This window comes from Pristiophorus japonicus, chromosome 12 (assembly GCF_044704955.1).
Source record: "Pristiophorus japonicus isolate sPriJap1 chromosome 12, sPriJap1.hap1, whole genome shotgun sequence".
NCBI classification, from domain to species: Eukaryota; Metazoa; Chordata; class Chondrichthyes; family Pristiophoridae; genus Pristiophorus; species Pristiophorus japonicus.
The window spans coordinates 175,384,310-175,672,667 of NC_091988.1; the positions used below are offsets into that span (position 1 = coordinate 175,384,310).

Sequence of the window (288,358 nt, forward strand, 5' to 3'; positions counted from 1 at the left end):
CAGACTGTATATAAGCAAGAAATTACATAAACACTGCTATAGAAAGAAATATTTACCTGGCGCTCCTTTTTTCTTATTAACATTAAACACATTCCACTTCCATCTTTTCTAAATAAGCTATTAGATTTTGAGGTTATATTATTCAGTAGCGATTTATGTTGATCATTTGCAATTTCCTGCAAGACAGTTGATGCATCACAGGGAACTACATCAAACGTTTAATACTGCAACTGCATGCAGACTGTATTTGCTCCATATGGCATTTGTCATCCAGCATTAGCCTATAGACTTAAAATTGTTCAGCAAAAACCTAGTTAAAATAATGGCACAAAAAGTTCATAGTTTAATCATTTTAACATTTTAATTATTCCTAAAGAAACCTAATCCTCAGACCTTACTCATTCCACATTATTATTATACAGTGCACAGTGGAGGCTGCTGGGACTTGCACATGTCAGAATGATCATTGAAGAAAAAGTGAATTTATCAAAATCTGTTTCAATTGTTAACTGTGAACCATTAGATGGGGAAGTCACTTTAAAAAGCTTACGTTGTTTCGTAACCTTACAATAACCTTTCTTCCCTTCCCCTCCTGATCTCCCTACTGACTTATGCTATGGTAAAGTTGCATAGATGTGGGAAAAGTGGCAATACTTCACTTGTGAAACTAAACACCAGGCAGTTCAACTGGGGGCCTCACAGCCAAACTGATTCGGCTCTCACCTAATATCCACACATGGAAGTCAATTTTGACTTTTAGGCTATTGATCAGTGGAGCGCGCTGGTTGGCTCACCATTTTGGCAGTGAAGAGGTCCCTGCGATTTTGAGGCCCTGCAATTTTGCAGGCAAGCTGCCAAGTGCCAAACAGGTGTCCCGATGCAGCTCGCCAGATTGAGACCTCTAGATTGGGCTTAGGTGGTCACCTGCAAGCTAAGTTGTGGAAGGGAGGGGTCGCGATTGCTGAGGACAAGGATCCCAGGGTAGCAGCAGCCGAGTTTCTTTTTGTGGGTCCCAGAAGAGCACCCTTGCTCCTTCAAAGCCCACTAAAATAATTTAATACTTTACCTTTACCAGGCCTCTTCGGTTCCATCACCCATGAAACGATGGGAGCCTGCATGGCAATTAGGGTCCCTTTTATGTTATAGGACCCCGATTTCCATATCAAAAGATGCTTATCACCTGAAAGAGGTGGACATTTTGAACATCCGGTGGTAGGCCCATTTCAAAATGGAGCTGGTTACATCACCGGTTTAACAGTGGTAGAGAGGGGCATAAAGCAACTGACCCCATTTTGAGATGGTTACTGCCCTGTTACCGCCAGGCAAGGACAATGAAAATCAACCATAATCTTCCCAGTATTCTCACTTCATAGCAACTAAGAGCAGAAACTGGCTGATTTTCTGATACATCCTAACATAAGGGTACTGAAATGATTTATAGTTCCCCTATTTTTGTCATGCCTCAGATCAATTAAACCCGCACAAACTAGCGATCAAAATGGGAATTTTCCTGGATTGTGTGGCTGACTACCCTGCAGGAGGAAATAAATATCCACTGAATCATCAGGAGAGTAAGTAACTCTTAAAAAGCTTTTGTAACCGTAAAATTGTGATACTGGTATCTGAAAAAGGAATGTTTTGTCCTCCACATCAGGAGATACTACAGATAATACAGATCACAAGATACTACAATCAATAAACATCTGATGATACTACAAACTGTACACACCATATTATACTACAATCTATACCCAGCAGAAGTTATTACTTGTACATGCAGAAGAGACTGCGGGGCTGGGGGAAGGTACTTCTACTCAGGGCCACCTGTTCAGTGCTGGTAAAATGGGTGCTCGTGGTAGAGATTAAGATTGAGGAATAGTAAGGGAATCCATTTTACACAAAAGAATTACTTATATTCCATTTTATATTAGTCCTATAGTTTAAAAACTTAGAATTAAAAGACTACAAAAGCAGCTGACAGTATATCTGTACAAAGGTTAGCGATATCAGTTTTTGAGGCCAGCTTGCACATGTTTACATTGAGATTTACTTTATCACTCCAAACTGGAGACTCAGTTTTCCTTTTATACCTTTTTCTAACCAAAAGCACTCGGGTCCATAAGATGTCAGAATAGAAATAGCAAGTCTGGAACACAAGAACATAAGAATTCAGAGCAAGAGTTGACCATACAGCCCCCAGAGTCCAAAAATCTATCTATCTCAGCCTTGAATATACTCACGATTCAGCATTCACAACCTTTTGGGGTAGGGAATTCACAAGCCTCCGAGTGAATAAATTCCTCCTCAACTCGATCTTAAATAGTCAACCCCTTTTCCTGAGACTATGCCCCCGAGTTCTGGACTCTCCAGCCAAGGGAAACAACCTCTGAGCATCTACCCTGTTAATCCCCCTCAGAATTTGTTTTTGGGATGTGGGCGTCACTGGTAAGTCCAGCATTTATTGTCCATCCCTAATTTCCCTTGAGAAGGTGGTAGTGAGCCGCCTTCTTGAACCGCTGCAGTCCATGTGGTGAAGATACTCCCACAGTAATGGGGAGGGGGAGGGGGTGCACAACTAACCCGCTCCAGGGGGGTGTTATCTCAATTTAAATATTGTAATGAGGTTGTAAGCCTCTTTTATCCCTTTAATTTTGTGTTTAACTGCGTGTGAATGGGTTTCACACAATTCGTGAAACCCAGCAGTTAAAAAGAAGCAGAGACTGCTGGATCTGGGAAAAAAGTGGCTTTATAGCTATCTCCTGGATTCAGGGACCATACCATACCCACCCCTTGTGAATGGAGACCGCCCACGAGACCTCCGATCTCCCCCCCCACTCCCCCCGCCCCCCTCTCCAGCCTGCCCTCCATTTATCCCTAATCTCTGTTTTCTGTCTGTTAACCAATCCCCTATACTCAACCCAATGAGCCCTTATCTTATGTAACAACCTTTTATGTGGCAGCTTAACGAATGCCTTTTGGAAATCCAAATATACTACATCCACTGGTTCCCCTTTATCTATCGTACTAGTTACATCCTCAAAAAACTCTAATAAATTTGTTAAACACATTTCCCTTTCATAAAACCAAGTTGATTCTCCCCTGATGCCCATGGATTAATACAGCCAAAAACAACATGTGAGGAGAGATCATAGCTATAGGTTAGAAAAAATCAGGAGGTAGTTGAGCTCAGCTGACTGTAACGTGCTATTCTTCTGTGACGACATCTTCTGTAATCCCGATGTCGGCTGTAAGAATGTTGGTTCATTTAACCTTTAATAAACCACCAAGTGTTTTGATTATGTGTTTCAAACTCATGATTGATTGATAGACAAGACTGCACTGCAACCTTTGTCTATATATTACAATAGAAATACACTCTAACCTCGTGGTCTCCAAATTTTGCATAGGAATCTCTCGAGTCCAATGTAACCACCAGAAGTCCACCAGAAGTATGCCCAGTGCCATTTTGAGACAGGCACAATCAGGGTGCATGCCCGAAATAGATAGGCGCCTATTAAAATTTATGTTTAAGGCTCGTTTTTCCCATTTAATACACTCCTACAAATCCTGGGCGGGAACAGTCGGGAAAGAGCCGGCATCGGAATTATTTAAAAGGACCCTCAGCTGTAGTTAGGTAAGTACCTGGTTCGACATTTTAGACTGCTAATGGGCTTTTAGCCCCATTTCTTGCTGTATTGGTTGCTGTAATTGACTACACTAATTGTGGCATGGTCCAATCTCTGCCCAGAGGCTTCTGCACAAACTTCTACTGGCAAGTTGAGTGTGCTGTTCAGCCTGTCGTTGTGGCTGGAGGACCAGGAGGAGGAAGAGCTGCAAGCAAGAGTTGAGGGATCTGCAGTTGAGGGAGCAGAGGGTGGTGGAGAAGGAGGCCACATCAGGATTTACCCCACATGGTTTACAGGATGAGAAGATTGAAGCTCCAGTTTAAGTGAGTAGCAGTATATCTGCTGGCTCCACTTCACCTGGGAGGCTGTGACAGAACTATGTCATCTATTGCAGCATAAAGTACAGCACAGCACTAGGTCACGCACTTCATTGCCTTTGACTCTGAAAACGACTGTGACCCTGAATTTCTACACCTCAGGGTCATTCCTGGCTGCAACAGATGACATAATCCATTTGTGGTGCTTTCGTGTACCAGGCAGGTCATGGATACGCTCTTCGCCAAATCAAACAACTTCATCTTCTTTCCCATGAAGGCAGTAAAGTATGAAGACAAAGATCTAGGCTTCACCAAGATCACAGGCTCTCCCCAGCTGCGGGGCATATTTGTCTGCATCCACAAAGCCTTGCATGCTCCAAATGAAGACCTCGGCGTACACATGAACAGGAAGGGCATCCACTCATTGAATGTGCAAATGATATCCAAAAATACCCAAAGGTATGTTTTTTATTAAAATGGTGCAGAAATGTGGAGTGTTAGGATAATACTGAAGATCCTATCTGGACTATCATTATTTGTATCTGTGGAATGAATGCAGTGTGAACTGAAGAAACAAATAAATAAAGGTTCAGTAACATTTCCACATATCAAGCCAACATTGTATTAATTTTAACACCATAGCTACCTGCGAGATTAATAATTAGAGTGGTATTTAACTATTTATGAAATCTTTCTAGTTCTATTGGTTATCATCTGTAATTTCCCTTTCTTTTCCCGTTAATCTTTCTTCAAATGGGAGAGGAATATTAAAATAAAGAAATGAAGTCTGGTTATTGCCTTAGTCTTGCTTTCAGCAACCAAATCCATTGTAAAATAATTAGATGTAGTAATGCTCCATTACCTTTGTTCTCCATCCTTCTGTGAAATTTACATCTCTTGATAAAGCTCACTTGTTACTTAAATGATGTATAATACACTTCCTAACTTCCTCTACGAAAATAGAATATACTCACTTACATTATTTCATGTACTGATTTCATGTTGTTGCTATGTAAACCCAGTGTCCAAATTTTATTTGTCCCATTGGTTTGATGGGCTACAACCTTCTCTTTTCACCAATAGAGTTAGAGAAGAGCCAGTGGAATTTACTTTAAATCTACACCTTCATTGTTCTCATTTTATATGTCTTTCAGTGAAAGTTGTTCTCTGGCTAATCCTTTCTAGTTGGTATGTTAACTTGAATCTATTTAAACCCTCAATCCATAAGTATAATTTGTGAAAACCAATTGTAATCAAGATGTGATAATTTAGCATAGTAGAGAAACCAAATATTTACTTAAGTTAGCAGTGCCTACTTATCATTAATAGATAGTTCTCCAGAAAAATTAGAACGCCCCATAATTATCTCATTAGTCAGCAATTGTTACATTAACAACACAGTGGGAAAACACAGAAGCACTCAAAACCAGCAATGCTGTCTTCAAGCAATGCATGCCCATGTGGAGTTAAGTGCCTCAATTAGTCAGTGGTGCTAACCTGAAACTGATAACTTTTACAAAAAAAAATTATTGAGTTGTGGGTATCTCTGACAAGCCCAGCACTCATTGGCCATCCCTAGCTTTTTTAATCATTCATGGGATGTGAACTTCACTGGCAAGACTAGCATTTATTGCCCATCCCTAATTGTCCTTGAGAAGGTGGCGGTGAGCTGCCATATTGAACCACTGCAGTCCGTGTGGTGAAGGTACTCCCATAGAGCTGTTAGGGAGGGTGTTTAAGGATTTTGACCCAGCGACGATGAAGGAATGGCATTATATTTCCAACTCAGGATGGTGTGTGACTTGGAGAAGAACTTGGAGATTATAGTGTTCCCACGTGGTTCTTACCCTTGTCCTTCTAGGTAGTAGAGGTCGTGGATTTGGGTGGTGCTATCAAAGAAATCTTAGCGAGTTGTTGCAATGCATCTTGTAGATGGCATGCACTGTGGACACAGTGCACTGGTGGTGGATGGGGAGCCAATTAAGCAGGCTGATTTGTCCTGGATGGTGTTCAGCTTCTTGAGTGTTGTTGGAGCTGCACTCAACCAGGCAAGTGGAGAGTATTCAATCACATTTCTGACTTGTGCCTCGTAGATAGTGGAAAGGCTTTGGAGAGTGAGATGGTGAGACATTCGTAGCAGAATCCCAGCCTCTGACCTGCTCTTGTTGCCACAGTATTTATTTATATGGCTGGTCCAAATAAGTTTCTGGTCAATGGTGACCCCCAGAATGTTGATGGTGAGAGATTCAGAGATTGTAATACCGTTGAATGTCACGGTCCGGTGGTTAGACTCTCTCTTGTTGGATATATAATCATTGCCTGGCACTTGTGTGGTGTGAATTTTATTTGCCACTTATCAGCCCAAGTCTGAATGTCATCCAGGTCTTGCTGCATGCGGGCACGGACTGCTTCATTATCTGAGGAGTTGTGAATGGAACTGAACACTGTGCAATCATCAGCGAACATCCCCACTTCTGACCTTATAATGGAGGGAAGGTCATTGATGAAGCAGCTGAAGATGGTTGGACCTAGGACACTGCCCTGAGGAACACCTGCAGCGATGTCCTGGGGCAGAGATGATTGGCCACCAACAGCCACAAACATCTTCCTTTGTCCTAGGTATAAATCCAGCCAATCGGGGGTTTTCCCCCGATTCCCATTGACTTCAATTTTACTAGGGCTCCTTGATGCCACACTCAGTCGAATGCTACCTTAATGTCAAGGGCAGTCACTCTCACCTCACCTCTGGAATTCAGCTCCTTTGTCCATGTTTGGACCAAGGCTGTGATAAGGTCTGGAGCTGAGTGGTCCTGACAGAACCCAAACTGAGCATTGGTGAGCAGGTTATTTGTGAGTAAGTGCTGCTTCACAGCACTGTCGACGACATCCTCCATCACTTTGCTGATGATTGCGAGTAGACGGATGGGATGGTAATAGGCTGGATTGGATGTATCCTGCTTTTTTGGACAGGACATACCTGGGCAGTTTTCCACATTGCCGGGTAGGTGCCAGTGTTGTACCTATACTGGAGCAGCTTGGCTAGAGATGCGGCTATGTTCTGGAGCACAAGTCTTCAGCACTATAGCCGGGATGTTCTCAGGGTCCATAGTCTTTGCTGTATCCAGTGCGCTCAGTCATTTCTTGGTATCATGTGGAGTGAATCGAATTAGCTGAAGACTGACTTCTGTGATGGTGGGGAAGAGGCTGAGATGGATCATCCACTCTGCATTTTTGGCTGAAGATGGGTGCAAATGCTTCAGCCTTGTCTTTTTCAAGTGTTGGGCTCTGCCATCATTGAGGGTGGGAATGTTCATGGAGCCTCCTCCTCCCGATAGTTGTTTAATTGTCCACCATCATTCATGACTGGATGTGCAGGACTGCAGACCTTTAGTCTGATCCTTTGGTTGTGGGATCACTTCACTGTGTCTGCAGCATGCTGTTTCCACTGTTAAGCATGTATGAAGTCCTGTGTTGTAGCTTCACCAGGTTGGCACCTCATTTTTACGTATGCCTTGTACTGTTCCTGACATGCTCTTTTACACTCCTCATTGAACCATAGTTGGTCCCCTGGCTTGATGGTAATGGTAGAGTGAGGGATGTGTCAGGCCATGAGGTGACAAATTGTGGTGGAATACAATTCTGCTGCTGCTGATGGGCCACAGAGCCTCAGGATGCATCATTTTGAGCTGCGAGATCTGTTCTGAATCTATCACATTTTGCAAGATGGTAGTGCCACACATGATGTAGGGTGTCCTCAGTATGAAGATGGGACTTTGTCTTCACAAGGACTGTGTGGTGGTCACTCCTATCAATACTGTCATGGACAGATGCATCGACGACAGGTAGATTGGTGAGGATAGGGTCAATTAGGTCTTTCCCTTGTGTTGGTTCTCTCACTAACTGCCGCAAGCCCAGTTTGGCAGCTATGTCCTTGAGGAGTTGCCCTATAAAAGTGTTGGTAACTGAGTGACTTACTAGACCATTTCATATGTCAGTTAAGAGTAAACCACATTTGTGTTGGATGGAGACATGTCTAGGCTAGACCCGGTAACAGACTGCAGATTTTTCTTCCTTAAAGGATATTAATGAACCATTGGGGTTTTCACAACCATCTGACAGATAAATGTTTTTTCCAAGAGTTTTTTGAATCTTTATATAACTGAATTCAAATTTTCAAACCATCATGTTGGGATTTGAACCCACTTCCCTGTGTTATAAATTCAGGCCTTGCGATTACTAGTCCAGTAAGACAACCACTTTGCTGCCGTGCCCGCCATAGCCACAAGACATTTTGCTATCCATATTTAAAAAATCAATTAGCAGGTACCTAAATTGCTCCTAGCTTTGGTACCATTCTGTCCTTTAATGACATCAGGTCCAGACTGTAACATATATTTCCCCCAACCTCGGGATCCTGACTGTGCCATCAATCTAAAACCCACAGTGAAAAAGATGGTCTCTCCTTTAAACTTCATACCTGGTAGAATCCCACATATATTCAGTAACACTTCCCAAGTGAATGTTTATTGAAATCGTGGCTCCACCCTATATATAAATTCATTCGACTAACTGGATTCATATTGAGCAGATGTTGAATTATGGACAGCACCACTGGGGTCCCTGCATTAAAAGACGATTTTCATCACTGCAAAGGCCTAAGCCTTTCTGGGCTATGTTTGAGTAGGAGAGAGGGAGGAATTGGTAGCTTCAACAATAATAAATACTGGAGTTAAGGTTTATCAGAATCCTTGTTAGAATATCCCAACACAAGCAAGGTGTAAAACACTGCCGTCGTGGGTGCATCAGATGTAAGAAAGTGCAAATGTTTGAATGTAGCTTGCACGGGGAGGTGTGGAATGATTGCGCTATTGTGTATAGGCAGTAATGATGTGTCTGGGGCGGGGTGTGCCTGTTGAATTCTTGCCTGGGTCTCTGAGCAAGACAAAAGAGGGGGGGAGCGCCTGGACAGACTCGGTGATGTAGCCACGTTAATGGAGCTGGGCTCCAGTGGGTGGGAGGCAGGCACATCCCGCAGATCCACTGGCTGTGCCGCCAGAGCGGGGAGGAGCAGTGGCGGAGGGGGAGCGAGGAGCTCGCCTCGCTTCTCTCTCTCCTCAGCCCAACCCAAAGCCGCCGGAAGTTTTTTTTTTCGCCCAGGCGGTTTTTCAAAATAAAAAGCCGTCGCTTCTTCAGTCCACAGAAGGAGAGGGGTTCGCTGCTTTTGCATTTTGTGTGTGTGTGTGGGTTTTTTTTTCTTTTCGCTGAACATGGCTGCAAAGTCGGACGGGATGGGAGTGACGGCGTTCGTCTCGTTGCAGAATTTAGGTCAACGCCCGGCGGAGAGCGAGTGCGAGGAGAGGGGATTGTCTGGCGGCAGCGCGGGCCCGGCCGCCGCCTCCTCCCATTGTTGCGAGCCGGGCTCCAGCTGCTGCCACAGCTCGTGTGTCAACTCGGTGCTCCGGCCGCGGCAGGAGTACTCGCTGGCCGACTGCTGTTGGGTGCTGGGCGCGCTGCTCGTCTTCTTCTCGGACGGGGCCACCGACGTGTGGCTGGCGGTGGACTATTACTACAGGGGCGACTACTGGTGGTTCGGGCTGACGCTCATCTTCGTGGTGGTGCCGTCCCTGGTGGTGCAGGTGCTGAGTTTCAGGTGGTTTGTCTACGACTACTCGAGCGGCGGCAGCGGCGCCCGGGCGGCGGCGGCGGCGGCGGCGGTGGCGGCAGGAGGAGCCGGAGCCACCGGCCAGGAGGCAGCCGCCCGTCCGTTCAGCACCAAGGACAGCGGAGGCAGGCAGCGCCGGAGTGCCGGCACCACGACCTGCTGCCGACTGTGCGTGTGGTTCGTCCAGTCTCTCATCCACATCCTGCAGCTCGGACAGGTCTGGAGGTAAAAAAAATGTTTTTTTTAAAGCCGGCAAGATTCCGCTGCGTGCTCCTGGCTTCCACTTCCTAACCCCCGTTTTCACACCCAGCCCCATTCCACTGAGCTGATTTTGATCTGCGTGCGAATCTGTTCAGATAATACCACGGGCGTTTTATGTAAGCAAGGGAACAATTGAATAAAGACATAACCCCCCTCCCCTATTGTAACTTCCCCTTGTTAGAGGTAAAATAGGACCCCCAGTCTGTGTGGTGTGACTTGCTGTCTTTCAGCTTTACTGTTTTGAATCCAAATTGATAACTTGTTCATAAGCTATGTTATTAATGCATATAATAAAGAAATTGTGGATACATTGTACCAGCTTCTGAGCAGGAAGAGTGAGAATCTTAGAAGATCAATTTAATTTTGCAAAAGGTGGTGATAAAAGGAGAACTATTTGTCCTAGTCAATGATGGTCTTGAAATAACTTTTACTGTGTTCATCTAAGTTTTTATCCGCTTGTGAGTTCATACCTGGAAATATCATCAAAATTGATAGTTTATTCTCTGGAAACTTTTTAGCTCAATTCATACAACACTGCAAGCATAGGGTGATTTCCAATGTTTGTCTGGATATTGATAACCGTGCAAGCTATCTTTTTAATCAAAAGTGGCTGGGGTTGCCAAGAGAAAGATAGAATGGTAGACTTAAGAAATAGAGGTAGAAGTTTACAACCACATAATTGCTGGCTCAAAACATTGTTGGGAATTACTGCTGACTTTTAAAATAGCATTACTCGTAATTGTTTATATAAAAAATCCTGACCTCTCCTTAGTCCCAAGAACGGAGAGGATTTGCACCATTGGAGTACATCAGGGACATAGGTGCTCTGGAGAGAACCGTGATAAATTATAAATTTGTTTTTTATTTGGACAATTACTCCTGCATGGATAACCTTTAAATAGGAAACAACTATTGAGCTGCCGACTCATCATAACCAGTTTGGAAAATGTGCTTCAAGTATTAATGTAAGAATTCTATAATTTTTTACATGGCCAATAATCAAGCTAACGTAGATTTCATTAGCCTCATTTTCAGTAATGCCTTCATAATGCACACTTTTCTGGTTTGCAGTTTAACAGCTGAGTTAGCTAAGTGGCAAAACCTAATAGGAACCCAGTTATACCTTTTTCAAATGTACTCTCGTAGTAGGCTCTTAAAATAGTGGAGTATCTCATTAGAACTACGTTTCTGGCAGGTATTTCTTTTGTTCTAGTAGATGGGAACCACAAAACTCCCCCTCCCCCATTAGGACCGCCTATTGATTGCAGCATTCCAAATAATACATCTAGCAGAAAGTGCATTTTTCAATTGCATTTCTTTCAAATGTAAATAATGGAACTTTCTATTTTAAATCATTGTCCACGACCACTGTACTTAATGTTTTTGCTCAAAACAAAAACAAAAGCAACTTCTAATTTTAAAGTACTTTAACCATCTCATAGAATGTTGTTATGTCTGAATATGTAAGGTAATAATAATCATAATACTGAATTAGCTACTTACACAGGTGTTAATGCAACTCTGCTTTACTGAACAAGTTACTGATCATGGTTAAAGGCTTACAGTATGTTTCGTTGGACTATTAACTTGATTTTCTTAGAATGGAGGTAGCTAGAACGCTTCTGTGTAGTTTGATATTTGAGGCTGTGCCAGATTGCTTCAAGAATGTAATTAACATCTCTCATTTGTATACCCACTAACCACCTCAGTGATTTTTATTATTGAGCTTATTTTGTATAGAAAATTGACTTTGCTATAATAAAACAGATTGGTTTTGTTTTATCGTCAGTTTTTTATAGCAGAGCTGATATGTGAATTTAAAAATATAGGTTGTTCAGGAACATGCTGTACTGTACTGGTATCTGAATCCTGAAACTCTACTTTTATTGCGTTTGAATATGCAAGCCACTTAAATGTTATGGTAACATTAGTGTATCTGCATGCCCCTGTTGTATTTAGAATTTAATCAATATTTCAAAACACGGTGTTTTCATTTGACTTCTGCATTGTATGCTCAAACTTGATTAAAGACTAGTGCAGTGGGTTATCAGGCTGTCCTTCCCCATTGAGTTCAAATCCAGTATAGATTGATGCAATTAAAGTTGTTTTTTTTTTAAGCTGGCTATAAGGATAAAAGGAATTTGGGTAATCTCACCCAGATCCTAGTGAGTATGGATCCATCGTGGTAGGCTGACAATCTCATTGAGAGAGACTGTCGAGACGAGTGGTTTGGGGAATGGAGAATTCACACTAATGTAGGAGGGATGCTCTTATGTAGTTGTGATAATGTTAGGTTTGTTGAGGCAGAGAAAAAGGAGCTTTTCTTAGAATCAAGTCATGTTGTATATGAAATGAAAGTGTTTAATCACCAAAAGTTAAAAAGACATTCAATTGTGAGGGATCGTCAAGGTAGAATGTTGACTAAATTTGAAGGCATTTTGGAAATGCCTTTTAAAGACATTGAGGAAACCATAATTTGAGACAATAAGCTCCTTCAGTTTGCCAACAGCAATGGGGGAATTAATTGCCTAGCAAGTAATCCTTTTTGAAAGCTTTAAAGTCCAGAAAACACTGGGATGTTTCTGAAATAATAGATGAATCTGATTGAATAGGAATTTTATGACTGGCTGATTAAAGATTCCAACCTATGATCACGTTTTAAAAAAAAATTATTTTTGACTATAGCTTATTCCCTAGATAGGACAGATGGTTGCCCATTTTGGCTTAATTCAGATACAATTTTGCTGAGTTTAGAGATTCAATGTGGGTGTTAGACTATTACGGCAACAACTTGCGTTCATACTACATAGTTAGCATAGTAGATGTCTCAATGTGCTTGAGGTGAAAATGGAAGCTGAGTAGTCATAGGAAAAGACTCTGGGGAGGTAACCAAAAACATGATCAAAAAGAATGAAATACTTGAAGGTCTTAAATCTCTTTGCCAGTGTTATTTATCTGTCACAATAAATGGTTCACAAAATCCTGTTAAGCTTATTCTTTTTAATAGTTTAGTCACTTCTGCCATTGTCCAGCTCTTTGTCCGATGTTTAAAGATATACATTAGGCTAAAATAATATATTGCTTTTATAGAAGCTTTTAAATTTATTTTATGTATGTTGGAACATTTAGCTAAGGCACATTGTTGTGCTCCAGTCTCGCATACATTATTATCAAGCATATTTGTCTCAGTGTGTGATTTGTGGAGTTGAAGAACCGAGGGAAGAACAAAAGCAAAATACTGCAGATGCTGGGATCTGAAATGAAAACAGAAAATGCTGGAAATCTCAACAGGTCAGGCAGCATCTGTGGAGAGAGAAACCGTTAACGTTTCAGGTCGATGACCCTTCGTCAGAACTGGCAAAAGTTCAAAATGTAACAGATTCTTAAGGAAGTGCTGGGCCCCTGAAAGGGGGAGGGAAGGAAAGAACAAAAGGGAAGGTTGTGATAGGGTGGAAGGCAAAAGAGATTTGAGAGACAAAAGGGATGATGGGTCAAATTGAGATGGTAATAGCACATGTTAGGAAACAAAAGATGAGTCTAGATAGGGTGTGAATGGCAGAATAATTACCAGCTGCCACGGGAAATAGAGAAAAAAATAAAAAGGGGTGGGAGGAAGTTTTTATTTTTAAAAAAAAAAAGGGAGGAAAGGGAACAAAATATGGGCAGAGGTTATGATCTGAAATTGTTGAGCTCGATGTTGGAAGGTTATAAAATGCCTAAACAAAAGGTGATGGGCTATTCTTCGAGCTTGCGTTGAGTTTTGTTGAGCTCTGAGGATGGAGAGGTCCGAGTGGATTAACAAATGTTGGTTTCTGACACCTGTAGTGAGGGAACACCTGCAGAGAACTACTGAGAAAGATCCAAGCTGCAGGAGGAGCTGGCTGGTGAATTTGTAGGTGTTTTAATAGTACTTTGGTGTATTTAGGTTAATTATAGTTTTAATACCGCACTTGTATCATTTCTAATTTCAGAGAATTAGGCATGGGGAGATTGGGGAGATGGTAGTTTAGAAATTGAGTGTCATCTACATGTGTGGGTGTCTTGTACTAGGACTGCTCAGAAATACTTCTGTTAGATGCGTGATATTATTAGTCTGCATTACCATACCTGGGTTGTAATTATTGTGCACTCTCCGCATACAACTGTATTTGTTTTTCTAAAAAAGAAAACATATTAATTTGCAATGTACTTGCAGTCTAAACTAATTGAGTTAAGAATAGGAGAGGAAAATTAACTATTATCCAGGCTTACAATGATTAAATATTTTAAAAAGCAGTTTTATTGTTTTAAAGAAAAGCAACATTGGGATTAATGAAGAATGTATAGGATACTGGGATGCCGAAGGGAATGAAAATTCTAATTCTTCTCTTTGCATTTAAAGGAGATAAAGTTTGAATATTAAAAAAATACTTGCTAATGACTGTTATTCATATATTACAGTGACAGTGTTGCATCAATGTGTCTCAGATTGCTGTAGGATACTGATATTTGTTTCTGTAGTATGTCTTAGTTTTGCAGTACAAAGATAATTGATTTTCATTCCTCTGAGAAGGTAGTGTGTGCTTTTTTTTTGTCCAACACACTCTTAACTCAGCCATTCACAATGTCTACTCCACCACTGGCAGAGCCACTCGCGAACGCCAGTCATTTCCCCACTAGGAAGTTATTTCTATCACCCCCTAGAGGCCAGTTATTGCTGGAAAGCAATAGTTCGTGCATTGCGTTACAGCTGTTAGGCCAGGTAGAAAAGACATTTTAACAATACAGAAAAGCAGAAACTAAAATAACATAATTGAAAAAATGTTCTGCTAAATTGGAGCTGGGTGGGGGGGGTGGGGGTGGAGAGCGGGAATGAAAGTTATTGTCAGCTGTGTTGTTTGTAGCTGTATTTTTACACTGGAAAATTAGATCCATATAGTATGCTTAGATGTTATAGTTTTCCAATTAGTGGCTTAACAAAGGTTAGAAATAAGTGGACACCGAGTGAATGTGTATTCTTTTAAGTTCATGGTAAGAAAAAAATAGTTTTTGCTTTAATGTCATATTAAGCAGACTAAGAACATTTTTATTCTTTCCAAATACTGCACTTGCAACTTTTAGCTGTAGATGAATGACTTGCCTCCCAAATTCTTATTTTGTTGATTAAAATATGCTAATTGTATACCCCATAATTACAGGTCTGGAGTGCAGTAAGAATTGTACTTGTAACTCAACCAAAAAGAACAGCTCTTCCTTATCAGGAATTCAAAATGTGTAGTTCAGGTCTTAGATTCATACCCAGATTTACAATGACAGTTTTTCATTTCCACCATCCTTTTTCCAGACACTGTATGTCTATCTCGATCACTAAAGAAAAAGTAAAATAGTTGACATTCCATTCCAACAAGTGCAGAACTTGCAAGACACTTTCAATAAATGTTGTTCTAGTTGAATGCAATATTGGCATCTGTTTGTTGTGAAGTGATACTTGTTCAATTTGACTAATTCAAAAATACAAAAAAAAATCCTTGCATGTGGCTTCTGGCCCATATTTTGTGGATAGCAGCAAACTTACTCGCCTACAGACTTTCTATGGGCTTCTTTACAGGGGCCAGGGACGTGTGTGAGCAGGAAAAGCAACGGTGTGTCTCCTTAGCCAATCAGATTGAAGAATTCTCACTGGGACACGCAAGAGGGAAGTGCAAGTTAGAATAGTTAATTCAATGCCAAATCATATACAGAAAGTGAAAGAAAGATGGGATTAAGAGGGAGATAGAAGGAAAAAGAAGAAAATGTTTAAAAAAAAAATCTCCAACAATAACTAAAATCTGAAGGAATGAGTCTCTACACTTTTAAAAGTTAATTTTCAGTGCCAGAGAGGTCGTTTGGCAGTAATTAGACTTGTCATGCCGTTAAAAATTCACTTACACGGGAATAGACAAGCCCTAACATTTTCTGGCATGTTAATGGATATCTATCAGAAGTACCCCAACGGTACCAGCGTTGCGAAGCTTCTGGAGGAGCAGGGCATCTCGAACAGTAACTTCCTGATTTCCGCATTTAACTGCGGATGCTGGAAGTTGCTGTCTGATTTACTCCTTAATAATGGTGAGCACTGATAGCCTCACCATTATTTCTACCGCAAAATGCGGCCATTATGATTCTTGGAATGTTTTGGGATTTGATCATTTTCCACTTGATGCATTAATGGAATTCTTTTCCAAATCCAAAGTGAGTTTACAAGAACTTGAAGTTGTTCCCCTAAAGTCTGTAAGCAAGCAATTAGTTAGCCTGGTAATTGGTAAACACCTCACACCCATTTTGTTGGGAGTTCTTGGGTTCAGGAGACTCAGCAGAGATTGTCTGACAGAGGTCTTCCCCCTCAGGATAGAAACAGATAATAAAAGAGAGCAAAATCTCGGTGACAATCTGGAAGTTGTGAGAAAGCTGTGAGGGGAACTGTTTACCAGACTCGTTGCTTAGAATGCAGGTGGACCATTGGAAGTTTTTTTTGTTTGTCATCCAAGATGACCCACCTTTGAGGAAGCTAGCATGTACATTATTTTATATTATTGCAGGGAGATAAGTTGTACTGATCAAATTAAGTGAGTTTGTTCATAACTGTTGCTCTGTTTGTTCACTCACTGTGAAATAAAGCAGCTTAAACAATTTGTATCTGGACTCACCTTACCAAGTGTTTTCCTGGGCTACCCTTGAAATATTGGAGAGTCATATGTGAAAGGACAGCAAAAGACATATCCAGTTCAAATCACAACGGGTTACTATTACTTCATCCCAGGGTTATGCTATCATATAGTTAGATTTTGGACCATTTGGCTACACCCCAAAACGCAAGATCACTTGCAAGAGTGATAAGCACTGCAGTGCCCAAGAATATCTAAGGCAAGGGCAAGACCCAAACTTATAACAGCAAAGTTTCATTGTCATAATAGCCCAGAACTATTTGTGTTGAAATTCTAAACAAAAGCAGTACACAAGACAACACATACAGTAATAATCATTAAAAGGAGTTGGAGGTGGTATTATTGATGGTGCCTAAAGAAACTTACTACAATTTTGTTCTTGCATCCATTGTATGTCTTCGAGTATCCTTGTACTGCATAAAAGATAAATTACAGCAACTTCTTATTGTTTAGTGCGGGATTAATTTTAATAGAATTATATTTAAGTCTTGCATATCCCATTTAAACCGTGAACTATATTGTGTGAAGCTGAGCAGTTCAAACGTCATAATCATTACTAATCATTACTAATGCAAGAAATTTGTTTGGGATTGACTATAATGATCAGCATAGGAATGATACACCTATTAACACAACAAAGAAAAACAGCTGACGAGCTGTGCTGTATTACCTGCTGCAGTGTGAAAGTACAATTGTACCAGATCTGTATAATAGGGAGCATCATCGCTGTTTCTGCAGAGTAATGCCCTTGGTTTGTTCTGAATTTTTAGAGATGGTGCCTTCTTAAATTTCTATCTTTTTTTTAACAGCAATAAGGTACAACTGCTCAGCAGCATTTTTGTTAGTGTTTTTGTCATTCAACAGTCTACATAGTGACCTATCAGAACAGGTTGTTTAAAAAAGGTAAGAGTTTGTGTTGAAATGATGAGGACAACAAATGACATAATGTGAGACAGATAAGCAGCATAATTGGTTTGCAAATGTATCGGGGTGGGGGGGGGAGTGGGGGGAAGGCGTGCCCATCAAACGGTGCAGATTGTATTTTAAACTGAAAACAAAAATTCCTGTGTGTTGTACCTGTTTGCCCAATCTAATTGGTGGTGTGAAGAAAAATATACATGTGAATTTCTGGAATGTGACTTGGAGCTATGCCAAATTTGAAAGGTTCAATAATACCCTGTACTGACATGAAAGGATTAAAAAGAGAAAAATGCTTCAGTGTTATCACTATAAACATGCTTGTGGTATTTTCCCTCCTGTACAAACACTCTGAACATTGTTATTTAAATTAAGCCTGGAGGTGACAAAGGTGTGAATGATGCTTTCAAAATCGGTGAGGTGGGGAAGGAGGCAGGCAGTGGTTTTGGAGTGATGATATGCTGTTCTGCATAACCCTGAGCGAAGCTTCAGTTCCCTTTTTCAGTCCAAGGTTGTGCACTGTTGGGTTCATTTTAAATGAGCATCTAGGGTGGGATTGGAATCGGAGTGTGGGTAATGGAATCGGGCTGTGTAGAATGTTTGGCAAGAACCAAACAGAATGGCTTGTTCAGCTGGAGGAAGTTCTATCTTGATGTCAGACAGCATAGTTGAGGGGTCAGAACTGTATAACCAATGCAATGGGAACAGTAAGCGCTTAGCAAGGGTCAGTGACCCAACCCACAGCTTAAAAAAAACCTGGATGGCATTGTGTTCCTTTGTTCCTTTTTATCTTCCACCCCTGCCCCAATTGCATATTGCCACCGAGCATGTACAACTCTGCCAGCTAGCTTAACATATTGGAGTATGGCATATGTCTATCACATGAAATTAATTTACAATGATTTAACCCTCACTCCCTTAAAAATGTTGTGGCTGCACCACCCATTGTACTTGAACATGTCATATTTACAAAAGTATTTCTTTTGAATCAGAATGAAAGCATTCTGGATGTAACTAATGTGGATTGGCCTGTAATTGACCTCGGGATGTACCAATAACAATAGTTAGGGCTCAAAATTGGTTATGGCCGCTTTTGAGGCGGTCTCACCACCTGAGTGCTGATTTTAGCACTGGGCATTAGGTGCAGCCTCAAAATGCCAAATTCAGTTTTAACCGCCAAAGGTGAGGGCAGCGCTAAAAGTGGCGTTGTACACTCATCCTCAGGTGCCACCGGGGCGGGAGCATAGGAGGCCCACTCAATTTCACGACGGAAGGCTACTGGCATGCGAGCTGGAAAAACATGAAGAAAAAAACCTAAAACTTCTCCGAGCTCCACACGCACTTCCCTACTGGTACAACTGGTAAATAAATATTGAAATTTAAAAAAAAACTTACCTTGATCTTTGGGCGATTCTGCCCAAGATCCGCTATGTCACACCACTTTTTGCAGGCTGTATGAACGCCTGCCGGTAAGGCCACCATAGAAACACACTATCGCGACAGTGGCGCCGATGATGTCACCACGTGGGTGGCAATAGAGGGTGCAGCGTTCCCTCTTAGTGCCTCCACCAAAGACCAACTCAATTTCGATGGTGGCATGGATGCCACTTACTGCCGATGGTAGGCCTTTGCCATCCATCGCCGGCGCTACTGGGCGGTGTTATCAAGGGAATTTCGGCCCCTCAGACTTTGTGGCTTTAAAGGGACAGTTCAGTTTAAATACAGTTCCACCATCGCAGCACAATTCTACATTGTGTGTGTGTTGTACGGCATAAAGATCCTATCCATATAAGACCACAGATCCAACCAACTTGCCATGTATAAAGCTACAGATTTGCTGATGTAAATTCTCTTCTCTTTTGAGAAACTGTATATTTTTTTTAGAAACATCAGTGTCAGAAGTAAAAAAAAACAGCAAAAATGTAGAATTGAGTCTACAGTGCATTTTTATCGCCAACATACACGTGAGGCTACGCTGTCTCACTAGCTACACGTACTACCCTAAAATGTACTAACTCAAGATTTTGAATAAATACATAGATATGAATTATAAGGAATGACAGCATTAATATAACCTAACCTTGCAGTTTCAAAAGAGAGTAAGGTTACCAAAGTAATTGTTTCTTTTTTAATAGAATTGTTGATATGGTTTATCCCTGCAACTTGAAACTAGAATCACAAAAGGAACAGCTGTTTTCAGGAGTGTAATCCCCAGGCAGTTTCGTATATCATTTTCTGTTTTGTATCTTCCATACCATGTGATCCTCAAGGGCCAATGCCTGCAGATACTGCTGAAGAATTGTTCTTCAAATCCCTTGGTATTGACTTCCTGAGTGAACTGAAACGGCTGCCTCTGTTTCATTCATAATTTCTGAGGTAAGTGAGGAGGCTGCAAGTCTAGCATAGCAGTACTTAGAAGGCCATTTGCTTAATGTGTAACATGAGTCCAATGATGTGGTAAAATTTTAGGCGAAACTGGCTGGGAAACTCTGAGCTTGTATTCCCTAGAATTGAACTTCCAACATTCCATCTTGCTAAATAGTATGACGATTTCTCCTGTCTACTAATCCACTTCTCATTGATGCAATGTTTTAGTGTAAATTAGTGTGATATTGTGAAACAGGTTGACGGTCATAAGGTAATGACTTAACTGGCTGACTTTTACTTAATTTCATAAGTATTAATATGACAGGATGTGGTGAAAATTGATTAGCTTTTTAAAACTAAAGCCTGGTTTTGTATTTTGCATGAATGGAATTTAAACAAATTGCACTTTTTGTAAAATGTTGCTCGTTTGTTCAATTAAATTTGTGTTTGTGAAAAATCAATACTCATAATTTAAAGAAACTGTGCTTTTGAAAGTTTGACCATCAGAAGCTAACATTTTTACTGCCTCCAAGACCTTTGTATGTAAAATGTTGATACATAAAGTCAGGCTTGAATTTTACCAGCGCTGTGAGTGCGAGTTTGGAGGCGGGTCAGCTGTCAAAATTGCAGTGATTGACAGCGGAGCAGAAGTCTGCTTTCAGCCCGCCTCCATGTCGGTTTCCCAAATGCCGGGTCTGACTTCGCTTCACAGACCCAACATCAAGCGGCAAGGGGAGCCAATTCAAATCATTAACAGCTTGTTTAGAGGTATTTGAAAGGCATTTTACCAGGTACTTACCATTTGTCCAGCTTTTTTAACGAGGTTCCCGGCACTCGGAGATCACGTTAGGTATGTCACGTTCTCAATGCTGTGAATAGATGACAGCTGAAAAAGTGGTATAAAAGCTACCATTTCACAGCTGTTTAACTTATATTCAGAAGCTGGAGCCTTCAGGATTTGGCATACACTTTTCAGCTTTATGGAGGTTTGAAGTAAACTCTCTATCCATTATCACCTCCTTGGAGCAACCTCTCTCTCTCTCTCCATTGACAGATCGCTTCTATCAGCATCGATGCCCTTGAAAGAAAACTCACCTTGGTGCTCGGAATCTCTCTCTCCATTGACAGATCGCTTCTATCAGCATCGATGCCCTTGAAAGAAAACTCACCTTGGTGCTCAGAATCCCAACACCGACATCATCAGGCACACCAGTATCACCACCAACATTCTCCACAATCACCTAATGCTACACAGGGCATCATTGCTGCCAGGAATGGCCTCACCATAGCCACAGTTAATTCACTTGACCCTGTATACCTGGCTGCCACATGATGCACCAGGTTGGCACCACACCACACCATAAAGCATTCCTACAATGACCAAGCCATTCCTTTCATGCTCATCAAAATTGGGGGGGGGGGGAGGGGAGGGGGATGTTATGTCTCACCATTAACTACAACTCACTAAGACATTGCCAAAGGTGTGCACACATCTGCCAAGAAGATAAAGTGTTGAAAATAAAGATTTCAATGTTTGACAACACATTAACAGAAACTTTACATGAACATTGCATAAGACACACAAGTGCCTACTTTTGTGTGTTGTTGTTGTTTGGTATGATTGGACAAGGATGAGCTTGAGGGGATGCTCGTGAGATGGCGAAGTGATAATATAGATCGAGAGGGATGGGTGGAGGTGCAAGGTAAGTTGGTGAGCAAGAATGTGCAGGAGTAGGGTAGGAAAGGCAATGATGGGGATGTGATGAGTGGCACAGCAGGATGAGGTTGAATGTGGCTCTGCAGTAACGTTTCGTGATCTACTGAGATCATTGAAAGGTTTGCACCACTGCAGCCAGGTCCTCCCGATGACATCCCTGCTTGTACCCTCCTGTGCAATGTGTGACCAGGCTGTATTGGTCTCCTGGGGAGGTCTGTTCTGCCCATTAGAAGTGAAAAGAACCTCGCTGCATGCTGTGACTCGATGGGAGAGCCTGGGTGCAGCCTTGCACCTTTGTGCAGTGTTTGCAGCACCTCAATGCTGCAGAACACTGACCGCACAACTGGCAAAATAAATGTGGCCATGGTCCCTTTAAGGAAACCAGCTGATACGTCATTAGATGATGTCATCAGACCCGCTTCCTTTTTAATTGGTTGGGAACCTCGCGGGCTAAGCAAGCCCCATCATCGTAAAATCATGTCGGAGGCCAGGATCGAGACAGCTGCAGGGTCGGGATTCGCGACGGACGTGACCCGCCCCGGACCCATCGAGGTTGGTAAAATCCAGCCCTAAATGTAGAGAAATTAACTGAAATTCTTGCAGGATGTTGCCACTTCATGCCACACCTCACCAAGTCATTTGCCTTGGCTATAAGTAGCTTTTGACTTCATTGCGCGATGATAATTGAAGCAGATTTTTAAAACTGTGCAGCAATTTGTTCAGAGTTTATTTTTGATTTTCCTGATACACCAAAGGTTGAATGCTACATAATGTACAGAAACTAATTGCTTCTTGTTTAAGAACAAAATATTGAATGTTGCATAAAACCTCGAAGTCCATATGAATCCAAAGCTTTTAAAGTTATCATTTATTTACAAGATTACAACATATTACTAAGCACAATGTGTATTGCAAAATAAGTTAAATAAATATCTTCTTCCCACATTCAAAGAAATATATTGTCGCATTGCATTGCACATCTTTCTATTCATTCCCATCTTTCCCAAAACTTTTTCGTACCTAAAGTTCTATAAATAGTCGTCATGTTTGTTTTTAGAAAAAAATAATCTGGCAGTGAACTGAGTTATCAAAATGCTTCACTTATAGCTGTATCTCAAATTTAGTTTTGCATTGTTGAGGGAGAATGCTGACCAAGGTTCAGTGTTTTGCCACATTTACTAACGTTGGGTTCACAATCTGCATTTGCTGTTCCAAATTAGCAACTTTAAAAAGCAGATTTTCATTCACTTGGTGTAATTTTTTTTAAGGATATTGCAAAGTGCCTAAGGTGAATAGATTGCAGATTAAATCATGTTCCCAGGGATTATGGCCTTTATTTCAATGAAGCACATCATGCTCCACTTCCTTTCCATAATTCACTTTACTTGCTGTGTTAATGACTTTTATCTGAATGATTTGAGAGTGGAGAGTTGATTCTCTGAGAATAGATGGGTACACCATAAAGAAAGAAGCATCTTTTGATAATTCTGACATTCATTAAATGGATGTAATTGAATGTGCAGTGTAGCTTTGTAAAATCAATTAAGAGAAGTATTTTATAAATGATCAAAATGATAAGTTACTGGTGCCATAATCTGTTTGTAGTTGGCATACTTTTCAGATTTTATTTTGCATGACCCAAGTGGTGGGGTTATATGATATTGTTTATTGTTTGAGTTCAAGTGCTAACGAAACAGATGCACAACTTTCTTCAATTAAAGAAAAATATAATTAAATCTTTGACACTAGCTGCTTATGAACCACTTTCGGTTCTGTTTACAGCTTGTACTTCAGAACCACTCAAATGGTGTATATTTCTTTGAAACTGTTTTATTCTGTTGCAGTACTTGATTTAATATTTGTAGCCTGTAGTGCATTCATTAGTGTATAAGCCGCTATGGCTATTAGTGGATTGTCTTGGCACAGCAACAACAACAACTTGCATTTATATGGCACCTTAAACATAGAAAAGCATTCCAAGGCACAATTAAATAGAATATACAGCACAGAAAGAGGCCATTTGGCCCAACTGGTCTATGCTGGAATTTATGCACCACACAATGTAAATGACATTCATAGAATTTGGATTCTGTTGGGCTTTAATTGTCTACTCACCAGCCATTCCTAACATATGCAATTTTTCTGCTACTGATGATGAAATAACAGAGAGGGTTGATGTGTACATGGACTTTCAAAAGCTGTTTGATAAAGTATCACCGAATAGACTTGTAAGCAAAATTAACAGGACACCAGCAGCGTGGATACGAAATTGGCTGAAGGACAGAAAACCGAGTGTAGTGGTGAATGGTTGTTTTCAGACTGGAGGCAAATATGCAGTGTGTTCCCCAAGGGTTGGTATTAGGACCATTGAAATACACATTATGTATAAGTTTGTAGATGACATGAAACTTGGAAATGTAGGATAGTAACAGACATCAAGAGGACATAGACGGTCTGGTGAAATGGTCAGACAGATTAGATTTAACGCAGAGAAGTGCAAAGTGATACATTTTGGTAGGAAGAATGAGGACATAAACATAACTAAATGGTACAATATTAAAATGGGTGCAAGAACAGAGACCTGGGGGTGTATATGCACACATTTTTGAAGGCTATTAAAAAAGCATATGGGATGTTTGACTTTATTAATACAGACATAGACTACAAAAGCAAGAAAGTTATACTAAACCTTTATAAAACACTGTTTAGGCCTCAGCTGGAGTATTGTCTAATTCTGGGCCCGATCTTTTAGGAATTATTTCAGGGCCTTTGAGAGGACACAGAAGAGATGTACTAGAATGGTACCAAGGATGAGAGACTTCAGTTATATAGAGAGAAGTTGGGGTATTCTCCTTGAAGCAGAGATAGTTAAGAGGAGATTTGATAGAAGTGTTCAAAATCATGAATGACTGAGTAAATGAGAAGAGACTGTTTCTCGTGGCAGGAGGGTGGGTAACCAGAGGACAGATTTAAGATGACTGGCAAAAGAGCCAGAGCCAACACTAAGAAATATATTTTTACACAGTGAGTTGTTGTGATCTGAAAGATTCAATAATAATGTTGAAATGGGAATTGGATAAATACTTGAATGGGTGAAAACTTTACAGAGCTATGAGAACAGAGCTGGGAGTGGAACTAATTGGAAAGGTCTTTCAAAGAGCTGGCACATGTGCAATGGGCCAAATAGCCCCCTTCTGTGTTGTATCATTCTATGATTCTAATCTATAACAGTACATGGGCTAGATTTTCACCAGGTTTGCGACCGGTTTTCGCCCGGGCGAGTCACAAAAACTACTTTTTTTGGCGCTGAATGAGTTGCACAACATTTTGTGCCCAGGCGGAAATTTCGGCAGTGGTTTTGCGGCGGTGCTAAAACTTAGTGCCCACCCGATGTTTTCACCATTTGGATGACGTCAACCGGCGTGCAATGCTGCACTAGCGCCTCAGGCGGAAAATTCATTGATTATCGCCCGATTTACTGTCTGCCTGGGAACCCGTCAGCAAAAACCAGTTAGACCCAGGTCAGATCTCTGGCACACCCAGCGCTAACTGCGCCATTTTAAAAATCAAGCAGAAGTTCAGTGCATAAAAGGATTGGGAGAAGAAGGCTGTGTTTTCACAGTGAAGTTTTATGGTAAAGGATATTTAAGGACATTTAAAAAAAGAAAAAATGGGGGCGGTATGATGTCGGCCATTATTCCTGGCTGCTGTATTAATACAGTGTCGAGCTTAAAGAAGGCTTATTGATGAGCATTTGAGCATAATCGAAGAGGTCACAGACATATGGGGAGGAGGTCTTGCCCTCCACAAGTTTACAGGGAACAGTTGGGCACAGTGCATTAGAAGGCTGCGCTTCTGAAAAGAGGTGGTCAGAGATATGCCAGCTCATAAACACAGACTTACAGCCTACCAGTGGCAACAGGACTGCACTGCCCGTCGAGGTGAAGGTAACTGCGGCACTTGTCTTCTATGCCTCCAGCTCCTTTCAGGCATCAACAGGGAACACATGCTCCATCTTGCAGCACACTACACATTGGAGCATTCGCCAGGTGACTAATGCACTGTACGCACGCAGGATGGATGTCATAAACTTCCCAATGACCAAGTAGGCACAGAATGAGAGGGCTGTAGGCTTTGGACGAATTGCTGGCTTCCTCAAGGTTCAGGGTGCCATTGACTGCGCATCGCCCTGTGAGCAACTTTACTCAATCCAGAGCTTTACCGAAACCGAAAGGGATTCCACAGATCGGGGTGGAAATTCAGGGTCTCAAAGAGACTCGTTAATGCCCGTTTGTGGCGGCCATTCCTAAAAATCGAATGGCCGCCGCTCTGGGGTCAACAGGCTGACCCGATCTAAATTCAGGTCAGGAATTTTTCAACCTGGACCCCATCCCGCCCAAGTAGATGAACCGCCAAATTAAAATAAAATAAATAATTACAATCCATTTTCAGCTCCATCCGTTGATCCCCCGCTGTGCGGTTTCCCCCGGCAGGTTTTTCTGTCTGTGCTCACTGTGAAGACTATGTGTGGCCCGGTAGTGCAGCCGCCCTTAAAGGGGAGGAGCCACTGCCCCGGCCGCAATGCAAAACTTTTTGCTGGCTGACTTGCCAATCGACCAGCAAAATACTGCCCCCAGGTTTGGCCAGGCCTCCAACAGACAGCCTGGCACCCCCCCTCTTGGTGGCATGGATTCCTCACCGTGGCCCGGCCGAACCCGTCCCTGGTGGCCCAGTGCCCAAAGTTTAAAAAATGATTGAATCTCTCCCCTTTAACAGAGGGGAGAGAGGGCGGTGACGCACAGGTGCTGTGATGTCACCACATTGATTGACAGTGGCGGACGGCACAACCAACCTATTTTCAGCCAGTAAGCCTGCCCCCATTATGATCTATTTCCTATAGGATTTTTAAAAAAAAATGAAATGTCCTGAAAATGGATCTACTCACCGCATCAAGAGTTCCAGCGGTGGGAACCAGATTAAAAACTCATGGGTGCGCCAGCTTTCTGGTGCACCTGAGTTTCGGCCCCATCTTCTGCAACCATACTCAGCGCATTATGACATTTAATGCCCAATATCCAGGGAGCATCCATGATGCTTTCATTTTGTGTGAGAGCAGTGTGTCATGCCTGTTCGAGCGTCAACCACAAGGCCAGAGCTGGATGCTGAGGGACAAAGGTTACGGCCTCACCATCTGGCTCCTGACCCTCCTCGGAACCCTCAGACACAAACCGAACATCGCTCTAATGAGACCCATATAGCCACACACACCATCGTCGAGCAGACAATTGGCATGCTCAAGCAGCGCTTCCGATGCCTGGACCACTCTGGAGGCTGCCTGCAATACTCCCTTCAGCAGGTCTCTTGAGTTCATTGTGGTTTGCTGCATGCTACACAACTTAGCCGTCATGACGGAACAGGATTTGCCAATGGGGATTGCAGGACCACCTCAGGAGAAAGCGGGGGGGGGGGGGGGGGTGGGGAGGATGGGGAGGAACCCATGCCACCATCACTACCACAGGGGAGGTATCGTGGAGATTTCGCCACTGTAAAAGCCTTACGTTGGCAGCTCATAATTCAACGTTTTGCTTGAAGAGTGAACGGCACGTTTGACCATTGCCTGGCCACTCTATCCCACCATGTTGACTATTCCCACTCTTATTCTGCAAATGAGACAATACACACAAATGGTTAAGGTGATCAAAAGAATTTAGTAAACATTGTAAACTTGTTAAACATAATTTTGAAACTTAAATAAAATTTGAATTTGAACAGAATTTGCAAACTTTTAAAACTTTCATAAAATAACAAATCAACAACGAAACAACAACCCCCTGCACCGGACATCTTTTACCTCCGACTTCTCCCCCTCTGCTGTACCCTAACCCCCCTCCCTTGCATCATGGCTCTACCCAAGGTGACATCAAGACGTCATGCAGCAAGGCGGCCAGAGTCCTGTTGGTATTTGGCGGGGTGGGGGGGGACAATGGAGACGCCATGTGTGAATCCACTGGAGAAGCTCTCCGTATGGAAGGCCTGGATTCTGAGTGACCAGCCTCTTGCTCGGTGATGTCGCTCTGGGTGTGACACTGGGGACTGCAGTGTCACAGATGGAGGCTTTCAATTTTGCATGGGCATGTTCGCAGATAGTGTCGCGTTGCTTTCGGGAATCCTATCCGATACCTCTCAGAGCTGTCGGGTGAGCTGGACGCTCTCCGTGGACAGTCCCACCATGTCCAGTTGTGCGTCCGCCGGTCTGTCAGCCGACCGGCTTTGCTGACTCGCCCTCCGGAGAGACGGCATACGGGATTCAACCCTGGGAATGCGTTGCTGTACATCACTAGTACGGGGCGGGCGTGGGTGGGGGGGGGGCGGCCTTGGATGGATGAAAGCCCGGGAATGTTTCATCCTCGGATGAGGTTTTGTCCGGAGGAAAGAGGTGTCGAATGCATCGGCCCCCCCGCCACCCGAAGTAGGCTGCTACGTCTGCCCCTCGCCAAGTTCCTCGTCGTCCTCATCCTCCCTCCCCCACATGACAGCCTGAGGTGGAGGCTTCCATTGAAGGATTTGCCGCATGCGACTCCTCATCTGGAAAAAGAAAACAACAGACCAGTGTTTAGCATCAGTAATGTCACATAGCACAGGCTCATTTGAAGGACTGCCGCTACTCCATTATATGTAGTCCAGAACCCTTACTATCGAACAGGGGGGGGTCAGCACCCCCACGGCCAGTTGCCCTCCGTGAGGCACCGATCAAACCGGCCACTCGTTCCTCGATGTCCGTCAAAGGCATGCTTTGGTGCAGTCCGCCGCTGCTCTTGCCGGTTGTGGGACATCTTTCCCTGCAAAGGTGACAATGAGAGTGGTTACATAAGAACATAAGAAATAGGAGCAGGAGTAGGCCATACGGCCCCTCGAGCCTGCTCCGCCATTTAATACGATCTTGGCTGATCCGATCATGGACTCGGATCCACTTCCCTGCCTGCTCCCCCTAACCCCTTATTCCCTTATTGGTTAAGAAACTGTCGATCTCTTTCTTAAATTTATTCAATGTCCCAGCTTCCACAGCTCGCTGAGGCAGTGAATTCCACAGATTTACAGCCCTCTGAGAAAAGAGATTTCTTCTCATCTCAGTTTTAAATGGGTGGCCCTTATTCTAAGATTATGCCCCCTAATTCTAGTGTTCCCCATCAGTGGAAACATCCTCTCTGCATCCACCTTGTCAAGCCCCCTCATAATCTTATACATTTCGATAAGATCACCTCTCATTATTCTGAATTCGAATGAGTAGAGGCCCAACCTACTCAACCTTTCCTCATAAGTCAACCCCCTCATCTCTGGAATCAACCTAGTGAACCTTCTCTGAACTGCCTCCAAAGCAAGTATATCCTTTCGTAAATATGGAAACCAAAACTGCATGCAGTATTCCAGGTGTGGCCTCACCAATACCCTGCATAACTGTACCAGAAGGCCCATCTGCTCTTGTGGCACCCACAGATAACCACTAAAGCACTTCTACCATACCGTGTACATTTAATACAATCCTCTGTTTAATGACCCTGGATGTTGCACGTGGTTCATGACGAAGACATCGAAGTGCAGAAACATCTTTGAAGATCTCAGAAAGCAATCTTAATAATGGGCAAAGATCATTCATGGCAAATAGGATGTAACATTAAGCTCACCTATACCAACGGCATGAGAACAAACTGTCAGATTTATAATTTAAGTAATAAAGGAGTGCAGCAATAAAAATATGACTTACTCGAACGACCCTACAATGGTCATTAAACCTCTTGCGGCACTGTGTGCGGGTCCATTGGATGGCGTCGACATAGGAGACCTCCTCAGCTATGCTGGTCCAAATTTTTTGAAAAACTGCTGGGAGCAGTCTACTTGCACCCCTCCTGTTTAATTCTGCCCATCTCCTTTCAACAGCACCAACAAGGGCCTCGTTTGTCTCACTGCTGAACTTTCTGGCTCTCTGCCTGCTCCCATCTCCTTCCATTGTGAATCAAATTTAAATATGGCTAATTCAGCCCTGGGTGTACTGCGCATGCGAGGGTGCTCCCTGCCTGATTGAGAGCTCACCAGAAGCATGGGAAGAAGAAGAAGAAAAAAAAATTGCAAAAAAAATTCACGCATGCGCAGGAAGGAGGTCCAATTTAAAAAAAAATATATATATATTTTATTTATTTTTTGGGGGTTTTGCAAATTTCGGCTCCGGCGCACACATTCTGTTGTGCCATGCTGGATTTATCACTATCGCTGACGATCTTCACCGTTTGTCGAAATTTGCGAGTTCTGGCGGTAACTCTCCTAAAACCCGAAAATCTAGCCCGTAGACTTGAAAACTGGCAATGTTTTTATGATTTCCTGAAGAATGAAAACCACTAGATCTACTATGTTGGGTGAGTAAAATCACATAGGATTCCATAGGATATACGGCACAGAAACAGGCCATTCGGCGCAATCAGTCCATGCCAGCGTTTATGCTGCACTCGGGCCTCCTCCCATCTTTCCTCATCTAAATCTATCAGCTTAACCCTCTATTCCCTTTTCCCTCGTGTGCTTGTCTAGCCTCCCCTTAAATGCATCTATACTATTCGCTTCAACCACTCCCTGTGGTAGCGAGTTCCACATTCTCGCCACTCTTTGGGTAAAGAAGTTTCTTCTGAATTCCCGATTGGATTTCTTGGTGACTATCTTGCATTGATGGCCTCTAGTTATGCTCTTCCCCACAAGTGGAAGCATTCTCTCTATATCCACTCTTTCATAATTTTAAAGACCTCTATTAGGTCACCCCTCAGCCTTTTTTCAAGATAAAAGAGACCCAACCTTTTCATCCTTTCCTGATATATATACCCTCGCATTTCTGGTATCTTCCTTGTAAATCTTCTTTGCACCCTCTCCAGTGCCTCTATATCCTTTTTATAATATGGCGACAAGAACTGCACGCAGTACTCTAAGTGTGGTCTGACTAAGGTTTGATACAGGTTTAGCATAAGTTCCCTACTTTTCAATTCTGCCCCTCTAGAAATAAACCCTAGTGTTTGGTTTGCTTTTTTTTATGACCTTGTTAACCTGTGACCTTTCATTAATTTAATGTCTGCAGTTCTGGCGAAAGTTCATCGACCTGAAACGTTAACTCTGTTTCTCCCGTCACAGATGCTGCCTGACCTGCTGAGCATTTCCAGCATTTTGTGTTTCTATTAAAAATATGTTTTGGTTAATTTGTTTTAAAGCATTTTAGTAAAACTAATTTGGTACTCTCTCTTTTATTTTATGTATAGACAGTGGGAAGCGTTGCCCTCTAAGAATACGTCATCCTGTCTCAGATTTGGGGGTCTGCTGATAATTAAATAAAAAAGGTTCCAGCAGTGGAATGCTGCCTCTGAGTGGTAAAATTCAGCCTACCAAAATCAATTATTTAAAATGTTATTAAGTAAAAACGGTGCAGGAGGGAGATACCAGGAGTGACAAATACTTCATTTAATTCAGTATTGAATTTTTGCTTTTGAAATAAAAAGAGAAATCTGTTGAGATCATGAAAATTCATGTCAGCCAGTATTGAAAACCCCAAATGAAGTTTAACCTGCTGCTTTGTTTTTTTTATCATTTCCATGAAGCCAAATGAGGAAAATATATTTAAAACCTTTTTTCAATCTCTATTAATAGCAAACTCCCTCAATTAGAATATGAAAGTCTTTGAAGATTTCGCTCCAATTCCTTTTGATGTTATTTGACCCTGATTATGGTGGTCATAGAATGCAAAAGCTCTCCTGCCACCCCACTCATTACTGGTTTTTAAGCTCTTCGGTGTAATGTAATGGTTCAAATTCTTAAAAAATCACTAGCTTTTCCTTACCCTACCCCAAACATTATATCACCAATTTACTGTGATCAATACCACTGGCAATTTACTAATCTGTATTAAATTCCATCTGCCACTTTAAAAAAAATCTACTTTATCTAAATCCATTTGTTGGTCCCTGTTACTCATTCTGTTCATTCAACGCACCGACCCTCCCCACCCCTCTGCCACCCATAACATCATAATTGTCTGTTACTTCCTTTCCTCTTTCAGTTTGTTTCTTAGCCACCTCCCAAGTTTTGCCTTGAGTTAGCATTGCTTTGAGAAGGAGTTTTAGCAAAAGCTTCCTGAAATAGAGATATACCTCATTATAACGTTTACCACGTGGGTTGCCATGGGAATCCATTTGGATAGAGTTAAGAGATAGGAAGAGAAATGATACAACTGGTAGTGTGAATTACAGACCACCAAACAGTGGTGATGAGCTGTGGATCTGCAGAAGGTTCAGCATGATGAGCAAGAACAAAGCAATATTGGGTGATTTTTAACTCTATGCAGACTGGAATAAAAGCAATACTTATGGTCAAAGTGGAGAATATTTTTTAGAATGCATCCAGGGTTACTTCCTAGATCAGTTTTTTTTTATTCGTTCCGGGATGTGGGCATTACTGGCAAGGTCAGCATTTATTGCCCATCCCAAATTGGCCTTGAGAAAGTAGTGGTCAGTCACCTTCTTGAACTGCTGCAGACCTTGTGGTGCTGGTACTCAGTGCTTTTGGGGAGGGAGTTCCAGATTTTGATCCAGGGACGATGTAGGAACGGTGATATATTTCCAAATCAGGAATGTGTATAACGTGGAGGGGAACTTGCAGGTAATGGTGTTCCCATGCACCTGCTGCCCATGGCCTTCTAGGTGATAGAGACTGTGGGTTTGTGAGGTGCTGCCAAAGAAGCCTTGGCAGGTTGCTGCGGTGCATCTTGTAGATTGTGTACACTGCAGCCATGATGCACCAGTGGTGGAGGGAGTGAACGTTCAATGTCAATCAAGCAGGTTGCTTTGTCTTGGATGACATTGAGCTTCTTGAGTGTTGGAACTGCATTCATCCAGACAAGTGGAGAGTATTTCATCACACTCCTGACTTGTGCCTTGTAGATGGTGGAAAGGCTTTGGGAAGTCAGGAGATGAGACACTCTCCACAGAATACCCAACCTCTCAACCGCTCTTGTTGCCACATTATTTATGTGGCTGGTCCATTTAAGTCTCTGCTCCATGGTGAGCCCCAGGATGCTGATGGTGGGGGATTTGGTGATGGTAATACAGTTGAATATCAAGGGGAGGTAGTTGGACTCTTGCTTGTTGAAGATGGTCATTGCTTGGCACTTGTGTGAAACATAGAAACATAGAAAATAGGTGCAGGAGTAGGCCATTCGGCCCTTCGAGCCTGCACCACCATTCAATATGATCATGGCTGATCATTCACCTCACTACCCCTTTCCCACTTTCTCTCCATACCCCTTGATCCCTTTAGCCGTAAGGGCCATATCTAACTCCCTCTTGAATATATCCAATGAACTGGCATCAACGACTCTCTGCGGCAGGGAATTCCACATGTTAACAACTCTCTGAGTGAAGAAGTTCCTCCTCATCTCAGTCCTAAATGGCCTACCCCTTATCCTAAGACTGCGTCCCCTGGTTCTGGACTTCCCCAACATCGGGAACATTCTTCCCGCATCTAACCTGTCCCGTCCCGTCAGAATCTTATACGTTTCTATGAGATCCCCCCTCATCCTTCTAAACTCCAGTGTATAAAGGCCCAATTGATCCAGTCTCTCCTCATATGTCAGTCTAGTCATCCCTGGAATCTGTCTGGTGAACCTTCGCTGCACTCTCTCAATAGCAAGAATGTCCTTCCTCAGACTAGGAGACCAAAACTGAACATAATATTCCAGGTGATGCCTCACCAAGGCCCTGTACAATTGCAGTAAGACCTCCCTGCTCCTGTACTCAAATCCCCTAGCTATGAAGGCCAACATGCCATTTGCTGCCTTCACCGTCTGCTGTACCTGCATGCCAACTTTCAATGACTGATGAACCATGACACCTAGGTCTCGTTGCACCTCCCCTTTTCCTAATCTGCCACCATTCAGATAATATATGACTTAACCCTTAGATAAACTTAAATTGGCAACAACAATGCTAAATATTATTTACTGATAAAGAAGGACAAAGAAAAGCTACTTACCAATCACTTACCCCCTTGGCTGTGATGTCACCTTTCGATTTCTTTCTACTTCTTTATTGCCTTCTCCCTGCAGCTGCACAAGCTGGCCTCTCTGACCCCGGACTCTCGCCTCAGCGACGCACCTCCCAACTCCTGATCTCGCGGCCTTTTGTAGGCCTCTCCGACCCCGGACTCTCGCCTCAGCGACACACCTCCCGACTCCTGATCTCACAGCCTTTTGTAGGCCTCTCCGACCCCAGACTCTCGCCTCAGCGACGCACCTCCCGACTGGCGCGAATGTTACTTGAAACTTGTCAGCCCAAGCCTGAATGTCATGCAGGTCCCACTGCATGTGGGCGTGGACTGCTTCATTTTCTGAGGAGTTGTGAATGGAACTGAACACTGTGCAAACATCAGCAAACATCCCCACTTCTGACTTTTATGATGGAGGGAAGGTTATTGATGAAGCAGTTGAAGATGGTTGGGCCTCGGACACTGCCCTGAGGAACTCCTGCAGTGATGCCCTGGAGCTGTGATGATTGACCTCCAACAACCACAACCACAAGTATGTTGCTAATCCAACAAGAACCATGGTTTGATTGAATTCCAGGAAACAAAGTGGAGCACATAACTGATGTAACAGTCGGAGAGCAATTGTGATGACAACCCAGATAGATTCAATGCAAGAATAAAAAAATAACTGAGAAAAGGAGATAAAAGGGGATCTAGCTCTAATTAATTGGGCAGAGTGCAAAATAAATATATTCCTATAAAGCGAGAAGTAGACTCATCAAAGTATGAGTACCATGGGTAAATTGGCAGATTCAAACTGAAATGAGACATAAAGGGCGGCATATAATAAAGTTAGAGCTAACCAGGCTAAAGATAATAATGATGAAGATTGAATGTGTGGCAGGGAGGTAAGAAGGGAATATTGAAAAAGGCTAGCAGATAATGAATGTTGAAGGGTTTTATAAGCATACAAAAAATAAAAGGTTAGTTAGAGAGTAGGTGTCAGATGAAGGAGGGAGTCCAATTGTGCAGGAGGAGATATGTACATATTTTGCATTATATTTTTACAAATGGTGGCAGTGACCACATGGGTGTATTGAAGGAGTAAATGGGATAATTGACAGAGCTAACTCGAAAAGGATTTGGTTCTGGGGAAAAAAAAATACCTGAATTAAATGTGGATAAGCCCCAATGGCAAGCACTCAAGGATGTTGAAAGAAGTCATAAGTCGGAGGCTCTGAGCGCAATTTTTCAATCTTCCTTAAATCTGCAAATTGTGCTGTGGGACTGGAGAGGAGCTGATATAATTCCCTTGTTCAAGAATGAAGAGGAAGATGAACTGGGTTTGATTAGTCTAATGAACGGAATAGAAGAGAATGTAAAAGTAGAGGATAAATTTGGGATAGGCAGCAAAGACATGAGCAGTAATACTTGCATCATAAATTGCCTCCATTTTTGTTAAATATTGGCCTTTTTGAATTACAATGAGCAGCTTTATTTGGATAAGTTTCTTTAATTAGAAAGTTCAAAATAAGTGTTGACGCTTTTGAGACCGTCGTCCACCTCCGCCCCCCCCACCAAAAAAACCCCGGAGAAACCATCAGTCTCTCCGAGCTATTGCGTTCAATTTTGCTGGCTTCATTTTAAAGGAAACAGATGTGCCTCTGGCTCTGCTCTTTTAACCAGTGAAGCTGCTGGCTGTGAAGCTGCTCCATCTACACATGGCTGGCTGATTTTTGGTGTAATCTGCAGAAAAGAAGCCTGGAAGACTGGGGTGTGACTGTAGATGTTGCAGCCACTTTCACCAGCCACTGATTAACTTACCGTAGCTTTGGATATGATCTGATTTTAATTCCCCTTTCAAATTGTGGCAAATTATGATGAGCCTGTCCTGTTCGATCTCTGCTGACTTCGAGAGTGCAACCTAATTGTTCTGTGCCCTCTACTTCAGTGCATTTGGTTGGGGGGGGGGGGGGGCAGTGCGCGGTGGGAAGTGGGAAGTGGGAAGTGAGAAAAGAGTGGGGGAGATGAATTGGCACAAGTCTATCCTGTAGCAAAAAAGGTACAACTGCTTTTTCAGCTGTTGCTGGTTTACTGTGTGCATGTTTTTTGCTTGAAGCTGTATTCTCTGGAGTATAAGCTCATGTATGCCAAATATCCAGCTCGTGTATTAAAATTGCAAATGCGGTATCATAAAAACCATCACATTTCCTTGTTTGAATGTATAATTTGTCACTTATAGTTGCTGGCTGATTTGTTGACTGCTGGCAATAAAAATGGAAGATTATTGGCACCAAGCATTGAGAGTACCAACCTGGACACTCATGGTGGGGAAATGTTGGCCATTGTTTCTGTCCCATGTTATAATTAGACAAGAACCTCTGACGAACAATTGATCCTTGTGGTTCCTACAGTTAATGGTGAAAATGTAGTTGGTAACTATGTAGAGTGAGAATTAGTGGATAAGATTCAGCTTCAAGTGTGTCCTTTGAGAAAATTACTTATAATTTGAAAGATAAGCTCTTCATTACTGAGGAATGATTGGATTCGCAGTTATCCCAGTTCAGTTGGCGATGAAACATTGAGGAAGAAAATTAACTTGTGTTGGAAATGGGAGTTGCGACCACAATGATGACATTAACGAGAGACAAGAGCCAAATTGATGGTTGGCACCTTATTTGCTTATGATTGGTGAGCTGCCAGCTCTGATTGCTCTGTTTGATGGTAGCTCACTCACTTGAGGAGTGAAAATTTGGGTGACGGTGATGTAATTTAAAAGCATCTCTTCAACGGAGGAGCACTTTGGCTGTGTTGAATCATTGGTGAAGAGCTGCCAGTGTAGTTTAGTGAGGACCTGGGTGATGGGTGAGCGGTATCTTGGCTCAGTGCTAGCACTCTTCAATCTGAGTTAGAAACATAGAAAATAGGTGCAGGAGTAGGCCATTCGGCCCTTCGAGCCTGCATCACCATTCAATAAGATCATGGCTGATCATTCACCTCAGTACCCCTTTCCTGCTTTCTCTCCATACCCCATAGATGGTTGTGGGTGCAACACCCACTCCAGAGAGTTGAGCACATAACTGAGGTGGACACTTCAGTGCTCAGGGAGTGTTCCGTTGTTGGAGGTGCCGTCTTTTAGGTGAGATGGTAAACCTAGGTCTTGTCTGCTCTCTTGGGTAAATATAACAGATCTTTACCCAAGAAGTGCGGGAAATTTCTCCGAGTGCCCTGGCCAACAGCTATCCCTCAACCAATATCACTAAAACTATTAAATCTGGTTATTTAATTCATTGCTGTTTGTTTGTAGGACCTTGCTGTGCAAAAATTGGCTACAGCATTACAACATTTTTTTTAAGTACTTCAGTGGCTGTTAATTCTTTGGGAATTCCTGGGGTTGTGAAAGATGCTATATAAATGCACATCCTTCCGTCCGAGAAAGCAGTTTTTACATTTTATTTCATTACAAGGAACGTGTAATTAGAATCCAGAGTTGAGCTTGTTTGTACTGGCATCAGTCCAGCTAGTATTCCGTTATGAGTAATAAGTCACTGTGTTGTTTTTGATTTGAATTAACAGAACACTCTGATCTTGTCAAACACTTCTCAGTACTGCAACACCTTTTTGATGATGAAACTTTCACTTTGAGGAGTTGAGGCTCTGAAAGTACAGCAATCTTTTGTGGTTATTTCAAAATGATGGGGTGAATTCATCGATCCGGTGTTGCCAGCAAGGAGGTGCACTCCTAGGGAGCACTGGTTGGCGAATCCGACACATGTTCCCCGCTAGGAATATGAGATTGCTTCATTTGCCCATACATATCGACTGAGACAGTATAGTGCTGACATTCCACTTGTTACTGGTCTGAAGCAATCGCTGTGGAGTGTGAAGTGCCACTGCCGAGATTTGAGTCACGCTGCACTATGACTGTCGCTGCACCTGCCAGATGAGCACTTCCACGTGTGTGCTTCTGCTCCTGGGTTGGCTGCCGGTTAATGTTGGGAGAGAGTGGGTGATCAGTTGTCCTTTCTTATGACATTAAAAAAAAGCTCAATACAGTCGGCAGCAGTTTTTCAACTGGTTGCACACTGGGCTAGAGTTACACTCCATCTGGTGAGAAACCCAAGTGATGTGAGATGGCCTCTTGGAGGGGTGTCTCATGTCCCTTTGGTTTAGTGCTGGTTTTTTCTCAGTGTGCATCCACAAAAATTTTGCACCAATGCAAATATGCCTCAAGCCTGAAATTGTGCTGTGAACCATTTTAAACTTTCTGCAGCCCAGATATTTATTTGTTTATATGTTCATTTTTATATTTGATATACAAGTATATAATTCATTGTGGATAGCTTTTTTATAGTTTAAGGTTTATTACATTTGTAGTACATCAACAGCATTCTGACTAGTTCAAGTGGAATAAAGACATTGTAACAAAAGCCCTCAACCCCCTTCTTAAATAGACTAAACTATCCCCACTGTCTTATCAACATTCGAATATGGCTAACTTGGATTTGGCTTTTAACTTCTTTCATCTCATACAATGGCTTGGGATCTGGGAACAGGAGTAGGCCGATCAGACCCTCGAACTTTATTCATCATTACATTCGATCCTGGCTGCTCTGTATCCCAAACCCTTTTACTGGCCCTTGATCATATTCCTTGATACATTAGCCGATTTAAAAATCTTGTCGATCTTGGTCTTGAAAATTTCAATTGGCTCAGCATCCACAGCCATTTGAGGGAGAGAATTCCAGATTCCCAATACCCTTTGTTGAAAACGTGCTTACTGATTTCTGCATGGTTTAGCTCTATTATGCCCCTTTGTTCTGGATTTACTACCAGACGAAATAGCTTCTCTGTAATAATGGAGGCATGTGAAAAAGGAACGGCAGTAATCATGGGGGATTTTAATCGACATATCGATTGGTCAAATCAAATCGCACGGGGTAGCCTGGAGCAGGAATTCATAGAATGCATACGGGATTGTTTCTTAGAACAGTATGTTACAGAACCTACAAGGGAGCAAGCTATCTTAGATCTGGTCCTGTGTAATGAGACAGGAATAATAAACGATCTCCGAGTAAAAGATCCTCTCGGAATGAGTGATCACAGTATGGTTGAATTTGTAATACAGATTAAGGGTGAGGAAGTAGTGTCTCAAATGAGCGTACTATGCTTAAACAAAGGGGACTACAGTGGGATGAGGGCAGAGTTGGCAAAAGTAGACTGGAAACACAGACTAAACGGTGGCACAATTGAGGAACAATGGAGGACTTTTAAGGAGCTCTTTCATAGTGCTCAACAAAAATATATTCCAGTGAAAAAGAAGGGCGGTAAGAAAAGGGATAACCAAGGAAATAAAGGAGAGTATCAAATTAAAAACCAATGCGTATAAGGTGGCCAAGGTTAGTGGGAAACTAGAAGATTGGAAAAATTTTAAACGACAGCAAAGAATGACTAAGAAAGCAATAAAGAAAGGAAAGATAGATTACGAAGGTAAACTTGCGCAAAACATAAAAACAGATAGTAAAAGCTTTTAGAGATATATAAAATGGAAAAGAGTGACTAAAGTAAATGTTGGTCCCTTAGAAGATGAGAAGGGGGATTTAATAATGGGAAATGTGGAAATGGCTGAGACCTTAAACAATTATTTTGCTTCGGTCTTCACAGTGGAAGACACAAAAACCATGCCAAAAATTGCTGGTCACGGGAATGTGGGAAGGGAGGACCTTGAGATAATCACTATCACTAGGGGGGGAATTGCTGGACAGGCTAATGGGACTCAAGGTAGACAAGTCCCCTGGTCCTGATGAAATGCATCCCAGGGTATTAAAAGAGATGGCGGAAGTTATAGCAGATGCATTCGTTATAATCTACGAAAATTCTCTGGACTCTGGGGAGGTACCACCGGATTGGAAAGCAGCTAATGTAACGCTTCTGTTTAAAAAAGGGGGCAGACAAAAGGCAGGTAACTATAGGCCGGTTAGTTTAACATCTGTAGTGGGGAAAATGCTTGAAACTATCATTCAGGAAGAAATAGCGGGACATCTAGATAGGAATAGTGTAATCAAGCAGACGCAGCATGGATTCATGAAGGGGAAATCATGTTTAACTAATTTACTGGAATTCTTTGAGGATATAACGAGCATGGTGGATAGAGGTGTACCGATGGATGTGGTGTATTTAGATTTTCAAAAGGCATTTGATAAGGTGCCACACAAAAGGTTACTGCAGAAGATAAAGGTACGTGGAGTCAGAGGAAATGTATTAGCATGGATCGAGAATTAGCTGGCTAACTGAAAGCAGAGAGTCGGGATAAATGGGTCCTTTTCGGGTTGGAAATCGGTGGTTAGTGGTGTGCCACAGAGATCGGTGCTGGGACCACAACTGTTTACAATATACATAGATGACCTGGAGGAGGGGACAGAGTGTAGTGTAACAAAATTTGCAGATGACACAAAGATTAGTGGGAAAGCAGGTTGTGTAGAAGACACAGAGAGGCTGCAAAGAGATTTAGATAGGTTAAGCGAATGGGCTAAGGTTTGGCAGATGGAATACAATGTCGGAAAGTGCGAGGTCATCCACCTTGTGAAAAAAAAACAGTAAAAGGGAATATTATTTGAATGGGGAGAAAGTACAACATGCTGTGGTGCAGAGGGACCTGGAGGTCCTTGTGCATGAATCCCAAAAAGTTAGTTTGCAGGTGCAGCAGGTAATCAGGAAGGTGAATGGAATGTTGGCCTTCATTGCGAGAGGGATGGAGTACAAAAGCAGGGAGGTCCTTCTGCAACTGTATAGGGTATTGGTGAGGCCGCACCTGGAGTACTGCGTGCAGTTTTGGTCACCTTACTTAAGGAAGGATATACTAGCTTTGGAGGGGGTACAGAGACGATTCACTAGGCTGATTCTGGAGATGAGGGGGTTACCTTATGATGATAGATTGAGTAGACTGGGTCTTTACTCGTTGGAGTTCAGAAGGATGAGGGGTGATCTTATAGAAACATTTAAAATAATGAAAGGGAGAGACAAGATAGAGGCAGAGAGGTTGTTTCCACTGGTCGGGGAGATTAGAACTAGGGGGCACAGCCTCAAAATACGGGGGAGCCAATTTAAAACCAAGTTGAGAAGGAATTTCTTCTCCCAGAGGGTTGTGAATCTCTGGAATTCTCTGCCCAAGGAAGCAGTTGAGGCTAGCTCGTTGAATGTATTCAAGTCACAGATCGATAGATTTTTAACCAATAAGGGAATTAAAGGTTATGGGGAGCGGGCGGGTAAGTGGAGCTGAGTCCACGGCCAGATCAGCCATGATCTTGTTGAATGGCGGAGCAGGCTCGAGGGGCTAGATGTCCTACTCCTGTTCCTAATTCTTATGTTCTTATGTACCTTTTTTAAATTTTAAACACCTCAATTAACTCACCCTCAACCTTCTAAACTCTCTCAGGAATGCAAACCAAGTTTATGCAACCTGCCCTCATAACTTAATCCTTTGAGCCCTGGTATCAGATATGCATTCGATCACTGTTCAGATTTTGCGATCTGCCAGTAAGATTTCCCCTGTCTGTCGACACCCATTGGCTCTGCTTGTCCCTCCCTTCAGCTTTTCTGTACAAAGAAATTTTTTGGTGTTGCAGGGAGTTGGCCTTGCTGGTTTTCTACTCTACAGGCCATCTTTTCCCCCAGCAACAGACCCAGTAGAGTACTCCCCAGTTTCCATTTCTTCAATTGCAGGTCTTCCAGGATAATTCACAGAATCCGTATTTGTGGAGTTGTCAGTCGTAGTGCTGTTCACAACCAGCTTGTATTTCACCCACTTTTGTTTAGGAATTTAAACTGACTTGCACACACTCCTCTCAGCTGCTCATCATTAGCTTTTGACGTTGTGATCTCAACCCTTTTGAGCTTTTACAGGGTCAAATGTGATCTGTGCTTCATTCTGAATTGAATCAGTTTGAGTCTGTTCTATGCTAGTGTCACGCAGATACACTTGTTTAGCTGCTTTTCATAAGAAGGGAGTACGTGGAGGATACAGGTGTAGCTGTTCTTGGTAACCTCTGGTCCAATTTATTTTCAAATCAGATTATCCCTGGAGCTTACTAAGTAAAGCTCTGATCTGCTAGCATGAAATAAAACTGGATTGATTCTTGTCCCTTGGATGAATGACACCAGGGAATCTTACAGCTCTTAGTCCTCTACATGTGATTGAGAGGTACAGTATCCATCTCCGAACATCCTGTTAGTGGAGTTAGCCTAGATTAGTGGAGATGGCCTTAATCAACCTAAGGGAAAAGCCTATCCATTCTTCTGCTTTGCATGAATATTTAATATCTGGGATCATCTCTCTTTGGCTAAAGTGTAAAAAAATCAGTTTTAAAATGTGAGTTTTAGTGTGGATCTTGTATGTCATCCATTAGGAATGGTTGGATTGGATAATTTTGTGACCAAACTTGTCATGAATATTGAAGGCACCACCTTCATAAAAATGGTTGAGCCATTTTTTTGATTTACATATGCAGCCTACATGATGCAAGTTATATTGAAAAGCATCATCATATCACATGCACATGATCAAATTGTCATAAAACATTACTTCTCCCTTACTAAAAGACACTGACTTTAGATGGATCATTAAGATTTTAAAATGTTGATTGCGCACTGAAAATCTTGATTTTATCATCTTCTGGAAATAACCAGTTGTTTCCTGCTAAAACCAGTATTGTAACAATCAGTTTTTGAAGGATTCCAAATGCTTTGGAAAAGAAAGAACATTTGTTCTTGTTTGGTTATGACTCTGACACTATCAGTACTCTACTCGGAAGGAAGATAATATTTATAGATTGGGAGGAGGATTCTTTACCTGATTCGTGTTTTTTAATAGGACACTAATTGTCTCATGATTAAAGATTTCCCCAGTATGATCTTTTAACAGTACACTCACTGTTTAAAAGAAGTATTATGTAACAGATTGATTGCAAAGTAGTGCTAATCTGCTTTATGAAAATAGGATCATGAGTAAAAAGGCTTCTAAAACTCTGTTTCTGTCAATCTACCATCTTTTTATTTTTACATGCTAGCTAATGCTTGAGTAAAAATAGTATCGTAACCTTGTTCCTGTCTCTATCCTATACCAGTATGAAAACTCACTCCTCTTATACCAGTATGAATTAAATATTTATTGTTGGAGGAAAGCCTTTCATCTCCTTCTAAGGCTGTGGTGGCTTGTATGGGAATCTGAAGTCACTACACTTGTATCCACTGTCTAGGTATGTGCTGTTGAATGTTAAAAATGGTGCAGAGCCTGGAGTGCCATCTGTAATGAGTCTACAGAAGTCGCTATAATACTCGACATGAAAACACTGCAGAGAAGGACCACAAAGCTGATGCCTAGTGTCAGAGAACTGAATTATGAAGCAAAGTTAGCAAACGAGAAGTACTATTTCAAATTAACCTGCAGGTCAAGGGGACATGGGTACAAACTGTTAAAAGCTGAAATTCAGGACTAATAGCTGGCACTATTTCACGAAAATTAATTAAAAACCAAAGTGGGCTTCTCGGTTTGGGTAGTGGAGCAATATCATTCAAAAGGCAGTTGGATGCTTTAACCTCCACTTATCTAAATATTCATATGGTGTAACACTATCATTGTTTAGAATAATTATTAGGAGAAAAACACTCTCTCGGAAAAAGGTTGGAAGTACAAAACTCCCCACCCCCCTGGCACCAGCATAGTGGACCCCATCCCAAATTGCAGGGATAACCTCATTTACATAGGGCAGGTGGCCCATGTTTCCACGGGCTTAAGAGACGCCAGTCTCAACTGGCATGTGGAAAATGAGAGCATCACCCTTCTGCCCAGGGCCAAAGGGAGAAAAGACCAAACATTTAACAGTAATCAATCCCTTCTAGAATTGACTACCTTTGCTGGGGAATCTTTCTTGGGCCTTTTGGAAGGGATCGCAACAGGCATGAGTGTTGCTGGGTCTAGGGAGAACATAATGTGTGGAATTCTGTGGTAGCTGGAAGACTGCCCCAGAGATGCCCCCAAAACTGTCGGCAGGCATTGGAAGAGTGGGCTGAAAACTCTCCACACCGTCCCACCCCTGTAAGATTCGGATCACAGATCACACACACACTACCCAAAGGAGTTGTAAGGCATTTTATTAAAGAGCGGCAGTTGTAAGCATAATCAGATGCAACATGTGATTAAGATAAATATAGTAGACATACAACCCATGACCGAACGGTCTACGGCCCCATAACAGAACGGAAGGACGTTGAGGCAGAACGACGGTGTCTCTGAACAGATCCCGAGCTGGTGGAGATGTAAGGCCGAAGCCAACATGGGGGATCCACTTCAGAGGTTTGAGCTTGACCAAGGTGTTGAGCTGAAGCCATCATGAGATCCATCTTGAGGAAACTCTCACTGCAGTCTGCCTGTTTCTCTCGGTTGCTTGTTTTTATCGTTTATTTCAGTGCGTCGGTGGATGTCATTTTTTAGCCATTCAATTGTCCAATCACAGGGGAGTGGGTACCTATCAGGTTGTTTTCTTCCTTATCTCTGCCTGAATGTCTTGTTGCCCTTTCAAGAGACCGCTTGTTTATAAGGCTCCTTGCTAAATCCCTTATTGGCATAGCTAGAACTTGAAGGTCTGATTTTCTCTCTCTGACCTCACAACTCAGCTCTCTGTACAACTCTTTTCCTGACATGACTGGAATCCTTCTGTGTCCTCAACTTAAGCAAACTGCTGAGCCAGGGAACCTGCAACAGAATATTATTTCTTCTAATCCACGATTTCTTACACCCCAGAACTCTCTGTTCCCATCCCACCCCCACCCCCCAATTGGAATTTCACCCGCATAATGCATAGGATGCAGACCCAGTGGATATGGGTTCCCCTTCAAATTCTGGCCCCCTTACAAGTGATCTTCCCTTTTTCCACCCTCCCACTGGATGTTGCATGGAGCTTGAAGATGGCTGGATGTGTATGATAGCTCTGCCAAAGTGAAGTTTGCGTTGCCTAACATCTAATATTGTGTTACAACCTTGAGCTTAATAGGCTGATATATTTTTACACAACTTTTATATATTTTCTGATTGCTTATGGTTGTTTTTATGGCTTGCATTGTGGCTGTTGGTTTCTCTCTCAGCACCGCTAAATAGCTCCATTGTTTGATAAAACTCGACAGTCCTGATGTTGTACGGTATGACACAAAGGGCTCAATATTAGACCTGGGAAGCAAAATTAGGGTTCTAGTGGTTTTATAAAAATAAAATAAAATATAATGGGTGATCTCCTCATTAAAAATATGGAACATGGGTACATTTTCTGATTTGCGTGCTCTTAGCATGGACCTTGCACACTTACTGCATATCAGGAAATCACACGTAGCCCATGATCAGATGTCCGAATGGTTGGAAAATCATAAGTGGCAGCGTAGGATTTCGTGATGTGCACCCCTGAAAGATAAGGGGCTGCCAGGAGCACAGAATTGGAAAATTTATCTAAATGGATCCCATTCTCCACTTGGCCATGTGCTTTCATATGCAAACCACTCAATCTCCAGAGGAAGAAAGACACCTAACTCCCAGTAAACCTCCAAGACAGTAAAACTTAGAAACGTAGAAATTTACAGCGCAGAAGGAGGCCATTTCGGCCCATTGTGGCCGCGCCGGCCGCCAAAGAGCCATATGGCCTTTGGTCAGTAGCCCTAAAGGTTACATATAAACCTATGAACAATGACGGAAAGGCAAAGAGCACCAGCCCAACCAGTCCGCCTCACACAACTGCAACACCCCTTATACTGAAACATTCTACACTCCACCCCAACCGGAGCCATGTGATCTCCTGGGGATTAAAAACCCAGGCCAATTTAGCGAGAAAAAAATCTGGGAAATTCCTCTTTGACCCATCCAGGCGATCGAAACCAGTCCAAGAGATCACCCTGGCCGTATTCTATTCCCTGCAGTATTTACCATTATATCTGCGCTGTCCAACAAAAGGTCATCCAGTCTAATCCCAATTACCAGCTCTAGGTCGGTAACCCTGCAGGTTATTGCACTTTAAGTGCCCATCCAACCATCACTTAAAAGTGGTGAGGGTTTCTGCATTCATCACTCTTCCAGGCAGCAAGTTCCAGATTCCCACACCCTCTGCGTCAAGAAGCCCCTCCTCAAATCCCCTCTAAATCGCTTCTCGGCCTTTTGGCTAAGATCAAGTGTAGTATCTGTTCTTATCAGTTTAATATCCCCTATGGGGACCAGATATTGAATTGTTTTTTGGAACAGGGAGATGGAACAGGGGCTTGCCCCATCCACTCCATGCACCGACCTGGTATTGCAGTGCTTCCAGGAACGGTGCAACTTCCCCTCTCGGCCTTTTGGCTAAGATCAAGTTTAAATAGCGCAAAGTTATTTTTGGCGCTGGAGTTGATCTGACAAGAATTGGCACAAAAAAAAAATCGCCTCTAAACCTTCCACCAACCACCTTAAAACTATTCCTCCTCGTAATACACCCCTCCACCAATGGAAATAGACCCTTACTATCCACTATGTCCAGGCCCCTCATATTTTGAACACCTCAATGAGGTGTCTTCTCAACCTCCAATGAGAACAAACCCAGCCTATCCAATCTGTCCTCATAACTAAGATTCTCCATTCCAGGCAGCATCCTAGTAAATCTCCTCTGCACCCTCTCTAGTACTAATCACGTCCTTCCTATAATACGGCGACCAAAACTGCATGTAATACTCCAGCTGTGGCTTAACCAAAGTATTATACAATATAAGCATATCCTCCCTGCTCTTATATTCTATGCCTCGGCCAATAAAGGCAAGCATTCCATATGCTTTCTTAACCACCTTATCCACCTGGCCTGCTACTTTCAGGGATCTGTGGACCAGCGCTCCAAAGTCCCTTTGTTCATCTACACTATTAATATGTATACCCTTTCCTTATTAGCCCTCCCAAAGTGCATCACCTCACACTTCTATGAATTAAATGCCATTTGCCACTGCTCTGCCCACCTAACTAGTAGATTGATATCCTTCTGCAGCCCATGACTTTCCTCTTTATTATCAACCACACAGCCAATTTTAGTGTTGTCTGCAAACTTCTTAATCATATGCCCTATATTCAAATTTAAATCATTGATATATACCACAAAAAGCAAGGGACCCAGTACTGAGCCCTGTGGAACCCCACTGGAAACATCCTTCCAGTCACAAAAACATCCATCAATCATTACCCTTTGCTTCCTACCTCCAAGCCAATTTTGGATCCAACTTGCCACTTTGCCCTGTATCCCATAGGCTTTAACCTTCATGACCAGTCTACCATGTGGGACTTTATCAAAAGCCTTGCTAAGGTCCATATATACTACATCGTAAGCACTACCCTCATCGATCCTCTTGGTTACCTCCTCAAAAAATTCAATCAGGTTAGTCAAACACGATCTTCCCTTAACAAATCCGTGCTGACTGTCCCTAATTAATCCTTGCCTTTCCAAATGCAGATTTATCCTGTCTTTCAGGATTTTTTTCAATAATTTTCCCACCACTGAGGTTCAGCTTACAGGCCTGTAATTACTCAGCCTATCCCTTTCTCCCTTCTTAAACAAGAGTATTACATTAGCAGTCCTCCAATCCTCCGGCACCATGCCCAGATCCAAAGAGAACTGCTCCTGAATAAACAGAGCAAAACTCTACAATAGTACACCAACAATTCTGATACTTCACGTTGCTGAATTTGGGTAGCTCAATTTATGGCCCCAGCAGTGCTTCGTAAAAATATTCAATCAATCATCTTTTTACGCAATGTGTTTAAGAATAGAATATTTTGCATTTTTGGATACTGCTATTGTGGAGGTCTTTTGATTGTTCATTATACTTGTAGGGGAAAAATAATTCTATTCATCTGTAGTGTCACTTGAGGCTTCTAAGTTCTTGTCATCTAGTTCTGAGATCACAGTTTATGTAAATAATTTGCTTGCATCCACATTTTGTGATGTCTCACAACATTTGTGTCTTATGGGCTGAAATTCAGGCAGTTGTGATGCACTAAAGGTGCGCACCGCTGCTGCTCCACCCCACCCCCCTCCCCCCGACCCATTTTCAGCGTGAAAAAGCCAGACCTTCAGCTGACTCTGCTCTCGCCAGCTTTTAGGGCCGGTGTGGAGTGGCAGTGATCTCAGAGCCGTGGGAGCAGAGAGAGACTAGAAGGTAAGTTCCAAACCTGAGGATGGGTTGGAAGCTGCCTAGAATCCTGGAAGCAACAGCAGCTGAGTTGGTCTCGCAGAGAAGTTCGGTAAGGGATCATTTCGGGGAGATCAGTGAGCTCCGAACGGGGCGAGATCCAGAAGCCAGCTCCGTATTGCTTAGCAACAAGTCCAGGAGCCTCTTCAATGGACCGGAGGAGTTCAGCACAGAATCCGTACTCTGGGAGGGAAAGAGGAGAGGGAGAGAAGGGAGCGAAACAGATAGTGAGGAAAGGGAATGAGAAGCGGAATGAGAATTTGATTGGGAGAGAGAGAGAAAATAGAGATCCCGAGATTCACAGAGAAAACGGAAATCTCAATCCAGGAGCTCAGACTGGAAACGTCGCCCCTGCTCAGCATTCCGAGCGGTAATAAATGGGAATCTGTTCCACTCCCGCTGCCTCCAGGCTAGATCCAAGGTCGTCCCATCCTCTGTCATCGAATTACAGTACGCAGAAGATACTTGAGTTTGCGCACACTCTGAGGCCAAACTCCAAGCCATTGTCAACACCTTCACCGAGGTGTAAGAAAGCATGGGCCTTGCATTAAACATCCGTAAGACAAAGGTCCTCCACCAACCTGCAGCTCTGCCCCCCGGTTATCAAAATCCACGGTGAGGCCTTGGACAACGTGGACCATTTTCCATACCTCGGGAGCCTGCTGTCAGCAAGGGCAGACGTCGATGACGAGGTCCAACACCGCCTTCAGTGTGCCAGTGCAACCTTCGGTCACCTGAGGAAGGGAGTTTTTGAAGACCAGTTCCTCAAATCTGACACCAAGCTTATGGTTTACAGGGAAGTAGTGATTTACCTGCCCTCCTATATGGCTCAGAGCCGTGGACTATTTCCAGCAGCCATCTCAAAGCACTGGAGAAGTACCAATGCTGCCTCCGCAAGATCCTGCAAATCCATTGGGAGGACTGACGCACCAACGTCAGTGTTCTCGCTCAGGCCAACATCCCCAGCATCCAAGTATTGACCACATTCGACCAGCTCCATTGGGTGGGCCACATCGTCCGCATGCCCGACACGAGACTCCCAAAGCAAGCGCTCTTCTCGGAGCCTCGACATGGCAAGCAAGCCCCAGGTGGGTAGAGGAAACTCTTCAAGGACACCCTCCTTGATAAATTGCAACATCCCCACCGGCACCTGGGAATCCCTGGACTAAGACTGTCCAAAGTGGAGAAAGAACATAGAGTCTTGTCGCCGAGAGCATGCAGAAACCAAGCACAAACAGCAGAAGGAGAATGCGGCAACCCAGGCTCCCTAAGCACCCTTTCCTTAAACCCCTTTCTGCCCCCACCTGTGACAGATATTATAGGTCCCGCATTGGACTGTTCATATACCTTTGAACTCACTGTTAGAGTGGAAGCAAGTTATCCTCAACTTTGAGGGACTGCCTATGATGGTCTTACGTGTGCCTAACCTGTGACCCTCATGGGTGTGGGAAGGCTGCTGTGTCCCCTGTGTGGAAGCTGCAGGTGTCCTTCTAGGATGCCCTCAAGCAGCTTTGGTCCTGGAAGGACCGGCTGGAGACTGGTCAACACCCTCTTGGGAGGGTTCAGCTTGACTTGGGCGAGGCCATGCGTGGAGGCATTGGCGGAGTGACAGGTCGGGGGCCAGGAATGCTGCGAGCTGGAGGGAGCGCATCATCCGTATCCTGGCCCGAGGAGCCTGAGTAGCTCGCCAAGGGCAGCACAATACCACCACCACCAATCTGAGGGAGCTCGGGTCGCAAAAACAACACTGAGGTCTCCGGGGGGGTGATGGGGCATCCAGCTGAGACTGCATGCGACCAGCCACAGTCTGAAAACCATCAGATATGACAGCACTTAGATGCTCCATCGACTCTTGCAGAACCGCGGCCATCCTCTCCAAAACAGCACTGATTAGTTCGTTCTCTCCCGCCTGTGCTGCAATGGGAGCTGCCACATCACCCTAAGGGTGAATTTCCTGTGGGAATAATGCCCCAATTAAGACTGCAAACTTTTAAGTTTGAAGGGCTAATAAGACAAACACTTTTTTTTTTGTGGTCAAAAAGCTGAATTTGGATCCAATGGCCACCGCAAACATTGCGGCGCTAATCGAGGGGATAAAGGCCTTAACACCACCAGCTTTCTGGCTGCACTGAATTTCGGCCCCAAAATCTCTTCCTCTGAAAATCTGGTTTGAGAGCTATAATTTTATAATTTTTTTTTTCCTGAACTCTCTCCGGTGCAGCAATTTATCATTTTTGTTTTTTGAAGGCAGGGTTCTCAAAATTGCACAAAATATTCCGAAAGTGGTTTTGCCAATCTTTGTGTCAGATTATTATTTTTTTCAACTGGAAAAACAATTTCTTGTGTGCTTTAAGAAGTTATCATTTTTAGGTTGATCTATTGTTTGCACTTAAAAATTTTTTTATTTTATCCCTTGCTTCCAGATGGGAAGCGATTACGAGAGCTCACTATGTCAGCAATCATATCTTGTCATTTAAGAAGCTCTTGATTTTGAAGCTTGTATGTTCTTGTGGTTATAGTAGCTGTAGGGAGGAGCCAGAAATAATCAATCTTAATGGCTTTTATGAAGATCAAACCTGTAGTGAGGGCTCTAGAAGTTGGTTCTGAAGGGAGCTTGATTGAGATGTAGTGAGCGTTTGCACAGCAATTCTCTTGAAGGGCTGATGGCTCTGAAGTCTGTCCTGTGGGAGAAACAATCTACAGGGCTAAGAGACAAGTTCTTGCTTCTTGTCTCTGGTGAATGGCTAATGCTTTTCTTGTGTGTAGTAATAAACATTCTTTAATCTTTATGCCATGGTGTAGCAATGCCTTTTTCCTCCTGATAATGAATCAGGTGAAAAATACGTTTGATGGAACTGTTGGGACTTTGTTAGTGTTTCAGTTACTGACCAGAGCAGGCTCCTGTTACAATCACAACATCTTTGCTCATTATGTATTTTAATTAGTCAGAAAAGAGTTGATCCATTTATAACGAGATTTATTTTTCACAATGCTGTGTAATTGCTTATTCAATTATTGTGTCACTGCTGTTAAAATGTAGTCGTATTCAGATAGTCTCTAATTGTGTAATTACTGTGTGTCTGTGTTGATTTGGAGTCATTTATTTGAACATTTCAGAATTGTTATTGGTGCTAAAAAATAAAGCTTTGCATTAATAACCTTCAAGTTTTCATAGAAATTAACATTATTATCCATAGAATTACCTCAAATTATCAACCACAGTAAAATTTCAGCTAAGTAATGTGCTTTCTTTTTGAGAAAAGTACACAATTTCACTTAAGATGCTGCTGATAATCACAACGTTCCCTCTGGGCTTATCATTGAAAGACAACTTAAGCTGCTTTAGCATGTACATTTGAGAGATCAAGAATGTGCAATATGAAAGAGAATTGTTTATAAGCATCTACTTTTTGAAGTAGTTGTTTATATTTGCAATTCTTAACTGATGTAGATAGCTTTATGCTTTTTAGAAGTGTTAGTGCTTCCAGGGTAACCGTTACAATAATAATGTTTGCTTGCTATGAGATGGCTTGGCCCATACATATTACTAAAATTACATTGCAATATCAGAATAAGCAAGAGGTTAATTTGCTAAATAGATTTATCAGTGTAGCACTTGTGCTCCATAATGAAAGAACTGCAAATGACAGCTCCCCTATTAGAGTGCACTAATAAATGCTGGAAAATATCATCCTGTTTTAACTAATATACAGGATAGGATTATACATGGGGTATGATGTATGTCTCTCAATATTTAATCTAGTATAGAAATAAAATGAGTGAAATCTTGTATTTCAATGTCAGACTCTGTGCAACAATTCATTATGGTACAAGGCCTCTGGGGAATAAAGCTCTGTCAATCCATGTTCTTGTCCTAGATGATGGTGGTATGGTGGTTAATTTCAGGTGCCATCTCAACCTATCCGCATGGTCCTCTGGCACTTTTCTCACATTTTGAGCACCTCGCCTCATTGTCAAGCTCCTTGTCTCCCACCATCTGAGCGAGCCCTACCAGTAACCTTTCTTGCCAAAATCTCATTCCTGCACCAAACAATTTTTCATCCCCATTGACCTCTACCTACACCTGGTCTCATCCTGCCTTCTTGCCTTCAACTTTCCTGTCTACATTAAACCTTGCCTTGGACATTTAACTCTCCCACTCACACCCATGGTCACCCTGTCAACATGTGACCTTTCTCTACCTCCTGAGTTGATGATCACAAGACCATCCTTTCTGACTCTTTCCTCCTGCTACCTCACCATTTACATCTCCTTAGCTGCCTACAGCCCTTCTACCTTCACTCTCTGCCTCTTATACATTTAACACCTGCTTTGCTTTTGACATACTCCTCTCACCAGATCCCTAATGGTTTCTCATCCATGCTGCTGTTTATGGTACAGCAGCCAACTTTGCAACTTCAAATTTCAGGCCACAGTTTGAGGTCACATGACGTTACCAGCCTGATTGTCCACAGTCAGATCGGGCTTTGTCACCTGATAATCATCTGGCTAAGCCTTCTGAGACTGTGTTGGCTTTCTGTTGTTATTTCAGAATCATCTTCAAGTTCAAGTACAGTCCTGTAAGGTCCTTACACAATACCACAAAACCACACGAGGCACATTCTATGGACAAGGTCACTCCATGACCTGAACCATTATTCACAGGACCAAGAAGTGATGACCCTGCGTGGGACCTCCCCTTTTTATACCTGGATGACCAGGTGAGGAGTGTCTCCCACAAGTTCACGCCCTGTGGTCAAGGTGTGCATTTCTTATGTATATGCAGTATTGCAGTGTTGTTACATACATGACATCACCTCCCCCTCAACATCTTATTGGGATCATAGGTTAAGTCTCTCGGGTGGTCTGCGCTCTCTCGTGGAGCACCGCAGTTGGGGCTCTGGTTGTTGAGCCTTGGTATGCGTGTCTGTCACCTGTGGTGATTCCGGCCTGTCCGGGCTGACCGCAGGGACTGTGCATGCTGCTGAATGTTCTTGTTGCTCGTTCACTGGCGGTGGTGTGAATACCATCTCATGATCTTCCTCAGGTTCCTCCGTGTCCATGCTGAACCTTTTTTTTTTACTTGGTCCAGATGCTTGCAGCATATCTGCCCATTGTTAAGTTTAACCACTATGACCCTATTCCCCTCTTTGTCTATTACAGTACCCTCAAGCCACTTGAGCCCCAAAGCGTGATTGAGAACAAATATGGGGTCATCAATTTCTATACATCTCCCCCTTGAATTTCGGTCATGGTACTCGTTTTGGGACTGGCACTTGCCCTCAACAATGTCGGACAGGACTGGATGAATGAGGGACAGCCGAGTTTTGAGTGTTCGTTTCATGAGTAGCTCCGCGGGCAGGACCCCCGTGAGCGTGTGCGGTTGGGACCTATAGGCCAGCAGGAGACGCGATAGGTGGCATTGAAGGGAATGTCCTTGAATCCGGAGCATGCCTTGTTTTATAATTTCGACCGCACGTTCCGCCTGGCCATTGGAGGCCGGCATGAACGGTGCTGTCCTGACATGGTTAATGCCATTACCCGACATGAACTCCCGGAATTTGTAGCTTGTGAAACATGGGCCATTATCACTAACAAGATTGTCCGGCAAGCCGTGGGTCGCAAAGACCGCGCGCAGACTCTCCACAGTGGTGGATGTCATGCACGAATTCAAAATGATGCACTCGATCCATTTCGAGTACGCATCAACGACAATGAGAAACATTTTTCCCATGAACGGGCCCGCGTAGTCTACGTGAATACGTGACCATGGCCTGGTGGGCCAGGGTCACGGGCTGAGCGGGGCCTCCCTGGAGGCATTACCCAGCTGGGCACACGTCGTGCACCTGCGAACACAGTGTTCCAGGTCTGAATCAATTCCCGGCCACCAAACATGTGACCGGGCAATGGCCTTCATCAGCACGATGCCTGGGTGCTCGCTGTGGAGTTCCCTGATGAATGCTTCCCCACCCCTCTGGGGCATGACTACCCAGCTGCACCATAGTAGGCAGTCGGCTTGGATGGAGAGCTCATCCATCTGTCAATGAAACGATCTGACCTCCTCAGGGCATGCTCTGTGTGCGGGCGCCCAATCCCCAGTCAGGACACATTTCTTAATCAAGGATAGGAGGAGATCTCTATTGGTCCAGATTTTGATCTGGCGGGCTGTGATGGGGGAGCCTGCGCTGTCAAAGGCATCAACAGCCATGACCATCTCAGCGCAATTTTCAGTGCCGGGCCGGTGCCGTATGGTGTAGTCATAGGCAGCCAGCGTGAGAGCCCATCGCTGTATGCAAGCTGACGCATTGGCATTGACAGCCTTGCTGTCTGATAACAGGGATGTTAACGGCTTGTGGTCCATTTCTAATTTGAACCTTCTGCCAAAAAGATACTGACGCATCTTTTTCACCCCATAGACACATGCGAGTGCTTCCTTCTCAACCATCCCATATCCACATTCTGCTTGAGAGAGCGACCTGGAGGCATAAGCCACAGGTTGGAGTTGGCCCTCAGCATTACACTGCTGCAACACACACCCAACCCCATAGGACGATGCATCATATGTCAGAACCAATTTCTTACAGGGGTCGTACAGGGTCAATAACTTTGTTGAGCAAAGTAGGTTCCGTGCCCGATTGAAAGCCCTTTCCTGACAGTCCCCCCAAAACCAATCGCAACCCTTACACAGGAGCACGTGTAGCGGCTCCAACAATGTGCTTAAGTTCGGCAGAAAGTTCTCGAAATAGTTCAAGAGTCCCAGAAATGAACGCAACTCCGATGTGTTGCTGGGCTTGGGCGCTCGGCGATTCACCTCCGCTTTGGATTCGATAGGCCGGATTCTGTCTGCAGCAACCCTCCTGCCCAGAAACTCAATCTCGGGAGCCAAAAACACACACTTAGACTTCTTGAGTCGCAGGCCTACCCGGTCCAGTCAGTGTAACACCTCCTCCAGATTGTGGAGGTGTTCCTCAGTGTCACGAGCGGTGAAGAGGATGTCGTCCTGAAATACGATTGTTCCAGGAATGGATTTGAGCAGGCTTTCCATGTTTTTTTGAAAAATGGCGGCCGCTGATCGAATGCCAAATGGACACCTGTTGTAAACAAACAGTCCCTTGTGCGTGGTGATGGTGCTCAGTAGTTTAGATTCGTCGGCCAGTTCTTGGGTCATGTAGGCTGAAATGAGGTCCAACTTGGTGAACAGCTTGCCGCCTGCCAACGTGGCAAAAAGGTCCTCCGCTCTCGGGAGCGGGTATTGGTCTTGTAGGGACACCCGGTTGATAGTGGCCTTGTAGTCACCACAGATCTTGACCGAGCCATCGCTTTTAGGACGGGAACGATGGGGCTCGCCCAGTCACTGAATTCAACGGGCGAGATGATGCCCTCTCTCAGCAACCGGTCCAACTCGCTCTCAATTTTCTCTTGCATCACATACGGCACAGCTCTGGCTTTGTGGTGCACTGGTCTGGCGTCCGGGGTGATGTGTATCACTACTTTGGTACCTTTGAACGTCCTGACGCCAGGTTGAAATAGTGACTCAAATTGCTATAGGACCTGTGAGCATGAACTTCGCTCCACAGATGACATGGCGTGCACATCCCCCCCATTTCCAGTTCATCTTAGCTAACCAGCTCCTCCCCAACAGTGCGGGACCATTGCCCGGGACAATCCAGAGTGGCAGCCGGTTCACCGATCCATTGTGTGTGACTGCCAATATTGCACTGCCTAACACTGGAATGATTTCTTTGGTGTACGTCCGTAATTGTGTCTCAGTGTGTTCTAGTTTGGGTCTACTGGCTTTGAGTGGCCACAGTTTTTTGAATTGTTGAACATTCATGAGTGACTGGCTGGCCCCCGTGTCCAGCTCCATGTGTATAGGGATGCCATTTAATAGGACTTGCATCATCATTGGTGGCGTTTTGGTATATGAGCTGTGAATGTTTGCCACATGAACCCACTGAACTTTAGCATCCATTGATTTGCTCCAAGCATCATCCTGCCTCGCAGACCCCTCATCTGGTTCATCCGCCTCCTATATTAGCCTGGTTACAGACTTCTGGCACATCCTGGCTAAATGGCCACTGAGATTACAATTTCTGCAGACGAACTGTTGAAACCTGCTAGTCCTGGCAGCATGTCTGCCCCCACACCTCCAGCATGAACTGAGATTCCCATTGTTGTGAACAAAAGAGCTGTTACAGGGCATTCCTCGCTGATTGTCCCTTTGACTGCTCTTGAGCACCCTGTTAGTGGGTGTCAATGGCCCCATCCCGGGCCGCATTGTCCGCTGGGGTGGCGTGAATGTCCGTTCAGCCTGCCATTGTCTCTGTTGGAGACTTACTCTTGGGTCTATTGCTGCCTGGGGTGTGTCGAACTGCCCTTGCCTGCCTGCGGGGCTCTGAGTCGCGTTTATGATATTGACTCCCTGATCCAGCACCACGTTGGAGGCAGAATTGCGCGCGTATATTATCTTGGTTTCCTCCTCCCCCGCCATAAAAATCTGAGCCATCAACGCCGCCGCCTCCAAGGTCAAGTCCTTGGTCTCAATTAGCTTTCTGAAAATCCCAGCATGACCGATGCCCTCTATAAAGAAATCCCTTAGCATCTCTCCCCTGCAGGCATGTGTGAACTTAGAGGCTGGCCAAGCGCCGGAGGTCCGCAACGAAATCCGGTATGCTGTGTCCTTCCCGACCTTGATGGTTATAGAATCTGTGTCGGGCCATGTGTACGCTGCTCGCCGGTTTGAGATGCTCACTGATTAGTTTGCTGAGCTCTTCAAAGTCCGTCGGCTTCTTGGGTGCTAGCAGGTCTTTCATGAGCGCTTAAGTCTTAGGTCCATAGCTGGTCAGCAATGAGCCCTTCGCTTGTCGGCCGCTGCGTCTCCCAGACAGTCCTTCATGACAAAACTCTGCTGGAGCCTCTCAATGAAATCGTCCCAGTCTTCACCAACATAGTACCATTTATCTGTGCTGCTGGTGACCATTCTCGTGGGTCGTTGATTCCCGTTTCTCGTCGCCAATGTAAAGTCCTTACACAATACCACAAATCTACATGAGGCACATTCTATGGACAAAGTCACTCCATGACCTGAAGCTTTATTCACAGGACCAAGAAGTGATGACCCTGCGTGGGACCTCCCTTTTTATACCTGGATGACCAGGTGAGGAGTGTCTCCCACAAGTGGTCATGGTGTGCATTTCTTATGTATATACGTGTTGCAGTGTTGTTATATAAAGGTTACATACATGACAAGTCCCAAACTACTATTCTTCTCCATGACAAACCATTTCCATTGCCTCTTCTATCTTACCACTAACACCCAATGCAAAGAACTCATGGACTTTGTTTTCAAAGTTAAACCAATTTGCTTGGCTGCCCCTAACTTCTCTGGCCTCACTACACCCATTCAGCAAAACTTTAGTTATGCTTATGGAGTGAGTCACAGCACGCAGGGAGATTCTCTTCCCTTCCCATGGGCAGAAGCAATCTCCCCAGGAGATCAACACAGCCTGGTTGCACATTGCAGAGGAGGGCACAAGCAGGGATGTATTCAGATGGATCTGGCTGCAATGCCACAAATGTTTTAATGATCTCAGTAGATCACAAAACGTTAGTACAAGGCCACACTCAACCTCATCCTGCTGAGCCTCTCATCACATCCCCATCATTCTGCCTTCCCTGCCCTACCCTGCACATCCTTATTCACACCAGCTTACCTTGCGTCTCCACCCATCACTATCTATATTATCACATCCCCATATCACTAGCCACCCCTCTCACTCGCCCTCATCCTAGTGCAATCATACCAATAACAACACACTTGGGTGTTTTATGCAATGTTCATGTAAAGTTTTTGAAACCTTTATTTTCAGCACTTTGGTTCTTGGACAGATCGGTGTGCACCTTTTGGAAGTGGTTTAGTAAATAGAGAGACGTAACGGTGTCCCCTGCAATGGTGATGAGTGTGAAAGGAATGGATTGGTATTGTAGGGATGCTTCATGGTGTTGGTGTGGGCTGGTGCCAAACTGGCTCATCACGTGGCAGCCAGGGTGCACAGCATCAAGTGAAGTAAACGTGGCCATGGTGAGACCATCCCTGGCCTCCCGGGCAGCAATGTGCTCGGGAGGTGATGTCCTCTGTCCTGTGCAACATCAGATGATTGTGGAGAAGGCTGCTGTTGTTGGTGTTAGGGCTGATTGTGGTCCGATTCTGAGGACCAAGGTGGGAGAGTGTAAAGGGTACCCATGCTGATGGAATAGCTAGCAGTTGAAGTTGAGATGATAGAAGCGATCTGTCAGTGGTGAGAGAGATTGCTGCAATGAGGTGACATTGGCTGGAGAGTTTGCTCCAAACACTTGCCACCTGCATAAAGCTCAATCTGTCTTCCAAAGGGAGAAAGCAACAGCCTCTGTGCTTGGAAAGTGAACAGGTGTGAAATGGGAGCTTTTATACTGAATTTTAAGCTCATGTTGATTCAATGGCCAATCAACTTCCACCTCAGATTAACAGACAAGGTCCAGGAGCAACATGGAAGCTGTGGGTGAGCTGTTAAAGTCAAAAGGGAAGGTTAAATTCACTCTTAAGGGCTTGTCAGCAAGCCAATAATAGTTTAAATTAGGTCCCCCGCCGGTCTGGACTGCTCCGTGTTGGCAGACCCGACATTAGGAAAGGTAAGTGTGCGCGATTTGACAGCAGATTCCCGACCTTCTGTCAATCAAATCAAATTTCACTGCCAACCCACCACCGATCCTGTCCGCTGAGCATCAGCAAAATTCCGGCCATAGTGATCGTCACATCCCAGAGTTATCTGTACACTGAAGAATCCCTAATGTGACGCATATCTCTTCAGATATCTTGGAATGATGCAGGAGCATGAAACCTTCATGCTGTGGTAACATTCACTTCTACGGGAAGAGCTGTCACTGGTCCAGATGTTGTTTGCAGCTAACTGGGCAGCAGGTGGTCTCATTATGGGTTAGCCTATCTTGTAAAGCAGAAGTAGCAAAGACAGGACTCCAGAAATGTCCAGGTGTAGGTCCCAGCATTGTGATGGGTGTGACCAGAATGCTTCAGGGGGCATTAGAACCTGTGTATCTGGGCTCTTCCTGAACTCCCTTAATTTCACTTATACCTCACATTTGGAATTATCACTTTTTTGTAAGGTGCCATGTCGTAAGCAGCAGAAACTAGGAATAATGAAGAAAAATGTAGTGTCAGTGGGGATTGCATAACTGGAACCCTTCCCAGCAAAACCAATGCATGAATGAAAATGCATCCATGGGTAAATAAATACATGAAAAGAAAAAAAATTCCCAACGCCAAGACCTGCTTTAAGCAGGCAAGCTCCCAAACACATCGGTGCATTAGGTTGTTAGGGTGAGGTCATGTGGGCAGCCCAACACTAAAGTTCTGAGTCCAAAATCTTCTTATGGGCTTTTCATATTTTAATGACCAAAGAATGCCAGTGGCACAGGCTCACATTTCACCCCAATCACGACACCCCAAAATTGGACACTGGAGGTCGAGCACACGATTTTGCAACCTACAATCCTCCCAATGAGGCTCTGCCAGTGACTCGGGGCTTTGTACTGAAAGCGATTCTTTCAATCAATCAGCAGACACAGAGGAGGTATCAATATATAATACAAGCTAACTTGGTGCTTGAATTCAAAATGGGGGACAAAACTGATACAGGCAACTACAAACACATTAATGTTACTCATATTCCCTGTAAAATAATGGAATTGATTATCAGAAGTACACTTGAGGATCAATAACAATGTAACAAATAGCAGTTGAGAGTCAGAAGGTGTAGATCCTGCCTGACTAACCTCCTTGACTTCTTTTGAGAAAGTGACAACCCAAGTGGGCTACAGTAAGCCCAATGATTTAATGTACCTTGACTTCCAAAAGGCTTTTGATAAAATTCCACATGAAGTGCTATTAATTACACTCAAAGATATGAGGATTTTTAGGGTAAATACTGGGAATGGATCAGAAACTGGCTGAAGGATAGAAAATGAATACTTGTTCGGAGTTATGTCAAAGTGGGGGAAATACTGGGTTGGATGCCTCATGGCTTGAGGCTTTGATCATTATTGTTTCTAATTTAAATAGAGGCATTCAAGCACTCGAGCCAGTGCAGGGAAGAATCACAAGGCTGACTTCCAGTGGCAAGGTCTGAGTCATGCTGATGGGCTTTTTCAGCTAGGTTGGAGGCATCTGTCAGGTGATCTTATAAATGTATACAAGATTGTTAAGGGTATAGAAAAAAATTAACCCGGCTTATTACTTTACATTTAAATTGTGGGAGTAGAACTAGAGGACACGGGTGCAAACTAAGAAAAGATACTTTTGCGACTAATATCTGGAAAAGCTTCTTACACACACAATGATCAACACATGAAATAAACCCAAATAGTGGAGGCAGTATTCTTGGAATTATTCAGGAAACAGTTGGATATTAAAATGGCGGATTAGTTGGATCTCTTTGGGTGGATGAGTTAAGATGGGCTGAATGGCCTCCCTCATGCACAATTATATTGCGAGAATCTGAAACCAAAAATCAAACAATGCTACTGGAGCATTTCCATGGTTGTGAACTTTTTTTTTAATGTTCTCATAGCCAAATATAAGAAAGTTCGAGAAACAATTATTATTGTATCACCATGAGGAATTTTGTGTTACCTTGGGCTAAGGTTAATGAAACCCCATGAAAAAATACCATTGGCAGTACTTGTTGTAAAAGAAAAAGTAAAAGTAAAAGTAATTTGCCTCTTCTGCCCTTACTCTCTAACTGCACCTGTATCAGAAATAAAACAAGAAGTAATAGGCACAACTTTTTTCTGAATGTTATGTTGCCTAGCACTAATGTAGATAAACACAGACTAAAGCAAGCTGTTGAGTAGCTTTCAAGGCTGCTTCATGGAGCTGGTGACCTCCATTTTCTGTTTTTTTTTCGTACTGTCTATCTAAAATATTTGGAGAATATTCTAGCAGCCAATCTGTTCAATACCTCTCACTTTTAAACTTTAGATTTGAAACATTCATTTTCATGGTGCTGGAGGTGCTGTAAAGCTAATTCATAAAAATGTTTTGCTCGTTCTCTAGTTTCATAAAATCAACTGATTTCAAATCTGCAACCATTGAGTATATTTTAAGGATGCAAAATCAGATTCAATACTAGATGATAGTTTTCATCCATTTTAAGTATATCCAGGACAATGTAATAATGACCTTCATTCTGCATCAAGCTAATAGCCTGAGGAAGAGCAGCCTCATGCACTATTTCCACCATTACTAGCAGATTTTGCTCCTGGTGTGCCATCTGTTGCAAGAGTTATTGTTGCTCCTCCTCATTCTAGCCCAGCTTCTGGCTCTGCAGCATCCTTAACTCTTCATCTGTTTTCTTTCTTCTGGATGAAGACTCTTCCTGAAGGAAGCATCGATGTTCCAACAGCTTGTTGGAGTCACAAATTTCAACAGTTAATTCTCCCTTCTCTTCGATGGATTATGATGGTTGCAGTATTGTCTAGAAAAAGAGGAACGTGACAAAAGAATTTGAAGTTCACAACTATATACAGACTTGTGTGCTGATCATCTTTTAGTTCATTGAAACGTTTCAGCAGCTGGGTTTTGGCAGGGACGGTGTGCGGGCAAGGCTGCGGTGGGGGGAGGTATGGCTAGAGACCTCCCTATTGATACCATACGATGGATTCTATTGAAGAAAAGTAGGTGTGGATTGAGGAATAGAGCTGGAGGAGGATGCAAAGGTGAGGTGGTGTGAGGCCAAAGAAGGATTTGTAAATGAGAAGGGGTATTTTGAAATTAATGTGCTGGGGAACTGGGAAGCCAGCAAAGGTCAACAAGGACAGGAATGATGCGACAGGTGGGAATTGCTATGTCCATTCCAGATGAGTTGGCATTTGCCTGGGAAACTGGAGAGAGTTGGACCTACTCCTGCTCCAAGCACTGTTGGGTTGGTTCAGTTGGAAGCAACTGCATATTAAGGGAGTGTTGTATTGTCAAAGATGCTGGGGACGAAATAACCCCCCTTTTTTTAACGATGCGGAAAGCACTCACCGCTCAGTTGGCACAGAATCGCTGGTGTTCCCGCCCCATCGACATTTTATCGACCAGCGGCGACCCCCTTTCCGTCCCCCATGGGAAATTGCCCCGAGGGAGCGGATCGGCTGCTGCTCGGTGCCCTCTGACCGCTTTCCCCTGTGGGAAGCTGCCTGTGGCTGGGAGGCACGTCCGCCCTCAAAGGGGAGGTTGCACTGCCGCGGCCGCCATTTTATTTTAATTGTTGGCCGGCTGCAAGGTCGGCCCGACAATGGCAGCCACGGATTCGGCCGGGGCACCAACAGGCAGCCTGGCACCCTCTCTTGGGTACCGGACCGCTGGCCGGGCCGAAACCCTTCCTGGTGGCCCAGTGGATACCACTAACGTGGTTGCAGAGTTCGCAGCGGTCCTCCCCTTTAACTGAAGAGGATGGATGTTGCTACGCGTCAGTGCGAAGCGGGATGACCGACTGACGTTCGCCTGGAAATTTAAAAAAATGTTTTAAAGAGCTCAATTTCGCTCCACACTTCACCCCATGAATTGGAGTGGAGAAAAATCTTAAACAGTAGGTGCGTCCCTTTTCAGTCGGGGGGGGGGGGCAATTTTGACCCCACTGTCTTTTCGATGAAAGATTAAGCCAAGAGCCCATTTTTCTGTTCTGGTGGCTGATAGATAAAGGTATTATGAGACGATTGGAAGGAGAGCACGCAATTCTCCATGGTGTCTTGGCCAACAGTCTTCCCTTCACCAAGAATGGAGAAACTGGTCATTGATTTCATTGCAGTTTGTGGAGTCTTCCTGTGTACAAAATGACTGCAATGCTTGCCCATGTAACAAACTTAGTATATGCAGGTCCTTTTTCGAGGTGTTTCCGAGAGATGATGAGGAGCAAAGTAAATGCATCTTTTTTTTCCCTTTTTACTCCTGCCCTAGTGGGACCTGGGACATAGAAACATCGAAAGTAGGTGCAGGAGTAGGCCATTCAGCCCTTCGAGCCTGCACCACCATTCAATAAGATCATGGCTGATCACTCACCTCAGTACCCCTTTCCTGCTTTCTCTCCATACCCTTGATCCCTTTATCCATAAGGGCCACATCTAACTCCCTCTTGAATATATCCAATGAACTGGCATCAACAACTCTCTGCGGCAGGGAATTCCACAGGTTAACAACTCTCTTGAGTGAAGAGGTTTCTCCTCATCTTAATCCTAAATGGCTTACCCCTTATCCTAAGACTGTGTCCCCTGGTTCTGGACTTCCCCAACATTGGGAACATTCTTCCTGCATCTAACCGGTCCAGGCTTGTCAGAATTTTATATGTTTCTATGAGATCCCCTCTCATTCTTCTAAACTCCAGTGTATAAAGGCCCAGTCGATCTAGTCTCTCCTCATATGTCAGTCCAGCCATCCTGGGAATCAGTCTGGTGAACCTTTGCTGCACTCCCTCAATAGCAAGAATGTCCTTCCTCAGATTAGGAGACCAAAACTGAACACAATATTCCAGGTGAGGCCTCACCAAGGCCCTGTACAACTGCAGTAAGACCTCCCTGCTCCTATACTCAAATCCCCTAGCTATGAAGGCCAACATACCATTTGCCTTCTTCACGCATGTTGTACCTGCATGCCAACTTTCAATGACTGATGCACCATGACACCCAAGTCTCATTGCACCTCCCTTTTTCCTAATCTGGCCCCATTCAGAGAATATTCTGCCTTCATGTTTTTGCCCCCAAAGTGGAGAACCTCACATTTATCCATATTATACTGCATCTGCCATGCATTTGCCCACTCACCTAACCTGTCCAAGTCACCCTGCAGCCTCTCAGCATCCTCCTCACAGCTCACACCGCCACCCAGTTTAGTGTCATTTGCAAACTTGGAGATATTACACTCAATTCCTTTATCCAAATCATTAATGTATATTGTAAAGAGCTGGGGTCCCAGCACTGAGCCCTGCGGCACCCCACTAGTCACTATCTGCCATTCAGAAAAGGACCCGTTTATCCCAACTCTCTGCTTCTTGTCTGCCAACCAGTTCTCTATCCACGTAAGTACATTACCCCCAATACCATGTGCTTTAATTTTGCACACCAATCTCTTGTGTGGGACCTTGTCAAAAGCCTTTTGAAAGTCCAAATACACCACATCCACTGGTTCTCCCTTGTCCACTCTAGTAGTTACATCCTCAAAAAATTCCACAAGATTTGTCAAGCATGATTTCCCTTTCATAAATCTATGTTGACTTGGACCGATCCTGTCACTGCTTTCCAAATGCGCTGTTATTTGATCTTTAATAATTCATTTCAACACTTTCCCCACTACTGATGTCAGGCTAACCGGTCTATAATTCCCCGTTTTCTCTCTCCTTCCTTTCTTAAAAAGTGGTGTTACATTAGCTACCCTCCAGTCCATAGGAACTGATCCAAAGTCGATAGACTGTTGGAAAATGACCACCAATGCATTTACTATTTCTAGGGCCACTTCCTTAAGTACTCTGGGTGTAGACTGTCAGGCCCCGAGGATTTATCGGCCTTCAATCCTATCAATTTCTCTAACACAATTTCCCGCCTAATAAGGATATCCTTCAGTTCCTCCTTCTCACTAGATCCTTGGTCCCCTAGTACTTTCGGAAGGTTATTTGTGTCTTCCTTCGTGGAGACAGAACCAAAGTATTTGTTCAACTGGTCTGCCATTTCTTTGTTCCTCATTATAAATTCACCTGAATCTGACTGCAAGGGACCTACATTTGTCTTCACTAATCTTTTTCTCTTCACATATGTGTAGAAGTTTTTGCAGTCAGTTTTTATGTTCCCAGCAAGCTTCCTCTTATACTCTATTTTCCCCCTTCTAATTAAACCCTTTGTCCTCCTCTTTTGAATTCTAAATTTCTCCCAGTCCTCAGGTTTGCTGCTTTTTCTGGCCAATTTATATGCCTCTTCCTTGGATTTAACATTGTCCTTAATTTGCCTTATTAGCCACGGCTGAGCCACCTTCCCCGTTTTATTTTTATTCCAGACAGGGATGTACAATTGTTGAAGTTCATCCATGTGATCTTTAAATGTTTGCCATTGCCTAGCCACCGTCAACCCTCTAAGTATTTTTTGCCTGTCTATTCTAGCCAATTTATGTCTCATACCATCGAAGTTACCTTTCTTTAAGTTCAGGACCCTAGTCTCTGAATGAACTGTCACTCCATCTTACTAAAGAATTCTACCATATTATGGTCACTCTTCCCCAAGGGGCCTTGCACAACAAGAGTGCTAATTATTCCTTTCTCATTACACATCACCCAGTCTAGGATGGCCAGCCCTCTATTTGGTTCCTTGACATATTGGTCCAGAAAACCATCCCTAATACACTCCAGGAAATCCTCCTCCACCATATTGCTACCAGTTTGGTTAGCCCAAACTATATGTAGATTAAAGTCGCCCACGATAACTGCTGTACTTTTATTGCACGCATCCATAATTTCTTGTTTGATGCTGTCCCCAACCTCACTACAACTGTTTGGTGGTCTGTACACATACAGATTCCACATCATTCAAGCTAATGTCCTTCCTTACCATTGCGTTAATTTCTTCTTTAACCAGCAATGCTACCCCACCTCCTTCTCCTTTCTGTCTAACCTTGACCTTAAACCTCCCTGGCCTGTGTGGCTCAGGTTCTTACCGGATTAACTCATTGATCTACCTATCAGTTCATGTGTTATATACAGTTCTTCTACTACCAGGTGAACTGACTGAGACTTTCTGATGTTGAGTCAGCTTTGTATACTGTAAGCTTGTTTAAATGTCGTGGCAGCAATTTTTATTGCCTGGAACACATTAGCAGTAAACTTGCCAGCTTGTTTGGGGCAGCATCCTGCAGCTTGTTAGGCTCCCGTTCCCAATTCAGTTTAGTGAGGAATGCTATTATCTTTTGAAAGCAGCTGTCAGCCACTGCTATTATTTCACTTTGGAGTAATAAAAAGTCTTGATTGAGCTATGATTTTAAAATGCTGCACGTTCCACTAAAAATTGTTTTTTATTACACTACTTAACTCCTACAGTATTTACCTAAATCAGTCCAGCAAATAAAATTGTTGGATGCACTGAAAAATCTCATCACCTCTCATAACTTTAAATTAAAAAAACTTCAAGAGCTGCTGTAATAAAAGTAGGCAACGACTGCAGTTGATTGTAAATTATTTCACTTCGTTGAATAGAGGCTAAGAATTCTTATTTGCAGCTGCAAACCCTTGTGGCCATAATTTGTTACTTACTGTGGTGAAAATGGATTAGGAAGCAGGATCTCTCATACTGGTGTTAAAACATCAGCGGGGCTGTTTTTCCTCCCTTGGCCCCCACCAGGTGCCCCGACAGGCGCAGAATACCCGAGGTATATGGCACCAGTAAAGGGAGAGGAGGCCTTGATTTTCCTGGCAAACCATCGGCACAGGCCCATTGGGAACAGGTGTGGAAATAGGAGAAATGCAGCCAGAAGACCTGAAGCCCGAAGATCACCGTATGGGGAGAATCCTTTAGAACCAGTAACCAACCTCATCTTCAGGCTGCTCTGGGACCCTTGCAGCCCACATATGTCCTGGCGCAAAGCCAGTTTTTATTTTGGGTGCCCCTCCACTTGGAGCCCAGTGGACCAATGCAGAGGAAATTGAGGCTACGATCATCCTCTCCTGCATCATTATTACGGTTATGCAGGGCCGGTGCCAACTCCAGGTGGAGACCCAGTGACTGTAGTTTGGAGAAGCCCAGGAAACCCTGGGGCAGTGCTGTGGTGATGGCGATCACAACGGGCTCTGTCCCTATTTTATCTTTGCTCTATCTGGGAATTGAGCAGTGCAGGCACAACAAATGAGAAAAAGTATCCTCATGTCTCCAGCACATTGGGGTTGGTTAATGCGATGGCTGACTTATTGGTTGCGGGGTCTATTCCATGCGTAATGTGCCTAGATTGCCCTAGTGCAGTGGGAACCCACATTATGGGCCCAAGTTTCCACACGATTTGCGCCTGATTTTTTAGGAGCTACTGGTGGAGAACGGACTATCTTAGAAATCGCAATTCCCACATTTTTTTTTCTGCAGTTCAAGTCAGTTAGAACAGTTTCACTTTGGAACAGAATTTTTTCTTCAAAAGGGGGTGTGTCCGGCCACTGACGCCTGATTTCAAAGTTTCCACAGTGAAAACGTACTCCAAACTAACTTAGAATGGAGCAAGTGAAGATTTTTGTAGAACTGAAAAAACCTTGTCTACACATTAAAAAATCAGGCACAGGTTACAAATCAGGCGTCCAGAACGAGGTGGGGGGGAGGGGGGAGGGGGGAGGGGGAAGGGAAGTCATTAAATTCTATAATAAATCCTTATTTATACTTATACAAATATTATACAAATAAATCCAACTTGAATAAACATTTATAAGCAAAGAAAAGATTAAATAAACCATCTTCCTACCTGTGTGAAAGTGCTTCAGCCAGGGAGAATTCTGCAGGAAGCCTCACAAGTTGAGGCAGCCGTTCGGTCCCGCGGGGGGGGGGGGGGGGGGGGAAGGAGGCAGCCGTTCGGTCCCGCGGGGGGGGGGGGGGGGGGGGGGAAGGAGGCAGCCGTTCGGTCCCGCGGGGGGAGGGGGGGAAGGAGGCAGCCGTTCGTTCCCGTGGGGGGCGGAGGAGGAAGCCGTTCCAGATGGCGGGCGGGGGGGAAGGAGGCAGTGAGAAGGCTGCAGGAAGCCTCACAAGTTCAGCAGCCATTCCCCGACGGCAGGGGGGGGAGGCCGTCGGGAAACGACTGCCTCAACTTTCTGAGGCTTCCTGCAGCCTTCTCACTGCTGCAAGAAGCCTCAGTGCTGATGGCAATGTGCTTTTATTAAAAAATGTTCAAAAATTAAACAGCTACAAAGAACTACAAAAATGGGCGAGTGCCAATGTTTCCTTCACACTGCGCGTGCGCGAACGCTCCAACGCACACGCGCGGGGTTGCCGGCAGGAAAAAAACTAATTTAAATGGTACCCGCCCCCTCCCACTTACAAAATCGGCGCGAGTGGTAGGCTCCGCCCCCCTGGGCACCGCGCCAAGTAGACATGGAGCTGCAGGGCGCTCCAGAATCGCGCGTTTTTTTTCCGGCGCCGTTTTTTATCGTGTGGAAACTTGGGGCCTATGTGTTTAGTGTCTGTGCATAGACTGTGCTCATGGCTCATTGTGTATCTGAATGAGTGGGCCATCCCAATCTGTAATAGGGAGGCTGCAGCACACGATAATTTGAGCACCTCTTGAGATCAGCTGATACTGGGCAGGCTTATTCCCTTCAGCGGGGTTACTGTTGTAATTCTATCTTCGCAAAGGAAATTATCAGTTGCTCAGAGAGAAACGTTTGAAACTTGTTGGAGCCTTTTAGCTACTTAATGTTGCATTGCACCTTTTGTCAGTGACTGTTTGTGCAACTGGTACTTGTTGGAGACCTCTCAGATATAGGTATTCCTCTATTTGCAATCTCTGGAAGATGAGTGCGAGCATCAAAGGAGGCATGAAAGACTAGATACACTTGGAAGCAGAGTCTTACACTGACACTCTATATACAGAGCTGAGATCTCTTATTTAGACCTGTCTGAACAATTCTGTCATTGTTGAATTTGATTCCCAAAGGAAGCTATCGGCAAACTTCAGCCAGACTTAAAGACCAGTTCCAGCATGGGGATTACTCCATCAGTGGCTGTCAAAGATACTACTTTGAACTTTTATGTGGCAGGCCCCTTTCCAGGCTGTACTGCAGTTTTCTATCACATCTGCCAACTTTCAGTCAACAATTGTATCAAAGCAGGTGTAACTGATGCATTGTTTGCCAGTGCCAGGATTTTATGACATTTCCTCTGGAAAGCAGCCAGCAGCAAGTAAAAGCCCTCTGCTTCGATCATGTTTCAGGATTCCCACAAATGCAGAGTAGCATTGATTACACTTGTGCCCATATGTGTTCCTGGCCCAAATATAGCACCACTCATGAATAGAAAGGGCTATCATTCCATCAATATGGTCTGTGACCACTGAAATGGAATCCTGCACCTAAATGCATGCTTCCTTGATAGCTCCTATGAACAGGGCCGGATTAAGGGCATGATGGGCCTGGGGCAAACTGATCCAAATGGGCCTATAGTTATGTTTGTTCATGTTCATTACATTACGTATATGATTCTGATTCTGAGTGTTGAATATACTGGCCTATATTTTCATAATGAAAACACATTCTGCATCAAGTAGGTATATATTCTGGTTCTGGTAACATTGCAATACTAGATTCCTATACATATATACAAATAGTAAAAATCTTGTCTTTGCAAAAATAAGTATATACACGTTGAGCCAATAAACCATGGCCCAGAAATTCTGATCGAGGTCTTCTCGTGGGCAAACTACGGCAAAAAAAAGGAAAAAATTGAGCACTTACCTGAAGGTGAGGCCTTCACTCACAGCGCATTGTCTATTCTATTCAGCCAATTTGGGAGGCTTTATTTTTTTTTCATACATTTATTTGGTGGGCCTCAGACTGCAGCCCCATCGGCCCCATGGTTAATCCACCCCTGCCCATGAATACTTTAACCTGAAAGAGTTTAAAAAGTGCCCATCTTATTTGACTCCAGAGCTGGCTTTTGGGGGATGAAGGAGATGCCTTGCACCCATGGCTTGTAACGCCAGTGTAATACCAAGGACAAGCTCAGGAGAGCAACAAGACATCCCACATATTCAATAGTCATAGTAGAACACAACTTTGGCATGCTCACACATTGGCTATATAATCAGGGGGAGTTCTGCAGTATAGCCCAGTAACAGTCTATGCTATTGTTGTTCACTGTGTTCTCCAACATTTTCCTGCAAAGGGATCTGATGGTGGAATAGTCAGGAGAAGAAACTCAGCAAGAAGCTGCAGAAGACAAGGCCATTCACGAATGAGCAGAGCTCCCTGCTGACCAGGCTGCTATTGCTCAAGGTCTCCATTGCATCACTCCAAGATGCCTGAACTTGGAACCTTGTCCAAGGGCTGCTCTACTGCAGAGGTCCTGGACGAGCCACATTCTCCTTGGTCAGGTAGTCATGCAGCATTACACATATGAGTTCTGGAATCTTCCATAGACATGTTCAAACTGAACAGGTTTTGAGGCACAATCTCAAATGACTCCTTGCAATTATCGTATTGTGTGAGAAATGTTTGTAGGCAATCCCTCAAGTCTGAATTCGTGGGCACAGCAGCTGAAGTCGGCCTTGAAGGTTGAGTTGCAATTTAACTTGCATTTTGTTAACCTCAATTGTGCTCAGTGCTTCACCAGATATTCCTTCTGCAGCTAACTAAGCAGCACCCTCTGCCTCGATTAATATTTGTGCTAATGCTTGCCAAGGTGTGGGTGATGCTGAGTGCTGTGAAGTACTAGGTCAAGACTGGATTCACTATTCTTCTGCTCCTTCACGTGGTCAAGAACATATTTACAATTATTGCAGTAATACATTTCTTGAAACATAGTTACACGTGACACAAAATTGCAGTGTCTTACACTTAAACACTGTCGTGTGAGCCTCTGTGAGGGAATAAAGATGTGCAAAGGATATGTGGCCTTGAAATTCACCCTCTCAAGTTTGATTGCCCTTTTTGCTGCATGCGCTGTCTTGTCTCGTGTAGCCTTCTCCAACAAATGGATATGAAAGGGGCCTATGGTGAAAAGAGGATTGCAAGAAGGATAATGTCCACCTTGTATGAGTGTATAAACATGGAACGATAATGCTATATGGATGCTGGAAATCTTGGTGTACTCCTAGTGGGCTATGAGCTGCATAGTGGGAGTGGCATCCAAATAAGCTATTGAACTGACCTTGCATTATATGGCAATGTTAGCTTGTTTATGTTGAGATTTTTGAGCAGTATTGTCCCCATTAGTGCATCATGACGACTGCAATCATGGCTCCATTATGTGAAAGACGGTCCCTGCTGTTCTATCAGGGCATGTCTATTGTATTCCATTATCTTCAAGCTAAATAATGAAGTGCCTTAATTACATAGATTAGGATATGTCTGTAGTAGTTTGACAAAATCTCCTGGAAAGGTAGTTTGAGTGGTCCTAACAGATCTAGCAACAAGGGATTGCCCCACTTAGAGAGTCACTGAAACGGCACAAGATCCGGGGAGTTTTGTTCCAAATTAATATAATTGCAAATAACATGAAGGCGGCTTTGGAGGTACCAAAATCGGTTATGCAGTGGTCACAAGTATGGTCTGGCCAGCATTTAGAGAAGAATAACAAATTAGCTCACCCAATAAAAGTATCATTGAATTCCAGACTGATTATGCAGTTTTCAAAATATGCCAAATTCACACTTTATATTCCAACATACACAGCATGATTTTTGATAAACTAGAAAAATGCTGAATAAAGAATTTGAAACATGTAGGATTCCACAGACAATTCTTCATTTTTTTTTAGAACAAAGTTTGTTTTTGAAGCTTGGAGACATTTGAAATGCTTACTCACTTTTTTATGTTGAATGCTGAGCAACATACCAACAGTATCTTGGACTATGAAAACCAGACAATATCATGTTGTGGAGACAGGATGAAATTCTGATCAAAACACAATAGCACAGAAATTCAGCCTCACAGTGCTCATTTTTCAAACCGTAAAGACCCTCCTAAGCCTGTAATATGGTGGCCAGGAGGTGCATGCCTATTGTGAGCTGGAAGTGTGCTATCTGCCACATTGGTAAAGGTCAAAAAAGCAGTGTTGCGGTGCACCTCAAACAGGTGGTAGGTCCCTTATTTGCATATGTAAAGGACAAAATCCCTTTTTGAGGCTCCCACTGCAAAATTGGTTTGCCAAGCACAGCAATAACTCCGGCCTCCCAAGGACGGGTACTCCAGACTTCAGTAAGCAATTCTCCAATTAGCATGAAGACCACACCCTTTCCAGCTGTGCAGACTGTGTTCAATGCAAATGCACCTCTGCCTCCACGAAGTGAGCAGGAAGTGAAATCTGATGCTCCATATTACTCTGTCTACAATCAAAGTTTGATTACAGCTAAGTGTACATCCAGCCCAACAGGCGGTCCTTAAATAGACTACTGTAGGCTGCATCCGACAAGGTAAGTATTTAAAATATATTTGCCTGAATATGGAGCTGAGAAGGAGCAGAAGTGCTCCTCCTGACCCCATATTGAAAGAATGTGGTCCATTATTAATTGACACACTTTAATAAGAACATAAGAATTAGGAGCAGGAGTAGGCCTTCGGCCCCTCGAGCCTGCTCCACCATTCAATGAGATCTTCTACTTCAACTCCACTTTCCTGCACTATCCCCGTATCCCTTGATTCCCTTAATATCCACAAATCTGTCTATCTCTGTCTTGAATATACTCAATGACTGAGCCTCCACAGCTCTCTGAGGTAGAGAATTCCAAAGATTCATCACCCTCTGAGTGAAGAGGTTTCTCCTCCATCTCAGTCCTAAAAGGCCGATCCCTTATTCTGAGACTGTGACCCCTAGTTCTCGACTCCCCAGCTAGAGGAAACATCCTCCCTGGCCAACAGGAATTGTGTTTGTGAATGAACTAGATTATCTTGTTGTTCTTTTACCTCAACTTGCACATCCACCCTGCGCCCCCTGCACTGCCCGCCAAAAAGCCTCGGATACTATCTAGAAATGTGGCCAAGAATCAGTAAAGATAGCTGCAAGTGAAAATCTTTCAAAGCTGTGGTTTGAACAAGAACTAAAATCTCAATGTTCCAATAATGACGCTATTGAGCAGCTATAAGAACATAAGAATTAGGAACAGGAGTAGGCCATCTAGCCCCTCGAGCCTGCTCCGCCATTCAAAAAGATCATGGCTGATCTGGCCGTAGACTCAGCTCCACTTACCCGCCCGTTCCCCATAACCCTTAATTCCCTTATTGGTTAAAAATCTATCTATCTGTGATTTGAATACATTCAATGAGCTAGCCTCAACTGCTTCCTTGGGCAGAGAATTCTACAGATTCACAACCCTCTGGGAGAAGAAATTCCTTCTCAACTCGGTTTTAAATTGGTTCCCCCGTATTTTGAGGCTGTGCCCCCTAGTTCTAGTCTCCCCGACCAGTGGAAACAACCTCTCTGCCTCTATCTTGTCTATTCCTTTCATTATTTTAAATGTTTCTATAAGATCACCCCTCATCCTTCTGAACTCCAACGAGTAAAGACTCAGTCTACTCAATCTATCATCATAAGGTAACCCCCTCATTTCTGGAATCAGCCTAGTGAATCGTCTCTACCCCCTCCAAGGCTAGTATATCCTTCCTTAAGTAAGGTGACCAAAACTGCACGCAGTACTCCAGGTGCGGCCTCACCAATACCCTGTACAGTTGCAGCAGGACCTCCCTGCTTTTGTACTCCATTCCTCTCGCAATGAAGGCCAACATTCCATTCGCCTTCCTGATTACCTGCTGCACCTGCAAACTAACTTTTTGGGATTCATGCACAAGTACCCCCAGGTTCCTCTGCACCGCAGCATGTTGTAATTTCTCCCCATTTAAATAATACTCCTTTTTACTGTTTTTTTTCACAAGGCGGATGACCTCACATTTTCCGACATTGTATTCCATCTGCCAAACCTTAGCCCATTCGCTTAACCTATCCAAATCTCTTTGCAGCCTCTCTGTGTCTTCTACACAACCCGCTTTCCCACTAATCTTTATGTCATCTGCAAATTTTGTTACACTACACTCTGTCCTCTCTTCCAGGTCATCTATGTATATTGTAAACAGTTGTGGTCCCAGCACCGATCCCTGTGGCACACCACTAACCACCGATTTCCAACCCGAAAAGGACCCATTTATTAGTTTAATTTAAACTGCAACCCACATAAGTGAAGTAAGAGTCTGTCCATTCAATCTCCTGCCTTCAGCAAATGAACTTTTTCCAATAAATAAAATGTTAATATCCATTTGTAAAGTTTTACCAAAAGTGGTGTTAGAAGGTATAAATTGGATTTGTAATATTTCTCCATTTGTTGGAACGTGGTTATAGCCTCCGTGTCAATGGGCCCACCCAAGTGCCACCCAAAGAAACGCTGATGGCCGCTGAGGTACCGGTTGGTACTTTGAGTGGAGTTTTCATCGGAGAGGTCCCTCGAAGGTCGGCAGGCGGCAAATGAGCGGCTTACACCGCCAATCTGGGTGGCAGCCGGTGGGAGTTCTCATTCTCGACGGCAAAGGCGCTTGTCGCCCAAGTGCCGCTGAGGATGGAGTCAGGCCCACAGACGGTCGAAGAGCTGAAAAGCAAAAGCATTAAAAAAATTTTTAAACCATCTGAAGACCTTCAGGGGACCCCATCCAGGTACGACCTGTAAAGCAAAAAAGTTACAAAAAGTGTACTAACTTTTTTTTCCCCCCATTTTCCTACCTACTGTCGGGGACAGACCAGCCTCCAGCCAGCGGTCCACCCCGTTTTGCTGCCAACTCCCGCCCGCATCAATATCACAGCTCGGCGGGCGAGAGGTCAGGTGCACGACTCGGCCGTTCGCTGGTGTTGGCGGGTACTTCCTGGCAGCTCTTCCCCCGCCTGTTCCAGGCCATGTCGAAAGTGGCACTGGGCGCTTCGACAAGAGGAATGGCGGCAGCAGTGGGTGGTAAGTTCTTCAAGTTCGGGCCCTATAATTTGTAACCTATTTAATAATGTATATGTATTTCAATCCTAATTTTGTACAGTCTGCTGTCAAATCTTGCCTCTAACTACTTATGAAAAAGACTAATTTTACTTGACATTAAATGGCAAATAAATGCAAGGAAGCACGATGTGTTCTTAAATTTTTTTACAACTATTTAAAAAATATATATATACTGTTGAAAGAGATTGCAGCCTGTATGAATATTTCTACCTAATTTAAACATGTAGTGAGTAAAGGCCAATTAGTGCATCAAAACCAACTCCTTTTACATTCTTCCCCACTGTGTACTTGACTCCGTTTATTTAATTTCCTGAAGGAAAGTTCTGCATTAATACTCCTTTATCTGAAAAGTTAATTAGCGAAGCTCCAGAGTTTTTGTTCCCACTATTACATCATAACTAACTTCCTGCCCCATGCCTAAATAGCTGAATGCCTTCTGCAATGCTCAACACAGCATTAGTTGTTTTGGCTGGGAATTTGTTCCACGTGTGTGTATACAATGTGTGTCCATAGGGTCGGTTTTAACTCTGGTGGGATTAGTGTGCAGGGGGGACCAAAGTGGGCAGTGCACCAGAGGAAAAGAACGGAATGAGGCCCCGACAATTTGAACAGACAGGAGTCGTTTTAATATTCTGCATCTGTCTCCTGCTCAGTTGGTGGGAATAGCGTCTGGTCAGCTGGTGGGAGCCAGTGGCGTAACTAGAGGATGTGGGCCCCAATGCAAACATAGATTAAAAAATATCACAGAATGACAGGGAAAAGTGCAGCCGGCTAGGGAAGACCCTGCACAGCAGCCCCTCAAGTGAGGGGGTCTGGGGGGGGGGGGGCGAAGGGGGAGTTTGGGGTCTGGGAGAGCCAGTGTGAGGGGAGGGTTTATGGAATGGGGATTACCGCGGGGTCCTGGTGCGGATGGCGGGACGATTTCCAGAGCGAGAATGCAGGCGAGATCTCAGTGCGGGAGGACGAGGCGTTGACTGTGTACAGTGAGCACGACATTGAGGGCTGGCTGCAGGGGGCCAACAGCCGCAGCCAGAGGGGCCTCTTCACGGCCTCGTATGTGCAGATCCTGTGGGCCGGGGGCGGGGCGACGCTGCGACCGGTGTCGGTGCTGGTGCCGCCGAGCCCCCCACCTCCCGCTATGCCATCGTGCCGACAGGCGGTTACGACAGCCCGGTGCCGCCTCAGCCTCTCAGCGTCTTCCCCCTGCTGACCTGCCCCTCCGCCAGCACCTTCTGCCCCCAGCCTCTCACCCAAACGGGCGGCGGCGGCGGCGGCTGGTCTTGGCGGGGTTGTAGCTCCAGGCATCGGGCAGCGGCGACGACGACGACTGGGACAATAACTCGACGGTGGCGTTCGAGCCAGGAGTGGGGGAGGAGGAGGAGGCCCAGTAGGTTCTCAGATTTCGACGGGACGGGTCGTTATCGAGTGAGCACAGGGGCCGGCGGCCGGAATGTCGGGGGGGGGGGGGTGGTGGGGGGTTGGTGTCATCCTTCTCCTCAGCCACCTCCTCCTCCAAGAGCACGGCCAACTTCGTCAAGTCGGGCGGCGAGGCGCTCATCCTGGGCGAGACGGCCCGTTTCGTCAAGGATGGCGACAAGCTCTGGGTGGTGGCCGGCCCGCCCGCACAGCCCCGAGTGGCAGGAGAACCCATACCCGTTAGCCTGCTCCATTGACGAGCCCACCAAGCAGACCAAGTTCAAGGGCATCAAGAGCTAGATCTCGTACCGCCTGGTGCCCAGCCACACCCAGTGCCCAGTCAACCCGCGCCACAAACTCTTCGACTGGCTGTACAGCCGGCTGGTGGAGAAGTTCCTCGTCATCTCGGTGCTCCACATCTCCAAGAAGCAAGCCACCGGCCGCTTCGAGGAGGACTTCATCTCCAAGCAGAAGAAAGGGCTGACCCTGTGAATGAACCACATGACGAGCAATCCGGTGCTGGCCCGCTGCGACGCCTCCCAGCACTTCCTCACCTGCGACGACGAGCAGGCTTGGAAACAGGGCAAGAGGAAAGCCGAGAAGGACGACCTGGTGGGGGTGCAACTTCTTCCTGACGCTCAGCACCCCGCAGAGCCCCCTCGACCTGCAGGAGGTGGAGGGCAGAGCCCAAAACTTTCACCAAGAGGATGGACGAGAGCGTATTCCAGCTGAGGTACACCGCCAACAAGTTCGCGAGGAAACAGGTGGTGGGTCCCCCTTCAGGCGAGTCCCCCAATGCCACTGCATTGGCGTAGTTACGCCACTAGTGGGAGCTGGATGGTCGGGGACCTCGGGAACGATCCTAGGTATGAGGCAATTCTGTGCTGCAGGCAGGGAGCTGCACTCCAAGGGAATATAGATTGGGGAATTAGCGCTACAGAGTTGATTGGGACGAATTTTCACCAGGTTTGCGACTGGACTTTCATCGCGATTTGACCCTCCGCAGCGAAAACCTGGTCGGCGGGATCCTCGGGTACCTCTTTGCGGCGGCGCTTCCACGTGCGTTACCATCGTATTTTCGGCACTTTCCGCCATGCCTAGAATACCGACTGGGTCAAACCTGTCGGTGCAGCCCTGCCAGCAGCGGTAGGTATGAAGACCTGCAAAAAAGATGTTAAAGTTTTTATTTTTCAATTATTTTTCAGTGATTTTAGTAGGTATGATTTAAATTATTAGTAGAAATATTCATACAGGCTGCAATCTCTCTTTTTTTGTTCAATGATTTTTGCAAATTTTTTCTTCCCCCCCCCCCCCGCAAGGCGCCTCTCGCAGCATTACCAGCCTCAGACTAAAATTGCCGAAACTCGCGGTTTGCGCTGTGAGTCCTCGTGCAATGCTGACTTTGCCGATGCGCCTGCATACATAAAGGCCGAAAGTTGGGCCTAAAAATGGTAGCGCAGCGAAAACAGTAGTTTTGGCGTAAAACTACCGTTTGCACCAAAAACCGAAAATCCAGCCCATAGACTTGCCCCTGTCTTGTGTTCCCTTTGTTTATGGCTTCACTGCCGGGAATTCAGGATTTGTCCATTTATCCTTGTACATAGGATCATCTGCAAAGGTAAATGCTTTGCAACATTCCATATTTGTACAAGATAAATATCCCAGATACATCATTCTGTCACAATTTGCACTGATTCCCATCATTGAGTCCAATAGTCAATGGACCAGATGTGCACCCTTATGCATTGTAACCAAATTCATATATAATATAGTTACTAACTGTGCGTTTATTTTCAAACATGTTTTGGTTCAAGATGTAATGTATTTTATTCCATTCTGTTCAGAAATGAATACAGCATTATTCTACCTATGCATCCTGCGCTATGCATTGTTAATTGGTTGTATACACTGAATTATGTGAGTCACCCATTGAATAAGGTGGTCTTACTGTACTTGGGATTTATGGGCTAATAAAATAAGGGAAATATTCATCAATAAAACAACCACTGCAATTGCTAAGTTTGGTTTTTTTAAAATCTGCTCATCTGAAATATGTAATAAAATATTGCACTGCACCACAGATTGAACTAGATCTTTACCACATCTTTGTGCATGATGATTCCAGCTCAGTCAATGTATCGGGTGAGCTATTGTGTGTAGGCAAGGTGCTTTCCCACAGGGAGTTGACCTGGAAAGGTAGCTGACATTTGCACTTGCAGACCTCTGAGTAGCCAATTGCAGAGGAACATTGGTCGATACATGGCTAAAGAATTTAGATAAAGATATTACATTAAACAGTGTGTTCATATAAATGTGCTTTATGCTCACTTATGTTGTATCTGATCTGAATGTGTTTTCATACAAACAATGGGTGTCAAAAATTGAAAATTCTCCAACATTAACATCTCTCCCATGAATGTAAAAAGCACTTGGTTCTTGGACTGCACTGCAGCTGGACCATCAGATGATGGGCAGTGTGCACGACGTGTTTCTTCAGCCAGTTTCTTCAGGTACTTGGCAGCCAAACTAGCTGGGACATAATGCTACCAAAGCTTAATGACCTAAACACTCGGGCCAAATTTGTTGCTGACTTTTGAATTCTGTCCATTTGTTCTCCCTTTTTAATTTTTTTTTAATGATCAAACCTGAAACAAGCCTAGAAGAGTGAGGGGTGAAGTTAAGAAGGAACTTAGGAAAGCAAAAAGAATGCATGAAAAATTACTGGCAAGTAGAAGTAAAGAGAACCCAAAGATGTTTTACAATTACATAAAGAGCAAAAGGATAACTAAGAAAAGAGTAGGATCCATTAGGGACCAAAATGGTGATCCATGTGTGGAGGCAGAGGATGTGGGTAAGGTACTAAATGAATACTTTGCGGCTGTCTTCACAAGAGAGGGACAATGCTAACGTTGAAGTTCAGGAGGAAGAGAGTGAAATATTGGACGGGATAAACATAGTAAGAGAGAATGTTTTAAGGCGTTCAACAACCTTGAAAGTAGATAAATCGCTAGGACCAGATGAAATATATCTGAGGCTACTAAAAGAAGCAAGGGAGTTGTGCTAGAGGATTGGAGAATTGCTAGTGTTGTACCATTGTTCAAAAAGGGAGGAAGGGATAAACTGAGCAATTACAGGCCAGTTGGTTTAAACTTGGTGGTGGGCAAATTACTGGAATCAATTCTGAGGAACAGTATAAACCTCCATTTAGAAAGACACAGATTAATCGAGGTCAGTCAGCATGGATTTGTTAAGGGAAGGTCGTGTCTGACTAACTTGATTGAGTTCTTTGAGGAGGTAACAAGGAAGGTCGATGAGGGCAGTGCCTTTTACATGGATTTTAGCAAGGCTTTTGACAAGGTCTCACATGGTAGGCTGATAAAATGTAAAATTCCATGGGATCAAAGTGAGAATGGCAAATTGGATCCAAAATTGACTCGGTGGCAGGAAGCAAAGGGTAATGGTTGAGGGGAGCTTTTGTGACTGGAAGGCTGTTTCCAGTGGGGTTCCAAAGGGCTCAGTACTCGGCCACTTAGTTTTTGTAGTATATATTAATGATTTAGACTTAAATGTAGGGGACATGATAAAAAAGTTTGCAGATGACACAAAAATTGGCCGTGTGGTAGACAGTAAGGAGGAAAGCTCCAGACTGCAGGAACATATCGATGAATTGGTCATTTGGGCAGAAAAGTGGCAAATGGAATTCAATCCGGCAAAGTGCGAGGTATGGGTACTGCATTTGGGAAGAACAACAAGGCAAGAGAATACACAATAAATGGGAGCATACCGAGAGGTGTGGAGGAACACAGGGACCTTGGAGTATATGTCCACAGATCTTTAAAGGTAACAGGACAGGTCGATAAGTTAGTTTAAAAAGGCATGCGGAATGCTTTCTTTTATTAGCCGAGGCATAGAATGCAAGAGCTAGAACTGTATACAACATTAATTAGGTCGCAGCTTGATTACTGCCTGCAGTTCTGATCACCACATTACAGGAAGGATGTGATTGCACTAAAAAGGATGCAGAGATTTACGAGGATGTTGCCAGGACTGGAAAAGTTTAGTTATGAGGAAAGATATGTGAAGAGAAAAAGATTAGTGAAGACAAACGTAGGTCCCTTGCAGTCAGATTCAGGTGAATTTATAATGGGGAACAAAGAAATGGCAGACCAGTTGAACAAATAATTAGTTCTGTCTTGACGAAGGAAGACACACATAACCTTCCAGAAGTACTAGGTGACCGAGGGTCTAGTGAGAAGGAGGAACTGAAGGGATATCCTTATTAGGCGGGAAATTGATGGGATTGAAGGCCTATAAATCCCCGGGGCCTGACAGTCTGCATCCCAGAGTATTTAAGGATGTGGCCCTCGAAATAGTGGATGCATTGGTGATCATTTTCCAACAGTCTATCGACTTTGGATCAGTTCCTATGGACTGGAGGGTAGCTAATGTAACACCACTTTTTAAAAATGGAGGGAGAGAGAAAATGGGTAATTATAGACTGGTTAGCCTGACATCAGTAGTGGGGAAAATGTTGGAATCAATTATTAAAGATGAAATAACAGCGCATTTGGAAAGCAATGACAGGATCGGTCCAAGTCAACATGGATTTATGAAAGGGAAATCATGCTTGACAAATCTTGTGGAATTTTTTGAGGATGTAACTAGTAGAGTGGACAAGGGAGAATCAGTGAATGTGGTGTATTTGGACTTTCAAAAGGCTTTTGACAAAGTCCCACACGAGATGGGTGTGCAAAACTAAAGCACATGGTATTGGGGGTAATGTACTGACGAGGATAGAGAACTGGTCGGCAGACAGGAAGCAGAGAGTCGGGATAAATGGGTCCTTTTCTGAATGGCAGGCAGTGACTAGTGGGGTGCCGCAGGGCTTAGTGCTGGGACCCCAGCAACTTACAATATACATGAATGATTTAGATGAAGGAATTGAGTGTAATATCTCCGAGTTTGCAGATGACACTAAACTGGGTGGCGTTGTGACCTGTGAGGAGGACGTGAAGAGGCTGCAGGGTGACTTGGACAGGTTAGGTGAGTGGGCAAATGCATGGCAGATGCAGTATAGTGTGGATAAATGTGAGGTTATCCACTTTGGGGGCAAAAACACGAAGGCAGAATATTATTTGAATGGGGGCAGATTAAGAAAAGGGGAGGCGCAACGAGACCTGGGTGTCATGGTACATCAGTCATTGAAAGTTGGCATACAGGTACAACAGGCGGTGAAGAAGGCAAATGGTATATTGGCCTTCATAGCTAGGCGTTTTGAGTATAGGAGCAGGGAGGTCTTACTACAGTTGTACAGGGCCTTGGTGAGGCCTCACCTGGAATATTGGGGCCAAGTTTCGGCCTGAGTTGCTCCTGTCTTTTTTGGAGCAACTGGTTTAGAATGAAGTATCTTAGAAATTGCAATTCCCAGCATTTAGTTTGCTCCAGTTCTAGTCAGTTAGAACAGTTTCACTTTGGAACAGAATTTTTTTTTCAAAAGGACGTGTCCGGCCACTTACGCCTGTTTTGAAAGTTTAGGCAGTGAAAATTTACTCCAAACTAACTTAGAATGGAGTAAGTGAAGTTTTTTGTACACTCAGAAAAACCTTGCCTACACTTTTTACAAATCAGGCGTAGGTTACAAATTAGGTGTAGGGAACGGCGGGGGGGGGGGGGGGGGCGGTGCGGGGGTGAAGGGAAGTAATTAAATTCTACAATCATTCAACAGTCATACTTCTACAAATAAAGATCCAACCTGAATAAAAATTTATAAAGAAAGCAAAGATTAAATATTCCATGTTCCTACCTGTGTGAAACAGCAGCAACCTTCGAGCTGTGGTGCTTCAGGCAGGCCTTCCTTCCATCAGTGGCTGGACGGCAGCCGAAGAAACATCAAGCAGCTTTCGAGCTGCGAAGCGGACTGAGGCCATTCGGCCAGGGACAGGGAGAGGCAGAACAGATAGACACTTTTAAACTTAAATTTGCCGAGTGGGTGCTGTATTCTCAACACCACGTATAATGCAATGGTTCGCCATCAATTCACTGCATAGGAGAGAATTGATTTGGAGTTCACCGTACTAGGAACGACATAGCCCGCAGGTTGATGGGCAGGAGACCTTACCCAAGTTGACAATATCGAGGCAGGCGCTCGTACCTGGACATGAGCGAGGAGGCTGAGATCTGTGATATGCTGAGAGCAGATTTGCAGCCCAGAAGCAGAACGCCAACTGCCTTGTCTGTTGAAGTGAAGGTAACAGTTGCACTTTCTTTCTATGCCTCGGGATCGTTTCAGGCTACAACTGGAGATGTGTGCGCCATCTCTCAATGTGCAATACATGCCTGCGTTTACCAGGTCATGGCTGCACTGTATGCGCGAAGGAATGACTTCATCAATTTCCCAATGACCACACAAGCGATCCATGAGAGGGCTATGGGCTTCTTCAGGATTGCCTGCTTCCCAAAGGCACGGGGCTACATTGATTGTACCCACATAGCCTTGCGAGCACCTGTGGAGGATTTTGAGCAGTACTGGAATAGGAAAGGTTTCCACACCATCAATGTGCAGCTCGTGTGTGACGACAAGCAGCGCATCATGTCAGTCGATGCGAGATACCCTGGCAGCACCCATGATGCGTTCATCCTATGCGACAGGGTTATATCTGACATGTTTGAGCAGCAGCCAGGAGGGCAGAGCTGGCTACTGGGAGACAAAGGGTACGGTCTGACCACCTGGCTCATGACGCCCCTACGCGTGACACGGACAGAAGCTGACTGTCAATACAACATGGCGCACATTGCGACGCGCAGCATCATTGAGAGGACCATTGGCATATTGAAACAGCGATTCCGATGCCTGGACCATTCCGGAGGACACTTGCTATACTCTCCTCAGATTGTTGGTCACTTCACTGTTGTGTGCTGCATGCTCCATATGTTAGCCATCATGAGGCATCAGGAGCTGGTAGTGGAACCAGAATACCTACGTGAGGGTCCAGTGCATGATAGTATTATGGAACAGCAGGCTGTGGATGATGACGACGATCAGGAAAGCATGCAAGTGCCTGATGCCGGAGCATGAGGTCGGAGGAGGGCCGTCCATCGTGCTCCTTTAACGATTGCTCGAGCCTTGCGCCAGCAGCTCATCCGTGAACACTTCAATTACTGATGCCTGAGGGCTCTGCGACCACAGTTGCGCATGGACATGTTTATTCTTTGCAGTTGTTCCTACGTTGTGTTGTGTTAATGGAAGATGAATCAGTTTTAATGAAAAAATATTTTATTGAAAAGTTAACGTCACTGTAATAAAATATTTGTTGTATCAAACTTTAAGTGATCTTCAAGAATCATATTAAAAAGTAAAGACTTTAAGATCACTTATAAACTTGTAAAGTTACAAAACAATCTCAATGTGAAAAATCTTACACTCTCAAGAACACTTAAACTTCAGAATCACATTTTAGGTGCAAAATTAAATAAGATAAAAAAAGTGAGAGCATTTATACTATAAGATCACTTAAAAACCCTAAGATCACTTATAAGTTGTAAAGTTACAAAACTTTAAGAACAATTTCAATGTGAAAAACACTACTGCAGCTACATCAAAAAGCAAAAGCAGCAAAGGAAGGCTGCAACCATGTCTCATCCACATCTCCGTGAATGTTCACTTCTTCATGGGGGCGTCATTTGATTCACTGGGCTGTGTGCCCTTATTGCAGCAGCTACCTCCATGAGGGCCTGTGCCGACACTTGCATGCCCTCCCTGACTGCCTGTGCCGTTGATTGCACTCCCTCGGACATTCCCTCCCTAAGTTCCCGTGTCATTGCTGCTATTTCTCCCATCAGGACCATCACCTCTTCACCCACTGCACTGACGCCACCGATGAGTGATCGGGTAAGCTCATTGGTCTCCATAGCCAATGCCACAACCTGAGCCGCATCTGTTGCATGCTGCATCTCAGGAGAGCGTGTCTCCAATCTCCTTCTCCTCTGCCTGGGTCTGCCTCGTGGCACCACTGCACTGGGAGGCACGGGCACAGACGGTGGGACGCTCGGTGTTGCAAGCGGCACCACAACACAGGGAGGCGCGGGCTGGGACTGTGGGACGCTCTGTGTTCCAGACGGCAGAACTAGAGAGAGGGGCTCAGGCTGGGATGGTGGGGCGCTCGGTGTTCCAGATGACAGCACTCGAGTGCGAGCTGTGGGTGGAATGGTGGGTGAATGGGTGTAAACTGCTCCATGATATCACCAGCAGCACTGGGACCCGCAAAGTTGGAATCAAAACCATAGAAGGTGGAACCAGAACCTATGCCAGTGGGAGGCGCAGGCTGGGATGGTAGTGCACTGACTGTAGACTGCTGCATTACACCAGCAGCACCACTGGGACCCGCAACATCGGAATCCAAACCATGGAAGGTAGAACCAAAACCTATGCTGGGGGTTGAAACTCTGATGCCCCTTGATGGGGGCTCATAAACATTAATTTGGAAGCTCTCCCCTGCAGACATTTCAGTCGTCGCTGCCATCATCCAGTCTGGATCGTCCGCATCTGGTTGTACTGGTTCTTGTTCTGTATCTTCAGGATCCTCAGGGTTGGCAGCAGCAGCAGCACCATCAACATCATCATCATCATCATGTTCTGCAAAATACATCAGAACAGTCAAATGTTTAGCAGGATGGGTGGCATGAGTACTCTCACACACAGCAGGCTAGGCAGCAGGTTGATTTGAAGGGCCATGATGCATTTTCAAGACTTACCCTCTTCCTCGCGTGCGGGCCCAGCTTGTGCTGTACTGATTGCTTTTCTCCATGTACGACTCCTCATAGCAGCTACTCTCTGTTCCAAGGGTATCAGTGGATGCAGATTGGGCGTGCCTCCTCCTGTTCGAGTTGCTTCCCTTTTGTTGTGGGCCAATTTCTTCTGCAAAGAGTAAAATATAACTTTTTACAGAGTGCGTCTTTCTGCAAGGTGGGACGTATAGATAGTCACATTACAATTACGATTACATTAAAACTGGAAAATATTACTTACACACTAACTACTTGACCAAGGTCATGCCATTTCTTTTTACACTGGCTTCCAGATCTCATGGTATGCACCACTGCGCAGTAATCTTCTGCAACTTGGTTCCAGCGTTTCTTCATTTCTTTTGGTGGCACTTTTATGCGATCTCTGTTGCTGGTATCTAGCTCCTGCCATCTCTGCACAATGACGTTGACTAATATCTCCACTTCCTCATGCAAGAAATTCTTTGTTCTTGGTGGACATTGTTCCATTGCAAAGTTGAATTGACACTCTTATTTTTCAAAACACACAGTCCTTAATTTGCATGCACCAATGCAGCACCTGTTCTACAAGTTTAGTAGTGAAAAGCTGCACTCACTGATTTCAACAGGTGATTTATTGAACGGTGTTGCTAAAAGCACTCCTTCAGACACAAAAAAATCACGAAAATTAAATCACAAGCCTTTCCAGGGGTCCACGAGACAAATCTTCACTTTTCCTTTCGTCCCTTTAAAAATGGCCGAGTGCCAATGTTTATGTGCCACTGCGCGTACGCGCATGCAGGGTTGCCGACACGACATTGCCTTATTTAAATTAGCCCCGCCCCCCCACTACTTGTAGAATCGGCGCGAGTCTGTTGCTCCGCCCTCCGCTCTTCTGTGCGTGCCACGCCAAGCTGCTGAAGACCTCCAGGGAGCTGCAGAATATGCAAGTATTTTTTCGGCGCACTTTCCAGCGCGAAAAACGGGCGTCCAGGTGGGGGCTGTGCCGTTCTAGGCGCGGCCCGAAACTTGGGCCCATTGTGTTCAGTTTTGGTCTCCTAATCTGAGGAAGGACTTTCTTGCTATTGAAGGAGTGCAGCAAATGTTCACCAGACTGATTCCCGGGATGGCTGGTCTGACATATGAGAAGAGACTGGATCGACTGGGCCTTTATTCACTGGAGTTTAGATGGATGAGAGGGGATCTCGTAGAAACATATAAAATTCTGACGGGACTGGACAGGTTAAATGCAGGAAGAATGTTCCCGATGTTGTGGAAGTCTAGAACCATGGGGACTCAGTCTAAGGATAAGGGGGTAAGCCATTTAGGACTGAGATGAGGAGAAACTTCTTCACTCAGAGAGTTGTTAACCTGTGGAATTCCCTACTGCAGAGAGTTATTGATGCCAGTTCATTGGATCTATTCAAGAGGGAGTTAGATGTGGCCCTTATGGATAAAGGGATCAAGGAGTATGGAGAGAAAGCAGGAAAGGGGTACTGAGGTGAAAGATCAGCCATGATCTTATTGAATGGTGGTGCAGGCTCAAAGGGCCGAATGGCCTACTCCTGCACCTATTTTCTATGTTTCTATTGAATAGGCTGAGGTTGTTTTCTTTGGAACAGAGGAGGCTGAGGGGAGATTTAATTGAGGAGCCTAGATAGGCCCTTCCTATCCAATCTATTTCCCATAGCAGAGGGGTTAATGACCAGGGGGCATAGAGTTAAAGTAATTGGTGGAAGGATTAGAGGGGAGATGAGGAAACCTTTCTTCACCCAGAGAGTGGTGGGAGTCTTGAACTCACTGCCTGAAAGGGTGGTAGAGGCAGAAACACTCATCACATTTAAAAGGTACTTGAATGTGCACTTAAAGAGCAGTGACCTACAGGGCTACGGAATGAATGCTGGAAGGTGGGATTAGGCTGGATAACTCTTTCAACCGGCACAGACACAATGGGCTGAATGGCCTCCTTCTGTGTTGTAATTTTCTACGATTCTATGAAATGCTCCTTGTATGGACTCCATTTGTTGGCATGTCCGTGTCACTTTGTTGCACTTCCATATTGTCGGTTTGTTATACACCCTGATGTGCTATTTGCTGCTGCTGCTGAGGTACAGATCTTTTGCATGGTTTATTTATTTATATATATTACATCCTGTAATCGTATTTAGATCCCATCTGCCAATTTTATGGTAACTCTCTTTATTCATGTCTTTCTTCTTGGGGGTTCTGCATTTTTGATACAAGCCTGCAAGCCTGGTCATTCAACCTTGAATGCCTTCATTGAAATTGCTTGATCACTACTATGATCACATCTGCCTTTTCATTTTGTTACCTGGTCAATGCAGTATCCAGCTTGCAACATTCTCTCTTACTTCACTCTAATGGTGAGTAATGGATTTAGCACAATGGCCCTGAAATTCCAAAGTTTCTACGGACCTGGGAAGGCATCGGAAAAGCCGGTTTTCAGCGCACAATGCATATGTGCTGAAAACCGGCTTTTCCGATCTGTCAAGTTTCTGGCTTGACAGATCCTCCGTATCTCGGGAGCGAGGACGCTTCCAGGGCAAGATTTCCGATATTTACGAATATCTTGCCCTGCAAATGTCTTTTAAAATCTTGCGCCTGAAAAAGCAGGCCTATAGCCTACTTTTACAGGCACAAGTCTTTAAAAAATACACACACATTTTAAAATAAAGTTATAGAAACACATATTTTATTGTTAAAAACGCTCCCCACTACGGTAAGTTTATTTTACGGCTTAATTAAACAAAGTCGGGGAAAATATATATTTTTTTTTTATCGCAATTTTAATTTAAATTAATGTTAAATATGTAGTTTATTTTCTTTTTTTTATTGTGTTTTGGGTGTTTGGGGTGGGTGGGGGGGGTTCTCATTCATAGTAATTAGAGTTCCGGACTTACGGAACTCCTATTCCTGTGAATGAGAATCTATACTTCACCTGATTGGCTGCTGTCTCCAGCTCCTGGCCTGCGCACGTCCCCACGTGCACGCGCTGCGATGCGCAGCCACGAGAGGCCTCCGGCTTGGAAGTTCCAACGGGCGCAACAGCAACAGGTAAGTGTGCATCTTTTTTTCTCTTTTTCTGTCGTTTGCCCGCGGGAAGAGCTCGACCGGAATTTAAAGGCCATTCTATTTTAAATTGTTGCTGGCTGTAGCCATTCATTAGTGCCTAACATTGGAAGTGTAGAAGGTATTTTTGGGGAAATCATGTTCTGGCTGCAATGCCAAGAGAAATTTGTGTACTTAATGTGCAGTGAGGTACAGGTGTAGTATTTTGATATTGGAGGGAATTTCTCATATTCTGGCAACTAGACCTGGAATAGTGAAAATAAACATTAGATTGTCGGTGATCACTAGAATTAAGATCCTTTCTTTCCCTATAAGCTGAATTATTTTCTTCTGTCATACTCCATTGTCTGAGCAATACGAAAGGCAAAGTCATAAAATTTAGAAATGCACATGACCTCCTAACCACCTGATTACTTGAGATCTAGGTGACATTTCCATGACCAGACATTGGCAGCAGTGAAAATGATTTGATAAATTGCTCCAGTGATTGCAGACTCACTGCAATTAACAGCTATGTTCGTTTAAAAAAAAACATGAAGCTTGGGATAAAAGTTCAGGGCCACGGTGACCTTGATAGCCACAGGCACTGTCCATGACCTGGTTTGGGGCTCAAGTAGTGGCTGGCACAGGTGGTGCAGCTATTTTTATTTGTTTGCAGGATGTGGGCGTTGCTGGGAAGGCCAGCATTTATTGACCTTGAAGGTGGTGGTGATTCGCCTTATGCAACTGAATGGCTTGCTAGACTATTTTGGAGGGAAGTTAAGAGTCAACCACATTGCTGTGGGTCTGGAGTCACATATAGGCCAGACCGGGTAAGGATGGCAGGTTTCCTTCTCTTAAAGACATTAGTGAACCAGGTGGGTTTTTACGGCAATCCAACAAGTTTCATGGTCAACATTACTGATACTAGCTTATTATTCCAGATTTATTTAATTAACTGAATTTAAATTCCCCAGCTGCCACGGTAGGATTTGTGTTTCTGGATCATTAGTCCAGGCCTCTAGATTGCTAGTCCAATAACATAACGGCTATGCAACCGTAGCTCGGTGACCATCTCCTGGGTGAAGCACAGGTGCCTCACACATTGTTCCTCGGTGAAGTAGAGGTGTGACATGCACTCCCTGGAGACCTCCTGTGGGTATGGCCTCCCACACCATGCCCTCACTCTCGCCCAGCTTCTCCCCTCTCCTTCGCTGCTCACCACATCCTCCAGCCCCAAAGGCAGACGTAGCAGACCATGCATGACTGGAATAAACTGTTTCCAAAGCAGGTAAAAGAAGTCCAGCACCAACATAATATTTTGGCCAACAGTCATAATTCAATTATGGAATGCAGAAAATAGCCAAAGAAAAGGCCCAGACATAAACTAGCCACTAAGAGGGCAAATCAGCCACTAACCTGTCTGGAGCGTTTGAGTGCTTTTTAAATAGTTCTCCTGCAGGGTGATTGCTGACTGTTAGTGTCATGAGTTGCTGGGCGAGTTTATTATAGGGTGATTCAGATGCTGTCAGACCAATTTCACAAAAGGGTTCTACAGCCAGCGTCGGAGTCTGATTTAAATATCATTAGTTTTCTGAAGCTTTCCCTGGATGCCTATGGAGCAGTCCGATCCAATATGGTGGGCAGAGCACCTCCGGCACGGGACAAATGCGTGCATGCCGCCCAGAATATTGGACCCTTAGGGGCTGGTTTTTCACCTGGAATTTTTAGGCCCGCGTTTTTTGTTTTATATATTGGTTGGCCTACTAATACATCCTAATGCGCACTATTCACTTTCACAATAGTGCCACGGCCAATATCTTGTGCTCCATTTCGCAGGTCCTTCTCCCACTCAGCAACCTAGAGTACACAACCCTGAATAGTCTATATACATGTTTGTAGTTGGCTCTCCTGAAGGTAATCATATTGAATTTGTCTGTATTAAAAGATATCTGCCAGACACTGGCCCTTTCCTGCATTGTGTCTACATCTGCCTTCAATTCAAGGTTCTTGCACTGCACTTATCTTCATAAGAATGAAGTAGAGAAACCATTGCATAAAGAAATAATAGAATGTTTAACCTTGAGCAACACTCAGAGTTCAACTTACTGAATGTACTCTTACTGAGTCAGCAAACTATCTCCAGTAAAACTGGGTCTTGCTTTTGATACTCTCCGTGAATAACTGGTTGACAATTATTTTCAAGGCTCACACATTAGTAATGGCTACTTGAGCCAAGTATCAGAAGGGAACTAATGCATGTAGAACTGTACCACCTTCAGGAGCGGAGCAGAGAAGGGCTGTTACTTTAAAGGCTTAGCTTTTTTTGCCTTATTTTGGAACCAGCTCCACATTAAGTTTATGGGCGACCACTCGGCACCCCTCTTCCCCCCCCCCCCCCCCCCCAAACACACCTCCCGCAGACTCTCCTGAGGTCCTCATCTAGCCACCACCCACCAGCCATCTGCCTCTGGGGCTCAGACAGGCACCCACAGCTTGCGGGTTTTATCAATACTCCCTATTTAATTAGGGGTTGTTGTGCACCCTAATTTCTAGGTCTGAGTGTTTCTTTAAATTTGCAGTCAAATATACTCTGATCCTTTAGAGGAAACTGATACTGTAGCTCTGAAATCCTCTGGGGAAAGCAAAAGGATTGAGCATGTTCAAAGTAGCAAGACTTGAGTATTGATCTTAAATATTGGCTCAGTACAATCAATCAGGTGCGTCTATACATGCAAGAAATGATTAACGATTGTTCATTTGAAGGAACTGAATGCTATTGGTACAATAGTCTCTGTTTCTGTACTTCTTTCTCTGACATTTATTTCTACTACCTCAATATACCATAGCACTAGCATTGTAATAAAACTGAATTCTTGCATTAATAGGTTACAAATAGTATTTATGCAGGTACTGCAATTGAAATGGAATGCAAGAGGAGTGCGAAATGCACTTGCTACAGAAAATGTTATCCCTGTGGTATTTTAACTCCTGGACCGCAGTTAAATCTGAAAAACTGGTTTCCCACCTGATTTGTGCCTGAATGGGAAACCTGCCACATTTTTAGCGCAGTTTTTGTCAGGTTCTTCAGAAGCCTACTTAAAGTGGGATTGCACCTCTTAAAGGGAAATGCATTCCCTTCTGCCTGGTTCTGGAAAGTGTTTGGAAGGAAGAGTAGGAAGAATGAGTTACAGGTAAAGCCCCAGATTCTCAAACCTCCCTAGAGTGCTGTTGGAAGAGGTGAGAGCGAGTAAAAAAATCCTTTATCCCAGCAGTGGGAGGAGGGTTCCAAACATGGTGTGCACCAGGCATGAAGAGAGGTGGAAGAGGTTGTATGTTCCAGGGCTGTTACTTCTCCCACTGCCCCTCCCCTCCTAGAACCTGGATGGATCCACTGCAGGAAGTGCTTCAATTACTTCATGAGAATAGCAAGGGAGAGTCAAGCTCTACATTTCAACAGCTCCCTCAACATATGAGGGTGGTCCTTCACTCCCCTCCCCCAGCACTCTGATCTATTCCCTCCTGGGGATGACTTACTGGGTGGAGCTGTGTGCTGCAGCCTGGTAGATGCAAGTAATATCCCTGGCAGCAGTCTGGAATGAGTTGGAGGTGAAAGAGTTAAGGGCGATGGTGACTTTGGCAGCCAATGGCAAAGCATGGCCCCCCCAGTCCAGCAGGCAGTAAGTCCTGTTGCAACAGACTGCCTGGTGAAGTGCAGCCTCCTCGTGCAGTGCTCCTCAAAGACGTGAAGGAAATTGATGGCCTATAATGCCCGTGAGTTAGATAAGACCTTCTACAATCCACTCCCCTGCTGTGTTCCTGAGGCCCAACTGCTGGTCATCCTAGTTCTTGAGGCAGCAGCTATTGCTACTTCTCGTCCTTGCTGTTCCTTCATCCAGAGCAAAGAAACAAAAATGGCACCAAAGGACCAGCAGTGAGTGCTGAATCAGCAAATAAAAAGAGAAACAATCGATCTCTGATCTCAGCAATCCCTTGGACAACCACTATGCACAGCTGCATGCAGATCCTTATGATCTGCGTGCAGCTGAGTGGCCCTTTGCAATGACTGCAAGCACTATTTAATCAGTGGTGAAAACAATCCCATGAGGTTTTGCTCAGCAGCTTGGTCACTGGGCTCTGATTTACGACTAGTTCAGTTAAAATCACATCTGGCTCCAAATTATATCATAGGACCATATGAAGAGTCGGCTCCCAAGTAAAAATGGCGTGTTTCTGGTGGGAATGAGGCTGTAGGTAGATTTTTCTTACTTTAGTGGCCCATCTTTTTTCCGTCAGTTAGGTTGGAATAAAATTTTCCCCATATTGTTTGAAACTTGTGTTTCAAAAATTGTATAAATTGCTCCAAGTATGCCTTACCAATGAGTTCAACTGAGTTAAAATAACCTGCTTGACCCTTCCAGGTATGCGCTGCATTTTAGTGCTTCAACAACCTTATTAACTGCTGACCAGAGGCTTTCAGTGAGTACTCACATTCCAATTCCCATGATTATGGTCACCCATCTATAAATATTTTTCTGCTTTCTCTACCGAAGTGCATCATGTTGAGATTCATGTTATTTCTTACCATCTACTTCTCATATATTTATAAATCCCTTTTTAAATATTATGAAAATTGATGTGAAGAATTCACTCCCTGTCTCCACCATCTTTCCATCCAAACCATATTTGTTACATTACCTGTCCTGCTCTTCAGCGTTCCATTTGGTTCCCATATACTTTCTTTGGATTCTTTTTGCATCTATCCACATACTGCCCTTTCATTATCCTCTTCCTTCTATTCATTTCAGTTAACATCAATTGACTACTGTATGACTCCTGACTCTCATTATTATGCTTTGCTAATACAGTTTATGATGATTCTGTTTAGCCTTAATGTGTTTTTTTGTTTTTTGATCAAATTCCAGAATTACTGTGATCTTTTTTCATCGGCATATACCCAGTTTTTTCCTTTAATGTAGTCTTTTTAAAAAAAAATGCACAGCTATTCTGTGTTTTATTTTTCTATTCCTGGTGCCTACTTCATTAATCCTGCAACCCTTCTCAAAGGCTTAAGCTTTGACACTCAATAGTTTTTTTTGAGAAGTAACCAATTGGCTAGATAAAGGGTATGCGAGGGAGCATCAGTGGCAGGTCGGGGCCATAAAAGGAACGATGGCCATGGGCAGCGTGGAGGCAGGCCACTGCAAGATACAGCGTGAGCTGGTGCAGGAGAGCGACGGTCATCAAGTTCCAGGTCGGTGATTGGAGCATGGGCAGATACAACAGCAGCAGCGAGGTCGGGGCGAAGGAGCTGCGAGAGACTGTGGAGGGACGTGATCGGGACCCAGGGGAGGCGCGAGTTCGGGGCCAGGGGCCCAGGGGCAGCACAGAGCAGCCCACACTGCGATACGTGTGCACACTAAGTCTGTGCAACAGAGCTGGTCTCCAGTTGTCTTGGGTAATCCTTGCCACTGGACTAAGACCAGCCTGTACAGATCAGCCATGATCTTGTTGAATGGCGGAACAGGCTCGAGGGGCTAGATGGCCTACTCCTGTTCCTAATTCTTATATTCTTATGTTCAAGCCCGTGTGGTGGCTGGTGTGCAAAGGCCACTCCACGTTAAAAAAAATGCACGCACAGGCATCTTCCACACTTCAGGATGTAGTTCGGGTCCTTCATTGAAACACTTGTGAATTCGTCCTTTTTTTGGCTTGGAAACAAGTCATCCTCATTTCGAGGGACTGCCTATGATGATGAGTGGGGGTAGTGTGTATGGATTTTCAGCAGGTGTTTAAATAGATGACTCAAGAGAATTGTTAGAAATATTCAGGCAGGTGGTATAAGAAATGTAACAGCAAGAAAGAGAAAGAAAGTGAAGAGTGTGGATGGACAGTGACACACCGGTTCAAAACAATAATTTCTAGAAAGCATGAGTATTTGTAGATAGAGGCCAGTAGAATTTTGAGATTGATAAATAAGGGCATAGAGTACAAGAACAAAGAAGGAATTATAACTTTTTAAGAGCTTCCCATTATAGAAAGAAAATTGCAGTCGTAGAGATTATACAGAGTAAAATCACCAGGTTGATGTCTGGGATGGTTGCTGGAACATGGAAGTGGTTGAGGCAGAGAGTACTGAGTTTTTTAAGGGAAAACTGGATCCATTTTTGAAGCGGTGGAATACAGAAAGCTGTGGGGAGAGCGCAGGGCAATGAGTTTAGTTTAGGATTGCTCTAGCAAGAGTTTGCATGGACACAGTGGGCTCCTTCTGCGGCTCATCTAAAGTCTGGCAGTCTACATTATTGTATCTGGCTTTCGGCTTTATTGTATTACCATTCTCAAGATATGTGTTATATATGTGGACTTGCATTTACTCTGTACAGCCACCAGAGGACTTATTCCCTAGAGTCCCAAGGAATCCCATAATCACTTGGGAGCACAGGTATTTAAGGAGGCTTCATAGGTTGGAGAGGCACTCTGGAGACCTGCAATAAAAGACTAAGGTCACACTTTCATTTGAGCTCACAGTGTTCAGTCTGACTCTTTCACCATACACAACAACTGCCGACGAGCTACAGATAACGAACCCAAAGATTCAGAAAACATTGGGCATCCTGAAGAAATTTTCGGAAGGAGATGATTTGGAAACTTTTGTGGAGCGACTCGACCAATATTTCGTGGCCAATGAGCTAGATGGGGAAGAGAATGCTACCAAACGAAGGGCGATCCTCCTCACCGTCTGTGGGGCACCAACGTGTGGCCTCATGAAGAATCTGTCCACTCCAGCGAAACCCATGGAGAAATCATACAACAATTTGTGCACACTGGTCCGAGAGCATTTGAACCCAAAGGAAAGTGTTCTGATGGTGAGGTACCGGTTCTACACCTACAAAAGGTCTGAAGGCCATGAAGTGGCGAGTTATGTTGCCGAGCTAAGACGCCTTGCAGGACATTGCAAATTTGAAGGACATTTGGAGCACATGCTCAGTCTTTTTCATACTTTGCATTGGCCACGAAACCATACTTTGCAAACGTTTGACGGTAGAGACCCCAACCTTTAGTAAGGCCATAGCGATAGCCCAGGCATTTATTGCTACCAGTGATAATACGAAGCAAATCTCTCAGCACACAAGTGCTGCTACAAGTACTGTGAACAAAGTGATGGTTTCGAATCGTAACGTACAAGGCAGGTCACACATACCTGCAGCTACACGTTCGTAGATGTCTCAGAGTTCACCATCAAGGGTGATGAATGCAAGGCCATTAACACCTTGTTGACGCTGGGGGGTAATCATCATTTCCATTCATGCCAATTCAAAGAGTACGTTCGCAAGGGCTGTGGAACAATGGGACACCTCCAACGAGTGTGCAGGCAAGCTGCTAAGCCTGTTAAACCTGCAAACCACCATGTTGCCGAGGAGGACAGATCCACGGAAGATCACGACGAACCAGAGCCTCAGATCGAGGAGACAGAGGTACATTGGGTGCACACATTCACCACGAATTGTTCTTCGATAATGCTGAATGTTGAACTAAATGGACTCCCAGTGTCAATGGAGTTGGACACGGGTGCGAGCCAGTCCATCATGGGCAAAAAGACTTTCAGAAGGTTGTGGTGGATCAAGGCCTCAAAGCCAGTCTTAACTCCAGTTCGCACGAAACTAAGAACTTACACGAAAGAACTGATTTCTGTAATTGGCAGTGCTACCGTAAAGGTCTCCTACGATGGAGCGGTGCACAAGCTACCACTCTGGGTGGTACCGAGCGATGGTCCCACGCTGCTCGACAGGAGCTGGCTGGGGAAGAGACGCTGGAACTGGGACGACGTCCGAGCGCTGTCGCCCGCTGATGACATTTCGTGTGCCCAGGTCTTAAACAAATTTCCTTCGCCGTTCGGACCAGGTATCAGGAAATTCCAAGGAGCAAAAGTGCAGATCCACCTAATTCCGGGGGCGCGACCCATCCATCACAAGGCGGGAGCAGTACCATACATGATGAGAGAAAGGGTAGAGATCGAGCTAGGCCGGCTGCAAAGTGAGGGCATCATTTCACCGATCGAGTTCAGCGAGTGGGCCAATCCATTGTCCCAGTCCTCAAGGGAGACGGCACCGTCAGAATCTGTGGCGATTACAAAGTAACAATCAATCGTTTCTCCCTACCCATTACCAAAGGCCGATGACCTCTTTGCAACACTGGCGGGAGGAAAGACATTCACGAAGCTGGATCTGACTTCAGCCTACATGATGCAGGAACTGGAGGAATCATCGAAGGCTCTCGCCTGCATCAACACGCACAAGGGCCTTTTTGTTTATAACAGATGCCCGTTTGGAATCTGATCAGCGGTGGCGATATTCCAGAGAAACATGGAAAGTTTACTGAAGTCGGTCCTGCACACCCTGGTCTTCCAGGACGACATCTTGGTCACAAGTCGGAACACAGTCTAGCACCTGCAGAACCTGGAGGAGGTTCTTAGTGGACTCAACCACGTGGGGCTCAGGTTAAAACGTTCGAAGTGCATTTTCCTGGTGCCTGAAGTGGAGTTCTTGGGAAGGAGGATTGCGGCGGACGGCATCAGGCCCACCAACGCGAAGACGGAGGCAATCGCGAACGCACCGAGGCCACAAAACGTGACTGAGCTGTGGTCGTTTCTGGGACTATTGAACTACTTTGGTAACTTCTTACCGGGTCTCAGCACACTGCTAGAACCACTACATGTCTTACTATGAAAAGGGGGCGAATGGGTTTGGGGCAAAGGCCAAGAAAATACCTTTGTAAAAGAGAGAAAATTGTTATGCGCAAACAAATTGCTTGTGCTGTATGATCCATGTAAGCGTTTGGTACTAGCATGTGATGCGTCGTCACATGGCGTCGGGTGTGTATTGCAACAAGCTAATGATTTCGGAAAACTGCAATCGGTTGCTTATGCATCCAGGAGTCTGTCTAAGGCTGAGAGAGCCTACAGCATGATTGAAAAAGAAGCGTTAGCATATGTCTATGGGGTAAAGAAAATGCATCAATACCTGTTTGGGCTAAAATTCGAATTGGAAACTGACCATAAGCCACTTGTATCCCTGTTTTCCGAGAGTAAAGGGATAAATACCAACGCATTGGCCCGCATCCAGAGATGGGCGCTCATGTTCGCATACAACTACGCCATCCGCCACAGGCCAGGTACAGAAAACTGCGCCGATGCTCTCAGTAGGCTGACATTGCCCACCACGGGGGTGGAAATGGCGCAGCCCTCCGATTTAGCCATGGTTATGGAAGCATTTGAGAGTGAGCAATCACCCGTCGCTGCCCGGCAGATCAAAATCTGGACAAGCCAGGACTCCTTATTATCTCTAGTCCAAAGCTGTGTGTTTCACGGGAGCTGGTCCAGTGTCCCAGTGGAAATACAGGAAAAGATAAAGCCGTTCCAGCGGCGCAAAGATTAAATGCCTATACAGGCAGACTGCCTTCTGTGGGGCAATCTAGTAGAGGTCTCCAAGAAGGGCAGAGAGAGCTTCATCAATGACCTCCACAGTATCCACCCAGGCATCGTAGTGATGAAAGCGATAACCAGATCCCACGTGTGGTGGCCTGGTATCGATGCGGACTTAGAGTCCTGCATTCACAGATGTAATACATGCTCGCAGTTAAGCAATGTACTCAGGGAGATGCCACTAAGTTTATGGTCTTGGTCCTCCAAACCGTGGTCTAGGGTAGACGTCGACTATGCAGACCCGTGTAATGAGACAGGAATAATAAACAATCTCCTAGTAAAAGATCCTCTCGGAATGAGTGATCACAGTATGGTTGAAATTGTAATACAGATTGAGGGTGAGGAAGTAGTGTCTCAAACGAGCATACTATGCTTAAAGGGGACTGCAGTGGGATGAGGGCAGAGTTGGCTAAAGTAGACTGGAAACACAAACTAAACGGTGGCACAATTGAGGAACAGTGGAGGACTTTTAAGAAGTTCTTTCATAGTGCTCAACAAAAATATATTCCAGTGAAAAAGAAGGGCAGTAAGAGAAGGGATAACCAGCCGTGGATAACCAAGGAAATAAAGGAGAGTATCAAATTAAAAACCAATGCGTATAAGGTGGCCAAGGTTAGTGGGAAACTAGAAGATTGGGAAAATTTTAAACGACAGCAAAGAATGACGAAGAAAGCAATAAAGAAAGGAAAGCTAGATTACGAAAGTAAACGTGCGCAAAACATAAAAACAGATAGTAAAAGCTTTTACCGATATATAAAACGGAAAAGAGTGACTAAAGTAAATGTTGGTCCCTTAGAAGATGAGAAGGGGGATTTAATAATGGGAAATGTGGAAATGGCTGAGACCTTAAACAATTATTTTGCTTCGGTCTTCACAGTGGAAGACACACAAACCATGCCAAAAATTGCTGGTCACGGGAATGTGGGAAGGGAGGACCTTGAGATAATCACTATCACTACGGGGGGTAGTGCTGGACAGGCTAATGGGACACAAGGTAGACAAGTTCCCTGGTCCTGATGAAATGCATCCCAGGGTATTACAAGAGATGGCGGAAGTTATAGCAGATGCATTCGTCATAATCTACCAAAATTCTCTGGACTCTGGGGAGGTACCATAGGATTGGAAAGCAGCTAATGTAACGCCCCTGTTTAAAAAAGGGGGCAGACAAAAGGCAGGTAACTATAGGCCGGTTAGTTTAACATCTGTAGTGGGGGAAAATGCTTGAAGCTATCATTTAAGGAAGAAATAGCGGGACATCTAGATAGGAATAGTGCAATCAAGCAGATGCAACATGGATTCATGAAGGGGAAATCATGTTCAACTAATTTACTGGAATTCTTTGAGGATATAACGAGCATGGTGAATAGAGGTGTACCGATGGATGTGGTGTATTTAGATTTCCAAAAGGCATTCGATTAGGTGCCACACAAAGGATACTGCAGAAGATAAATGTACGCGGAGTCAGAGGAAATGTATTCGCATGGATCGAGAATTGGCTGGCTAACAGAAAGCAGAGAGTCGGGATAAATGGGTCCTTTTCGGGTTGGAAATCGGTGGTTAGTGGTGTGCCACAGGGATCGGTGCTGGGACCACAACTGTTTACAATATACATAGATGACCTGGAAGAGGGGACAGAGTGCAGTGTAACAAAATTTGCAGATGACACAAAGATTAGTGGGAAAGCTGGTTGTGTAGAGGACACAGAGAGGCTGCAAAGAGATTTAGATAGGTTAAGCGAATGGGCTAAGGTTTGACAGAGAGAATACAATGTCGGAAAATGTGAGGTCATCCACCTTGGGGAAAAAAAAACAGTAAAAGGGAATATTATTTGAATGGGGAGAAATTACAACATGCTGCGGTGCAGAGGGACCTGGGAATCCTTGTGCATGAATCCCAAAAAGTTAGTTTGCAGGTGCAGCAGGTAATCAGGAAGGCGAATGGAATGTTGGTCTTCATTGCGAGAGGGATGGAGTACAAAAGCAGGGAGGTCCTGCTGCAACTGTATAGGGTATTGGTGAGGCCGCACCTGGAGTACTGTGTGCAGTTTTGGTCACCTTACTTCAGGAAGGATATACTAGCTTTGGAGGGGGTACAGAGACGATTCACTAGGCTGATTCCGGAGATGAGGGGGTTACCTTATGACGATAGATTGAGTAGACTGGGTCTTTACTCGTTGGAGCTCAGAAGGATGAGGGGTAATCTTATAGAAACATTTAAAATAATGAAAGGGATAGACAAGATAGAGGCAGAGAGGTTGTTTCCACTGGTCGGGGAGACTAGAACTAGGGGGCACAGCCTCAAAATACGGGGGAGCCAATTTAAAACCGAGTTGAGAAGGAATTTCTTCTCCCAGAGGATTGTGAATCTGTGGAATTCTCTGCCCAAGGAAGCAGTTGAGGCTAGCTCATTGAATGTATTCAAATCACAGATAGATAGATTTTTAACCAATAAGGGAATTAAGGGATATGGGGAGCGGGCGGGTAAGTGGAGCTGAGTCCACGGCCAGATCAACCATCATCTTGTTGAATGGCGGAGCAAGCTCGAGGGGCTAGATGTCCTACTCCTGTTCCTAATTCTTATGTTCTTATCTTCTTGGGGTTGTAGACACATACTCCAAGTGGATTGAATGTGAGATAATGTCGGCTAGCACGTCCGCTGCCACTACTGAAAGCCTGCGGGCCATGTTTGCCACACACCCCTTACCTGATGTCCTGGTGAGCGACCACGGGCCATGTTTTACCAGTGCTGCATTCAAAGAATTCATGACCCGTAACGGGATCAAACATGTCACATCTGCCCCGTTTAAACCAGCATCCAATGGTCAGGCAGAGAGAACAGTGCAAACCATCAAGCAAGGCTTGAAGAGGGTAACTGAAGGCTCACTGCAGACTCGCCTATCCCAAGTCCTGCTTAGCTACTGCATGAGACCCCACTCACTCACTGGTTCCCACCTGCTGAACTGCTCATGAAAAGAGCACTTAAGACAAGGCTCTCGTTAGTTCACCCTGATCTACATGAACAGGTAGAGAACAGGCGGCTTCAACAAAGTGCATACCATGATCGTGCAAATGTGTCACGCGAGATTGAAATCAATGATCCTGTATTTGTATTAAATTATGGATCTGGTCCCAAGCGGCTTCCCGGCACTGTCGTGGCCAAAGAGGGGAGCGGGTATTTCGGGTCAAATTTTCAAATGGACTCATTCACCGGAAACACTTGAACCAAATCAAACTTAGATTCATGGACTATCCTGAACAACCCTCCTTGGACCCTACTTTTTTTGATCCCCCAACATACACGATAGTGGCAACTGGCACCTCGGTTGGCCACGAAGCAGAACCCATCATCCATTGCAGCCCCGCAGGACCCAACACACCAGGCATCCCAGCAAGGCCAGCTGCACAGCAGCCCAGCAAGGGCCCAACAAATGATTCAACAACACCAGCTTTCACACCGAGACAATCAAGAAGGGTTCTAGATCAACTGGCATTGTAAATACTTACACTCTTGACTTTGGGTGGGGGGAGTGCTGTTATATATGTGGACTTTTATTTACTCTGTACAGCCACCAGAGGGCTCATCACCTGGAGTCCCACGGGATCCCATAATCCCTTAGGAGCACAGGTATTTAAGGAGGCTTCACAGGTTGTCGAGGCACTCTGGAGACCTGCAATAAAATACTACGGTCACACTTTACTTTGAGCTCCGTGTTCAGTCTGACGCTTTCTCCATACACAAGACATTATGAGAACCCAAGTATTCGCTTTCTTCCAGTTATGGTTTTCAATCTATCTATTTTTAATGTATTCATTATATGTGCTTACCCCCTTCAATCGACCCTGCTTTGTTTATTTTGCCACAGTGAATTGGGAAAATGAACACTGCGGACATCAGTAGAAATATTTTACAATGGCTAGATAATTGGTTGACCGATGGAACCCAGTGGGTAGTGGTACAGGGATTGTCATCTGCGTGTGAGGATATTACCAGTGGGGTCCCATAGGGATGTGTTGTTGGACCTCTCTTTATTTAACAGCCCAGAATTTGTGGTGTGCAATAACGGTGAATTAACAGCGTTCGCTATTACCGCCTCGAAACTGACCGCATCTTCAGGATTTAGCGCATGCGCATCCTAATGCGAGAATCCTGAAGTTGCAGTCTGTCATCCCTGCTCCAACACTGGCTGTGCGAGATGTTTATGGAAAGCTTACTTTGCGGCCAGCGACAGACGCCTTTGCTTCGCCGCTGACTGCAAATTAAGGGCCAATATCTTTACAAATGATCTGGAGCTAGGAATCACATGCACAGTGGCTAAATTTGCAGGTGATACTAATTCATAGATTGATTGCTATGATTAGTCAACAACTCCATTATCATTGTAACAAGCAATTACCAGAATTGTAGAAGCTGATCTCGATGGACCATGGCCTTTCTTTGTCTAGCAATTCTTGTGTTCCAATGTGATACTGATTATCATGTTGTTATTCCCTGCAGGATCTCTCTTGCCGAAGCTGGCAGGTGATAACTGATCACAATTATTACTAATTTCTATGCACATTGCCTTAGCTATCTCCCCTTCTGCTATTATCATCATCATAGGCAGTCCCTCGGAATCGAGGAAGACTTGCTTCCACTCCTGAAGTGAGTCCTTTGGTGGCTGAACAGTCCAATACAAGAGCCACAGATTCTGTCGCAGGTGGGACAGACATTCATCGGGGGAACGGGGGGGAGTGGGACTGATTTGCCACACGATCCTTCCTCTGCCTGCGCCTCGCCTCCTTCACGCTCGCAACCTCCCAGATGCACTTTCTCCACCTGGTCTTCGGCCAAGGACTCCCAGGTATCAGTGGGGATGTCACACTTTACCAGGGAGGCTTTGAGAGTGTCCTTGTAACGTTTCCGCTGCCCACCTTTGGCTCGTCTGCCGTGAAGGAGCTCCACATAGAACATTTGCTTAGGGAGTCGCGTGTCTGACATGCGTACTATGTGGCTTGCCCTGCGAAGATGATCGAGTGTGGTCAGTGCTTCAATGCTGGGGATGTTAGCGTGGGTGAGGACACTGATGTTATATTCAGCCATTAGCTGCTACACCATCCTTTATCAATAATGGCTCTCTTTTTATATGATAATTGGTTTATCTTTATCATTTCTATGCTGTCTTAGCTTAATTTTCTCTCTTTGCAGACATTCCTGTCCTGCAAGTAATGTTGGTATTTTCATTTGTGATTCCAAAAATATTTTCCCAATACTCATTGTATCATCCTTCAGCTTGCTCTAATTGAGTGTTTCATAATTGCTACATAAGTTTTGTGAAATCTTGCATTGTTTTTTTCCATAGAATGTTGCTCTGGGAACATCAAAAGAAATAGTGATAAATTTATAACAAAATTGGCAAATTTATGTTGAATAATAAGGAAGGAAAAATCGAGTTAGTCTAAAGCAGTGGCTTTCAATCTTTGCTGCTTTGGTACCTCCTATAAATATTAAATCGCCGAGGTAGTTCCCAGTTCTAAGTTCAGAAAGATAGTGAGTTACCCAAAGTAAAACATTACACTCATTGAATATGCTTTTATTAATATTTTCAGCAACAGAAATAATGGCATTAGTCAACGAACACAGAAAAACGAATATAGAATAAAGAATTCTCAAGACACTATTCTCACACTGTACATTATTGACCTTCGACACCCCAGACAAAAATCGGCTGAGCGCATAAAGGACCGAGGACCTTCCTCATGAACCCCCAGGACTCTCAGAACCCAGACTGGAAACCTATGACCATTGTTGAAAATAAAACTGACCAACAATGCTTATCTATAAGGTCATCTATAAAAGCTTAATTATTGTAATCCCTTTGCGACAAATTTAACTAGATTGCTGTCGGTCCTTTTCTTTGAAATTGCAGTTGGATTACTGAACCACAGTGTTCTGAATTAACATTTCTCCATTCTGTTGCCAAGTTGTGTATGTGGTTTCCAAAATATCTTTAAAGAATTTTTTTTTCTCCTCACCCTTCAGCTATAATTATTTTTGCTCCGCAACTAGCTGGAAGTGTGAATTAATAACAGCACGGCGAGGTCAACAGAGCCTCTGGGACCTTGGTGAACAACGGGACTAATGTGCTATCTCCTTAACCAATTAAATTTAAGGATGGAGAAAGAATGGGCAAATGACAGAGAAGGAAATAGGGTGAATTAAAATCAAATTTGATACAGAAAGAGTAATAAAGAGAGAGAAAGAAAGATTGGATTAAGAGAGAGAGAAAAAAAAGACACAGGAAAAATCAGAGAAATGTAACATTTTGAAAACCTGTAGGAACAATTTACTGCCTTCAAGAGTGAGACTCCACAGTTTAAATTGTTCCCTTTCTGGGCCACCGGGGTTGAGTGGATGTCAGGATCATAAATCACCCCATGAACGGGATCCTTCTGCTGTGAAATGCAGCCCTAACTTTCTACTGAGTTTAATTCAGCAATTTCTTAACATCCTTGTGAGTTTCAACAGCAAAATCCCATTTTTGTGAGGCTAACATTCATCAACTTTTGCCACTTTGCAACTCCCCACAAGTTACTGGGTTTTTTACACACTAGGAAGTTTGTGCGCATTAAACTCGCTGTTCTTTTCCCAGCAAATTCTGGGCCATTTTATACCTCGGATGTAAACTTGATATTGCATCAGTTGTTGCTGTGATTGTCCCACAAATATTTACTTTCTCCTAAGTGTTGTCACCTCTGCAATAACTTTATTCAGCAAATAACAATAGCCTAGAAGTTACTGTTGTAGATATTAGCAGATAGACACAATACATTTGTATAACATTCTTCTGTCTGCTATTTTAAAGGTGTTAAGCCATTTAAAATAAACTGGTTAACTCCTCTACTAGATTATCAGACAGATGAATGTTATACAAATATGCCCAGTGTAAATTTATTAATAACAACAGTAATTCTAGCCTTGTATTTTTATGCAAATTTTTGTAATAATCTTAAGACCATTTGGTTAAGTAGGCTCTTCTAAGGCTAAAGATCCTCTTCTACTTTATTAGCTAAAGAAAACATGTTATTTTCTCCTATCCTAATAGAGACAAATCTCATACTACTTTACATGTAGGTGCTGCTGCTAGTTTATATTCTCTTTACCAAGTGTTTACAGGAGACTCCCGTTTTATGCTATTGTTGAAACTTGGTGGCCAAGTATCCCCAAGGAGTCAAGTTGCTAAATTTGAAACATTGGAAGTCGCTTTGGCCATTACTTGCATCAATTTTTTTGGAGTAAGTTGTTTTTTCTGGTGTAAGTTTAAAAAATGCCATTTTCCCCCCAAAATTTGCTCCAGAATAAGTCAGTTAGGTATGATTTTTTTTTTTAGGTCAGTTGTTTTTTCAAGTTCCCAGACACTTATGCCAGTTTTGGCCATTTATGCCATTTTGGCCAGCAAAAACTTTCTCCAAATCGACTTGGGTCAGCGTATGTGGCCAGCTCTGAAAAACCTTGCAGGCAGTGAAGAAAAGCAGCAGACATTAGGGCAGGGATAGGGCAGGGAAAGGAACTGGAGAGAACCTCAACAACCAAGCACCAAACATTGCAAGGAAAAGCTCAAACAGTTAAAATACTAATAAAAATGAAGTAAATCTTACCGGAGAAATGCGAGCTGTTGGCCGCGATGTCGGGGGGGGAGGGATGTGGGGGAGGGGTGTGGGGGGGAATTGCCAGAGTGAGGGATGCTAATATTAAAAAACACACTTTTTTTTTTTCTCTCCCCACCCACCCCCCCCCAAAACACTCTTAATCTCTCTCTCTCTCTCTCTCTCCCTCACCCCCCCAAACTCTCTTTCCCCCCCCCCCCCAATATACTCTTTTTTTTTTTCTCTCTCTCTCTCTTCCCCCCGAATTTACTCTCTTTTTCACTCTCTCCCCTCTCCTTCCCCCAATCAAAACTCTCAAGCACAACCAATTAAATAAAATAATAAAACCGAAGTCCTACCTCGCCCGGGAACTCAGCGAGCCGGCTGGCCGGTGCGGGAGGCCACTCGGCCGGGAATAGGGTGCAGCGAGATCTGCCGTCCCTTCGGCCGAGGATAGGGGCTGCGAGCATAGGGTCCTGCTCACAGCCTGCAGGCTACGCTGGGAGTGCAGGAGCATGCACGCAGACCTCACTGCGCGTGCACACAGCTGTCGGTGCTGGCCTGTTGTTCCGCCCCCCACTTCAGAATGCAGACCACGCTGGGACTCTGAAGAGCGGCCAGGATGGGGCCCCTTTTTCCGGCGCTCTTTCCAGCGCACAAAGTCAGCACACTTAAGGTAAGTGCGCCGAAAAAAGAGTTGGGCAAAGTTGGGCCTGATATGCTGCTGGCTACACATTTATTGCTTTATAAAAGCTTCAATAGATGTGCTGAAATCTGTTGTATGCTATGTTGAGATCGCCACTGGATTTACACGAACAACAGCTATGTAAGCGGACATTCTGAATTCACTCATACTAAGTCATGCACTTGGTCTATAAACATTTTATAGCAATCTACTAAATTTGTTTTGTGTGCAACAATATTCAAATAAATCAATAAAAACAGATTAAAGATATAGATATTATAAAATATCATGGCTTGTCTACGTCAATTACAGTCTTCATAGTATCATAGAAAGTTAAAGCACAGAAGGGCCATTCGGCCTGCGTGCCTGTGACAGCTCTTTGAAAGAGCTGTCCAATTTAGTCTCACACCCCAGCTTTTCCCCCATAACTCTGCAAATTAGTTCTTTTTGGATACATATCCAAGTGCCTTTTGAAAGTTCTTATGGAATCTGATTCCAGCACCCTTTCTGGTAATGCCTACCAGATCTTAACGACCCTCTGTGAATCTTTTTCCCTTGTTACCCCTCTCGTTCTTTTACAATTTGTTTGAAATCTCTGATCACTGGTTACCGACCCACTTGCCAAAGGAAATAGTTTCTCTCTCCTTGCTCTACCAAAACCCCTCATAATTTTGAAGACCTCGACAGCTGTATTAGGTCACCCCTTAACCTTCTCTGCTCTAATGAGAACAATCCCAGCTTCTCCAGTCTCTCCACATAACTGAAGTACCTCATCTCTGGTAAATGATTTCCGTTCGCCTCTAAGGCCTTGATGTACTTCTGTGGTGCCCAGAGTTGTACACAATACTCCAGCTGAGACCTAACCTGTGATTTGTAAAGGTTTAGCATGACTTATTTTTTGTATTCAGTGCCCCTATTTATAAAGCCAAGTATCCCATACATTTTCTTAACTACCTTATCAACTTGCCCTGCCACCTTGTGAATATGCACCTCTAGATCCCTCTGCTCTTGCACTCCCCTCAAAATAATATCATTTAGATTATACTGCTTCTCCATATTGTTCCTCCCAATGTGCACCGCTTCACACTTTGCTGCATCTGCCAAGTGTCTGCCCATTTCATCACTCTGTCTATGTCCTGAAGTCTCCTACCATCCTGCTCACTATTTACTATGTTAAGTTTTGTATCATCTGCAAACTTCAATTGTAAGGTGGTGGAGTGGGACCAGAGAGAGCCAGCACGGGCTTGATTCGCTAAATGGCCTCCTTCTGTGCTGTAACCAATCTATGACTCTAAGTCCAGGTCAATATACAACAAGAAAAGCAATAGTTCTAATACTGACCCCTGGAGGCTCTACTGCATACTTCCCTCCAGTCAGAAAAACATCTGTTCACCACTACTCTGCCTCCTATCTGTTTTATGAACCCAAGTTACCACTGTCCCTTTAAATGCACTGATGCTAAGCCTTTAGAATATAAATGTACCAAAGGCTGCTTGAGGTTAAGTACTCCAGACTTTAGCAAAGCTTCAACTAGAATGAGGGATGAACTTAGTTTTGATGTGGACCTTCACTATAGTATAAACCTTCGCAGTGTCAGAGTGCATTGTTTTTTTTTGGTAATTAAGTGCCACGTTACAAGGACACCCTCAAAGCCTCCCTGATAAAGTGCAATATCCCCACCAACACCTGGGAGTCCCTGGCCAAAGACCGCCCTAAGTGGAGGGCGCTGAGCATCTCGAGTCTCGTCACCGAAAGCATGCAGAAGTCAAGCGCAGAGAGCGGAAAGAGCGTGCGGCAAATCTGTCCCACCCTCCCTTACCCTCAGCGACTATCTGTCCCACCTGTGACGGGGACTGTGGCTCTCGTATTGAACTGTTCAGCCACCTAAGGACTCATTGCAAGAGTGGAAGCAAGTCTTCCTCGATGACTGTCTGTGATGATGAGAATTCTCCATTTATGCCTAAAATTGTAATGGGTACAATATAAATGTTGTTGATATTCCTGCCAACTCCAGACATTGACGATGCTAAACTCTTCAGTTCTGTGGCGCAGTATTTAGCTCTGCCAGATGATTGTGTAAATCAGCACGCTCCACAATACCTCTGGGTTAGGAAGAGGGAAGTATACTAGTGTGCTTGCTCCTGAATGTGGGGTGGGTGTGTTGTCTTGTGTGTAATGTTGGATAAGCACAGAAGAAAGCTTGTTGACAACAGCTGAGAGCATTTCTGCGAAGATAAGGGAAACGCAATTTTGGAATTAGTAGCCTGAGTCGAGAGGAGGGCTTTCCAGTCAAGTGAGATCTGACCGACCTACATTAGGATGCTGTCCATTATTCATGTATGACCCCTGATCACATACTTTAGCTTGCAAGACACTGGGTGTACTTTGTACCTTTGCAATCATACCCCAGCAAGAAGTTCAATATCTGGAGAAGAGAGAAGAACAAATTGACGAGACCACACAAATAAAAAGGTTCTGCTCATCATAGCACTCATATTTAGCAGTGTGACATAAGCAATAGGATCTTGGTCGTGGTTGTGTCGATAACATTTCTCATCAGCTTGATAGTTTTGTGAGTGACAGATGTTGGTTGTTAGGAATCTTTGTATATTACAGTGAGCTAGATATATTATGCATACATACATACACACACACACACATACCTCTCTATCTCTGTCTCTAATAAGCTTTGTGACATACTGACCTATGTTTGAGAAGCACAGCTTTTATGAACTTGGATACTTGACATTGTCAGCATCCTGGTATCCATTTAGCATTCTTTAAATTTATTGAATAGTAAATTGAATACACCAATCTCACCGATCTACAACAAAAATTTGTTTGCAATATTTCAAATGTGACCTTTTTATACAGCAGTGTCAGAGAACCCCCATGTTGAGTTGCATAATAAATTATGTAGAAGGTGGCAAAGCAGCACAGCATGTTGGAGTGACAGCATGCAGCGCCAAAGTAATAAGATATTTGCTTGTGTCCCTGATCCTCAAGTTCATTGGGTTCCTGATTGGAGCCGCAGTGCTGTTGGGAAGCACAGGGTGGAAGCTCACCAGGACCCGTGTCATGTGAACTGAGGGTATTTGGGATTTATAGTGCAGGATGTGCATGTTCGATTCAAGACCTGCAGTACGATTGCGATGCACATTAAAACAAAATATTGTGGATGCTGGAAATCTGAAATAACAACCAAAATGCCGGAAATACTCAGCAAGCCGGCAACATGAAACGTTCTGACGAAAGTTAGACGACCTCGAAACATTAACTCTCTTTCTCTCTCCACCTGCTGAGTATTTCTAGCATTTTGTTTTTATTGCAGAAAACCACACTCATGACTTTTGCATGAACAGGAAAAAAGCATGAATTAATTCAACACTTTTGGATGGGAGAATTAAAATCCCACTTTGATTGCAAAAGGGATGAATGCCAGTTTTCCTCTGTAGCTAATGACCTAATTAGATTCTAACCACATACAACTTTGAGGTCTGCCGTTTCTGAGAATGCTATTTAATTTTGTGTTAATTACAGAAAAACACAGGCAATCTCCCATTTATCATTAAAAGATTAATTGCACCTCCCAACTTTTTGTGATGGTTTGACTCATGCATGCTGAATTTTACAGTGCATGTTTGCTTTATACAGTGAATTGTAGAAAAATCCACATCTTTTGTATATTAAAATGGTAATGAGTTGCAATATTCCATTTTAAAATACATTGGGAACAAAGAGAGATTGCAGAGACATTAAGGTTGAGTGATGAAGAGGCAGATTAGGGGAGCCGAAAGATAAGAGGCACAAATAGAAAAGGTTCTTGCACACACAAAAATAAACATTCAGGACGTAGAAGGGATTGTGACAAAAGACACACAAATTGATGGTCAGAGAGAAAGATCGGGGCATAGACACACAAGCTGCAGGTAGGCAGTGCACTTGGGAGATGGGGAGAAAAACACACCAGGGTCCACTTGAAAGAGAAAGAAAGACTTGCATTTATATAGCATCTTTCACAACCTCAGGATGGCCCAAAGCGCTTTACAGCCAATGAAGTACTTTTGAAATGTAGTCACTGTTGTAAGTAGGAAATGCAGCAGCAGAGATGTTGTTTCCACTGGTCGGGGAGACTAGAACTCGGGGGCACAGCCTCAAAATACGGGGGAGCCAATTTAAAACCGAGTTGAGAAGGAATTTCTTCTCCCAGAGGGTTGTGAATCTGTGGAATTCTCTGCCCAAGGAAGCAGTTGAGGCTAGCTCATTGAATGTATTCAAGTCACAGATAGATAGATTTTTAACCAATAAGGGAATTAAGGGTTACGGGGAGCGGGCGGGTAAGTGGAGCTGAGTCCACGGCCAGATCAGCCATGATCTTATTGAATGGCGGAGCAGGCTCGAGGGGCTAGATGGCCTACTCCTGTTCCTAATTCTTATGTTTCTTATGTTATGTTTCTTATGTTTCAATTTGTGCACCACAAGCTCCCACAAACAGCAGCGTGATAATGACCAGCTAATATGTTTTAGTGATATTGGTGGAGGGATAAATATTGGCCAGGACACCGAGGAGAACTCCCCTGCTGCTCTTCGCAATAGTGCCATGGGATCTTTTACATACACCTGAGAGAGCAACCGGGGTCTCGGTTCAACGTCCCATCCAAAAGGCAGCAGCTCCTACAGTGCAGCCGTCCCTCAGTACTGCATCAGAGTGTCAGCTTAGATTTTGGTGCTCAAGTCTCTGGAATAGGACTTGAAGCCACAACCTTCTGATGGGAGACATTGAAAGTATGCCCCCCCCCCCCCCCCATTGGCAAGCAGTCCATTAACGTCAGGGAAAACTCATGGCAGCTTGCCTGTGTTGGGTTCGAGCCTCTCTAAATTTCTCACGGGTGAACAATATAGTCGTCTTGTCGCTTCAGTGCCCAAAGTGACCCCATGGTGATGACGAGAAATAAAAAAAAATAAGGCAGCTTCAGACATTGCAAAGATGCAAGATTTCTAGCAGAAAATACATTTTTGAGGAAGAAAGTGACAGAGCACAGACACAGAGCTCACAGCTATAATTAAGGCACAAACATCAGATAAGCAGAGGATTCAACATCCGAAATGCCCATAGGTCTGATAACTCTAATATGTTATAAGTCTTCTATATAGCATGCACTTCCTGTACAAGTCACACTTGCTTTCCATTTCACTTTGTTGATAACGCCCCTACAGCAACTTCACAGGCTCACCATGAGCAATGGCATGGGAGATCTGCTGGTATATAAAATTGCAGGTTCATTTTTAGCACCTTTTTTTATATTCTCCAAGTTGCTGTTTAGCATTCTGTACAGCTGTTGACTATTGCATTGCCCTTTGCCATCTGATAATTGAAGCCCAGAAGTGTTTATTGAAAATGTGCACAATAAGCAGTCTCACGTGTTCTGTAATTGCACCATTTTCTTGCTATTATGTGTTCAGAAAGACTGAGTTATTCAGATCTTCAATCAAGATTTATCAAGGGAATTTTATACTAAAAATGAACTCCAAGATTGATTATTGAATAATTGTAATTAAGAATGATTTGATTTGAGCTGGGTAGCTAAGAAAATATGCAGATTCCAGTAGCAATATATACAGTGGTACTGTACATTGTATAACAAGACCATGGAAGCAGACTTAAACTTGTGCAAGATCTTGTCTTTCATGGTTAGAGCACTGTGTGCAATTTTGAGTGCCACATTATAGGAAAGATATGAAAGCAATAAAATGGTGGGAAGGTTAGAAACCAGTTCTTACAGTGTAGACAGTGTGTGGAATTCTCTGCCACTAATTGTTAAAGCAGCATCCATAAAACCTTTCATAAGTTAATTAGATGGTTGCTTGAATAAGGTTGTTGAAAGATATGCGGAGCAAACAGGAGAGTGGGATTAGACTTGGTGGCTCATGTGGAGAAAACACCAGCATACACGTGCTGGGTCAAATTGCCTGACCCTGTGCTGTGACATTCAATGATTTAAGAATCATTCATCCAAATTCATTCACCTGCCTTCAGTTTCACTGCTATTGTTCCGAACAATGCGAAGACCTAATCATTGGCCACATCCATACATTTCTATATGCTTCACGTACAGAATAGCATATTAGTTGATGAAGGGATGGGCACCCTCCACTTTACAGTGTTACCTCTCACAGGATGAAGTAATCGGAACAGAAATTACATCGAGGTGGCCAAGCAAAACTTGCAGAAAATAATTCAAAATGCACTATAGCATTTCATTAAGCAAGAGAAGAAAATATGACATTATGTAAAAATGCAAGTTACCATGTCATCAGGATGTCTCGGCCAATGAATAATTTGTGAAGCGTGGTCACTGTTATATGGGCAAACTGAGCAGCCGCTTTGTGCAACTTGGGTTCCACAAATAGCAAATGAAAGAAATGACCAATTAATCTCTTTTGTGGTGGTTAAGAGAAGAATGTTGACCATGACACTGATCGAATTCTCTGCTCTTATTTGAATAGTACCATGAACAGGAGACAGAGACTTGATTTTACATATCCTTTCACAGACAGCAATTTTGATGGTGCGGCAGTCTCAAAAATGTCAGCCTAGATCATGTGCCGAAGTCCTGAGAGTAAAACTTGAGCCAACAGTTTTCTGACCTGGAGGTGAGAGTGCTACCAACTGAGCCAAGCTGACACAAAACAAATATTATTTCTGTACCATTTCTCTCAAAGGTTCGATAATCACAGTTTACAGATTGAAAAGAAACTGCCACACAAGACAACTTTTATTTGGAGGAGTTTTTAAAAAAAAAAGTCATCAAGTTTAACTGGGAAATATAAAATGGCAGGAAATTGGAGCAAATTCATTGCCATTGAACTCCTGTTGTAGAGCTTCACTAGACTGAGTCTTCCAGAGGGATTGTCATAACTGGGCAGAGGAAAATTCCATCAGTGTTGTAGAGGGATTTGTCAATAAAAAGAATGTAATAGGTGACAAAACTGAGAGAGTACTGCATGACCTTTGGGATAAAATGCTTAGTTATGGACCCAGGGGAGGGGAATATATACTAGGAATATATGCATTTGCAGATAAAGGAAGCTGCTAAAAGATTATTGTGTGGCCGGGGTGGGGGGAGGAATGTCTATTTAAGCCATCAGTTTAGAGGATTAATAAAGTACAAGCGACAGAGATATTGGTAGGACCCTATCTGGGGTTTAGTGTGCAAACCCGGGTGGTGAGAATGGAGGAAGGAGAACCATTGTCCTTCATATGGTGTAAAGTAGGGCACCTCTCAAGGTGTTGCCAGGTCTTGGGAGTATAAATAATGTTAAAAAAATTAAGGAAGTTAGATGACAATTTATTGGCAAAGAGGAGACATTGGGTTCACCTGTGGAAGTTCTAATAAAGTTGATCCAGTTAAATTGTTCACATTGTCAAAAGGTTTCAAAAACGAAAGCAATAATTTTAAATTATGAAGTTTGGAGTTGATGTGGAGTTTGAGAATACAACTAAGGAGTAACTGACTTACTGAATAACTTCCCAGGGAAGGCAGTCATAGAAAATTAATATAAAGAGGCACAAGAAAGAAGCACCGGTGCATTTCTGGAGAAAGAGGGAGTAGATTGGTTGGGGTGGCCAACCTTTCAAAGCTCAAATTATAGATCAGGGTGATGATGGGAAGGTTGATGGCAAAAGTGGTCTCTGCTGCTCTAGAGAGGTCGGGCCATTATGGTCAGGGGTGCTAATGCCAGTTGTGCCACTCGTTATCAGTGCGAAAACCATACATTTACAATCCTTGATACGCCATCATGGTAAAGGTGCCTTAAATTAAAATATATTAATGAGGTATGTACTACGTCTTTCTTTTTTTGTTGATTGGGGTTGTGGCAACAAAAATCAAGTCATCCAACTTTTAATTGCAATTTTTGGGGAACTAAATTTTCAATCATCTCAGCATCAGTTTTAAAAATTAGAAACAGAAGTCAATAATTTGTTAATAAATAATGAAACCACACTACTGTTGACAGTGATGCTAATATACTCTGACATTCTTATTGTTCCCACAGCAAACATACACTCATTGCACAAGGTACACTTGGGCTGTAACTTCCATCATGTGTGCTACCTAATTTGTGACAAAAAAATCCATTTACAATATTTTTAGAATGGGCAATTATTAGTTTCCAAAAATTGCAGTAATCCTGACAACTGGTAATTAAGCAAAATTATAAATTCTGTTGTATCTTGAGAGCCAGCTATTAATAGTAATGTTAGTGCAGTATACTAATGCTTACTGATATTTTCACTAACTATAATAAAAATATGCTTCAACTGAACAAATTGCAATCAGGCAAGGCAATGTAACATTGCATTTGGTTTGCTGCCCTTGCTATTTTCTTGAAAACTGGGTTATATTTGGTTGTGCAATTCTGAGATGTACTTGTCAGTCTGAACAGGTCTGTAGTTTGATTTTACATGCTGCAGAATAAAAAAAAAGAGAAATTCGCACAGATAAGTGGACTGAGCAGAGAAGTCAGATGAAGGGCAATGTCCTTGACCATTGGATACTTCTCTCATGGCACAGCGCTCCCAAATATTCCCTGTTAGAATTAGCTTCTATCTGTCTGCTTCATGCAGTCTAATCACTTCCAGCTGAGAAGCCGCATTCTCAGTATCCATGGGCACTTTAAAACCCACTGAGGGTCTGTTAGTTCAGGGTGGAATTTATCCTTTGCTTCATAGGATTAAACAATGCACAAAAAACAAGCAATCACTTTTCACCTCTAACTTTGAGATACAAGCTGCAAAGGGAGAGTTTTGTTACTGAGTTTGGTTATGATTTTTGAATTGCCTATCAATGGATTTCAATGCAGTTCACAATTTCCCCCAAATCTTCATGCCTTGGTTAAAATATAAATGCTTTGACGTCGTGAAATCATGCTCTGAACAAGACATTTTTGCGTAGATGAAGTTCTTTTTTTAAAAAAAACCAAAATTGTCAGTCAGTCCTGGCTTATTTAGTGACGCAGCCCTGCTTGACCCCGGTCCGGATGTGGATTGGGTCTGTGATGGATCCGTTGGCAAGGATCACGGCCTGCATGTCATTGTGGAGCAGGCGGAGGATGGTGACGTAATTTTGGGGGCATTCGAAATGGAGGAGGACGCCCCATAGACCCTCACGGTTGACTGTGTCAAAGGCCTTTGTAAGGTCGAAGAAGACCATGTATAAGGGTTGGCGTGTTCCCTGCATTTTTCCTGCAGCTGTCACGCTGCAAAAATCATCTCCGTTGACCCTCTTCTCAATCTTCCTCGCTGCCATGCTCCACCTGGAGTGGAACAAAACTACAGAACCAGTGGGAACCTGTTCAACCTTCGCCATCTCGAGACCAGAGCCAAGACCACCCCAACCTCTGTTGTCGAGCTACAGTACACGGACGACGCCTGCATCTCTGCGCACACAGAGGCTGAACTCCAGGACATAGTCGATGTATTTACTGAGGCGTACAAAAGCATGGGCCTTAGGCTAAACATCAGTAAGACAAAGGTCCTCAACCAGCCTGTCCTCACTGCACAGCAATGCCCCCCAATCATCAAGATCCACGGCGCAGCCCTGGACAACATGGACCATTTCGCTTATCTCAGGAGCCTCCTATCAACAAGAGCAGACATTGATGACGAGATCCAACACTGCCTCCAGTGCACCAGTGCAGCCTTCGGCCGCCTGAGGAAAAGAGTGTTTGAAGACCAGGCCCTCCAAACTGCCACCAAGCTATGGTCTACAGGGCTGTAGTAATACCTGCCCTCCTGTATGGCTCAGAAACATGGACCATGTACAGCAGACACCAATTTGCTGGAGAAATACCACCAACGATGTCTCCGCAAGATCCTACAAATCCCTTGGGAGGACAGACGCACCAACGTTAGCGTCCTCGACCAGGCCAACATCCCCAGCATTGAAGCACTGACCACACTCGATCAGCTCCGCTGGGCAGGCCACATAGTTCGCATGCCAGACCTGAGACTCCCAAAGCAAGCGTTCTACTCGGAACTCCTTCACAGCAAACGAGCTAAAGGTGAGCAGCGGAAACATTACAAGGACACCCTCAAAGCCTCTGTGATAAAGTGCAACATCCCCACTGACACCTGGGAGTCCCTGGCCAAAGACTGCCTTAAGTGGAGGAAGTGCATCTGGGAGGGCGCTGAGCTCCTCGAGTCTCATCACCGAGAGCATGCAGAAATCAAATGCAGGCAGCGGAAAGAGCGTGTGGCAGATCTGTCCCATCCACCCTTTCCCTCAATGACTGTCTGTCCCACCTGTGACGGGGACTGTGGTTCTCGTATTGGACTGTTCAGCCACCTAAGAACTCATGTTTAGAGTGGAAGCAAGTCTTCCTTGATTCCGAGGGCCTATGATAATGATGATGATTTTGTGAATTAATTGAAAATTACTTTCTGCTTTTTGAGTTGAGTTCCTAATGTCTTTGCTTTTAAAGAATAAACTCCATCATTTTTAAGAAAATCGTTGGTTAATGCTGAAAAGACAGTGACTATACTCTGGAAAATGTACAAATCGGGTTTCTTAAGTTCTTCTTGAGCTAGGCTTTACTACGTAGCCTGTTTGATTTTGTTCTTATGATTCGATCATTAATTGCAATAGATCGTGGTTCAGATTCTTTTACTAAGGGAGCATTTATACTACATTTCCAAATCTAATACCGGTAGCTACAGTACAGTTTTAGCCACACTGTACCATGTTTTTGGCTGAACATTCACTTCCGTTGTCCAGCAGAGTGTTTGCACAAATGTGCTTACAAACCAGCACAAAGCTACTGCTCCAATTTAAATGTTTGCCAGAGGAAATACACCATGTAGGGCCAAGGCATCCTCAACACTTTTTAAATTGGGCCTGGCATTAGACTGGTGTGGCACTGCAGCTGGTGTTAAACCAAAGTGGTTTGAGAGCCCCCCCCCCCCCAACCAAGCTGTGATTTTTGTATCACTGCTCTCTGGAGTCAGGTCAGGTCCCAACTCCAGATTTCAGTGATGTTAAAAGTGCAGTATAAACACATTTGATTGTGGTTTCACAGTTTGGTGGTGTGCCTCTTAATAGTAGAGAAAATGATTGTATCTGCAATTATGGGAGACAACAGGGAGCTCAAGGCGATCCTAAAGCAAAGAATGTCAAGGCCAAAAGACCACAGTGCACTCCTGCTGTAACTCTGGCAGGGGTATGCTGCAAGGGCCAGAAAATAGATCAGGAGTTTTGTGGTTGCTTTAAGAGATGAAGCAATGTAGGTGGGAGTGTGGCCAGGGGTAGAGGCTTCCAACATCACTTCATCCCTTACATTCCCCCTTAGACCCAACATGCAGTGCTGCAATATGTGGCTTCCTGGTGAGTGGGCACCCTGGTGCACCCCGAGTGCTGCAGATGCCTATGTAAGTAGAGGAACCTCCGCCTGACACCATGAGCAATGACCAGGTCAGTGGTAGACATCCTGGGTAGGCACATCTTATGCCACTTATGCAGTTCCCCTAACCCTCCCCTAAACCGGGTGCATGATCAACTCCATGATCTATATATGCATGTAGCTTCTTCGACAGCATCTCCCAAACCCACGACTGCTGCCAGCTAGAAGAACAAAGGCAGCAGGCGCATGGGATCACCATCACCGCCAAGTTCCCCTCCAAGTCACATACCATCCTGAATTGGAAATATATTGCCGTTCCTTTATCGTCACTAGGTCAAAAGTCTGGAGCTCCCTCCCTAACAGCACCCCATCCACCACCTTAAACATTCACTCCCTCCACCACCAATGTACCGTGGCTGCATTGTGTACCAATCTACAAGATGCACTGCAGCAACTCGCCAAAGCTGCTTCGGTAGCATCTCCCAAACCCGCGACCTTTACCACCTAGAAGGACTAGGACATCAGGCGCTTGGGAACATCATCACCTGCAAGTTCTCCTCCAAGTTACGTGGACTGCAGCAGTTCTAGAAGGCGGCTCACCACCACCTTCTCGAGGGAAATTAGGGATGGACAATAAATGCTGCTCTTGCCAATGACGCCCACATCCCAAGAACAAATTTTTGAAAAAAGATAGCTGTAGTACTATTTTGTATTATAGATGGTATATTTAGTAACGTGCGTTCAAGAAGGGCTAAAATGCAGTTTTTCTTGACCCAGAGCAATCTGTGCTCACTTCAAAGTAAAATGTAATCTCTACACCTTGCAGCAAATGATGAACATCGCTGTGGTAGAAATGCGATGAAAATTCACATTCCTGTCTCCAGGTTGCACGCTGTCAATAAAGCCTGATCTGCGATTCTGTTTCAAATTTCACATTTTCTAAAATTCTTCTAAATTCAAGTAGGAAAATGGTACGAGCTCTATCTCAGCACAACTAGCAAGATATCTTTGGTGTTTGTATGCTGTGTAGGTTTTAGTTTGAACTGTAAAAGCAAGAGAAGTAGCTCTTCATTTAAATGAGAATTTATAAGGCCGGAAATTACCAGAAGCAATGTTGCCATATGAATATATAATGCTCTCGTATCAAATTCCTCCCTCTGGAATTTTAATGGAGTCATTAACCTATTAAACTGAATGGGTTAACACTTCTGTTGGAATAGAGGAGAGAGGGATTTGATAGAGGCATGTTAAACGTTCATCCTGTAACATCACTCTCAGCAGTCACCAGGCTTAAAAATTATTTAATCAGCCATTCACATTTTGTATCCGTTTCTAGAATTTTTTTTCAGAAGTATTCCAAGCAACACTACTTTTGACGGTAGAACATTCAATCAGCAAACTTCACATCGCACTGCTTAACACTATCCTACTATATTAACAATAGGCATAGAGGAATACAGGTGAAATTGGCTGATCAGAAGATCTACCCTCTGCGGTCAATTACAGAGAGGCAGAAAACTCTTGAGTTAATTCAAACCAGTATGTGTAGAAGTTCTGAGCTGTGCACCACGAGGTTAAGGCACCTTCAAAGGGGTTGCTCCAGAAACCCAGTTGTAGTTTAATGGTGGAAGGTGATAAAAGAATTAGAGATAACTTCAGTATATTTGTCTAAAGGGGCTTTGCACTGTTGGCAGTATGAAATTGGCAGCTGCAGTTCGAATTGCAGCCAGGCAGAACCGTATTTACACCTCTTGCCGCCGCCTCTTAGCTGAAAAGTTAACGCTCCCATCGAGAAGAGGGCTGTGTGCATATCTGCTCACATGTATACAGCACTCTCCTAACAGTTAGAAATGTTAATGTTTAGAGATAAAGGTGGGGAGAATGCCTGCTCCCAAAACATTTTAAATTAGAGTTAGGTAGGTTTATATGGGCTAGAAATTAGCTGATTTTGCAACTGTTTTTTTTTTTGGCCATATTTCACCATATTTGGAAAAAAAAACGGTCAGCAGGAATTTCGGTGATGTTTTGCGCCGTTGGTTTTCAAGTACCACTGGGGAGAGGAGCGCCGTCGTGCAAGACCCGAAATAACGTTTCCGCTAAAAAATTTGGCGCTCTGCGCACCCGTATTTTGCGTGAAAAATACAGACGGAAAAAGCTGCGTTGCAGCCCTTGGAGTAGCGGTAAGTATGAAGATCTGCAAAAAAGGTTAAAGCTTTTATTTTTTAATTCTTTTTCAGCAATTCAACAGATAAGTGTCTTGTGAATGTTTTGTGAATTTAAAAAAAAATTATTTTTAGGTGTTTTTCCGCCTTCCTAAGTCCCAACTTGCAGCGGTATCGGCCTCGGACAAAAGTTGGTGAGGATCACGGTTTGCGCCGCGAATCCTGTGCAACGCCGATTTTTACCACTGCGCAAATTAAAGCTTGAATTTCCGGCTTGATAGCGAAGTGATGTCATTTTGGCGCAAAAAAAATACAATTTTCACTGAGAACCGAATTTCTAGCGCCATAAAAAGTATTCAGAGGTCCAATACTTTGCAAACCAGGATTTATACTCCATGCAATGTTAAACTGAATGGCCCAGTTAAACTGTTACTTTTGGTGATGTTGGTTGGAGATATATTGGCCAGGACACCAGGAAAACTCGCTGCTCTTTGATTACCGCCATGAAAAGATGGACCTGTATAAGCACTCATCATAAAGGGGCACATGTAACAATACCAAATTCACTTAGTACTGCACTGGAATGTCAGTCTAGATTACAAACACAGCTCCTGAATGAAACGTGGCTCAGAGGTGAGAGTGCTACCAACTGAACCAAGTTAGCTCTTACTGTGGAGCCCAGGGAAATACTGGTCAGACTGCTATCTTGTAATGAGCCTCATAACTGCTTGTTCTCCAGATTTATTGCCAGATCGTTCAGGATTGTGCCTGCAGCAGTATACAAGTAACTGTAAAAGCAATTTGATTCATGCAGTGTCATAGCATGGTATATGTAAATGTACCTCAAATACTGTTCATATTTTTATATATATAGCTTTAGCAGATTTCCTATAGCATTGCTCCTAAGTAGACTGGGGCCAGGAGCATTATTGCAGTGGTTAGCTGCTAGCCTGGCTGTCTCTTTATGGCCACTTCTCAAATAAAAAGCTGATGAGGCCAGTCACAGGATAATTCTAAACTTGAGGCTCCAGGTCAATGGCCACCTTTGCATTACTGTAATTGTTTTGTGTCCAACAGTGTATGACAGATGCACACTGGTCACAAGACTGTTTTATTATATACTTGTGGATCTCTTGTGGTATTGCTCAAGGTACTCTCTCTATTAACTGTCTGCATCGCCTACATATTGCTCTCTCACTGTCTCATGCTCTCTGTCTCGCTTTCTTTTTTCAGGTTCATTCACCATTCTCATCTCTCTCTTGCCTTCTGTCTTTCTCTTTCTCTTTTGTAAGTGGGAGTGGTTTCACCAGCGGTGAACAGTGGCAGGCAGTGCATTTGTTTCATGCTGTCAGTGATGGCTGGAGCGTGAGGGACAGTTTGAGCACTGACATTGCATTTTTGGGTGGCAGGTGTGGGTTGCTGATGGAGGGAGGGATCTTGACAGGGCTGCTTGGGGTGCCTTTAGCGATGCAGGTCATTACTGAAGAGTGGGGGTGTGCGGGGGTAGGATTGGGCATTGAGGCCACATTTTCGGGTAGTATATGGGATATTTCAAACACATCAACTTCCACAGAGTTTTTATCTCCGCAAGACAATTGGAGTTTCAGCTTGGGCAGTAGCCAGGCAGTGTGAATGGGCAATGGTTGACAGCAATCCATACTCAGGCTAATTAATCCTACAGCATTTATTAGAAACAGAAGGGAGCCAAAGGCCAAGAATTTCGATGGACCTGCATACATATTTTGGGTGCTAAATGCTCTCCTCAGCCTCCAATATGACGGGCAGGAAGTGTGCACTCATTATGGGATGTGCTGCCTGCCGTATAGATATCGGCAAAAAATAAGCGTCCAAAGCCCGTGCCTGACACAGGCGTTATAAGGCATATGCAAATAAAGGGCATGATGCCTGTTTGAGGCCCTCTCTGTAATCTTGGATTGCCCTGAGGCAGTCAGCACGGGCTACATTCAGAAAAAACAATTCCACATGCCACCAAATAAGCGATCCATAAAAGGTACAGTTGCAGGCTTGCTGCCCAAAAAAGTAAACGCCTCCTGGCTCCAAACCACACAGGCCACTGCCATCCCCCCTCCCCCAGCACAATTGCCACCGCTACCTCTCCTGGTCGTGATTTTTCTTGATCCCCTTTAAGCACTTACCTGAGGGCCTCTGCCAGTGATGCAGTGGCCGGATCTTCAAGACCTCTTCTCCAGAAAGATGCCTAGTGACACCTATTAGGTATCTGCAGTTTACCAGTGTGATAATGATGAGGCCCAAGGCCCAATATTGAGGTGCAAATTAATTTTCCCCCCTAAAGGTGACAATGATAATGAAGTTTTTCTACTTGATAGTTCACCTCCTGAAGAATAGTATAAATCTAGTGCTGTACAATTAAATGGATCATTGGAATATACAACATGTATTTCCGATGATGCCTTCTGGAAGTTCTGTCAGTTTTTTTTAATGCCACATGTATTGTGCAATCTACAACCTTAATGGTGTTCGGCAGATCTTGAGAAGACATTGGATGCTTCCAGACAACAAGCTGCATTCTTGCATGTCCCTAATCCCCCCAAGGGCTGTGTGAGAAAAAATCAGGATTGTGTAAAGGAGTTCATTCAACAGCAACTTCAATAGATTTATGTCTGCCTATTCCTCCTTGGGTTTCCAGAATACCTTATCAAAACTGCATGTTGATGTGTAGAGTGCTCTATAATCATCCTACAGAATTCACTGAGTGGTCTTGTGAACCAAATCTATATTTTGCCTGCCAGTCACAAATTGTCCTCTTGTGTACCCTGAGAAACACGGGTATTGTTAAACATCTGGCAAGGAAGCCTTGTGACATGGGGATTTTTGATTACCATTAAGTGTACAAAAGGCTGTAAAAAAAAAAACATCAACTATTTATAATAGAAGAGAGATCATATCAATGTTTCCAAACATTTACAGACTTTAGTACTTTACTTTAAAATAAGACACACTCTAGATCTTCAGCTGTTACGGTGCAGAAATTTCTAAAGAAACGGGATCAGGATCCAATGAATGAAATGCAAATATAATCTGTGTGGTAGTTTCTAGTGGCACACTGGATTGATAAAGCCTACAGATGAGCCTCCATTAGTGGGATCCTTTTTACATTCACACAGCTCAGTCTGACAGACGATCGAGATAACTGTAGGACTAGGATATAATTTCTTCATCCGTTTATCTTCCATATGCCATAAGATAGATCGATCATATGGGGAAAATAATCAGAGAAGACAGCCCTTTTGAAAGCTTTCTATGAATACTGAAACCTGCAGACTAATTCTCAGTTTTTTCTCCCATCATTTTGAGCGCAGATTCACTGCAATTATACCGTAAAAAAGGTTTATCTGTCTTCTCGCCTGTTGAACCAATTGTCAATTCAACTATTAAATCGTAACTTTCCCCCCAGCATTACCTTTCAATCAATTTAATCTCCAAATTTCTAAACTGATTTCAGAGAATAATTTTTCCCATGAGTGTTGCTGTTGAATTTAATCTTATCAGTTTGACTTCTAGTTCTCAAATTCTGTATATCCTGTTAAAGGCCCTTTCCTTACTGATGGTCATGACCAGTGCATCAGTCACCTTCCCATCAAAAATAACTTTTGAAGAGTATGACACTTGTCAGCTTCCCCAAATTATTGTGACGGGAATATCTTCAGCAAGGGGGGACCTTATCCATGATATTTTAAAAATCTCTATGCCAAGTGTCACAAGTTTGAAGCTCTGACTTTCTGTGGGGAGTATGAGGACTCCGGGCAGAACAACAAATGAATAAACTTCATCAATATCCCTGCACACACATGGGATTCCTTAAATCTTGGCTCTGGCAATCTACACCTAAACTCTCTGGACTTTGGTAAGTCCAGGCAAGGGAGAGCGTGCAGTTCATATCAACAAAAACTTTCATTTATATAGTGCCATTCACGTCCTTCGGAAGTCCTAAAGTGTTTTACAGCCAACAAATTATCTTTCAAATGTGGTCACCATTTAGTAGGCAAATGCAGCAGTGGATTTGCACAAACCAAGGTCCTGCAAACAGCAGTAACCAGTAATTTATTTTTGGTGGTAGTGGTTGAGGACTAAATATTGGCCAAGACATTTGGAGAACCCCTGCTATTCTTCAAATAATGCCATGGATCTTTTACACTCACCTGGACCTCGGTTTAACATCTCATCTGAAAGATGTCACCTCCGACAATGAAGTACTGCATTGAAAAATCAGCCTAGATGTGCTCAAATCCTGAAGTGGTGTTTGGGCCCATACACTGATGACTCAGAGGTGAGAGTACTATAACTGAGCCAAAGCTCATAGTTGGTTAGTAGAAATCTTGCAGGTGGTTATAGATTGTGTCAGACACCCAGCTGATTAAAAGAAAAACAATTAATGCAATCAAATCTGGAACACTTACATATTTAGTCTGATGCTGTACATGGTTACCTGACACCAGTATCTCTATAATTTTTCTTCTACTTGAATGATTAATGTTCCAAATTTTGTTTAGACTGTCTCAGACCAGTAATAGGCCATTTGTTTTTGCTACTTATCAATAGTTATCCATTCCAAGCAATCCCTGCATGCATGAGTTGGTTACAAAAGATAGATCATTTCACTCAATGAATGTTCTGATGTGGGAATCAGATCGGTTCATGCATTCCTCTTTGTACACATCCACAGGGCATGAATGAAATGTCTGGGACTAACTTCTAATTGTTCACTTGGCAGCATGCCTTGAGCAGATCATTAAATGGTGTGCACCTTACAGTTTCACTGACTCTCACTGGCTGTAAAGTGCTTTGGGGCGTCCTGAGGTTGTGAAAGGTGCTATATAAATGCAAGTCTTTCTTTACTTTTAATTTAGCTTCCAAGCAATCTCTCTGAACTGACTGGACCAGTTTTAAACTGCTTTCCTAACCAGAGTGCAATCTTTGAGGATTTAAAAAGATAATTCCTATTTTAGTTGACTGTTTATTATTTAAACATGTCATTGTGCCAACAGATGATTTAAAACTGATACACTAATTATTTCAAAATTAATAAGTACGTAATTGGTATTTTGTGATTCTGTAGCACTCATTTAATTTGTCATTGCTTTTAAAGACTATGAAGATAAAATGCATTAAGTTCCCGCACATGAGGGTGGATTTTTTTTGATCGCGGGGCACTGTAGGCTTTTCATGCCGACAGATTTGCTAGGAAGCAGGTCATGTTCAGACTTCTATGGCCCACCTCATTAGCATTAAGGACATGAGTTCCCAGCATGTATAACACCTGCATTGAGAGCATGTGACTTTGTGGGTGAGCAATTGGGCTTTAAAAGCCTGCAGCTGGGTCTTGAATCCTGTGGTGTGTGTGTGGAAAAAAAATCACAAAAAAAAACAACAAAAAAAAGAGCAGTTGAAAAATGTTTGGAGTGTCCCCCAGATTGGAGGGCACTTGACTTAACTGTTTTATTGTTATCCAACCAAAAGAGTTGGAGAGCTGTTGGGGAAAAAAAGGGCAGTTGAAAAATGTTTGGAGTGTGCCCCAGAATGTTTTATTGTTATCCAACTAAAAGAATTGTGTGTGGATGCATCATCAACCCCGGCAACCAAATTTTAATTTGATTTTATGTTTTAAAGGTTAATTTGTTTCAATTGCCGGGATTTTTAGTGTCCCCTTCCCCTTTTATAGGGGGCACTTGGGGGAAAAAAATATGATTTTAGTGCCCAAAAAAAAAACAACAAAAAAAAAAAAGGGCCTTGAAAAATGTTTGGTGTGTCCCCCAGATCGGGGGGGGGCACTTGATTTAATGTTTACTTTTTCCTCCCAAAAGAGTTGTGTGTGTGGAGTTGAGTTTTACCTAATCTTGTATCAAGACAGCAATGGGCATTGGGAGTAGTAAGTACTAGCCTGGAGGTGCTGCCTGAGCAGCTGTGGCTCAGGCTGTCCACTCTATTGGGAACACAAGGATCAGACCTCACCAAGGTAAAGTGTAGAACCACTGGCAGGAGGTGACTGCACGTGTCAACTCCGACCGCGACACCGCAGAACACGGTCGCAAGTCAGAAAGAAGTTTTGAGACGTCACAAGGTCTGCAAAGGTAGGTCCAAGAACCTGTACATTCCCTTGGGTATTCAAGCAAGATCCGCATAGAATTATAGAATTTGTATTCTTTCAGACCCCTCCCACTTTCACTTATGTTGATATTTACCATGCCGGTCCATTTGATCCACAGGATACCTTTTTAAAATCCTCAACCACTACCTACAATTCCGTCTTCATTCATAATCTTCCAGGGAAGCTACACACTACATTCCTTTCTTATGAGTATAGCTGCGTGATGCACATACACGTAATCACTTCTACTGTTGCCTGCTCAATGGCTAGCTTTATTCCTTTATCGCCTCCTAATAATGTTTCTCCACTTGAGGAATAACTGTCAAAGACTAACTAGTACAGTTAGGAGGGCCATGCAACTACTGACCCTTGGTTATTTTGAAGAGGAAACACTTGGGCTATTTAACAAGGAGGTTATAGAAAGGATGGGAAGTTGGAGGCCTCCCCAAAGCTTCGGGTGAGTACCATTTTTATCATCCTGGCTATTCTTGCCCCATCTACTCACTCACCACTGGGGTGGTGTCCTGTGGTTTATCGTGGGTGGAACTGTGGACTTTGGCAGCCCTGACTGGCAGGAACTCAAAGTCTGACATTATTAGGGAAAATAATAGAGGAAAATAATTTGGCAAGATGTTTGCAAGAAATATCTTGCGATAGACCTTGAATTAAGTTTCTTGGTTCATTTTTGGAAAATAAAGAAACACACAACTGTATGCATAGACAGCATTAGGACTATGCAACCCATGCAGTTGCAGGGGAGTCCAAGACAATCTGGGGCCCAGACTGAATCCTGATGTGTATTTAGTAGCATTGCCTAGTAAAATGTATGGGCTCCAAACCAAACCTTTACACAGAGCCCCAACAAGGCAAGCACTGTCCTGAGACTGGGTCTCTTTACTCTTGAAAAAAGAAGGCTGAGGAGCGACCTAATAAAGGTCTTTAAAATAATGAAAGGTTTAGATAGAGTGGATACAGAGAGAATGTTTCCATTTGTGGGGAAGAGCATAACTGGACGGCCATCAATATAAGATTGTCACCAAGAAATCCAATGGGGAATTCAGAAATAAATTTTTTACCTAAAAGTGGTGCGAATGTGGACCTCGCTACCACAGGGAGTGGTTGAAATGAATAGTATAGATACATTTAAGGAGAGGCTAGACAAGCATATGAGGGAGAAGTGAATAGAGGGTTATGCTGATAGATTTGGATGAGGAAAGACCGGAGGAGGCTCGAGTGGAGCATAAACGCCAGCATGGACTGGTTGGGCCAAATGGCCTGTTTCTGTGCTGTATATCCTATGTTAACTGCCTGCTTTGTTAATAAACATAAATTGCAATATCTACATGCCTACATTATCTTTCATATCAAAATTACTTCACAAACCATTTAAAAATGTTACTGTTTATGTTATGTTGTTTGCCTGAGGGTGCTGCTGTGCAGAAGAGGATTTGGTTTTGTTTCTATTTTTGCTGGATTTTCGTCACTATACTTTGTAGATTTCTGATTTGATGAACAGGTGAAATTGTGATCTGGACTTTGCATATCAGAACAACAAAACTTGTATTTATATAGTGCCTTTAACGTAGTAAAATGTCCCAAGGCACTTCACAGGGGCGTTATCAAACAAAATTTGATACCAAAGCACATAAAAAGAGGTTAGGTTAGATGGAGGTTTTAAGGAGTGTCATAAAGGAGGGAAGAGAGGCGGAGAGGTTTAGGGAGAAAATTCCAGAGCTTAAAACATTGAAATGGTGGAGCGATTAAAACTAGGAATGCTCAAAAGGCCAGAATTGGAGAAGTGCAGGTATCTGAGGCTTGTGGGACTGGTTGAGATTTCAGAGATAGGAAGGGGTAAGGCCACGGCGGTATTTGGAAACAAGGTGGAGAATTTTGAAATCTATGCGTTGCTCAACCTGGAGCCAATGTAGTTCAGCGAGCACAGGGGTGATGGGTGAACGGGACTTGGTGCGAGTTAGGACAAGGGCAACTGAGTTTTGGATGAACTCAAGTTTATGGAGGATAGAATGTGAGAAGTGCAGCACTTTAGGTGTAACATAGGAAGAATGAGTCATGGAGTGCACTTATTATTACAATAATAAATATATCCTCATGTGCTCTAGTAAAGAACCAGCACAGATAAGATGGACTGAATAGCCTCCTTCCAAGCTGAAAACTTTTATAATTCTATATAAATAGGGAGAGGGGGAGAACGAATCCTGCTTAGCTATACATTTAAAACAATTTTTTTTAGTTTTTTCATACTAGCCAACAGTGTGATTTGCGAATATAAGGACATCAGAAATAGGAGCAGGAGTAGGCCATTTGGCCCCTCGAGCCTGCTCTGCCATTTAATAAGATCATGGCTGATCTGATCATGGACTCAGCTCCACTTCCATGCCCGCTCCCCATAACCCTTTATTCCCTTATCGCTCAACAATCTGTCTATCTCCGCCTTTGAATGGGAAATCAGGGATAGTATTAAAGCCAAGGAAGTGGCATACAAATTGGCCAGAAATAGCAGCGAACCCGGGGACTGGGAGAAATTTAGAACTCAGCAGAGGAGGACAAAGGGTTTGATTAGGGCAGGGAAAATGGAGTACGAGAAGAAGCTTGCAAGGAACATTAAGACAGATTGCAAAAGTTTCTACAGATATGTAAAGAGAAAAAGGTTAGTAAAGACAAACGTAGGTCCCCTGTAGTCAGAATCAGGGGAAGTCATAACGGGGAACAAAGAAATGGCAGACCAATTGAACAAGTACTTTGGTTCGGTATTCACTAAGGAGGACACAAACAACCTTCCTGATATAAAAGGGGTCAGAGGGTCTTGTAAGGGGGAGGAACTGAGGGAAATCCTTATTAGTCGGGAAATTTTGTTGGGGGAAATTGATGGGATTGAAGGCTGATAAGTCCCCAGGGCCTGATGGACTCAATTATTAAGGATGTCATAGCAGCGCATTTGGAAAGAGGTGACATGATAGGTCCAAGTCAGCATGGATTTGTGAAAGGGAAATCATGCTTGACAAACCTTCTGGAATTTTTTGAGGATGTTTCCAGTAGAGTGGACAAGGGAGAACCAGTTGATGTGGTATATTTGGACTTTCAGAAGGCTTTCGACAAGGTCCCACACAGGAGATTAATGTGCAAAGTTAAAGCACATGGGATTGGGGGTAGTGTGCTGACATGGATTGAGAACTGGTTTTCAGACAGGAAGCAAAGAGTAGGAGTAAATGGGTACTTTTCAGAATGGCAGGCAGTGACTAGTGGGGTACCGCAAGGTTCTGTGCTGGGGCCCCAGCTGTTTACACTGTACATTAATGATTTAGACGAGGGGATTAAATGTAGTATCTCCAAATTTGCGGATGACACTAAGTTGGGTGGCAGTGTGAGCTGTGAAGAGGATGCTATGAGGCTGCAGAGTGACTTGGATATGTTAGGTGAGTGGGCAAATGCATGGCAGATGAAGTATAATGTGGATAAATGTGAGATTAATCCACTTTGGTGGTAAAAACAGAGAGACAGACTATTATCTGAATGGTGACAGATTAGGAAAATGGGAGGTGCAACGAGACCTGGGTGTCATGGTACATCAGTCATTGAAGGTTGGCATGCAAGTACAGCAAGCGGTTAAGAAAGCAAATGGCATGTTGGCCTTCATAGCGAGGGGATTTGAGAACAGGGGCAGGGAGGTGTTGCTACAGTTGTACAGGGCCTTGGTGAGGCCACACCTGGAGTATTGTGTACAGTTTTGGTCTCCTAACTTGAGGAAGGACATTCTTGCTATTGAGGGAGTGCAGCAAAGGTTCACCAGACTGATTCCCGGGATGGCGGGACTGACCTATCAAGAAAGACTGGATCAACTGGGCTTGTATTCACTGGAGTTCAGAAGAATGAGAGGGGACCTCATAGAAACGTTTAAAATTCTGATGGGTTCAGACAGGTTAGATGCAGGAAGAATGTTCCCAGTGTTGGGGAAGTCCAGAACCAGGGGTCACAGTCTAAGGATAAGGGGTAAGCCATTTAGGACCGAGATGAGGAGAAACTTCTTCACCCAGAGAGTGGTGAACCTGTGGAATTCTCTACCACAGAAAGTTGTTGAGGCCAATTCACTAAATATATTCAAAAAGGAGTTAGATGAAGTCCTTACTACTAGGGGGAATCAAGGGATATGGAGAGAAAGCAGGAATGGGGTACTGAAGTTGCATGTTCAGCCATGAACTCATTGAATGGCAGTGCAGGCTAGAAGGGCCGAATGGCCTACTCCCGCACCAATTTACTGTGTTTCTATGTAATATATTCAATGACCCAGCCTCCTCAGCTCTCTGGGGCAGAGAATTCCATAGATTTGCAACCCTCAGAGAAGAAATTCCTCCACATCTCAGTTTTAAATGGGCGGCCCTTTATTCTGAGACTATGTCCTAGTTTTAGTTTCCCCTATGAGTGGAAATATCCTCTCTGCATCCACCTTGTCGAGCCCCCTCATTATCTTGTATGTTTCGATAAGATCACCTCTTATTCTTCTGCACTCCAGTGAGTATAGGCCCAAACTACTCAATCTATCGTCATAATCAACCCCCTCATCTCCTGAATCAACCTAGTGAACCTTCTCTGAACAACCTCCAATACAAGTAATAAAAACAGAAAATGCTGGAAATCTCAGCAGGTCAGGCAGCATCTGTGAAGAGGGAGCAGAGTTAACGTTTCGGGTCGATGACCCTTCGTCAGAACTGGAGGGTTTGGAAAGAACACATTCTTAACAAGCACTGAAAGGGGGAGGGGAAGCAAGAACAAAAAGGAAGGTCTGTGATAGGTTGGAAGACAGGAGAGATTAGAGAGACAAAAGGGATGATGGCCCAAATTCAAATGGTAATGCCAGGAGTTAGAAAAACATTAGTCAAGATCGGGTGTGAATGGCGGGATAATGACCAGCTGCCATTAGAGACAAGGAGAAAAGAAAGAAAGAAAGAAACAGTCTCTCAGGGGGTGGGGTGGCGGTTACGCTCTGAAATTTTTGAACCCGATGTTGAGTCCAGATGGTTGTAAAGTGTCTAAGCTTAAGATGAGGTGCTGTTCCTCGAGCTTGCATTGAGCTTCGTTGGAACACTATAAGGGACCGAGGCATGCCAGCAGTAACACTACACTTCGGGCCTGTCACTACTGCTAAGTTTGCAGCTCTCACCCTGTCCCTAATTCAGCCAATGAAGGTCAGGGTCGGCCAGTGACTGAAACTACAGATTTTTTTTTTCTGTCTCAGAAATTGGAAACCAGTCCATTAGGCCATTATCATTTAATATTAAATATGTGTCCACAAAGGGAAGACAACAATGGAATCTTGCCAAAACTTCCTGCCAGCATATGTTTGTTTTTGCTGGGGTGGGGGGGTTGTGTTTGTGATTTGCTTGGATTATGGAAAAATAACAAAATGTAATAAAGAATCTACTAATGTTTCAGCATATGAACAAAGTGATTTGTGATTTTCATGGAAAATGGATGAAAGTAGAGTACAGTCCCCAAAGTACTTAGAAAAATCTTGGAAAATCTACAATTTAAAATACCAGGGAAAACTAGGAATCCCACGTAATAAAATGAGAATTTAATTCATTTAGTCACCATAACCCAGCATCCCAGGCAATGAACACTTGAACCCAAACATAGGCGTTGTGATCAGTGGCGAGTTATTTGCACATATATAATTTGAGCTTCATTGCTTGGAAATGGAAGTAAAGATGTAGCGGTAAATTGTACCAGTGAGTGCTCCCAGTGCAGAGTTTCATTGATCTGTCCTTTAGTCTAGACTAAATCAGCTGAGGAATGTCAATGATTTAGTGGCCCTTTCATTGGACGAGATTCCAGGCCAGAAGTGCTAACTTGTAAAATTTACATCAGGCCTGAATTTGCTGAAAACTCGTATCATAGTAATGGTGTCGAAATCCCAGCAAATAATGATGAGTGATTTAAGCCATTACTTGCACCACACCGTAATTTGCTGGGATTGTTGTGCCACTCCACCATTACCCTGCACCGAAAACAGCTAGAAGGTCATTATAATACCACCACCCCCATTAAAATCAATTGCGATTGTGAATTTGCTATATTTAAGCCTTTCTACACACCCCTGTCACTTATACTGGAATATAATGATGTTGGAGTCCTGACAGCAGCCTGATTTATGGAATTGTATTTGAGGAATCGGGTTGTTTTATTTCCTAGGGTTCGGGAATTTTTGCAAAGAGCTCTCCTGATGTCCTGGCCAATATTTTATCCCTCAATCAACAACACTAAAACAGATTCTCTGATCATTTATCTCTGCGCTGTTTCTGAAACTTTGTGTGCAAATTGACTGTGAAATGCTTTAGGGTGTCGTGAAAGATGCAATATCAATGCAAGTTCTTTCTGGATTGACTTTGTCAAAGTGAACTAAATTGTGAATATGCACGGGCATCGTACTAGTGCAGCACTGAAAGTCTTATCGAATCATGAAGTACTATAGCTAGGAAAAGCAGTTGTTGGAGCACCTATACTGCACAGCAAGAAGCTTATTCATAGTTAGCAAAATGTCTGGCACAGTACGAATGAGAAGCCAGCATAAATTAACATAATGCCATCACTTGCCATAAATAACCTGCCATTGGATGGCACAATGCATTATATAATCGAGAAACATTTTATAGGACAAAATTCATTGGCAGCATAGAAAGGGCATTGATGGGTCAGAACTGAGCAATGATGTGTCTGGCCTGTCAGTACAGACAGACGTTAAAGATTCCATGGCACTACTCAAAGAAGAGCTAGGAATTCTTCTGGCAGGCTAGCCAAGATTCTTAATTAATACCATCAAAAATAGATTGAGTGGGTATTTGTCACGTTGCTGTTTGTGCAATCTTGCTGTGCACAAAATGGTCGCTGTTTTCATCTACATAAGTGACTGCACTTTAAAATAATTTATTAGGTATGAACCACTTTGGAATGGTTGAGAGATGTAATAAGGCACGATATAAATGTGAGTTAATTTATAGCTGCGTCTATTTGTACTAACTAAAAGGCAGCCGTTTGTTTCTCTGGCTCTCCATTTTCACATGACCTATTGCTGATTGGACCTTTGAAGGATGAGCCACACCCTGAAGTTCCACTGGAATGTGTAACTAGAACTGCCCAGCCCAAGTTCTATGTGAATTTCCAAATTGTAATTTGATCCATTTTGACTTCAGAAACTACAGAGGATAGATCTCCCCAAAAGCTACCAAGTTCCAGCCGAAGTCTCTTACCCCAACATAAGTGTAAAGTGTATCCCTCCGCCAGCTAAAGTCCCTTACCCCAGCGCAAGTGCATCCCTCCCCCGGCCAAAGTACCTTACCCCAGCGCAAGACTTTAACCCATCTCTCACCCTCCCCCCATAGATGGGGCATTGTGTGCGGATTGTTAACAGGATTATTGGGTATGAAGTGAATAATGACAGTCGTGACTTCTGGCGTGGGAGATATTGGGCTATTTGCATATAAAACATATAAAAATTAAAAGTGATCATTAAAAACTCTGTCCATTAATGTAGGTTTACTTTAAACCTTATTAAAACACATTTAAAAAAAAATTCCAAAAATTGGCCTAGAAATCCCAGACTAAAAAAGGGAAAAAAGATGTGCACTTACCTGAATCTGATGCGCCCATGAGCGATCCCAGTCCTGAGGCCTCCACTGACTGCATGTCACAGCGTGTGCACATCAGGACATCCGCAGAGCTGGAGCTGCAGTCACATGGCTCTGAGCAGCCAATCAAGGTAAAGTATTTTCTCATTCATAATAATGGAACTCCTAAGTTGGAGTTCCCATTATTAGATTGAGAACCCCCACACCCCAAACACCCAAAACACTAACAAAAATTAGAAAAAATACACCATATATTTAGCATTCATTTAAATTAGTTATTTATGTCTTTTTTTTTAAAAAAAAAGAAAAATATATATATTTTAATTTTAATTATTTTTTAAAGTTTAAAAGTTTTTTTCATTTATGGTTTAAAATAAAATGTGTTTTTAAAAAAAATGTTTTTTATGTTTTTGTGTGTTTTAAAATTCTTACGCCTGTAAAAGTAGGCTAAGTGCCTGCTTTTATCAGGCGCAAGAGTTTTGAGGGCATTTACTGGGCAAGATATAGGTAAATACCGCAATCTTGCCCATGCAAATGTCCTCGCTGCCGAGATGTGGAGAATCTGTCAAGCTCCAGCTTGACAGGTTGGAAAAGTCGGTTTTCAGCGCATGTGCATTATGCGCTGAAAACCGGCTTTTGCGATGCTTTCCCGGGTCCGTACACACTCCGTACGGACCCGGGGAGGCCAGGATTTCTAGGCCAATATTTTTTTTTTCTAAAACATTCAATTAATTTTAATTTCAAATGTGTTTTTTTTTATATATTATGTTGTGTTTCTTGTTTTAGGGAGTTATTCTCATTGATAGTAATGGGAAATTGTAAAAACGGAGTTCCTATTATTATCAGTGAGAATACTGCAGAGTGATTGGTGGTCCAGGCCTACGTGACATCAGCATTTTCGTACGTACAGGGAACTTATCTCCCCGTACGCTGCGCATCGAATGAAGGCCTCCGACCAGAATCGAAGGCGCCTCCATGACCACCAGGTACTTTCGCAACATTTTTTCGAGTCTGAGGCGTTTGTCCGAAGGAAGCCTCCGACTGGAATATTTCCCCCCCATTCATTCACGGGATTATGGGTGCCACTGGCAAGGCCAGCATTTATTGCCCATCCTAATTGCCTTGAGAAGGTGGTGGAGAGCCACTGCAGTCTGTGTGGTGATGGTACTCCTACAGTGTTGTTAGGTAGGAAGTGCCAGGATTTTGGCCCAGTGGCGTTGTAGGAACGGTGATCTATTTCCAAGTCAGGATAGCGTGTGACCTGGAGGGGAACTTGGAGATAGATGGTGTTGTTCACATGCACCTGCTGTCCTTATCCTTCTAAGTCGTGGGTTTGGGAGCTGCTGTCGAAGAAGCCTTGGCGAGTTGCTGCAGTGCATCTTGTAAATGGTACACACTGCAGCCACATTGTGCCAGTGGTGGAGGGAGTGAGATTTTAAGATGGCGGGTAGGGTGCCAATCAAGCGGGCTGCTTTTTCCTGCATGGCGTGGAGCTTCGTGAGTGTTGTTGGAGCTGCACTCATCCAGGCAAGTGGCAAGTATTCCATCACACTCCTGACTTGTGCCTTGTAGATGGTGGAAAGGCTTTGGTGAATCAAGAGCTGCGTCACCTGTAACAGAATACCCAGCCTCTGACCTGCTCTTCCAGCCACAGTATTTATGTGGCTGGTCCAGTTAAGTTTCTGGTCAATGGTGACCCTCCTGGATGTTGATGGTGGAAGATTTAATGACGAAGTACCTATTTGTACTGTACTTTTCTAACAGATAGCCGTCTGCCCCGCCCCCTGTCAAGCTCTGCCCCGCCCCCTGTCAAGCTCCACCCCCCCCCCCCTCACATAGTGCCGAGAAGCAGGACCTGAGGCTCCAACTATCTTCCACCGCTGATTCCCTGAGGACTCGCCCCGGCTCGCTCTGACGCTCCACTACTGACTCTCTTTCTCCCCCCACCCTCTAGGACTCACCACTGGCAAACAGTAACTAGTCGGGTGTCGCAGGGATCGGTGCTGGGTCCTCGCCTATTTATAATCTATATTAATGACTTGGATGAAGGGGCTGAGTGTAACGTAGCCAAGTTTGCTGATGATACAAAGATGGGTGGGAAAGCAAATTGTGAGGAGGACACAAAAAATCTGTAAAGGGATATAGACAGGCTAAGTGAGTGGGCAAAAAATTGGCAGATGGAGTATATTGTCGGAAAATGTGAGGTTATCCACTTTGGCAAAAAAAATAGAAAAGCAAATTATAATTTAAATGGAGAAAAATTGTCAAGTGCTGCAGTACAGAGGGACCTGGGGGTCCTTGTGCATGAAACACAAAAAGTTCGTATGCAGATACAGCAAGTAATCAGGAAGGCAAATGGAATGTTGGCCTTTATTGCAAGGGGGATAGAATATAAAAGCAGAGATGTCCTGCCACAACTGTTCAGGGTATTGGTAAGGCCACACCTGGAGTACTGCGTACAGTTTTGGTCTCCTTATTTCAGGAAGGATATACTTGCATTGGAGACTGTTCAGAGAAGGTTCACTAGGTTGATTCCAGAGGTGAAGGGGTTGACTTATGAAGATAGGTTGAGTAGGTTGGGCCTATACTCATTGGAGTTTAGAAGAATGAGAGATGATCTTATTGAAACATATAAGATAATGAGGGGGCTCGACAAGGTGGATGCAGAGAGGATATTTCCACTCATAGGGGAAACTAAAACTAGGGGACATAGTCTTAGAATAAGGGGCCGCCCATTTAAAACTGAGATGAGGAGAAATTTCCTCTGAGGGTTGTAAACCTGTGGAATTCTCTGCCTCAGAGAGCTGTGGAGGCTGGGTCATTGAATATATTTAAGGTGGAGATAGACAGATTTTTGAGCAATAAGGGAGTAAAGGGTTCTGGGGAGTGGGCAGAGAAGTAGAGCTGAGTCCATGATCAGATCAGCCATGATCTTACTAAATAGCGGAGCAAGCTCGAGGGGCCAGGTGGCCTACCCCTGCTCCTATTTCTTATGTTCTTAAATGTGTATGAGAACTTTCCTGATCAGTGCGTGAGAACAAATAGTGTGTCAGATTTATAATTTAAGTAATGAAGGAGTGCATCAATAAAAATTGTACTCTAACAGCCCTCGAGTGATCATTGAACCTCTTCGTGCACTGTGTAGGTGTTCTGCGGACAGTGTTGATGGCAGAGACCTCCTCTGCTATTTGGCTCCAAATTTTTCCATAGACCGATGGGAGGAGTCTACATCCACCCCTCCTGTTTAATTTGGGCTATCTTTGTTCAACTTCTGGCTAAACCTACTAGCTCTCCATCTGTTCGCCTCATGCTCCATCGTGAAAATCAAAATCTAAAATGGTTGATTCAGCCCCAGGTGTACTGCGCATGCGCGGGCGCTCCCTGCCTGCATTAGCATTTGTGATCGGATAGCTGACCAGAAGCGCGGGAAGAAGAAGAAAAAAAAAAGGCGCATACGCAGAAGTTCCATTTTTTTTTTTAATGGCTGCAACTTTCGGCTCCGGTGCACAAATTCTGCTGTGCAACACCAGGGTTAGCGTTAACGCTAATGATCTTCACTATTTGCCGAAAGTTGCACGCTCTCACGCTAACGCTAACCCGGCTGTAAAAAAAAATGTATCTCCGCGATTATCGGGCGAAATCACTAAAACCCGAAAATCCAGCCCATAAGAGTACAAAAACAAGGAAGTTATGTGAAACCTTTATAAAACACATTGGTATATTGTGCTCAATTCTGGGCACCATATTTTGGAAGCGTGCCAAGGCCTTAGAAAGATGCAGAATGGTACTTGGATAAGGGACTTCAGTTATGTGAAGAGACTGGCGAGAGGCCGGGGTTATTCTCGGTTAAGTAGAGAAGGTTAAGAGGTATTCAGAATTATGAATAGTTTTGATAGTTGCTCCTCATTTAAGCTATTTCCAGGGTCAGTAACCAGAAGACACAGATTTAAGGTGATAGGCAAAAGAACTAGAGGCGACTTGTGGATTTTTTTGTTTCCCGCAGCTTGTTGTGATCTGTAAGAACATTCAATAGTAACTTTCAAAGGGAATTCAATAAATAATTAAAAGTTTAAAAAAAAATTACAAGGCTCTAGGGAAAGGGCAGACAAGTGGGAGACAAGTGGGACTAATTCGATAATTCTTTGAAAGAGCTGGCACAGGTGTGATTAGCCGAATGGCCTCCTGCTATGCTTGATCATTCTATGATTCTATGCATCTCTGTTGGACAAGGCTCTCTGCTTGAAATGTGAAGGTAGAACCTTACCTTTAAAATAACGCCTTTATCATTAGTCAATGAAAATGTCTCTTCACTAACCATGGTCAAGATGCCAATCCCCCAGTATATCTGACTTTCATCATACATCATTTTAGATTAAGTTTGCAAAAGCCTCTAAAACTAAATAGCTAATAGGTTCCTTATCCTCTGCATTCACTTCAGTGCTATCAGTAATAATAATAGCTGAATCTCTATTTTTTGTAAACAACAACTCTTTAATAATCAAAACACTTCAAATCTCATGTACTGTATATTAAATCTGGTAGTGAGGACATCTTCAATGTACCCCATTCTACTCCTTTAACATCTGTTTCTCAGTGATTCTCTGGGGCGAAATTCAGGGTCTCAGAGACCTGTTCATGCCCATTCGGCGGCCATTTCTAAAAATCGAATGGCCGCCGCTTTGAGGTCAACAGACCGACCCGACCTAAATTCAGATTGAGGATTTTTCTGCCTGGACTCTATCCTGCCCAAGTAGATGCACTGCCAATTTAAAATAAAAGAAATACTTACCTATCCATTTTCAACTCGATCCGTCGATTCCCCCTGCGCACGGTGCCCCCGGCAGGTTTTTCCGCCAGTGCACCATCTCCGCACTGAGTGTGGCCCAGCAACGCGGCCGCCCTTAAAAGGGAGGGCCCACTGCCGCGGCCGCAATGGAAGAATTTTTGGCAACCGACTTGCCGATCGGCCGGCAAAATACTGGCCCCAGGTTCGGCTGAGCTGCCAACGGGCAGTCTGGCACCCCCTCTTGGGTACCAGTCCGCTGGCTCAGCCGAAACCCTCCCTGGTGGCCCAGTGGCCAAAGTTTAAAAAAAACAATCGAATATTTAACAGAGGAGGGAGAGCGTGGTGACGCACACGTGCTGTGACATCACTGTCATGTATCCTACATGGCTACTGTTGGTACTATCTCAAGGTGTGCCACCAGAGGGCACAGCAGTGGGAGACTTGTAGGTTACCTGTACAGGTGTGCCTGGCCTAGTATAAAAGGCAGGCCATCAGATGTGCTCCTCACTCTGGAGTTAACGAATAAAGGACTAAGGTCACTACAGTTCAAGTACAACACATTGCCTCGTGGAGTCATTACTCGAGCATCTAAGGACACAACAATCACCATGTTGATTGACAGCGGCGGACGGCCCAACCGATCCATTTCAGCCAGTCAGCCTGGCTTTGAGTCCAAGGCCTGCCCCATTATGATCCATTTCCTGTAGGACTTTGAAAAAAATTGAAAGTCCTAAAAATGGATCTATTCACCACACCAAGAGTTCCAGCGGTGGGTACCAGTTTAAAAAAACTCATGGGTGCACCAGCTTTCTGACCCACCTGACTTTCGGCCCCTCTGACTCTTAACCTATCTGACTCCTTGCTCTTTTTTGAGTCTGTAATGATGCTCTAAGCACCTAGCTGATGGATCGCAGACTTTTACTATGGAATGCTGCTGTGTAAATTTAATAAAAATGAATTCTAGTTTGAGGCTGAATTAAATGGTCACAGCATGCTATTTTCCAGCTATCTAAAAGATCAGAAGTATGACGTGGTTGCCCCAAAAGGCTACCAGTGTATAACTCATTGGTACAAAGGTATATTACTTGCCCTCAAGCAAAGCTCTCCTTCTCACTGAGTGCTTTACATTGTTACATTGCCTCCTTGGGAACCCAGGTTTGCCTTTGGAAATTGCAATCTACAATAAAAATCAATGGTGTTAGGAGAAGACTGAATTGTAATGCTGACAAAGAACTTATATTGAGCTGAAATTTTAAGTGGCAATGTCTTCATAGAAAACTGCTCTGCTACTCTCCCTTTTTTCCATTTGCTTGTAAACACAACACAGTAAAATGCATCATGTCAAGTTAGACCCTGGTGTTACTTGCTTGTAAAGTCATAACCTGCGACTCTTTCAGCTCTTAACTTTTAAATAAAAGAAAGTTTTCATGAAGATGGTTTTTTGCTCTAAGCTCATGAATATTTATTGAAATAATGAATTCCATAGGGAAAAAAAGAAATGTTTAGTTTTATGTGAAAGATGCTTTAAAAGGTTATGTTTTATGGATTAGATGATTCTGTCAGGTTGGGTTGAATACAGCAAAGCATTACATTTTTTAATTTAGTATTTTAAGTCTACTTTCAGTTGCAATGCGTAACCTTTTCATTGCAAATAATCTGTTTACAATAAATAAAGATTCTAAATAAAACCATCTCCTGTAGGGACTGTAATAAATGTGCAATGGCCCAGTAAGGTTAGAGATTACCGTGTGTGATGTATGTAGCACTAAAACCACTGACTTCACACTGGTGTTGTAGTAATTGCTGTGACCTTAGTCCTTTATTGTGTAACTCCAGAGTGCCTCTCAGGTGTGGTGGGCAGCCTTTTATACTCTGTCTTGCAGGTACTTTCAGGTCTCCCACCACAGCGCCCTCTGTGGCGCACCATTGTACTTATACATTTAATGTATCTGGACAATACATAACATCTCACTTCCCCCCCCCCCCCCCTCCCCCCAGTTCCAAAAGCCATTGCTGGTGACCTTGGCCTTGTTCGTGCTGGTTGATTTGTGAGTGTGAGTCCATGACCATCCACTTCCCTCTTCTCCCCCATGTGGAGATTATGCTCGCGATCCAGTGCAAGCATGTGGTGTTTGCAGTCATTACATGGGTGATATAGTACACGAACCTCCAACAGAAAGCAGGTAGACATAGACAGTACATTTATATGGTACATATAAGTGGTACAGATGTTATGTCAAAAGGTTGCGGGTACACTGAACAGTTATTTAATCCCAGCTCCTCTGGGTGAGGTACAGTGGCGGTATACAGTCCTTTTTGCCCGAGGTAATGGGCTGCGCTGAGACAGGGTATCGCAACTGGTGCATTGCCTCTGTTCTCAAAGTAGTCGCCTTGGCGGCTCATCTGCAGGCGCTGAACCATTGCATGAATCACATAAATCAAAAATCGCATTAGTCCATTAGTCGTTAGTCACGGATCCATTACCCTTTTACTTGTACCTCGTGGTATTAACTCTCTTCGTAATTCATATCCATTATTTTAAACACAGTAACCATTCAGCATTAAAAATTAACTCTGATCATAAATCCGAATTCTTACATTCTCATAGCTCATTTAGCCTCGCTCTTGTCTTACAAAAGTCTCTTTGTGGGGACCACCAACGGTGTAAGGCCCTTTTAAGACTCCCGGGTGCATTTCCCTTTTAAGATGCCACCTTGTGGTTCCCACGAGGCTTCCACTGGGTGCCGCCATTTTAGTTGCTCTGCTGGCCTTTGTCTGCAGAGCTCTGTTGCCACGAGGCCCACAACCAACTTGGGCTCGCTGGCGAAGAAGGAACAGAAGGAACAAAGAAGAAAGAAAGAAGAAAAACTGCCCAGAGCAACTTATCTTGACTCTGGCAGCAGTGGCTCCCTGGACTCGATCAGTCATAGTCCTTGTGAGAGCGGCCTTCGTAATTGCTGACGCATCCGCCGCTCTGGCTCGCATTCTCCCGCGTCACACCAGCCGCCGCCGTAGCCTCCGCCGCCGCTGTAGCCTCCGCTCCTATCACTGTCCCCGCAACTGCCGCCCCTCCTGCAGCCTCCGTAGCTGCCCCTCCTGCGGCCGCCGTAGCGGCCTCGCCAGCGGTCGCCGTGGCCGCCACCACCGTAGCCGCTACTGCCGCCCGACTTTTCCTCTGCGTGGGCCCCCCGGATTTGTCGGCCATCGATGGACTTCCCGCTCATCACCCGCAGCGCCCCGTCGGCCCGCACTCCAGCGATCGGCCTGCACCTACAAGACTGCTCTTCCAGGGTCTGCTCGTCTGTGGAGGCCAGGAGTTCTGGGCTGCTGTCCCCTCTGTGTGGATTTAGGCTGCCGATGTACTGCTTCTTTCTCTTCCAGCTCGGTCAGCGCTGCTCTTTGGGAACGCGGGGAACAGCAGTCTGTGGAGGAATGAAGTCTTTCCAGCTCCCACAGACCTTTCCCATCCACCTCCTGCCGAGAAGCGCGGCCCATCGCCTGCAATGACCCAGAAAAGGTAAACCGTGCGTCTTGCCCCCGTGAGATATCTGCACATCCGCTCTGCCAAGAACGGGTATCAGTTCCTTGGTGTAGGTACACAGCTGCGCCGTGACCGGGACCAGCTTGGGTCGTGCAGCTGGGTTGACCCACAGTTTATCAAAAGTTTCCTGACTCATCAACGACGGACCCGATCCAGTATCTACTTCCATACTCACTGGGACTCTGTTAATCTTGACTTCCGTAGTCACCGGGGCCGAACCGTCGGTACACGTGTACAGTCCAAACGCCTCATCATCTTCTGCCTGCTCCTCGCTGGAAAATGGACCCTCTACCATCTCCTCAGCCACACGGTGAGTCAGGTTTCTTTTGCACATACGCTAAAGGTGGCCTTTCGTGTGGCAGGTATTGCACGTATACTCCGCAAACCTGCACCGGTGAGCCCCATGGCTCCCTCCGCAGCGCCAGCATGGTGCCACGTTCTGCAGTTTTGTCTGTGGTGGGCGCTATCCTGTGGACAGTGCCTGCCGGATTCGAGACTGTGTGGATCATCTGCTTGGTGCTGCAAGTCGAGGTCATAAATGCCCTGCTGATGGTGATGGCTTGCTTCAGGATGACTGTCAGTTCAGTGGATAGAAGCCTGTGAAGGAGACCCTCATGGCCAATCCCCATAACAAAACGTCTCGCAATGCCTCGTCAAGATGTGTGCCAAAATCACACAGCGCCGCGAGTCTCCTGAGGTCCGCAGCATATTTGGTGACATCCTGGTCCTCAGGTCTGCAGTGGTGGTAGAATTTGTGCCGGGCCGTGAGGATGCTCTCCTTCGGTTTCAGTTGGTCATGAATGAGTGCGATCAGCTCCTCATATGCCTTGTCCCTGGCGCTCGTGGGTGCCAGCAAATCCCTGACGAGACAGTAAACCTCATCGCCACAACTGGAAAGCAATATCACCTTGCGCTTCTCTCTCAGTGCGTCCGTGTTCCCCATCAGGTCGTTTGCTGTGAAGTAGTACTCGAGCCTTTCTGTAAAGGCCTCCCAATCATAGGGAGAACATGGGAGGCCAGGCAGGAGTACGTTGGAATAGTCACGTCCAGAGGTAACAAAGGCATGGATAAGGGTTTCAGCAGCAGTTGAGCTGAGACCGGAGCGGAGTCAGACCCAGGCGGTCTTGCTGATGGTGCGGATATGTGGTCGGAATCTCATTGAGAAATATGACACCAAGATTGTAAACAGTCTGATTCAGCCTCAGCTAGTTGCCGAATGGAGGGATGGAATCGGGTGGCAAAAGAACGGGGTTTGTGATTGGTACTGCAGACAATCGTTTCAGTCTTTCCAATGTTTAACTGAAGAAATTTCTTCTAATCCAGTACTGGATGTCGGACAGGCAGTCTGACAATTTAGAGACAGTGGAGTGGTCGAGAGGTGTAGTGGTGAGGTAGAGCAGATTGTCATCAGCGTACATGTGGAACCTGACGCTATGTTTTCGGAAGGTATCCCCAAGGGGCAGAATATAGATGAGTAATATAGGAGGGGCCAAGGATAGATCCTTGGGGGACACGAGAGATAATGGTGTGGGAGCGGGAAGAGAAGCTATTGCAGGTGATTAGATGGATAAGAATGGAAGCGAGCAAGTGCAGTCCCACCCGTCAGGACAATGGTGGAGAGGGGTTGGAGGCTGGTGTGGTCAACCGTGTCAAAGCTGCATACAGGTCGAGAAGGACGAGGTAGGATAGTTTAACTTTATCATAGTCACATAGGATCTGGAAGAAGATGTCACTGACTTGATGGCCATAAAATCCTGGCAAACAATGTGAGACCACCTCAGTTACTCATTGTTTCAGCTTTATCCTGACTGCAGTATTATTGTAATGTGTGCAAAGAAATCTTCAAAAAAAATTCCCAAGTGGTCCAACGTTTTACACTTTAACCAAAGAGATGACTGTCCAGGTATTTAAAAAAAAAGTAACTGCTATTTGCTCACCTTAGTGGCGCTCTGTATAAACATGTAAACTTGTACACAACCATCCTCTGGCCAAAGAGCGATGCGGTATAACTCTTCTAATACAGGCAATTGTATCTAGCCAGTATAAGTTATAAACAGTACCATAACAATCTAGTCAGGATAGTTCCTGATTCATGTATGCTAGGGGTCTTAAGTTAAGCATGTTAGTAGCCTTGAATAATATTTGTTTAAAGAGAATGGTTGCTTAAACAAGATACAAGGCAAACTCTAGTCGGGCATGGCCTCACTGACCATCTTTTTCTGTGTCTCTTTTTTTTCTTTGTCTTTTTGTCTCATGGGGTATAATCTAACTTTCATCACCGGGCAAAAAACAGGTGATAGTGAATAGGCAGCTCACTTTACCCCTCAACAATAACAACTTGCACTTATATAGTGCCTTCAATGTAGTAAAGCATCCCTAGAAGCTTCGCAGGAGCATTATTAAATAAACCTCGCCCGATATTGATTTGCTGTCATCTGTTTTTGCAAGGTGATAAAAGTTTTAAAATTCTCTCTCTATACACCACTTTTTTTATCCAAAACACATTGATTCTTTAATGTCAACAGCAGATCTTGTGACAGTCTAGCCAGTTAGCATCTGCTGGGCACCTTAAACTGTGATTGGTTTCATTCTAGGGCCTTACGCGAAATATTCCTAAGACAAAGGTCCTCACCGCACAGCACTGCCCCCCCCAGTTATCAAGATCCACGGCACGGCCCTGGACACCGTGGACCACTTCCCATATCTTGGGAGCCTCCTATCAACAAGAGCAGGCATCGACGACGAGATCCAACACCGCCTCCAGTGCACCAGTGCAGCCTTCGGCCGCCTGAGGAAAAGAGTGTTTGAAGACTAAGCCCTCAAAACTGCCACCAAGCTCATGGTCTACAGGGCTGTAGTAATACCTGCCCTCCTGTATGGCTCAGCGACATGGACCATGTACAGCAGACACCTCAAATTGTTGGAGAAATATCACCAACGATGTCTCCGCAAGATCCTACAAATCCCCTGGGAGGACAGGCGCACCAACATCAGCATCCTCATCCAGGCTACCATCCCCAGCATTGAAGCACTGACCACACTCGATCAGTTCACATAGTTTGCATGCCAGACACAAGACTCCCAAAGCAAGTGCTCTACTCGGAACTCCTTCACGGCAAACGAGCCAAAGGTAGGCAGCGGAAAGGCTACAAGGACATCCTCAAAGCCTCCCTGATAAAGTGCGATATCCCCACTGACACCTGGGAGTCCCTGGCCCAAGACCGCCCTAATTGAAGGAAGTGCATCCGAGAGGGCGCTGAGCACCTCGAGTCTCAACGCCGAAAGCATGCAGAAATCAAGCATAGGCAGCAGAAAGAGCGTGCGGCAAACCAGTCCCACCCACCCCTTCCCTCAACGACTATCTGACCCACCTGTGACAGAGTCTATGGCTCTCGTATTGGACTGTTCAGCCACTAAAGAACTCACTTCAGGGCTGGAAGCAAGTCTTCCTCGATTCCGAGGGACTACATATGATGATGATGAGGTGCATGTTGTAAAACATGTCTGTTAATAAGTCAATAAGGTGCTTGTATTCCCAATGGAAGTAAACTGTAAAACACTTCCAGGATAAATTGATGTAATTCTATCCTTCAAGCCAAAAAATAGACTCAAATGCATATAATAAAGGACCCCCCCAAAAAAATCAAAATTTTCTGGGGAGCCATAAATTTCATATCTTCGATGCTCACAAACACTTTTTAAGAGTTTCTAGATATTGTTGCTCTACCCCTTCATCACCCACCCCCTCCTTTTAATAACTTGTTTAAAACCTGGCACTGATCAACCTTTCTCACCCCTCGTCATATCTGCCTCTTTGGTTTGGTGTCCATTTTTGTCTAATTACACCTCTATAAAGCACGTTGGGGTGCTTTTCTATGTTAAAAGGCACAATGCAAGTGGAAGTCGTTAGTGTTAGGTGATCTTTCATTTATTTATTTTTTGCCCTGCGATATAAGAGATGAATTGTTGGATGTGCCCACAGCTTAAGTTATGACAAGCCCATGTGCCATTGCACTCTGTGTAACTCTATGTTTTCACATGTCACCAGCCTATATGTATGGCTGTGTTTAAGTTGTCAACCCTTTTGGGGCTGAATTAGCTGGATTAACACTGTTGGCCAGCTTCTGTTAGTTCAACTATGACAGTGTTGTCAACAGAGGCTGGGGTGGAGTGGGGAAATTTGGCTACCACCCTTATCTGGTGAAAGATTTATGACCTGGGGAAAACTAAGGAATAGTCAAATGAGCATCAAATCTTACTGTAAATTCACAACAGGTTTCCTTGTACTTTCCATTTTATGTTCAAAGTGCTGGTAACGTTTCAAATTGGCTCACAGACAGTAAAGTTAATTGGTAGATTGCAAATAATTCAAGAAGTGCACTTGGATTCTTTTTATCTCCGTGTTACTTACAAACGCAAGATTTGGAGAACGATATCTAATCGCAGAAAAAGATTATATATGCATGTCATATTTATGAATTATACAGGTACAATATTTGTATGAGAAATTGTGAAACAGTAGAAGCCCAGTTTAGATCTCACGGATTTCTTAGACCACAATGCGGTCACTGCAATGTTATACGCCCCTTGATTTTTCTGGTTTAAATTACCAAATACATGGGGATGTCAGGAAAAACACTGGATTTCAATTGGTGATGCCATACTATGTAAATACTGTATTTGTGTTACTGATCCTAAAATTATAGAATTATGCAACACAAGAGGAGGCCATTTGGCCCATCACACCTGCGCTGGCTCTCTGGAAGAGACAATTAGTCCCATCTCCTGCTTAACAGTTCAAAAATGTTAGTTACATGATTCAAGGTAATGTCTGGAATTTAATGAGATTCACCATGCTCATTTCAACAAATTGCTAGTCCATTTAAAAAAAAATATTTCAAGTTGATGATTTTCCTTATACTTGCCTTGGAGGTGGTACAACAAAGGTTCAATAGATTGATTCCTGGGATGAGAGGGTTGTCCTATGAGGAGAGATCGAGTAGATTGGGCCTATATTCTCTGCAGTTTAGAAGGATGAGAGGTGATTTCATTGAAACATATCAGACTCTGAATGGGATTGACAGAGTAGATGCTGAGGGATTGTTTCTCCTGGCTGGAGAGTCTAGAACCAGGGGAAATAGACTCAGAATAAGTGGTCAGCTGAGATGAGGAGAAATGTCTTCATCTGAGGGTTGTGAATCTTTGGAATTCTTTACCCCAAGGGCTGTGGAGGCTGAATCATTGAATATATTCAAGGCTGAGATAGAGATTTTTGGACTCTTGGGGAATCAAGAGATATGGAGATCAAGCTGGAAAGTGGAGTTGAGGTCGAAGATCAGCCATGATCTTATTGAATGGTGGAGCAGGCTCGAGCAGCCATATGGGCTACTCTTCCTAATTCTTATGTTCTTATTTTGAAGTCTAATTTAGACACCTATGATCAACTCCAGTTCAGTAAGCCTTGAATCATTTTTGCAAAAAACTTCTTCTAAAACTGCCCCAACCTGTTTGAGGTTTTAGAATTGTACCATCCTTGATGTAGCCTGGTGCTAATCATTCTCAACCATCAAAGGGTTAATAACTTGAGTACAAAAGCTAAACACTGCAGATGCTGGAAATCTGGAATAAAATCAGGAAATGCTGGAAATACTCAGCAGCTCAGGCAGCATCTGTGGAGAAAGAAACAGAGTTAACATTTCAGGTCGATAACCTTTCGTCAGAACTGGAAAAAGTTAGATCTGTAACAGATTTTAAGGAAGTGCAGAGGCAGGGGAGGGGTGGAAAGAATAAAAGGAAAAGTCTGAGATAGGGTGGAAGGCAGGAGAGTTAAATGACAAAATGGATGATGGTACAATGCAAAATGAGATGGTAATGGGACAAGTAATGAAACAAAAGATGAGTCTGGAGGAGGTATAAATGGGAATGGCAGAATCATCAATAGAAACATAGAAATTTACAGTGCAGAAGGAGGCCATTCCGGCCCATCGTGTCCACGCCGGCTGACAGAGCCATATGGCCTTTGGTCAACAGCCTTAAAGGTTACATATAAACCTATGAACAATAACAGAATGACACCGACGACAACAGCTGCCATCCGAAAAAATAGGGGCAGAGGTTATGGTCTGAAATGGTTGAACTCAATGAAGGCTATAAAGTGTCTAATTGAAAGATGAGGTGCTGTTCCTTGAGCTTGCATTAAGCTTCGTTGGAACAGTGTAAGAGGCTGAGGACAGAGAGGTCAGAGTGGGAGTGGAGTGAAGAATTAAAGTGACAGGTGACCGGATGCTCGGGGTTAATAACTGAGTGTTTGGAAGCAATTGAAGCAAGATGGTCTGTGTTGATGTTTTGTGAACATGCAGAAAAATTGGCAATTATAACTTTTTTTTAAAAGAAATTCTGAACTATTACTTGTTTAAAACAAATTAATGTTCCAAGATATTCCAGATGGTGAAGGTTTTGGTAATTATTTTTCCATTATGCTTTCCTGAAAAATGCCTGTGTAAAATTACATCCTGCCCTCAGAGTGGTGCTGTAGTGGTATCACTAATAGGACAAATAATTACAGCGTGGCCAGTTTACATAGACCATTTCCATTTACATGTGGAGATAGGAATTTATAATGGAAAAAGTGGAAGTACAAACGTAAGATTTAAAAAATAAATTGCTAGTCGCTCTCTCGTGCCGTTGCACATGGTGGGGTCAATTTTCACCTGGCGTTATTGGGGCGATAAGGCCTCAAAATGGGGTTGGTAGCTTTACAGCTCCCTTAACACAGCCGATGCAGCAGCTGCATTTTGATATCAAATCAAATATTACATAAAAATAAGGGCAGATTGTATGACTTAAAATTGGGAATTAATCATCATGCCCTAGTCCATGTTTAAATCTCTTCACAGCCTTGCGCCTCCTAATTTCTGTAATCTCCCCCAGCCCTACAATTACCTACCCCCCCCCCCCCAACTCCCAACCCTTTCCTGAATTCTCCATTCCTCTAACTGTAGCTTTTTGTGCACCCACCCCCCTTCCCTTCACCCCACCATTGACAGCTGGGCCTTAAGCTACCTAGGGCCCCATCTTGTTGAATTTCCTGCCTATCCCCTCTACTTCTCTCTCCTTTAAAACCTTCCTTAAAACCTACCCCTTTTGACCAAACTTTTGGTCATCTCTCCTAATATCTCCTTCCTTGGCTTGGTGTCATCTTTGTCTGGTAACACATCTATGAAGTGCCTTGGGACATTTTTCTATATTAAAGATGCACTATAAATCTACGGTGGCAGTGCTTTTAGTTACTAGCACAATGATTTCCAAAACAGTCACCACTGCAGCAGATGGTGATAGAATTTTTGGCTGCCGCACAAGAGTCCCAGTGGTGAAGGATTAGAGAACACATATTGGATGATGTACCTTTGTGTTTTCTGTCTGATGCTCATCAGTGATTCCTCCTTCTCAGGATGAATACCACCTGGGTAACAGATGGGCCTGGAGGACTTGACCCCTATATTTAGCTAACTGACGTATAAACAGGCTGGTGTTATGCCCAGGTTCAGAGGAGACCTCCTTAGTAGTGATATGGTATTGTCTTATTAGAAGCTTCTACACAAAGCTGTAGTCTTTGCTTTTTGAGCAGAAGACTCGTCAACTGGTGGACTGGTTTGCCTCAAGTACAAACAAGCTGCTGCCAATCTTTTGTGTCCTATATTACTGGACAGAAATTGATTTTTCCATCGCCAAAGAATGTCATGTGTGCTAGTCAGTGGACTTCATCACTACCTGTCATGTGTCTGCAGGCACAAGGGCCCCAATAAATGGCCAACTTTTGTGAAGTAGGTAAACAAAATGACCTCTGTTTAATCTGTATTACTTCATCCAGAGTTTTAAATAATTACACTCCAAGGACTCGAGTACAGTATTTAAACAAGCACTTCAGTGTAGTACTGAAGAGTGCCTCATCATTGGAAGTGCTGTCTTTCAGATGAGATGTTAAACCAGAGTTTCCTTTCTGGTGCAAGTGAAAGATCCCATGGCACCATTCAAAGAGTAGAGTGGTTCTTCCAGTATACTGGCCAATATTTATATCTTAACCAACACTATCTCTGCACCAGACTGAATGCTCAGTTTTGTTTTATTCTCATTACAGGTTCAACATTGGTTCTTCACTGGTTTGAAATGGTGACTATTAAAGTTAATAACATATTAGCTGCTAAACAATATGCATTAATCCCAGAAGAGCAGTGTTTATTTTCATATAGTGTACAATTATACTAATATGTTACACTAGTTAAATCTCTAATGTCCCACAATTTTATTTTATTACAACAATTTGCATTTATAGAATGTTTTAATGAAGAAAATATCCTATGGCGAATATACAAATGAAAGCAATAAAGGAGTGCACACTGGAGTAATGTCATGAATAAAGAAAAGTCTTTGACAAAAAATTGTGTTTCAAATGTTATTTTTAAATTTTGTAACCGGGTCAGATGTCAACTGATGTTTGTAGTGATGCTCTGATACTCTAATCCCTCCAAGAAAAGTCAAATGATGGTGAATAGTAGGGAAAAAGCCCAATTTTTGTGTATAGTTAAAGGTTAACTTGTGCAGCAATGCACAGTTGCAGAGTCACATGGAGAAGTGTATATTTTACTTCAGATCAGACCAGGTGCATAGACTTAAAGGGCAAGATTTTGAATTAACATCTCCACATTGACCAAAATGAATAGCACAAAGGAGTTTTCTGTCAGAGCGCATGGGTGTACAAGGAGAGAGCAGCTTGGGAGCACTGAAGGCTTTGGGGGTTGGGGGGGGGCCAGGGCCATTCAGCAGGTACTACTCCAGCTAAAATTTGTACCACAAGTCAGTTACCCGAGCATGGCAAAGGAGTACCACATGATTTTGAGGGTCTAGGGAAATAAAGGGATATGGAGATCGGGCGAGAAAGTGGAGTTGAGGTCAATGATCAGCCACGATCTTATTGAATGGCGGAGCAGGCTCAAGGGGCCGTAGGGCCTACCGCTGCTATTTCTTATGTTTTTATGAGAGGCTAATTCTGGCCAGGAAGACTTTGACTAAGGTCCACCAACTGGTCCATGTAGGCCTCACAGATAGTTCACCATTTTCAAGTAGCCATCAAGATCATCATAGGCAGTCCCTCTGAGTCGGGGATGACTTGCTTCCACTCTAAAAGTGAATTCTCGGGTGACTGAGGAGTCCATTGTGCGACCGACAGTCTCTGTCACAGGTGGGGCAGACAGTGGTTGAAGGAAAGAGTGATCGGGGAGACTGGTTTACCGCACGCTCCTTCCACTGTCTACGTTTAGTTTCTGCTTGTTCTCGGCGATGGGACCCGAGGTGCTCAGCACCCTCCCGGATGCTCTTCCTCCACTTTGGGCGGTCTTGGGCCAGGGATTCCCAGGAGTCGGTGGGGATGTTGCACTTTGTCAAGGAGGCTTTGAGGGTGTCCTTAAAGCGTTTTCTCTGCCCACCTGGGGCTCACTTGCCGTGCGAAGCTCCGCATAGAGCGCTTGCCTTGGGAGTCTCGTGTCGGGCATGTGGACGATGTGGCCTGCCCAATGGAGCTGATCGAGTCAAACATGGTCAGTGCTTCGATGCTAGAGATGTTGGCCTGAGCGAGAACACTGACGTTGGTGCGTCTGTCCTCCCAATGGATTTTCAGGACCTTGCGGAGGCGGTGCTGGTGGTACTTCTCCAGTGCTTTGATATGTCTGCTGTATATAGTCCACGTCTCTGAGCCAAATAGGAGGGCGGGTATCACTACTGCCCTGTAGACATTGAGTTTGGTGCCAGGTTTGAGGTCCTGGTCTTCAAACATACTCTTCTTCAGGCCATCAAGATCACTATCACACTGAAGTTCAATGCTACAGGTACCTTCCAGGCACTTGTATGGGAATCTCAGGATTGAGGCAGTCGGGGTAATTTTCAACTTACCAGTGGAATGTAAACTTGGCGTTGCAGTTCGGGTGCCTCTAATAGAAATTTGCCTTTCCATTTGTAACGGAAATTCAACTGGTTTCTATAAAGGGTGCTTGCCTTGTAAACATCAGTATTACGATCTGGCAGCAAGTTGAAAATTATCCCCATCGTATGGCTTTTAGACAAATTACACTTTATTTTCTATATACTGAACGAATAATAGATTGCCAGCTAGATTAAAAGTGAATTCATTTTATTCAGTTGTGCAGTGCCAGTATATCCATGTATAATGTAGTTTGCTGCCATACTTGTCTCTTGTGTTTCATTATCTTATCTGTTTTGATTTGTGGATGTGCCATAATACAGGTTGCGAGAGTAACGCTGGTGAGTAGCTACCTCGCCAACTGGCAGACTCTAGGGAAAACAGCAGGACTGCTGCTTATATCTGTGATTAACACTGACAATCCGCATCAGTGTCTGGGCTCTTTGTTGCTAATCCCCACAAGGCACTGCAAGTGCTAGTAATGCATGGCAGATATTAAGTAGTTTACATAACCTTGCTATCTTTGTTTCCCATACATTAATTGTTATATCCTTGCTAATATTTCTATCTCCATGCAGTGTTTTTTTTGATGAATCCTTTAACTGCTACCACTTTCATAACCATCACATCGATCCTGTGCTGCTGCTGTATAGTGATATTCCTGCCTTATCTTCATACTCTAAGTTATGCAGTTTCTTCCAGACCTTGAGCCGGGTCATTCGAGTCATTAAAACAGTGTTCACTGAATTGAAAATATAAATTGCAGTCGAATGATAGAATCTTTTTGTACAGAAGAGGCAATTCGGTCCATCATGCCTGTACTGGATCTTTGAAAGAGCTATCCAATTAGTCCTATTCCCCTGCTCTTTCCTCATAGCCCTGCAAATCTTTCCTTTACCAGTACATCCAATTTGTAGCAGCAGTTGATTAAAATAGGACTCACTGATTACATGTAGTACATTCAGTGTGTTTAAGTAACAGTTTACAATTTTATATTTTCTGTAGTACATATTTGACAACCCAATATCTGCAAGAAATGTGAAATGGTTATACTGTGCACATTGTTGTAAATAATTAAACATATAACTGAAAAATGTGGATGTTGCATTTTAAGAACATTTTCAGATGCTGCAAAGATTGTATAAGACATTAGTGTTTGAGGAATTATCTCGACCTGAAGTGCTCAGAACAGCTGTCGCACAAGTTCCCCATACAAAATCATTTTACTCTGACTGCAAAATTGCATTTCTATTAACAGTGGGCAGGATATTGACTCAGAGGTAGGGAGGGAGATGGGGCGGCTGGATTGAAGTCTGGGAAAGGCCGGAGGTCATGGAGGCCGGAGCAGGGGAAAGGTTGGGAGTTGTGAGCAAAGGGAGGATCGTGGATGCCAGAGCCAGTGGGACGATCCCAGATCCTGAGCTGGGGGAGATAGCAGAGATCAGAGGCTGGGGCGATCAGAGTCCGGAGGCCATAAGGAAGATCAGTGGCTGGAGATTGGAAGGATCCAGGGCTGAGTTTGGAGGTCTTGTGGAGGAAATCGTAAGAGTCAGAGAAGTGTCCGATCCTGGGGGGGCGGGGGGGATTTGCTGATGGTAATGCTGTTGAATGTCAAGGGAAGGTGGTTAGACTCTCTTGTAGAAGATAGTCATTGCATGGCGTGAATTTATTTGCCATCTATCAGCCCAAGCCTGAATGTTGCCCAGGTCTTGCTGCATGCGGGCACGAACTGCTTCATTATCTGAGGAGTTGCGAATGGAACTGAACATCAGCAAACATCCCCACTTCTGGCCTTATGATGGAGGGAAGCTCATTGATGAAGCAGCTGAAAATGGTTGGGCCTAGGACATTGCCCTGAGGAACTCATGCATCAATGTCCTGGGGCTGAGATGATTGGCCTCCAACAACCACAATCATCATCCTTTTAAGATAGGTATGACTCTAGCCAGTGGAGAGATTTCCCCTGATTCACATTGACTTAAATTTTACTCTGGCTTGATGTCAAGAACAGTCACTCTCTCCTCTCCTGGAATTCAACTCCTTTGTCCTTGTTTGGACCAAGGCTGTAATGAGGTCTGGAGCCAGGTGATCCTGGCGGAACCCAAACTGAGCATTGGTGAGCAGGTTATCGGTGACTAAGTGCCGCTTGATGACACCTTCCATCACTTTGCTAATGATTAAGAGTAGACTGATGGGTTTGTAATTGACCAGATTGTATTTGTCAGTGTATCAGTGTCAGCTGGGGCTGATTTGGTAGCATCTTCACCTCTGAGTCCGAAGGTTGTGGGTTCAAGTCCCACTTGAGAGTGATTTGAGCACCAAAATTTAGGCTGATACTCCAGTGCAGTACTGAGGGAGTGCTGCACTGTCAGACGTGCTATTTTTTGGATGAGATGTTAAACCGAGGCCCCATCTGCTTTCTCAGATGGACGTAAAAGATTCCAATGGCACTATTTCAAAGAAGAGCAGCGGAGTTATCCCTCAATCAACATCACAAACTGATTATCTAACCTTATATAACATTGCTGTTCGTGGGAGCTTGCTGTGCGCAAATTGACTGCCGCATTTCCTACATTACAACAGTGACTACACTCCAAAAGTACTTCATTGGATGTAAAGTGCATTGGGATGTCCGGTGCTCGTGAAAGGTGCTATATAAATGCAAGTCCTCCTTTCTTTGTCCTGCTTTTTGTGGACAGGACATACCTGGGCAATTTTCCACATTGTCGGCTAGATGCCAGTGTTGCAGCTGTACTGGAACATCTTGGCTAGAGGCACGGCTAGTTCTGGATCACAAGTCTTCAGCACAACAGCCGGTTGTTGTCAGGTCCCATAACCTTTTCTGTATCCAGTGCGCTCAACCATTTCTTGGTATCACATGAAGTGAATAAAATTGGCTGACGACTGGCTTCTGTGATGGTGGGGACTTCAGGAGGAGCCAGAGATGGATCATCCATGGCATTCTGGCTAAAGATGGTTGTAAATGCTTCAGCCTTGTCTTTTGCACTCATTCTAGGCTCCATCATCATTGAGGCTGGGGATGTTCATGGAGCCTCCTCCTCCCGTTAGTTGCTTATTGTCCACCACCATTCATGACTGGATGTGGCAGGACTGCAGAGCTTTGATCTGATCTGTTGGTTGTGGGATCACTTAGCTCTGTTTATAACATGCTGTTTCCGTTATTTATCATGTATGTAGTCCTGTGTTGTAGCTTCCCCAGGTTGGCACATTTAGATTCGCTTGGTGCTGCTTCTGGAATGCTCTTCTGCACTCCTCATTGAACCAGAGATGGTCTCCTGGTTTAATGGTAATGGTAGAGTGAGGGATATGCCAGGACATGAGGTTCCTGATAGTGATAGAATACAGTTCTGCTGCTGGCCCACAGCGCCTCGTGGATGCCCAGTTTTGAGCTGTTAGATCTATTCTGAATCTATCCCATTTAGCACGGTGTTCGTGGCACACAACACGATGGAGTATCCTCAGTGTGAAAACAGGACTTCGTCTCCACAACGACTATGCAGTGGTCACTCCTACCAATACTATCATGGACAGGTTGATATTCTTCTGCTAAGGTAGAACTGTGTTCTTTTAAGGCAAAGGAGCTGAATTGTTAAATCAACAGAAGCTCCATCACCGTTTGCTCGGGGATTTCTGTAAATTCTGTAAATTGCAGTTTCAGCTCCAGGTTAGAAGCACTCGTGTAACTGACAATTTAAAATATTTTTATTGAAGATTGATTTTCATCTGTAACAAAATGTGATGTCTGCATGTGATGTACCATTTTTAATATAGATATAATTAATGGATTATTATCCAATGTCACTCATGCTGTCTTTAAATTCTTAAATGATCTAGCTAGCCATTTTGCATGACACATTTGATTTTTTCCTTGCAACAGATTAGTTGAGCAAATTTATATATTCGTCATTAATGTAAGTGTGGGAATTATATTTGAACTAGCAACATATTGAAGAGATAATGTATAAATATGTTTATCAATAAATGCAGTATTATCCTTCATGAGTAAACCTGGACTTGTATCCCTCAACCAACATCACTTTTTTTTAAAAAAAGAGATTATCTGGTCATTATCACACTGCTGTTTGTGGGAGCTTGCTGTGCACAAATTATCTGCTGCGTTTCCTACATTACAACAGTGACTACACATCAAAAAGCACTTTTTTGACTGTAAAGCACTTTGGGACATCTGGTGGTCATGAAAGGCGCTATATAAATGCAAGTATTTTTTCTTTCTTTGGACAGTGCAAGCATGACACCTGAATCCAATCCTGTTCATGCTAAACAATGGCACAAATGTACTTTCAAGTGGAGCTCAATCTATTGTCATCAACATGAAATAACATTTATTGTTTGGTCATAGTGTGCATAATGAGCACTTTTCCAGCAATAAATGAATGTGAAGAGATGCAATTAGTATCATTTATATAGCATCTTTATGTAGGAAAACAGCCCAAAGCGTTTCACAGAAAGGTAATCAGACAAAAATTGACACCTGGGAACAGAAGTAGGCCAGTCAGCCCCTCAAGCCTGCTCTACCATTCAATTAGATCACGCAGCTGATCTGTACCTCAACATAATTTACCCGCCTTTCTTCCATATCCCTCAATTAACGTTATCCAACAAAAAAATTCAATCTCTCGCTCGGAAATTTCAATTGACCCAGCATTCGCAGCTTGTTGGGGGAGAGAGTTCCAGATTTACACAACCCTTTGTGTGAAAAAGTTCTTCCTGATTTCACTCCTGAATGGCTTAGCTTGAATTTTAAGATTCCCTCTTATTCTGAATTTCCCCCAGCAGAGGAAGTAGCTTCTCTGTATTTACCCTATTGAATCCCATTATCATGCTAAATACCTCAATCAGATCACCTTTCAACCTTCTCAGCCAAGTTTATGCAAACTGCCTCTGTAATTTAACACTTTAAGTCCTGGTATTAATCTAGTGAACCTGTGCTGTACCCCTTCCGAGGCTAATTCATCTTTCCTATGTTTTGGGGCCCAAAATAGAATGCCTTACTCCAGGTGGGGTCTGACCAAGGCTATGAAATACTGAAGCATCACTTGCCTACTTTTTTTTGAATTCCAACCCCCTTGAGATAAAAGTCAACATTCCATTAGCCTTTTTGATTACTTTTTGTAATTGTGCACGAGCTTTTAGTGATTTGTGTACCGGGACACCTAAATCCCTTGCTCCACAGCTCCTAATCTCTCACTATTGAGAAAAATTAGATGTGTGAAATATCAGACGAGATAAATATAGTGAGCGAGGAAGTATTAAGGGGCTTAGCAATTTTGAAAGTGGATAAATCCCCAGGCCCAGATGAAATGTATCCCAGGCTGTTAAGAGAAGCAAAAGAGGAAATAGCAGAGGCTCTGACGGTCATTTTCCAATCTTCTCTGGCTACAGATGTGGTGCCACAGGACTGAAGGACAGCTAATGTTGTACCTTTGTTTAAAAAGGGAAAAAGGGATAGACCGAGTAATTACAAGCCAGTCAGCCTAACCTTGGTGGTGGGAAAATTATTGGAAAAAATCCTGAGGGATAGGATAAATCTACATTTGGAAAGACATGGATTAATCAAGGACAGTCAGCATGGATTTATCAAGGGAAGGTCATGTCTGACTAACTTGATTGAATGTTTTGAGGAGCTAACCAGGAGGGTCGATGAGGGCAGTGTGTATGATATAGTGTATATGGATTTTTAGAAAAGCTTTTGATAAGGTCCCACATGGCAGCCTGGTCACGAAAGTAATAGCCCATGGGATCCAGGGTAAAATGGCAAGTTGCATCCAAAATTGGCTCGGAGGCAGGAAGCAAAGGGTAATGATTGATGGGTGTTTTTGTGACTGGAAGGCTTTATCCAGTGGGGTTCCACAGGGCTCAGTGCTTGCTTTTTGTGGTATATGGTTTGGACTTAAATGTTGGGGATATGATTAAGAAGTTTGCAGTTGACACAAAAATTGGCGCTGTGGTTGATAATGAAGAAGAAAGCTGCGGACTGCAGGAAGATATCAATGTACTAGTCAGGTGGGCAGAACAGTGGCAAATGGAATTCAATCTGGATAAGTGTGAGAGAATGCATTTGGGGAGGTTTAAAAAGGCCAAGGAATACAGATTAAATGGTACGACACTGAAAAGTGTAGAGGAACAAAGGGATCTTAGAGTGCAGGTTCACAGATCCCTGAAGGTAGCAGGCCAAGTGGATAAGGTGGTTAAGAAGGCATATTGAATAGTTGCCTTTATTAGTCGAGGCATGGAATACAAGAGCAGGGAGGTTATGCTTGAACTATATAAAACACTGGTTAGGCTGCAGCCAGTGTACTGTGTGCAGTTCTGGTCACCACATTACAGGAAAGATGTAATTGCACTGGAAAGGGTGCAGAGGAGATTTACAAGAATGTTGTCTGGACTGAAGAATTTTGGCTATGAGGAAAAATTGGAGATGCTGGATCTGTTTTCTTTGGAACAGAGGAGGCTAAGGGGAGACCTGATTTGAGGTGTATAAAGTGATGAAGGGAGATGGAGTGGATAGGAAGGACCTGTTTCCTTTGGCAGAGGGGTCAACACCAGGGGAGGGGCATAGATTTAAAGTAATTGGCGGGAGGTTTAGAGAAGATATGAGTGGAAATATCTTCACCCAGAGGGTGTAGGGGGTCTGGAACTCACTGCCTAAAAGGGTAGTAGAGGCAGGAACCCCCGCCACATTTAAAAGATACTTGGTTGTGCACTTAAAGTGCCGTAATGCCGTAATGTACAGGGCTACGGACCAAGTGCTGAAAAGTGGGATTAGGCTGGATAGCTCTTGGTCATCCGGTGCGGACAAGATGGGACGAAATGGCCTCCTTCCTTCCATGCCGTAAATTTCTATGATTCTATGAAAATATTCCAATTATCTTTCTCCAATCCAAAGTAGATGATCTCGCTCTTACCCTCACAAACTTCATCTGCCATAGTTTTGCCCATTCACTTAATCAGTTTATGTCCCTTCGTACCTTCTATAATCATCTACACAATTTACTGTGCCTCCTAACTTCGTGTCATCTGCAAACTTGGATAGACAACTCTCTCTTCCTTCATCCAAGTCATTAACAAATATGGTGAAAAGTTGAGGCCCCAAATCCCAAATCCTGGGAAAACCACGTCACATCCAGCTAATCAGAGAATAAACACTTTACACCCTATTCTCTATCTCTTACCTCCCAACTAATTACCAACCTATGTCTCAAGCTTATCTCCAATTCAGTGTGCTCTCACTTTTGCTAATCTCTTGTGTGGAATCTTATCAAATGCCTTCTTGAAGTCCATATAGACTATCCACCATGCTAGTGACAGAACCATAACGATATTGGAGTACAGGAGCAGTGATGCCAACTGAAATAGCGCACACCAATTGTCACGTAGAATAGATGGTATAGTGCGCACTCCCTCTCTGTTTAAATTACTACAGGATTCCTTCAGTACCACCAAACAAGCTCGCCTCTCTCTCAAAGGGATTCAGAATTCCTTTTATTCTTCCCACTCCCAATTTTAGATTGGTCCAGGACATAGTATTACATTGTATTTACAGAAACAGGCCATTCGGCCAACTGGTCCATGTTTATTCTCCACCTGAGCCTCCTCCCACCCTTCTTCAGCTAAGTCCATTATCATACACTTCTATTCCTTTCTCCCTTATGTGTTTATCTAGATTCCCCTTAGATGCATCTATACTTGTCACCTCAACTACTCCTTGTGGTTGCGAGTTCCACATTCTAACCACTCTCTGGATAAAGACGTTTCTCCTGAATTGCCTATTATGGATTTATTAGTGACTATCTTCTGTTTTTGGTCCCACCTCACACTTGTCTATTTTGAAGTTCATTTGCCAATTACATGCCCATTCTGCAAGTTTGTTGATGTCTTCCTGTATTTTGTCACAGTACTCCTATATTAGCCACACCCACCTCCCGATTTGGTGTTGCAAATTTTGGAATTGTACTTCTAATTCCTGAGTCGAAATCATTTTATGTAAATGGTGAACAACAGTGGTCCCAGCACCAATCCTTGTAGCATAGCACTTACCACCTTTTGCCAATCTGATGAACTACCTTTAGCCCCTACTTTCTGGCTACAAAACAGAAAACAGCTTGCTATCCATTCTGCTACTTATCCCCTGACTCCAGATGTTCTAACTTTAGTCATGAGTCTACGATGTAGTACCTTATTGAAGGCCCTTTAAAAATCCAAATATATTGCATTTACTGCATTACCCTTAGCTACTTTTTCTGTTACTACTTCAAAGAATTCAATAAGGTTGGTCAAGCAAGATATTCCCGTTTGAAATCTATGTTGACTATTCTTTATTATATTTTCAGTTTCTAGATGTTTTTCTATTACATCGTTGAGTAAGGATTCCATTATCTTTCTTACTACCAACATTAAGCTAATTGGCCTGTAGTTTCCTAGACTTGTTCTTCTTGTATTAAATGGAATGGTGATCTACCCAGAAGAGCTTGTCACACCACCAGTGAGCTCGGAAAGTAGGCTTGTCAAAAATGCAAAAGTCCCAGAAAAGTCTGTCCAATGTATATGAATGACTCAATTTTAAATTTTTAGTTATGAGTGATCTACTTGCGTCTCTAACTTTGAGCACATGCTTGCAATCCCCTAAATCAATGATGCATTTGGAATGGTACCTGCACGGCCTGTTTTAAAGTTTAGATTATGTGCTCTAGACCGTGAGTGGGATTCGAACCCACAATTTTCTGATTCAGAAGTGAGAGTGCTACCTACTGCATCAAGTGCCCATTTCGGTGCAATAGTGAGACTGTGTTGCTTTGGCAGAAGGGTATTGAGAAAGTGCTGCATTGTCAGAAATGATGCCCTTTAGATGAAACGTTAAATCATGGTCCAGTCAGTCAGTTTAGCTGGATGTTAAGATATCATTCAAAGGAGATCAAGCACTTTTTCTCTTGTCCTGGTCAGCTTTCTCACTTCAAACCAGCACCACCAACAGATTAACTGGGCATTCATCACATAAGAACATAAGAACATAAGAATTAGGAACAGGAGTAGGCCATCTAGCCCCTCGAGCCTGCTCCGCCATTCAATAAGATCATGGCTGATCTGGTCGTGGACTCGGCTCCACTTACCCGCCCTCATTTCTGTTAAAGGGATCTTGCTCAGACTCTAGCTTTCTGTCCAATCTCCTCCCACCCTCCCAATCGATGGAAGATTCTTAAGCCACTTCAGTCTTACTCTTTGGAACTTCCTCCCTTAACTTCTCCGTCTCGGTACCCTGCCTTTCTCTCCTCTTTTAAAAGCCTCCTCAAATCCAATTTCTTTGCCTTAATCTTCAGAAAGACTGTTCTTAAACTAGCTGCCCTCAGCTTCATCTTTTAGCTTTAACTGAGAGTTGAAGTTTCTCCCTGGCTTATTCATGTTTGCTGATGAAAACCAATTGATCCAAACTTCTTACAGTGCTGCGAGGCAATCTGGTCCAGCTGGCTTCCGACCAATATGGTGGGTATCAGTTGAGCAGATGGAGAGGGAGCAAACATGCTGACATCCTGAGAGAAATCAATGCTTACCACTCCCACAGAAGCACCATCACTCTCTCGGGGCTGGGGCTCATCCACTGATCTGCAGGAGAGCAGATTTCAGAAGGTTCCATGAAAGCCCCTAGGTTCACCAGCCTTTCCAAGATGGCACACACATTGGTGCTCAAAGTTTGGATGTAATGCAGACACCTAGTGGGAGAGCCTGGCTACAGCATCTCTGGAGGTGGGCACACTCTGCAAGGTGGACCGCAGAGCACTGATGGAAGCAGCTGTACAAAGCAGAGACCCTGTTCAGATAAACCTCCAGCCTCACCATTTTGAGTGCTCAGTGCTATTGAAAGACCGCTAATTTCCAGGGTGTCCTGCTCTATCTGGGCAAGGCTAATCATCCTGGCTGGTCCTCCCTTGGTCTTGCTTCTTCGCGCTGTGCACAGTTCTTTAGTGCAGAAAGAGAGGGCGAAAGTTGGTGACTGGTTACTGAAAAAAAAAATGCACGCGCTGAAAAGGAGAAGAAGCGAGATGCAAGCAGGATTGGGAGATGTTGAATGGAAAGCAAGTGGTTGGAATAGGAATTGAAGAAGGAGTCATGAGGGGAGTTCATGGTTCTGCAATAGTTACCATGTGAGAACAGAATGCTGTTGGTGGTGCATGTGTGTTTGGAATGAGAATGAACAGTAGTATATTGTCCCCTTGTGATTGGTGCTGAAGCGCATGATGCAGCGATGGCACTTGTTCAAAGTGCTGGTGAGGGAGGGGAAGGACTGTTCTTGGTGTCATTGAGAGAGATGGAGAAATAGAAAGCTGTACTCGCCGTCCTGGTGTATGTAAGTTTGGACAATTTTCTTTCCACTGCTAGGAAACAGAATGTCGCTCCTGCCCTCATTTCATCCACTGAACTCTCCAGGTTAACCTAGCAGCTCATTGGTGAGAATCTCTACTTTCCAGTGGTATCACAGACCAATCCAGCAGCAGTAAACCTACCTCTTAATAGGTGCATTTGTGATTTAACTGGATTAAAAATCTAAACATTCAAAATGTGAAAACTTAATTAAATACATTAGAGATGGCAGGGCAGGCAATGTGTTACTGCTGTTACATGTGGGAGCTGGTGGATCCCATTGAGGTCCACGGCGACCACATCTGCACTAAGTGTCTGCAGCTCGAGGAACTTTGGCTCTGTGTTGATGAGCTGGAGTCCGAGCTGCAGACACTGCGACACATCAGGAAGGGGGAGAGTTACCTGGAAGCTGTATTCCAGGAGGCAGTCGCACTCCTTAGATTAACTAATTCAAATTTGGTCCATGGTCAGGCACAGGAGTGTGTGATTTAAGAGTGAGGCACATATGGGGACCCAGGAGGTAGTGATGGAGGAGCCTCAGCCCTTGCTCTTGTTCAACAGGTTTGAGGCTCTTACTCCGTGTGGACGAGAGCGGGGACTGCAGGGAGGATGAGCAAACTGACCACAGCACCATGGTACCGGGGGCCATTCAAGTGGGGGGAGTAAAAAGAAATATAGTAGTGGTAGGGGATAGATACTGTTCTGACACTGACACCTGGGAGTCCCTGGCCAAAGACCGCTCTAAGTGGAGGAAGTGCATCCGGGAGGATGCTGAGCACCTCGAATCTCATCGCTGAGAGCATGCAGAAAACTAGTGCAGTCAGCGGAAAGAGTGTGCGGCAAACCAGTCCCACCCACCCTTCCCTCAACGACTATCTGTCCCACCTGTGACAGAGTCAGTGGCTCTCGTATTGGACTGTTCAGCTATCTAAGAACTCGCTTTTAGAGTGGAAGCAAGTCTTCCTCGATTCCGAGCGACTGCCTATGATGATCATGACTGTTCTCTGTAGCCGAGAGCATGAGTCCTGAAGGGTTGTATTGCCTGGGTTAAAGACATCTCCTTTAGGCAGGAGAGGAACTTGGAGTGGAAGGGGGAATATCCAGTTGTCGTGGTCAACGTAGGTACAAACGACATCATCATCATAGGCAGTCCCTCGAAATTGAGGAACACTTGCTTCCACTCTAAAAGTGAGTTCTCAGGTGACTGTACAGTCCAATATGGGAATTACAGGTGGGACAGACAGTGGTTGAAGGAAAGGGTGGGTGCGGAGCTTGGTTTGCCGCACGCTCCTTCCGCTGTATGCGCTTGGTTTCTGCATGCTCTCGGCGACGAGACTCGAGGTGCTCAGCGCCTCCCGGATACTCTTCCTCCACTTTGGCGGTCTTAGGCCAGGGATTCCAAGGTGCTGGTGGGGATGTTGCACTTTATCACGGAGGCTTTGAGGGTGTCCTTGAAGCAGTTCCTCTGCCCACCTGGGGCTTGCTTGCCATGTAGGAGTTCCGAGTAGAGCACTTGCTTAAGGAGTCTCATGTCAGGCATGCGGACGATGTGGCCCACCCAACAGAGCTGGTCGAGTGTGGTCAGTGCTTCGATGCTGGGGATGTTGGCCTGATCGAGAATACTGACAGTGCGTCTATCCTTCCAGTGGATTTGCAGGATCTTGCGGAAGCAGCGCTGGTGGTACTTCTCCAGTGCTTTGAGGTGTCTGCTGTATATGGTCCACGTCTCTGAACCATATAGGAGGGTGGGTATCACTACAACCCTGTAGACCATAAGCTTGGTGCCAGATTTGAGGTCCTAGTCTTCAAACAGATCTATGGCTAGCTCACAGACCTCCCAGGTTTGAACTTGGCATCCCTTTGGCACGCTCGACATACCTTCGGCCCACCTGAGGCCGGCGACTCGGTGTCCCTTTGGCCCGCTGGGCGTCCTTTCGGCCCAACGCCATAGGTAGAACAAAGAAAGAGGTTCTGCTGAGGGAGTATGAGCAGCTAGGGACTAAATTAAAAAGCAGAACCACAAAGGTAATAATCTCTGGATTACTACCTGAGCCACGAGCAAACTTGCAAAGGGTAAATAGGATCAGAGAGATGAACGCGTGGCTCAAAGATTGGTGTGGGAGGAATGGGTTTCAATTCATGGGGCACTGGGATAGGCGGGAGCTGTTCCATCGGGACAAACTTCACTTGAACCAGGCTGGGGCCAGTGTCCTGGCGAATCAAATAACTAGGCCTGTAGATAAGGTTTTAAACTAAATAGTGGGGGAGAAGGATCCGGTGAGCGGAAGTTTAAAAAGTCAAAGAGAAAGACGAATGCAAAAGTGCAGGGTAGTGATAGGGGTAATGATAACCAGAGTGTGACCAGGAGGAACAGAGCATATAAACAAGACAAAATTAAAAGCTCTATATCTGAACACATGAAGCATTCGAAACAAGATAGATGAATTGACGGCACAAATAGAAATAAATGGGTATGATCTGATTGCCATTGCAGAGATGTGGTTGCAAGGTGACCAAGGCTGGGAACTAAATATTCAGAGGTATTTGCCATTTCTTAAGGATAGGCAGAAAGGAAAAGGAGGTGTGGTAGCTCTGTTAATAAAGGATGAGATCAGTACAGTAGTGAGAAATTATATTGGCTCAGAAGATCCAGATGTAGAATCAGTTTGGGTGCAGATAAGAAATAATAAGGGAAAGAAGTCACTGATGGGAGTGGTCGACAGGCTCCCAACAGTAGCCACTCTGTAGCACAGAGTATAACTCAAGAAATAATCGAGGCTTGTAAAAAAGGTACAGCAATAATCATGGGCGATTTTAATCTTCATATTGATTGGACAAATCAAATTGTCAAAGGTAGCCTTGAGGAAGAGTTCATAGAGTGTATGTGGGATGGTTTCTTGGAACAATACGTTGGGGAACCAACCAGGGAGCAGACTATTTTAGATCTGGTAATGTGTAATGAGTCTGGATTAATGAATGATTTTGTACTGAAGGATCTTCTTGGGAAGAGTGAACATAGCATGATACAATTTCAAATTCAGTTTGAGGGTGAGAAAGCTAGGTCTCAAACTAGTGTCCTGAACTTAAATATAGGTAATTACAAAGGTATGAAGGCAAAGTTGGTTAAAGTGGACTGGGAAAATATATTAAAGGGTAAGACTGTCGAAAAGCAGTGGCAAACATTTAAGGAGATATTTCATAACTCTCAGCAAAAATTTATTCCAGTGAGAAAAAAAGATGCTAAGAGAAGGATGAACCATCCCTGGCTAACTAAGGAAGTAAAGGATGGTATCAAATTGAAAACAAAGGCATACAATGTTGTGAAGGCCAGAGGATTGGGAAATTTTTAGAAACCAGCAAAGGACGATAACAAAAAAATGATAAAGACAGAGAAGATAGCATATGAGAGTAAACTACAAGAAATATAAAAACAGACAGTAAGCACTTCTACAAAAAGGAAGCGAATAGCTAAAGTAAACGTAGGTCCCTTAGAGGATGGGACTGGAGAATTAATAATGGGAAACGGGGAAATGGCAGAGACTTTGAACAAAAATTTTGTATCGGTCTTCATGGTACAGGACACAAAACATCCCAATAATAATCAAGGAGCTATTTGGGGGGTGGGGGGGAACTTAAAACAATCACCTATCATAGAGATAAAGTACTAGGCAAACTATTGGGACTAAAGGTGGACAAGTCCCCTGGATTTGATGGCCTCCATTCCAGGGCCGTAAGAGAGGTGGCTGCAGCGATAGTGAATGCATTGGTTATGATCTACCAAAATTCCCTGAATTCTGGAGAGGTCCCAGTGGACTGGAAAATTGCAAATGTAACACCCCTATTTAAGAAAGGAGAGAGACAGAAAGCCGGAAACTATAGACTAACATCTGTCATTGGGAAAATGCTGGAGTCCAACATGAAGGCAGTAGTAGTAGGACATTTAGAAAATCATAATGTAGTCAAGCAGAGTCAGCAAGGTTTTTTGAAAGGGAAATCATGTTTCACAAATTTGCTGAGGATGTAACAAGCAGAGTGGATAAAGGAGAATCAGTTGATATTGTGTATTTGGATTTCCAAAAAGCATTCGATAAGGTGCCACACAAGATAAGAGCTCACAGGGTTGGGGGTAATATATTCGTGTGGGTAGAGGATTGGCTAATCAACAGAAAACAGTGTGTCAGGATAAATGGGTCATTTTCAGGTTGGCAAACTGTAACTAGTGGGGTGCCACAGGGATCAGTGGTGGGGCCTCAACTATTTACAATTTATATTAATGACTTGGACGAAGGGACTGAGTGTAATGTAGCCAAATTTGCTGCTGATACAAAGATAGGTGGGAAAGCAAGTTTTGAGGAGGATACAAGGAATCTACAAAGGGATATAGATAGGATCAGTGAATGGGCAAACATTTGACACATGAACTATAATGTGGGAAAATGTGAGGATATCCACTTCGGTAGGAAAAAGAAAAAAGAAAATTATTGAAATGGGGAGTGATTACAAAATGCTTTCCCACCTATCTTTGTATCATCAGCAAATTTGGCTACATTACACTCGGTCCTTTCATCCAAGTCATTAATATAGATTGTAAATAGTTGAGGTCCCAGCACTGATCCTAGTGGCACCCCACTAGTTATAGTTTGCCAACCTGAAAATGACCCATTTATCCTGAATACAGAGGGATCTGAGGGTTCTTGTGCATGAAATGCAAAAAGTTTGCATGCAGGTACAGCAAGTAATCAGGAAGGGAAATGGAATATTGGCTTTTATTGCAAGGGGTATAGAGTATAAAAGCAGAGCAGTCCTGCTACAACTGTACAGGGTATTGGTGAGGCCACACCCTGGAGTACTGCGTGCAGTTTTTGTCTCTGTATTTAAGGAAGGATATACTTGCATTGGAGGCAGTTCAGAGAAGGTTCACAAGGTTGATTCCTGAGATGAAGGGGTTGTCATATGAAGAAAGGTTGAGCAGGTTGGGCCTATACTCATTGGAGTTTAGGTGTTCTTATTGAAACATAAGATTCTGAGGGGGCTTGACATGGTAAATGCAGAGAGGATGTTTCCCATTATGGGGGAATCTAGAAGTAGGGGTCATAGTTTCAGAATAAGGGTCACACATTTAAAACAGAAATGAGGAGGAATTTCTTCTCTTATAGGGTGGTGAATCTTTGGAATTCTCTACCCCAGAGAGCGGTGGAGGCTGGGTCTTTGAATATATTTAAGGTGGAGATAGACAGATTTTTGAATGATAAGGCAGTCAAGGGTTATCAAGAGTGGGTGGGGAAGTGGAGTTGAGGCCAGATCAGCCATGATCTCATTGAATGGTGGAGCAGGCTTGAGGGGCCAAATGGCCTACTCCTGCTCCTATTTCTTATGTTCTTATGTAACGAGATCTGTGGAGGCCCACAGGAAATCCTGCCTGGAAAGTGGGCAGGCTACCGGTTCCTGACGTGGTCACATGGGCAACCAGCCAATCAAATGTACATGAAGCCTGGGATGTACATAACATAGCCCAGGCCTCCGAATGATGCCAAATGAGTTTGACAATCATCTTGATACGTCCTTACTACACAATATAAATGCACACGAGGCCCATGCTTGAGAGAAGGTCAGTCTGTGACCTGTCCTTTATTCCTTAGCACTCAAGTGATGAAGGTGGGTGGAGCTTCCTCTTTTATACCTGAAGGTCCAGGTTAGGAGTGTCTCCCACTTAGTGGTCAGTGTTCTCACGGTGTACAATTTAGGTCAGTTTATACATGGGTTACAATGCTGGTTGAATACATGACATCACCTCCCCCCCCCCCCCCCCCCCCAAAGTCTTATTGGGATCACAGGTTGAGTGTCTCTGGTGGTTTACGCTCCCTTGTAGAGCGCCTGAGTTGGGGCTCCGGTTGTTGGGCGCTGACCTGAGTGTCTGCTGTTTGCAGTGCCTCAGGCCTGTCCGGACTGCCCACAGTGACTGGGCTCTCCTCCCTTTGGTTCCGGTGTTCGGTCACCTGTGGTGGAGTGAACTCTATATCGTGTTCTTCCTCTGCTTCTTCTATGGGGTTGCTGAACCTCCTTTTTGTTTGATTCACATGTTTGCGGCAGATTTGTCCATTGATAAGTTTAACTACCAGAATCCTATTTCCCCCTTTGGCAACCACAGTGCCTGCGAGCCATTTGGGCCCTGCAGCGTAGTTGAGGACAAAAACAGGATAATTTACATCAATACATCGCGCCCTCGCATTCCTGTCATGGTAGTGATATTGTGACTGGCACCTGCTCTCGACAATTTCTTTCATGGTGAGGTGTATAAGGGATAATCGGGTTTTGAGCGTCCTTTTCATTAGTAGCTCTGCAGGTGGAACCCCTGTGAGCGAGTGTGGTCGGGATCTATAGGCCAACAGGAGGCGTGATAAGCGGGTTTGTAGGGAACCCCCTTGGAATCTGAGCATCCCCTGTTTGATTATCTGCACTGCTCGTTCTGCCTGGCCGTTTGAGGCTGGCTTGAACGGTGCCATTCTAACATGGTTAATTCCATTGCCTGCCATGAAGTCCTGGAATTCAGTGCTTGTGAAGCACGGGCCATTGTCGCTGACCAAGATGTCCGGTAGACCGTGGGCGGCGAACATTGCCCGTAGACTTTTTATCGTGGCAGAGGATGTGCTTGAATTTAAAATGTCACACTCGATCCATTTGGAGTAGGCGTCTACTACAACTAAAAACATTTTCCCCATGAAAGGACCTGCGTAGTCTACATGGATGCGTGACCAAGGCTTGGCGGGCCAGGGGCTAAGGGGGCTTCCCTGGGCGCATGGCCCAGCTGGGCACACGTGTTGCACCTGCGAACACAAAGTTCCAGATCTGCGTCTATCCCTGGCCACCAAACGTGTGACCTGGCAATTGCCTTCATCGTGACAATGCCCGGGTGCCCATTGTGGAGTTCTCTGATGAACACCTCTCTGCCCATCTGGGGCATGACTACGCGGTTTCCCCACAGTAGGCAATCGGCCTGAATCGAGAGTTCATCCTTGCGCCTGTGAAATGGTTTAAATTTCTCAGGGCACGCCCTGTACGTGGCTGCCTAGTCCCCATTCAGGACACATTTCTTGACTAGAGACAATAGCGGGTCTCTATTTGTCCAGACTTTAATCTGACGGGCTGTCCCCCCAGACCCATTCGCGACCTTTGCGTAGGAGCACGTGTAGCGGCTCTAGCAGCATGCTCAATTTGGGAAGAAAGTTACCAAAATAGTTCAGGAGCCCCAGGAAATTCTACCTCTGGAGCTAGGAAGACGCACTTCGCCTTTTTCAGTCGCAGACCTACCCGGTCCAGTCTGCATAGCACCTCCTCCAGGTTGTGGAGGTGTTCTTCAGTATCGTAACCTGTAATGAGGATGTCGTGTTACGGGGTCTGGGTGCTCTCTGGATCGCTTCTGTCTTGGATGCAGTAGGGCTGATCCCGTCTGCTGCTACCACCCTCATCCCCAGGAATTCTACCTCTGGAGCTAGGAAGACGCACTTCGCCTTTTTCAGTCGCAGACCTACCCGGTCCAGTCTGCATAGCACCTCCTCCAGGTTGTGGAGGTGTTCTTCAGTATCGTAACCCGTAATGAGGATGTCGTCCTGAAAAACCACCGTCCCTGGAATCGACTTGAGGCTTTCCATATTTCGTTGGAAGATCGCAGCGGCCGAGCGAATCCCGAACGGACATCTGTTGTACTCAAACAACCCCTTGTGTGTCGTGATGGTGGTCAGCTTCTTCGACTCACTCGCCAGCTCCTGGGTCATGTAAGCTGAGGTCAGGTCCAATTTTGAAAAAAGTTTGCCACCGGATAGCGTCGCAAAGAGGTCCTCCGCTCTCGGTAGCGGGTACTGGTCTTGGAGTGACACCCGATTGATGGTGGCCTTGTAATCGCCACATATCCTGATTGACCCATCCGCCTTGAGCACCGGCACAATCGGGCTCGCCCAGTCACTGAATTCAACTGGCGAGATGATGCCTTCCCTCAACAGGCGGTCCAATTCGCCTTCTATCTTTTCCCGCATCACGTACGGCACCGCTCTGGCCTTGTGGTGTACTGGTCTGGCGTCCGGGTTTATGTGAATCACTACCTTGGCCCCCATGAAAGTGCCAATGCCGGGTTGAAATAATGAGTCAAATTTGTCCAGGACCTGTGAGCATGATACTTGCTCCACAGAGGAAATTGCATTGACATCGCCCCATTTCCAGTTCATGACAGCAAGCCAACTCCTCCCCAGTAGTGCGGGACCGTGCCCTGCGACAATCCAGAGTGGCAACCTGTTCTCAGAATCTTTGTGGGTCACGACTACCGTGGCGCTGCCTGGCACCGGAATGATCTGCTCTGTGTAAGTCCGTAGCTGTGCGTCAATCGGCGATAATTTTGGCCTCCTAGCCTTGGATGCCCACAACTTTTCGAACTGTTTGATACCCATCAGAGACTGACTGGCACCCGTGTCTAACTCCATTGATACTGGGATGCCATTGAGGAGCACTTTCATCATTATCTGTGGCGTCCTGGTGTATGAACTGTATACGTGCTCCACATGAACTCGCTGAACTTCAGCTTCCAGCGATTTCCCCCAGTGTCCATTTCTGCAGGTATTTTGCTCATCTCTGCAAACTCCGGCTGAATGTATGCCTCCACGCCTCCAGCATGAGTTGCGGTTTGAAACAAAAGGTCCCTTGCCAGTCGATCATCCCTGACTGCCCCTGTTATTGTCCTTGAGTGTACCATTAACAGGTCTTGATGGCCCCATTACTGGCCGCATTGTCCCTTGCAATGGCGTGAATCGCTGTTCAGCTTGCCATTGTCTCTGTCGAACTCCCCCTCTGGGTTCGACTACATGTTGGGGCATGCCTGACTGCCCTTGTCTGCCTGGAGAACTGTGTGCTGCTTTAACAATGTTGAATCTCTGTCCCAACCATTCCTTAACACAGTACCTCTCGTCTGTTCTGCTAGTGGCCATGCTCGCGTGGTTTAAATCCCAGTTTCTTGTCGCCATTGATACGTCTTTACTACACAGTATAAATGCACACGAGGCCCATGCTTGAGAGAAGGTCAGTCTGTGACCTGTCCTTTATTCCTTAGCACTCAAGTGATGAAGGTGGGTGGAGCTTCCCCTTTTATACCTGAAGGTCCAGGTTAGGAGTGTCTCCCACCTAGTCAGTGTTCTCACGGTGTACAACTCAGTTTATACATGGGTTACAATGCTGGTTGAATACATGACACATCCCACCCTCCCAAAACCTGCTCGAAGGGAAACATCCCCTAACCCCACCCATTTTCAATTTGTTCCTACACTCACGGTGGAGTCCTGTACTTTAACTGGGTGGATAATCCACACTGTCCGAGCCGTAAACGCCCGCTGTAAAATCTGAGTAATGACATTCATGATAAGCAAAAATGCAATAGATCACAAGTGCCACACAGGCAGTCAGTTCCACCTGACAGCACAAAATTTCACTTTGCATGCCATTTCTGCAAACTGTGTTTTTTTTTTGTAGTCTTTAGTTAATGATGATTGCAGTGAGCAATGCCTTATACTTTCAGTACAGCAGGCAGCCTTTTTAACAGGGCCAAAAGTGCAATGTGTGTTTTAAGATTTAAAATGCACAGCCAGTTGATCATCTGAAAGAGAAAATGACAACTTAATATTGGTGTTAGCCTTCATCAGGACTTTGAAGCCTTTTTAAAAAAAAAGAATTCACTCTCCCATTTCTGATGGAGATAGAAAAGTAATTATTCATCCACTTGTCTCTGGGTTGCAGTTGGGATTTTATACAGGACAAAGACGTTATTGAGTCGGGCAGGTGGGCAGTTAAAATTGCCCGAGGGACTTGTCCCCTTTTCTTCCTACAGGTTCTGATTTTTAACCTGCTCTTGTGAGCAGGCACGAAAGACACCTGCTGCAATTGGCATGGATCCTTCTTTAAATATGCAGATCAGGCTTCAAGATGTCATTTGTGACTTTCCTACCAGGCCGACTGAGCGAGAAGAGGAGTCTGGACCCAAAGAGGTAAGTTGCTCTAATTTGCTTGATTTTTATTTTTATTTTGAGGAGTGCTTCTCGGGGGCCCACAAGGAAATATAGACCTCCACTTACCCGAGTAATGGAAACCACTGCTTTGGCCCACAGCAGCGGCCGGGAACTCCTGCCCACTGGCCAGCTCTCGTTTCTCGCTGGTTTCGGGCGAGAGACTGACTAAGGCTATGCAGATGAGCACTGGGAGTTAAAATTTCCCGGGTCTCGTTCTGCCGAGGTTGGGATGATTGTTGCCCACCTCAGTCCCCGCCCACCCGACTCTCACTCAAGTTAAAATTAGGACTGTAATTTTTTTTAAGTGACACAGGAATAATTAATCTCTAAATCTTGCTATTGAAACCACAAACAGGTATCTTCTTGGGCGGTCCCTTGTATCGAGGATGACTTGCTTCCACCAAAAAGGGATGAGTTCACAGGTGTTTCAATGAAGGACCTAACATTCCAGGTCCCGAACTGCAGATTGAAGGGTGGAAGATGATTGTGTGTGGATTTTTTTAACGTGTGGTGGCCGTTGCACACCAGCCATCACACAGGCCTGATCGAGCTAGGTCTTGGTCCAGTGGCAAGGGTTAACCAAGACGACTGGAGACCAGCTCTGCTGCACAGATCTAGTGCGCACACATATCGCAGTGTGGGCATGATGTTCACCAACAAGCGTATTGCCAAGTTCGCACAAGCTTTCCACCTACAGTCTGCCAGGCATTTCACTAACCATGGAATCATTCTGGCATCCAGGACAAACATTCTGTCAGTTATATTTCCTGGCTGCCATGCCTTATGCCAATGAATCCCTAACAGCATTTCCGTGTAAAAATATGCCATCCTCAGCTGTGACATTCAAGGGAATGTGCTATGTAGCTACAGCTGTTGGGCAATGATTTTTAAATTGCACACAATTGTAAAATTTGAAAAATGTAAATATCCATGCTGTTCATGTGGCAATATTCCACCAATTACAAATAAAACCTTAACTATTCGGGCCCTGTACTAGACAAAATAGGAGATTTCAAAGATTTTTTAAAAACTACCAATGCAAACTCAAAACAGAAAATGCACAGCAGGTCAATCATCTGAAAGAAAAACAATATTTAACATTATGGCCCCGACATTTATGTGTTGGGAGGGGGAGGAGCTCTGGATGGGAAACCCAGAAGTACGGACCTCCTGCAGAATTTAACTGCAGGCCCTATTTTAAATATTTTCACCAGGTTTCCTGCCCGACAGCCAGCCTGATGCCTGCATGTTTATTGGACGGGAAAGCCTGCAGCTCAAGGCCGCAGCCAAGGAGCAACGGGCAGGTGGAGAGTGAGGGAGAGATTGCAGGCAGATTGTGGTGGGGGAGGGGGGGAAATATTATGGAGGGAGGAAAAGAGTGTGGTTATGGGAGGAGTCAGCAATCACTGGGAGGGACACAGGTAAGCTTGTTGGATCTGGAGGAAACACTCCTGCTCTTCCTGGCCCACAAGCAGTGATGTAAATGCTCTTACCTTATGGATCCGGCCCTTTTCGCCTCCTTTTACCTGCCGGGTTTCCCGAGGCCTGAGAAACCTGCCCAAAGTGGTTAAAAAATAAAAAGCATGGTAAAAATGGAGGGCGCAGCCTCCTTAAATGATTTTACCGACCGACCTGCCTCCTGAGAGTGGATTGTTCGCCTGTCCCACCTCCGTTAAAGCCAGAAGTGGGCGGGTTGGGATCGGGTTTGACATTTTTCAAATATTATCGTCTCACCCAACCCAAAACCACTTGTTCATGGGGGTTAAAATGAGCCCCTATAAGTGTGACTCTATATCCGAACTGCAGTGGACTTGAACCAATAATCTGTCTTTGTCCATCGGACTGTGCATTTCTTCTACATGTGTGTGGATTTTTTTTAGAAGGAATTGCATTAATTAAGCATTTGTGTGCACACTTCCTGGATCTTCAGTGTTTGACTGATGCCCTCAACCTCTGTATTTTGATTGCTCGCTTGCCTCACCTTGCCCTATTCTCATTAGTCTTTGCCTTACCGCTTTCCACGTACCACTTCGCGCATTTTTCTGCTATTTGCCATTTGTCGTCTTCAGTGAGGCTGTTTTTGATTTGGTGCCCATTTTTTCTGCTTTCCAGTTAAATTCCTATTGGGTTATAATCCCCAGCAGCTTCTGCCATACGCAGCAGAATGTTCACGTTTCTGCCCGTCCCCATCAAATCTGCTCACTTTTCAATATTCTTCCCTCCGGCTTTGACCTGAACTTGCAGCCCCATCCCTTGACAACTATTAGCGGAAGTTTTTCCTGCAGGTGGTTTTGCAGCATGTTTATCCTCCCGTGCTTTGGTTTGCTGTTGAGACTCTGCCTGTGGGCAGTCATTTTTTGCCACTACTGTGAAATGTCTCCTGCTTTGTCACCTGTTGTCTTCACAGCTGGTCCTCTTTTGCCCTAATTCTTGCCTCCTGCTTTGTATTTGCTTTTTGCTAATATATGTCTTACCTTCTAGTGCACCTCTGCTTACTACGTCCCACCTTCATCCCTGTCGAAACCCTTTCAAATGTAAAAATTGTCTAATTAAATCTTCACCATGCTTTCTCTTCTCCAGCAAAAATAGCCCTAGCTTATCAAGTTTTCTATCTTTGGCATCATTATCTTAAATAGATCAGCATCTCCACTAAAACGGCAAGGAGGAGTTTCAGACAAATGTGTTAAGCTTTCAGTTGTTAAGTTTAAGGTGTCAGCCTTGGCTCAATGGTAGCGCTCTCGCCTCTTAGTTAGAAGGTTGTTCTGGAGTTCAAGTCCATCTCCGGAGACTTGAGCACATAATCAAAGCTGACACTTCAGCAGCACAGTATTGGAGGAGTGCTGGACTGTTGGAGGTGCCATCTATTGGATGAGATGTTAAGCCAAGTCTGCACTCTCGGGTTGATGTAAAGTGGTACACTCATAATAAAGGATGAAACTGAGTACTGTGTACAACGAGCAAGTGTGACCTTAGCTCCTTTTAATAAGACACCAGCGTGCAGGTATCTTGTGGATGGCCTGCATATATACCGTGCTCCAAGGGATGCTGGGATCCCTTGGGACTCAAGTAGGTGGGCCCTCTGGTGGTCAGGTGTTATACAGGTTACAAAGGGTTAAATACATAACATAAAGGTTCCTAAGGCACTATTCAAAGAAAATCAGGGAAATTCTCCCCAGTACAAAAGCAAAATGCTGCAGATGCTGGAACTCTGAAATAAAAACTGAAAATGCTAGAAAAACTCAGCAGGTCAGGCAGCATCTGTGGTGCAAGAAACAGAGTTAACATTTCAGGTTGATGGCCTTTCATCAGAACTGGAGAAAGTTAGAGATCTAACAGGTTTTAAGCAAGTACATTGGCAGGGAAAGGGGGGAGGGGAGGAAAGAACAAAAGCGAAGGTCTGTGATAGGGTGGAAAGCAGGAGAGATTAAATGACAAAAGGGATGATGGTGCAAGGCAAAAGGAGATGGTAATGGGACAAGTTTTTAAAAAAGATTTGTCTGGAGGAGGTGTGAATGGGAATATCCAAATCATCATCAACAGCTGCCTCTGAAGAAATGGGGGCAGAGGTGAGGAAATTAAATTGTTGAACTCCATGTTGAGTCTGGAAGGCTGTAAGCTATCTGATGGAAAGATGAGATGCTGTTTCTCGAGCTAACGTTGAGCTTCATTGGAACAGTGTAGGAGGCCGAGGTCAGAGGGGTGATCCGCACAATTAAGATGACAAGTGACCGGAAGCTCGGGGTCACGCTTGCGGACTGAGCGGAAGTTTAGAGGAGATAGCAGCATGAGCAGCGAATACATTATATTAAATTGAAAGCAGTATAAGTAAATTGCTGTTTCACCTGGAAGGACTGTTTGGGGCCCTGGGGAGGTAAAAGGGCAGATATTGCATCTAATGTTTGGGAATGGAACTTGAACCCCCGTGTTCTGGCCAATATTTATCCCTCAATCAACATAATTAAAAACAGATTATGTAGAGTTGCGTAGAATTTACAGTACAGAAACATGCCATTCGGTCCAACAGGTCTATACTGGTCACACAAGTCTCCTCACTACTTTCATCTCACCCTAGCAACATATTTCTTTTCTCCCTCATGTACTTATCTAGCTTCCCCTTAAATGCATCTATGCTAATCGCCTCAACCATTCCATGAGATAACCATTCTCACTATTCTGAGTTTAAAAAAAGCTTCTCCTGAAATCTTTATTAGATTTATGATTGACTAGCTTGTATTTATGACCACTAGTTTTAGTCCCAACATGGAAACCTCTTCTCTACATCGAGCCTAAAAACAGGTAGCATCCGTGATGGTGACCATGAAACTAGCGAATTGTCATAAAAATTGTCATCTTGTTCATTAATGTCCTTTTTCGGGAAGGAAATCTGTCGTCCTTACCTGACCTGGCCTATATGTGACTCCGGACCCACAGCAATGTGGTTGATTCATAATTGTCCTCTGAAATGGCCTAGCAAGCCACTCAGTTGTAACAAACGGCTGTAGAAAACAATAAGAAAAATAAAACCGAACAGACCACCCGGCATTGACCTTGGCACCAGCTATGGACACGACAATGGCACACCCAGCCCAATGGACCCTGCAAAGCCCCCTTCACCAACATCTGGGGTTTTGTGCCAAGATTGGGAGAGCTGTCCCACAGACAAGTCAAACAACAGCCTGATATAGTTATACGGAATCGTACATTTCAGCCTATGTCCCAGACTCCTCCATCACCATCCCTGGGTATGTCCTGTCCCACCGGCAGGACAGACCCACCAGAGGTGGTGGCACAATGGTATACAGTCGGGAGGGAGTGGCCCTGGGAGTTCTCAACTCCGGACCCCATGAAATCTCATGGCTTCAGGTCAAACATAGGCAAGAAAATCTCCTGCTGATTATCACCTAACACCCTCCCTCAGCTGATGAATCAGTATTCCTCCATGTTGATCACCACTTGGAAGAAGTACTGAGAGTAGCAAGAGCACAGAATCTATTCTGGGTGGGGGACTTCAATGTCCATCACCAAGATTAGCTCGGTAGCATCACCACTGACCAAGCTGGCTGAGAGCTGAAGGAGATGGCTGCCAGACTGGGCCTGCAGCAGGTGGTGAGAGAACCTACTTGAGAGAAAAATCTACTTGTCCTCGCCAATCTACCTGTCGCAGATGCACCTATCCATGACAGCATTGGTAGCAGTGACCACCACACAGTCATTGTGAGACAAAGTCCTGTCTTCAAACTTAATACACTCTCCATCGTGTTGTGTGGTATTACCACCATGCTAAATGAGAGAGATTCAGAACAGATCTAGCAGCTGAAAACTTGCCATGCATGAGGCACTGTGGGCTATCAGCAGCAGCAGAATTGTATTCCACCACAATCTGTAACCTCATGGCCCGGCATATCCCTCGCACTGCGATCATCATCAAGCCAGGGGACCAAACCTGATTCAATGAGAATGTAGAAGAGCATGCCAGGAGCAGCACCAGGCGTACCTAAAAATGTGGTGCCAACCTGAGGAAGCTGCAACACAGGACTACGTGCATGCTAAAAAGCAGGTGCTATACAGGGCTAAGTGATCCCACAATCACTGGATCAGATCAAAGCTCTGCAGTCCTGTCACATCCATTCGCTGCACAGTGTTCAGTGCCATTCACAATTCCTCAGATAATGGAGCAGTCCATGCCCGCATGCAGCGAGATCTGGACGACATTCAGGCTTGGGCTGATAAATGGTACGTAACATTCTTGCTGCAAAAGTTCCAGGCAATGACCGTCTCCAACAAGCAAGAGTCGAACTACCTCCCCTTAACGTTCAATGGCATTACCATTGCTGAATCCCCCACCATCAACATCCGGGGGGTGTCACCATTGACCAGAAACTTAACTGGACCAGGTCAGAGGCTGGGTAATCTGTGGCGAGTATCTCACCTCCTGACTCTCCAAAGCCTTTCCACCATCTACAAAGGCATAAGTCAGGAGTGTGATGGAATAATCTCCACTTGCCTGGATGAGTGCAGCTCCAACAACACTCGAGAAGCTCGACACCATCCAGGACAAAATCAGCCCGCTTGATTGGCACCCTGTCCACTAACTTAAACATTCACTCCATCCACCACCGGCGTGCCGTGGCTGCAGTGTGTACCATCTACAAGATGCACTGCAGCAACTCGCCAAGGTTTCTTCAGCAGCACCTCCCAAACCCACAACCTCTACCACCTGGATAAGGGCAGCAGTCACATAGGAACACTACCACCACCTTATACTTCAAGACACACACCATCCTGACTTGGAGGTATATCGCTGTTCCTTCATCGTCGCTGGGTCAAAATCCTGGAACTCCCTCTGTAAAAGCACTAGGGGGAATACCTTCACCACACAGACTTCAGCAGTTCAAGAAGACGGCTCACCAACATCTTGAGGGCAATTAGGGATGGGTAATCAATGCTGGTCTTGCCAGCGACGCCCACATCTCGGGCAGGAATTAAAAAAACATATTCAGTATTACTGAGTGATCTGTGAACTGTTACTTGTATCTATATACATTGATGTGTTGCTCAGAGACCTAGTATAACCTGTTTCATGGAGGCTGTGGTCAATGTGCCTGCTTAAATTCACTAACAGTAATGATTGTGGAGCCTTAAACACTATTAATATTGCCCTAGTCCCTCCTTGGTGATGCGCTGCACACATCACTCTCAGCTCTTGATTGTTGTGTTCACACATTGTGTTCGCACATTGACAAATGTGGTGCCCACGTAATCATGCAGCGCCTCCATTGGCATTGAATTCTGCCCACTGTGAATGTTCTAATTCGGTACAAAATCCATAAACCACCAACAGCCAAAGGAAAGCTAAGTGGAAATGTAGCTTTTAGTGTGGCCCTGATGCACAAGCTGAAAGGCGTGAAAAGGATAGCAGATTTGTTAGATTTGACATCTACCAGTTTTACTCTGCGGAGAGGGCACAGCGCCATTATATTTTCTCTCATGCATCATTAACATGCACACTGTGTTGTTGCCCTAATGGATTAGCTGGTGATTACTGGGATGCTGTTCTGTGCATCCAGACAGAGAAATTGCTTGCTTCTGCACAAAATGACAGGGTGTGCAAAAGTGTATCGTTCGTGCGCAAATTTTTTGATGTGAAGCAAAAATTATCTCTCAAATGTGCTGTTCATTCAAAATGAAAACAGAAAATGTGGAAGTATCATTCGGTATCTGCAGAGAGAAAAGACAGGATAATATTTCTTTTGAAACACTGCCTGACTAGCTCGGTATTATCACTATGCTGATTTTTTTTTTCTCTCATCATTTTCAAGTGTGTTTTTTAGTTTTTAATCTGTACTGTCCATCGATCAACAAATTAAGCTCTGGGATCAGCTGCTGCCAACAAAAAACATTGGGTAAATTCTCCACTTGGGCTCTCCGACGCTGAACTCGCCCGCCGAAAGTGCAAGTCTAAAAATCGCATTGACGCAGTTCTTGAGCTTCCATCCGATTTTCTGATGCGAGCTCCCATCAGATTGGGCTTTGCAGCAGGAGCACCCGAGCAGAAGATTTACCCTAACACAAGCAAAATACTGCAGATGCTGGAATCTGAAATAAAAACAGAAAATGCTGGAAATCTCAGCGGGTCAGGCAGCATTTGTGGAGAGAAACCGAGTTAATGTTTCGGGTCAATGACCCTTCGTCAGAACTGGAAAAGTTCAAGATGTAACCAATTCTTAAGGAGCACTGAAAGGGGGAGGGGAGGAAAGAAAAAAAGGAAGGTCTGTGATAGGGTGGAAGATGGGAGAGATTTGAGAGACAAAAGGGATGATGGGTCAACTTGAGATGGTAATAGCAGAAGTTACCCTTGTGTTCTAACTCTCTGATCTTTCAAGTTTCATTTTCTTGTTTCTGCTTTGCTGTCACCTTTAAGCAGATTTTATTTTAAATGAAGAATTTTGCAGTTTCTTATTTGGTGAATTAAGCAAAGCATTACTGATTTCAAAATCAAAGTTCACAAAAGTGGCAGAGGCTCTCTTATCCAATAGTTTGTGTGGAAACATCACCATCTCCACATTCCCCTCCAAATCACACACAACCCTGACTTGGAAGTATATCGCCGTTCCTTCATCGTCGCTGGGTCAGAATCCTGGCACTGCCTCCCTAACAGCACTGTGTGGGAGCACCTTCGCCACAAGAACTACAGTGGTTCAAGAAGGCAGCTCACCACTATCTTCTCAAGGGCAAATAGGGATGGGCAATAAATACTGGCCTTGTTAGCATTGCCCTTTGGCAGTTCACTAAGGTATTTTATATACTTTATTACATCACCTAATGTTTATTTTGACTGCTTTTCTGTTTGATTTATTTTAAGTCTAGAATTTTACATTTGGAGCAGGTCAACTTCAACAAACTTTCAAAATTTATGTAGGCCGGGAAATTCCTCTGAGCTGTTCTCGCACCACTGGAACTGTGGCTGAAATCCAGTTTACAGCATTTCCAACGAAATAACTCCAGCAGAGCAGGAGCAGCTCCAATGAATTTCTCCGTATATTCTTATAGAAAATAATGTTGTCCCTAACAATCAGATCGTATCCAATCAGCTTCCTCACCTTCACACTTTCTGCACTTCACTTGTGAATGAAATCTGTCATTTGATTAGTTAACATATCATATTGATTGTTTAAAAAATGCTTGCTATTCTTAATCAAAATCCATTTTCCTAATACTACATCAGTAACTATAAAACACCAAATAGTTTTTTGAAGAAACCTCATTACTCAATCTTAATAGTTAAAATTTTCAAATGTCTTTTGAAATACTTACAGCAAATGCTCCAGCACGTCATAATTCCTCAACACCATCCATTGTGCCTGTCCTTTTTAAATATTATCAAAGAAATATTTATCAATGAATAATTACAATATACTGTACCAGAAAATGTATATAAACATAATGATTACATTAGCATTTAAAGTGGAATTTTCCTCCCCTGCACAGACATCCTTTATCTTAAAAAAATAAATAAAAACGGACTTTGATTCTTATCAAGTTACCTCCTTTGTCACAAAAGCAAACCACACTGATGATTATCAACAGAACAATTTATAGATTAAATTGGACAAAGTTAAATTTTTAGAAAAATTATAGCACTTATCTATTACACGTTTGCAATAATATTTTAATCATACTTCCATTATTTCACAGGAACATATTGTTGCACTACACAATACTGAACTATAGAGCAACCAAATAAACTGGCTTTGCAAACATGGAGGATTACAATGCATTTTAAGGCTACAGTTTATTACAAGCAATTTTAGCATAATCAGTGCAATGAACTTGAGTTTGATGATGACACTTAGCTCATCAGCAACAGTGTCATTGGTCACTCCTAAAATTATGTTCTGCGGCACCATTAGCAATTGTAATCATAGAATTTAAAATTAATATCAATGCAGTGGACCAAGACAAGTTAATCTGGCAGTGAACCAGTGGAAGTGAGAATGGCTCACTGAAGCAGTGAACGTATTTCAATAACAAACATTTTCTACATTGCTCCCATAATGCAGGAAGCTTCTTGTGTAGGGATTTTACCAACTGCCAATGAGCACATGTTTGTATATTAGGTTACAATGAGTACATATTTAACTTTCTATTAAATAATAGAACCCATCATTACTGTCCACAATGATTACTCCCACCGAGTTGAACTGCAGACTTGATTTCATGCATTGTAAAAGGCTTGTTTATTTTATGTATGACCTTGATGAGGTTATATCAAAGCATCAGCTGTACTATTTCCTTCAAATTGTTCTGCTTCTGCAGTATTTTAGCATCCCATTTACTTGTTTCAGAAAATGCCATTCCAATTGAAAACTTTAAGGCTGTACTGTATAAACTGTACATCAAAAATTTCTGCTGCCCGTATTCTAACCCGCACCTACGCCCATTCACCATCACCCTTGAACTCGCAGGTCTACATTGGCCCCCAGACCTCAAATCCCTCCAATTTAAAATTCTCATCTTCTTTTTCAAATACCTTCATGGTTTTGCCACTCCCAACTCTGTATCCTCCTCTAGCTGTAAAACTCTGAGAATTCTGCATTCCTCCAAATCTGGCCTCTTGCACATCACCCACTCCCTTCTCCCCACCATTGGCAGCTGTAGCTTCAACCGTCTGGACCTTAAGCTCTGGAATGCCTTCCCTGAACCATGCGTGAATCTCGACCCTTAAGACCTGTGATATATTCACAGAGCACAGCACACACAGCTTCCAACATGGCAGGCAGCTCTCTCTCTCGGAAGCCTCCGGAATCTGCCTGGTTCTGTTTATTATTAACTATGCAGTTGAAGTACACAATACGTCCACATCCATAGTGCGGAGCTACAAACATTACAAGCTTACAGACATTCCACTTCTCCCTCCTTAATGAAGGAGTTATTATAACAAACATCATACATAACTTTCATGTTTATACATAACACAGGATATAAACTTATTTTATTTTCCATATTTACAAATGTAACTTTACCACTTGTTTTCTGTTTCAAAGAGGATACCTTCGCTCTCAAACAGAACCTTCCAAACATGGTGTCGATTTCACACTCATTCAAGGCTCATCCTGAGGAACGTTTTCCTCCACGGAATTTCCTTGATTTTCATTTGAACTCACTCTAACTTCAGACTCTTTTTGTTTTCCTGACTCGGACTCAGACTTTCATTCTGATTCTCTCCTGGATTTGTTTCCAATACATTGGATTTAGGATTTGCTACTGGTGTATCAAAACTATCTTGAGTCAGAAAAAATTGAATCATTCCCACCTTCAACTTCTTCCATGTCTGTAGGTAAAATATGATCAATATGAACAAACCTAACCTGTCCATTATCAAACATCTTTATCAAATATGTGCGAGGAACATATATCTTCACCACTCTTCCTGGTAACCACTTTAAACATTTATGGTGATGGTTCTTCACTCTCACCTTCTGGTTTAATTTCACACTTCTCTCTTTTACTCTACCTCGATCATGATTCTCTTTCTGTCTTAATTGTGTCTCTTCTACGGTCTGTGCCAAATTTGGCTTTAACAACGTGAATCTGGTTCGTGGCTGTCGTTTCAGAAGCAATTCTGCTGGTGTTCTACCAGTAGTTGTATGAGGAGTATTTCCATACGTAATCAAAAAATTAGACAATTTGTGATCCAATGACAACTGTCGTTTCCTTGGATTTGGAGCTAACATTTGTTCTATGAGGGCACGTTTTATAATTTGTACAGTGCGCTCTGCTGCACCATTTGAAGCAGGGTGGTATGGTGGAACCTTGGTATGTTTCACACCATTTTTGCTCGTGAATTGTGCAAATTCTTCTGAACGAAATTGTGGCCCATTATCCGAAACAATCTCTTCAGGGAGGCCAAATGAAGAAAATAATTTTCATAAAATGTGCAATGTTTTACTTGTTATTTTCCACATTGGAAACACCTCAACCCACTTCGAATGGCTATCAATCACAGTGAACAATTGTTGTCCTTCTAACTCAGCAAAATCAATATGTAGCCTTTGCCACACCCTGGGAGGCCATTTCCATGGCTGTAATGGTACTGGTGGTGGTTGCTTGCTAACCGATTGACATGTCGTACACTGACTCACAATGTACTCTATCTTTATCAAGACCTGGCCACCATAAATAACTGCGTGCAAAACTCTTGGTCAAGCACATTCCCAGGTGCTGGTCATGGAGGTCTCCTAATAATTTGGACCTGAATTTATTTGGTATAACCACTCTTGCACCCCACATGATGCAATCTTTATCAACTGATAATTCATTCCAACGAATGAAGAATGGATGTGTATCTTTGTCTGTTAACCTGGTATGGCCATCCACTTGCAATATACTCATACACCTTTGACATCACTGGGTCATGTTTGGTTGCTCTACCAATCTCTTCAGCTGTGACTGGCAGTTCATCAATGTATGAAAAATAAAACACTTCTTCCCTATCGGGTGTAACTTGTGATGGGGAAGGCAATCTAGACATTGCATCAGCATTACTGTGATCAGCTGATCATCTGTATTCAATATCATATGTATATGCTGACAAAATCAAAGCCCATCTCTGCATTCGGGCTGCAGCTAATGTTGGAACTGGGGACTTTGAATGGAGGATTGCTGTTAGGGGCTTATGGTCCATAACGATGGTAAACTTACGACCATACAAGTATTTGTGAAACTTCTTAACCCCAAAAATTAATGCCAAAGCTTCCCTTTCAATTTGCGCATAATTACTCTCACTGGCACTGAGAGTGCCTGAAGCAAAAGCAATTGGTCTCTCCTCCCCACTACTTAATACATGAGAGATTACTGCCCAAACTCCATACGGAGAGGCATCTCATGCTAGCTTAATCTCCTTAAATATGTCATAGTGAACTAACATGGTGCTCTCTACCAATTTGCTTTTACACTCCTTGAATGCTGTATTGCATTCTTTTGACCACTTCCAATGGACCTGTTTTTTCAAAGTTCATTCAGTGGATGTAATACTGTAGCCAAATTTGGTAGGAACTTCCCATAATAGTTCAAAAGACCCAAGAATGAACGAAGTTCAGTGACATTCCTGGGAGTGGGTGCATTTCTAATTGCATCCAATTTTTCCATAGTTGGATGTAACCCATATTTGTCCACTCTGTACCCTAAGTACTCCACTGAGCTTTTAAATAACTCACACTTACGAGCAGACACTCGTACGCTGTGCTTCTCTAGCCGTTTGAAGACTTCATTCAATATATTATTATGAATTTGCCTATTTGGTGCTGAAATTAGTATGTCATCCAAATAACATACTACCCCTTCAATACCTTGCAAAATCTGGTTCTTCACCCCTTGGAATATGGCAGGGGCGGAAGAGACTCCAAACGGTAGCCTATTAAATTGATTTGGCCTAGATGAGTATTTATAGTCAAACATAACTTGGACTCCTCATCTAGTTCAAGCTGTAAGTAGGCATTCATAAGATCCAGTTTTGCGAAGATCTGACCACCTGTCAGTGTTGTGAACAAATCTTCTATATTCGGCACTGTATTAGGGACATTACCCTCTCAAACCTGGTTTACGGTTACTTTATAATCACCACACAATCTTACTTTACCTTCAGACTTGGGTACAATAACAATGGGTGCAGCCCAATTACATCGATCTATCTTACAAATAATGTTCTCAGTCTCTAGACTTTTAAGTTCTTGCTCAACTTTCTCGAGTGCATATGGTACGGAACGTGGCTTGTAGTAAACCAATCTAGTGTCCTTCTGTACCCTGACACTCTCCTTGAAGCCTTGGATCGGACTGCCCATTTCGCAGAACACCTTTGGAACTACTTGATAACCTCATCTGTTGATAAAAATCTTGCTTCCACACAGAAAATCTTACTCCAATCCAGCTTCAGTGAGCTCAACCAATTTCTTCCTCGTAAGGCAGACTTGTCTTCTTTCACTACTATTAGAGGCAAGTTCTGAAATTGATCTTTATATTTCACCGGTACGGTGATACGACCTACCACAGGAATTTTCTCTCCCGAGTAGCCTCACAGCTCTATCTTGGATTTCTCCAGTTGGAAATCACGCAATTTGTTGAGGTACAGTGACTCTAGTACTACACTCACTGATGCACCCGTGTCAATTTCCATTGGTATCTTGAATCCTGCAACATCTATATGGATTTTGATGCTTTCCGAATCGTTGTCCATTAACCTCGTGCTCCTGATGATGTGTAACTCTAACATCTCCTCGTCTGTTGTTGTTCTTCCATGCTATGTAGTCTCTTGGGATTTCTACTCATAGCTTTGAACGCTGGACTCATAGCTTTAAAAACTGGTTTACCCTTCTGTCGGCATGCCTTCGCAAGATGCCCAATCTTTCTGCAGAAGAAACACTCTGCCTTCACATATGGACAACTTTGAGCAATGTGTTGTCCCAGGCACCTATAGCATGACTTCGCGCTCTGGTAGAATTTCCAGTTTGAGACTTTGGGCCCCACCGTCTTTTACTTTGAACCTGCAGGTGATTTACCTCAGTTGACTGACGACCATAATTATTATTGTTCGGCCATGCCCATCGACCTCGCTGTCTGACAAGCAATCTCAAAAGTCAAGTCATCCGTAGTCAATAACTTCCTTCTGATCCCATTATTTTTCACCCCACAAACAAAACGATCCCGCAATGCTCGGTTTTGAAAGTTTCCAAAATTACAGTGCATTGATAGCTTTTTTAATGCTACGATGTAATCACGGATACTTTCATCAGTCTTTTGATTCCGATAACTTTCAGCAATTTCTAGCGGTTTGGGGTTATAGTGCTGCTCCAGCTTCGTTAAAATCTCTTTCAGCGTTGTGTCCTTTGGCTCGTCAGGCCCAAGCAGATTTACAAGGGTTTCGTACAATGTCTGACCCGCCTCCAATAAGAAGATCACTTTCTTACATTCCAACACAGCCTGGTTCTGGACTGCATTGTCTGGAACTTCGATTATGTTATTTGCAGTGAAATACATTTTTAGCCGATCCACGTACGCTTTAAAACATTCCTGGTCGTGTCTATATTCCCCCAAATGTCCGATTACACCTGCCATTTTAATCTCTAGCTGTTCATACCGTGTGCTGTATTTTACCTCGGATTTTTGTAGCTTTTTCCAAAGACAGAAACTTCCAATGTCTCTCTGTCGGCTGGCTGAATCCTTCCCCAACAAAATTTAAGCTTTAAATCATCCGAAAAATCCCATCTCACTGCCAAATGTGATATATTCACAAAGCACAGCACACACAGCTTCCAACATGGCAGGCAGCTCTCTCTCAGAAGCCTCTGGAATCTGCCTAGTTCTGTTAATTATTAACTATGCAGTTGCAGTACACATTACGTCCACATCCACAGTGTGGAGCTACAAACATTATAAGCTTACAGACATTACAAGACCCTCCTTAAAACCTACCTCTTTGACCAAGTTTTTGTCTCCCCTTCTAATATCGTCTTCTTTGGATCAGTGTCATTTTTTTTGTCTGATTATTCCTCTGTGAAATGCCTTGGGACATTTCCCTACATTAAAGGTGCTTTATAAATGCAAATAATTGTTGTTGTAAATATACCACTGTATAACATACTGCCATTTAAAAAGAGCAAATGAAGAGGCTGTAACTTGCAACAGTACTGCCAAATACTTTTGAATTAACATGCACGTCTGTTTCTAACATTGACAACGCTTTGAATAACTATCATCTTCACTCCAATGCACAGCAGACATCAAACAGAATTATGAACACTTCACTTGTTCTTCTTGATGTGCCAGTTAACCATCTGCTGCAAATTGCTTCCTTAATACTATACATTAAATTTACTTCAGTGTGCTTGACAGTGGAATCATCTGTAAACTTTCTCAAGTGCATAAATCTAAAAATGATTTTGCAGCTTTAAGCCTGTTATTGAAACTATCTAAGGCAGATGTAGCGCAGTATCATTTTTTTGAATAATGTGCTGCAACATCTTTTTTTGGTTGTCTTATTCCAGATTCTCCACTGTTATAAACTACCCTACAAACTTTCCAAAATGGCAATATTTTCAATATTCTCTTATACATCGACTAGTTTTCCCATGAGCTAGTTTGATTGTCTCGCAGTGATGGAATACTGTTGCATGATGTTCAGTCCAAGTTGCTCACATTCTTACAGTAGCAGTCAGGCTAAGGATTTAAAAACATTATTTTAAACTAAATCCTTATATAACAGGCTTGCTTCATCTATAAATATCTTCAGCCTAAATTATCAATGAAAACTCCTTCCATCAATCTTAAATGCACTTCAGTTGCTATGAATGTTGGGTAAGATTTTTAGCATTGTCGACGTGCAGACAAGATTTTTTCTAATGAAACATCGATGCATAACGTTATAAATTCATGAACAATGACTCATATAAAACATGAACCCCGATTTTAACTGAGGGGCAGGAATCATGCAGCAGGGGCCGAGGCAGCTGACAAATCATTCTGACCTCCTTAAAATCTCCCGGGCTTCATCGGCAGTCCTCGGTCAGTTTCCTGCCCAAAACCATTGCAAAGTGACGGCTGGCTGTTTGGAGGGAGGCAACAGCTGCCGGGGAATGTAGGAACAGGAATAGGCCATTCAGCCCCTCAAGTCTGTTCTGCCATTCACTGAGATTCTGGCTGATCTGTATCTTAACCCCATCCAACTTGCTTGGCTCAATATCCTTTTATACTCTTGTCTAACAACAATCTGTCAATCTCGGATTTAAAATTATTAATTGAGCGAGCATCAATTTTTTTTTTGAGAGACTGAGTTCCACACTTCTTTCACCTTTTGCATGAAGAAATATTTCCTAACTTCTCTCCTGAATAGCCTGGCTCTGATTTTAAGGTTATATCCCCTTGTCCTAGACTCCCCGACCAGCAGAAAATGTTTCTCTCTCTCTCTCGCTATCTACCCTATCAATTCCTTTCAAAACCCTAAAAACCTCAATCAAATCACCCCTTGCACTTCTATATTGCAGGGAATACAAGCCTAGTTTATGTAATCTTTTCTCATAATCTATCGGAGCCCTCGTAATAACCCGGTGAATCAGTGCTGCATTGCTTCCAAGGCCAATATATCTTTTCTAAGGTGCGGTGCCGAAAACTGCACAGTACTCTAGATGTGGTCAAACTAGGGCTTTGTATAGATAATAGCTTTTTCCTCCCCTTTATATTCTAGCCCTCTGGTTATAACATTCTATTAGCCTTTGTGATTTTTTTTTTGTACCTTACTACAACATTTTAGAAATTTATGTACATGGACCCATAAATTTCTTTGAATAGTATTTTAATAATGCTCGGATATTTCCTTTTTTGGTCCAAAATGGATGATCTCAGACCTGCCTGCATTGAAATCCATCTGTGGCAGTTTTGTCCACTCACTTAATCTATCACTGTCTGCTTGTAATTTTATGCTTCCTTCTACACTACTTACTATATCTCCAATCTTTGTGACATTGATAAACCTTCATATTTGGTTCTCTCTTAAGTTATCTAAGTCATTACTATATATAGTGAATAGTTGAGGCCCTAGCACAGATCTTTGCGGGACCACACTAGTCACTTCCTTCTATTTGAGAACATACCCATTATCCCTACTGTTTTACTGCCTAACTATTTACCTTCAATTCCATGACCTTTAATTTGAACTAACAATGTCGGATGTGGAACCTTATCGACAGTCTTTTGGAAGTCCTTACAAACTGCATCCATAGAAATTCCCCTCTCTCCAAATTTAGTTACTTACTCCAAAAAATCAATTGGGTTCATTAGACATGACCTACGCTTTACAAATTCATGCTGGCTCTCTCTAATAAGCTCAAATTTCTCTAAGTGCTCAGTCACTCTGTCCTTAATTATAGGAACCGAAGGAATGGCCCAAACACTGGTAAGTGATTGGTGTGAGGAATCTTGAGTGGGGAGGCCTGAACTTTCCTTGTGGGGCTTGGAGCTGTACTTTTCTTTAGAGGAGCATGCCAGAGGATGTCCTTCTCGCCTGCTCAGAAGAGTATGTTTGAATCACAGCCTACGAGTTTGATGGAAGAGGCCAGGAGTGAGTCCCACGGGCAATCTTAACGTTCTGCTGGAGTTAAAACCGCTCCAGTCGAATGTAGAATCCTTTTTATTTGAGCGAAGCAACTAAAGCATTTAGAAGTCCTATTTGTTAAAGGAATAGTTTTCCCCCTTGAAGGGACTGGTGCTAAAATAACTAATAAACTTTGTAAGTGGGCTGAAAGTGCAGTTACCTTCAGCACCTTGACTAATTCCAATCCATTACTGGGTATTTGGAGGAAGGCTGCAAGTAAAAAGTTCAATGTGCAAAGTTGGAGCAGAGTGGAATTCAAATGAGATTGCTCCAGACAGCAGAGGAAATGCACTACAGGTCTGAACAGGAGTTGGAATCGTGCTCATCTTCTCCACATGCCCTCGCCGAGCTCAACTCCTCCATAAGACTAACCTCCTGGTCCCTTGACCCCATTCCCACAAAACTGCTGACAACCTAACCTCCCTTCCTGAGGAGGGGAAGCAGATATGCAAGGAAATGTGCACGATGTGCTACATTATATTTAAGAGCATTTTTTTTTTTTGCAGGCAGTGTAGTTTTATAACTATATTTCATTTGGCTTCATCTCCACATGTACAGCTTCTCCTTTTGCCCTCGCACCATTTCCTCTGGAGTCCCTCAAGGTTCTCTCCTCATCTTCTCCTCTTCCTCATCTACAAGCTGTCCCTTGGGACATCATCAGAAGAAATGAATCAGCGTCTACATGTAGGCTGACAACACTCAGCTTTACCTCTCCACTGCCTTTCTTGATGCCTGCATTGCCTCTGTGCTGTCAGACTACTTGTCCAACTGTCATGTCTTGAATAAGCTGCAATTTCCTCCAGCCAAACATTGGAATACTGAAGCCTCCACCTTCTGCCCCTGCCACAAACTCCGTACCGTTTGCCACTGATTCCGTTCCTTCCCCGGCTACTATCTCCAATTGTACCAGTTTTCAGCCTCTGTCCTATGTTTCCTATTCGACCCCAAACTGAGCTTCCACCCTCCTATCTGTTATGTATGTAAACATTGTAGCTGTGTAAGACTTGCCATCAGAGGGCGCAACTGTTGGCGGCCCACGGGTCATCTGCACACCTCGTGCAAGGGAGTATAAAAGGTTGTTTACCATGCTGCTTAGGCACTCTGGAGTTGTATCAAAGAGACTGTCACATCAGTTTTAGCTCACAGTACTTAGTCTTGTGGAGTTCTTCCATACTTAACAATTGGCGACGAGTAACAAACTTCCATGCAGTCATGGCTGCCGTTGGTAATTTAGAGAGATTTGTAAAGGGTGATGATTGGGCAGCCTTCGTTGAGCATCTCAACCTGTACTTCATGGTCAACGAGCTGGATGGGGACGATAAAGCGATCAAGCGCAGGGCGATTCTCCTCACCATGTGTGGGTCCACAAGTACACGGCCTCAAGAATCTAGCACCGGAGAAACCAACAGAGAAGACATATACAGAGTTGTGTCCGCTGGTTCGAAAACACCTCAAGCCGGAGGAGAGCGTCTTAATGGCCAGGTATCGCACCACCGCTCCGAGGGCCAAGACGGGGCGAGTTATGTCGCTGACCTGAGGCGCCTTGCGGGAACTTGCAAATTTGCTGGATTTTTGGGGGAAATGCTGCGAGACTTTTTTATGCTTGGCATCGGCCACGAGGTCATTCTTTGCAAGCTGCTGTCCACCGAATCCCTAGACTTGAGCAAGGCCATCACGATAGCCCAGGTATTCATAACCACGAGCGATAATACAAGACAGATATCTTCCCAGCATCGAAGCTCACCAGCAAGTACTGTGCATAAAATAACATCGCTAGCAGGCAGAACTGCATATGGCAGGGCCTACACGTCTGCAGCTGCAAAACCTAGGATGACTCTGAGTCCGCCATCAGGTGTGAATGCAAATCCATTAGCACCATGTTGGCGCTGCGGGGGTAATCATCCCGATTCAAGCACTACGTGTGCAAAGGTTGCGAAGCAATGGGGCACCTCCAGCGAATGTGCAAGAGTGCTGCAACTCATTGCGTGGCAGAGTCGGCAGAGGATGATCGATCCGGCGCGGATCACGCAGAACAAACGAGAGGCAACTCAACCCGAGGAAGAAGTGTATAGGGTATACCTTCACCAAGAGCCCTCCTATCATGCTGAAAATCAAATTGAACGGTATTCCGGTATCAATGAAATTGGACATGGGGGCGAGTCAGTCAATTATGAGCTAGGCTTTTGAGAAACTGTGGGGCAAGAAGGCACAAAGCCCCAAACTGAGCCTGATTCAGACAAAGCTGCGCGCCTACACCGAAGAGCTCATACCAGTCATTGGCAGTGCAGCAGTTAAGGTGTCGTACGATGGAGCTGTGCATGATTTATCACACTGGATTGTATCAGGCGATGGCCCACTGCTATTCGGCAGAAGCTGGCTGGGAAAGATTCGATGGAACTCGGACGACATCAAGGCACTATCTTCAGTGGATGATGCCTCGTGCTGAGCAAGTTTCCGTCGCTATTTGAACCAGGCATCGGCAACTTCACAGGCACCAAGGTGCAGATCCATCTAGTCCCCGATGCACGGCCCATTCATCACAAGGCTCGAGCGGTTCCATATATGATGAGGAAGAAAGTAGAGATCGAACTGGACAGACTTCAACGAGAGGAAATCATATCACCAGTCGAGTTCAACGAGTGGGCCAGTCCGATTTGTTCCGTGTTGAAAAGCGATGGCACGGTCAGAATCTGTGGCGACTACAAGGTAACGATCAACCGAGTCTCATTACAAGATCAGTACCAGCTACCCAAGGCAGATGACCTGTTCGCAATGTTAGCGGGAGGGAAGTCATTCACCAAGTTGGACCTAACCTCCGCCTACATGACACAGGAGCTGGCTGAATCTTCGAAAAGATTGACGTGCATCAACCCGCACAAAGGACTGTTCATATACCACAGATGCCCCTTTTTAGATTCGTTTGGCTGCTGCCATCTTCCAGAGGAGCATGGAGAATCTGCTGAAATCAGTTCCGCACACCTTTGTGTTTCAAGACGACATCCTGATCACCGGTCGTGGCACCACCAAACACCTGCACAACCTGGGAGAGGTTCTAAGTCGACTAGACAGAGTGGGACTCAGGCTGAAATGTCCAAGTGTGTTTTCCTGGAGCCAGAGGTCGAACTTTTTGGGGAGAAAGATTGCGGCAGACGGCATCAGACCCACGGACTCAAAGACGGTGGCTAACAAGAATACACCCAGACCACAGAATGTGATGGAGCTGTGTTCGTTCCTGGGACTCCTCAACTATTTTGCTAACTTTCTACCTGGGTTAAGCACTTTGCTGGAACCGTTGCACATGTTACTACGTAAGGGTGAAGACTGGTTTTGGGGTAAATCTCAAGAGACAGCCTTTGAGAAGGCCAGAAACCTCCTTTGTTCTAATAAGTTACTTGTACTGTATGACCCGTGTAAACGATTAGTGCTAGCTTGTGATGCATCTTCATACGGGGTCGGCTGTGTGTTACAGCAAACCAATGTATCGGGCAAACTTCAACCGGTTGCATTTGCGTCTAGAAGTATGTCTAAGGCTGAAAGAGCCCACAGTATGGTCGAGAAAGAGGCGTTAGCATGTGTATATGGGGTTAAGAAAATGCACCAATACCTATTTGGACTTCGGTTTGAGTTTGAAACTGACCACAAACCGCTCATTTCGCTGTTTTCAGAAAGCAAAGGTATAAACCAATGCTTCGTCCCGTATCCAAAGATGGGCGCTAACATTATATCCGCCTATGAAGTTGCCGATGCCTGGTTCAAATAGCGACGGAAACTTGTTCAGCACTTGGGCGCATGAGACATCATCCACTGAAGATAGTGCCTTGATGTCGTCCGAGTTCCATCGAATCTTTCCCAGCCAGCTTCTGCCGAATAGCGTTGGGCCATCGGCAGGTACAATCCACAGTGATAAATCATGCACAGCTCCGTCGTACAATCGTACTATGTTATCAGTCACAGACCAGGCACAGAGAACTGTGTTGATGTCCTCAGTCGGCTACCATTGCCCACTACCGGAGTGGAAATGGCACAGCACACAGACTTGCTTCTGGTCATGGATGCTTTTGAGAGCGAGGGGTCACCCGTCACCGCTCGCCAGATCAGGACCTAGACCAGCCAGGATCCTGTGCTATCACTTGTAAAAAGTTGCGTACTCAATGGGAGCTGGTCGGCCGTTCCCGGAGAAATGCAAGATGAAATTAAGCTGTTTCACCGACGCAAAGATGAAATGTCCATCCAGTCAGACTGTCTATGGGGTAATCGCATGGTTTTGCCAAAAAAAGGCAGGGAAACTACGCGACCTACACAGCACCCACCCAGACATAGTCATGATGAAGGTTATAGCCAGGTCGCATATTTGGTGGCCCGGCGTTGACTCGGACTTAGAGTCATGTGTAAACCAGTGCAACACGTGCTCATAATTGAGTATGCACCAAGAGAGGCTCCATTGAGGCTGTGGTCATGGCCCTCCAAACCGTGGTCCAGGATCCACGTAGATTTTGCTAGCCCCTTTCTCTGAAATATGTTTTTAGTTGTAGTGAACGCTTACTCTAAATGGATTGAATGCGTAATCATGTCATGCAGCACATCCACTTCCACCATTGAAAGCCTCCGGGCTATGTTTGCCACCCATGGCTTGCCCGACGTCCTTGTCAGTGACAATGGACCGTGTTTCACCAGCTTGGAATTCAACGAGTTTCTGACCCGCAATGGCATCAAGCGTGTCAGGTCTGCCCCGTTTAACCCCGCATCCAACGGTCAAGCAGAACGGGCAGTCCAAACTATCAAGCAGAGCTTGAAATGCATGACGGAAGGCTCCTTGCAGACCTGCTTATCTCGGGTTCTGCTCAGCTACCGGACGTGACCCCACTCGCTCACTGGGGTTCCCCCTGCAGAATTGTTAATGAAGAGAGCACTCAAAACCAGGCTGTCCCTACTTCATCCGGATCTAAACGATAATGTGGAAACCCGGCATCACCGGCAAAACATGTACCACGATCGTGCGGCTGTATCACGTGATATTGATGTTAACGACCCTGTGTTAGTCCTTAATTACAGTCATGGGTTGCTGGCACTGTCTTGGCCAAGGAGGGGAATAGTGTTTATAGTCAAACTATTGAATGGACAAACATGCAGAAAGTTTTTGGATCAGACCAAACTGTGGTCACCGACAACCAGGAACAACCTGAAGAGGGCATCACCATCCTTGATCCAGCAACACACACCCTACTCGCAATCAACCTCGCTGTCAAGCAAGAGGATGAACCCACCATTCCCAACAATCCTGTCAGGCCAGCCGCGCCGCAATGCAGCAATGGTCCGACTAACTCACCCATGCCAGAGTTTGAACTCAGACGATCAACCAGGGAGCGTAGGGCCTGGATCGTCTCAACTTGTAAATAATTTGTATCAAAGACTTTTGCGGGGGTGGGGGGGGGGGGGGGGGAGTGATGTTATGTATGTAAACATTGTAACTGTGTAAGACTTGCCACCAGAGGGCGCAACTGTTGGAGGCCCAAGGATCACCTGTACGCCTCGTGCAAGGGAGTATAAATGGTTGTCTGCCATGCTGCTTAGGCACTCTGGAGTTGTATTAAAGAGACTAAGGTCACATCAGTTTTAGCTCACTGCCTTGTGGAGTTCTTCCATACTTAACACTATCCTCTTCATCATAAACACTGGCTGCTTCCACCTTTGCAATATTACCCACCTTCACCTGTGGCTTAGCCCATCTGCTTTTTAAATTCTCATCCGTGCTTTGTCACCTGGTAGGTGTCTTAATCCTCCACACTCTGTAAACTCCAACTCATCTAAAACTCTGCTGCCCATTTCCTATCCTGCTTCAAGTCCCACTTAGCTATCACTCCTGTCCTTGCTGACCTACATTGGCCCTTGGTTCCCAACGTCTCTTACTTAAAATTCTCATCCTCATGCTATTCCCTATCTCTGTAACCTCCTCTAGCCCTGCAACTCCCCCAGAGCTCTCCATTCCTCTGACACTGACTTCTTGTGCATCGCCCCGCCATTCACTGCAGCTTTGGCAACCTTGCCTTCATTCGTTTAGACTCCACGCTCTGGAATTCCTCCTCCGGCACTCTATCCCTCTCCTTAAAACCTACCTCTCTGACGAAGCTTTTGGTAAACCCTCCTAATATCTCCTTCTTTGGCTCAGCGTCCATTTTCATTTGGTTACGCCACTGTTAAGCACCTTAGGATGATTTTCTACATTAAAAATGCTATATAAGGGCAAGTTGTTCAATTACATTCAAGAAATTGTACCAGTATTGCATGTCTGCAGCCCATTGAATTAATTATTTGAGAGTAGCTACACATGGTATATAAAATGAAACCCTTTACAGTACAAACCTGAATGCTGCATGTTGAAAATATTTGTGAGCATCGCCCTTGGATGACTTTGCATCATTCTGCCACATAAAATCAAGCAAATCTATTTCCTTTAGGTCTATTCTGATTTTCTCAGTTACAATTACATTGCAAAAACAATTCATAAAGGTTGGCATTTGACACAAATTGAATAGGCAGCTTTGCACCATGTTTGAGAAAGTTCCATGTTTTATAGAAGAACACGTGTTTAATAATAATTACATATTGTTGAACAGAATATGGAATGATCAAAATGTTATCCAAGACATTAAACACTTTAATACCTACTGACAGGCACCTCTTGCAGAGCACATTAGGCATCTCTCGGCATCAAACTGCTATGTGTATTGGCAGGACAGAGCAGCAAAAAGCAGGAACAGGTCGAGTTGTATAAAACTATACAACTTTGACTGGAATACTAAGAGCATGTTTGGAATTGATCACCGCTTCAGAGATGGTGACTTTTTGATCATGCAGTAAGTTACTATATAAATGATTAAAAAATACAGCCTGCTGACCTGGGATTATTTACCTCTGCTTTAAATATTCTCCCCTCTTTTGGCTTCCTCGCACCATTCTGACAGAAAGGCATCTACTGTGGGAGTGTAATGTAGGCTGATTTGTCTCATTTTCTCTGCTTTCTGTGAAGCTAAACTTTCACTTGAGATCTCCTTTGGCAGCTACTTAAGAGTGGAAGTTTGCGACCCGAGTAATTGTGGGCACAAACTCATGGGTCTGGAATTTATCTTTGGCATGATCGCCAGCAAAAGTGTGGCAGGGCTGACTGGCCTGGTGCTGATATCAGCAGATTTTCCAGGATCAGCTTTATTTAAATTTCTTGGGCAATATTCCTGCCTCCAGTTGGGAGCATACCACTGGAAGGGTTGAGATATGGCGACTGCTGGTGCAGAATTTAAAAGGCCTTCTATGACCCTCCCAAGCTACACCGCTCCACAAGAAGTTCAACCACCTTCCCAGATCAGGAAAGGAAGAATGAGCTGCACCCCGTAAGGAAGCACTTTACGAAGCAACCCTGAAATGCTCCCAGTCTCCTGTTATAACTCCAGTGGGTGACTGGCAGATCCCCCAGGGAAATGGTGTAAACAGCAATGTTTCAGGGTCGGCATGTTTGGCACTTACAGCCACCTTCTCCTCACTGTTGAAGGAATTCAAGGGCTTGTCATAAATATCCAGGAGAGTCTGTGGTGCCCTTCAGATCTCTAGCGTTCACTTCAGTCACAGCCTAACTATTAAAAGCCTCAAATGATAGGTAATTACTTGTTTCATGCAGCTGTCATCACAACCATTATGGCCTGCCTGCTGACACCTTGGCATTTATACTCTGTATTCTTCTTAAAGGACAAGACAGCCCATAACACAAGAGATTGACCGCCTTTAGGTGGTGGCCACCCAACTTCAGACCTCTTGCACGCTACGAAAAGGAAGTTTTCGAACTTCTAGGTAGGCGCACAGGAGTTGGAGAGACAGTACTAGCTGCAAGTTCATCTCAGGATTTGGATTCTGTGAGATCAGGGCCACCTCGGCCTGATAAAGCTTATATAAGCATATAACAACCAGCCAATTAACACAGTCCTGCCACTCAAGTAGCACCCAAGACGAGCACAAGCCTAGGCTTAAGAGTTTTCACATTGCAAATGATGCTCAAGATCAATAGATACATTCACACATTAGGATGAAAATGAAATAATGGTAGCATTAAAGTTTTTTGCACACGCTTACATTGTGAAGTCATCACAGGTAGTCCCTCGAAATCGAGGAAGACTTGCTTCCACTCTAAAAGTGAGTTCTCAGGTGACTGAACAGTCCAATACGGGAATTACAGTCTCTGTCACAGGTGGGACAGACAGTCATTGAAGGAAAGGGTGGGTGGGGCGTCTGGTTTGCCGCACGCTCCTTCCGCTGCCTGCGCATGCTTTCTGTATGCGCTCGGCAATGCGACTCGAGGTACTCAGCGCCCTCCCAGATGCTCTTCCTCCACTTAGGGCGGTTTTTGGCCAGGGACTCCCAGATGTTGGTGGGGATCTTGCATTTTATCAAGGAGGCTTTGTAAGTAGCTGTGTGACTTAAAGTACATGATGATGTCACCATTGTGATGGGACGAGGGTTGATGTAAGCAGGTCTGCTCATGTAATGGTTCATGCAGATCAGATTGGGATGAATGTCTCTTGCAGCTGGCAAAAGCTTGTTCTCTTCATGCTGCCTTCCACGGTGCCTTTCTCCTCTGGGGCTTCCATGAAGAGGCCTCATTGTAAGGCAAAGTTGTGCAATTAGGGTAGTTAAAGGGGAACCAGTGGATGTAGTATATTTGGATTTCCAAAAGGCATTTGATACTGTGCCCCACAAAAGATTGTTAAGCAAGATAAGGGCTCATGGGGTTGAGGATAATCCATAAGTATGAATAGAAGATTGGTTAGACAGAATATAGAGAGTAGGGATAAACTAGTCATTTTTAGGTAGGCAGGCTGTAACTAGTGGGGTGCCACAAGGATCAGTGCTTGGGCCTCAGCTATTCACAATCTATGTCAATAACTTAGATGAAGGGAGCGAGTGTAATGTATCCAAGTTTGCTGATGCAATGCTAGGTAGGAAAGTAAGCTGTGAGGAGGACACAAAGAGTCTGCATACGTTAAGTGAGTGGACAATAAGGTGGCAGAGGCAGTTGTACAGGGCTTTTGGTGAGACCACACCTGGAGTACTGTGCATTTTGGTCTCCTTATCTGAGAAAGGATATAACTTGCCTTAGAGGCTGTGCAACAAAGGTTCACTAGATTGATCCCTGGGATGAGAGGGTTGTCCTATGAGGAGAGATTGAGTAGCTTGGGCCTATACTCTCTGCAATTTAGGAGAATGAGAGGTGATCTCATTGAACCATACAAGATTCTGAGGGGGATTGACATCATCATAGGCAGTCCCTCGGAATCGAGGAAGACTTGCTTCCACTCTGAAAATGAGTCCTTAGGTGGCTGAACAGTTCAATACGAGAACCACAGTCCCTGTCATAGGTGGGACAGATAGTTGTTGAGGGAAGGGGTGAGTGGGACTAGTTTGCTTCACGTTCTTTCCGCTGCCTGCGCTTGGTTTCTGCATGCTCTCGGCGATTGACACGATGGATGCTGAGAAGTTGTTTTCCCTGGCTTGGGGGGTGGGGCGGGGGGGCGCAGTCTCAGTTAAAGACTGAGATAAGGGGGAAATTCTTCAGTCAGAGCATTGTGAATCTTTGGCATTCTCTCTTCAGTTGAGACTCTGCCTTTGACTCGAGTGTTCTCAACTCCATCCCGCAGCATGATACCTACCACCACCTCCGTAAAATCCCAACACTGCGCGAGGTAGAAAAAGCCATAAGACAGCATACTGAAGTATGGCGGAGAGGCACTGTTGACGCAAATACTTGATCTCATCTCTCTCATCTGGAGGGAGGAGAGAATGCGGGGAGATCTCAGAGATGCATCTTTAAAAAAGGGGACAAGTCCGACCGTCAGAGGAATCTCCCTGCTATCAGCCACTGGGAAAATCGTTGCTAGAGTGCTCTTCAACCGTCTTTTCCCCGTGGCCGAGGAACTCCTCCCGGAGTCACAGTGTGGATTCCGTCCCCTACAGGGCACAATGGACATGATTTTTGCAGTGCAACAGCTGCAGGAAAAATGCAGGGAACAGCACCAGTCCTTATACATGGCCGCCTTCGACCTTACAAAGGCCTTTGACACTGTCAACCACGAGGGTTTATGGAGCGTCATCCTCCGTTTCGGATGCCTCCAAAAGTTCGTCAACATCCTCCGCCTGCTTCACAACAATATGCAGGCCATGATCCTTACCAATGGATCCATTACAGACCCAATCCATGTCCAGACTGGGGTCAAGCAGGGCTGCGTCATTGCCCCAACCATCTTCTCAATCTTCCTCATTGGATATATTGAAGAGGGAGTTAGATATGGCCCTTACGGCTAAGGGGATCAAGGGGTATGAAGAGAAAGCAGGAAAGGGGTACTGAGGGAATGATCAGCCATGATCTTATTGAATGGTGGTGCAGGCTCGAAGGGCTGAATGGCCTACTCCTGCACCTATTTTCTATGTTTCTATGTTTCCTCGCTGCCATGCTCCACCTCACAGTCAACAAGCTCCCCGCTGGAGTGGAACTAATCTATAGAACCAGTGGGAACCTGTTCAACCTTCGCCATCTCCAGGCCATGTCCAAGACCACACAACCTCTGTCATCGAGCTACAGTACGCGAACGTCACCTGGTCTGCGCAGATACAGAGGCTGAACTCTAGCACATACGAAAGCATGGGCCTTACGCTAAACATCCGTAAGCCAAAGGTTCTCCACCAGCCTGTCCTCACCACACAGCACTGCCCCCCAGTCATCAAGATCCATGGTGCGGCCCTGGACAACGTGGACCATTTCTCATACCTCGGGAGCCTCTTATCAACAATAGCAGACATTGACGACAAAATTCAACACCGCCTCCAGTGTGCCAGTGCAGCCTTCAGCCACCTGAGGAAAAGTGTGTTCGAAGACCAGGCCCTCATATCTGCCACCAAGCTCATGGTCTACAAGGCTGTAGTAATACCCGCCCTTCTGTATGCCTCAGAGACATGGACCATGTATAGTAAACACCTCAAGTTGCTGGAGAAATACCACCAACGATGTCTCTGCAAGATCCTACACATCCCCTGGGAGGACAGACGCACCAACGTTAGCGTCCCCGACCAGGCCAACATCCCCAGCATTGAAGCACTGACAACACTTGATCAGCTCCACTGGGCAGGCCACATTGTCTGCATGCCAGACACGAGACTCCCAAAGCAAGCGCTCTACTCTGAACTCTTTCATGGCAAACGAGCCAAAAGTGGGCAGTGGAAGCGTTACAAGGACGCCCTCAAAGCCTCTCTGATAAAGTGCAATATCCCCACTGACACCTGGGAGTCTTTGGCCAAAGACCACCCTAAGTGGAGGAAGTGCATGTGGGAGGGCGCTGAGCACCTCGTGTCTCATCACCGAGAGCATGCAGAAATCAAGCGCAGGTAGCAGAAAGAGCCTGCGGCAAACCTGTCCCACCCTTCCTTACCCTCAACGACTGTCTGTCCCCCATGTGACAGGGACTGTGGTTCTTGTATTGGACTGTTCTGCCACCTAAGGACACATTTTAAGAATGGAAGCAAGTCTTCCTCAATGCCGAGGGACTGCCTATGATGATATTCAAAACAGAGAGAGATAGATTTTTGGACTCTAGGGGAATCTGGGGATTGGGTGGGAAAGTAGAGTTGACGTCAAAGTTCAGCCATGATCTTATTGAATGGTGGAGCAGGCTCGAGGGGCCGTATGGCCTACTCCTGCTCCTAATTCATATGTTCTTAAACCTTTGGGTGAATCTTGGCTCAGTGGTAATACAGTCACCTCTGAGTCAGAAGATTGGAGGTTCAAGCCCCACCAACACACAATCTTGGCTCACACTCCAGTGCAATATTGAAGGAGCGCTGCATTGTCAGAGGTGCTGTCTTGCGGATGAGACTAGAAACCAAAGTCCTGTCTTTCCTCCCAGGTGAACGTAAATGATCCTAAGGCACTTTTAGAAGAGCAAGGAAATTCAACTTACACCATTAAAACAGATTAATTGGCTATTAATCCTATTGCTGTTTGTAGAACCTTGATGTGCACAAGTTGGCTGCCACATTTCCTAGCATTACAACAGTGACTACACTTCAAAAGTACTTCATTGGTTGTGAAGTACTTTGGGACATTCTGAGATAGTGAAAGGCGCTGTATAAATAAATAAATTATTTCTCGTATTTATCACTCCAACCCACTTCAAGCTAAATTTCTTGTTCCATTTTCTCCGTTCAAGTTGGCACTTCCCTACTCCTTCCTCCATCTTTTAGCTGTGTTTGTTGCAGCCGACTGAGAAGTGACAACACCACCTCTGGATCAAAGAAGACTAGCTGGTGTTCTTGTAACGTGTTCCAGAGGACATAAGAATGGCAGGTGTCATCATTGCAGCATAATCCATTGATTTCAGTGGACTGGTGTCACAATCGTAACAAACCAAAAATACCTGTCTGTCATTGTTCTTTATATATCTCCATTACATAATGCAACCGTATTTATCAGGGAAAAAAATGTAAGCAGTTTGTAAGGCAACAGCAGCTTGACAGTAGCTGCTAACTTTTTGATCGATTGGACAAAATATCAATATTCGTTCCAGTAGACTCCAATATGTTATGTTCTGAAATTGATTCCAAAAACACTAAACCACAGAAGATGGTACATCCTCCTTCTCATTTAAGATGGTAACTCACCCAAAGTGACTCTGTAATAAATATAGACTTTAATTGTGAGTATTTACTGTAGTTGAACAGGAGGAAATGTGTTTTTAAAAATAGGCAGGAAGAGACCATTTTGATACAGACATCATTTAGGTACTTCATGACTGGAGGCAATGGAATTCATTGATTTGTGAGACACATTTCACCACTTTTTAAAATGGGTAGCGAACAGCAGATTGGAAATATAGATTTAAATAGCATCTTCTCACGTCTCTCAATGGTCCCATAGCATGTCCGATACAATTAATTACTTTTGTAGTGTTGTGGCTGTTATAAGTCTAACTTGGCAGCTATATTGTGCACAACAAATCCTGCAAACTGCATTGAGATGAATGACGACTAAATCTGTTTTTGTTGGTGTTGCTTGAGGGAGGAACTTACATTTTATATTTGTGCTTGGGATGTTGGCAAGGCCACATCTATCGCACATCCCCAGTTGCCTCGAGAAGATGGTGGTGGACTTTCTTGAACCTTTGCTGCCCTTGCGATGATTATGCTTTCCACAATAATATTGGGTAGGGAATTCTAGGATATCGACCCAGCAGTGGTCATGAGGCACCATTATATGTCAAAGTAAGATGGTGCATGACCTTGAGGTTATAGGTTCCTGTATAATTGATGTGTTTGCTCTTCTTGGCGACAGAGGTCCCAGTAGACGGAGGTACTGTTGAAGTAACCTTGGGGAATTGTTGCAGTGCAATTCCCTCAGCCTCTGCACCAAGCAATTTCTCATCCTCGGTGTTTTCAACCTCCATCTCAATTCATCACACTCTGAGTTCACTACCCTCCTATCCTCCCTTAATCTCTCCCTCCATATAAACTCCCTCACCCATATTCAAAGCCACTCCCTTGAACTTGCTATCTCTCGTGGCCTCGCTACTCCCATTGTGTCTGTCACAGATGAGACCATCTCTGACCACTTTCTTGTATCGCTCTCCACCCATATCCCCCTTCCCCCTCCCAACCCTACATATTCTAGAATCCAGAGGCTTGAGCACAAAAGTCTCGGCTGACACTCCAGTACAGTGCTGAGGGATTGCTACACTGTCGGAGGTGCCGTCTTTCAGATGAGACATTAAAACCGAGGCCCCGTGTCGGGTGGAGATAAAAGATCCCATGGCACGGTTTCGAAGAAGAGCAGGGGAGTTATCCCCGGTGTCCTAACCAATATTTATTCCTCAATCAACATAACAATGTTCCGGCAACACCTCAATTTTAAAATTCTCATCCTGGTTTTCAAATCCTTCCATGGCTTCACCCCTCCCTATCTCTGTAATCTCCTCCAGCCCTACAACCCTCTGAGTAATCTGCGCTCCTCCAATTATGGCCTCTTGCGCATCCTAATTTTAATCGTTGCTCCATTGGTGGCTGTGCCTTCAGCTGCCAAGATTCTAATCTCTGGAATTCCCTCCTTAAACCTCTCTGCCTCTCTAGCTCTCTTTCCTCTGTTAAGATACTCATTAAAACCTACCATCTGATCTAATATCTCCTTAAGTGGCTTAGTGTCAAATTTTGTTTGATAACTCACTGTGAAGCACCTTGGTACTATGGTAAATGCATTATATAAATACAAGTGATTGTTATTGCATCATATATATATAAAAAAATGAATCACAGTATGCTGATGATGTACGAGGTGGAGATTGATTCAAGTAGCAGGAGCACAGATCCAGCAAACTCTCGGTGCTGAATTGTGTCAAAATTCTACACCCGTCAGGCAAGTAGAGTATTACATCATGCTTCTGACATGAGACATGTAGACATTGGGTAGGCTTTAAGGGATCAGGAGGTGAGCCAGATTACCCAGCTTCTGTTCTGCTCTTCTAATTACAACATTGACATGGTTGGACCAGTTCAGCTTCTGCTCACTGCTGAGCCCCAAGATGTTACTGGTGGGGTCTCGGTGATGGTGCTGTTGAAAATCTTGTTATTGCGTTATACCTGGTTAGAACGCTGGCAGAACTACCTGTCCTTCTTTGAATAATGCCGTGGATACATGACGAAAAGGGAAGAACATTTGAGAAAAATGTTGATCTGGTCTCTGCTCCGGTTGAGTTATCAGAGTGTGCAATGTATTTTCAGTTTAAAAAGCTTTTTTTCTCCACTAGCTGAGTGCTCTAACTCTCTCCTGGCATCATGATTTATGTTTGAAAGAAAGCTTAACGCTACCTAATTTAAAGCTAACAGTCATAATAACAGGAACATTTTACAATGTTAATTGAAGTTACAAGCTCTGGCATCTAAAGTATAAAACTAGGCGAACAGTCTGTTTTTAATTTAAAGTTGTTCATGCTCAAAATAAATTAAATTTTGGCATGACTTCAATTTAAGGTACCAGATAATGTGAATTAAGCAACTTTGAAGTAAGAGGTGTAGATTGAATAACAAAAGGTAGGTGATGATTGGAGCTACATTCTTGAATGATAGTTGTGGTACAAAACTAACTCTTCAAAATGTGCTCTTGCCATCATCAGCTTTTACAGACTTACCTTTTTTTATTAAACTGACCTTGTTTGATAAGTTGGACGCACGTGTACTTGCACTAATATGGGTTGATCTAAACTATTGGTTGCTTTATAGAGAATATTTTTTTTTAATTGGAAGGCCAAGGTGAAGGGACAAGGTCTATGCTGCAGGACCGAACCAAAGTTGTGAGAAGTTCAAGAGAAGATTGAGGTGGATCAGGCAGTAATGGTTAATTGACAGAAAGCTTGGGTTTCAATAGCCTGGGTATTATGGATAGCCAGAAAAACTGATGAAGGTAAGAAGTTCCAGGAGAAGCACAGATTAAGTTGCATACTGTCACCAAGTGGGAACTCTGGAGAAACCAACATTGAAAACACACAATTTGGTTTCACGTTTAAATTATGGTTGCATTAAAGCCGTTATGCATGCAGACACTGTTCTTGTAAAGGTTTGGCAGTTACTTTGATAAAGGATCTATAGAATATGGGACATTTGTGGAGTAAAGGGTATTTGAGAGTGGCACAGATATCTCTTGCAGCTATTAATGAGTTGACCTCTGCATCCTCATTTCGCTATTGCCGATCCTCTTGCTGATTCCTTTGCTGCCTAAGGAAGCCATTCTCCTTTGAGGCATCCATGAAGGGGCCTTTGTACTTGGTAAAGTTGTCTAGTGTGCAGCTCACAACCCTGATTGTTGGAATGTGTAATTCCAAATAAATGTAAAGCTCCAATAAAAACAGAAAATGCTGGAACTACTCAGCAGGTCGGGCAGCATCTGTGCAGAGAGGCGGGTTAATGGTTCAGGCTGATGACCTTTCGTTACAACTAGAAAAGTTAAGAGATGTAACAGATTATAAGCAAGTACAGGGGCTGGGAAAGGGGGAAGAGGAAAGACTAAAAGGGAAGGTCTGTGGTATGGTGGAAGGTAGGAGTGATTAAAGACAAAAGGTATGATTGTGCAACGCAAAATGAGATGGTAATGAGACAAATAAAGAAACAAAAGATGGGTCTACAAGAGATGTAAATGGGTATAGCAGAATCATCAACAGCTGCCATCTGAAAAAATAGGGCAGAGGTTATGGTCTGAAATTGTTGAACTCGATGTTGAGTCCAGAAGGCTGTAACGTGCCTATTAGAAGGATGAGGTGCTGTTCCTTCCCATGCAAGAGCACGAGATGCAACACCTACTCTGTTACTTCATCCTTTCCACCGTCCAGGGCCCCAGACACTCCCCCCAGGTGAAACAGCGAGGGTTTTTTTGCAATTTAATATACCGTATCCGCTGCTCACAATCCTAGTTGTACAATCCTCTACCTTAGGCATTGAGCTTAGTTGGAAAAGTGTAAGATGCCGAGGACAGGAGTGGAGCAGAGAATTAAAGTGAGAGGCGACTGGGAGCACGGGGTCACGCTTGTGGACTGAATGAAGGTGTTCCACAAAGCGGTCACCCAATCTGTGTTTGGTCTCCCTAATGTAGAGGATTGTATAACAAGGATCGTGAGCAGCGGATACGATATATTAAATTGCAAAAAAAATCTCGCTGTTTCACCTGGGAGGAGTGTTTGGGGCCCTGGGCGGTGGAAAGAATGAAGTAACAGAGTAGGTGTTGCATTTCCTGCTCTTGCTTGGGGAGGTACCGTGAGAAGGGGAGGGGTGTTGGGGTGATTAAGGAGTAGACCAGGGGGATGTGGAGGGAGCAGTCACTTTGGAATGCTGAGAGGAGAGGGGAGGGGAAGGTGTGATTGGTGGTGGGATCACGCTGGAGGTGACGAAAATGGTGGCGAATGATCTGTTGAATGTGGAGGCTGGTGGGATGAAAGATGAGGACAGGGGAAATCCTATTATGGTTCTGGGAGGGAGGGGAAGGGGTGAGAGCAGAAGTGCAGGAAATGGAATAGACACATTTGAGGGCCATGATAACCACGGTAGAAAGGAATCCTTGGTTGAGGAAAAGGAAGACCTATCAGAAGCACTAGTATGGAAGGTGGCATTGTCAGAACAGATGCGATGGGGATGAAGAAACTGGGAGAGTGGAAGCAGGGTGGGAGGAAGTGTGGTCCAAGTAGCTGTGGGAGTCAGTGGGCTTATAGTGGATGTTTGTCGATAGTCTGTCCCCAGAACTGGAGACAGATAAGTCGAGGAAGAGATGAACCATGTGAAGGTGAGGGAAGAGTGGAAATTGGAAGCAAAGTGATTGAAATTTTCCAACTCAGGACAAGAGCAGGAAACAGCACTGACACAGTCATCAGTGTATCGGAAAAAGAGGTGAGGAAGGGGACCTGAGTAGGACTGGAACAAAGAATGTTCCACATATTCCACGGAAAGGCAGGCATAACTAAGACCCATGCAGGTTTCCACAGCGCACATTTTATTTGGAGGAAGTGAGTGGAGTAAAAGGAGAAGTTGATCAGTGTGAGTATAAAGCTGTGTTTACTTAACTAAAGTGCAGCCAACAGCTCTTCCTCCATTAACTGCTTATTCCTGCCAACCTGCAGTAAACTGGCATCACAGTTATGTCTCTGATTTAATGAAAGTAAATATCGGGATTCAGTCTTGCATTTTTTGGCCTCTGGTCACATTAACAATGGAACTCAGCAATGCTATAGGAACCAGTTTCCTGACACTGACTGTCTAAAGGGACACTGTGATCACTCTCCTAAGGATAAAAATCCTATAAAAATATAAAGTGCCTTTCAACCTTTGCACAGTGTTCAGAAAATCTTCTCAAACGTGCGTGCTGTGGGAACAATTCTATTGTTGAGAGAATTCATCACAAAAGATTATTTCGACTCATGACAGTAGTTATCATCAGGTTCTTTATCAAGGTTTTAAACTATTATATGAAACAGCAACCAACATTTCAACATTTTCTTACAAAACTGTTAGGGCGGACTGGCTCAAACCAGTCATGAAATTGTCAGATACTAGTTGTCGGGGACTGTCTCTAAGGGTGCTTTCACACGATAGCTTCCTGATCTGAGACCAGTAACTGCAATTCAAATTCAGCCAGACAGTACCCTATTTACTTGTCTGAGTGAATTTCTGCTACCAGGAGAGCACCCTGCGCCTTTGTGGTTACATGTATGTGCATAGCTCCTCTTTCATAGAAACATCCGGCCCTTCGAGCCTGCACCGCCATTCAATAAGATCATGGCTGATCATTCCCTCAGTATCCCTTTCCTGCTTTCTCTCCATACCCCTTGATCCCCTTAGCCGTAAGGGCCATATCTAACTCCCTCTTGAATATATCCAATGAACTGGCATCAACAACTCTCTGCGGCAGGGAATTCCATAGGTTAACAACTCTCTGAGTGAAGAAGTTCCTCCTCATCTCAGTCCTAAATGGCCTATCCCTTATCCTAAGACTATGTCCCCTGGTTCTGGACTTCCCCAACATCAGGAACATTCTTCCCACATCTAACCTGTCCAGTCCTGTCAGAATCTTATTAATTTCTATGAGATCCCCTCTCATCCTTCTAAACTCCAGTGAATAAAGGCCCAGTTGATCCAGCCTCTCCTCATATGACAGCCCAGCGATCCCTGGAATCAGTCTAGTGAACCTTCACTGCATTTCCTCAACAGCAAGAACGTCCTTCCTCAGATTAGGAGACCAAAACTGAACACAATATTCTAGGTGAGGCCTCACTAAGTCCCTGTACAACTGCAGTAAGACCTCCCTGCTTCTATATGCAAATCCCCTTGCTATGAAGGCCAACATACCATTTGCCTTTTTCACTGCCTGCTGTACCTGCATGCCCACTTTCAGTGACTGATGAACCATGACACCCAGGTCTCGTTGCACCTCCCCTTTTCCTAATCTGCCGCCATCCAGATAACATTCTGCCTTCCTGTTTTTTCCCCCAAGATGGATAACCTCACATTTATCCACATTATATGGCATCTGCCATGCATTTGCCCACTCACCTAACCTGTCCAAGTCACCCTGCAGCCTCGAAGCATCCTCCTCACAGCTCACACTGCCACCTAGTTTAGTGTCATCCGCAAACTTGGAGATATTACACTCAATTCCTTCATCTAAATAGTTAATGTATATTGTAAAGAGCTGAGGTCCCAGCACTGAGCCCTGCGGCACTCCACTAGTCACTGGCTGCCATTCTGAAAAGGACCCGTTTATCCCGACTCTCTGCTTCCTGTCTGTTCAATTAGTCTGCCATTTCTTTGTTCCCCATTATAAATTCACCTGACTCCGACAGCAAGGGACCTACGTTTGTCTTCACTAATCTTTTTCTCTTCACATATTTATAGAAGCTTTTGCAGTCAATTTTTATGTTCACTGCAAGCTTCCTTTCGTACTCTATTTTCCCCCTCTTAATTAAACCCTTAGTCTTCCTCTGTTGAATTCTAAATTTTTCACAGTCCTCAGGTTTGTTGCTTTTTCTAGCCAAATTATATGCCTCTTCCTTGGCTTTAACACTATCCTTAATTCCCCTTGTTAGCCATGGTTGAGCCACCTTCCCCGTTTTATTTTTAACTCCAGACAGGGATGTACAATTGCTAAAGTTCATCCATGTGATCTTTAAATGTTTGCCTTTGCTTATCCACCGTCAACCCTTTAAGTATCATTTGCCAGTCTATTGTAGCCAATTCACGCCTCATGCCATCGAAGTTACCTTTCCTTAAGTTCAGAACCCTAGTTTCCGAATTAACTGTGTCACTCTCCATCTTAATAAAGAATTCTACCATATTATGCTCACTCTTCCCCATGCGGCCTCGCACAACAAGATTGCTAATTAGTCCCTTCTCATTACACATCACCCAGTCTAGGATGGCCAGCTCTCTAGTTGGTTCCTTGACATATTGGTCGAGAAAACCGTCCCTAATACACTCCAGGAAATCCTCCTCCATCACATTGCTACTAGTTTGGTTAGCCCAATCAATATGTAGATTAAAGTCGCCCATGATAACTGCTGTACCTTTTATTGCACACATCCCTTATTTCTTGTTTGATGCTGTCTCCAACCTCACTACTACTGTTTGGTGGTCTGTACACAACTCCCACTCGTGTTTTTTGCCCTTTGGAATTCCGCAGCTCCACCCATACCGATTCCACATCATCCAGGCTAATGTCCCTCCTTACTATTGCATTAATTTCCTCTTTAACCAGCAAGGCCACCCCACCTCCTTTTCCTTTCTGTCTGTCCTTCCTAAATTCTGAATACCCTTGGATGCTGAGTTCCCAGCCTTGGTCACCCTGGAGCCATGTCTCCGTGATGCCAATTATATCATACCCGTTAACTGCTATCTGCGCAGTTAATTCGTCCACCTTATTCCGAATACTCCTCGCATTGAGGCACAGAGCCTTCAGGATAGTCTTTTCAACACATTTTGCCCCTTTAGAATTTTGCTGTAATGTGGCCCTTTTTGTTTTTTGCCTTAGGATTCTCTGCCCTCCACTTATACTATTCTCCTTTCTATTTTTTGCTTTTGAGTCCATTTTATTTCCCTCTATCTCCCTGCATAGGTTCCCATCCCCCTGCCACATTAGTTTAACTCCTCCCCAACAGCATTTGCAAACACTCCCCCTCGGACATTGGTTCCGGTCCTGCCCAGTTGCAGACCGTCCGGCTTGTACTGGTCCCACCTCCCCCAGAACCAGTTCCAATGTCCCAGGAACTTGAATCCCTCCCTTCTGCACCGCAGGGGTGAACAATGTAATAGTGTGTCTGACAGAATCTGCAATGTATAAACATTTAAATTAATTGCAGCTAAGTCTAAAAAGTGTCCAGGAGGTCCAAAGGACATTTTCACTATCTTTTACACCTGGTTTAATATCACAGTGGATTTACCGAGTCCGAGATGTTAAACAGAAGCAGTGTGATCTTGGCCTCGCCTGACTGTGGTTACATTTTGTACGTTCCCATATTGGGAATTCGGGGTCATGCACCCCATGGCAGAAAGTAATGGGGAGAATTCCCACAATCTCTCAGTATGTATTCCTGGTGGTTGAAGCTCTTTGCTCGGAACACAAATTCATAACATTTGCTCTTACAACTTTAGTGTTGGTACAAAACCACACTGATAAAATTGTAGTGTAAATCCAACCATAATTTCATACATAAACTACTATGGGACTAAATAGTGTCTGTGTGTCCGTCAACCTTTCTGGCACTGAAAATTACCCTATTACAAATGTGGAATCTCATTCCTTCAGGTTTCAATTGTTGTTGAAGATATTTTTCAAAACAATACTTTTCCATTCTGTCTCTCTCTTTCTCTCTCTCTTAATCCAGTCTTTCTTTCCGTCGCTCTTCTCTTTCTGTACCTGATTTGACATTGAATTCTCACATTCTAATTTAAACTTCCTTCACAGTACTTGCACTGTTTTTTTTCACAATCTTCGAGTCTGATTGGTTAAGGAGATAGGCAGTTGCTTACCCTGTTCACTCGGGTCCCAAATGCACGGTTCCCTCACTGCGACATCATCAACTCGCACTTTCAGCAACTTGCCACACAAAAGCATTGAAAATCTAAACGTGCAAGTAATGGCAGATGCTGTTCGATGCCCTGCTATAGCAAATTATGGCCCATTATCTTGACTAGTGACCGTCTTTCAATTGTGAAGTCATCTTCAGATTCTTTGCCATGTCTTCGTTACCTCTAGACTTGACTATTCCAACGCACTCCTGGCTGGCCTCCCACATTCTGCACTACGTAAACTAGAGGTGATCCAAAACTCGGTTGCCCGTATCCTAACTCGCACCAAGTCCCGCTCACCCATCACCCTTGTGCTCGCTGACCTACATTGGCTCCCGGTTAAGCAACGCCTCGATTTCAAAATTCATCCTTGTTTCAAATCCCTTTATGGCCTCGCCCCTCCCTAGCTCCTCTGTAATCTCCTTCAACCCTACAACCCTGCCCCTATGATATTTATGCTTCTCTAATTCTGCCCTCTTGAGCATCCCCGATTATAATCGCTCAACCATTGGTGGCTGTGCCTTCTGTTGCCGAGGCCCTAAGCTCTGGAATTCCCTTCCTAAACCTTTCCACATTGCTACCCCACTTGCTTCAAGATGCTCCTTAAAACCTACCTCTTTGACCCAGCTTCTGGTCACCTGCCCTAATTTTTCCTTATGTGGCTCGATGTCAAATTTTTAAATCTAATAATACTCATGTGAAGCACCTTGGGAAGTTTTACTAGTTAAAAGTGCAATATAAATACAAGTTGCCGTTGTAACCAACTGCATCAGCATCTTTAAAGCTCGGACTACACCATTTCAAAGGCATGAGGATAAAACTTTGACTATTGCTTTTATTTGAAATAGTTAAGTAGCCCAGTAGTGGATGAGTTACAGTCCTATCTTCGAACCAGTTGATTAGGCAGCAACCTTGGCCTGCACTTGTTAAGTAACCAACCCTTTTATTCTTTCGAACTCTATAGAGATTTAGTTGATGACTGAGCACAAGCTCCCATCAGCAAAGTGACCATTTGCTGCTGTGTACTGGCCAGTCATTAATAGAGAGGCTACTGCGGAATTAGTAGTCATTAAGTTGCCTTGAACATTATTTGTGTTTTAAATAGGTATCTCAGAGCCATGTATCTTGGAATTCAAAGCCGCTGGCACAGAGAACATGAGCGCCGACACTTCTACTGGAGAATGATGTTTGAGAGCGCTGACATAAACATGCTGCGCCTGCTGGAGACCTTTCTTAAAAGTGCGCCACAGCTTGTCCTGCAGCTCAGTATTATGGTGCAGAGAAACCACATTGGAACCTTGCAAGGTAAGCCTCAATAATTTTGTCACAATATAAAGGCATACGAAAAGAACACTTTTTAGCAATGGAAAAAGACTCTACAAGTTTGTTCCTTTTGTCAACCTCACCTACTTCTCACTTATTGCATCATAGATTCCCTTCTCTCTCCAAAAACTCATCCAGTTGTCCTTTCAGCCCATTTAGACTGTCACTTCCATGCTGTTGCTGCTTTCACATCTTCACACTCTTCCCTTGGGGAACAGTGTGTAGTGGAAAGATTCGCAGGCTGACAACCTTTCATGGCCATAGCCTCTTTATAACGGCCCCATACCAGACCAGGGTGATTAGCCCTATATGGCAGGCGGGATTAAAGAGCTCCCACAACACACACAATGAGGGGCAGGGCACATACATTCACTGGATGAAAGTATTCTACTGGATGATAATCCAGAATTCCAAGTAAGAGGTCCGGTCTCCATTCGCCGGGATGTCTGGAGTGGTGTTCGAACCCGGCACCTTCTGGCTCAGATGGGGAATGCTATCACTAATGCCCCACTTCGCTGATAATATTCAACAATTCTGTTATCCTGGGTAGAAAAGTTTCACCTGATTCTCTTTCTTATTCTTAACTTCCTAATTATTGACGTGTATCCCATAGCTAAACCTTTGGAATTGTTCGAGGCAGTTGGATGTTATCTTTGGGTTTTTATAGAAAGATGAGCCAGATGGGCTGAATGGCCTTCCTCCTCTGTACTTTGTGATCTATTAACACATCCAAGTCTTAGACATGTAAACTTATTCCAGCCACCTATCTTGATCCAATTTTGCCATTCAATTTAAAAAATAATATCTGAACATAATTTTCATATGCTGTTACGTTAATGATGACCATCATTAGGGGTAGCACAGTGGTTGTTATTGGACTAGTAATCCAGAGGACTGGACTAATAATCTGAAGACGTGAGTTCAAATCTCACCATGGCAGTTTGTGAATTTGAATATGATTAGGAATGACCACCGCACAGCCCATAAGTCCCGTCTTCACACTGAAGACACTCTCCATTGTGTTGTGTGGCACTACCACCGTGCTAAATGGGACCCACGATCATCAAAATCCAGGCCATGGCCTTGGACAACGTCGGAAGCCTACTATCAACAAGGGCAGACATCGACGACGAGGTACTACACCGCCCCCAGTGCGCCAGCGCAGCCTTCGGTCGCCTTCGGAAGTGAGTGTTTGAAGACCAGGACCTCAAATCCAGCACCAAGCTTATGGTCTACAGGTCAGTAGTGATACCCGCCCTCCTATATGGCTCGGAGATGTGGACCATATACAGTAGTCACCTCAAAGCGCCGGAGAAATACCACCAGCGCTGCCTCCGCAAGATTCTGCAAATCCACTGGGATGCTAGATGCACCAATGTCCGTGTTCTCGTTCAGGCCAACATCTCCAGCATCGAAGCACTAACCACACTCGACCAGCTCCGTTGGGGCGGGCCCCACATGAGACTCCCAAAGAAAGCACTCTACTCGGAACTCCTACACGGCAAGCAAGCCCCAGGTGGGCAGAGGAAGCGTTTCAAGGACGCCCTCAAAGCCTCCTTGATAAAGTGCAACATCCCCACCGACACCTAGGAATCCCTGGCCAAAACCGCCCTAAGTGGAGGAAGAGCATCCGGGAGGGCGCTGAGCACCTCGAGTCTCGTCTCCAAGAACATGCAGAAACCAAATGCAAACAGCGGAAGGAGCATGCAGCAAACCAGTCCCACCCGCCCTTCCCTTCAGCCACTGTCTGTCCCACCTATGACAGAGACTGTAAATCCCGTATTGGACTATACAGTCACCCGAGAACACACTTTTTGAGTGGAAGCAAGTCTTCCTCGATTTTGAGGGACTGCCTATGATGATGAAATGGGATAGATTCAGAACTGATCTAGCAGTTCTGAACTGGGCAGCCATGAGGTGCTATGGACCATCAGCAGCAGTAGAATTGTATTTCACCACAATCTGTAAACTCAAAGCCTGGCATATCCCTTCTCTACCATCACCATCAAGCCAGGGGACCAACCCTGGTTAAATGAGAAGTGTAGAAGAGCATGCAGCAGCAGGCATGCCTGAAAATGAGATGCCAGATTGGTGAAGCTACAACACCGGATTAGATACATGCTAAACAGCGGCAGCAGCACGCTATAGACACAGTCTAGCAATCCCACAACTGACGATCAGATCAAAGTTCTGCAGTTCTACCACATCCAGTCGTGAATGGTAGTGGACAATTAAACAACTAACAGGAGGAGGATGCTCCCTGAACATCGCCATCTTCAACGATGGCGGAGCCCAGCATGTGAGTGCAAAAGACAAGGTTGAAGTGTCCGCAACCATCTAAAACCAGAAATGCCATGTGGGTGATCCATCTCGGCCTCCTTCTGAGGTACCACCATCACAGTCTTCAGCCAATTCGATTTACTCCGAGCCTCAACCCTGAAAAAACCCGCCACCTTTAAAATGCCACTGGATGGGAATGTGGTGGCTTGGGGCCAGCGAGTACACTGACATATTTTAACCCCTCACTCACTCCTTTCCCATCTGTCATGAGGGGGTGGGGTAGGGGGGGATTTATAATCGGGGCCATAATGCTTTAATCACATTATCTGGATGTCCCAAAATGCTTCAGAGGCAATCAATTATTTTTGAAGTCGAGTCATTGTTTTATGTAAGCAAACCCGAGTACAGTAAGTCCCACAAACAGCAAAAGAGGTGAGTGACCAGTTAATCTAGTTTGGTGGTGGTGGTTGTGCAGAGGCTTGGTTGGACCCCATCTGGAATACTGCGCTCAGTTTCATTGAAAGGGTTAAATTATGAGAACTGGTTGCACAAACTTGACTTGTATTCCCTTGAATTTAGAAAGTTGAGGGGTGACCTAATCGAGGTATTTAAAATGGTTAAGGGATTTAATAGGGTAAATACAGAGAAATTATTTCTACTGGTGGGAAAATTAGAGCTAGGCCATTTTGGGGTGAAATCGAGAAGTACTTTTTCAACAAAAGGTCGTAGAAATCTGGAACTCGCTCCCCAAAAGATTGTGGATGCTGGGTCAACTAAAATTTTCAAGACTGAGATCAATAGATTTAGGTAAGGGTATAAAGGGATATGGAGCAAAGGCAGATAGAAGAAGTTGAGGTACAAATCAGCCAAAATCTAATTGAATGACAGAACAGGCTCAAGGGGCTGAATGGTCTGCTCCTGTTCCAATGTTTCTCCAGTGAGATCTTTTATGTCCATCTGAGCAGGCAGACAGGGCTTCAATTTAACATATCATCCGAATGACAATGCAGCACTTAATCAGTTCTGCACTCAATTATGAGCTAAAATTAAGTGCTCAAGTCTGTAGTGGGGCTTGAACCCTCGGCCTTCTGATTCAGAGTACTGCCAGTTATCCAAGCTGACATGCTAAATTGAGCACAATAGGCTTTTGAATTTCAGGAGAGAGACTTTTCAGTGTTTAATCCCAGTTAAAATCACATGAACATCATAAGCACATATAAGTCAAATGATGTGTCACAAAAAATGCTCTGTCACACAAATAAGTACATGCATGAGTCACCTAATAGGCTGCTTGGAATAATAAAACCCAGGGCTATAATTAACGATATTCTGCAGCTGAAATTAGTAATCCTCCTAATATCTCCCTAATTATGATGAATACCACATCATGACACAGTTAATTACTTCAATGCTTGTGTCTTAGTTAAAACTATGATCTTGTATGGCTAAAAACACTAATATTATTTCTAAATAAAGATGAAAAGAACTGCATCAAATGTTAATGATATAGATTTGCCCAAGTTATTTGGGTAGCTGCTCCTGAATTGTGTATAGTTAATAAAATGTAGGCTTTACTTCATTTATGCATCATGCCTTGAACAAAAACACAGGCAGCCGACTTGTGCGTAGGTTTGTATGTGGTGAGGGGAGCAGTTACCATGGTCAGACCGACCAATCAGAATACCGCTACAGGCCAGCTGAAAGAAGCTACCTCATCCAATTACGAGCTCCAACAGGGTCCGTCCTGTCAATGGCCAAACAACCTCCAGCCGCCTTCTGGATGAAGAGTGGGGTCGGGTTTAGCACATCTTGCTGTCCGAGTCAACGTTCTCAGCAATCACTGATAGTCAGAACACCACTCACAACTGCTGGACAAAAGCTTCGAAGCTGCACTAAGATGTGCCGTGTCCAATCATTTTGTGTCAAAATGCCAAACTTTATTCATCGAGAAAATGCTGGAAAGTTTTGCACTGAATGGTGGTAGATATTTAAGTAAATATACATTTACCTGTATTATGTGTAAGGCTTTTTCTACTAAAATTAGTGCATGTGACTAAAACGGTGTCGCCGAAGCCATGGCTGCAGCTAGTCAGCAATTTCCTTTGGACAACACTGGTAAATGGTGATATTGTTGAAAGAGTTTCTTTGTAGCATATTTTGTGTGGTGACAGCTGGTTCTATCAGTAGGCTCAGGGTGAGTTGGGTGGTGACACGATGGTGGCATTAATAGGATCAGAGTAAATTGAACACCAGGTGAGAGAACGTGACTGTTTGTTACAAGATGATAGAAGGTTAGGGAGACAGGATTGTGTAGAAGTTGAGTGGGGACTGTGGGTGTGGTTGAAAGATGCAATGACTAGGAGTAAAGGTCACCTGAAACGATAACAAGGAAAATAAAATAATGGTGCTGAATTCACTCTCTTGTTTGCTGGCAGGAGTCGGACAGAACAACGCCACAAAAGACCAGGACGTGAATTAGGATTTCCCAGTTGGCCTTGTAAGGGCCTCCATGTCTCTTACAAGGAAGTGATGTAGAGGAGATAGGGCTGAGCATTCCCTATGCTGGGAATTCCCACTTCACCTGGGGCCTGGCATGAGGCTGGAGGACGGTACGCCCAGTGAGAAGAGGCGCATCACCCTTCAGAATGACAAAACCCCAATGAGGAGACTAAACGAAGCAGCCTGGACCCCAAAGATGGGAATTTTAAATAGGATTGACCCTCTTCACACAAGTGCACAGAGGAGATAATGCATGGGGAAGGGGAACGGGGCAAAATCCTTCCTCCCTAATTGTGGTCAGAATTTCTGACAGCACAGTGCGGTGGGCGCCCGAGATGTGCCCACAGTTGCCGATGATCCGCCAGCCTCATGCAAATAAAGTGTCTTCCCAAACACCGCAAACTCTGGCAGGCTCACCCCTGGAATGCACCAGCATGGAGAATTCTGACGTACTGCCGTGATGGCAGCTCATCCATTACCGGGGGCTAAGAGGTTTGGGATGGGATGGGGCCAGCAGTGGAGATTAGAGAAGCCAAAGTAGGAGATTGGTTTATTAAGGAGAAAGGGCGAGAGTATGTGAGGGAGAGAGAGTGAGAGAAAAGATGTAATTTTGGTAGATAAATTCATTAAAAGTTGGATAACAACAGCACAGGAAGTGGTAAAAGAATAAATAATAAAATAAATCTGTGTAGACCAAATAAATAAGCAACATTTGAAAGCTGTGATTTATTGAAATTCAGAGCATTATAGTTTATTTCATTAACAGAGATCCTGGAAGACAATCGTGGAATACACGGATGGAGGAGGGGGGAGGTTGGTTAAGATCTATGGCCAATAAGTATCCATTCATATAAATAACAGAATATTCATGTATCACTAACTAATTGACATTTGTGGTAAGTCTTTGTGTTGATTTGGCAAAAAACAGAAAAGTAATAGTAACTGGGAAATGGAAAAACCATAGTGAATAGAAGCTAACGAAGAAGCTTAGGCTTATTAGTATTGGAGTACAGAGACTATGAATATTGATCAGCAAGGTAATTAAAATATTTAATTTGAGTTTGAGGTCACAGTATTGTGTTAAGTGAATATTAATTATTGAGGTCTGAATGTTTGTCACTAAAAGAGGAATAAAACTGAGAACCTAGATGTGGTAATCAGAGGGTATAAAGAGAAATAACATCATATGGTGTTACGTTACAATAAGTTATCAAAGGTTAATTATGCTTTACTTATCCATAACTAATATTTTTATATAAGGAATCATTGACTAACTTTCAATGCAGCTCCGGCCAGTTGTGAGTTACTGTGATAACTGGACAGAACCATTTATTTTGAAAATATATAAAAAGGGGTTTGTTATTCATTGCAGTTATATTTATTTCAATAGTTTCAGCTAGTATTAACTGTTGATGTGCAACGGTCACTACACGTTTAAAAAAAATCCACGCACAGGCATCTTCCACCCTTTCAACTGGAGTTCAGGATTGAAATATCGGGTCCTTCATTGAAACATCTGTGAACTCACTTGGAAGCAAGTCATCCTCGTTCGAGGGACCACCTATGATACGGACTGCTTTAGTACTAAGTAATTTTGTTTTAAGTGTTTAGCTGCATTCATTGACAATCCAGTTGTATTTTGTCTTTCTACCCAGTGATGTTCCCTGTCTGGAAAGTCTAGAATGAGGGGACATACTCTCAGCATAAGGGGTCAGCATAAGACTGAGATTAGGAGAAGTTTCTTCATTCAGAGGGTTGTGAATCTTTGGAATTCTCTACCCGAAAGGGCTGTGGATGCTGAATCATTGAGTATATTCAAGGCTGAGATAGATAGATTTTTGGACTATAGAGGGATACAAACATAGAAAATAGGTGCAGGAGTAGGCCATTCAGCACCTCGAGCCTGCACTACCACTCAATAGGATCATGACTGATCATGCACTTCAGTATCCCTTTCTTGCTTTCTCTCCATACCCCTTGATCCCTTTAGCCGTAAGGGCCATTTCTAACTTCCTCTTGAATATATCCAATGAACTGACATCAACAACTCTGCGATAGGGAATTCTACAGGTTAACAACTCTCTGAGTGGAGAAGTTTCTCTTCATCTCAGTCCTAAATGGCCTACCCCTTATCCTAAGACTGTGTCCCCTGGTTCGGGACTTCCCCATCATCGGGAACATTCTTCCCACATCTAACCTGTCCAGTCGCGTCAGAATCTGGTACGTTTCTATAAAATCCCCTCATCCTTTTAAACTCAAGTGTATAAAGGCCCAGTTGATCCAGTCTCTCCTCATATGTCAGTCCCACCATCCCGGGAATCAGTCTGAACCTTCGCTGCACTCCCTCAATAGCAAGAACGTCCTTCTTCAGATTAGGAGACCAAAACTGAACACAATATTCCAGGTGAGGCCTCACCAAGGCCCTGTACAACTGCAGTAAGACCTCCATGCTCCTATACTCAAATCCCCTAACTATGAAGACCAACATACCATTTGCCTTCTTCACTGCCTGCTGTACCTGCATGCCAACTTTCAATGACTGATGAACCATGACATCCAGGTCTCATTGCACCTCTCCCTTTTCCTAATCTGCCGCCATTCAGATAATATTCTGCCTTTGTGTTTTTACCCCCAAAGTGGATAACCTCACATTTATCCACATTATACTGCATCTGTCAAGCATTTGCCCACTCACCTAACCTGTCCAAGTCACCCTGCAGCCCCTTAGCATCCTCCTCACAGCTCACACCACCACCCAGTTTAGTGTCATCTGCAAACTTGGTGATATTACACTCAATTCCTTCATCTAAATCATTAATGTATATTGTAAAGAGCTGGGGTCCCAGCACTGAGCCCTGCGGCACTCCACTAGTCACTGCCTGCCATTTTGAAAAGGACCCGTTTATTCCGACTCTCTGCTTCCTGTCTGCCAACCAGTTCTCTATCCACGTCAGTACATTACGCCCAATACCATGTGCTTTGATTTTGCACACCAATCTCTTGTGTGGGACCTTGTCAAAAGCCTTTTGAAAGTCCAAATACACCACATCCACTGGTCCACTCTACTAGTTACATCCTCAAAATTCCAGAAGATTTGTCAAGCATGATTTCCCTTTCATAAATCCATGCTGACTTGGACCGATCCTGCCATTGCTTTCCAAAGGCGTTGCTATTTCATCTTTAATAATTCATTTCAACATTTTCCCCACTACTGATGTCAGGCTAACCGGTCTATAATTACCCGTTTTCTCTCTCCATCCTTTTTTAAACAGAGGTGTTACATTAGCTACTGTCCAGTCCATAGGAACTGATCCAAAGTCGATAAACTGTTGGAAAATGATCACCAATGCATCCACTATTTCTATGGCCACTTCCTTAAGTACTCTTGGATGCAGACTATCAGGCCCTGGGGATTTATTGGCCTTCAATCCCATCAATTTCCCTAACACAATTTCCCACTTAAGAAGGATATCCTTCAGTTTCTCCTTTTCACTAGACCCTCGGTCCCCTAGTATTTCCAGAAGGTTATTTGTGTCTTCCTTCATGAAAACAGATCCAAAGTATTTGTTTAACTGGTCCACCATTTCTTTGTTCCCCATTATAAATTCACCTGAATCTGACTGCAAGGGACCTACGTTTATTTTCACTAATATTTTTCTCTTCACATATCTATAGAAGCTTTTGCAGTCAGTTTTTATGTTCCCAGCAAGCTTCCTCTCATACTCTATTTCCCCCCTCCTAATTAAACCCCTTATCCTCCTCTGCTGTATTACAAAATTCTCCCAGTCGTCAGGTTTGCTGCTTTTTCTGGCCAATTTATATGCCTCTTCCTTGGATTTAACAATATCCTTAATTTCCCTTATTAGCCACGGTTGAGCCGCCTTCCCCGTTTTATTTTTACTCCAAACAGGGATGTACAATTGTTGAAGTTCATCCATGTGATCTTTAAATGTTTGCTATTGCCTATCTACCGTCAACCCTTTAAGTATCACTCGCCAGTCTATTCTAGCCAATTCACGCCTCATACCATCGAAGTTACCTTTCCTTAAGTTCAGAACCCTAGTTTCCGAATTAACTGTGTCACTCTCCATCTTAATAAAGAATTCTACCATATTATGCTCACTCTTCCCCAAGGGGCCTCGCACAACAAGATTGCTAATTAGTCCTTTCTCATTACACAGCACCCAGTCTAGGATGGCCAGCCCTCTATTTGGTTCCTCGATATATTGGTCTAGAAAACCATCCCTAATACACTCCAGGAAATCCTCCTCCATCGCATTGCTACCAGTTTGGTTAGCCCAGTCAATATGTAGATTAAAGGCGCCCATGATAACTGCTGTATCTTTATTGCACGCATCCCTAATTTCTTGTTTGATGCTGTCCCCATCCTCATTGCTACTGTTTGGTGGTCTGTACACAACTCCCACTAGCATTTTCTGCCCTTTGGTATTCCGTAGCTCCACCCATATAGATTCCACATCATCCAATCTAATGTCCTTCCTTACTATTGCATTAATTTCCTCTTTAACCAGCAACGCCACCCCACCTCCTTTTCCTTTCTGTCTATCCTTCCTAAATGTTGAATACCCCTGGATGTTGAGTTCCCAGCCTTGGTCACCCTGGAGTCATGTCTCCGTGATGCCAATTACATCATATCCGTTAACCGCTATCTGCACAGTTAATTTGTCCACCTCATTCCGAATGCTCCTCGCATTGAGGCACAGAGCCTTCAGGCTTGTCTTTTTAAGACACTTTGCCCCTTTAGGATTTTGCTGTAATTTGGCCCTTTTTATTTTTTGCCTTGTGTTTCTCTGCCCTCCACTTTTATTTTCTTCTTTCTATCTTTTGCTTCTGCCCCCATTCTACTTCCCTCTGTCTCCTCACATAGGTTCCCATCCCCCTGCCATATTAGTTTAACCCCTCCCCGACAGCACTAGCAACACTCCCCCTAGGACATTGGTTCTGGTGCAGACCGTCTGGTTTGTACTGGTCCCACCTCCCCCAGAACCGCTTCCAATGTTCCAGGAATTTGAATCCCTCCCTTCTGTACCACTCCTCAAGCCACGTATTCATCTGAGCTATCCAGCGATTCCTACTCTGACTAGCACGTGGCACTGGTAGCGATCCTGAGATTACTACTTTTGAGGTCCTACTTTTTAATTTAGCTCCAATCTCCCAAAATTCGTCTTGTCGGACCTCATCCAGTTTTTTTACCTATATCATTGGTACTTATATGCACCACGACAACTGGCTGTTTACCTTCCCCCTTCAAAATTTCCTGCACCCGCTCCGAGACATCCTTGACCGTTGCACCAGGGAGGCAACATACCATCCTGGAGTCTCGGTTGTGGCTGCAGAAACGTCTATCTATTCCCCTTACAATAGAATCCCCTATCACTATAGCTCTACCACTCTTTTTCCTGCCCTCCTGCGCAGCAGAGCCACCCATGGTGCCACGGACTTGGCTGCTGTTGCCGTCCCCTGATGAGTCATACCCAAAGCGGTGTATCTGTTTTGCAAGGGATTGACCGCAGGGGACCCCTGCATTACCTTTCTTCCACTGCTCTTCCTGTTGGTCACCCATCGTCTATCTGGCTGTGTAACCTTTACCTGCGGTAAGACCAACTCACTAAACGTGCTAGTCACGTCATTCTCAGCATCGTGGATGCTCCAGAGTAAATCCACCCGCAGCTCCAGTGCCGCAATACGGTCTGTCAGGAGCTGCAGCCGGATACACTTCCCACATATTTAATCATCAGAATCCCTGACTTCCCACATAGTACAGGAGGAGCATAACGCATGTCCGAGCTCTCCTGCCATGACATAACCCCTAGATTAACTTAATTTGGCAACTTTAATTTGGATTGGGGATCGGGTGGAAAGTGGCGTTGAGGTCGAAGATCAGCCATGATCTTATTGAATAGGGTATGATAGCATAGTGGTTATGTTACTGGACTAGTAATCCAGAGGTCTGGACTAATGATCCGGAGACGTGAGTTCAAATCCCACCATGGCAACCGGGGAATTTAAATTCAGTCAGTTGAATAAATCTGGAATAAAGTGCTAGTATCAGTAATGGGATTTTCATAAAACCCATCTAGTTTACTAATGCCCCTTAGGGAAGGAAATCTGCTGTCCTTACCTGACTCCAGACCCCATGTGGTTGACTCTTAATTGCCCTCTGATATGGCTTAGCAAGCCACTGCAAAGAAGTATACTGCAGTGGTTTGAGAAGGTGGCTCACTACCACCTCCTCAAGAGCAATTAAGGATATGCAATAAATGCTGGCCTTGCCAGCGACGCCCGCATCCCGAGAATACATAAAAAAAACATGGCGGAGCAGGCTCGCGGGTCCTACTCCTGCTCCTAGTTCTTATGTTCTTATTGTATGATGTGAGTGAACCAGTTGATTGATCTGAGAACCAAAACAAATCTCAAATCAAACAAAGCTACAGTTGTGGTGAGTGGGTAGTGAGTCATGCTGCGTGCACATGTCTCCACCAACTTTGCACCCTTGAAGGGAGCCGGGGAAAATATGGCTCCTCGGTTGCATAACTCTAACTGCTGGATTGATATTACACCCTCAGTGTAGTATGAGTGACACTGATCTATTATTTTTCTCCCCTGGGTTCAATCTAGTAAAACGGGGATCTGAACGAGTTCATGAACTGGGGTTGTTTAGAAATGATGTACAGTGTAGGAGTAGAAGGCCTGAATTAGAATTGGTACTCAGTGGTAGGGAGGTGAGTTGCATTTTGCAGGCAGTGGGTGGCAAAGGAACATGTCGAAGGCCGGGAGGGAACAGGTTGGATGTGAGAGGTTTCAAGCCTGCGGGTGGGAGCAGGCCAGGTCCGATGTCACACCAGCAGCAAGAGGAAGCAGACACAATCTAAAGCCAGAGCTTTGAAGTCCAATGAAGCCTGCAACAAATGACGAGACTGTCACTGTAAAATACCAAAGGGTACAGGGCAGGGCTGTGATGGTATTTGTGAGGAGTACAGGAAGGAGACCTAAAAAAAAAAAGACCTCAAATAGGAACTTAAATAAACATTTATCTGAACATTTATAAAGATTTATTCTTTGTTGGGATGCCTACAATTGTGGGGAAAGGCAGGTTGGTAAGTTAATGAGCTGCTGCTCATTGGAACGGGAGTGGAACTGTCCAAAAGCCCAAAAAAGCAGGGAATGTTTGAATAAAAAAAGATGAAGTGATAGAAGACTTTGGCCTAGCGACAGCTTCAGAGGACATGAACTGGGGTGATAGTTAAAGGGGAGATGTCAGCAATTGAAAAATAAATCTGCTGACTTTATTGGCGCTTCGAACACTGTGCCCCGCTCCTGACCTGTCCACCTCACTACCACCCCAGAAAGGAAGTGCAGCCTGTTATTTTGCGCTCCATTTCCTTTTGGAAGAGGTAACCCGAATTTAGCGAGCGGGGCTTCCGCCTCCCAAAAGTTACCACCCCCAAACAGGGCGCAGGGGAATTTCACTCCGTTTGAAACTAAATGTTATATTACAAAACTTAAATGAAAAACAAAAACATTAAACAGTTAAAAGCTTTCATATAGTCACCTTGTGGAACTTCAACAAAAAAAGCAAAATCGTGACCAAATTGGCACAAGCAGCTCGAAATCTTCTCCACAACCACCAATGATTGTTGAATACTTGTGACAAATTTGCATCGGCAAATCACTTTATAATTGTGAGCATGGGAGTTTGTTATGGAACAAAGTTAACACAAAAACTGTGACAAAATGTATCGACAGGCAGTGCACTCAGACTAAAGTTTTTAAAATCTATAGATGGACATGAGCTCACTAGTCATCATTAGCACTGATTAGCAGTCTCACCCAGAGGCCATGGGATGGCTGGTGTGCAAACTGGAGATGTCACGTTAGCGTAGTGAGCATGCTTCAGAAATCAAAGTTAGATGATTTGTAGCACAGTGTAAGAGGAGCTTCAGTTTGCTATGCCTGATCTGAGATTACTTGATGCAGATGCTAATACAAAGAATTAAAAGTGAGAAGTAATTTCTTTCTCTAGCATTGACGTCACCAATGATTAAAAAGTAAAGCGCATCACTTTGCCCAGAACTGAACATCTGGGACATTGTTCTGTTGTTTATTTTACATGTAATTGCAAACAAAACACACAAATCTTTCCACAAGTCCATGCCTGAAAGAAATACTGACTGACAAGCCTGTTAGTAAAGGCATTGATTGCCAAGAGAATAGTGGTTCCATAATATAGGTGCACTGCATTTATTTTAAATAAATTTTCTGAATGAGTGATATACAGCGATGTTGTTAATTGCAAAATCAATACATAGATCGCAGTGGGGCAAAGTATTCATTTGAATTTTAGTGCAGTATTCACAAACACAGGCAGAATTTGAAGGCAAAAAAATAAAGTTAGGGTGATTCTAATAACCCTTAAAAGTCACAAATTATACTACTGAGCTCTTCACTGTATTAATTATAAGAGCAATTAAGAAAATAAATAGTTGTGTTAATGTAGCTTAAAGCAGGATGTCTATGGTTGGGAATGTTAGTTCTAATGCTTGTTTGGTGTCTAAGAGGTGTTTTTCAGGTCACCTGTCTGTAGACGCAAACCATCTGGATCATTTTAACAGCACGGACTATCATCCCGCTCAAATCAAAGAAAGACAGACCCTGCATTTAAACAACTTCCATTTGTATACTTTTGCTATTCATTTTTTTTCCAGATTGTCAGTTGCTGGGCTCCTCTCCTTGTGGAGAGACCAGCTTATGTCAAGGTCAGAAAAACCATCAGGAAATGACTGGTTTTCTCAAGTTCTCTGTGTTTTATGTTTTTTTTAAATGAATGTTCAGTTGTAATTTGTCAATGTTTTATACTGTGTGACATCTGAATTGTTATGAATGTTTCTCAAACTTTGTATATTTTTTTTACAATATATACAACTATCTGGATGATCAAACATGCTTCACATACAATGGATTATTTTTGATGGGGAGAATTCCCTGAGCTACTTCGAAAATTGCCATGGGAGCCCAGAATTCCTACAGTGCTCTTGCACTGCTGGATGTCGAGCAGGGTGGAACTTTTCCTCCTTCCCATGATGATCTGTTGATGACCCCAGCCCAATCCCAGGATGGAGTCATTTAAATAATAGGAGTGATGCTCGTGGCTGTCGAGACACAATAGAGGAGCCTGCCCAGCATTCCCTCCCTCAGAACTGCACTGAAATTTCAACCTCGATTATGTGCTGAAGTCCTGGAGTCGAGCTTGAATCCACAGCTTTCTGACAGAGAGTGCAACCGACTGAGTCAAACTGACATTCTGTAATCTGCAGAAATAAATCACTGTAATAAATATTAAATATTTCCAGCACCTGATTGTTCTCTCTCCACATAACTTTACCAAGTACCTACTTCTCCTCCCTAATTGATAAAGTAATGATTCGTTGGTTTGCCAGCTCTATAATAAATAAACAGCTTCCGCCTTTCAACGCAGTCCATATGTACCCAATGGAAGGCGTCCTAACATACACCACTGCTATTGTGACAATTGCAACAAGCTACACAATACAGACAATGTATTTCTGCCTGAAGATGGTGTGACTTGCTGCTGTCATCTGGCCCAAGAACATGACCTCTACAAATGGTAAATGAGATGAAAGGCACTACTCATTGTTGTGTATGGAGAAAGAGTCAGACTGAACACTGTGAGCTCAAAGTAAAGTGTGACCGTAGTCTTTTATTGCAGGTCTCCAGAGTGCCTCTCCAACCTGTGAACCTCCTTAAATACCTATGCTCCCAAGGGATTATGGGATCCTTTGCAACTCCAAGGGATGAGCCCTCTGGTGGCTGTACAGAGTAAATACAAGTATACATATATAACAGCACTCCCCCCGCCCCCCCAAAGTCTCTAGTGTAACTGTTTACAATGTGAGTCGATCTAGGGCCCTTCTTGCCCTTGTTGATCATCTCGGTGTGAAAACTGGTGTTGTTGAATCATTTGTTGGGCCCTCGCTGGGCTGCTGTGCAGCTGGCCTTGCTGGGCTGCCTGGTGTGTTGGGCCCTGCTGGACTGCTGTGGATGATGGGTTCTGATTCGTGGTCAACCGTGGTGCCAGTTGCCACTGGTGTGTATGTTGGGGGATCAAAAAAGGTAGGGTCCAAGGTGGGTTGTTCAGGATAGTCCGTGAATCTGAGTTTGATTTGGTCCAAGTGTTTCCGGTGAATGAGTCCATTTGAAAGTTTGACCCGAAACACCCTGCTCCCCACTTTGGCCACGACAGTGTCGGGAAGCCACTTGGGACCTTGTCCATAATTTAATACAAATACAGGATCATTGATTTCAATCTCAAGTGACACATTTGTGCTATCATGGTATGCACTTTGTTGAAGCCGCCTGCTCTCTACCTGTTCATGTAGATCAGGGTGAACTAACGAGAGCCTTGGCTTAAGTGCTCTTTTCATGAGCAGTTCAGCAGGTGGGATCCCAGTGAGTGAGTGGGGTCTCGTGCAGTAGCTAAGCAGGACTCGGGATAGGCGTGTCTGCAGGGAGCCTTCAGTTACCCTCTTTAAGCCTTGCTTGATGGTTTGCACTGCTCTCTCTCCCTGACCATTGGACGCTGGTTTAAACGGGGCAGATGTGAAATGTTTGATCCCATTACAGGTCATGAATTCTTTGAACTCAGCACTGGTAAAACATGGCCCGTTGTCGCTCACCAGGACATCGGGTAGGCCGTGTGTGGCAAACATGGCCCGCAGGCTTTCAGTAGTGGCAGCGGACATGCTAGCCGACATTATCTCTCATTCAATCCACTTAGAGTACACGTCTACAACCACAAGGAACATTTTACCCAAGAACGGGCCTGCATAGTCGACGTGTACCCTAGACCACGATTTAGAGGGCAAAGACCATAAACTTAGCGGCTCCTCCCTGGGTACATTGCTTAACTGCGAGCATGTATTACATCTGTGAACGCAGGATTCTAAGTCCGCATTGATACCGGGCCACCACACGTGGGATCTGGCTATCGCATTCATCATTACAATGCCTGGGGGGGTACTGTGGAGAATATTTATGCAGATGTCTCTGTCCTTCATGGGGACCACTACTCGATTGCCCAACAGAAAGCAGTCTGCCTGTATAGACATTTCACCTTTGCGCCACTGGAACGGCTTTATCTCTTCCTGCATTTCCACTGGGACACTGGACCAGCTCCCGTGAAGCACACAGCTTTTGACTAGAGATGATAAGGGGTCCTGGCTTGTCCAGGTTTTGATCTGCCGGGCAGTGACTGGTGATTGCTCACTCTCAAATGCTTCCATAACCATGGCTAGATCTGCGGGCTGCGCCATTTCCACCCCCGTGGTGGGCAATAGCAGCCTACTGAGAGCATCGGCACAGTTTTCTGTGCCTGGCCTGTAGCAGATGGCGTAGTTGTATGCGGACAACGTGAGCGCCCATCTCTGGATGCGGGCCGATGCGTTGGTATTTATCCCTTTACTCTCGGAGAACAGGGATATAAGTGGCTTATGGTCAGTTTCCAATTCGAATTTTAGCCCAAACAGGTATTGATGCATTTTCTTTACCCCATAGACACACGCTAACGCTTCTTTCTCAATCATGCTGTAGGCTCTCTCAGCCTTAGACAGACTCCTGGATGCATAAGCAACCGGTTGCAGTTTCCCGAAATCATTAGCTTGTTGTAATACACACCCGACGCCATATGACGACGCATCACATGCTGGTACCAAACGCTTACATGGATCATACAACACAAGTAATTTGTTTGAGCATAACAATTTTCTCGCTGTTACAAAGGCATTTTCTTTGCTTTTGCCCCAAACCCATTCGTCCTCTTTTCGTAGTGAGACATGCAGTAGTTCTAAGAGTGTGCTGAGGCCCGGTAAGCAGTAACAAAAGTAGTTCAGGAGTCCCAGAAATGACCACAGCTCCATCACGTTCTGTGGCCTCGGTGCGTTCTCGATTGCCTCCGTCTTTATGTTAGTGGGCCTGATGCCATCCGCCGCAATCCTCCTTCCCAGGAACTCCATTTCAGGCGCCAGCAAAACGCACTTCGAGCATTTTATCCTGAACCCCACGCGGTTGAGTCAACTAAGAACCTCCTCCAGGTTCTGCAGATGTTCGACTGTGTTCCGACCTGTGACCAAGTTGTCGTCCTGGAAGACCACGGTGTGCGGGACTAACTTCAGTAAGCTTTCCATGTTTCTCTGGAATATCGCCGCCGCCGATCGGATTCCAAACGGGCATCTGTTATAAACAAAAAGAGCTTTGTGCGTGTTGATGCAGGTGAGAGCCTTCGATGATTCCTCCAGTTCCTGCGTCATGTAGGCTGAAGTCAGATCCAGCTTCGTGAACGTCCTTCCTCCCACCAACGTTGCAAAGAGGTTGTTGGCCTTTGGCAGTGGGTATTGGTCCTGCAGGGAGAAACGATTGATAGTTACTTTGTAATCGCCACAGATGCTGATGGTGCCATCTCCCTTGAGGACAAGGACGATCGGGCTAGCCCACTCGTTGAACTCGATCGATGAAATGATGCCCCCTCTTTCCAGCTGGTCTAGCTCGATCTCTACCTTTCTCTCATCATGTACGTTACTGCTCTCGCCTTGTGATGGATGGGTCGCGCCCCCAGAATTAGGTGGATCTGCACTTTTGCTCTTTGGAATTTCCTGATGCCTGGTCCGAACAGCGAAGGAAATTTGTTTAAGACCTGGGCACACGAAGTGTCGTCAGCGGGCGATAGCGCTCGGACGTCATCCCAGTTCCAGCGTCTCTTTCCCAGCCAGCTCCTGCTGAGCAGCGTGGGACCATCGCCCGGTACCACCCAGAGTGGTAGCTTGTGCACCGCTCCAACGTAGGAGACCTTTACGGTAGCACTGCCGATTACAGGAATCAGTTCTTTCGTGTAAGTTCTTAGTTTCGCGCGAACTGGAGTTAAGACTGGCCTTGAGGCCTTGTTGCACCACAACCTTTCAAAAGTCTTTTTGCCCATGATGGACTGGCTCGCACCCGTGTCCAGCTCCATTGACACCGGGAGTCCATTTTGTTCAACATTCAGCATTATTGGGGGACAATTCGTGGTGAATGTGTGCACCCAATGTACCTCTGCCTCCTCAATCTGAGGTTCTGGTTCATCGTGATCCTCCGTGGATCTGTCCTCCTTTGCAACATTGTGGTTTGTAGGTTTAACAGGCTTTGCAGCTCGCCTGTATACTCGTTAGAGGTGTCCCATTGTTCCACAGCCCTTGCAAACGTACTCTTTGAATTGGCATGAATGGAAACGATGATCAGCCCTGCAGCGCCAACAAGGTGTTAATGGTCTTGCGTTCATCACCCTTGATGGTGGACTCTGAGACATTTGCGGACGTGTCGCTGCAGGTATGTGTGACCTGCCCTGTATGTTACGATTTAAAAACAACATGACTTTGTTCACAGTACTTGTAGCAGCACTTGTGTACCGAGAGATTTGCTTCGTATTGTCACTGGTGGCAATGAACACCTGGTCTATCGCTATGACCTTACTCAAGGTTGGGGTCGCTACAGTCAAAAGTTTGCGAAGTATGGTTTCGTGGCCAATGTCAAGTACGAAAAAGCCTCTGAGCATGTTCTCCAAATGTCCTTCAAATTCGCAATGTCCTGCAAGGCGTCATAGCTCGGCAACATAACTCGCCACTTCCTGGCCTTCAGACCTTTTGTAGGTGTAGAACCGGTACCTTGCCATCATAACGCTTTCCTTCGGGTTCAAATGCTCTCGGACCAGTGTGCACAAATCTTTGTACGATTTCTCTGTGGGTTTCGCTGGAATAAGCAGATTCTTCTTGAGGCCATACGTTGGTGCCCCATCGACAGTGAGGAGGATCGCCCTTCGTTTGGCAGCGCTCTCTTCCTCATCTAACTCGTTGGCCACAAAGTATTGGTCGAGTTGCTGCACAAAAGTTTCCCAATCATCTTCCTTCGAGAATTTCTCCAGGATGCCCACTGTTCTCTACATCTTTTGGTTCGCTATCTGTATCTCGCCGCCAGTTGTTGTGTATGGAGAAAGAGTCAGACTGAACACTGTGAGCTCAAAGTAAAGTGTGACTTTAGTCTTTTATTGTAGGTCTCCAGAGTGCCTCTCCAACCTGTGAAGCCTCCTTAAATACCTGTGCTCCCAAGGGATTATGGGACTCCAGGGGATGAGCCCTCTGGTGGCTGTACAGAGTAAATACAAGTATACATATATAACACTCATGTTCTTAACAAAAACAGAAAATGCTGGAAACTGGGCCAGGAGTTCTGACGAAGGGTCACAGATCTGAAACGTTAACTGTTTCTCTCTCCACGGATGCGGCCTGACTTGCTGAGTGTTTGCAGCATTTTCTCTTTTTGTTTCAGATTTCAACATCTGCAATATTTTGCTATGGAACTATTGTACTTATCTTCTTAACTCTGGCCGAGGCAAGCGGCAAAGCATCCTGACTTTGGCAGCATGAGACTTGGGCGATTTTAACTGCTGGGGCTCGCCTGCACGTTCTCATTCATTTGCCCATTGGAAGTAGGCGGGAGCTGACCATTCATGGACAGAATGTTGGGCAGCAGGAGGCTGCCACAGGAGAGCAAAGGAACAGTCCTCGGCACTCGGTTAAGTCGCAGGGCAGGGATTTCAGAAAGATCTGATTGTGTCGGGGAGGGGGGAGGAAATGTTTTCCATAATTTATTGGTTGCATGGCCTCATTGTTTTTTAAAGTGACAGTATTTTATTCTTATACCAAGTCATAAAATTTACGCCATCAGTATACAGGCTCCACCAACTTCCTTGATTTTCTCTTCAGATTTCCCGCTGAAGAACTTGGCCTTGACGATGACTGGCTGTTTGGGCAATCTTGCTTTGCCCAGGACTTTATAGTAACCAGCGTGCACAACATCAATCACAGGTGCTGGTCCTTCAGGTTTCTTGGCTGCGGGACCCATTTACAGAAATTTAACATTCGAGGTAGCGGAGACCTAAACTTGCCTTGTGGAACCCCTGTTCCTCCTGGTCCCAAAAGTAAAGTTTTCTTTTTAAGTTTAAACATTTTGACCTGTTTGAGCCTCTTCTGGCCCCGCTTCTTCTTCACGCTCAGTTGAGCTGACGCTTCCACATTCAGCCAATGCTTGAAATAGAAATCCGAAAACGTCTTCGGAGCCCAATCTGCATATTTCTCGCCTGCTCGGAAGAGCAGGTTAAAATGGAAGACCGTGGGAAAGGTTCGGGATGTTGGCAGGTATATCTCCTGGGCAGTTTTAACCGGCCGCTCACCTGGTTTTCACTGGGCATGGTTTTAATCGCCCGTTAAGAATCATCTCACATTGTTTCTCATTGTCACACAATGTCACTTTACTGCCATAGCCTCCACTGCAGCACATGGTCTATTAAAGTAGATAAGGGCCACAGATCAGGCACTGATGACCAGAAACCATAACGGGAAAGCATTTGGCAACTTATTCTGACAAAGCATGGAGTACTGCTTAGTACATACATAACGTTTGAGACTTACCACAGTTCCGATGTCACACTTTGTATAAAACACCAACAAATCACAACTGAACATTCTTTAAAAAAGGCTACACAAAAAGAAAGAAAGCTGGTCATTTCCTGTTGGTTTTTCTAATCTTCGCATAACCTGATCTTTCACCAAGGAGAGAAACCAAGTAGTTGCCAATCTGGAGAAATCTCCAATGCCCAGGTTGGCATGGAAACAGCACAACCATGCCCAGACTCAGACTACCCATGAGCAACAACAGCAAAGGACAGCTAGTAATTTATGATCTGCAATTATCCATTATAATGTTTGGACAGCTATAATATATTGTCAGTGAAGAAATGTGGGCTGTTCATGGCAGTTGCTCACTGATCTAAATACCATCGGATAATATTCTGTAAGTACATGTGTGGTTATGACCTTAGGCATCGTGTGTAACAGCAGAAATGATTGGTTGTCTTGCAGCTTGTGTTTTTGTTTGAGGGGCTCACTTGGTTGATTCAAAGGGGCTCTAGATCACTGACAAAAGACAGCAGCTGTGACAGCTTACAGTGCAGTGAGCTTCATTGTGGCATTGCCTTGTCAAGCAGAAAATGAGATGAAAGACATCACTTGTCTTCCTCTCACACAAACCTTTTTGCTGGAAAGCATTCAGCTCAAGGTATCCTGCCACACCTGAAAACTGGGAAAACACAGGATAGGCTAGAAATGATAGTTGGGGGATACTGGAAGATGAATGCTGAACACACTCAAATGACAGTGCCCTGTCCTCTTAAATGTCGGGTTAGCCATTTGAACTAAGTCGCTAACTCCTCCATTAACATAGGAATGTCATGCAAACACATTAAGTGTTGTCCCACGATTACTGCCAAATGTGCTTTCTAAGCTGATTGGGTGCCGTTGGAGTATTGGTATAATGGAAGTGCTACTTCATCATTGAAACAAGTTGATGCCTCTTTAACTCTTTATTATTTTACCTAGGTCTATCAGCAGCAGCATCACTACTGTCCCTTGCTTGGATGATAGCTTCCTACCAGAAGATACTTCGTGACTCCAGAGATGACAAAATGCCCATGTCCTACAAGGCGGCTATTACACAGATTCTTTGGCATCTCTTTACCATTGCTGCTCGAGTAATTGCTTTTTCCTTGTTTGCCTCCGTTTTCCAACTATACTTTGGAATCTTTATTGTCAGTCACTGGTGCATCATGACCTTCTGGATAATTCATGGGGAAACGGACTTTTGTATGTCCAAATGGGAAGAGATCATTTATAACATGGTTGTCGGAATTATCTACATTTTCTGTTGGTTTAATGTTAAGGAAGGGAGAACTCGGTGTCGAATGCTCATCTACTACTTCATTACATTTTGTGAAAATGCTGCCTTGACTGTGCTCTGGTACTTGTACAGAGATTCCCGTACAACAGACTTTGAAGCCTTAATCATAGTTTGTGTAGTGTTTAGTAGTTTTGCCCTTGGAATATTCTTCATGTTTATATATTATGGTGCTTTGCACCCAAATGGACCAATGTTTGGGTCACAAGGAGGGTGCATTGATGGTGGAGAACAAGACACTGTTACACACATACCTGCACAGGTTATAACAAGTCCTCCACGAGCAATGGCCCAGTGCCGGACTACAGCTGGTGAGCAAGTGCCAGCTGATCGAGACAGTTGCATGCCTGTTTTTCAGGTAAGGCCCAGTGTGCCCCCAACACCAGTGTCGCGCACGCTGCGGACAGAAGGGCCTGTTATCAGGATTGACTTGCCCAGAAAACGGTATCCTGCTTGGGATGCGCACTTTATCGACAGGCGGCTGCGCAAAACCATCCTAGCCTTGGAATACACCTCACCTGCCACTCCACGCCTCCAGTACAGAAATCTTAGCTTCACACAGGAAGTACTGGAATATGAAACGACTGTGTAGTCACATACAAGCAGAGGTAGATGCATGGAATAAGGTTACCCTTCCTAAGGGGTTCAAGCCTATGTAGAATAATGGTGCACTGCAGGGGTCACTCACCACTGACCTTGCTGCATCGTAACAGGGTGCAGAAGGCCTGTATCCACAAATGTGTCTTTGCAAAGGAGTTGTAACATGGTATTGATGCAACACTCCAATGCTGATAGAGTGGGATGGCCAGTTTTTTTGTTCTTACCTTTTACATTAAATGGTTTTACGGTTGTCAAAAAAGTTGAAAATGGGTGTGCACAAGATTGCGTCACTCGGTCACGAAAGGCTGCACACTGGTAAATGTACGCTACCTTGGGTTTAAATATGGAAGTACCAAACTTTTGTTAGTTCTCTGATGATTTTGCAAAAAAAATTATATCATGTTTTGCATGTAATGGTTGAAGAATCATGTCCAAATTTTACTGCAGCTTGTTCTCCTTAACTGAAAGTTTCTTTAAACTGTCACAAACTATTTGCCAAATAGTGACCAAATGTTGTGAGAATAATAACTGTAAGGCTATGATATTCTGCAGAAGTTAGACAACAGGCGTTGTTTGAACTTTCAATACCCGTGTACCCCATATGTCTATTTTTGATGTGAGCAGAATAGATCTGTATTTTATTTTGAAGATGTGGTGGTTCTGACAATGGGAGAATGTTGTGCGCTCGATTGGGGAGAATTCTACAAACAAAAAATATAGACAACAATTACAGTAACTGGGTTATGGTCTGCATTGTATTGGTCTGTACACATTTCAGTACAAAAAAAGTTAAAGCTGCAGTATAGAATAGCAAGATATCATTACATTTTTAATCAATTAGCAGAACATTTGACAATCTTTTTATTCCAAAATGTAATTAACACATCCTGTGTCACTTTTAATACCTTATTTAAAACCTTATTTAAAACCATGCAAATACTGCAGAACAAATTCTCAGGAAATATGGCTTCAAGTAATGTTTAAAATACAATGATTATTGACATTTTAGTGTTGGAGTCCCTAAATATAAATGTTATTTTACAATACATACAAATTGTTATGAGTTGTATATAGTACAATATGTTTATAAATGTTATTCTGTTAAAATGTCACAGAAGTCTGTTTACATAGTAAGTACTTTCTATGTTATATTGCAGCTTTAAGCAGTGAACAGATGAGTGCATCCATAAAGATACACTAATCAACACAATTAACCTCCCTTATTAGAAAGACTGGGGTCTGTACCAGAAAGTCATTTCCAATAATGAGCTATCAACTTCTGAGTTTGGGCTATTTTCTTGACCTCAGGTTTTCAACCATTTGGTCCTTGGGTTTAAAGATGGAGGAAGGGAAAGACAGGGAGGGATGGTTACTGCTGCATCATCTTGAGTTCTCTAATGGGGTGCGAGTCTGTATGAGATGGTACAATTATTAGAATAAGAATACTGTGCCAAATCAGAAGAGTGTTGCCTTTCACCTATCTGTTAGGTAATGGTATGAAATTAAATATTTCCTAATTACTGCTCAAACAGACAATGAGGTACATGTTCAGTCTGGTTGAAAGGCAGTGAAACGGGTGCTAATTCACAGCTGTAGTGTATGAAGATCGAAGAATCAACGCTTGTTAGAAATAAACACTTTTTACCAAGGGCTTTTTGTTCCATATAGAGTTTTAAATCGAGCACCAGTGCTGCCTGTAGTGTAGATATAAAATTGTCCAATTAATGTTAAGGCTATTATCCTGAACTCCAGTGTATAGTTTGCAGTGAGATAATGTGATGATTCAGGAAAGAAAATTTTAACAGTTTGGGTTGAGAATGTTCAAGTTGTTCCAGAATTATAAGGACTCCATCATTACGAAGTAAACCTCTTTTTTTCCTCATGTCAAATCCATGTAATATGCAAACTTGTATTTAATTTGAAAATCAGTATCAAGTGTCGGTTAATGAAGTTTACCGAAAGGATGGAAAAATCAAACCATTTTACAGTTGCCATAGATTACATTTTCACAACTAATTTTGGGAACTCTACCTATGGAAATATGCAACTTTGCAGTGAAGGAAGTGACATAGATCAGTTCAGTAATTCAACCCATTCATATCCTTAGAATTTGCCTTTCAGGAGCATTTTAAAACCAGCATGCAACTTTGTGTTTAAGCTGTGGTACTAACATAAAAGTCAAATAGCAGCACTGATTTATGTGAAATTAGGTGTAGCATTGATATAAAGTAAGTCAAAAACTACAACGTGGTAACATTACTAAGGGCCAACAGGAGTCCTGGTATCATTGAAGTAACACTGGTGCTTATCTTGAGATTTGTGCAATTAGTTTCACAAAAACAAATACTGGGAAATAGGGTGCAACAATACTGCAATATATCACTCATCATGATATTGTAAACAATGCTTACTTTTTTATTCCACATATGATTCATGGTAATGGTGGTAATCATCATCAGTAGGACAAATAAAGCCTTGTCACACTTAAAAGTAAAATGGTGTTTTGCTAATTTTGGAAAAAATATCATCTTAAAACTCAAAGGTGTCAAAGGCTGCAATCGGCAAATTGAAATAGTAATTAATTGTAATTAATAGTAATTAATTGTAAAGGAGAAACATTTTAAAAATTACAAGGAGCATGCTTCAAATTATTAATGACAAACTTTGAAAATCACTGGAATAGTTAGGTAAAATACATTTGAAAATTATTAAAGCATTTGAAAAATTCTGTAATATTTTAATTTTTCCAAAATTTTGATACACAAAAAAGCAAGAAACATGGGTAAATGTTTCAAGATACTTTTTTAAGATACTTTTATTCGTAACAAAACATACTTTTGTTCAATTTCTTTTTGTTAAACTGTTATTAACAATGTTGTGTGAGATTGATAATCATAATAGTTTTGCCACAATTGCCATAACTTAAAATGTTTGTATAATTACATTCCTAATTTGAAGCCTTACTTTTACACACTACTATGGACCAGACTGTTGCTTATTTCCTGAGGCAAAAACTAGTGAGAAGATGTTAAACAGTGCCTGCTTAAGCTCCTCAGATGGTCTAATGAGTAAAGGCACTGCCCAGTGTAGCAGTAAGCAGTGCAGAGCCTAAGATCCCAGTTATGATTACTGGTCTGTTATTGTGTTGGTTGATCTCAGCTGGAGTGGATGAAGGGGTGCTACAGTTGGCCTCTGTCACTCTGGGCTAGGGAATGGGGGAAATGAGCCAAAGTTGTCACTTTTGCTCACTATCCAGTGACTCATGCTGGAAAGTGCATCTGTATAGTCTGTTGTCCTTAGTAAAGTAACCAGCCAAACCCACTGTCTAGGCTCCTCCATGCAAAATGTCCAATTGGATGTGGCAGCTGAGGGTGAGTGATGCCTGTAGAAGCACAGCCCAGCCAGAGTCAGTGCTACTCAGATAGATGGGGAGAACATTTGGGGAGGGAGAACAACAGTGCCTGCACAGTGACGTGAATGATGCTGATATTTTTAGTAGAAATGTCTACTTGATGAATGCAAGTGTCAGTTTACACTTCTATTAGTAGCTTCTGTTTGCGATGTTACTAATTCAGTACATTGTTCAAACTGTACTGTGTGTGAGGACTGCAGTGTGGCATGATGATTCAGAGGGCCAATACACAATCTATTGCAAGCACTCACATGAATTTAGTCTTTATACAGATCTAGTTTGCACATAAATAACATACAGGAATGAGGGACTTCAATTACGTTGATAGACTGGAGAAACTGGCGTCGTTCTCCTTGGAGCAGCGAAGATTGAAAGGATATTTGATAGAGGTGTTCAAAATCATGAGGAGTCTGGACAGAGTGGATAGAGAGAAACTGTTCCCATTGGCAGAAGGGTCAAGAACCAGAGGACCCAGATTTAAGGTGATTGGCAAAAGAACCAAAGGCGATGTAAGAAAAAACATTTTCACGCAGCGAGTGGTTTAGATCTGGAATGCACTGCCTGAAAGGGTGGTGGAGGCAGACTCAATGTTATCTTTCAAAAGGGAGTTGGATAAGTATCTAAAGGGAAAAACATTTGCAGGGCTACGGGGAAAGGGAGGGAGAGTGGGAATAGCTGAGAGTCGGCATGGACTCAATGGGCCGAATGGCCTTTTACGGTGCTGTAACCATTCTATGATTCTAAAGGGAGACACAGTGGATCCGGTTGGGAATGCAGATTTCCTAGTGACACACCTATACTGTGGACTGAACATTGTGAGGCATTCACCAGTTTGCAAGTTATGGTCTTGTGGGAGATTTACTAATCCCAGTGAAACTTGGATAGGTAGAATGGATAGAATATTGCATTGTTTGCATCAGAGTGTTAGACAATTGTAGATGAAATATATAATACCTCTTTATTTGGCGATTACACATGCAGTTATTAGAAATCTATTTCTTGTGGGCATTATATTTTTGTTGACTCTTTGGAAAGAGGACCCATAATAGAACCCAGACTGGATGTCTTCTGCTTATAGGCTGACTTCAGTAATGGGTCAGATTATAATTAGGTTCCAAAGAAAATCTAAGTAGTGACTATAGTATATTTATAATTGCATGAATGCAAAACTCACCGAGTTTTTTTTCAAAGTTTTTTAAAATTCTACTGCAATAACATTGCTTTATTGCTTGATTGTTTTTGAAGACATTTTTACGTTTGATCAATGAGATAAGCACCTAATACAAAGAGATTAGTAAAGACTACAGTGAAAAATACAATGATTATTTACAAAATGGGTACACTTATAACTGGAAGATAATGTGCCATCTGATCAGCCATTTTTATTTTTGGTGAAATATCTACCTCAAATGTTGTATAATTTTCCCTGCCTCTGTAGTCTCCTGGTTAAAAAATGAATTGTTATTGTACTATAATGCAGTGAAGGAAAGTATGAACTATTTCCTGGATTGTGTCTTTCATTTTTCTTCAAGTGCTATTTTGGAGTGATATTCATTTAAAAAATGAATTCTATTTTATATTCATCTGATGTAAAGAAGTAAAGTAGTAATTCACTTTGAGGATGACTGGAGTAAAAGCGCACATGCTGTGACTCATCTGTTGATATTGCTATAGCCTATCTTCTCACCTCAGCAATTGTCCAATTCAGTTCTTCCATTATTCATTTTGTGTCTTTTCTATTGTCTGTAATTGAAGCAAAAGCAAATCTTATTAAATTTTTAACTCTCGATTCCATTTTTACATTGCTACATGCTTTGTCACCAAAAATAAAGTAAATTAACATTAACTACGAAAATGCAAAGCATATCCCAAGAAAAAGTGCACTAATTTTGCATTTTTCATTCCAAGAGAGAAAAAAGTTATTCTGCGCATGAGTGAAGCTGGAAATTCTAATAAGGTATAGTTCACAAGATCACAAGGTGATTATGGTTGAGGAAGTTCATCCAGCCCATAGTAGTTCATCCATCCAGAGCATTATGGACAATATAGCCAGCTGTTTGCGGCACAGCATGTTTGCTGCAAAAAGCTGTTGCATGCCCCTAATATTTTAAATTTAAACATAAAAATTCTGAAAATATTGTTTTAAGTCAGCAGTCAGGCTGTAAACATCTATTTGTTTAAATAATTCATTCATATAGAGGAAAAATCCATCAGCTTTGCTGTTTTTCCACAGGCCTTGAATGCATAAAACACCAATTGAACTGAGATGTCATAATAATACCAAAATACCAGATGTGAGTGAACAAGCGCGAAGTAATTTGAAGAATGTTCTAATTCTTATCATTTTATGATAGTGACTCAGATAAACGCCACACCCTTAAATAGTACTAACACTGTCCTCTGTACAAATGTAACACATTGGCTTTACATTCACTCTTATTTCTAAACTCTATTTCAGTGATTGCAGTTTGTGCTCTGCCTTGAGCTCAATTTTTTTTTAAATCCACCAAGAGGATAAGGCTCAAGAGCTTGTGCCAGTTAAATGAAATCGTCTTCAATTTACTATTGTTCAGGTAAAATTAGTTGTGTCCTCAGACTAATTTTTAAATATATTAATTGGAGTTCAATTTTAATCTTATTATGGTCCAACACCTACATTTGCTGCAGGGGTGGGGATGGAGTAATGGTGATTTGGGTTGCAGGATACAAAAGAACATGAACCATGGCACTGCTGGCTTTACATGCCTGCTATGTGCCTCAGTGCTTGATCTTTAGGATTGGCAGTGCCATGATATTGAATCTCTGCAATCGTGGTAAAAACTTAAAAGTATGTTTGCACCATGACAAAACAAGGATGAAGCGATATGACTCTAATCAAAAGATTCACAGCAAGTTTACTATCAAAATAAGCAGGCATTTTAGGTTCGGTACACATTTATGTTACTTTTTAATATTTATTTTCTGTCATTTTGATTCATTTAGTGAAGCTGTTGCCCTTGGGGTTAGGAAATAGTAACCTTCAAAATTATAACTGGTTTCGGCTGAAATTGAGGCATCTAGTGGTTGTGTATTGTTGCCCCATTAATACAAGCATATCAATGAATGAAAATACATATATGGAAGTGTTTTAAGAGGCGCCGTATACTGAATGCAGATGATTTATGACAACACAGGTTACTAATGTATTATATCACCCTTTTCCAAAATGTTGACCATATTCTAGGTTTGGCTTCACTGATCATATATTGTCTCGTGATATGTTTTCCAAATAATCTTTAAGCTTTCAAAATTGTACAATTTTTACCACCCTTAATAGAAGAATTTTATAGAATACTGTCTGGATTTTAATATAAGTTATGACTTGGACTATGCAATTCTTTTTATTCCAGAAGAGGTTTTTAGAAATAGACAACCTGTGGGATGTTTCAGTGAACAACTATCAAAACTTTTATAATATTACATTTCTGATAAATGATTATGGTTACATTTTAACATGTTTATCATATCAAACATCTCTTTTGCAGATTGTAATCTGTGTATAGACTAAATAATTCCACTGTCTCTAAACCTATTTTAAGACTTTTCCACAGAGTGTCGTATTGGCATTCCGGTATTATAGATCATACCTGCAACCGCCTAATCAGTATTAAAAAAATCATGTGACTGTTGTATCGGAAAAATGCAAGAAATTACAATGCAATGTGAACTGTAAACAAGAGAGACATTTCATGCACTATGATTGGATTGATGTTAAGTTACAACATAACGATTCCCTCAGGTTTTACAAAGCACCATTCTGGAATCTGGCTCGTCCGAACATGTGCCTATTTATTTTATTTGCATGTACTATTTTTTCCCATTTTTTTACTAAGAGTATGCAGTGATTAAATCTATTATAGTTGGCAGTGTATGATTCAAAAAACCTCCCATTTTACTGTATAAATGCCCCAGCTTGCAGCTTCAGCAATTATCCAGCACAGTTGGTTGTTACTTCATACACTACCTCATAATGGCCTTTATCACTTAAGTAGACTGCATACCATTGAAGTGACACTGAAAAATCTCTACTTTTAAACAGATTCTAAATCATTCATTGATCAGGTTAATAATGCATGATACCACTAAGGGGCAGGTGATATAATATATTGGCAGCAAATATTGCCATTTTCCATATTACAGTATCTGTACTGTTTTATTCAATATCTGATATTTACATGGGTTCCAAATGTCCTTTTCTCCAATGAGTAGCAAATAAGAACCTTTGAAGCTCTATGTGCTTTTTATCTTAGTACCATAAAGAAGGACACTTGCTCTATTGAAACAGTAAATGTTCATCCCATCCCCATATATATAAATGAACAGCAGTGCTGGTTTTGCCCATTCTGCTTCCTATATGTACTGTATATGAAAGGCTGTATGTATAATTGAGGATGTAATCAATATCTTTCTTGGGTGTAGGCAGTTCGATCAGCTGCTGCACAACAGCTAGTGATGATTGTGTATACTGCTTTATTTAGTGGAAATAAGCTGTGGGGTAAAATGTCTCCTCTTTGTGTTCCTGTAATCAGTTTTGTACTATGTGGTTTAATGTTGTTTAGCACACATGACTGACTGCTTGTTCACCTAACTGATTAGAAACTGTGCATTCAACAGATAGCTTAGCTGAGAAATGATTGTTGACGTCATTAAGATGTTGCTTGGTTTCAAATCTCATGTGTGCTAAAACAAAGGTTATTATATGACAGCTGCTGAGTTTTTACCAACTTTCTACCACTCTTACTGTTTTCTCAGCTGACAGATAATAGCTTTTTTAATTAAAAAAGAGGATGGAATGATATGTTTCATGATGTACATAGTTATTTGGTGCCACCTTGTAATATTTTTTTCTTTTAAAATAATTCAGAAAAGTAATTGGGCTTGAAACTTTGTATATCACAAACCTTTTGTACATTTTTATTTTGCTGCAACACAAAAACCAAAATCATTAAAAATAAATTATGCCATAACCATTTTTATTTGTTAAGGTTGAATTGTCTAACTCAACACAAATGCACTTGGCAGAAAATCAGACATGAACTATCCTTTATTTACATCTCTCTAGCTGTTACATGTAAGGATATTTGCACATCTGTTATGATAAATCCTAAATAATAGATAAAGATGTTCATAAATCTTGGATGACTGCCATATTATGCTATTGGGTGGCTCTGGCAATCAAATGTATACTCTTTGTGCATGTCTGCTGCATCACAGCAAGGGATGACAGTGCTGACGCATGAAATATTTTTGCATTTTGCACCCAGTGACAGCATCAAATATTGTACATCCAGGTTGATATGGGTCACAAGTTCGTTCTCCTCTACATTTACCCAATGTGTACCTCACCGTGAATCTTGAAACAGTAAGCATGAAATGCCAGTTTTCCATACTGTTTATCTTCTTAGACACAAGATCAAAGCTAAAATTAGCCCTTCAGTGCACATTTATTTTAGTCATGCTCAGCAAGATTATAACTTGTCTCTGATTGTAAAATAAATGTGTGCTTGAAGAGGATGATTACTGATCTGAATTCCCTCCTCCCCTCCCCAAGCATTAGACTGAACTTGTATAAATATATTTAAGTTAGAATCCTTAACAGCCAACAGATAGAGGAGCTCATCGAAGCATTCATCCAGGAAAAATTGGGACCCAGTTAATTTATTCAATATAATGGCCCTGATTTTGCAGTCAGTGGCAAAGTGATAGCACTCGCCGCTGAATTCGTGGAAACCTGTCCACAAAGATCTAGCGAAATCTGTGTCATTGATTTTACCTTTCCCGACATTATTCTGAATTTGATGCCAAATCTAGAGGATCCCCACCATCCAGCAACAGTGATGTCATCAAGCTGGTTAAGCAGCCAATCACATTGAAGAATTCTCACAGACAGCAAACCAGGAAGTCAAATGTACTGATTTTTCTTCACTTTTTAATTATTTTACAGTGAGTGAAATAAAGATGGACCTTATACATGGGATTAAGATAGAAGCTGAAATATCATAAACAAACATATAAACAAAAAGTTAGAACAACCATGAAATTTTAATCATAACGGATGGTTGTTCAGCAGGAGTTATGACTCAATACGCTATTAAAAACCCAGTTACACCTCATTCCACAAGGCTTAACTCTTGGGGGTTTCCAACAGCGATATACCAGCGTAACACCTTAAGTTCATGTCAGTTCAGTGATTTCAATTGATTGCCAGCTGTGGGGAGTTCAACAGCGTGCCCTGTGGAGGAACAGGGAATACCCTGAACAACTAATTTTATATTTGCGCAGATTTTTCATTACAACTTGAATCTGACAGCAACTTCAAGAGTACTGTAACATTTCATGACCTCAGGACTTCCCAAGTGCTTTACAATCAATGAAGTACTTTTGAAGTGTAGCCACTGTTGTAATGTAGAGAATCATAGCAGCTAATTTACATAGAGCAAGGTCCCATGAAAAACAATGAAATACATGACCAGATAATCTGTTTTACTGATATTTGTTGAGGGATACATATTAGGCAGAACACTGAGAGGAGAACGCCCCAGCTCTTCTTCAAATAGTGCCATAAGATTGTTTATGTCCACCTGAGAGGGCAGACGGATCTTAGCTTTAACCTCTCGCCTGAAAGACGACACCTCCAACAATGCAGCATTCCATCAATACGGCACTGAAGTGTCAGCCTGGTCTCTATGCATAAGTCTCTGGAGTGGGGTTGAAGGCATAGCTTCTGGCGCAGACGCGTGAGTGTTACCACTGACACAAGGCTGACACTTTATAACAATAACATTTATATACTATCTTTAACATAGCAAAACAACACGGTTTGTGGTGGAACTGGAGGGTAAGTGGCCAACAAACCTGACTCCGCCACACAGCACTGCCCCCCAGTCATCAAGATCCACAGCACGGCCCTGGACAACGTGGACCACCTTCCGTACTACGGGAGCCTATTATCAGCAAGGGCAGCCATTGAAGACGATGTTCAACACCGCCTCCAGTGCGCCAGCGCAGCCTTCGGCCGCCTGAGGAAAAGAGTGTTTGAAGATCAGGCCCTCAAATCTGCCACCAAGCTCATGGTCTACAGGGCTGTAGTGATACCCGCCCTCCTGTATGGCTCAGAGACGTGGACCATATACAGTGGACACCTCAAATCGCTGGAGAAGTACCACCAACAATGTCTCCGCAAGATCTTGCAAATCCCCTGGGAAGACAAACGCACTAACGTTAGAGCCTCGATCAGGCCAACATCCCCAGCATCGAAGCACTGATCACACTCGACCAGCTCCATTGGGCGGACCACATTGTTCGCATGCCTGACACAAGACGCCCACATCAAGCGCTCTACTCGGAGCTCCTACACTGCAAGCGAGCCCAAGGTGGGCAGAGGAAGCGTTTCAAGGACACCCTCAAAGCCTCCTTGATAAAATGCAACATCCCCACTGACACCTGGGAGTCCCTGGCCAAAGACCGCCCTCAGTGGAGGAAGTGCATCCGGGAGGGCGCTGAGCATCTCAAGTCGCGCCGAGAGCATACAGAAAGTAAGCGCAAGGAGCGTGCGGCTAACCAGACCCACCCATCCTTTTCTTCAACGACTGTCCTACCTGAGACAGAGACTGTAATTCCTGTATTGTTCAGTCACCTAAGAACTCACTTTTGGAGTGGAAGCAAGTCTTCCTCGATTTCGAGGGACTGCCGATGATGATGGTAACATGAAGGCTTTAAGGAGGTTTTTGAAGGTAGGGTGGAGGAAGCAAGGAGGAAAAATTTGGGGGAAAGTTCTAAAGTGTAAGGCTGAGCTAGCTGAAGGCTCTGCCACCAATGGTAGAGTGTGAGATGAAAGGAACACAGTATGCCAGAGTTGGAAGAGCACGGGGAGCGAGCATGCAGGTAGAGTGGGAGGACAGCGCTGAGCTGGGGAGGAGTAAAGCATGGAGAGATTTTTAGATGGAGATTAGGATGTTGAAGTTGACGAGTTGGAGGATTGAGAGCCAGTGGAGTTTGGCAAGAATGAGGGTGATGGGTGCTTGGGACTTTATGAAGGATAGGATTAAGGTTGCAGAGTTCTGGGTGAGTGGGACTTTATGTAAGGTGGAGCTCGGGAATAGTGGGAACAGCAAGAAAGAAAAAGAAAGACTTGCAATTATGTAGCATCTTTCATGACCTCAGGATGTCCCAAAGCACTTTACAGACAATGAAGTACTATTTGAAGTGTAGTCACTGTTGTAATGTAGGAAACACGGCAGCCAATTGCGCACAGCAAGCTCCCACAAACAGCAATGTGATAATGATTAGATAATCAGTTTTTGTTATTTTGATTGAGGGATAAATATTGTCCAGGACACTGGGGATAACTCCCCTGCTCTTCTTAGAAACATGGATCTTTTACATGGACCTGAGAGCGCAGACGGGGCCTCGGTTTAACATCTCATCCAAAAGACGGCACCTCCAAAAGTGCAGCACTCAGCACTGCACTGGAGTGTCAACCTAGATTTTTGTGCTCAAGTCTCTGGACTGGGACTTGAACCCACAACCTTCTGACTCAGAGGTGAGAGTGCTACCCACTGAGCCATTTCAAGGCTGAAGGTATGAAAGATATGAACGAGGGCTTTAGAGGAAGGTGAGATGAGGTGGTTGAAGGTGGCTGATATTTCGAAGGTGGAAGAGGTCTTACTCAGGATCTAGCAGAACACTGAGGTTGTGCACCATTGTGTTAAGCTTGAATCATATCATAGAATAATAGAAATTTGCAGCATAGAAGGAGGCCATTCAGGCCATCATGTCCATGCTGGCCAACAAAGAGCTATCCAGCCTAATCCCATGTTCCAGCTCTTGGTCCATATCCTTGTAGGTTACGGCACTTTAAGTGCATATCCAAGTACTTTTTAAATGTGGCAAGGGTTTCTGCCTCTACCATCCTTTCAGGCAGTGAGTTCCAGACCCCAATCACCCTCTGGGTGAAAACATTTCCCCTCAAATCTCCTCTAAACCTCCTACCAATTACTTTAAATCTATGCCCCCTGGTTGTTGACCCCTTTGCTAAGGGAAATAAATCCTTTCTATCCACTCTATCTAGGTGCCTCATAATTTTATATACCTCAATAAGGTCTCCCTCAGCCTCCTCTGTTCCAAAGAAAACAACCCCAGCCTATCCAATCTTTCCTCATAGCTAAAATTCTCCAGTCCAAGCAACATCCTCATTAATCTCCTCTGTACCCTCTCTAGTGCATTCACATTTTTCCTGTAATATGGTGACCAAAACTGCATGCAGTACTCTAGCTGTGGCCTAACTAGTGTTTTATACAGTTCAAGCATAACCTCCCTGCTCTTGTATTCTATGCCTCGGCTAATAAAGGCAAGTATTCCGTATGCCTTCTTAACCACCTTATCTACCTATCCTGTTACCTTCAGGGATCTGTGGACAAGCACTCCAAGGTCCCTCTGTTCCTCTATACTTCTCAGAGTCCTACCATTTATTGTGTATTTCCTTGCCTTGTTAGCCCTCCCCCAAGCCATTAGCTCACACTTCTCTGGATTGAATTCCATTTGCCACTGTTCTGCCCACCTAACCAGTTCATTGATATCTTCCTGCAGTCTACAGCTTTCTTCTTCATTATCAACCACACAGACAATTTTTGTATCATCTTGCTACCTTCTTGAGTAAGTATCTAGAATAATGGACTATGGTTTCGAGCTACTGGCAGGGGCCAAAAAAGATAGCTTTGATCAGTGTTGAGCTGCAGAGAGTTCTGGATCATCCATGACTTCATATCTCAGGCAATCAGACGGGACAGCAACAGTTGTGGAATCAGGGATGGTGGTGGAGAGATAAAGCTGGGTATCATTGGCACATAAATAAAAGCTGATGGCCTGTTTACAGATAATGTATAGATATATAGATGCAAAATTGATGGAACCTTGAGGCACAACAGAGATCATCGTATATGTGTAAGTTTATGATAACACAGAAATGAGTCCTGTCAAAGTAACACGTATGAAAGCATTTGTGCAAAAGCGAGAATTTGAAGCTGGTCTAAATTTAATGCCAACTTCAGGTTTGCACCAATGTTTGGCAAATTCTTGATATTTTTTCAGACCAAATTCTGAGCACCCCATTATAGGAAGAATATTAAAGCTACAGAATCAGTAACAGGGTGTCACAGACTCGACAAAGTCACTGGAAGTTTAATAGAATATGGAATGTTTTGACCACAAGTGACAAGTGAAGCTGAGGCTGTTAGACTATTTGAAAGGGAATTGAAAAAGAAAAATATAAAAGGATATGGATAAAGGATAGGGAAATGGAATTGGAGTAGATAGCTCCAGCTGGTCCTAGTAAAGCTTCTGTACACCTCAATCTTGTTAACTTTTATTTCAGCTGAAAAGACGTTCACCAACAGTAACAGAATTGGAGATGTTCCTGAATAACTAATGTTGTGTAAGTAATATGAATTGTTTTACCATTACTTGTTAGTGGGAACAACCACGTAAGTTATGAAGAATGTGTATTTGGCCTATTACGAGGTAAAGCTGAAAATTATCTAATGGCTTACGATTGCAGGAATCTCTCATTTGTACAAGGTACAGGAGACACCCATTCTTTTAACGTTGCCTTTAGATAAGGGGTGATGAAATGACTGGCCACAGGCTATATGGAACCCTCAAGCTCTGGTAATGTGGATTTCAAAAGATATAAGCATCTTTTACAAACCTCATAGAATTCTTTCAGGAGATAACCGGCATGTTGGATGAGAGAAATGCAGTGGATGCAGTACGCATGGGTCGGAATTTTCCCCATAAAAAATTAGTGGGTTTAGAGCATGGGGCAATTAAATTGTTAAAAATGGGATTCTCGACCTGATTCCGCCTCCAACCTGCCAACTTCCGGTTTTAACGGAGGCGGGACGGGGGCCGGGGGCGGGGGGGCCAACCTGCTCCCAGGGGGCGGTACATCAATTTAAATATTATAATGAGGCTGGAGGCCTCTTTTTTTCACCTCCATTTTGAATGTAACTGCATGTGGACGGGTTTCACACAATTCGTGAAACCTGGTAGTTAAACCGAGGCAGGGATTGCTGCATTCAGGAGTTAAGTGGCTTTACAACCGACCTCCTGGATCCAGGGTCCCTGCCTAACCCACCACCCGCAATCAGAGACCCCCACCACAAGGCCTCCGATTGCCTCCCCTGACCTCCGATCCCCACCATGAGGCCAACCCTCCCCCCCACTCCCCCCACACCACTGATGATTCTGAGGCCACGATCCTCCGGTGACCGGCTCCAATCCTCTCTCCCACCCCGCCCCCCCGCTCCTGGCGAACCCCCCAATCCTGTCATTGGGGTAGGATAGCAAACTATTTCAAAATTGGTTAGAGGGGAGGAAACAAAGAGTAGGATTTAAGGAGGATATGTATATGGAAAGACAGGATACTATAAATGGCATGATTTTGAAAAGTGTAGGTGAGCAGAGAGGCCTTGGTGTCCATATACACAAATCCTTAAAGGTGGCAGGGCAAGTTGATAAGGTGCTTAAAAAGGCATATGGATTACTCGGGTTTATTAAAAGAGGAATAGAATATAAAAGCAAAGAGATCATGCTAGACTTTTATAAATCACTGGTTGGGCTTCAGCTGGAGTATTGTGCACAATTCTGGGCCCAACAGTTCAGGAAAGATGTAAAGGCCTTAGAAAGCGTACAGAAGATGTTTACCAGGATGTTACCAGGAATGAGGGACTTCAGTTATGAGGGAAGGCTGGAAGAGTTAGGACTGTTTTCCATGGAACAGAGAAGGTTAAAAGGTGACGTAATACAAGAGTGACGTCCTAAATCCGGAAACTTCGAGACCAAGGCCATTCCGGATTCTGGGTATTTCTGGATTTCAGAACATCTTTGTCTGGGCCAAGGTAGGTAGGGTAGGGGAGCGGGGGATTTGGTCGGGCCGAGGACGGGGGGGGGGGGGGTCGGTCGGGCCGCCGAAGGTCGGGGGCAGGGGGGGTCGGTCAGGCTGTCAAAAATCGGGGGGGGGGGGAGGGTCAGTCGGACCGGCAAAGGTCGGGGGGGGAGGGTGTCGGTGGAGCGGGGGGCGGGGGAGGGCGGTCGGGCTGCCGAAGGTCGGGGAGGGGTGTCGATCGGGTGGGGGAGGGCGGTCAGGCCGAGGCCGGTGTGGGGAGGATCGGTTGGGCTGCCGAAGATCGGGGAGGGTTGGGTCGGACAGGCTGTCAAAAGTCTGGGGGGAGGGGGTGGGTCGGTCGACCGTCAATGGTCGGGGTGGGGGGCCGATCGGGCCGAGGCCAGGGAGGGTCGGTCGAGCCGCTGGAGTTTGGGGGTGTCGGTTAGGTTGCTGAAGATTGGGGGGGGGTCAGTCGGGCCGCTGGGGGGTGGTTGGGCTGAGGCCAAGGGGTGTTGGTCGGGCCATCAGGGCGGGGTGGGGGGAGGTCGTGCTGCCGACAGTCGCGGGGGGGGGGGGTTTTGGCAGCTAAAGTGGGGGGCCGAGGTGGGGGAGTCCAGATTTCGGAACATTTTCCGGTTTGCGAATAATCCTGCCACTGATTGGCCTGGTGTCCGGATTCCGGAACATTCCAGATTCTGTAACTCCGGATTTTGGATCTCGCACCCATAGAGGTTTTCAAGATGGTGAGGGCCATCCTTGCAAATTACCGCCCTATCTCCAAATTCCCTTTCCTCTCCAAAGTCCTTGATCGTGCTGTCGCCTCCCAAACCTGTGCCCATCATTCCCGCAATTCCATATTTGAATCCCTCCAATCCAGTTTCAGCGCCTGCCACAGTACTGAAATGGTTCCCAGCAAAGTCACAAATGATATCCTTGATAGAGGCAAACTATCCCTCCTCGCCCTTCTTGACTTGTCTGCAGCCTTTGACATGGTTGACCACTCACTCTATCCTTCTCCAACGTCTCTCCACCGTCGTCCAGTTGGGTGGGACTGCACTCGCCTGGTTCCAGTCTTATCCATCTAATCGTAGCCAGAGAATCACCTGCAACGGCTTCTCTTCCCGCCCCCGCATCATTACCTCTGGTGTCCCCCAAGGATCTATCCTTGGCTCCCTCCCATTTGTCATTACATGTTGCCCCTTGGGGACATCTTCCAAAAACACAGCGTCAGTTTCCACATGTACATTGATGTCACCCAGCTCTACCTCAATACCATTTCTCTCGCCCCTCCATGGTCTTTAAATTGTCAGATTAACAATCCCTCTTCCCAACTTCTTTCTGAAGCTGAACCAGACTGTTCGCAACCTTGGTGTCATATTTAACCCTGAAATTAGCTTTCGACCATATATCCACAGCATAACTAAGACCGCCTATTTCCACCTCTATAACATCGCCCGTCTCTGCCCCTGCCTCAGCTCATCCGCTGCTGAAGCGCTCATCCATGCCTTTTTACCTCTAGACTTGACAATTCCAATGCACATCTCGCTGGCCTCCCACATTCTACGTTACATAAACTAGAGGTGATCCAAAGCTCGACTGCCCGTGTCCTAACTCGTACCAAGTCCCGTTCACCCATTACCCCTATGCTCGCTGACCTACATTGACTCCCAGTTAAGCAACACCTCGATTTCAAAATTCTCATCCTTATTTTCAAATCCCTCCATGGCCTCACCCCTCCCTATCTCTCTAATCTCCTCCAGCCCCACAACCCCCTGAGGCCCTCTTCTAATTCTGTCCTTTTGAGCATCCCTGATTATAATCGCTCAACCATTGGTGGCCGTGCCTTCTGTTGCCTAGGCCCCAAGCTCTGGAACTCCCTGCCTAAACCTCTCTGCCTCTCTCCCTCTCTTTCCTCCTTTGTTATCTCATAATACTCCTGTAAAGCGCTTGGGATGTTTCACTCCATTAAAGGTGCTATATAAATGCAAGTTTTTGTTGTTGATAGAATAGGTAGTGAACAACTGTTCCATCTGGTGAGTGGCTCAATAACCAGAGGTCATAGATCTAAAATCATTGGCAAAGGATCTAGAGGGGATATGAGAATGTTTTTCAGTGAGAGAGAGTTGTCAGAATCTGGAACACTCTTCCTCAAAAGGTGGTGGAAGCGGATTCAATAAATAATGGACTCTGTTTACTTCAGGATGTGGAAGTTACAGGGTTACGGACAAAAAGCGAGGATGTGGGATGAACCACGATTGCTCTTTCAAAGAGACAGCACAGGCACGACAAGCCGAATGACCTCCTTTCTGTTCTGTAAATTTCTATGATTCTGTGAAGGACGGTTTTTCAAAGTGGCTGGAAATATGTAATGGTATCCCTCAGGGTTAAGTTCTGTGGCCGTTACTGTTCATTATATATATTAATGATTTGGATATAGGCAGAGACGGAGTTGTGTCAAAATTTGCACATCATACAAAATAGGAGATATAGTTGAGACCAAAGGTGTCATGTATCCTACATGGCTATTGTTAGTACTATCATAAGGTGTGCCACCAGAGGGCACAGCAGTGGGAGACTTGTAGGTTACCTGTACAGGTGTGCCAGGCCTAATATAAAAGGCAGGCCACCAGGTGTGATCCGCACTCTGGAGTTAACAAATAAAGGACTACGGTCACTACAGTTCAAGTACAGCACATTGCCTCATGGAGTCATTCTTAGAGCATCTAAGGACACAATAATTTGCGATGATATTACGAACTTTCACGCGAAAATGGCTACCCTTGGTATGTTGCAGCAGTTTGCCGATGGTGATGATTGGGATGTCTTTGTGGAGAGGCTCGAACATTTCTTCACAGCAAACAACCTGGCAGAAGACGACCCGGCCACACTGGCTGATAAGCCCAGAGCTATCTTGCTAACCAGTTGTGGGCCCACCGTCTATGGCCTCGTCAGGGATTTGCTGGCACCAGCGAAGATAACGACCAAAACACACAAGGAGCTTGGAACCCTGATCCATTAGAAACTCAAGCCCAAGGAGAGCAGCCTCACAGCCAGGCACCGGTTCTACGCCCACCGACGGACCGACAGCCAGGAAATTCTAAAAATGCCGCAGACCTCAGGAGGCTGGCGGCACCGTGCGAGTTCGGCAACCACCTCAACGAAGCACTGCGGGACATTTTTGTCATTGGAATTGGCCATGAGGGCCTTCGTCATAAGCTACTGTCGGCAGATACCACAGTCACACTGCAGAAGGCCATCTCTGTGAGCCAGGCATTCATGACCTCGACCTGCGGCTCTGGGCAGATGACTCACCCTCAGTACTTGGCAGCTACTGTGCACAGAATGGTGCCGTTTAGAGGCTGGACTGCAGAGCGTGAACCCTCTCGAAAGAGAGAACAGGCCCCTCGAGTCCCTTAACTCAGAGTCCTCCAAGGGGGGCTAATCGAGTCGCACCATGCTGGCATTGTGGAGGGAATCAAATGGCTCACCAGTGCCGCTTTAAAGACTATGTATGCAAAGGCTGTAGCAGAAAGGGCCACTCCAGCAAATGTGTAAGAGAAATATGACTCACTGTGTTGATGAAGAGTGTGCAGATGGCCATGAATCCAGCGTGGATTATGAAACGATAGGCAGAGAGTCAGCTCAGCCCCACGATGAGATATATAGCATGTTTACCTGCACCACCGAGTGTTCCCCGCTTAAGATGGAAGTCGAGATAGATGGCGTTCCAGTCTTCATGGGAGTGGACACGGGGCGAACCAGTCAGTAATGAATCAAGAAGCCTTTGAGAGGCTCTGGGACAATCAAGTTGAACGACCTAAGTTGGTTGCAGTTCAGGCAAAGCTGCGCACCTACACCGATGAAATGATCCCAGTCGTTGGTAGTGCAAATGTAAAGGTACTCCATGATGGCATGGTGCACAAGTTACCTTTGTGGATAGTTGCAGGTGATGGACCAATGCTACTCGACAGAAGGTGGACGGAGAAGATCCATTGGAAGTGGAAAGCCTTCAACCCTCCAGCGATCGATGTCCTCCGCGTTCGGAGGCACAGCAAGCCCTCACTTGAGGGTGGACCCGGCACCAGAGGGCAGACCAGCACAGTATCCAAGGCACAGACTGCCCAGCACAACTGCGTGGAGATGATCCAGCTGAGACGACTCAAAAACACCTTCCAGGCTCCAGTGGCAGGACTCCAAAGAAAGAAAATTGGATCCAGAGGCGACTTCCCGGCTTCGGTGGCAGAACCCGGGGAGAAGAGGATCATCGCAGTCAACATCGTGGATGGAGGAAAGATGGCGCCCAAACCATGAGGTGAGGTGCTGAAAAAAAAGATGGCCTTGGCCAGACCACGAGGTGCAGCGCTGATGGAGCAACACGTGGCACCAAACGGAGAAGAGGATTGGGGTAAAGCAACCAAGGCTCTCTTAAAGGAGGCCTGAAACCAACTACAATTAAAGGGACAGTTCCACACACTCAAGCAATGTAATAGCAACTGTAAGTTAGAGGCAAAATGTGTAACTGACAATCAGAGTTGTGTACATGCAATAAGCAAGCAAAAGTCACGCGATCATGTAAAATATGTAATTGATGATCTAAATTGTGTAGTTGCAACCAGCGAGGAAAAGTCGCGTGAACGCGATCGGAACTACAGAGTATCCATCATAAGTAATGAAAAGTTGTGCGATGCAGGATTTCAACTGCACGCAACTGCATGCAGCAGGCAGACACCCATCGGGAGCACACAGGTCCAGCGAGCCACCCAATGTTGTAGCTTGCATCCCGGGGACCAGAGTTATGAACCATGGAGTGTGGCCACAAGCGGCCAACACACACGAGCTGCAGAGCAAGCGACCTGAGCAGGGCAACGGCACCGGTATCGATACCCTGCTCCTGATCAGCTCCACCTCTCAGGCACCCGATGGCACCAACCGCCACGAGCCTGAAAGAGCAGACTGCGCTAAGGCACAGTCCCCAGACCCCATCGCCACCAAAGCTATACCCGTAAATGAAGGGTCACCTTCTACAGTCCCCACAAAGGGGACCAGGACCAGCCAGGATCCCAAACCAAACAACGCCCAGGCCAGCGAGTCAGCAGTTCCCTGTGCACTGCTAGACGACAGCTCCTCAGGGAGCAGCAGCGACGCAGGGGCGCAAAGAAAGGACAAGGAGGTCACAGGCATCTGTGAACCTGCCCGATGCTAGAAACCACGGCAACAGTCCCAAGAGCAGGCAAATTGAGCCAACCGGGTTCCCACTGCCAACACTGGGCATCGCGCTGCCACCAGACTGCAGGGACACCATCCAGCATCTGGACCTAATTTGCCCTTACGCACCAGTCACAGCATCGATAGTGTTTCTCATCAGTCTAACGTACTTGTCTCACAACGGAATCACAAATGTAATGCAATCTTGTTTTTCTGAACTTGAATGCATATGAATTCAATGAGCCTCCGGCATAATCTATATGTGGGCAGGGGGGTGGAGAATGGAGTGGTCAGGGACGCACACAAACAACAACCACCAGCACTCTACTGCACCAACCACTCACCCAAGGGCCAATCAGATAGAGCTAAACCCAGAGCACAATCAATGCAGAGGCGATTTGCACTAAAGGCTTAGGGGGGAGTGATGTCATGTATCCTACATGGCTACTGTTGGTACTATCACAAGGTGTGCCACCAGAGGGCACAGCAGTCAGAGACTTGTAGGTTACCTGTACAGGTGTGCCTGGCCTAGTGTAAAAGGCAAGCCACCAGGTGTGATCCTCTCTCCATAGTTAACAAATAAATGACTACGGTCACTACAGTTCAAGTACAACACATTGCCTCATGGAGTCATTATTAGAGCATCTAAGAACACAACAAAAGGAAAATTCAAAGGATTATTGATAAGATGAGGAAATGGATTAAAAAGTGGAAGATGGAACTCAATGTCAGTAAGTGGGAGGTGATGCATTTTGCTAAACTTAAAACCGGAATAGTTATACTCTGAATGGTTATAGGCTCAGTGCTATGGACGAGCAGACAGACTTGGGGGTATAGGTTCATTGAAATTAAAGGCTGCACTTCAGGTTGATGAACTTTAGGCTATGAAAAACTAATAGAATTCTAGGTTTTATCTCAAGAGATACATAAAAGCTAAGAGGTACTGATGAGCACATATATACATAAATAAGACATCAGTTAGAGTACTGTGTGCAGTATTGGACGGCCACACTATTGAAAGGATAGTCATCATCATCATGCTAGGCAGTCCCTTGGAATCAAGGAAGACTTGCTTCCACTCTTAAAATGAGTCCCTAGGTGGCTGAGTAGTCCAATACAAGAGCCACAGTCCCTGTCACAGGTGGGTAAGGAAGGGTGGGACAGGTTTGCCGCACGCTCGTTCCGTTACCTGCGCTTGATTTCTGCATGCTCTCGGCGATGAGACTCAAGGTGCTCAGCGCCCTCCCGTATGCTCTTCTTCCAGGGACTCCCAGGTGTCGGTGGGGATGTTGCACTTTATCAGGGAGGCTTTGAGGGTGTCCTTGTAACGTTTCCTCTGCCCAACTTTGGCTCGTTTGCCGTGAATGAGTTCCGAGTAGAGACCTTGCTTTGGGAGTCTCGTGTTTGGCATGTGGACAATGTGGCCTGCCCAGCGGAGTTGATCAAGTGTGGTCAGTTCTTCAATGCTGGGGATGTTGGCCTCATCGAGGACGCTAATGTTTGTGCGTCTGTCCTCCCAGGGGATTTTTAGGATCTTGCGGAGACATCAGTGGTGATATTTCTCCAGCGATTTGAGGTGTCTACTGCATCTACATCTTCCTGAACCATACAGGAGGGCGGGTATTACTACAGCCCTGTAGACCATAAGCTTGGTGCCAGATTTGAGGGCCTGGTCTTCGAACATTCTTTTCCTCAGGTGGCCGAAAGGATAGTGAGGCTGTAGAGAATGTCTTTTCATGGTACTTCTGAGTCTGCAATATCAGTATGCATTGATATAAAATCTAGCTGAATGGTTTATCTATTCTTTAATGCAGGATTAAGTGGGCAGTGAAGGAAGTAACACAGGACTCAATTTTCCTCAGATATCTGTGCCGTTTTTTTTACGTGTGCCACTTCTTTTGGCGTAAATTTAAAATATCCAAATTTCCCCAAAGTTTGTGCGCCAGCGTAACTCAGTTAGTTACGATTTTTTTAGGTTAGTTTCTTTTTGCGTAACCTGATGTCTGCACCAGTTTTTCACATTTATGCAAGTTTGGCCAACTTACATTTCTCCTAGGATAGCGTATGTGACCGCGCCCAAAAAACCTTCTGAGCACTTAAGAAAAACCAGCACACATTAAAAAAATCGGTGCAGAAAGCCGTCATTGTTTTTATGCGAAGTTTTGGAGGGAATCAAGAACAAAATTAAATATGCGACATGTAGCTTAATTTTTTTAAACTTAAACTTAAACTTAAATCAGAGAAAATGGAAGTCTAATGCAATTCTTTGATTTTGGATTTTTTTCAAAGTGCCACACCATCACCAAACGTCTCCTCACAGGCTCGAGGGTCGGAGCAATGGTCGGCAGAATCGCTCCGTCGCCCGGACACAGGGGCTCGGGGCTCGACTTCAAAAGAAGCCCGGGGGTGGTGGAAGTCAAACTGAAGGCATGAGAAGCCTTACACTATGCAGCAGCATCAAAAGAAGCTCGAGGGGCAGGGGGGGGGGCGAGTGTTTGCCGAGCCCCTGTGTCCGGGCAAGCGAGCAATTCTGCCGGCCCACCCTCAAACCCGGTGAGAAGACGTTCGGTTGGTATTTTGAAAAAAATCTAAAATTAAAGAATTGCATTAGACTTCGTTGCCCCAAATGTCCTCATTTGAATACCTAGTTTCCCGTTCTAAGCAAGCTGATTGTGCATGCTTGTGTGTGGTTCACACGAGGGCGTTGACGTTGGGGAGAGAGAGAGAACAAAGAAGCTTTGTCCTGCTGTTTTGAGCTTCTTGCAAAAGTACAATTTAATCATGGGGGCAATATTGACAATGCCATATGTCAGGCAGCCTTCTGCAGGATGGTGCTGCGGAGGAGATGATTGATTCAACGTCATCGCATGAGGAACCTCAGGGCACATAGGATGATGGGCAGGAGGCCTTACCCACGTCGGGTATATCGAGACAGGCATTCATACCTGCAGCTGAGTGATGCAGACTGTGTGAGAAGGCTGTGTTTCCGCAAAGAAGTGTAACCGAAATCTGTGAGTTAGTAAAAGCAGACCTGCAACCTAGAAACATCAGGAGGACTGCTTTGTCAGTTGAAGTGAAGGTTATAGCTGCACTTTCATTCTATGCATCTGGCTCATTCCAGGCCACAACTGGGGATGTGTGTGCCATTTCTCGACAGACAACATATAGGCATTTGGCAGGTGACTGCTGCACTATATGCCCAGAGGAATGCCTGTATAAAGTTTCCCATGACCACCCAGGCTATAAGGAGATAAAAAACGGTCACTAGAGTGGAGACAGACCGAGGGTCAGGAATGGAGATACTGAAGGTAGTTAATTGATCTGACACATAAAATGATCCAGATTAACAGGGCTTATCAGTATTAGAAGATTCTGAGGAATCAGGAGTTCTTCTGTCTTATGGATTGGATTGTAATATTGACCGATTATGTAAAACTAGCTTATGTATGTAAAGCACGCTTATACACTCTCTTTCATTGGGTTAAGAAGAGGGAAGCAGCAATGCCTGATGGTTAATGAATCATCTGTTGGATTAACCTTCGAGCAGACTTATGGAAGCGTACATATTCAGTACAGAACAAGGACACAAATGTTTGGAAACATAGATTATAGCAGCATAGGAAAAGAATGGTATTGACTGGTAGTTTTGACTCGAGTTCTTGTGAGAGAGATAAGGAGGCACAACCCTGGAAAACAAAGTTAATCAACACGGCATGAGAAACTGAGGCAAAGTTGACATGGGAGATGGACAGGTGGGGGAGAACCACTCAGAGCTAATCTGAACAGTAGGCCAATGGGTGGTTTTGCAGGAGGGTCGCACACCTCAAAACTGTATAATTGTAATTGTAAAACCTTTGATCGGGGAAGTGTTCATCGGAACATTTCCCGAGCATGTTCGAATAAAAACCGGTTAACGGAGGTTTCGTTTGAGTGATTCCGTGGCCGCTATACAATACGGGCCGGTGTCAGTTCCTTTTATCAGGGAGTCCACCTTGAGGAAGAGGACTTTTTACCCCAACACAGGCAATGCATGAAAGGGCTGTGGGCTTCTCCAGGATTGCTGGCTTCTCATAGGGACAGGGCTGCATTGATTGTACCCACATTGCCTTGCACGCACCTTTGGAGGATTCTGAGATGTACAGGAACAGAAAAGACTTCCACTCCGTTAATGTTTAGCTCGTGTTTGATGACATGCATCGCAACATGTCAGTTGATGCGAGATACCCTGGGAGCACCCATGATGTGTTCATCCTATGCAAAAGAACTATATCTGCCATGTTTCAGCAGTAGCCAGAAGGGCAGAACTGGAAGGCAAGGGGTACGGCCTCACCACCTGGCTCATGACACCCCTACGCGTAACCCAGATGGAAGCTGACTGGGAATACAACATGTCGCACATTGCGACGCACAACATAATAGAGAGGATCATTGGCATCTTGAAGCAGCGTTTCTGATGCCTGGACCATTCCAGAGGCTACTTGCAATACTCCCCTGAGATTGTCAGTCAGTTCACTGTTGTGTGCTGCATGCTGCATAACTTAGCCATCATGAGGCAGCAGCAGCTGGTAGTAGAAGACCCACCTGAGGTGAGAGTGGCTGATGATGAGGAGGAAGATGCAGATGACGAGGAGGAGGAGGAGGAAGCCATGCAACTACCTGAACCCGGAGCACGATGGTGGAGGAGGGTTGGCCATCGTGCCCATTTAACGATTGCTCGAGCCTTGTGCCAGCAGCTCATCCGTGAACGCTTTGCTGCCTGATGGCTCAGCAGCAACTATTCCAAATGGACCATGTTTACTGTTTGGACCTGTTCCGTAATGTGTTATTTTAATGGAACAAATAAAGGGAATGATTCAGTTATAATTTAAAATATATTTTATTCAAAAGTTTAACACTTGTTCACTTACAAGAATATTTTTAATAAAATTATCAAACTTTAAAGTTTTCAGTTAAGATCACTTACAAACTTTAAGATCGCTTACAAACTTTTAAATTTACATAACTTACAAAAACTTTTAATTTGAGAACAGTTACAACAGTAACAACAATAATAATATCATCATAGATAGTCCCTTGAAATCGACAAAGACTTGCTTCCACTCCTAAAGTGAGTTCTCAGGTGACTGAACAGTCTAATATGGGAATTACAGTCTCTATCGCAGGTGGGACAGTCGTTGAAGGAAAGGATGGGTGGGGAGTCCAGTTTGCCGCACGCTCCTTCCGCTGTCTGCATTTGATTTTTGCATGCTCTCGGCAACGAGACTCGAGGTGCTCAGCACCCTCCTGGATGCATTTCCTCCACTTAGGGCGGTCTTTGGCCAGGGACTCCCAGGTGTTGGTGGGGATGTTGCACTTTATCAAGGACGCTTTGAGGATGTCCTTGAAACATTTCCTCTGCCCACCTAGGGCTTGCTTGCCATGTAGGAGTTCCGAGTAGAGTGCTTACTTTGGGAGTCTCGTGTCAGGCATGCGAACGATGTGGCCCGCCCAACGGAGCTGGTCGAGTGTGGTCAGTGCTTCGATGCTGGGGATGTTGGCCTGATTGAGAACATTGACGTTGGTGCATCTGTCCTCCCAGGGGATTTGCAGGATCTTGCGGAGGCATCGCTGGTGGTATTTCTCCAGCGATTTGAGGTGTCTACTGTATATGGTCCACGTGTCGGAGCCATACAGGAGGACGGCTATCACTACAGCCCTGTAGACTATAAGCTTGGTGCCAAATTTGAGGGTCTGATCTTAGAACACTCTCTTCCTCAGGCAGCTGAAGGCTGCACTGGTGAACTGGATACGGTGTTGAACCTCTTCATCGATGTCTACCCTTGCTGATAATAGGCTCCCGAGGTATGGAAAGTGGTCCGCGTTGTCCAGGGCTGCGCCATGGATCTTGATGACTGGGCGGCAGTGCTGTGTGGCTGGGTCAGGTCGGTGGAGGACTTTTGTCTTGCGGATGTTTAGTATAAGGCCCATGCTTTCGTACGTCTCGGTGAAGATGTTGACGATGACTTGGAGTTTAGCCTCTGAATGTGCGCAGACGCAAGCATTGTTCGCGTACTGTAGTTCAATGACTGAAGACAGGACGGTCTTGGATCTGGCCTGGATGCGATGAAAATTGAACAGGTTCCCGCTGATTCTATAGTTTCGTTCCACTCCAGCGGGGAGCTTGTTGAGTATGAGGTGGAGCATTGCAGCGAGGAAGATCGAGAAGCTAATAATAACAACAACAGCAGCAAAGAAAGGCTGCACCCATCTCTCCTCCACCTTAATCTAAGACCGCCTGCTGCACTTGGTCACGTTGACTCCAACCCTGCCCGTAGGTGGTGGCACAGTGTTTCTCGGGTTGGTACCAAGCTTATTCTTTCGAACATCTCGAACATTGTAATCTACCAAAATTCCTTGTATTCCGGGGCAGTCCCAGCTGATTAGAAAACCGCAAATGTAACGCCCCTGTTTAAAAAAGGAGGCAGACAAAAAGCAGGAAACTATAGACCAGTTAGCCTAACATCTGTCGTTAGGAACATGCTGGCGTCCATTATTATGGAAGCAGTAACAGAACATTTGGAAAATCATGATTCAATCAAGGAGAGTCAGCATGATTTTATGAAGTTCTTTGAGGATGTAACGAACAGGGTGGATAAGGGGGAACCAGTGGATGTGGTGTATTTGGATTTCCAGAAGGCATTTGATAAGGTGCCACATAAGAGGTTACTGCACAAGATAAATGCTCACGGGGTTGGGGGTAATATATTAGCATGGATAGAGGATTGGTTAACTAACAGAAAACAGTCCGGATAAATGGATGAAGGAACTGAGTGTAACGTAACAAAGTTTGCTGATGATACAAAGATGGGTGGGAAAGCAAATTGTGAGATGGACACAAATAATCTGCAAAGGGATATAGACAGGCTAAGTGAGTGGGCAAAAATTTGGCTGATGGAGTATAATGTGGGAAAATGTGAGGTTATCCACTTTGGCAGAAATATTAGAAAAGCAAATTATAATTTGAATAGAGAAAAATTGCAAAGTGCTGCAGTACAGAGAGAACTGGGGGTCCTTGTGCATGAAGCACGAGGGGCTAGAGTTTCCACTATTTTTGCATGCATACTGCCCACTTAACATCCATTTTACTGCTGTAACGTCAAGATATCGCCCATTTAGCCACAAAATGGAAACTGACGCCCATTTTTCGGACACTTATCGCCGAGCGTTACTTTCGGCATGTACGTAACGCCGGGAAAAAATAATAACGCCCGCCTACTTTTCTGGGGCGGACTCATCAGAATGGCGAAAGCAACACCCATAATATCACCCAGTGTTATTTTCGGCACGTAATTAAAGCCGAGATTCAATAATACTGACTAACCACTTTTTTTTGTCATAAAGATCAAATTTGCCAAAACTAACGCCCAGTATATCGCCCAGGGTCACTTTCACCACCTTGCACATATCTCGCCCACAAGTGGAACTGTTCTGAACTAATCACAGTGGTGTGGGCGCCATTTTTCCAATCACAGGTCGCTTCATTGAAAAGGCTGCTTCAACTTCGGGGGAGTTTGGATTGATTCTGGAGTACTTTTCAGGTGAAGTGACCATCTGAACAGGCATCTTTTCAGACTGTGGATGATTGGGTTTTACTGTAGATGTCTTTTAGTGTTGAAATTATTGCTTCTGATCAATCGGTATTATACTTTCATTGCAATGGGGCCAGCCATTTCTCAGCCTGCATCGATTACGACGCAGATGCTGCAGAGTGCAAATGGCACAACATCTAATGAACAGCATTATGTGCCCAATCTAAGACATGCCAGAATGAGGAGGAGGTTCAGACCATATACACCTCGCACTTACAGGGAGAAGAGGTCTTACCTTGACGTGTCCAAGAACACCTCCCTTCAGAGACTGCGCTTTGACAAAGTGGTGATCACTGAAATATGCCAGCTCATCAGGTTGATCTGCAGCCTGCCATCACTTTCAGGACCTCACTGTCCGTCGAGGTCAAGGTCACCGCGGCACTGTTGTTCTATGTGTCCAGTTCCTTTTGGGCCTCCGCGGTCGACATTTCCCCTTTGTCTCAGAATGCCACACATTGCTGCATTAGACAGATCACGGAGGCCCTGTACGCGTGTAGAATGGACTTTATCAGCTTCCCCATGACCACGGAGGCTCAGACTGACAGGGCTGGAGCATTCTACCGCATTGCTAAGTTCCCCAAGGTGCAGGGAGCAATATAGTGTGCTCACAGCGCCATGAGGGCACCTTCTCAGGACCCAGAGCTTTTTCGCAATAGAAAAGGATTTCACTCCCTGAAGGTCCAACTAGTTGTCGACCACAACCAGATAATAATGGCAGTGAATGCCAAATGTCTGGGCAGCTTCAGTGAGGCTCACATCCTGCGTGAGAGCGCTGCCTCTGGCATGTTTAACAGTCAGCCACAAGGACAATGCTGGATGCTTGGTGACAACCGATATGACCTAGTCACCTGGCTAATCACCCCACTGTGTGACATCCACACTGAGGCCGAGAAGCGATACAACGAGAGCCACAGAGCCATATGCAATGACGTCCAGAAAACTATTAGTGTGCTGAAGCAGCGCTTTAGATGCCTGGAGCACTCAGGAGGGGAGTGACAATACAACCCTGAGCAAGTAGGTAAATTCATGGTCATGTGCTCCATGCTGCACAACCTGGCTATCAGGAGGGGACAAGAATTGCCAGAAGGGACTGATGGTCCACCTCAGGAGAGAGAGGAAGAGGAGGACGAGGGGCTGGATGCTGATACTACAGCCAGACAATCAGGCTGACCATGCAACAATGCCCACGCCCCCCTCCAGACTGCAGGAAAGGGCCCGTGATGGCTATATAGCTGCAAGACTCTTAACGTCAGCAGCTCATAAATAAGCAATTTGCCTGAAAGAATGTTGCTGTAATTGACAAAGCTGACACACTGCTGTGTGTGTGCAGCTCAGACATCAATGGTGGGCATCACCTTCGTGCCAGTTAAAGTTTAAGTTAATTCAAGATAAGTAATTATACCCTTTCATGTTAAGGAATCACCAGTATGTAACGGTCCAGCTGTCTGAGACAATGTGCAACAAGGTTATGTTGAATAAAAAAACATTTAATACGACCATTGGTCTGAAATCATAAGTATCACGGGCAAAAACACCCCACCCCCACCCCACTTTTTGACCATTGACATCAATCAAATGGTCAACATGTCCAACAATACAGAATACAAAGGCAAAGCAGGAGGGTGGCCCCCTCCCTCCATGCATAAGCCATCACCTGCGGACATGCACCTCACTTTCCTTCCCCCCACCCGCTTCCTCTCCCCACCTCTACCCCTTCCCCTCCTCGCTCCACACCGCCTGGCCGAGGAGCTCCTCAGGCGGTGCTTCATTGGGGAGGATGAAGGCAGAGGTGGTGGTTGCACGGTTACGGGAGCGGGGGACTGCCGAGGTGGAAACATTCCCGGATCCAGAAGCAGGATCTTGGTCCTGCCTCTCATCTGTCATTGGCAGTGGTGGTGCGGAACCTAGGGGTGGAGTGCCGTGCTCCGGGACCACTGGGAGGCCTGTGCCAGCAGTGATCCTGGCTATCGTCTCCAGGGCCTCCGCCATCCATGGAACATACTCAGTCATGGTGCCGGAGATGGTGGCCAGCTGTCGGGATATGCCCCCCAATGCACTGAGGATCTGGCCACCTATGTCTACAGTTCTCCTGGATAACTTTACCATCTCTCCGCTCTCATCTGGCGCTCGTGGACCAGACCTGCCGTGTCCACAAAACCTCTGCGGGATCGGCACCGTCCTGGGGACAAATGGGGTGCCCTGTGGCGATGTACTTGGGCCTGGTACCTCCAGAGTGGAGGTGGGAATGGCCAGAGGAGCACTAGATGGCCTTGTGGTGGGATGCCTTCTGGAGCCTGGCAATGCAGATTCCTCAAAGTCTGCGCTCTCATCCTTGGAGCACAGACCCAGTGGATTTACGGGTGAGAATCGGAGCTCCTCAGCAGCAGATGTAGGATCGTCTGCCGAGTCCGGCCCCACGCCCCCACCTTCTGGCCTCTGTGGTCTTGCCTTGGGACACATTGCTGGCTGAGCTGCAAAACACAAATAGATTATTAGAGGAGAAGGGGGTGCTAGGGTCACAAGGTGAGCTCCGCACTACACACAGAATATGCACGACAAAAGCACCACCTCCATCAAAATCATCACAGACATCACATTTCATGACCATCAACACATTGTGCATTGTAATGATTTTCATTAGGCCAGCATTATTTATAGGACAAGTTTAGAAACCATCTATCGTATATTATTGTTCGGATAGGAATGGGTGTGGCATCAATTGACTTTGCATCACGCAATGGTGTATACTTTATTCACGTCGCATCACTTCAGCGTCTGCAGCTGCTTGTGTGGCGATCCGGGGTACCTCCCCACAAGTGTGAGCACCCGCTCTTCGATGTCAGTGATGTCACTGGTGACTGATGGCCCCTCCGACCCGTTCGCCTCTGCGCAGACCTAATCATCGATAGCGTCTTCTGTAAAAGGTAACAGGACAATATAGCATGAGATCATTGTGTGATATCATTGCTAGGTACTATCACAGAGACTGATACAACACATAACCGACAGATGTAATCATGATTATTATGATAATTATCATTCTTTACCTAAAGACGTACACAGTGATCGCAGGCTTTGTGTACAACATTCCCGTTAAAAGTGAAACACCTCACATCTGATTATCGTCACTCATGACTCTTACAAATCAAATTATATAAATATATAAGTACATGTAAATAAATGATCTTGCAGATCTGACAAGGTCGTTCCATCGCTTGCGGCATTGGTTGCCCTCATGCACCTCGTTGGTCGCCGACGAGACCACCTCTGCTATCACGGTCCATATCTTCTGATAGGTCTGTGGAGTGGGCTTCCCATGCCCTCCCTGCATCAAATCACCCCAGCATAACTCGACTTCCTGCAGGAGGGAGGCATTTGCCTCGTCCGAGAACCTCCTCGCTCTTTTGCTCCTCTCCAAACTCACAGCTCTCACCAGCGTCAGTCTCCACAGCACGCTGTGTCACCTCCTCCTCTCCTTCCATTATAGGCACCAAATTCGGGAAAATATCTGGCTGATAACAGCTAATTTTTTTTTTCCAATTTGATACAAAGCTCGAAACTCTCCCTGCTTCCTCCCAAAGCAGCCACACCACACACACACATGCCTTCACTCCCTCTCAACTCCCTCTCTCCCTGTCTCCTCTTATACGCATGTCATGATGACCCTTGACCTCCTGAATCACAGGAATCGAGCATTGCCATGCCGTTGCTAAGGACGGCGATACTTTATGGCAGAAGGTCAGTGAGATTTAATGCTAACGCCCATTTCATAGCTCACGGTAACACACAATTTCAAAAATGAAGACTACGGGCTTTGAGAATGGGCGACAAGCCAGCAATCTGAAAACCCATTTTTACCACCCACACCAGAAATAACGCCAATTTTTGGGCAATCTGCACAAAAGTGTAAAATCTAGCCCAAAACGTTAGTATGCAGGTACAGCAAGTTATCAGGAAGGCAAATGGACTGTTGGCCTTTATTGCAAGGGGGATAGAGTATAAAAGCAGAGAAGTCCTGCTACAACTGGACAGGGTATTGGTGAGGCCATACCTGCAGTACTGCGTACAGTTTTGGTCTCCATATTTAAGGAAGGATATACTTGCATTGGAGGCTGTTCAGGGAAAGTTCACTAGGTTGATTCCGGAGATGAGGGGGTTGAATTATGAGGATAGGTTGAGTAGGTTGGGCCTATTCACATTAGAGTTCAGAAGAATGAGAGGTGATCTCATTGAAACATAAGATAATGAGGAGATGCAGGGTGGATGCAGCGAGGATATTTCCACTCATAGGGGAAACTAAAACTAGGGGACATGGTATTAGAATAAGGGGCCGACCATTTAAAACTGAGATGAGGAGAAATTTCTTCTCTCAGAGGGTTGTAAATCTGTGGAATTCTTCATCCCAGAGAGCTGTGGAGGCTGGATTATTGAATATATTTAAGGCAGAGATAGACAGATTTTTGAGCAATAAGGGAGTAAAGGGTTATGGGGAGCGGGCAGGGAAGTGGAGATGAGTCCATGATCAGATCAGTCATGATCTTATTGAATGGCAGAGCAGGCTTGAGGGGCTAAATGGTCTATTCCTGCTCCCATTTCTTATGTTCTTGTGTTCTTATCTCGGGTAATGCACACATCTTGATGGAGGGGGACAGGCGGTAATGTGGAAGGCCCAGCTTGAGCCTCTTCAGAGATTGGCCTGCTTATTAGAGTGGGAGTGGCATTTGATTCTGTCAATGGGCGCAGGGTCTGGGCGTGTTCCCTTATTGCAGCAGCTAACCCCGACATTCCCTCCCATAGTGACAGTGTCTCAACTACCTGCAATGCCCCTATTTAAAAAAGGAGGCAGACAAAAGCAGGAAACTACAGACCAGTTAGCCTAACATCTGTGGTTGGGAAAATGTTAGAGTCCATTATTAAAGAAGCGGTAGCAGGACAGTTGGAAAAGCATAATTCAGTCAGACAGAGTCAGCATGAATTTATGAATGGTGAAGTCATGTTTGACAAGTTTGCTGGAACTTTTTGAGGATGTAACGAACAGGGTGGATAAAGGGGAACCAGTGGATGTGGTGCATTTGGACTTCCAGAAGGTATTTGACAAGGTGCCACATAAAAGGTTACTGCACAAGATAAAAGTTCATGGGGTTGGGGGTAATATATTAGCATGGATAGAGGATTGGCCAACAGAAAACAGAGAGTCCGGATAAATGATTCATTCTTGGGTTGGCAATCAGTAACTAGTGGGGTGCTGCAGGGATCATTGCTGGGACCCAAACTATTTACAATTTATATTAACGACTTGGAAGAAAGGACCGAGTGTAACGTAGCCAAGTTTGCTGATGATGCAAAGATAGGAGGAAAAGCAATGTGTGAGGAGGACATAAAAAAATCTGCAAAAGGACATAGACAGGCTAAGTGAGTGGGCAAAAATTTGGCAGATAGAATATAATGTTGGAAAGTGTGAGGTCATGCACTTTGGCAGAAAAAAATCAAAGAGTAAGTTATTATTTAAATAGAGAAAAATTGCAAAGTGCTGCAGTTCAGCGGGACCTGGGGGTACTTGTGCATGTAACACAAAAGATTAGTGTTATGTTCATACTAAAGTGGTGTAACTGAGTACTGTAGACGTGAGTAAGTGTGACCTTAGTCTCTTTATTCTAACTCCAGAGTGCCATACAGCATGGGAGGCCTGCTTATATACAGTGCTCCCAAGGGATGCTGGGATCCCTTGGGACTCCAACAGGTACGCCCTCTGGTGGCGGTATAATACTGGTTACATAGGGTTGCATAAATAACATCATTCCCTCCTAAAGTCAATCGTACACTTATTTACAGGGTGAGATGATCTGACGCCTTTCGCTCCCTAGTCGATCGTCTCGATACAAATGCAGGTGTACGTGAGTTGGTTGGTTCTTCACTGGGCTACTGTGCAGCTGGCCTTGCAGGGTATCTGGGGATGGTGAGTTCAGCTTCGTGGTCAACCATGATGTCGGTTGTCACTTGCGTGTGTGTCGGAGGGTCGAAGTTGGTGGTGTCCTCTTCAGGTTGCTCGTGGCTGTCTGTGAATCGTAGTTTGGTTTGGTCCAAATGCTTTCTGCAAGTTAGTCCATTTGCGAGTTTGACCTGAAACACCCTACTCCCTTCTTTGGCTATGACAGTGCTAGCAAGCCATTTGGGACCATGTCCATAGTTGAGTACAAATACAGAATCATTGAGTTCATATCGCGTGACAAGTTTGCGAGATCATGGTACATGCTTTGTTGATGCAGCCTGTCCTCGATGTGATCATGGAGATCAGGGTGGACAAGAGAGTGCCTTGTTTTGAGCGCCCTTTTCATGAGCAGCTTGGCTGGGGGAACCCCAGTGAGCGAGTGGGGTTTGGTGCAGTAGCTGAGCAGGATTCTGGACAGGCAGGTCTGTAGGGAGCCTTTTGACATGCGTTTCAAGCTTTGCTTGATGGTTTGAACTGCCCGTTCTGCCTGGCCGTTGGATGTGGGGTTGAGCGGGGTAGATGTGACGTGCTTGATCCCATTGCGGGTCATGAATTCCTTGAATTCAGCACTAGTGAAGCACGGCCCATTGTCGCTGACAAGGACATCAGGCAGGCCATGCGTGGCAAACATGGCTCGTATGCTTTCGATGGTGGCAGTGGACGTGCTTACAGACATTATTACATACTCAATCCATTTTGAATAAGCATCCACAACAACCAAAAACATTTTGCCTAGAACCGGGCCAGCAAAGTCAACGTGGATCATGAGAGGACCATGACCACAAACTTAGCGGTGCCTCCCTGGGTGCAATGCTCAGTTGAGAGCAAGTGTTGCACTGGCACATGCAAGACTCCAAATCTGAGTCGATGCCAGGCCACCACATATGGGATCTGGCTATAGCTTTCATCATTACTATGCTGGGTGGGTACAGTGTAGATCGCGTATGAACGTTTCCCTGCCTTTCTTGGGCAAAACCACGTGATTACCCCACAAAAGACAGTCCGCCTGTATGGACATTTCGTCTTTGCGCCGCTGGAACGGCCTGATCTCTTCATGCATCTCCGCTGGGACGCTGGGCCAGCTCCCATGGAGGACACAGTTTTTTACAAGGGACAGTAAGGGATCCTGGTTGGTCCAGGTCCTGATCTAGCGGGCCGTAACGGGTGACTTTTCATTTTCAAATGCATCCATCACCAAGAGCAAGTCTGCAGGCTGTGCCATTTCCATCCCGGTGGTGGGCAATGGTAGCTGACTGAGAGCATCAGCGCAGTTATCTGTGCCTGGTCTGTGGCAGATTACATAGTTAAATGCAGACAGCGTGAGCACCCATCTTTGGATGCGAGCAGAGGCATTGGTATTAATCCCTTTGCTCTCCGAGAATAGCGATATGAGCAACTTATGTTCAGTTTCTGACTCAAACAGATACTGGTGCATTTTTTTTATCCATAAACGCATGCCAGAGCTTCTTTTTCAATCATGCTGTAGGCCTTTTCGGCCTTGGACAAACTCCTGGACACATAGGCGACCGTTGCAATGTTCCCGATTCATTTGCTTGTTGTAACACACACCCGACCCCGTACGAAGACACATCGCAAGCTAGCAAGCACTAAACGTTTACAAGGATCATACAGGACAAGCAGTTTGTTGGAACATAACACATTTCTGGCTTTCTCAAAAGCAGCCTCTTGTGATTTACCCCCATACCCAGTCATCTCCTTTGCTTGGTAACACATGTAGAGGTTCTAGCAAGGTGCTTAACCCGGAAAGGGAAATTACCAAAATAATTGAGGAGTCTCAGGAACGACCGAAGCTCCGTCACGTTCTGTGGCCTCGGCGCGTTCTTGATGGCCACCTTCTTGGCGTCGGTGGGTCTGATGCCGTCTGCCGCGATTCTTCTCCCGAAGAACTCAACCTCTGGCACCAGGAAAACACACTTCGAGCGTTTCAACCTGAGTCCCATATGATCTAGCTGACTTAGAACCTCTTCCGGGATCTTCAAGTGTTCGATGGTGTACCGACCTGTGACCAGTGTGTCGTCCTGGAAAACCTCGGTGCACGGAACCGACTTTAGCAGACTCTCCATCTTCCTTTGAAAAATAGTCACGGCCGATCGAATCCCAAACGAGCATCTATTGTAGATGAACAGACCTTTGTGCATGTTGATGCAGGTGAGGCCTTTCGAAGATTCCGCCAGCTCTGCGTCATGTAGGCCGAAGTCAGGTCCAACTTGGTGGACATCTTTCCTCCTGCCAGAGTCACAAATAGGTCGCCTGCCTTGGATAGCGGGTACTGGTCCTGCAGCAAAAAAACGGATAATCGTTACTTTATAGTCCCCACAAAATCTGACCCTGCCACCGTCCTTGAGGACCGGAACAATCGGACTGGCCCACGCGTTGAACTCCACCATCATGCCTTCTCATTGCAGCCTGTCCAGCTCGATCTCCACTTTCTCTCGCATTATATATGGCATCGCCCGTATCTTGTGGTGGATGGGTTGTGTAAAGTGCAGCTGTACAGCGGGACCTGGAGGTACTTGTGCATGAAACACAAAAGGTTAGTATGCAGGTACAGCAAGTGATCAGGAAGGCCAATGGAATTTTGGCCTTTATTGCAAAAGGGATGGAGTATAAAAGCAGGGAAGTCTTGCTACAGTTATACAGGGTATTGGTGAGACCACACCTGGAATACAGCGTGCAGTTTTGGTTTCCATATTTACGAAAGGATATACTTGCTTTGGAGGCAGTTCAGAGAAGGTTCACTAGTTTGATTCCAGAGATGAGGGGATTGACATGAGGAAAGATTGAGGAGGTTGAGCCTCTACTCATTGGAATTCAGAAGAATGAGAGGTGATCTTATCAAACATATAAGATTATGAGGGGGCTTGACAAGGTGGATGCAGAGAGGATGTTTCCACTGATAGGGGAGACTAGAACTTGGGGACATAATCTTAGAATAAGGGGGCATCCATTTAAAACTGAGATGAGGAGGAATTTCCTCTCTCAGAGGGTTGTGAATCTGTGGATTTCGCTGCCTCAGAGAGCTGTCGAAACCGGGACATTGAATAAATTTAAGACAGAAATAGACAGTTTCTTCAGCGATAAGGGGTTATGGGGAGCGGGCAGGGAAGTGGACATGAGTCCATGATCAGATCAATCATGAACGTATTGAATGGAGGAGCAGGCTCGAGGGGCCGTATGGCCTACTGCTCCTATTTCTTATGTTCTTATTCCCTCCCTCATGTTCACCAACAGTATATCAGCTACCTGCGACATTCCCACCCTCATGTTCCCGGATAGTGTTCCCATTTCTCGTGAGAGTGTTGTTACTTCTCCCGACAGACCTGATACTTCATCACCCACCCCACTGATGGTGCCCAGGAGTGATCGTGTAAGGTCAATGCTCTCCGCACTCATTGCCATCATCTGTACCACATCTGTTATATCCTGCACCTTAGGAGAGTGCTGCCAAGCTCTCCTTCCCCTCCTCACCCTGGGTGTGGCTCGCTGCATCCCACTGGGACCCACAGCCTCGGACGGTGGGGCGCTGGGTGTGGCTTGCTACATCCCACTGGGACCCACAGCCTTGGATGGTGGGGCGCTGGGTGTGGCTTGCTACATCCCACTGGGACCCGCAGCCTTGGATGGTGGGGCCCTGGGTGTGGCTTGCTACATCCCACTGGGACCCACAGCCTCGGACGGTGGGGCGCTGGGTGTGGCTTGCTACATCCCACTGGGACCCACAGCCTCGGACGGTGGGGCGCTGGGTGTGGCTTGCTACATCCCACTGGGACCCACAGCCTCGGACGGTGGGGCGCTGGATGTGCCTCGTTGCACCCCACTGGAATCCCCAGCCTCGGACTGTGGGGCCCTGGGTGTGCCTCGCTGCAGGCCACTGGGACCCGCAGCCTCGGACTGTGAGAAACCATGGAATGTCCCAACACTTGTACCGCTCAGGAAAGGGCCTGGCACCTCAATGAGCGGCACCTGCACCTCCTCCAGAGTGAGTACAACAGTGGGGGCTTCATCCATCCCCGCTCCCTCATGCTCTTTATCTGGAAAGTGGGATTGGAAGATGTTCTCCTCTTCAGGCTCATCCGCATCTGAATCTTCTTCTGCTTCAGCCTCGTCAGAGTTGGCTTCAAGTTCTGCAAAATATAACAGAACAGACAAATGATTTGCAGTAGAGGAGGGGGTAGGGTGGCATGAGTAGGCTCACACAGAGCAGGCAGCAGGCTCATTTGAAGGACGACGATGAATGACAGCACATTGCATCAACCGAAGCGTAGCTGATGGAGACATCTCCATGAACCACAGCATGGCTAGCCCCTGCAGTACTTAATATTTAGCAAAGGCAGACGTTGGAATTTGCAGGACTTGTGCAGTGCTGGTTGCTTTTCTCCAGGCAGGACTGATCAAAACAGTGACCCTCTCTTCCAAGGGTGTCAGTGGGTACAGATTTGCCGGGCCTCCTCCTGTTCAAGTTCTTTCTCGTTTGTTGTGCGCCACCTTTCTCTGCAAAGTTGAAAATATAAATTTTTAGAGAGGGTGTCTTTCTGCTGCGTGGGACATATACAGATGGTCACATTTACAATTGCAATTCCATTGAATAAATGAAAATATTACTTACACTAATTACTTGACCAAGGTCCTGCCACTTCTTTTTGATTGGACAAATCAAATTGATCAGGGTAGCCTTGAGGAAGAGTTCATAGAGTGCATAAGGGACGGGTTCCTTGAGCAGTATGTAATGGAACCAACCAGGGGGCAGGCTATCTTAGATCTGATCCTGTGTAATGAGCCAGGATTAATAAACAATCTCCTAGTAAAGGATCCCCTCGGAATGAGTGATCATAGCATGATTGAATTTCAAATTCAGATGGAGGGTGAGAAAGTTGGATCTCTAACCAGCGTACTAAGCTTAAATAAAGGAGACTTTGAAGGTATGAGGACTGAGTTGGGTAAAGTGGACTGGGAAAATAGATTAAAGTGTAGGACGGTTGATGAACAGTGGTGTACATTTAAGGAGAGATTTCACAACTCTCAAGAAAAATAAATTGCAGTGAGGAGGAAAGGGTGTAAGAGAAAAGATGGCTAACTAAAGAAATAAAGGACGGTATCCAATTAAAAACAAGGGCATACAAAGTGACCAAAAACTAGTGGGAGGACAGAAGACTGTGAAACTTTTAAAAGCCAGCAAAGAACGACTAAAAAAATGATTAAGAAAGGGAAGATAGACTATGAAAGTAAACTAGCACAAAATATAAAAACAGATAGCAAGAGTTTCTACAGGTATATAAAAAGGAAAAGAGTGGCTAAATTAAATGTTGGTCCCTGAGAGGACAAGACCGGGGAACTAATAATGGGGAACATGGAGATGGCAGAAACTCTGAACAAATATTTTGTATCAGTCTTTAAGGTAAAGGATACGAACAATATTCCAACAGTGGATAGTCAAGGGGCTATAGCGGGGGAAGAACTTAACACAATCACAATCACTAAGGAGGTGGACCTCAGTAAGATAATGGGACTAAAGGCAAATAAATCCCCTGGACCTGATGGCTTGCATCCTAGGGTCTTAAGAGAAGTAGCGGCAGGGATTGTAGATGCATTGGTTGTAATTTACCAAAATTCTCTGGATTCTGGAGTGGTTCCACCAGATTGGAAAACTGCAAATGTAACATCCCTATTTAAAAAAGGAGGCAGACAAAAATAGGAAACTATAGACCAGTTAGCCTAACATCTGTGGTTGGGAAAATGTTGGAATTCATTATTAAAGAAGCAGTAGCAGGACATTTGGATAAGCAAAATTCGGTCAGGCAGAGTCAGCATGGATTTATGAAGGGGAAGTCGTGTTTGAAAAATATGCTGGAGTTCTTTGAGGATGTAACGAACAGGGTGGATAAAAGGGAACCAATGGATGTGGTGTATTTGGACTTCCAGAAGGCATTTGACAAGGTGCCACATAAAAGGTTACTGCACAAGATAAAAGTTCACGGGATTGGGAGTAATATATTAGCATGGATAGAGGATTGGCTAACTAACAGAAAATAGAGAGTCTGGATAAATGATTCATTCTCTGGTTGGCAACCAGTAACTAGTGGGGTGCTACAGGGATCAGTGCTGGGACCCCAACTATTTACAATCTATATTAACGACTTAGAAGAAGGGACTGAGTGTAACGTAGCCAAGTTTGCTGACGATACAAAGATGGGAGGAAAAGCAATGTGTGAGGAGGACACAAATAATCTGCAAAAGGACATAGACAGGCTAAGTGAGTGGGCAAAAATTTGGCAGATGGAGTATAATGTTGGAAAGTATGAGGTCATGCACTCTGGCAGAAAAAAATCAAAGAGCAAGTTATGATTTAAATGGAGAAAGATTGCAAAGTGCTGCAGTACAGCGGGACCTGGAGGTACTTGTGCATGAAACACAAAAGGATGGAATGCAATTACAGCAAGTGATCAGGAAGGCCAATGGTATCTTGATCTTTATTGCAAAGGGGATGGAGTATAAAAGAAGGGACGTCTTGCTCCAGCTATATAAGGTATTGGTGAGGCCACACCTGGAATACTGCATGCAGTTTTGGTTTCCATATTTACGAAAGGATATACTTGCTTTGGAGGCAGTTCAGAGAAGGTTCACTAGGTTGATTCTGGGGATGAGGGGGTTGGTTTATGAGGAAAGGTTGATTAGGTTGGGCCTCTACTCATTGGAGTTCAGAAGAATGAGAGGTGATCTTATCGAAAAGTATAAGATTATAAGGGGGCTTGACAAGGTGAATGCAGAGAGGATATTTCCATTGATAGGGGAGATTAGAAATAGAGGGCATGATCTTAGAATAAGGGGCCACCCATTTAAAACAGAGATGAAGAGGAATTTCTTCTCTCAGAGGATTGTAAATCTATGGAATTTGCTGCCTCGGAGAGCTGTGGAAGCTGGGACATTGAATAAATTTAAGACAGAAATAGACAGTTTCTTGAGTGATAAGGGGTTATGGGGAGCGGGCAGGGAAATGGAGCTGAGTCCATGATCAGATCAGCCATGATCTTATTGAATGGCGGAGCCATCTTGAGGGGGCTTATGGCCTAATCCTGTTTCTATTTCTTATGTTCTTATGTTCTCTTTGCACTGGCCTCCAGACCTTGGGGTGGTCACTATTGCACAGTAATCTTCGACAAGTTGGTTCCAGCGTTTCTTCATTTCTTTTGTTGAAACTTTTATGTGACCTCTGCTGGTGTCTAGCTCATGCCATCTGGCCTCAATTATAGTAACCAGTGCCTCCACTTCATCCTGTGAGAAATTCGTGGTCCTTGAGCCAGATTGCATATTGTGTTGCAGCTCCGATTTTTACACTGAGAATTAAAGTTCGCACACACAACTGACTCTTTAAAAATTGTCGAATGCAGACTGGGAGCTGTACTGGCATGCGTGCCCATAGCCATCATGTCAAAAATGTCTTTTTTTTACTTGCACATACACAGAAGGGGGTGTAATCATTTTTTCAGCGCAGACATAATGCTCCACCCCCTGAAGCTAAAGGACAGGCTGTGCGGCACCAATTTCAAAAAATAGAACGGGGAAACTAGCAATTTATTTTTTTGGAGTAGTCGGGGCCAAAAAAAGTGGCCATAACTCTGGCAATATGCAAAAAAGCGACATTGGAGAAAATTGAGCCCAAGGACTTTTAATGTAGAGGAGCAGTGTGTAACTTTTCTGGGAAGTGGATTTGAGCAGGTCACTGGAAATGCTGGCTGACTTCTCTGGCTGCATGGAATTGTGCTGGCCCTCCTACTTTTAGCTCACCTTCACTCAAGTAAATAAGGCCCCTCATATGTACTGAATACTACAAACACACACACACCACCATGTGCATTCTCCTATTCTTCAGAAAGCTGACTGTTATGCAGTCTCATGAGATGAGGTCAATTGTCATCCAACAAGCTGGTTTGTTTTACATGAAGTTTATCAAGGAACAGAATATACAATTTTCATAGCAAGATTTACCTATTTCTTATCAATCTTTGTACCATCTAAATAATAGTAGCATGTCACTTTGCTCTTCCTTACGTGCTAAAATCACTTTACAATTCAGCAGTTCCTGAACTGCCTGGCACTAAGGTTAGTAAGCAAGATCTCTCTGCCTCTCTGTGTTCCAGACTGAACAGTACCCAAAGCTGATTTATTCAGACTGAGGGGGTCATACAAAGGCTAATCTCTGACTCCACTCTCAGCTCTGTATACCAATGTTTGGCTCTCTGAGCTGCTAATCAAAGCTACCACCTTGAAAGAGAAACTTTCCCTTTGGTTTTGGAGCTATGGCAACTATGGCTAAGCCTCATCAGAGGGTATGTGTAATGTATTTGCTTCATGGGTTCTTTGCTTAAGAATTCATAGCAACACATTGCTATTAAGCACTTTATTAACAAAGGTTTAACAATCACACTACACATTACCAGTTCATCCTCTAGGCTCACAACTGCATACCTCATCGTGGATGACCGAGACCCAATTGACTGGGGTTTTATTGAGTCTTGTGAACATCACGTGACTGGCTAAGCCACCCACAGTACAACAGCTCTACAAACCTATGAGCATTACAGTATGGGATGAAGATCAATCAGGATTAAAGGATTAAAGGTGTGAACAATTCTGGAAGTGTTCATTTGCTTCCCATTATCTCACAACTAATGTTGCCAGTGAAAATTCTCCCCTTGACAGATGATAATCTGGTAATCCACCTAATTTGTCCTTAGCAACAATCTAAATAACTTGTGTGTCGGGAGTTAACCCTTTGCGAATGAATCTAACTTCATAGAAACATTCTAATATAAATTAAGCAAAATGCCTTCCAGGCCAAATAGGTAAAAATCTCAAAATATTACATGGTGTTAGGAATGTCTCTTAAATTACAGAGCAGGAAAAATGATCAAAAGTAAGCAGAGAAAATAAATGTCTTTTTCTGAAATTCAATTCTTATGCATACTTAAAGTACTTAATGTCGAGGAGCCCTTGTTAATCATTCCTAAAAATCAGTGCAGCTTCCTGCTATCTAGTATCTCCAAGGCTGCACTTATACAGCTACTTTGAAATTGACTTCAAAGCGATGCTAATGATGGCGTATAACTCTGTCATTGAGCCTGACCAGACACTAGAGCTCAGTGGCATGAAACCCCTGGAGGATACAGGCTCAAATCTCTTTGGTTTGGCACTGCATAAAGTATAACTCTTAGCTGCTTGCACCACCTGAACACTTTGTATATTTACGCAGACTTTAAGTATTTGGAGAATGCAGATAATCCTGCCCGTGCTCTGGGAGGGAAATACGGCATGGGCGTGAGCACGCATGGGCAGAGTTCTCCCCAGGGCACGGAAATTGCACTAGCAGCCAGGCAATATAAATGATGGTACAGCCTGGCTGGAACCGACAGCTGCAGTTTAAATGTATCATCAATTTTCTAATTCCTTTGCAACTTGGGTGATTTAGTGAGAGGTCTATTGCTCCTTAGAATTGTTGTATTCCATGATTTTTATTTTAAGCTTAAGAAATACTTGGTAAAATAAAATGTTATTACTTTTCATTCCTAAAGTGACTTCGAGCAACCCCTGAAGTTCTCCCACTTGGACCACTTTCAGTTATCACAAGAGATTGGGAAGCAGAAGGAGGCTTAAGGAGGCTTAAGCTCCAGGGCTACCTAGCAACACTGCAAACGATTCACCAATTACAACAACAAGTTATATTTATATAACACCTTTAATGTAGTAAAACATCCCAAAGTGCTTCACAAGAGTATTATGAGATTTTAAAAATTGACACCAAGCCACATAAGGAAAAAATAGGGCAGGTGACCAAAAGCTGTGCCAAAGAGGTATATTTTAAAGAGCGTCTTAAAGGAAGAAAGAGAGGTAGAGAGACGGAGAAGTTTAGGCAGGGAATTCCAGAGCTTAGGGCCTAGGCAACAGAAGGCACGGCCACCAATGGTTGAGCGATTATGCAGAATTAGAGGAGCGCAGTTGTCTTGGAAGGTTGTGAGGCTGAAGGAGATTATGGAGATAGGCAGAGGCGAGGCCATGGAGGGATTTGCAAACAAGAATTTTTAAATCGAGGCGTTGTTTAACCGGGAGCCAATGTAGGTCAGCGAGCACAGGGATGATGGGTGAGTGGGACTTGTTGCGAGTTAGGACATGGACAGCCGAGTTTTGGATCACCTCAAGTTTATGCAGGATAGAATGATAGAATGTGGGAGACCAGCCAGGGGTGCATTGGAATAATCAAGTCTAGAGGTAACAAAGGCATGGATGATGATTTCAGCAGCGAATGAGCTGAGGCAAGGGCAGAGACGGACGATGTTATGGAGGTGGAAACAAGCGGTCTTAGTTATGCTGCGGATATGTGGTCGAAAGCTTATTCCAGGTCAAATATGCTACCAAGATTGCGAACAGTGTGGTTCAGCCTCAGACAGAAGTTGGGAGAGGAATGGAGTCAGTGGCTAGGGAATGGAGTTTGTGGCGTGGACCTAAAACAATGTGTTCAGTCTTCCCAATATTTAATTGGAGAACATTTCTGCTCATCCAGAACTGGATGTTGGACAAGCAGTCTGGCAAATTAGAAACTGTGGAGGGGTCGATAGAAGAGGTAGAGTTAAAAGTTGGAAAGTAATTTGAAAATAAGACTGTAAGTATAAGATGTGAAATAAAACTGCTATGATTGAATCTTAAAACAACTAACTAGTGTTCCAAGAATATTAATAGATCATGTAGAAACTTTCAATGGGGGCTTACTATTAAGATGAAGATAAATTTAAAAAAACCTGCAGTTCAGACATTCTCCAGGGCAATAATTCAGTGTTTTTTGAAAATTCTAATCAATTACCAACCCGAAAATGCTAAATTTATAAGAATATTAATACCAATCTTTAATGGTTCCTCGGCCTTTATTGTTACAGTCATGTATATTTATGTACTGTATGTCGAATCACGCTTATATATAGGCACAGAAAATAGACAAAGTATGATTGATTACGCTTTGGGTGATAACATTATCCTTAGACAATGAATGGCTATAAGTTGTGTACAGGGAATACAACAGCCATAGTCATCACAAAAAGGCATACTAATTGTTTCTGGAAGGGCTGTAGATGATTTAGACATCTTTCCGTTTGCTTCACCAAACTATATATAACCATATAGAAATAATTCAATTTACTGGAAAAGGTTCTCTCATGGGAAGTGTGCCTGAAATCTGCCATAATCCTGCAGCCTCCCAAGGGATTTTAATTTCCTGTGTCAAATTTCAAGATCATTTCAATTTTAACAAGCGCTTAACCATACAAAGCTTCAGCTCCATACGATGCTTCGTTACATCCGCATTTTTTGATGTTCAGCACTTTTGCTCAAATAGCTAGTGAAATACAAGCAAATGATTCTGCTCATTAATCACTTAGCTGATTTGTTTTTATTGGTAGGCCATACTGTAATTGAAAAATGATAGGAGGAATTTATTTACATCATCATTATCATCATAGACAGTCCCTCGGAATCAAGGAAGACTTGCTTCCACTCCTGAAGTGAGTTCTTTGGTGGCTGAACAGTCCAATACGAGAGCCACAGACCCTGTCACAGGTGGGACAGATAGTCGTTGAGGTAAGGGGTGGGTGGGATTGTTTTGCCGCACGCTCTTGCCGCTTTCTCGCTTGATTTCTGCATGCTCTCGGCGTTGAGACTCGAGGTGCTCAGCGCCCTCTCGGATGCACTTCCTCCACTTAGGGGGGTCTTGGGCCAGGGACTCCCAGATGTCAGTGGGGATGTCGCACTTTACTGGGGAGACTTTGAGGGTGTCCTTGTAGCGTTTCCACTGCTCACCTTTGGCTCATTTGCCATGAGGGAGCTCCGAGTAGAGCACTTGCTTTGGGAGTCTCGTGTCTGGCATGCGAACTATGTGACCTGACCAGCGGAGCTGATCGAGTGTGGTCAGTGCTTCAATGCTGGGGATATTAGTCTGAATGAGGACGCTGATGTTGGTGCGCCTGTCCTCCCAGGGGATTTGTAGGATCTTGCGGAGACATCGTTGGTGATATTTCTCCAGCAATTTGAGGTGTCTACTGTACATGGTCCACATCTCTGAGCCATACAGGAGGGCAGGTATTACTACAGCCCTGTAGACCATGAGCTTGGTGGCAGCTTTGAGGGCCTGGTCTTTTCCTTAGGCGGCCAAAGGCTGCACTGGCGCACTGGAGGCGGTGTTGGATCTCATCGTCGATGCCTGCTTTTGTTGATAGGAGGCTCCCGAGATGTGGGAAGTGGTCCACGGTGTCCAGGGCTGCGCCGTAGATCTTGATGACTTGGGGGCAGTGCTGTGCGGTGTGGACAGGCTGGTGGAGGACCTTTGTCTTACGGATGTTTAGCATAAGGCCCATGCTTTCGTGCACCTCAGTAAATACTTCGACTATGTCCTGGAGTGCGGCCTCTGTATGTGCACAGACGCAGGCGCGTCAGCGTACTGTAGCTCGACGACAGAGGTTGGGGTGGTCTTGGATCTGGCCTGGAGACAGCGAAGGTTGAACAGGTTCCCACTGGTTCTGTAGTTTAGTTCCACTCCAGCGGGGAGCTTGTTGACTGTGAGGTGGAGCATTGCGGCGAGAAAGATTGAGAAGAGGGTTGGGGCGATGAAGCAGCCCTGCTTGACCCCGGTCCAGACGTGGATTGGGTCTGTGATGGATCCGTTGCTAAGGATCACGGCCTGCATGTCGTCGTGGAGCAGGCGGAGGATGGTGACGAACCTTTGGGGGCATCCGAAATGGAGGAGGACGCTCTATAGACCCTCGCGATTGACAGTGTCAAAGGCCTTTGTAAGGTTGAAGAAGGCCAAGTATAAGGGCTGGTGCTGTTCCCTGCATTTTTCTGTAGCTGTCGCGCTGCAAAAATCATGTATATAGAGGATTGTTGGAGCACGGAATGCTTTGCCACAGGGAATGGTGAAGGCAAAGACCATTGCATCTTTTAAGAGGACTTTGAATAAGTAACATGATGTAGAACTTTTAAACCTTCAAGCGAGTGACCAGAGTGTGACCAGAACCAGCCATATACTTGATATGGTTCATGAAGTAGATCATTGTGTTGTGGCATCCAACCAGGTCATTATTAGCACATTGAACATAATGTGCGAAGTACAGTGTTAGATAATGCTGAAGATATATAATGATGCACTTGCTTAAGGTTATAGCTAGATCCCAGTTGAAGATCAAGTTCTAGATTTCCATGATTCAACTACTGGGGCTTTAGTACAACATTTATACAACACTTTGAGACATATCTGTTCCAGGTCTTGTGCTTTTATGGATTTGACTTCATGGATATCAAATTTAATTATTCTAATCCTACTAATCTGCCAATAAGCAAAATTACTTTGGAACCAAGTTCACTTTCTACATTTCTGTTTTTAAGAAATAGATCATGTCATTGAAAAAGTACCAAGTCCAGCAACAGCACAAAAATCTCGGCTGACAATCCAGTGCAGTGTTGAGGGTGTGCTGCACTGTCGGAGGTGACGTCTTTCAGATGAGACGTTAAACCGAGGCTTCATCTGTCCTCTCAGGTGAACGTAAAAGATCCCATGGCACTATTTTGAAGAAGAGCAGGGGAGATATCCCCAGTGTCCTGCCCAATATTTATCCCTCAATCAACATTAGGCTTACTTTTAAAAAATTGCTCTCCTGGCCACAACCAAGCACGACATTGGGCCCTGCATGTGAAAGGTTTTGATTCAATGTAGATATCAATCATGACATTTCCTGCAAAAGATGTTGACTGATGAAATACTTCATTGGTGATACCAGTTGGAGATATAACCCACCGAAGACAAGAATGATACTAGCAGCTTAAATATTCTAAAAAGACTGATTTTTCTCCTAGTTCTTAACATGAGCACATTTAACAAGGTGAAAAAATTGCCTGAGAAAAACAATTTCGCCATTCTCTATACTCAAAAGTTTGATCCTATATCCTGAGCAACATAACCACAGCCCATGAACAGCAATGAGAATTGAAGTTCAGTGTAAAAAAAAACAATTTAAACATGTACAGAAAGAGACAGCTTGCATTTATATAGCCCCTTGGCAAATCCTCAGGTCATCTCAAAACACTTCACAGCTGATTAATTAATTATGAAGCGCCGTCACTGTTGGTATGCAGGCTAATGTGGCAGTCAGTTTGCAGAAAGCATAGTCCTACAAACAGCAAATAAGATCAATGACCAGTTACCCTCTAGTCTAGTGGTGATGGTTGAAGGAGGAATGTAGTCCAGGACACCAGGACAACTTTTACATCCATCTGAAAAGGCAGATGGGGCTTCAGTTTAGACAGCACCTCTAGGATTGCAGCATTCCCTGAGTACTGCACTGAAGTCTCAGACTAGATGGCTGCAAATCTGCAACCTTCTGAATAAGAAACAAGAGTGCTACAAATGAGCCAAACTGCCACCTAGCAAGAGATTAATATTAAAATGTTGGCCCAGAATCTGTCGTTCGCTGCTGAACATAAGAACATAAGAATTAGAAACAGGAGTAGGCCATCTAGCCCCTCGAGCCTGCTCCACCATTCAACAAGATCATGGCTGATCTGGCCGTGGGCTCAGCTCCACTAACCCTCCCGCTCCCCGTAACCCTTAATTCCCTTATTGGTTAAAAATCTATCTATCTGTGATTTGAATACATTCAATGAGCTAGCCTCAACTGTTTCTTTGGCAGAGAATTCCACAGATTCACAACCCTCTGGGAGAAGAAATTCCTTCTCAACTCGGTTTTAAATTGGCTCCATCGTATTTTGAGGCTGTGCCCAACGCGGCGGCAGTCGGGAGCAGCGTGTGGAGGTGCGTCGCTGAGTCGGGAGCAGCGTGTGGAGGTGCGTCGCTGAGTCGGGAGCAGTGTGTGGAGGTGCGTCGCTGAGTCGGGAGCAGCGTGTGGAGGTGCGTCGCTGAGTCCGGAGCAGCGTGTGGAGGTGCGTCGCTGAGTCCGGAGCAGCGTGTGGAGGTGCGTCGCTGAGTCGGGAGCAGCGTGTGGAAGTGCGTCGCTGAGTCGAGAGCAGCGTGCGGAGTTGCGTCGCTGAGTCGGGAGCAGCGTGTGGAGGTGCGTCGCTGAGTCCGGAGCAGCGTGTGGAGGTGCATCGCTGAATCGGGAGCAGCGTGTGGAAGTGCGTCGCTGAGTCGGGAGCAGCGTGTGGAGGTGCGTCGCTGAGTCGGGAGCAGCGTCGAGGAGGTGCATCGCTGAGTCGGGAGCAGCGTGTGGAGGTGCGTCGCTGAGTCGGGAGCAGCGTGTGGAGGTGCGTCGCTGAGTCGGGAGCAGCGTGTGGAGGTGCGTCGCTGAGTCGGGAGCAGCGTGTGGAGGTGCGTCGCTGAGTCGGGAGCAGCGTGTGGAGGTGCGTCGCTGAGTCGGGAGCAGCGTGTGGAGGTGCGTCGCTGAGTCGGGAGCAGCGTGTGGAGGTGCGTCGCTGAGTCGGGAGCAGCGTGTGGAGGTGCGTGGAGAGGCGTGGCCGGTGCAGCTACAGGGAGAAGGCAAACAAGAAGTAGAAAGAAACAGAAAGGTGACGTCACAGCCAAGGGGGTAAGTGATTGGCTGGTGATTGGTGAGTAGTTTTTCTTTTTTCTCTTCGATAACAGTGAGTAAACTTTAGCATTGTTGTTGCCAATTTAAGTGTTTCTAAGGGTTAAGTCATGGCAGGAGAGCTCGGTCACGTGTTATGCTCCTCCTGTACCATGTGGGAACTCAGGGACGCCTCCAGTGCCCCTGACTACGTGTGCGGGAAGTGTATCCGCCTCCAGCTCCTGACAGACCGCATTGCAGAATTGGAGCTGAGGGTGGATTCACTCTGGAGCATCCACGATGCTGAGAATGACGTGAATAGCACGTTTAGTGAGTTGGTCTTACCGCAGGTGACGGTTCCACAGCCAGCTAGGGAATGGAAGACCAGCAGGAAGAGCAGTGCAAGGAAGGTAGTGCAGGGGTCCGCTGCGGTCATCCCTCTGCAAAACAGATACACCGTTCTGAGTACTGTTGAGGGGGATGACTCATCAGGGAAGGGCAGCAGCAGCCAAGTTCATGGCACCATGGCAGGCTCTGCTGCACAGGAGGGCAGGAAAAAGAGTGGGAGAGCGATAGTGATAGGGGATTCGATTGTAAGGGGAATAGATAGGCGTTTCTGCAGCCGCAACCGAGACTCCAGGATGGTATGTTCCCTCCCTGGTGCAAGGGTCAAGGATATCTCGGAGCGGGTGCAGGACATTCTGAAAAGGGAGGGTGAACAGCCAGTTGTCGTGGTGCACATTGGTACCAACGATATCGGTAAAAAAAGGGATGAGGTCCTACGAGATGAATTTAAGGAGCTAGGAGCTAAATTAAAATGTAGGACCTCAAAAGTAGTAATCTCAGGATTGCTACCAGTGCCACATGCTAGTCAGAGTAGGAATTGCAGAATAGCTCAGATGAATACATGGCTTGAGCAGTGGTGCAGCAGGGAGGGATTCAAATTCCTGGGGCATTGGAACCGGTTCTGGGGGAAGTGGGACCAGTACAAACCGGATGGTCTGCACCTGGGCAGGACCGGAACCAATGTCCTAGGGGGAGTGTTTGCTCGTGCTGTTGGGGAGGAGTTAAACTAATGTGGCAGGGGGATGGGAACCAATGCAGGGAGACAGAGGGAAACAAAAAGGAGAGAAAAGCAAAAGACAGAAAGGAGATGAGTAAAAGTGGAGGGCAGAGAAACCCAAAGCAAAAAACAAAAAGGGCCACTGAATGTAAAGGGGTTGCAGGAGGGGTCAAAACTAAAAATCATGGATTAAACACTGGTATTAAAACACTCTACCTAAACGCACGCAGCATTCGAAATAAAGTAAATGAGTTGACGGCACAAAGCATTACAAATGGGTATGATTTGGTGGCCATTACAGAAACGTGGTTGCAGGGTGGCCAAGAGTGGGAATTAAACATACAGGGGTACTTGACGATTCGGAAAGATAGACAAGAAGGGAAAGGAGGTGGGGTAGCTCTGTTAATAAAGGATGAGATCAGGGCAGTTGTGAGAGATGATATTGGCTCTAATGAACAAAATGTTGAATCATTGTGGGTGGAGATTAGAGATAGTAAGGGGAAAAAGTCACTGGTGGGCGTAGTTTATAGGCCCCCAAATAATAACTTCACGGTGGGGCGGGCAATAATCAAGGGAATAATGGAGGCATGTGAAAAAGGAACGGCAGTAATCATGGGAGATTTTAACCTACATATCGATTGGTCAAATCAAATCGCACGGGGTAGTCTTGAGGAGGAATTCATAGAATGCATACGGGATTGTTTCTTGGAACAGTATGTTACAGAACCTACAAGGGATCAAGCTATCTTTGATCTGGTCCTCTGTAATGAGACAGGAATAATAAACGTTCTCCTAGTAAAAGATCCTCTCGGAATGAGTGATCACAGTATGGTTGAATTTGTAATACAGATTGAGGGTGAGGAAGTAGTGTCTCAAACGAGCATACTATGCTTAAACAAAGGGGACTACAGTGGGATGAGGGCAGAGTTGGCTAAAGTAGACTGGGTACACAGACTAAACAGTGGCACAATTGAGGAATAGTGGAGGACTTTTAAGGAGCTCTTTCATAGTGCTCAACAAAAATATATCCCAATGAAAAAGAAGGGCGGTAAGAGAAGCAGTGGATAACCAGGGAAATTAAGGAGAGAATCAAATTAAAAACCAATGTGTATAAGGTGGCCAAGCTTAGTGGGAAACTAGAAGATTGGGAAAATTTTAAACGACAGCAAAGAATGACTAAGAAAGCAATAAAGAAAGGAAAGATAGATTACGAAGGTAAACTTGCGCAAAACATAAAAACGGATAGTAAAAGCTTTTACAGATATATAAAACGGAAAAGAGTGACTAAAGTAAATGTTGGTCCCTTACAAGATGAGAAGGGGGATTTAATAATGGGAAATGTGGAAAAGGCTGAGACCTTAAACAATTATTTTGCTTCGGTCTTCACAGTGGAAGACATAGAAACCATGCCAGAAATTGCTGGTCACAGGAATGTGGGAAGGGAGGACCTGGAGACAATCACTATCACTACGGGGGCTAGTGCTGGACAGGCTAATGGGACTCAAGGTAGACAAGTCCCCTGGTCCTGATGAAATGCATCCCAGGGTATTAAGAGATGGTGGAAGTTATAGCAGATGCATTCGTTATAATCTACCAAAATTCTCTGGACTCTGGGGAGGTACCAGCGGATTGGAAAGCAGCTAATGTAACGCCTCTGTTTAAAAAGGGGGGCAGACAAAACAGGTAACTATAGGCTGGTTAGTTTAACATCTGTAGTGGGGAAAATGCTTGAAACTATCATTAAGGAAGAAATAGCGGGACATCTAGATAGGAAGAGTGCAATCAAGCAGACGCAGCATGGATTCATGAAGGGGAAATCATGTTTAACTAATTTACTGGAATTCTTTGAGGATATAACGAGCATGGTGGATAGAGGTGTACCGTTGGATGTGGTGTATTTAGATTTTCAAAAGGCATTCGATAAGGTGCCACACAAAAGGTTACTGCAGAAGATAAAGGTACGCGGGGTCAGTGGAAATGTATTAGCATGGATAGAGAATTGGCTGGCTAACAGAAAGCAGAGAGTCGGGATATATGGGTCCTATTCGGGTTGGAAATCGGTGGTTAGTGGTGTGCCACAGGGATCGGTGCTGGGACCACAACTGTTTACAATATACATAAATGACCTGGAAGAGGGGACAGAGTGTAGTGTAACAAAATTTGCAGATGACACAAAGATTAGTGGGAAAGCGGGTTGTGTAGAGGACACAGTGAGGCTGCAAAGAGATTTAGATAGGTAAGCGAATGGGCTAAGGTTTGGCAGATAGAATACAATGTAGGAAAGTGTGAGGTCATCCACCTTGGGAAAAAAAACAAAGAAAAGGAAATACTATTTGAATGGGGAGAAATTACAACATGCTGCGGTGCAGAGGGACCTGGGGTCCTTGTGCATGAATCCCAAAAAGTTAGTTTGCAGGTGCAGCAGGTAATCAGGAAGGCGAATGCAATGTTGGCCTTCATTGCGAGAGGGATGGAGTACAAAAGCAGGGAGGTCCTTCTGCAAATGAATAGGGTATTGGTGAGGCCGCACCTGGAGTACTGCGTGCAGTTTTGGTCGCCTTACTTAAGGAAGGATATACTGGCTTTGGAGGGGGTGCAGAGACGATTCACTAGGCTGATTCCGGAGATGAGGGGGTTACCTTATGATGATAGATTGAGTAGACTGGGTCTTTACTCGTTGGAGTTCAGAAGGATGAGGGGTGATCTTATAGAAACATTTAAAATAATGAAAGGGATAGACAAGATAGAGGCAGAGAGGTTGTTTCCACTGGTCGGGGAGACTTTTTTTCTTTTTCACTGGATTATATTTTTGTTGAGCACTATGAAAGAGCTCCTTAAAAGTCCTCCACTGTTCCTCAATTGTGCCACCGTTTAGTCTGTGTTCCCAGTCTGCTTTAGCTAACTCTGCCCTCATCCCACTGTAGTCCCCTTTGTTTAAGCATAGTAAGCTTGTTTGAGACACTACTTCCTCACCTCAATCTGTATTACAAATTCAACCATACTGTGATCACTCATTCCAAGAGGATTTTTTACTAGGAGATCGTTTATTATTCCTGTCTCATTACACAGGACCAGATCTAAGATAG

At 44.3% G+C, this 288,358-nt stretch overlaps 1 protein-coding gene and 1 pseudogene across 2 annotated transcripts; both read left to right on the forward strand.

The window, feature by feature from the left end:
* Positions 1-9,210: 9,210 nt before the first annotated feature.
* Positions 9,211-234,472, forward strand: xkr7b (XK, Kell blood group complex subunit-related family, member 7b). Of its 2 annotated transcripts, XM_070895078.1 has the most exons (5): positions 9,211-9,330; positions 9,415-9,657; positions 9,691-9,830; positions 212,030-212,229; positions 233,526-234,472. In XM_070895078.1, the coding sequence occupies exons 1-5, from the start codon at positions 9,211-9,213 to the stop codon at positions 234,470-234,472; spliced, it is 1,650 nt and encodes a 549-aa protein (XP_070751179.1). The 2 variants fall into 2 exon arrangements, with proteins under 2 accessions (XP_070751179.1, XP_070751178.1); XM_070895077.1 differs by having other exon boundaries at positions 9,211-9,830.
* Positions 45,774-45,953, forward strand: LOC139277869 (U2 spliceosomal RNA; annotated as a pseudogene).
* Positions 234,473-288,358: the final 53,886 nt, after the last annotated feature.

Coding starts and splice junctions, on each gene's coding strand:
- xkr7b (XM_070895077.1), top strand. CDS start 9,211: ATGGCTGCAAAGTCGGACGGGATGGGAGTGACGGCGTTCGTCTCGTTG. Junction 9,831..212,029: donor CAGCTCGGACAGGTCTGGAG/GTAAAAAAAATG, acceptor TGTTTTAAATAG/GTATCTCAGAGCCATGTATC. Junction 212,230..233,525: donor CCACATTGGAACCTTGCAAG/GTAAGCCTCAAT, acceptor TATTTTACCTAG/GTCTATCAGCAGCAGCATCA.